At 43.2% G+C, this 288358-nt stretch overlaps 1 protein-coding gene and 1 long non-coding RNA gene across 3 annotated transcripts; one reads left to right on the top strand and one right to left on the bottom strand.

The window, feature by feature from the left end:
• Nucleotides 1-108571: 108571 nt before the first annotated feature.
• si (sucrase-isomaltase) lies at nt 108572-239513 on the bottom strand. Of its 2 annotated transcripts, none has more exons than XM_067995363.1 (49): nt 239430-239513; nt 239226-239332; nt 234655-234798; nt 229313-229401; nt 223125-223245; nt 222905-223014; nt 222225-222376; nt 220285-220456; nt 217085-217184; nt 212933-213045; nt 212607-212732; nt 209138-209269; nt 208373-208489; nt 207923-208036; nt 207687-207771; nt 205866-205983; nt 203663-203834; nt 203272-203388; nt 202967-203121; nt 200161-200245; nt 199281-199337; nt 198193-198317; nt 197984-198072; nt 197491-197540; nt 192543-192716; nt 190655-190798; nt 172481-172696; nt 169884-170038; nt 167731-167899; nt 161355-161451; nt 160004-160116; nt 158789-158914; nt 158045-158176; nt 157820-157930; nt 157551-157613; nt 157076-157210; nt 156894-156978; nt 155571-155709; nt 151310-151443; nt 147674-147708; nt 147444-147560; nt 126483-126631; nt 126309-126393; nt 126158-126214; nt 123087-123217; nt 122412-122500; nt 121147-121196; nt 112715-112888; nt 108572-108887 (listed from the first exon to the last, which is right to left on the bottom strand). In XM_067995363.1, exons 3-49 carry the CDS (start codon nt 234776-234778, stop codon nt 108810-108812), a joined length of 5481 nt encoding a protein of 1826 aa, XP_067851464.1. In that variant the 5' UTR covers nt 234779-234798; nt 239226-239332; nt 239430-239513; the 3' UTR covers nt 108572-108809. The 2 variants fall into 2 exon arrangements, with proteins under 2 accessions (XP_067851464.1, XP_067851465.1); XM_067995364.1 differs by having other exon boundaries at nt 239226-239329; nt 239430-239448.
• Nucleotides 239241-272039, top strand: LOC137331526 (uncharacterized). Its single transcript, XR_010965516.1, has 4 exons — nt 239241-239356; nt 240309-240397; nt 255256-255338; nt 271957-272039. It is a non-coding gene; the product is annotated as an uncharacterized lncRNA (long non-coding RNA).
• Nucleotides 272040-288358: the final 16319 nt, after the last annotated feature.

Here is a 288358-nt window from a genome sequence, read left to right as displayed (position 1 = left end):
AGAAGATCACTTTCTTTCCAACGTTGTTTTAATTGCCATAGCCATCATTTTTCGTACTGGATGTTACAGTCCAATATGATTCTTATATTAAGTTTCATATATTCAGAGCAGACTAACAAGTGGTGTTCGTAGTTATCATTTATGTATATACTGCAAGTCAATTTTTTTCATAGCTATGTATTTATATTTTCAGGAAAACATCATTGATTTCTATTGCCCATGTGCAGTTGATGACCAATTTTTTCCCCACACAACTGATAACTGCTTATTCATTGCTCTGAAAAACAAGCTTCTCTTTAGAATTACAGAATTGCTTTGACCTATATTTTAAACTTGTTGGGCCAGATTTTGCAGTCAAAATAACGGTGAGGCTAATGGCGCTCGCTGTTATTTATGTGCAAATGGTACAGCAAATTGAGGTGAGGGGCAGATGTGCAGTTAAACTCAAACATCCAAATGTTGCTGTCCGAGTTGGGCCTCTCTGCCGTGAGCTTTGCAAAAACAGCATCTCACTGTCTGCCTTACCATTGGAATGCATTGAATGGTGTGGAGTTATTGTATTTGCACGGTAGATACAAACTAAACTCGCCACAGAAAGTTAAGTCAAGTCATTCAAGTCTAAGTACCCTTTTAATGATGTGATAAGTGTTTATTACTACCAATCAACCTCTCTGGTGCTGAAAATTAACTACTACAAGTGTGGAGTCTCATTCCTTCAGGTATTAATTGTTGTTGGAGATTTTAAAAATGTAAAATTTTAAATTTAATTTTTTTTAACTTTTCCTTTCTGTCTCTTTTTTCTTTCTCTTTTATTCCAATCTTTCTTTTCCTCTCTTTTTATTTCTCTTTCTGTACCTGATTTGACATTGAATTCACCCTCTCTAATTTACACTTCCTTCTTAGTCCTTGTACTGTTAATTTCACAATCCTTCAATCTGATTGGTTAAGGAGATACGCAGTTGCTTACCCTGTTCACTCAGGTTCCAGATGCCCTGTTTCCCTCACTGCAACGTTATCACCTCGCACTTTCAGCAAATCGCCATGCAAAATAATTTTAAAACCTAAATGTGCTAGGACAATCTAACTAATGGCAGACACCGCGAGATGCTGTGCTACAGCAAATTATGGCCCATTGAAATTTAAGCAACACCAAATAGCATGGTGGAGCAGTACATCTGATCTCTAATATGTTGTGCAATTGAATGCTAGTTAGCAAGTATCACTTTCAGTTTTTCACAATGTGGACTTGTGGACTTACAGTCTCAGCCATGCAGTCAGAGAAGGCACCGAGTTCTAGCCAGATGCTTCCCCCAGAGGGAGAGAGGAAGAACTGGAAGGAACATCACTTCAGGGTGCTCGTAGGAATATAAACCTGGAGATTACACTGTACAATATTATCATATGAATACTTTGACATGTTTGTATCAAATTGCAATGCCTTTGTTAAGAAGACAGAAGAATTTTATAGGAACATGCTAAGTGATCATAAGATAATTGTCATTCAGCATAATTACAAGGCATTAAATTCATCTGAAATGTTACGAACAAGGAAAGATTGATCCCTTTTGACTGATCACAACTCCACCTCTCTGCCTTCTCATCATACTTCCCAATCTTTCTCCCTCTAGAAACATATCTAGATATATCTTGAATCCATTTATGTTATTTATTTCAATGGTCTGGTCTGATGACTATTCCATGTGGAACACTGTTCTGCTAAGAGCAATTTGATAGCTGCATCAGACCCAGGAGTAGACTTTCCAAGTATAGGTTTGATATTACCTTAAAGACCCATAAAATGCAAGTTGGCCTCTTCTTATTTAAACACAACATTAATGTTAACATAACCATAGGAGCCGAGCCGAGCCGAGGGAGCGTCCGATAAAAGGCGGGATTTCAGAGCGCTGAGAACAGCTGAGAGGAGCCGAGCGGAGGGAGCGTCCGATAAAAGGCGGGATTTCAGAGCGCTGAGAACAGCTGAGAGGAGCCGAGCGGAGGGAGCGTCCGATAAAAGGCGGGATTTCAGAGCGCTGAGAGGAGCCGAGCGGAGGGAGCGTCCGATAAAAGGCGGGATTTCAGAGCGCTGAGAGGAGCCGAGCGGAGGGAGCGTCCGATAAAAGGCGGGATTTCAGAGCGCTGAGAACAGCTGAGAGGAGCTGAGCCGAGCGGAGGGAGCGTCCGATAAAAGGCGGGATTTCAGAGCGCTGAGAACAGCTGAGAGGAGCCGAGCCGAGCGGAGGGAGCGTCCGATAAAAGGCGGGATTTCAGAGCGCTGAGAACAGCTGAGAGGAGCCGAGCCGAGCGGAGGGAGCGTCCGATAAAAGGCGGGATTTCAGAGCGCTGAGAACAGCTGAGAGGAGCCGAGCGGAGCGGAGGGAGCGTCCGATAAAAGGCGGGATTTCAGAGCGCTGAGAACAGCTGAGAGGAGCCGAGCCGAGCGGAGGGAGCGTCCGATAAAAGGCGGGATTTCAGAGCGCTGAGAACAGCTGAGAGGAGCCGAGCCGAGCGGAGGGAGCGTCCGATAAAAGGCGGGATTTCAGAGCGCTGAGAACAGCTGAGAGGAGCCGAGCCGAGCGGAGGGAGCGTCCGATAAAAGGCGGGATTTCAGAGCGCTGAGAACAGCTGAGAGGAGCCCAGCCGAGCGGAGGGAGCGTCCGATAAAAGGCGGGATTTCAGAGCGCTGAGAACAGCTGAGAGGAGCCGAGCGGAGCGGAGGGAGCGTCCGATAAAAGGCGGGATTTCAGAGCGCTGAGAACAGCTGAGAGGAGCCGAGCCGAGCGGAGGGAGCGTCCGATAAAAGGCGGGATTTCAGAGCGCTGAGAACAGCTGAGAGGAGCCGAGCCGAGCGGAGGGAGCGTCCGATAAAAGGCGGGATTTCAGAGCGCTGAGAACAGCTGAGAGGAGCCGAGCCGAGCGGAGGGAGCGTCCGATAAAAGGCGGGATTTCAGAGCGCTGAGAACAGCCGAGCCGAGCGGAGGGAGCGTCCGATAAAAGGCGGGATTTCAGAGCGCTGAGAGGAGCCGAGCGGAGCTGCGACCGAGTTCGAAGTGACGTCAGGAATCAGATCGGGACGCGACACAGGGGAGGCACCTGATTGGTGAGTAGGTTCAGGTGAGTATTTCTCCTTATCTACAGTAACTGAAGTAAAAGGAAAGGGAAGGTCTGCAGGTCTTATCGGAAGTAGCGTTTATTTTTTAGTGAATCAAGGTCCCTAGTGCAGTTAACATTCTCTAAATTGAGAACAATTTAAAGGAGTAAACTCCTTAAAGGGAGTGGGAAGTAGTTTTTCTTTCCTTTTTTTTTCTCTTGACATTGTAGTTGTTCTTAAGCTAATTTAAGGGTTAAGTCATGGCAGGAGATCCCAGCGCCGTGTCATGTTCCTCTTGTGGGATGTGGGAATTCAGGGATCCTTCCTGTATCCCTGATTCCTTCACCTGCGGGAAGTGTGTCCAGCTGCAGCTATTGTTTGACCGCTTGACGGCTCTGGAGCTGCGGATGGACTCACTTTGGAGCATCCGCGATGCTGAGAAAGTCGTGGATAGCACGTTCAGTGAGTTGGTCACACCACAGATAAAAATTACTGAGGGAGATAGTGAATGGGTGACCAACAGACAGAGGAAGAGTAGGAAGGCAGTGCAGGGGTCCCCTGCGGTCATCTCCCTCCAAAACAGGTATACCGTTTTGGATACTGTTGGCGGAGATGACTCACCAGGGGAAGGTGGCAGTGGCCAGGTTCATGGCACCGTGGCTGGCTCTGCTGCACAGGAGGGCAGGAAAAAGAGTGGCAGAGCTATAGTGATAGGGGACTCGATTGTAAGGGGAATAGACAGGCGTTTCTGCGGACGCAACCGAGACTCCAGGATGGTATGTTGCCTCCCTGGTGCAAGGGTCAAGGATGTCTCGGAGCGGCTGCAGGACATTCTGGAGGGGGAGGGTGAACAGCCAGTTGTCGTGGTGCATATAGGCACCAACGATATAGGTAAAAAACAGGATGAGGTCCTACAAGCTGAATTTAGGGAGTTAGGAGTTAAACTAAAGAGTAGGACCTCAAAGGTAGTAATCTCAGGATTGCTACCAGTGCCACGGGTTAGTCAGAGTAGGAATGACAGGATAGCTAAGATGAATACGTGGCTTGAGAGATGGTGCAAGCTGGAGGGATTCAAATTCCTGGGCCATTGGAACCGGTTCTGGGGGAGGTGGGACCAGTACAAATTGGACGGTCTGCATCTGGGCAGGACTGGAACCAATGTCCTAGGGGGAGTGTTTGCCAGTGCTGTTGGAGAGGGTTTAAACTAATGTGGCAGGGGGATGGGAACCGATGCAGGAAGTCAGTGGGAAATAAAGTGGTGACAGAAACAAAAGGCAGTAAGGGAGAGTGTACAGAACATGACCGGACAGATGGTCTGAGAAAGCAGGGCAAAGACCAAGGGAAGTCTAGATTAAACTGCATTTATTTCAATGCAAGAAGTCTGATGGGCAAGGCAGATGAACTCAGGGCATGGATGGGTACATGGGACTGGGATGTTATAGCTATTACTGAAACATGGCTAAGGGAGGGGCAGGACTGGCAGCTCAATGTTCCAGGGTACAGATGCTATAGGAAAGATAGAGCAGGAGGTAAGAGAGGAGGGGGAGTTGCGTTCTTGATTAGGGAGAACATCACGGCAGTAGTGAGAGGGGATATATCCGAGGGTTCGCCCACTGAGTCCATATGGGTAGAACTGAAAAATAAGAAGGGAGAGATCACTTTGATAGGATTGTACTACAGAACCCCAAATAGTCAACGGGAAATTGAGGAGCAAATATGTAAGGAGATTACAGACAGCTGCAAGAAAAATAGGGTGGTAATAGTAGGGGACTTTAACTTTCCCAACATTGACTGGGACAGCCATAGCATTAGGGGCTTGGATGGAGAGAAATTTGTTGAGTGTATTCAGGAGGAATTTCTCATTCAGTATGTGGATGGCCCGACTAGAGAGGGGGCAAAACTTGACCTCCTCTTGGGAAATAAGGAAGGGCAGGTGACAGAAGTGTTAGTGAGGGATCACTTTGGGACCAGTGATCATAATTCCATTAGTTTTAAGATAGCTATGGAGAAGGATAGGTCTGGCCCAAAAGTTAAAATTCTAAATTGGGGAAAGGCCAATTTTGATGGTATTAGACAGGAACTTTCAGAAGTTGATTGGGAGAGTCTGTTGGCAGGCAAAGGGACGTCTGGTAAGTGGGAGGCTTTCAAAAGTGTGTTAACCAGGGTTCAGGGTAAGCACATTCCTTATAAAGTGAAGGGCAAGGCTGGTAGAAGTAGGGAACCTTGGATGACTCGGGAGATTGAGGCACTAGTCAAAAATAAGAAGGAGGCATATGACATGCATAGGCAGCGGGGATCAAGTGGATCCCTTGAAGAGTATAGAGATTGCCGGAGTAGAGTTAAGAGAGAAATCAGGAGGGCAAAAAGGGGATATGAGATTGCTTTGGCAGATCAGGCAAAGGTGAATCCAAAGAGCTTCTACAAATACATAAAGGGCAAAAGGGTAACCAGGGAGAGAGTAGGGCCTCTTAAGGATCAACAAGGTCATCTAAGTGCGGAACCACAAGAGATGGGTGAGATCCTGAATGAATATTTCACATCGGTATTTACGGTTGAGAAAGGCATGGATGTTAGGGAACTTGGGGAAATAAATAGTGATGTCTTGAGGAGTGTACATATTACAGAGAGGGAGGTGCTGGAAGTCTTAACGCGCATCAAGGTAGATAAATCTCCGGGACCTGATGAAATATATCCCAGGACGTTATGGGAGGTTAGGGAGGAAATTGCGGGTCCCCTAGCAGAGATATTTGAATCATCCACCGCTACAGGTGAGGTGCCTGAAGATTGGAGGGTAGCAAATGTTGTGCCTTTGTTTAAGAAGGGCGGCAGGGAAAAGCCTGGGAACTACAGACCAGTGAGCCTGACATCTGTAGTGGGTAAGTTGTTAGAGGGTATTCTGAGGGACAGGATCTACAGGCATTTGGAGAGGCAGGGACTAATTAGGAACAGTCAGCATGGTTTTGTGAGAGGAAAATCATGTCTCACGAATTTGATTGAGTTTTTTGAAGGGGTAACCAAGAAGATAGATGAGGGCTGTGCAGTAGACGTGGTCTACATGGACTTCAGCAAAGCATTTGACAAGGTACCGCATGGTAGGTTGTTACATAAGGTTAAATCTCATGGGATCCAAGGTGAGGTAGCCAATTGGATACAAAATTGGCTTGACGACAGAAGACAGAGGGTGGTTGTCGAGGGTTGTTTTTCAAACTGGATGCCTGTGTCCAGCGGTGTGCCTCAGGGATCGGTGCTGGGTCCGCTGTTATTTGTTATTTATATTAATGATTTGGATGAGAATTTAGGAGGCATGGTTAGTAAGTTTGCAGATGACACCAAGATTGGTGGCATTGTGGACAGTGAAGAAGGTTATCTAGGATTGCAACGGGATCTTGATAAATTGGGCCAGTGGGCCGATGAATGGCAGATGGAGTTTAATTTAGATAAATGTGAGGTAATGCATTTTGGTAGATCGAATCGGGCCAGGACCTACTCCGTTAATGGTAGGGCGTTGGGGAGAGTTATAGAACAAAGAGATCTAGGAGTACAGATTCATAGCTCCTTGAAAGTGGAGTCACAGGTGGATAGGGTGGTGAAGAAGGCATTCAGCATGCTTGGTTTCATTGGTCAGAACATTGAATGCAGGAGTTGGGATGTCTTGTTGAAGTTGTACAGGGCATTGGTGAGGCCACACTTGGAGTACTGTGTACAGTTCTGGTCACCCTATTATAGAAAGGATATTATTAAACTAGAAAGAGTGCAGAAAAGATTTACCAGGATGCTACCGGGACTTGATGGTTTGACTTACAGGGAGAGGTTAGACAGACTGGGACTTTATTCCCTGGAGAGTAGGAGGTTAAGGGGTGATCTTATAGAAGTCTATAAAATAATGAGGGGCATAGATAAGGTCGATAGTCAAAATCTTTTCCCAAAGGTAGGGGAGTCTATAACGAGGGGGCACAGATTTAAGGTGAGAGGGGAGAGATACAAAAGGATCCAGAGGGGCAATTTTTTCACTCAAAGGGTGGTGAGTGTCTGGAACGAGCTGCCAGAGGCAGTAGTAGAGGCGGGTACAATTTTGTCTTTTAAAAAGCATTTGGACAGTTACATGGGGAAGATGGGTATCGAGGGATATGGGCCAAGTGCAGGCAATTGGGACTAGCTTAGTGGTATAAACTGGGCGACATGGACATGTTGGGCCGAAGGGCCTGTTTCCATGTTGTAACTTCTATGATTCTATGATTCTATGATTCTATAGAAAATAGGAACAAGAGTAGGCCATTCGGCCCTTCGGGCCTGCTCCGCCATTCAAAATGATCATGGCTGATCGTCTAACTCAGTACCCTGTTCCCGCTTTTTCCCCATATCCCTTGATCCCTTTAGCATTAAGAAATATATCTATCTCCTTCTTGAATACATCTAATGATTTGGCCTCCACTGCCTTCTGTGGTAGAGAATTCCACAGCTTCACCATCCTCTGAGTGAAGAAATTTCTCCTCATCTTGGTTCTAAATGGCATACCCCGTATCCTGAGACTATGACTCCAGGTCCTGGACATTTATTCCTACTCTCTGTTTCCTATCTGTCAACCAATTCTCAATCCATGCCAGTATATTCCCCCCAATCCCATGTGCTTTAATTTTGCACACTAACCTCTTGTGTGGGACCTTATCAAAGCCTTCTGAAAATCCAAGTACACCACATCCACTGGTTCTCCCCTATATATTCTACTAGTTACATCCTCAAAAAACTCCAGTAGATTTGTTAAGCATGATTTCCCTTTCATAAACCCATGCTGACTTTGTCCAATACCATTAATGCCTTCCAAGTGTTCTGTTATCACATCTTTTATAATAGACTCTAGCATTTTCCCCACTACTGATGTTAGGCTAACTGGTCTGTAATTCCCTGTTTTTTCTCTCCCTCCTTTTTTAAATAGTGGGGTTACAATCTGTAGGAACTGTTCCAGCGTCTATAGAATTTTTGGGAGATGATCACCAATGCATCCACTATTTCCAGGGCCACTTCCTTCAGTACTCTGGGATGTAGATTATCAGGCCCCTGGGATTTGTCAGCATTTAGCCCCATTAATTTCCCTAGCACTATTTTTTTTACTAATACTGATTTCCTTCAATTCCTCCAAAACTCAATGAAAGGGTTTCTGAACTTGGTAGTATGTTTTTGTGTAGATGAGTTATGTCTGAAATCGTTATATGCTTCCGATTCCCTAATTTTAAAATTACGGTCCCTAGATTTCACATACAATATCTTCTTAGGTTCCAGTCAATTTTCTTTATCTCATTTTGCATTCTATCAAAGTCTGCTCTTTTGAGGTCCCATCTCTTTGTATTATTGCCATTTCCACATACCCCATGAACATTTCAAATCTGATGAATCACTGGATCCCAAATACAGTGAGCTTCAACCTCGTTTTCTGCAATTGGCTCATTTCCAAGATTGGGTCCAGAATAGCTTCTGACTTCAATGGCTGTTTAATGAATTGTATTGGGAAGCAATTCTGCCCTGTCTCGAAGAACAAGCACCTTGCTTTAGTTTTTGCACTGCTGTTATCACAGTCAGTGTCCAAGTAACTGAAATCCCCCATGATCATTATTCTGGCATTTTTATTGGCTTTGCTTATCTGCAAACACATGTCCTAGCCTTCATTTTCTTGTGTAGGAATTCTGTAACAACAATCTGAGAATCACCATTTTTTATCCTTAGCAACAATACAAACCTTTGGTGTTGTGTCAACCAAAACACTTATATTATTTCTTTCTGTTGTCAGAAAACTATCCTGCATCCACATAGCCACACCATCTTGTGCACTATCCATCTGCAAGTTGCTGAGTGGCATTACACAACAACCACTTTCATTTATATAGCACCTTTAACGTACTAAAATCTTCCAAGGCGCTTCACAGGAGCATTATCAAACATAATTTGACACCGAGCCACATAAGGAGATATTAGGGCAGCTGACCAAATGCTTGGTCAAAGAGGTAAGTTTTAAGGAGCGTCTTAAAGAAGGAGAGAGGTAGAGAGGTGGAGGTGTTTAGGGGAGGAATTCCAGAGCTTCGGGTCCAGGCAGTGGAATGCATGGCCGCTAATGGTGGAATGAAGAAAATCGGGGATGCACAAGATGCCAGAATTGAAGGGGCACAGAGATCTCGGAGGGCTGTAGGGCCGGCAGAGGTTACAGAGATAGGGAGAGGCAAGGCCATAGAGGAATTTGAAAACAAGGATGAGAATTTTAAAATCGAGGTGAGCACTGGGGTGATGGATGAACGGGACTTAAAACAGGTTGTCTGCTTGTGCTGTCAGACAGGAGTATGGCCCATGATGTGGAGAGTTTTAGAAGAGCAGAAAAGGAAAATAAATAGAAAATTATATTACTAAAGAAACAATAACTGGATAGAGTGTTTTGTTTAAATAAATAAGAGTCCAACTTACATTTTATGGGTCTTTAAGGTGACATCAAACTTATACTTGGAAGAGGAGTTTCTCATCAGTTGTTTGCAGGATCGGTGCTGGCACTAATGAAGCCAAAGTTTATACCTGGACGGTAGCAGTAAATCTGTGGTACAATTGCCTCTGTTTCCAAACTCCTGTGATATAGCCTATCTGAAACCGGATTTTCTGCTTTTCACACTGGACCTCAGTGGTGGCAAAGTTAAGAATACTCAAAGGAATGACAGCAAAAGTGTACTCCTCGGTCTGATGCAGCTATCAACTTGCCCTTATCAGAACAGTGTTCCAGTCATACACAGAGGAATAGCTTTGAAGAACAAGAAGCCATGAAAACCCAAAAATACCCTGCAGATCTGCTGCCTCAATACATACCAGCAGTAACTAGGAAAAATGAGTGAGATCAGCATGTGACCGGGACTCAGTTTCTGCATATTTAACTTCTGTCGGCAGGAAAGAATACTCATTTCTGGAAGCAGATGTGATTTCACCATTACAGCTGGTAAGAAATCTCCCACCACTGTCTTCGGGCTGACTGCTTCAAAATGCAAACAATTAAATCCTGAGAAATTCATAATTAGCTCTTCAATTAATTTAGTGCTAGGATCAAGATTTCTACAAACTGCCGATAAAAACAGTAATTATGTGTGCTGTGAGCCACTTGGTCATTCATTCAACATTTAAATCTAAACTCAAACCCCTTATCAAAAATCCACATTTTACACAAACTTGAGTAAATTCCTCTTTCTAAAATGTGCTGCTATTGCCAAATGAAGTACACAAAATGGATTGACTGCATTTCATGTGCTGCACATTCAAAATTTGATAAGTTATGAATATTTGATGCTCGAATCAGGATTTAGTATTTATTCATTATGCTTGAATCAGGCATTTTGCACAATGGCAGATGCTGTGAAGTGGTTCGGTAAATTCGAGTTCTGTGCTTGGATTAGATATGTGCTTATCTAGAGCTGATGATAGAACATTGTGAAAGGAAATGATGTGTAGTCATTTTATTTGTAATTATGAAATACCAACGCTTGTGCCAGCTGAGCAGTTCTAGGCCTGTGAGGATGTCTCAAGGTTGCACTCTGAAAAAGCAGGAATTCCCTTTACAGATGTTAAATGCTCATGGATCAGCTTAAAAGGGAATTACCTCTTTTCCAAGCTCAACAATTTTTAAATGTAATGCTTGCCATCATCAGCAGGGGTTTTAAAAAAAAAATTCTTAGTGAATAATGCTACTGACAGCATTTGCAGGTTGCTAAGTAACAAAGCATGCATTTCCTTAGTTGCAAGCTAGCATTTTGACACAGGTCACAGTGATTTGAGATCTGTATCTTGTACCAGCAACTGTCATTAATTGCCACTTAAAACACATTAGGGGAGTAAAATTTATGCTACTGCTAATTTTACTGAAAAGTCAGCTTAAGTACATCTCTCTTTGCACTCGGACTTATCGACAGGAGGGATGTCATCCCCTATGTAGTTTACCAACCCACCCCCACTTCCATGACCAGTGGCTAAAAATGTGAAATTAATTGATTGCTCACAGTCACAGTCAAGTTACCATCTGACATGTGTTTTCATCCTAACAGTAGCCCAGTTTGAAAGGCCTAACTCTGAAAAGACTGGTATGAAGTGACAAAGAATAGAACTGTCAGCTGGTGCAGTCGGCTGTGTTTGAGACCTCACTGGTACAGCAGTGCTGAGTATTACTAACATGCATTGTCTACTCTTTTAGAGTTTGTAGTACTGAACCATTATTGGTTCATTCTAGACATTGTTAAAGAGAACTAGGTCGTGCTACTCCTCACCCTCAAACTCTGGCACTCAGAACTGGTGGGTGGGGGTGGAGAAGGGAGGGGAGGGGCTGGGGGGGAGAAGGCCGCAGATAAAATCCCTGTGTAATTGCACATTTTCAGGGCCATAATGTATGTATCCTAGAACAGTATGTGATACCTGCTTTTATCTCATGAACATAGAAAATGCAATTTGTTCCACATTTATAGAATAATTCCCCAATCAGAACTAACTTTCCTATAAGTCATTTCAACCATTTAACAATCTCCTGTTTTCCATTTAAACATTTTACACACGTGTGTGTGTGTGTGTGTGTGTATGTGTGTGTCTTCCCTTTGTTCTGTTCCTTATTGAATCCTATTCATCTGTAATTTCTTCCAGTTCTAATGAAGTCTACCCCTGAAATGTTAATTTATCTGCTCCCCCTACAGATGTTTGACCTGATGAGTATTTTCTGTTTGTTTCTAGCGTTTTGAAGAATAGGGGTATTGACGTGGCAGGCAGTGCCAGCTATTTCCTTAACAAAAAGTGACTTATTGCAATATTTGAAGCTTAACCCCTGCAATGGTGACAGTTCATTTGAGCAGAATCTATGTGCCACAGAATGACGTGCAAAGCTGATAATTGGCTTTTCTTTTATAAAGGTGCGAAACATTCATTATGTTCTCTATCAGATTAAGTTTCAGATGCTACTTTCTCAAATAATATCAATAACCTGATAAACTTGCTTTACTGAGCTGTTCAAAACTGCTGGCTGAATGAGCAAAACATATTATCTGTGTTGATATACTTCTTGACTCTAGCAGAAACATTAACAGTTTATAAAGGATAAAAAGCATTGGTAAAAAATTAGAGCCTGCAGTAGTCCACTACAAAGGTAATCAGGATGATTAATACCATCCAGACAGCACAGCTGAGTATTTAATCTAATACTAGGTTAAAAGTATATTAACAATGGGCCAGAATTTGCTGTAGCAGGGCATCTATCGGCATCTGCCATTAGTTAGACTTGCCCCTGCATCCTTCAGCTCAAGATATTTTTGCCCACTAGCTTGCTGAAAGTGCGAGTTGATAATGGCGCAGAGAGTGAAACAAGGACCTGAGTGAACAGGGCAACCAACAGGGTATCTCCTTAACCAATGAGATTTAAGGATTGGGAAATAAACCGCGGAAGGAGTGAGAAGGATGGTGAATTAAAGGGGGTGAATTCAAGGTCAAATCAGGTACAGAAAGCGAAATAAAGAGAGAGAAAAAAGATTTTTTTTTATATTCGTTCATGGGATGTGGGCGTCGCTGGCGAGGCCGGCAATTATTGCCCATCCCTAATTGCCCCTGAGAAGGTGGTGATGAGCTGCCTTCTTGAACCGCTGCAGTCCGTGTGGTGACGGTTCTCCCACAGTTAGGAAGGGAGTTCCAGGATTTTGTCCCAGCGACGATGAAGGAACGGCGATATATTTCCAAGTCGGGATGGTGTGTGACTTGGAGGGGAACATGCAGGTGGTGCTGTTCCCATGTACCTGCTGCTCTTGTCCTTCTAGGTGGTAGAGGTCGCGGGTTTGGGAGGTGCTGTCGAAGAAGCCTTGGTGAGTTGCTGCAGTGCATCCTGTGGATGGTACACACTGCAGCCACAGTGCGCGGGTGGTGAAGGGAGTGAATGTTTAGGGTGGTGGATGGGGTGCCAATCAAGTGGGCTGCTTTGTCCTGGATGGTGTCGAGCTTCTTGAGTGTTGTTGGAGCTGCAGTCATCCAGGCAAGTGGAGAGTATTCCATCACACTCCTGACTTGTGCCTTGTAGATGGTGGAAAGGCTTTGGGGAGTCAGGAGGTGAGTCACTCGCCGCAGAATACCCAGCCTCTGACCTGCTCTTGTAGCCACAGTATATATATGGCTGGTCCAGTTAAATTTCTGGTCAATGCTGACCCCCGGGATGTTGATGGTGGGCAATTTTCCACATTGTCGGGTAGATAACAATGTTGTAGCTGTACTGGAACAGCTTGGCTAGAGGCGCAGCTAGTTCTGGAGCACAAGTCTTCAGCACTACAGCCGGGATGTTGTCGGGGCCCATAGCCTTTGCTGTATCCAGTGCACTCAGCCGTTTCTTGATATCACGTGGAGTGAATCGAATTGGCTGAAGACTGGCTTCTGTGATGGTGGGGATATCGGGAGGAGGCCGAGATGGATCATCCACTCGGCACTTCTGGCTGAAGATGGTTGCAAATGCTTCAGCCTTGTTTTTTGCATTCACGTGCTGGACTCCACCATCATTGAAGATGGGGATGTTTGTAGAGCCTCCTCCTCCTGTTAGTTGTTTAATTGTCCACTACCATTCACAACTGGATGTGGCAGAACTGCAGAGCTTTGATCTGATCCGTTGGTTGTGGAATCGCTTAGCTCTGTCTATAGCATGTTGCTTCCGCTGTTTAGCATGCATGTAGTCCTGAGTTGTAGCTTCACCAGGTTGGCACCTCATTTACTAGGTATGCCTGGTGCTGCTCCTGGCATGCTCTCCTACACTCTTCATTGAACCAGGGTTGATCCCCTGGCTTGTTGGTAATGGTAGAGTGAGGAATATGCCGGGCCATGAAGTTACAGATTGTGCTGGAATACAATTCTGTTGCTGCTGATGGCCCACAGCACCTCATGGATGCCCAGTTTTGAGCTGCTAGATCTGTTCTGAATCTATCCCATTTAGCACGGTGGTAGTGCCACACAACACGTTGGATGGTGTCCTCAGTGCGAAGACGGGACTTCATCTCCACGAGGACTGTGCGGTGGTCACTCCTACCAATACTGTCATGGATAGATGCATTTGCGACAGGTAGATTGATGAGGATGAGGTCAAGTAAGTTTTTCCCTTGTTTTGGTTCGCTCACCACCTGCCGCAGGCCCAGTCTGGCAGCTATGTCCTTCAGGACTCGGCCAGTAGTGGTGCTACCGAGCCACTCTTGGTGATGGACATTGAAGTCCCCCACCCAGAGTACATTCTGTGCCCTTGCTACCCTCAGTGCTTCCTCCAAGTGGTGTTCAACATGGAGGAGGACTGATTCATCAGCCTTGGGAGGGCGGTAGGTGGTAATCAGCAGGAGGTTTCCTTGCCCATGTTTGACCTGATGCTATGAGATTTCATGGGGTCCAGCGTCAATGTTGAGGACTTCCAGGGCCACTCCCTCCTGATTGTATATCACTGTACCGCCACCTCTGGTCGGTCTGCCCTGCCGGTGGGACAGGACATACCCAGGGATGGTGATGGAAGAGTCTGGGACTTTGGCTGAAAGGTATGATTCTGTGACAATGGCTATGTCAGGCTGTTGCTTAACTAGTCTGTGGGACAGCTCTCCCAATTTTGGCACAAGTCCCCGGATGTTCGTGAGGAGGACTTTGCAGGGTCGACTGGGCTTGATTTGCCTTTGTCGTGTCTGGTGCCTGGTGGTCCGTCCGGTTTTATTCTTATTGTGACATGAACATTGTAATGTAGGGTAAAGGCAAGTTCCTTTTTGCCTACCGATTTGGCGACCTGCGGCAGGACTCTGAGGTTAGACTATTATACAGAATGGGGGGCTTAAGCGGTAAGGGGAAGAGAAAGGGGCCCACACTGGGCCATGAGCAAATGTGGGACTGTGGGAGAATGACCGGGGTAGAAGTTTGCATCGACGGACAGCCAATGTCGAAGCCATAAAAGCAATATCCCTACCCCACGGTAGCTAATGCCCACCTTAATTCCCTGCTTGAACAAGGGGTTTTCATCCCATCACCACTGAGGTTAATTCCCTTATCTGGCCGGTGAGGAAACCAGATGACTCATGGCGCATGACTATAGATTATCGCATTCTATCCAGCATATCCCAGCGTGCACGCCCACCATGGCAGTGGTGGCGGACCTTACTGCCAATATTCCCCCGGCCCCCACCACTTTTACCGCCTTGGATATCTCCAATGGGTTTTAGTCAGTTCCCGCTAGAAAGGAAAATGAGTATAAATTTGCTTTTACTTTCAAGGGACAACAGTACACTTGGACCTGTCTCCCATAGGCATTCCACAATAGTCCCTCTATTTTTCACCAGTGTATGGCACAGGCACTCAAGGGATTCTCTCAGCCCTCTTCATTGGTACAATATGTAGACGACCTCCTACTATTCACCGAAGGTGGGGAAGATCATGGGCAACTGCTGGGGGAACTACTCCAGTTACTGCAGCAGGCAGGGTTAAAGGTCAATCCAAAGAAAGCCCAGATCGGACAGTCACAGCTCCAATTCCTGGGTCTTACCATAAAACAAGGTGAAAGGGGCATAGACCAGGCTGTTCAAGCCCTCTCGATCCCGGCGAATGTCTCTGCCCTCCGATCGTTTCTCGGTCTCACCGGTTACTGCGGGGAGTTTATGAGGACTATGCTGCAACGGCAGCCCCTCTGTATTCCCTTTTAAGGAAAGGTCAACAGTGGATCTGGGATCCCAGTTGCCAATGCGCTTTTGAGACCGTAAAGAACCAGATTCAACAGGCCCTGGCTCTGGTCTCCATCCACCGGAATAGACCCTTTGTTCTCGAGGTAGCCGCCTCAGAACTAGGGCTCAGTGCTGTCCTGATGCAACCCGTGCACAGTAAAGATCGGCCCGTAGCATACGCGTCGCGGTTACTGAGTGAGGTCGAGCTCGGATACTCGGCTTGCGAGCGCCACCTACTGGCTGTCTTTTGGGCGGTCAAGCACTTCACGGTCTTTACAGGGGAGAGTCCTATTCACTTGCTTATGCACCACACCCCCACTAAGCTATAACTGACCGGACGACCACAGGCTGGCCCGCTGGACATCCTTACTGTCCAGTTGACCGATAACTGTGCATCAGTTAACGGAGCCCAAACTGGCCCAAAATATGACTGATTCAGGGACCCCGTATGAGTGCCGTGTGGAACACAATGGTTGTATTTACAGGGTCATACTTACCGAGCCATGCCCGAATTGTAGGGATGTATATGTGGACGGATCCAATTACGTCCACGAGGGAACCGGTATACTGGATGCAGGATATGGGATGAAAAGCGTAATTTGCTCACCCATTTTAGAGCACAACAGGCAGAATTGGTAGCGGTGGCATACGTTTTCACCCACCCCACCGAATTTCCCACTCCCTTCGTTACATGTTCCGATTCCATGTTCACCTGTAAATCTATGACAGAATACTTGAACCTTTTGCAACGACGGAGTTTTAAGTCGACGGACAGCAAATCTTTGTCTACGGCCCCCATTCTGAGGACCATTTTTAACGCTAACCAACAGTCCCCTACGAGCTTCTTCATTCGAAAGGTCAAGGCACATAGCAAGGTAGAGCCGCACTGGGAGGGCAACCAAAAGGCAATGCACTGGCAAAGCAGGGAGCGATGGAGGGAACGCCTTGGGACCCCCGAAAATCAGGGATGGTTCTAGCAATGGCGGATGGCTCATCCGACGCTAAGGCCTCCCCCTCCCCAGTAGTGCAACTTGCGGACACAAATGAGGAGGAGATTCTGGGACCCTACCTTGACACACAGTGTTAAGACAGGGAATGCTCTTCCATAACCAATGTTGTCCTGCACCATCATAGGGAAGAATTTATACAATTAGTCCATGGGGGACCAGGAGCAGGCCATCCGAGCCCTGTCATGACCATCAAACGAATAGAGGCCATAGTGTGGTGGCCTAATCTCCAAGATGATGTCCGGAATTTATGTGACAGATGCTTGGTGTGTGCAGCAAATAACCCCAACCCCCAGAAAAGAAAGGCACCCTTAGTCACACACGGAGAGTGGAAGGGCCGTGGCAAGCTCTACAAATTGATTATAATGGGCCCCTCCCCACCACATCCAGTAGGAATAAGTACTGCCTTGTTGTTGTCGACAATTTCTCTAAATGGGTGGAGGCCTTCCCGTGCAAAGCAGCGACAGCCCACAGCACAGCCAAAATTCTAGTAAAGGAGTTTTTCTCACGGTGGGGAATTCCAAGGTTAGTGGAATCTGACCATGGGAGCCATTTTACGGGGCAAGTAATAGCCAGCACTTTTAAACTCCTGGGCATACAGGGTAAATGGCATGTGGCATACAACCCCAGTCTTCAGGGATCGTGCAGTGAATGAATAGGACTTTGAACGAGAAGCTCTGTAAGGAGATTAATCCTAAACAATGGGATATTAGACGCTCGTTGGTACTCATGGCTATTCGGGCAACCCCGTCGTGGACGACTGCCTATTCACCACATGAGTTAATGACTGGTAGACCAATGCATACCCCTACTCACCTCCTGGTCCCACAGCTGACAGAAAGGCAAGGGGTATGCAGAGAGGGACAAGTTTATCCAAAATCTCCACCAGCATCTGCAAGAAGTCATGTTATTGGTCGCCTAAAACATCAGAAAAATTCACCGGCAGAATAAACTCTTGCTAGAACCCCATAAACCCCAAGAATGGGATATAAGGGACCAGGGAATGGTCCGTAACTATGCCCAAGTGGGAATCTTTGAGCCTCCGTATTGGGGCCCGTATAATATCATTGGCAAAGCCAGCCCCATGGTACACGCAATACAGCTCCCTAAAAGGGTTAAGTGGTTCCATATTAATCAAGAGGTGTCCGGGTGACAATCCGCCACAACCAAAGACCCCGATCTGCCTGATGGAGGCAGAAACACCCTACATTCCCCCGTGGATATGGAAAGAGGATGGGGGAGCGGCACCCGTCGCTCCAATACCAGAACCAGACGCAATAGCCCTTCAAGGCACCACACCACGTCAAGGGGTATGGACCCCGCACAGTATAGGGGTATGGACCCCACCACGTCAAGGGGAATGGACCCCGCACGGTATATGAGTATGGATCCCACCACGTCAAGGGGAATGGACCCCGCATGGTATAGGGGGTATGGACCCCGCACAGTATAGGGGTATGGACCCCACCACATCAAGGGGAATGGACCCCGTACGGTATAGGGGAATGGACCCCGCACGGTATAGGGGAGTGGACCCCGCACGGTATAGGGGAGTGGACCCCGCACGGTATAGGGGAATGGACCCCGCACGGTATAGGGGAGTGGACCCCGCACGGTACAGGTGTATGGACCCCGCACGGTACAGGGGAATGGACCCCGCACGGTATAGGGGTATGGACCCCGCACGGTATAGGGGAGTGGACCCCGCACGGTATAGGGGAGTGGACCCCGCACGGTATAGGGGAATGGACCCCGCACGGTATAGGGGAGTGGACCCCGCACGGTACAGGTGTATGGACCCCGCACGGTACAGGGGAATGGACCCCGCACGGTATAGGGGAGTGGACCCCGCACGGTATAGGGGAGTGGACCCCGCACGGTATAGGGGAATGGACCCCGCACGGTATAGGAGTATGGACCCCGCACGGTATAGGGGAGTGGACCCCGCACGGTATAGGGGTGTGGACCCCGCACGGTATAGGGGTGTGGACCCCGCACGATATAGGGGAGTGGACCCCACATGGTATAGGTGTGTGGACCCCGCACGGTATAGGTGTGTGGACCCCACACGGTACAGGGGAATGGACCCCACACGGTATAGGTGTGTGGACCCCACACGGTATAGGGGAGTGGACCCCACACGGTATAGGGGAATGGACCCCGCACGGTAGAGAGGCAAATAAATGAAAAAGGAGAAAGCCACTTCGGTTTTTACCGAATTAACTCACAAACCTCATGAGGAATGAGCCAATCGGGAGAGTTACTCGTGTGTTCTCTTTTAGGTTGCTATGACAACTCCGAAGATTGGGATGTCCTGCAGAATCGTAATGGCAATGCTGGGATTTGTACTTATGGGCCTCCTGGGGTCCAGAGTGATCATTGCTGTCCAAACAGCAGGCGAAAATGATGGATACAACGCGAATAGCACCCTATGCAACCACGGCCAAGTTTGTTTAAGTACACAGAGCCACTCCAGGGGACCGCTACAGGGATATGAGATGCCCCAAAATTGGAGACCCATCAGTAATGCTACTGCGGAATGGATGCAAGGCACGTGTAACATGTTGGTTTCATGCAATGATTGTGTTCACATTCCGGTTGATAATGGTACATCAGGGAGACTTAATATCACAAAAGGATCGGGTGTGAAACTATGATGTGTATGTTTGGCTACCTCTGAGGAGCTGGACAGTGTCTGAAATTGTACAGCTGACAGATCGCCCGGCAGAGCCCCAGGGAAAGGAACCCGGTGGACCAGAGGAGGGGGGAACGTCAGGGAAGACTGGCCTTCTTGGATTTTGGCCGACAGCGTCGAGTGGCCAGCCACTGCTTTTACATATAACAACACCATATGGTGCAGCAATGTGGGGACAGAAATCCAGGAATCCTTTTGAGAATAGTATTAAAATAGTAATGGTACCTAGGAAAAAGACCCATTTTTGACACCAATCATACAGGCACTTGCCCGAGTATTTGGCAAGGGCCTAGTAATGGGCTGGTGGAACCAGATCTTGATCAATAACGTCGTATGGGAGAATGTTCCCGTGGTTTTCGAAATCTTGGCTCTAAACATTCCGGAACAGTTATGTGAGCAGAGGTACCGATGACTATTCCAGACGTTGTTAGACCAAACAATTGAGAACTTTTATAAACGCACTGCAGGAAGAGAGCAGGGAGATGAGTGGCCACCAGGAGAGGAAAAATGGGTAGAGGTGCCTGAACAGGAGGGGCAGAACAGCTCCAGCAAGGGGAATATAACTTTATCGAAGAGGGGGACGCGTAGTAAGAGAGACCTTATGGAATGGATGGGGATAGGAGGAGCCCTGGGGGAACGGCAGCTATGAATTCTTGGGACATTGAGGATTTTTGGGAGGAGCATCAGGCTATTTGCAAAGCGTTGCACGGCTTGCTGAAAGATATGAGTGAGGAACAAAAGTAGTCTCTAAATGAGCATACCATAATGCTCCAGTCAATTATTGAGGTCCTGAGGGCACTTGGAAAAACTCAGGAAAAATTTAACGACATTATTTCAGAAAATGGGGAATCAGATGGTCAAGCTGCAAAGGTGGTAGCGTGCACGATGTATGGGAATTTCCTCCTGACACAACTACAGGAGGGACTACAAGACCTAGAAAAGGGGAGGATCCCCTTCTGGGTGTCTGATGACCAACTCCATGGTTGTGTCTCTCCAATGTACCCTGGAATTGACTCCCCTCCTCTGTGTAAGATCCGTAGATACGGGAGGGCGATGGTGACCCGAGGACCATGCCCTCGTAGTAATCACACGGATAACAGTCCTGGACTCTTCATTGGGGCAGCCCTCTGGTTGCCCAAATTGGAGAAGTCACAGGAATGGGAACTATTTACGGTATCCTCGGTGGGAGTATTAGAGGGCGAGGTACATTCGGAACACATTAAACCGGCCCCAACCTTGATAAGGAGAGGCGTAACTTGGGAGGCACCAAACACTGAATGTTGTCATCCTAATGGAGGAGCATTGGTTTACTCCTGTGATGTAACCGAACCAGGGGATTTGCGATGTGGAATCACCTTAAATGAGGACGATCCCCCAGTCTGTTCCATGAGCGTTGAAAAATGAGGCCACCCGAATCATAGGGTGGTATGTGCCTTCAATGGCACGATCTGTGGAGTAACCATTCAAAAAAAATATAAACATGGATTAAAGACATGCACGTTCACAACCTCTAACTTCTGCTTCCATCCCACTGAGAAAACCATAATTGGGGAGGATCAGTACTAACCGACGCACCAACACAATTCCACCGCCCTCCGAGTAAAAATCAAAGGGATCGCTGCAGCCGTCGAGGCAGCACACGCCCTCGGGCACCCAATTCCTCCACTCTCTCTAAATCTGAAGCAAATCTTGCAACGCACTGCAACCTCCCAGAAACATCTGGTAATCATGCAACAGACGGTTAAGTAATGATCTAGTCAGATTGATAAGGAACTAGGACTGTGGTATGAGACAACATGCATCCTGTCCCAAAATCCCTGGCTACGTCTAACATCAGTGATATTGTTATTTGCACAGTCTTGTGTTTTCCTATAATGCTTATGTATTGCTGTTACATTCGGTGCCTGATGAAGAGCCTGCGGGCTACCCAGGGCCAGATGGAAATGGTGCAATTACTATAGTCTGCAAGAGAAAATAAATTGTAACGCGAGAGGAGGACTTTATTTGTGCTGCCCAGTTGCCAATGAACATGACTTTTAGTCGGTAAAGGCATGTGAGGGGGGACAGGCAAGATGGCCACTGTGTTGGATTGACACGTGGAATGGCCACTATATTAAATTGGGAAACTGTTGCTAGGCTGACTGTTAATGAGAAGATGGGTCATAAGGCCCACTGACTAAACTGATCAAGTGAGATTAGCACACAGTTGATCATTATGTTGCAGCCAGGATAATTCAGGACATAAATATGAGGGTAGAGAGAGATCTGGGCACTGCAGTCAATAATGAGTCCTTGGTTTGGTCACCAAGTTGAGGCACCCAAGACAAGGTAAGCCTGACCAGCACTTGAGTCTGGGAGCATAAATGGGAACCCTTAAGGCATTTACTCTGTGTATGTTGTGCTAAAATTGTGTTTGTCTAACTGGAGTTAGACAAATAAAAGTGTTAATGGTTAAAACGACATTGTGCATATGGGCTCGATATTAGGAGGGAGGCGGGTTGGCAGTGGGAGGTCAACTGGGCGTGTGGGTAACGCACCCAGTGAATTTGGGGTGCTCCGCAAGCGATCGCAGCCTAATTGAAGGCACTTACTTTGGCTTCCGGGTTTCGCGCTGGAAAGCTGCGCAGCTGCATCATAGGCTGCCAGCTGGAGGAGCCCTATTTAAAGGGGCAGTCCTCCACTGACAGATGCTGCAGAAAGGAGCCAAAATTACAGCATGAAGCAGCCCAGGGGGAAGGCTGCTCCCAGGTTTAATGATGCCTCACTCCAGGTCCTACTGGATGGAGTGAGGAGGAGGGGGAGGACGGAGATCTTCTCCCCGGCGGACGGGAGGAAGTGGCCTGCCTCTGCCACCAAGAAGGCCTGGCTCGAGGTGGCAGAGGAGGTCACCAGCACCACCAATATATCACGCATCTGCATACAGTGCAGGAGGCGCTTCAATGACCTATGTAGGTCAGCCGAAGTGAGTACAATTACTCATTCCCCTACACTCCATCTGCCACATCACCGCCCCCACCCCACATCTCCTTCTGCACTGCCAACACTACTCTATCACATCACTCCTCACACCCACTCAAAGCTCATCCTCATCTTACCTGCACTTACTCACCTCACCAGTACTCATCCCACCACTACCACTCAACCCAATCCTCATACAATCTCATGGCTCTATCTCATACTCACCCTCTCATGCATCTCTTTCATGGTCAGCCGCACTCAACCTGTCACTACCTGTGCTGCAGCCACAGGGCATGCATCACACATGTGTAGTAGGAAGCGTAAGGCAAACATGTCGTGAGCATGAAGGGGATGCTCAAGGGTGTTTGAGGGTTTGTCATGGTTTTTGCTTATATTTGATTTCTGATCAACTCACATTACATATTATACTGTCACCACGACTGCCACGTCTTTGCAAATCTTGTCTGGTTTGTGCAATAATGCCCTTTCCTGAGGATCACAATGAAGACCCACAACTGATGTCACCCATTGTGTCACTGCAGAGTGGGTGTAGGTGTATTTGCAGGGCTCTTTTGTGCAGACGACTGAGAGACGTCAGCGATGTCCCCGGTGGCACCCTGGGAGGATGCAGAGGAGAAGTTGTTGAGGGCAGTGGTGACTTTGACAGCGACAGGTAAGAAGATGGTGCTTGGGCCAATCGGGAGCAGCTCGGCATGAAGGAGGCTGCAGATGTCCACGACTACATGTCGAGTGACTCTGAGCCTTCGTGTGCACTGCTGCTCAGAGAGGTCCAGGAAGCTGAGCCTCGGTCTGTGGACCCTGTGGCGAGGGTAGTGCCTTTGAGACGCATCTCTCTCTGTGGTTGCCCTCCCTCCTACTGTGCAGGTGGATGTGTCACAGCACTGTGTTGTGGGGCTCCACGTGTCTGAGGTGGACGGCGTGGCCGGCGAGGCAGGTGATGCTGTTCGCCCTCCGAGGAGGTCATGACTGCAGCTACGGCGGCCCCAATCTGGAAGATGTACATTTGAGGGGGTCCGCAAGGTAGGTAAATGTGTCTGCGCACCGGGGTTGAGGTTCCAAGTTGGTGAATTTTATTATTAGGAGGAGGGTGGTGGAGGCCAAACTTTGTCCAAAGTGACAGAGTGGCCTCCTGCAATGAGTGAGGGTCTCGCCACCCCACCTGTCAAATGGACCTTTGAAGCTGCCACAGGCTGGTGGCTGCAACATGTCCGTTTCAAATGGGAGTGTTTCCCCCAGAAGGGGACAAAAGCTCAGTTGGGATGAAAATCCCACCCCTCTTAAAATATCCTACAAATCAGGTCTGCTAACGACCTGAACTATCACATTAATTGACTTAAGTGGGATCCCACCGACTTTAATTGCCGGTGGGAGTCCCGCATGCGGGGATTGCGCGAGCATCTAAGCGCGTCACTGGGGAACCCGGAAGTGGATTGGTTGGATCCGGGCTCCGGACCTGCCCCGTGAATCCCCGATTTTCGGAGCCACCCCCGCCACGAACCTGCCGGCTCGGACATCCACAAATCTAGCTCTATGGGCTCGAATTTAGCAGGCCTGCGGGTTCCCAGCGGGTGGATCTCCGGGAGCGTGGAAAACGCGGACGGGTAATTGTGTGCGTCCCCCACGCGATCGCGGGATAATTGGACCCATTAAGGCCTGCTTCCGGGTTCTGCGCTCCCCAGCTGCGTGCCGGCCGGCTGCGCATGCGCAGTACCGTCGACGCGATGTAGGAGCTCCAGTTAAAGGGGCAGTCTCCCAAAGCCCCTCCTGCTGCAAGCAAGAGGTCTGGGAGAATGGCTCAACAAAGGGGAAAGGCTGCGCCCCGTTTTTCAGATCTGGCACTGCAGCTGATGCTGGAGGGCGTGAGGAGGAGGAGGGAAACACTCTTCCCTGAGGATGGGCGCAAGTTCCCTGCCGCCGCAACCAGGAAGGCATGGGCAGAGGTGGCGGCGGAGGTGAGCAGCAGGGGCAACACCCCAAGGACTTGGGAGCAGTGCCGCAAGCGCTTTAATGACCTGACTAGGTCTGGCAAGGTGAGTACACCAACGCACCCTCCCACATCCCGTCCCCACCATCACGCCAAGCAGATCACAACCCCCTCCTGCACAGCCACCACTGCGCTCCATCAGCAATCCTCACAGCCACTCATTCACCATCCTCGCCGTGCACGCAAGTACCCACCGTCCCTGACCCCACCCGAACACTACCACACACCCCAATCCCCATGCAATGGGATGGGCACGTGGCCCACACTTCCTCCCATCCGTTCCGCGCCACGCTCAACCCAACCACACCGATGCTCGATGCGTCTCACGATGCAAGACGCACCCACTCACACATCTGTGTTTTGCCTTCACAGGAGAAGAGGAGCAAGAACAACCGCGAAAGGGCACGCACCGGAGGTGGGCCGCCGCAAGTGGTGGAGCTCACCGACGCAGAGGTGGAGGCGCTCGACCTCGCCCGCACGCGACATTGCCTGTCGGTGGCCGATGGCGAGTGTGTCGCTGCCGAAACGGCCGGTAAGGGAAAGCTGACACTCAACACCCATGATCGCGAGTGACCGTATCATCACCTGCCATCAGGCGCACTGTCAAGTTGGTCCACATGCCTCAAAGTGCCCTCTGTTCTCTTGCAGGTCCGTCTTTGGGTCAAGCGAGCGTGGAGGGCGATTCCTCAGAGGACATGGCGGTCTCTGAGGGTGCATCGTCACATCAGAGCCAACCATCCACCAGCGCAGAGACACGCACCTCGGTGGGTCCCCCTCGCCAACTAGTTGGGGTAGCACTTGGTGAGTCACTGCGCACGAGTGAGCATGAGCAGACCCTGGTGGCAGGGGCAGCCGCGGAGGGTCCGCGACGGAGGGAGCACTCATCTCCAGGCTCTGCTCAGCCGGACCCAGATGCTGAACCCAGGGGGCCACCAGAGAAAAGGAGAGTCGTCGAGGGCCACCAGCTAATTGCTGAGGTGCTGGCAGAGGTGCCGCGCGCATTGTCCACAATAGCGCAGGCGATGGAGGAGTCCACCTCCTGCATGTGGGCATTGGTGGCGCAGGCACAGGAGGGTACCGGCGACACAGTGTCGCGGGTAGGTGCGGGACTGTCTGCGGTGGAGGACAGGCTGGCCTCCCTCGAGCGTCACGCACAGCTCCACTTCGAGTCCTTGCAGGCCCTCACAACGTCTGTACGGATTCAGGGTGAGCAACATTCCGACACCACCAACAGGCTGAGGGATACACTAGGGGTGGCCTTGCAAGGCCTCACACATGCCATCCAAACTGCCGTCCAGCAGGGTGGAAGGGGTGATGTGGGCCGAGGCCAAGAGAGGGATGATGGTGACCGGGGACATGGAAGCGGGGACGCCTCTCAAGGCGTCCCCACGTCCCACCCGTCGCCCACCTCTCAACCAGCACCCGCAATGGTGCCTCCTCTCCAGGTGGCCGAGTCTGCCCCTGCCCCGGTGCAGGAGGAGCAGTCTGTGGAGGTGCCCTCACGGGCACCGAAACCCAGGGGCCGTCCGCCAAAAGCATCTACCCGGTCAAGGCAAGAAGACGAGCAACCTGCCACTACCTCTGCTGGAGCCACAGGGGTAGCACCACGTAGGGGTTCCCGGAGAAGAATTCCAAAGGCCTTATAATCACAAAGGGAATACACCAGGGTGTTTATTATTTTGTACTTTGTTTCTTAAATGATGTCACATTCCAGATATTAAATAGTCTATTCTCACCACTCCTGCCACCTCTCGTCCATTCTTCCGCGGCTTGTGCAATAGGTGCGTTCTGTGGAGGCCATCATGACGGCGAACACCTCCTGCCACCCATTGGGCACACTGCTGTGGGTGCAGGATTACTGGCAGCACTCTTCAGTGGAGGGGGCTGGTATGGCCGCTCGCATGTGCAGGTGAGGAGATGCGAGCGCATCGCAGTGTCTGACTCTAGGAGAACCGTTGACGTATGAGTGCCTCCCTGGCCCGGCGACCATCCCGGTGAGTCGCGGCTCGGCGCATGGGTCGTCCAACATCCTCGGGCGCGTCCTCCTCCTCCGCCTCCTCCTCCTCCTCGCCCTCGCCTTCCTCAATGTGGGTGGCGGGTGTGGATGGGGCCTCCTCCAGCGGCACCCCTCTCTGTTGGGCCATGTTGTGCAGGGCACAGCAGACAACTATGATTCGTCCCACTCTGAATGGTGTGTATTGGAGCGCTCCCCCAGAACGATCAAGGCACCTGAAGCGCATCTTGAGAAGCCCTATGGTCTGCTCAATTGTAGACCTGGTAGCAGTGTGGCTGTCATTGTACCGACGCTCCGGCTCGGTGATGGGGTTCCTCAGAGGTGTCATGAGCCACGTGTGGAGGGGATACCCCTTGTCACCGAGGAGCCAGCCGTTGCCAGCGTTGGGTGCCTGCAGGATGGGCGGGACGGCGGACTCCCTGAGGACGAAGGCATCGTGGCAGCTGCCGGGGTATCTGGCGCACACGTGTAGGAATCTCTGGCGGTGGTCACAGATGAGCTGGGCGTTCATGGAGAGAGACCCCTTCCTGTTGATGAACAGCCCTGGCTCATGCGGAGGTGCCCGTATTGCGATGTGGGTGCAGTCGATTACACCCTGCACCCGTGGGAAGCCGGCCATGGCATGGAATCCAACCGCCCTCTCCATCTGGCTGCGCTCGTCCATGGCGAAGTTGATGTAGTGCGAGGCCCTGCGGAACAACCCATCGGTGACCTGCCTTATGCACTTGTGTGCAGAGGACTGACAGACCCCGGTGATGTCCCCGGTGGCACCCTGGAAGGAACCGGATGCGAAGAAGTTGAGGGCAGTGGTGACTTTGACGGCGACAGGTAAGAAGATGCTGCTTGGTCCATCAGGGAGCAGCTCGTCGTTAAGGAGGCTGCAGATGTCGGTGACTACCTGGCGATTGACTCTGAGCCTCCGTATGCACTGCTCCTCGGAGAGGTCCATGAAGCTGAGCCTCGCTCTGTACACCCTGTGCGGAGGGTAGTGCCTCCTGCGACGCATCTCTCTCTGCGGTTGCCCTCCCTCCTGCTGTGCAGGTGGGTGTGCCGCAGCACCGTGTTGGGGGGCCCCACCTCTCCGAGGCGGACGGCGTGGACTGCGAGGCTGCTGGGGCTGGTCATCCTGTTCGTCCTCCGACGATGTCAACGCACCACCCATCTGGCAGGTGTTGGTGTGAGGGGTTGTGCAGGGTAGGTGGGTGGGTCCTCGGACTGGGGCTGCGGTTTCGTGTCGGTCTGTCCTCTGGCTTGGCGGGGGTTGGTGGAGGGCAGGGGTTGCCCTATGTGACGCGGTGGCCTCCTGCGTGGGTGAGGGCGCTCCCCCGTGGAGCGCACCTTGGCACCTGCCACAGGCTGCTGGCTGCAACACGCCTGGTTTGAAGGGTCCTGTTTCCCCCAGTGTGGGAAACTCACTGCCTTGAACCTAAAATCCCACACTTCCTCTTTTGACAGCTGCTTCAGCTCATTAACTGACCACAACGAGCAAGTTAAGTACACTCAAGTGGAACCCCGCTGGCTTTAATTGCCTGCGGGATTCCCACCAGCGGGGCTTGCGCGCGCAGCCCCGCACGTCAGCGAGGTACCCGGAAGTGGCCGGGATTTCGTCCGAATCCGGTCACGTGATCGGAGATCGTGATTTTCGGGGCCCCCCCCGCTGGAAACCCGCAGGTAACCCGACCCTAAAATCGAGCCCCATGTGTCTGTAATTCCCAAACATTGTAACTTAAGGTAAAGGCACGTTTCTTTTTGCCTACACATGGAAAACCTGACCCAAATAAATTGGCACACATAGGAATTAGCTTCTCAGATATATGCTGCTGTTGTGAGCAGGAAGGTAGAAATTTTGGAATGCCTGTTTTAGCAGTGACCCTCCTGGTCTGAATTATTTACACCCTTGACTGCCATGCTTGGATGACATATCGATTTCAGGCCAAGTTTACGTATTACGGGAAATCCAAACTTACTACATGCCACATCAAATAAAATGTACATTCTTATTCTGACAGCCTGCAGCATTGGGGCTTTTTTGGAAATGTCAGATATACCCAGTGCTCTCAAAACTGGTTGAACAATTTGATATCAGTGAATTCTAAGCTTTCGTGATGGCTATTTGATTTCTTTTGCATACTGTGTTCATGTTGCATCATTAATTGTCCGACAAGTACAAATATCTCAACATAAAGTGGGTGTTTGCAATGAATAAGTAGTCATGTTTTCTGCTGCAGTTTTGATGTTAAAATTTCAGCTGTGTTACAGGTGAAACTCGACTTCAGTTGTCGTGCAAAATGGGTGATAGCAAATCGGTAGCCCGCTTTACACCCCACCTGATTTTGAAGTCAGTGGAAAAGAAAATCAATCGGGTGTAAAAGGGGCTGCCGACTTGCTATTGTCCTTTTTGCACGACTGCTGTAGTCGAATTTCACTTCCCATTTTCTTTTGCAATTTTTTCTCTCTTCATAATTTCACCTATTTTACCTGTATTTGAATACAGCAGAAGTGAAGGTGTTATTATTTGGGAAACAAGCTACAGGGCAAACAAGTACTTAATACAAATTTGTAGCAGTGAAATTAACAGAGATTTGCAGAAAATTTTGATTGAATCTATTGGTCTTTTTGAAACTTGTTGAGAATCTACACGATATTTTATGAATGAAAAACTTAGAAATTGAAAATGAGACAAAGTTCCTTCATAAGAAATAACATTAAAATGTAAATGCACAAATTTGTGATATAAAATAACAATTGAAAAGGTTATAGATAATCTGTATGGAATATGTCAATTTTGTTATTCAACAACAGATATTTAAAAAGAAAAGATTTTAATTGTTTCTTTGTTTGCAATTTACTCATTATGAATAAGTCTAAAATAGCAGAACATTTTCATTTTAACAGTGGCTTTGAAAAAGTTGCTACCAGTATTTTTTGTGTGGTGTGATTAGGTTAGACAGCCATTTTGAATCAGTGTGAAAATTCAATCATAACTGGAATTTAAATGGTAAATCCAATTTGTTCTGTTTTTCTTGTTGTGAAGTTGATGGACTGAGGTATTATTTTTTGGGTTAAAGATAAATTTAATTGGATACACACCCTTATGTTTGTCTGATTTTTCCTTGGCCATACTTGACAATTGTATTTTTCATGCTTTAAGCAGGTCTTCAGTCATGCTCGCAATTCTAACATAAGTCAATAAATTATGTCATATGATGAAACTCAAAAGATTAAAAGGTAAGTAGGGGAGCTGAGGAGAATTTTTTTCACCCAGAGCGTGGTGGGGGTCTGGAACTCATGGCCTGAAAGGGTGGTAGAGGCAGAAACCCTCAACTCATTTAAAAAGTACTTGGATGTGCACTTGAAGTGCCGTAACCTACAGGACTACGGACCAAGTGCGGGGTTAAGTTGGATAGCTCTTTATTGGCCAGCACGGACACGATGGGCCAAATGCCCCCCTTCTGTGCCATAACTTTCTATGATTCTAAGTTCTCTTGTAGCCTGAGTGAATTGAGTGCTGGAGGCTTGTAAAATCTATCAGATCAATCTCACCAGATCTCCACCCATTCTGCACTGCACAGAGACTTTTGGTCAGGCATTAAGACAGGTCTAAGAAACTCTCACCAAAGAGCTTTACTTTAATATAATTCTATTTTAATTGATGCATATTAGCACACGCACAATTTGCTAAGATTCTTCCCCAAAATACACTTTGCACTGAATTTGTCCAAATACAACAGGCAGAAAGGGCAAGAAAATTCTGGGGTCACAAGAAATCAGCATTTAAAGGGGAACCTGTGTGTTTTGAAAAATAAAATCTTATAAAATGTCATTTACTTTAGCTTTGTGCTGTTTGTCATTTTTAGACAGTTTGCAAAGAATTTTGGCTGCCAGATTTTTACTTGCTGCGATTATAATTTTAAGACAGGCATTTCAATGGGGAATCTTCTATGTTTGTGTTACCTGGAGAAGGAAGAAGAAGATTAAAGCAAGCTGGAAGTAAATTGGGCTCTTCTGCATTACCAACAAAGCTATAACTGAAAGTAGAGATACATCTAATTTGAAATGTTAGCGATAAACTGCAGCTTCTTTTCACTTAGGGAGGCATTACAGTTGTAGAGTCTCTAAAATCTGACATACAGCCAACTTCTACAACAGGGATGGCACTGTATGTGACCATCAAGGTCATTGCAACACTGAACGTTTATTCGTCCAGCTCATTCTAAGCTGCCACAGGAAATATCAGTCAATCTGCAGTTCACAGATGTATCAAGCTTGAGGTGTTTCTCACCAGACAAATAATTACTTCATTTTCCCCATGGCAAGTGATAGCAGAATAAGAGGACTGTGCAATCATTTTTCAATTGGCAAATTCCCCGAAGTTTAGCACATCATTGGTGGCACTGTGTGGCACCTTGGATCCCTGCACACAATTGCATGCCCTTCATGAACTGCAAGGGCTTCCACTTCATCAATGTGCAGTCGGCTGTGAAAAGCAGGATCATGCAAGTGAATGCCCACTTCCCAGGCAACCATCGTGACACCATTATTTTAAGGCATTCTACAGTACCAGAATTATTTGATGGAGAAAGAAAGGTGTAAGGATGGCTGTTAGAAGACCTTGGCTACCCTCTTCAGCCATGGCTCCTTACATCTTCTGAGACAGCTACAAATGACAGCAGTGTGCAGATAACTTGAAGCCCATGCAACCACCGGGATCATTATTAAACACATAACAAAGCATCTGAAAGCAGTGCTTTAGATATCACAGAGCGATCGCTGGGTGTTTTAGCACCTCTAGCGTCTTCAAAATTATCATCGTCTGCTACACACTCCACAACTGTGTCACCTGAAATAATTGCTCTCTCCATCTAATCCTTCATCATGTTGAAATCAACCAAGCAACCTCTTGGAAACTGTGCCTCCGTGAGAGCTATCTGAGTGAGAGGAAACTTTTAGTGGCCTGCATACTTTGCCCATCTACTTAATAAAGTGCAATGCTTTCTAAGGTTACGGTGTAACTGTCTGAGGCTATTAACTTTATTTCTCATTTGCTCTCATGACCTCTGGATGTTTGTCACTACATTCACTCTAGTAGCCACTTTCTGCCAAGCAGAATAGACATCTCAACTGTGCGGAGGGCAACCTTCCTTTGGTGTACTTCTTTTCAGTTCAGTGCTGAGGGAGTGCTGCACTGTCAGAGATGCCGTCTTTCAGATGAGATGTCAAACTGAGGCCCCATCTGCCCTCTCAGGTGGACATAAAAGATTCCATAGCACTATTTGAAGAAAAGCAGGGGAGTTCTCCTGGTGTCCCCATCAATGTTTATCACTCAACCATTACCACTAATACAGATTATCTGGTCATTTATCTCATTGCTGTTTGTTGCACATTACTGTGTGTAAATTGGCTGTCACATTTCCTACATTACAATAGTGACTACACTTCAAAAGTACTTCATTGGCTGTAATGAGCTTTGGTACATACTGAGATTAGGAAAGGCGGTATATCAATGCAAGTTCTTTCTTTCTTCCAGCAGCACTTCCCAGGCTCCATCTGAATATTGAAGTATTCCGCCTTTGTTCAGCTTGTCTGCACAGCATATGTGAAACTATCCCTTTGAGAACTGTACTGCACACTTTCCTGCTGGCCTAATCGGAATCAGGAACTTGATTAGAATATTTAATTAGGCCAACCTCAAAAATCCCACAAAATCAACCCAGTGTGATATTGAAGAGCATTAAACTCACGCCTCAGTGGGCTCTCCGCCTTTGTGCTCACATCAAAAATTCACCCTTAAAGAAAGAATTTGCATTTATATAGCATCTTTCATGACTTGAGGAAATCCCAAAGTGATTCATGGCCAAGTATAGTCACAGGTGTAATGTAAGTAAGTGCAGCAGCCAATTAGAACACAGCAAAGTCACAATAAGAATAAAATCGGATGGACCACCTGGCATCAGACCACGAGGCACCGGACATGATAAAGACAAACCAAGCCCAGTTGACCCTGCAAAGTCCTCCTCACTAACTTGTGGGGATTTGTGCCAAAATTGGGAGAGCTGTCCCGCAGACGAGTCAAACAACAGACTGACATAGCCACACTCACAGAATCATACCTTTCAGCCAATGTCCCAGACTCTTCCATCACCATCCCTGGGTATGTCCTGCCCCACCGGCAGAACAGACCCACCAGAGGTGGCGGTACAGTGATATACAGTCAGAAGGGAGTGGCCCTGGGAGTCCTCAACATTGATTCCGGACACCATGAAATCTCATGGCATCAGGTCAAACATGGGCAAGGAAACATCCTACTGATTACCACCTACCGTCCTCTCTCAGCTGATGAATCAGTCCTCCTCCATGTTGAGCACCACTTGGAGGAAGCACTGAGGATAGCAAGGGCACAGAATGTACTCTGGGTGGGGAACTTCAATATCCATCACCAAGAGAGGCTCCGTAGCACCACTACTGACCGAGCTGGCCGAGTCCTGAAGGACATAGCTGCCAGATTGGGCCTGCAGCAGGTGATGTGCGAACCAACACGAGGGAAAAAACTACCTGACCTCGTCCTCACCAATCTATCTGTTGCAGATGCATCTGTCCATGACAGTATTGGTAGGAGTGCCCACCGCACAGACCTTGTGGAGATGAAGTCCCGTCTTCACACTGAGGACACCATCCAACGTGTTGTGTGGCACGACCACCGTGCTAAGTGGGATAGACTCAGAACAGATCTAGCAGCTCAAAACTGGGCATCCATGAGGTGCTGTGGGCCATCGGCAGCAGCAGAATTGTATTCCAGCACAATCTGTAACCTCATGGCCTGGCATATTCCTCACTCTACCATTACCAACAAGCCAGGGGATCAACCCTAGTTCAATGAGGAGTGTAGAAGAGCATGCCAGGAGCAGCACTAAGTGTACCTAAAAATGAGGAGCCAACCTGGTGAAGCTACAACACAGGACTACATGCATGCTAAACAGTGGAAGCAACATGCTATGGACAGAGCTAAGCGATTCCACAACCAACGGATCAGATCAAAGCTCTGCAGTCCTGCCACATCCAGTCGTGAATGGTGGTGGACAATTAAACAACATGGGAGGAGAAGGCTCCTTGAACATCCCCATCCTCAATGATGGCAGTGTCCAGCACTTGAGTACAAAAGACAAGGCTGAAGCGTTTGCAACCATCTTCAGCCAGAAGTGCCAAGTGGATGATCCATCTCGGCCTCCTCCCGATATCCCCACCATCACAGAAGCCAGTCTTCAGCTAATTCGATTCACTCCACGTGATATCAAGAAACGGCTGAGTGCACTGGATACAGCAAAGGCTATGGAGCCCGAAAACATCCTGGCTGTAGTGCTGAAGACTTGTGCTCCAGAACTAGCTGCGCCTCTAGCCAAGCTGTTCCAGTATGGCTACGATACTGGTATCCACCCGACAATGTGGAAAATTGCCCAGGGACGTCCTGTCCACAAAAAGCAGGACAAATCCAATCCGACCAATTACCGCCCCATCAGTCTACTCTCAATCATCAGCAAAGTGATGGAAGGTGTCGTCGACAGTGCTATCAAGCGGCATTTACTCACCAATAACCTGCTCACCGATGCTCAGTTTGGGTTCCGCCAGAACCCCTCGGCTCCAGACCTCATTACAGCCTTGATCCAAACATGGACAAAAGAACTGATTTCCAGAGGTGAGGTGAGAGTGACTGCCCTTGACATCAAGGCAGCATTCGACCGAGTGTGACACCAAGGAGCCCTAGTAATATTGAAGTCAATGAGAATCAGGGGGAAAACTCTCCAGTGGCTGGAGTCATACCTAGCACAAAGGAAGATGGTAGTGGTTGTTGGAGGCCAATCATCTCAGCCCCAGGGCATTGGTCTCACAAAAAGCAATGAGATAATTGACCAGATAATTTGTTTTTGGTGAGGGGTAAATGATGGCCAGGACACCATGGGTAATGCCCTGCTCTTCTTCAAATAGCACCATGGAATATTTATTGGCGAGGGCAGATGGGACCTCGGTTTAACAACTCATGGAAAAGACTGGTGAGATACCCCTTAGAATCCTTGAAAAAATGAATGAAGAAAAAGGTGATGCCATTTTAGGGACTTTATAAATACAGAGGCACTCTGGAGGATTGGAGGATGGCGACAGGAGTTATAGAGGAGTTAGTCCAACATCAGTGGTAGGGAAAATGCTGAAAATCACTTTATGGAATGTTATCAATCTTCATCTAAAGTGCATACACTGGAATAGTCACAATGATCTTAGAAGCAATTGTTATGCCCACAAATCTATAGGAATCCTTGACTATGTATTTAGATTGGCAGGCGTGGGCTATCCAACTGGTTCAATTTGCATAGAATTTCAGGAGGCGATTTATGTAGGTATACAAATGAGACTTTTAAGAGGAGTATAATTAACCTCATATATTAATGACAAGTTAACTGGATGGATTGAAAACTGACACAGCAATTAAAAAGCAGAAAATAATGATAAATGAATGAGATTCTTGGAGGTGAGGAACAAGAATAAATATTGGAGTTTCTCTGCACCCTAATGAAAAGAGGCTATTTTTAATATTGTAGTTTGCTGATGATACTAAACCATAGTACACTAGGGGCTACTGATTGCATTCAAAGGGATTTGGACAAAATAATTGAATGGACTATTCAATGGAAAATAAATTTTAATGTGGTGTAGATAAATGTAAGGCTGATCAAGAGCTGAGATGTATAAGAAAGACTTAGTGTAAATTCAAAATATGTTATTTTAACCATGTGCACTCACTGTTTGAGCACTCCATCTGCAAAAAGACGTTGATGAACTGAAGGCTGATTGGAGGAGAATGGTGAGATTGATTCCAGGACTTTAAACTGTATGGGGTAGAATTTCTGCAAGAGATCTCCTGATCTTCCACTATAATTTTACATGATTTTTCCAGGGTCTCCGCCAATCTTCAGCCAAAATTATAACAGGTGATTGGGACAACTCCGCAGAAATTCTACCCTATGTTATGGAAAGAGAGTCGCATAACTGAACTTGTATTGGAGAAAAGAAGATCGAGAGGGGCACAATCCCGGCCTTTAAAATGCTTGACAACATCAGTAGCTTAAATTGTCATTGCATAACTAAAGGATGCAACTACAAAATTAACAAACCTTAATGAGACTGGAGTTTAAGGAAACAAATCCCTGCAGAGTAATAAATATATCGGATGCACTCGTTCGAGCAGTTAATGCTTTGTTAATTAACTTTTTTAAAAATAAAGAGCTGATGAAGATCTGATTAAAAATGGTAAAGGTTAGAAGAATAAATGTAGACATAGATGATTACTAATGTGCTGCAGAGTCTATGAAAATGCTATCTAAGAGATGCAGCTGGCTGCAGTTGGGCAACACTGATCGTAATGCTAAATTAATATTTCAGTACTTTGCTGCATTACCTTAAAAGATCCAGGGAGAAATCCAACAGAGCTTTCTTTTCTTGTAAGTTTTGCCTGTATTGTTGACCTCTCTTGGAAGATTAAATAAATCGGGTAGAATCCATCATAATCCAAATTGTGTATGATCTGTGAAAGGAGCAGTGAAGATGAGCTAAAGGACATTATCTCATTTCATACTTTCTTATGACCTTATGCTGCTTGCTTTCATAAAAGAAAACATTGCTACTTAGAATGAGTTTCTGCAAAATTGTGGCCATGGAAAGCTTAACAATTTACATGTTCTATAGAAATGCACTTAAAGCGTTCAAGTGTCAGCTTGACTCAGTGCTAGCACTCTTATCTCTGAGTTGGAAGGTCGTACCTTCATGTATCCAGTCCAGGATTTGAGCATATAATCTAGGCTGATACTTGAGGAGTGCTGTATTGTTGGAGGTGCTGTCTATTGGATGAGATGTTCAGGTGGATATAAAAAATCCCATGGCACTTTTTTGAAGAAGAACAAGTTCGCTTGGTATCCAAGCCCAAATTCATCCTAAACAACACCAGCAAGACAGATTAGTCATTCATCTCATTGTTAATTCTGAGTCCATGCTGTGCACAAATTGTCCACGTTTACCTACATAACAACGGTGGCTACCCTTCAAAATTAACCGATTGGCTGCGAAGCACTTTGGGATGTCATGAGGATGTGAAAGATGCTATATAAAAACAAGTTTTTTATGGATAATTATCAAGATTTTGTTCAATGGAAAACTCAAAAGTAAACACAGTGAGTTTTTGAGGAGACCTAGAAATTCTTTGTAGTTTAGATTCCATGGCCATGCAAAGGAGTCTAACTTGAAACAACCTGACTTTTTATTGAATTAATTAAATAGGAAGTAACTGATAATAGTCTCCCAGATTTCTTGCCAAAATCATACCTAGATTTGGAAATTGTTAAAAGTTTACTTGTGCCTCGTGCCCATGAAGAATGTTTGTTTCAGATCTGGTTTGATTCATTGACTGTAATTGAAATAGGATTTATGTTGGAAAATTGTGGAAGCTGAATTCTGCAATAAATTGAGTACTTTCTGATCAAAAACTTTCATCTTTTTTCAGGAAAATTAAGTTGTCCTTCCCATGATGAAGACCCCCGGCTGGTTCCCATTTGACTGAAATGTAGATCAGGGACTTTCCAATCATAGCACAGTACGTTTTAATTTTCTAGACCATAAACTCCAAGAATCGGGAATCTCTCAGAAACTAGGTCTACACAGGTTGTTCTTTTAGAAACAAAGAAAACAGGAGTAGGTCATTCGGCCCTTCGAGCCTGCTCCGCCATTCAAAATGATCATGGCTGACCGTCTAACTCAGTATCCTGTTCCTGCTTTTTCCCCATATCCCTTGATCCCTTTAGCATTAAGAAATATATCTATCTCCTTCTTGAATACCTCTAATGACTTGGCCTCCACTGCCTTCTGTGGTAGAGAATTCCACAGGTTCACCACCCTCTGAATGAAGAAATTTCTCCTCATCTCGGTTCTAAATAGCATACCCCGTATCCTGAGACTGTGACCCCTGGTTCTGGACTCCCCAGCCATCGGGAACATCCTCCCTGCATCGAGTCTGTCTAGTCCTGTTCGAATTTTATATGTTTTGATGAGATCACCTCTCATTCTTCTAAACTCTAGTGAATATAGGCCTAGTCGACCCAATCTCTCTGTATATGTCAGTCCTGCCATCCCAGGAATCAGTCTGGTAAACCTTTGTTGCACTCCCTCCATGGCAAGAACATCCTTCCTCAGATAAGGAGACCAAAACTGCATACAATACTCCAGATGTGGTCTCATCAAGGCCCTGTATAACTGCAGTAAGACATCCCTGCTCCTGTACTCAAATCTTCTTGCAATGAAGGCCAACATACCATTTACCTTCCTAACTGCTTGCTTCACCTGCATGTTTGCTTTCAGCGACTGGTGTACAAGGACACCCAGGTCCTTTTGTACATCAACATTTCCCAATCTATCACCATTTAAATAATACTTTGCCTTTCTGTTTTTCCTTCCGAAGTGGATAACTTCACATTTATTCACATTATACTGAATCTGCCATATATTTGCCCACTCACTCAACTTGTCCAAATTGCCTTGAAGCCTCTTTGCGTCCTCCTCACAACTCACGATCCCACCTAGTTTTGCTTCGTCAGCAAACTTGGAAATATTACATTCAGTTCCCTCATCCAAATCATTGATATATATTGTGAATAGCTGGGGCTCAAGCACTGACCCCTGCGGTACCCCACTAGTCACTGCCTGTCACCCCAAAAAAGATCCATTTCTTCCTACTCTCTGTTTCCTGTCTGTTAACCAATTTTCAATCCATGCCAGTATATTAGCCCCAATCCCATGTGCTTTAATTTTGCATACTAACCTCTTATGTGGGACTTTATCAAAGGCCGTCCGAAAATCCAAATAAACCACATCCACTGGTTCTCCCTTATCTATTCCACCAGTTACGTCCTCAAAAAACTCCAGTAGGTTTGTCAAACAGGGTTAAGCATACAAAAAGAAATGCCTAGGTTTAGATTACTATGGATCCAATTTTATAATCAATAATGCTGGCCATAGGCTCTTAAGAATGATGAGAGGGATATTCTCAAGTATTGATTGAGATTTTAAGAAATGCACATATTAGATATAATTTATAAAACTGTTCACGGCCTCCCAATGTCCAAAGTAAAAGTAAATTAATTAAATCAGAATTATGTTCTCCTCTGTCCCCTTTCAACACCAATAACCAAGCCCTCTATCCCCTTTCAACACCAATAACCAAGCCCATGGCCTTGAAATTGGTTGATGCCGCACCTAGTTTACAGGCACAAAACGGTGCCAAAGCATCTAGTATAGTGGGCGGTGTGCATGCGCACATTCTGATTCACTGGTGAGCTGCCGGGGGATGCCCAGCCTCATATCAGGGTTACCTTGGGCCTACCCATTCCGGTGCAAGGGTTGTTCTAGGCCCATATCTCCAGCAACATCCGATAGACAGGAATGCGCATCAGTCACTTTATGTCCTAGAAATTAGATCACACTTGAATCGGGGCATGATTCCGGTTCAGCACAACTTCACGTGCCTAATGAGGCAGGCAGCAGGACCACGGCAAATTCGTCTGCCTGCCTAATTAGTATCGTACCAACAAGCTGCGGTGGTCATTCGCAGACCCATAGGCAGCTTGCTGGTTGTGGGGGAGCAGCAAGATCGGCCTGCTCAGACTCCAGCTGAGGGCCTCAGGAGAGTCTGGGAATGGGGGCAGCAATCAGGAAAGGGGAGAGCGCTAGCCAGGAGGAGCACTCTTGCACCTCTTGGCTCCACAATAAAGTAAGTAAAAAACTTAAAACTTACTTTTTGGGTGGCAGTTTCCAGCGGTCCTTGAGCGCCTGCAGAAAATGGCCTCAGAAGTTCACAACATATTCTGGGGCAATTCGCAGTCCAATTTCGTAAAGGGGCCTGAAACAGACATTAGAGGGGTGATTTTAAACCCCAAGAACGGGCGGGCGGGAGTTGAAAATAGTTGTTTGTTTGGGTTGCAACCGCAAAATTTTCGGACTTTGCATTCCCAGTGGGAAGCCTGTACTTTTAAACCCCGACGTTTTCTACAACTATTTTCAACTCTCACCCACCCCCAACCCACCCGTTCTTGGGGTTTAAAATCACCCCTTAGGTCCCCAATTTGTATAATCAATGGGCCTAACACCAGTTTCAGACACACTCAGGAGAACCTATGGAGGATTCCCTAACCAATTTGGCAGACGGTGCACTTCTGGCACGGAATGAGCGCACACACATCGCCCGACAATTTGGACCTTTAAACGCCCATTTTATGTCTGTAAAATGGGCACAGCATGATCCAATTTCTAGGCCTAAAACTCCATATGTCTTCAGAGGCTTTTAAAACTCAATACAGACTTTGGGATGTTGAGGATATGCAGGATCTAACTCCTGTCAAATTATCCCCTTCACAATAATGTGCTAGATGGAAGTATTCCAACGCCACCAGTATTATGAAAAAGATTTCCCTTGGCCATACATAGTAAAAAGAGCACTGTACGTGGAAGTAGTATCGTATTTTTTACAGCCCTGGACATAAGTTCACTTTAGTAAAATCAGGCGATATGGCTAATCCTGTGTAAACCAAGGAGTTCAATCTAGTTCAGTGGGATTGCTTGAGGCAATTTCTGTTTGATTCTTACATGCACCTGCCAATGTAGATTCCATCAGAAGGAGCACAACTGAATTTTTTTCTTTCAATGATCTTGTATAATTCTATTTCCTGCAGTCAACACAAAACCTGCAACTGCCATCCTCATCTGTACAACGGGAGCCGCCCACAGGGTAGAATACGAACCCAGATTTGTAGCTGTCCTTGTCCCATTTCAGTCATCCTTATATATTATTGATAAATTCCCAAGTCAACAGGGCAGTTTGTACAATTTGAGCTATTTATATTTCATATTGCAAAGGTTCTGAATCCCTGTGAAGGTTGCTATAGAAATGCAGGTGGCCGCTGCCATTGTACTCGTTATATTAGTATTTCCAGAGCATCCAATATATCTTTCATCGCCACCGGAATTAGAGCACAGCTTTTCCTCAGGGGTCTGTTTCTCAGACCAAATGCATTCATACTAAACCCTATACACAATCTGTCACTTGCTTCCTAGTTTTTAATTACACCCCAGATGTAAAGTGACAGTGAGCATATTCCACGAGAGAACATGAGGAGTTGTCTTTATACCCTAGGGCCCAGAAGAACTATGAGTAGATGATGATAGCTCTACATTGCCAGCTAATGCCTGTTTCCCTGGCCCTCTTGGGTTTTCCTGATAGAGAAGGACAGGTTGATAATGTTGAAGAAAGGTCAAAGTCACTTGACTACCAATCCTATGCGAAAAAAGCGACACTCACTGTCAATATTTATACCCCGGTATCTACAACTCATTGGAAAAGGATAGTAGGTATCATGCATTCTTGAATCATCCGTCATTGTCCTGGCCAATATCTTTACCAACATCACTAAAACAGATTATCTGGTCATTATCTCATTGCTGTTTGTGGGATCTTGCAAATTGGCTGCTGTGTTTCTCTACATTACAACAGTGACTACACTTCAAAAGTAGTTAATTGGCTGTAAAGTGATTTGAGATGTCCTGAGGTCATGAAAGCCACCATATAATTGGAAGTTCTTTTTTTCTATCTATCATGTGAAGGATGATATTGACTGCTTTGACTATAGCTTTGATCCCTCCAGTATGAGATGAAGAGGGATGTAGTGTGAAAGGGATATTTTTTGGAGACTTTTCTATAGTTCTTTAGAATAACCATGATGCTTTATATAAAAATCCTTTGTATAAAAGGGTTATTATTGATGCTTTTGAGTTATTGTCTCGGCCAATACTATGAATACTGGCAGTCAGGGCATATAAGAAGCACACACACACATATATATATATATACATTTCAATACATAAGAAGCAAAAGTATAGTGAAAGAGAGTGTGAGATATCTTGGAAATGCACCTCTCACTTGTTTGATTCATCTGTGCACAGCGTTTGGCTTATGTTACAGATATCCCCAGTGGGAGCCAGAAATGAACCCATGCACGTGGCAGCCTCTGCAGCCTGGCCTCCCCCTGTTGCACCCCCTCTTCTTTCAAGAAGCAAGAATGCCATTGTGGTGGTGGGAGGGGTGGGGGTTAATAACCAGCCCCATAGCAAATGCCAAAAAGGCAGGTGGCAAAGAAGACGGCAACAGCGAGAAAATAAATTAAAATAAACGAAATGGTGCAGCGATAAGATTTTTACAGCACCTATTCAGGTATAAGTTTGTTCCTTTAAATTTACTTCTACCTTCAGGTAGTGTCCAGAAACACTGGATGCTACTTTCATATTGGTGTCATTTTGAACGAGCATAAATAAAACAGCAACGATGGAAAATGTGACACCATCATGTCATTATGGCCTCATTCCGCGGGCCACCAAAAAGACAAGAGAAAACAGAGCAGGCACAAAAAAATGAATGGGGATCTGGTGTAATAAATCCCTGCTCCTTTTTTCACCCCCAACCGATTACCACCGAAAGCGCGAATCAATAATATGGGATCAAATCGATGAATACTTAAAAAGGCATTGGCTAATCAGAGACACTCAAAATCGATTTGTAAAGGGAAGGTCATGCTTAATTAAATTAATTGAAATTGTTGAGGAAATCACATAGTATACATTTAGGGCATGCAGTGACTATGGTATATATGGACTTCTTTAAGATGTTATATAAGGTGCCACATAAGAGGCAAATGAAAATTAAGACACATGGCAATAAAAGGAATGTATGTCACGTGGATCGAGAGGAGGCTATGGGACAAATAGCAAAGAGTACTGGTAAATGGAGGGTTTTTGGATTGATAGGAAGTGTTACAGGGGCCTCATTATTCCACTGATGAACATGATTTGAACAATGAGAGTTGACGGCATTGAAACATGTTGGGTTAGAAATTGGGCCATGTTGCGCCCGTTTTTCAGACGGCCTCTTATGGACCCAAAATGGCATCTGGAATACGCATCTAGCATGATGTGCGCCAAATGCCATTTTGGTAAAGGCGTTTCCACGTGTGCAGTCACGGCGCCTTCATTATGCGGCAGTCCAAAGCCCCACCTATCTTTGCACCGGCTCAGCAAGTCAAAGGCTGGCTATTGGGTGACAAGGGCTATCCCCTCATGAGTTGGCTCATGACTCCAGTCAGGCATGCACACACATGTACAGGGCAGGCATACAAGGAGAGCCATGCGGCCACACGGAACGTCGTCGAGCACACTGTAGGCCTCGTAAAGCAGCGCTTCCGCTGCCTGTACCGTTCTGGTGGAGCCCTGCAGTACTCTGCTGAGCAGGTGTCAAGATTCATCGTGGTATGTTGCATGCTGCACAACCTCGCCCTTATGAGGGAACAGCCCTTGCCACCGCCTATCCACCAAGACCCAGAGCCAGAGGTAGAGGAGGAGGAGGAGAAAGAGGCTGAGGAGGAGGATGGGGAGACGGAGGATGAAGTGGAGGAAGACACAAGGAGGCAACAAGGCGCACAGGCCCTGTCTGCCAGGGCTATGCGTGCTCACCTTATTTGTGAGCGATATCACTAACCTCAACAACACCTCCCAAGTCAACAACTGTCCTACATTCCCCACTGTCCCCTCCCGTATGACCATCACAATGCTTCCTCCTGCAGCTCATCGCATAAATAAAAACCAACACCAACTGCAACTTCAAATCCAAATTTATAATGTAACGTATTAACTGTAGTAGCAAACATTAGACTATTCAGCCTTGTGCATTCCCTCAGTGTCTGTTGTTCCTATGCCTTTACTTTTCCTAGTGCTAGAGCATAGGTGGTGGGAGGCAGCTGGCCTTCAATTGAGGAGCGTGCAGATGGCCTTGGAGGACGACCTCGAGCAGCTCTGGGCCTGGAGGGCCCGGCTTCAGACTGCATCATCTCAGCATGGGCTGCAGCAGTGTGGCCTGGCTGGCTGACAGGCAACAGCAAAGGCACTGGCAGAGTGGCAGGGGTGGGAGCAGGAATGTTGTTGCCTGGAGAGAGGACAGCAGCTTCAACTGCCATAACGCCACTGCCACTCGCATGGGGCAGTGCCTCAGCACTCCTGGTGATCAGCTGGAGAACAGATTGCTGGACTGCTGTGATGCTTTGGAAGCCCCGTTCCACAGTGGTGCCCAGAGCCACGATAGCAGCAGTCTGAGCTTCAACTGAAGTATACAGAACTTTGATGACATCGGTCTGTGCTGCAATGGAAGCCACAACATCGGTTATCAGACGTTGCATCATGGTGGGTTTCAAAGTTGTGCAGATGGAGGTCACCACCTGTTCCATGTGGGTAAGGATGGGCTTCAAGCTCTGCACAAAGCCCTGAGCCAAGTACAAGGTGGACTCGTCCATGCCCCTTGACATTGTGCGCAGGCTTTCTGGCAGGCTTTCCAGTGCGCCAAGCATTTGGTAGTATACGCCCATCAGCCATCTTCTGTGGCCTGGCCCATCGAAGTCATCATCTGATTCCTCGGCAACAGAACCATTGTGCGACCTCGCCCTCCGACGAGCTGGGACCTGCAGTATCCGTTCCCCCCGCCCTGGGCTCCTGTGCACTTGTGCTCGGTGTCTCACCACGTGCAGATCCCTCCTCTAACCTAGTCTCTACAGTACGTGCAGTGTCAGTCTCTGAGCCGGTGGATGCAAGTGTCAGATTGAGTGACGGTGTGGCTTCATTATCACTGTCTTCCTCCTCCTCTATCTCAGACGGTGCTGGCTCCTGTTCTTGGGTACCTGCAATGACAAAGGGAGGTGGGTTGAGTTGTGGAGCGGGGATAGGGGCGAGTAAGGAGTTCATGCTGCCACCATCTGCAGCACTTGCTTCGTCAGGACCTCCAGCACCACCAGTGGCCATGGCTGTAGCGACATCCCACCCAATGATGCGCAGTACGGTCTCCTCCAAGGGGGTGAGAACATGTAGGCATGCCTCGGGTCTTTCAGTCTGCCGACTGTTATGCGCCACCTTCTCCGGTAAGACAAAGGGAAATGTGTCAGTGAGTGTCCTGTAATGTGTCTGGGTGATGTGTCTGTCATGGTCAAATAGCTGCCAGTGTGTGTGACTTATGAGTGGTGGGTTTGTGGATTGCAAGTGTGTTACTATGTAAGGGTGAGATGCAGCATTTGGAGTGCAGGGTTGCGTATGTTTGTTGTTGGGTGGGTGAGGGGGGGGGGGTCGTGCGTGGAGCAGTGTTGCGGTTGGTAGAATGTGCCACTCGACACTTGCATTCATTCACCTTGACCACTCATGTCAAATCATTTAACTTTTTTCGGCACTGTGTCCACGTGCATGGTGTAATGCTCCTTGCAATCCCCTCCAGGGCCACTTCCTCCCACTGCCTCCACAGCTGGTGTCAGGAGGGTCCCCTGCCACCCAACGGGTACAGGATGGCTCTCTGTTCCTGCACTCCCTCCAGTAAGGCCTCCAGTGCACTGTCAGAGAACTTCGGGACACGCTCTCTTGCCGCAATAGCCGTTCTGCCTGTCATCCTGCATTGCTTCCATTGACAGTGCACCTCCCCTTTAAGAGATGCAGGCTGCCTTTACCTAATGCTGGCCACACCCCATATCGGGCCTCCTGCTGGAGCATTCAGCCACTCAATGGCATGGGTAGCGTTGGCTGCACATAGGAATCATGGTAATGGGGATGCAGTACGAATCTTGCATGCTGCCTTCATCGGTAACATGGGCGCGGGTTAACTGCACACTATGGCCCCCAATGCCCGGTATCAGGCCTTATCGAATTTAACCCCCTATAGATGCTGGGGAGGCTTGACAGGATAGATGCTGAGAGGTTGCTTCTGCTGGCTGGAGGGTCTAGAACTGGGGGGCATAGTCTCAGGATAAGGGGTGGGCTGTTTAAGACTGAGATGAGGAGGAATTTCTTCACTCAGAGGGTTGTGAATCTTTGTCATTCTCTATCCCAGAGGGCTGTGGATGCTGAGTCGTTGAGTATATTCAAGACTGAGATGGATAGATTTTTGGTCTCTAGGAGAATGAAAGGATATAGGGATCAGGTGGGAAAGTGGATTTGAGGTCGGAGATCAGCCATGATTTTATTGAATGGCAGGGCAGGCTCAAGGGCCCATATGGCCTACACCTGCTCCTATTTCTAATGTCCTTATGTTCTTATAGGCACAAGAGGATATGTTGAAGATTGAAAATACCAAATTAGAGGACATGCGAGGTAGGAGGAAGTCTGCAGGAGATTATAGAAGGATGTAGATGGGCTAGCAGAGTGGGCAGACAAGTATCAGCTGCAAATCAATGCAAATGAATGTGAATTAAGAAAAAAAAGTAAAAAAACTTAAATATGTATGGCACCTTATCAAAGTGCTTCAGATCAAATGACATACTCAGTGTTGCGTGGACAAAGAGGTAGGCTTTGGGAAAAAGAACAATGAAAATAAGTATACTGTTAATAGTAAGATTCTCAACAAAATGGAGGAACAGAGCAATCTAGGACTGCTGATACTTTGGGCCCAAAAATCCATAGGCCCAACAGTGGAACCCAATGTGGAAGTCAGGCACAGAAGGCAGGGTAGAGAAAGAAATTCAGGTGGGCCTTGGAAATGAACTGTCTCTGCTCGGAATCTCAGCCAATTCCCGGCAGGGTCTGGGGTGGGTGGAACTTCCCATGCTGGGAATTTCCTTAGCCTCAGTTTCCCTATCGCCTAGCAACCTGGATGCTGAGATGAAGCGGCAGACAGGTCAGCTAAAGAGCAGAAGTGGACCTGGCTTGGAAGACCTCAAGAAGTCAATAGTTGCCTGCTGGGATCAGCCCTCCTATAAAAAGGGCCAATTCTCTTCTGCACTTATGTGGGGCATTCCAGGAGCCCTCCCAAGTGACAATCCAGGGGCGCACTTCCCGCTCACCCCTCCTGTAGCAGGGGTCCAAGGTGCACCACATTGTAGCAGGCATTCATGAAGCCATGTAAATTACTTGACCATGCCCCGATACCCAGATACTTCAACAGGATCAGGACTGAGGTCACAAGTGCTCGCTCCACTGTACCTACGTCAGTGGAGTGAAGCCGAGGAATTCTGGAGCTATTGATCTTTAAAGGAGAGCGAAGATAGAAAAGGCCATTAGAGAGAGCATGAGGGAAAGTGATTAAGTGAGTGATTGAGTAAAGGAGTGAGTGAGAGAGAGATTGAAAGAGTGAGTGTGAAGGAGTGCGACTGAGTGAGAGAGTAAGTGCATATGAGAATAAAGGGGTGAGTGCGAGAGGGTGAGTTACAGAGTAAGAGTGAGTGAATATGACAGTGACTGAATGAGTGGGAGTTTGAGTGAATAAGAGTGTGATTGAATGTGAGGGAACATGGGTGAGTGCGGAAGAATGAGTTTGAGTCAATGAGTGAGTGATAAGAGTTATAATCCTGGGGAGACGCAGCAGCCTGCAGTAGGCTCCGACCTCAGCGCTCATCTTCTCACCTCCCACAGTCACGGCTGAGAAGAGAAGGAGAAGATGAACTGTCAGTACCACTCGATCACTCAGGTATTATACAAGACTTCACCTCAACTAAAGCATGGAAAGTTAGTTTCTGAGTTGTTATATGGCTCATGTACTGAAATAGCATCGGTGACTCAAAACCATTATAGGAACATAGGAATAGAAGTAGGCTATTCAGCCCCTCGAGCCTATTCAATTAGATCATGGCTGATCTTATCTTAATTCCATTTACCCGCCCTTGCTCCATTTCCTTGATACTCTTACCTAACAAACATCTATCGATCTCAGTGTTGAAAATTTCAATTGACCCAGCATCTACGGCCTTTTGGGGGAGACAATTTCAGATTTCCCCTACCCTTTGTATGAAAAATGCTTCCTGATTTTGTTCCTAAATAGCCTAGCTTTAATTTTAAGATTATGCTCCCTTGTTCTGGATTTCCCTACCAGCGAAAATAGTTTCTCTGTATCTACCCTGTCAAATCCTTTTTATAATTTTAAATCGCTTGATTAGATCACTCCTCAATCTTGTAACTCACGGGAATATAAACCAAGTTTATGCAACCAGTTCTTGTTTAAACCCTGGTATGATGCTGGTGAATCTGTGCTGTACCTCTTCCAAGGCCAATATGTCCTTCCTAAATTATTTTTGAATTCCAATCCACTTGAGACAAAGGTCAACATTCCATTAGCCTTTTTGATTACTTTTTGTACCTGTGCACTAGTTTTTAATGATTTGTGTACATGGACATCAAAATCTTTTTGCTCCTCCACAGCTCCTCATCTCTCACCATTCAGAAAATATTCTGATTTATCTTTCCCAGATCCAAAGTAGAAATCCTCACATTTCCCCACATTGAACTCCATCTGCCATCGTTTCTCCCATTCATTTAGTCTGCCTATATTATTTTGCAACTTCCTGCTCCCATCCACACAACTTACTGTGCTTCCTAATTTAGCACCATCTGCTAATTTGGATATGCAACTCTCTATTCCTCATATATATTAATGACTTCATCCAAGTCATTACTATATATGGTGAAAAGCTAAGGACCCAGTACAGATCACTGGGGAACATCACTTGTCGTATGCCCCAATCAGAGACCAAACCCTTTATCCCTACAATCCGTCTCCAATTTCTTATGCTTTCGTTTTTGCTTATAATCTTATGTGTGGAAACTTATCAAATGCCTTCTGTTAGTCCATATAAACAACATCCATAGACACTCCCCTATGTCCCATGCTAGTGACCTCCTCAAAAAAATCAACTAAATTGGTTAGACATGATCTACCCTTCACAAATCCCATGCTGACTCTTCTTGATCAGCTGATACTTGTCCAAGTGCTCAGTCACTCTGTCCCTAATGATAGATTCCAGTAACTTTCCCACAATTGATGTTGAACTGACATATAGTTATCTGGTTTCTCCCTCCCTCCCTTCTTAAATAATGGAGTGACATTTGCAATTTTGCACAATACCTGAATCTAAAGAGCTTTGAAAAATTATGACTAATGCATCTGCAACTTCCTCTCTTATTTATTTTAATATCTAGGGGTGGATATCATCAGGTCTTGGATATTTGTCTATCTTAAGACCCATTATTTTCTCCAGTAACATTTTTTTTACTTATATTAATTCCACTAAGTTCCTTCCCTTGTCATTATAATCCTTCGATGTAATTTATTGTTGCATTATCTATCGCATATCATTTTGTCAACTATTTTTCATATTATCTATTGCAAACATGACTTTTCACGATCATAAGTGTGCAACTTTAAATCAAATTAATAGGTAGTATTTAGTACCATTGTCTAGTAAAATGTACGGTTCCCAAAGTAAACCTTTGCACGGGGCCCCCACAAGGCAAATGTCTGTACCAAAAGATTCCAGTCATTTTCTGCCCTTACTTCCAATAGAAGCAGAAATTAGGCCAGTGCAGCAGCTGCTGTACTATAAACAAATAAGCAGCATTGCTAATGTTTGTTTGTATTTATTGTTTAAATGCAGGAAGCTGAAAGAAAGCACAGACTGCATAGAACTCAGCCAGACCCTGGCAGCAAACAGCCTTAGAAGCACATCAGGACCAACTACGTAGATGTGACTGCAGAGCTCTGCAACATTACTGCAGGTTTACAGAAAGATGATCACTAAATCGTGCCATCGCATGGCACCTAACCTTGAGAGAAAATCCACAGTAAGTGTAACTCTGCATGTGGCTCCTAAAATGCTCGCAGTTCTGAATTTGTAAGGATCAGGGTCATTCCTAGCTTGCACTGGTTAATTGACAGGAGTGGATCATTACTCAGTGCAGTGTTATATCCAAAATTTCAACATGCCTCTGCTAAAGCACACACCCTGATATGTGCACTTTGGCACCAAGACATCCAGACAGCAAGGCCTCATTGAAATTATTCATTTCCCAGCACTGCAAGGTATCATCAATTGCATATAAATGGCAATTTAGGAAACCATCAGTGGTAGAAAAAAAATCAATCAATTAATTTACAAATTAATATGCAAATGAATGTATGATGTCAACCTGAGCATCCGCTGTGTTGGTACCAGATATCCTGGGAACATAATAGTTCTTATGTTCAAGATTTGTTCTATAAAGATGGCAAGTTAAATGAAGAGCTACTAGGGGATTCTGGTTATCTTCAACCTTTACCGTGACAACCAATAGGGTGAAGGAGCACCACAATGAATTCATGCCAAAACCTGGGTGCTTATTTAACAAGTGTTTCGGAATCTTGAAACTATAATATTGTTATTGGATCTCTTGGGAGGTCCATTGCAGAAAGTGTCAAGACAGTGATGGTCTGCTGTATGCTCCATTATAATTGAGAGAGGCATCTGCAAGCAACCAACGAGTTCCAGTCACCAAGGAATGGAAAAAAGGACGAGGGATTTGAGATATGGCTGCTGAGGAGGGGGTGTTGCAGGCAGGTAGCCAGCAGGGCCAGCAATTAATTGGCAGATTTTTCAGGTGAGCTGCAACACTGTCACTGGTGAAGTGTCTTAGGATTAATTGACGACTGCCCCTTTCTGTTTGTTTTTTGTTTTCCAATGCTGCCCTGCAGCTAACAGGAAAGGTATGGTCCTTTGCAGGAACTGATGGCTTGTAGGTGTTTTCCAGCAAATGAAACCAACATTTATGTTGGTATGGCACTGATGTTGTTATCTCTTACTTGATTGTAAGAAGGTAACCATCTTATTATCTGTAAGGGTCACCATCATGTTAAATGTATGATTTATATCAATGAGTGTTAATTGTATGTAGGTGGTGGGTATCAATTGGGGACTCGCTTGTATCCTTTTTAAAGGAGAGCTTAGCTACGGTGTGGTGTGTGTGTAAAGGGAATCTCTGTGAATAAAGGCTTGGAAAGAACTAAAGACCAGGCTGTTGTATTCTATTCTTCACCACATGGCTATCCAATTTTAACACATCATGTTATATAATCTAGATCCCTCATAAAACCAGCATGCACTGTTTCATATGAGGGTGACTACAGAGGAAGTGCAGGTGTTAATTTGTGCAAAGGGCCACCTACTGCTCAATGAACAATACATTTAATATGAAGTTTCACCCTTTGCTTACCTTCTATGGCATGTACTTTCTCTAGACCTACTTTGATGTACTGCCCAGCCCAAGGATATGACTGTTGGTGATGCCATATTTGCTGCAGTTTGAGGGCTACTGCATGAAGGAGGCATGGTGTCTCAATCACCAACATCCCTGAACTACTTGCACCAGTCCCAGGACATGCTGTGGGTATTTTCACTTCTATTTGCAAAGTTTGTGAGAAGTGCAAACTTTCGCAGAATTCTGTAGTTACACAGGAATCTCACGAGGAGATGAACAGGAGTGGTAATGTGATATATCTATCCAGAACAGTGCTAAATATTGGCCCGTTTCTTAATTCATGTTTCTTTTCTTGTTTTCATAGGTCTTTCAATTAAACCGGATCTCTGATTCAGTGGCACTGGTTACTACTGTAAGCAGATCCCATGACTCTTATGCTCAAATTAACTCACATCACCCAGTATCGAGTTATCCAATACCGTTACCTGGGGAGAGGGGTGTAACAATGCATCCCCCACCCCACCCATCATTATCTGAACTGGATACTGTGTCTTTCTCCAAATCTTCTGGTAGGCAGACTGATTACCACCTTAGGTGTCAGCCTTGGCTCAGTGCTAGCAGTTTCATCCCTGAGCTAGAAGATTCTGCATTCAATCACCAATCCAGACACTCAAGCACATAATCTAGGCTGATACTTCAATGGAGTGCTGCATTATCAGAGGTGTCACCTTATCAATGGGATGTTAAACTACCATCTCAGGTGAACATAAAAGATGCCTTGGCATGATTTGAACAGCAGGGGAGTTCTCTCGGTGCCTTGGCCAAAGTTTATCCTTCAACTGATATCGGTAAAACAGATCATCCATCATTTATCTCATTGCGGTTGGTAGGACCTTGCTGTGTGTAAATTGGCTGCTGCATTTCCCTACATTACAACAGTGACTACAGTTCAAAGGTACTTCATTGGCTGTGAAACACTTTGGGACATACTGAGGTCATGAAAGATCTTATAATAAAGCAACTTCTTTCTTTATTTAGTGAGATGAGGCCAACTATTTATCAATAAGCTGCTTTATTTGACAGTTGTAAACAATTTTACAACACCAAGTTATAGTCCAACAAATTTATTTTAAATTCCACAAGCTTTCGGAGGCTTCCTCCTTCCTCAGGTGAATGTTTTTTTCCACACCATTCACCTGAGGAAGGAGGAAGCCTCCGAAAGCTTGTGGAATTTAAAATAAATTTGTTGGACTATAACTTGGTGTTGTAAAATTGTTTACAATTGTCAACCCCAGTCCATCACCGGCATCTCCACATTATTTGACAGTCAGCAAGTGAACATACAGCGTAACCACCGCCACAAATTTTACTTAACCACATAACTTAAGTTTCCTCCTCGTAAACAAAAAAAAACAATGAACCACACCATCCTGTCCCAGTTAGTAGGATAAATATACTTGCTTTTAATCAGTCTTAGCATTGAATCAGATCAAGGTATATGCTGCACCTGGTCAGCTTTATTCTTAAGGTAACCTGTCTGGCTCTTACTAGCCTCTCTGTCAACTGACCTCCAACATGTGGGTCTTTGTTTTCTTGTTCCTTGTCCCAAAGACGGCTTGATTTGTGACCCCTCTCCTTATCTAGGGATTAGTCAGAAGAGTAGCCAATCAAATCTGCTGCTGCACCACCCCCTTTGAAATTAACTTCATTGACTTCAATGGAAATAAAAATCAGGAGAGATGTAAAACCGTCTGCCAATTCGCTGCTGCCTGTTTTACACTATTGCACAAAGTCAAAATTACTGGCAGGGAGTCAAGACCAAGTAAAGCAGGGTTAGAGGGCAGTGTTTAATTGGACCGGGCGTACAGCTGTAATTCAGTCCTTATTTTAAAGGTATACATTCTTTTGTATCATATTTTTGGAAACAGAAAAGGGAACAGAAAATGGTTGGAGCATCGGAGTTCCTCTGCAGTATGAGCCGCGGAGCTGGGTGACGCAAATCTGAGGCACTTTAGGGCTACCACCATTAAAAATTTGCAATTACAGCATGGTAAATTGATATAGGCAATTTTCATTGTAAATGTGAACATAGGAATTTATAATGGAAAAGCTGGCTCAGAAAGTACGTGTACATGTAAGATTTCTAACATGTCCTGGATAGATATTTTGGTGCTGTCCATTTGTTCTATTACTGTTTAATAAATTTATTTGGCAGTTAGGGCCCTAAGAATGTGTTAGGAGCATCTCTTTGTTTAGTATGTATAGTGGTGGCTATGGGACTTGTCAAATGCAAGCCAATGATTGTTTTGTTATTTCTGTAATATGCAATTTTCCAAAGTGTGTGGCTCTTTTTAGGAACAGCTGCTATCGTACAATTCATTAATGCAATCTGTTATATCCAAATATGCAGAAAATAGTGCTGTAAATTTATGATTCTTGTCTTATTAGCCAATGAAGGTAATTGTGTACATTACTTTTGTGGGAGTCAATCAATGCCATTAGTTGTTGAGGTTTATTTTTCAGTTCCAATAGTGCTTTGCAAACAGTTTGGGAAGTTGCTTCTTGCAACACCTATATCATTCATAGGGATCTGTTTTAATGAAACATATTTGAAACAAAACACCAAACTATGAAAATAACTGACAAGCCATTTTGGAGAACAAAGATCTTTGGATCTAATTAAAGTGCCTCTTTTGCATCAGTGCAAAGTGGTTTCAAATGCAAAATTAGCAGAATAAAACTCAAGAGTCAAGGGCTCGATTTTCGGACCCCCGAGCCGGCGAGTTCGTGGTGGGGGGGCTCTGAAAATCGGGGATTCCTGGGGCAGGTCCGGAGCCCGGCTCCAACCCGCCCACTTCCGGGTTCCCCAGCGACGCGCTTAGATGCGCACGCAGCCCCCGCATGCGGGACTCCCGCCGGCAATTAAAGCCGGGGGGGTGCCACTTAAGGTAATTATTTTGATACTTCAGGTCGTTAGCAGACCTGATTGACATGATATTTTAGGAGGGGTGGGATTTTCATCTCAACTGAGACTGTTTCCCCTACTGGGGGAAACACTCCCAATTGAAATGGACGTGTTGCAGCCATCAGCCTGTGGCAGCTGCAAAGGTCCATTTGACCGGTGGGGAGGGAGACCCTCACTCATTGCAGGAGGCCACTCTGTCACTTTGGACAAAGTTTAGCCTCCACCACCCTCCTCCTAACAATAAAATTCACAAACTTGCACACTTACCCCGGTGTCCAGACACATTTACCTACCTTGCAGACCCCCTCAGATGTACATCTTCCGGATGGGGGCCGCCGTAGCTGCAGTCATGACCTCCTCGGAGGGCGAAAAGCATCACCAGCCTCGCCGGCCACGCCGTCCACCTCTGACACGTGGAGCTCCACAACACAGTGCTGTGACACATCCACCTGCACAGTAGGAGGGAGGGCAACCACAGAGAGAGATGCGTCGCAGAAGGCACTACCCTCGCCACAGGGTCTACAGACCGAGGCTCAGCTTCCTGGACCTCTCTGAGCAGCAGTGCACACGGAGGCTCAGAGTCACTCGACATGTAGTCGTGGACATCTGCAGCCTCCTTCGTGCCGACCTGCTCCCGGCTGGCCCGAGCACCATCTTCTTACCTGTCGCTGTCAAAGTCACCACTGCCCTCAACAACTTCTCCTTCGCATCCTTCCAGGGTGCCACCGGGGACATCGCCGACGTCTCTCAGCCGTCTGCACAAAAGAGCCCTGCAAATACACCTACACCCACTCTGCAGTGACACAATGGGTGGCATCAGTTGTGGGTCTTCATGGTGATCCTCAGGAAAGGGCATTATTGCACAAACCAGACAAGAATGGCCAAGACGCGGCAGTAGTGGTGACAATATAATATGTAATGTGAGTTGATCAGAAATCAAATATAAGTAAAAACCATGACAAACCCTCAAACACCCTTGTGTATCCCCTTCATGCTTACGACACGTTTGCCTTACGCTTCCTACTACACATACGTGATGCATGCCCTGTGGCAGCAGCGCAGGTAGTGGCAGGCTGGGTGAGGCTGACCGTGAAAGAGATGCATGAGAGGGTGAGTATGAGATAGAGCCATGAGATTGTATGAGGATTGAGTTGAGTGGTAGTAGTGAGGTGAATAAGTGCAGGTAAGATGAGGATGAGCTTTGAGAGGGTGTGAGGAGTGCTGTGATAGAGTAGTGTTGGCAGTGCAGAAGGAGATCTGGGGTGGGGGCGATGATGTGGCAGACGGAGTGTAGGGGAATGAGTAAGTGTACTCACTTCAGCTGACCTACTTAGGTCATTGAAGCGCCTCCAGCACTGTATGCAGGTGCGAGATATGTTGGTGGTGCAGGCGACCTCCTCTGCCACCTCAAGCCAGGGCTCCGTGGTGGCAGAGGCAGGCCACTTCCTCCCATCCGCCGGGGAGAAGATCTCTGTCCTCCCCCTCCTCCTCACCCCATCCAATAAGACCTGGAGTGAGGCATCATTAAACCTGGGAGCAGCCTTCCCCCTGGGCTGCTCCATGTTGTAATTTTGCCTATTTTCTGTAGCATCAGTCAGTGGAGGACTGCCCCTTTAAACAGGGCTCCTCCAGCTGACAGCCTATGATGCGCCTGCGCAGTCTGCCCACTGCGCAGCTTTCCAGCGCGAAACCCGGTAGCAAAGGTAAGTACCTTCAATCAAGCTGCGATTGCGTGCGGAGCACCCCGATTTCACTGGGCGCGTTACCCACGTGCCCAGTCGACCCCCGGCTGCCAACCCACCTCCCTCCTAATTTCGGGCCCCAAGTCTCAATCTGACTCCAGAGCACACTAATGCCAAGTGGTGTTAGACCCCACCAGAAGTTGCACTCAGTGGAGTATAATTGCAGTCCAGTTAGAAGTCTCATTTTAAAAGTGGCAAATATTTCAAACTCCCCTAACATTCAAAATTAGCCATTTTAGGAGTGGTGTATCAAAGCATATTAGAGCAAAGTTCCTTTATAGCTGATCTGAGAGCAACTTGCAGCAAAGCAAGATTTTTGTTAGGCAAGGGTATTAAGGGTTACGGAACCAAGGCAGGTCGATGGAGTTAAGATACAGATCAGCCATGATCTAATTAAGTGGCAGAACAGGCTCGAGGGGCTGAATGGCCTTCTCCTGTTCCGATGTTCCTTTTTATGTTCCACACTCATCGGTATAACTCCAGGGTAAAAGAATCCAAAAACGTAATAGTGAGCATGCTGAGAAAGTATCTGTATTGTTGTTGGTACTATTTGCTTGTTCTATTGCCAGGGAAAGTAATTATTTGGGTAGTTCAGCTTCTCCTCTGGCCTTACTTTGCAGGTGTATATGGGCTAACTTCATGTTTGATACCCCTTTGAAGTCATTGGCCTAGAAGTTGGATCGTGCCCAAATCGCGGTGCAATCCCTCTCATATTCCAATTCCCGCTCCCGCCCACCACAGTTGATGTCATTCTCGCCAGGAAATGAGAGCCAGGAGTTAAAATGACCAGGGCTTCTAGCTGGACTCTCTGAGGTGGTTTCCTGTTCGGCCCACACCCCGCCCACCCCGAAGATGCCCCGAGGTAAAACCGGGGCTCCAATTTTTGATAATATTTAATATATTCACTCTGGTTAAATATTAGAAAAGTGAAGTGCCTGGTTTGCAAGGCACAAATTGCTGATGATACAGCTCCTTTAAGGAGTAGAAGTGGAACTAATGAACACAGGTTTCACGCCCCCAGATGGCTGCATGAAATTAGATTTTACAACAAGCAGCAACTAAATATCATGCTGAGTTTGTCAAATTAATTTGAATTGATTTTTACAAACTGATTGGTTATTTTGAGTTTGAAAAGTCAAGGGACAAACAGATTGAGCTAATCTACATGGAAACTGGGAAGAGTGAAGATGAGGTTTTTTTTTCATAACTTTCTATCATTTTAATGTATCAACAACAATGAGGCGATGATTCTCTGGCAGCTTCCCCATTAGCTCTTGTAATTTTCTTTTATCCTTCAGCATTTTTTCTATATCTATTGCTGTGTAGCTTGCAGTGGTTTTGTGCTGTGTTTTAAAAATGTTCTGATACTGTGCTGTACTTCATTGTTAATATGCTTTAATAATTAAAATAACCATTGTCTTAAAGTAAAGTAGACTGTGATCGGAAGCACTTGCTAAGTCAGATCTAATCATATTACATAACAGAGAACACTGTATATGTTTTATTCTTGATATTATTGATACCTAAACATTAGAAAATGTACTGTAAGCTATTTTTAATTTTGAGAATTGTGAACTACCTTATCGGTAGATTTCCTGTGTGCATATGTGCAATGAAATTGTACACTAGTTTAGAAAGAACAGATTTTTACACATAGCACATAGAGGAAATAATTCCCTCTCATTTCTAATTTTTGATTTTATTATGTCAGAGTAATGCTACAAACATGTGTCCTATGTCGTTAATCTGTACTTAATAACAGGGCTCCATTCTGAAATATCAAAGGAAGCTGATACATCAGATTGTTTAAAATGGATCAGAAGAACCACTAGAAGCTTCCCCTGTGAAGTCAGTGGAAATAAAAATTGGGAGAGATGTAAAATGGGCTGCCGACTTGTTTTACACTATCACACAAAGTCAAGATCTAACCCATTGATTTCTGTGCTAGAATTCTTGATTTCTATTCCTGGTGGGTGAAGCTTTGCACCAGGGGGTACAAATTTGTAAAATGACCTCTATAATGTACAACGAGTTAAGATGTTTGGCAATGAACAATAAATACAGTAGATTCCAATTGTTACTTTTACTTTGCCACTCATAAAGATGACAGCAAGGGATAAATTATAATCACGGTTTTATTTCAACACCACACAATGTTTTCTTAAAGATGGGCCACTTCAAATACAATTGGTGTAAAATATTCCAATTTAGAATAAATTTTGCACACTATCCATTTAGAGGGATTGTGAAGAGTTGCATGAGGCCGTTGTGTAAATGATAAATTAATGAGCACATAGGCTTTAAATAGAAAGTAGCAGTAGACAGGGAATAACAAAAAGTAGCAACATTAGAAAATAAATGAATGGGAATTTGAAGCAATAGTAATGAGCAGGAAGAGAGAGGTAGATATGAAAATAAAAGGAACCCATAGAAATCCAGAGACAAAAATAGGCTACAAACCCAACATGCACAAAGGAGTAGCAGATGCCATCTACACCATGTTCATACGTCACAATTAAATAGCATCAAGTCACCTTAATCCAATGTTAACCTTTCATATTGGACAACAACTCAATTTTGTCCAATACTTCCTTGTTTTTTTTTTAATCAAATATTTTTGTTGGAAGTAATGCTGAGACAGAAACCATAAAAACATGTTACCATGGTGAATTATTAAGCAGCAGCTGCAGCTGCTACTACATCCCCAGCCAGCAATATTGCTATAGTTCTTAAGGCTTTTTCTCTCCTATTTCCCACCACAGCACACTAGTCTGGGGGGTGGAGGGGGTGGGGGGGAGATGCTGGGTGGCTGTCCACATAGATTACAGCTTAAAGGAAGGAAGCTACAGAGGCGGAAGCGGAGCAATTCGAAGGAATTTCCTGGCCATGGTTTTAAAATAGTTCTAACGAAGGGACCACATCTAAAATACTGACTGACCTGCTGAGTGTTTGCAGCGTTTTTTATTTTTGTTTTGGATGTTAAGCATCTGCAGTTATTTGCTTGGTTTGGCGTGGAGATCCCCTCCATTGTTCAGTCAAACACAAACTTGACCTAAGCTAGTTCAGCTAAAAAAAAAACATGCTTTTTGGAAACATACAAAATATTCAATGGTTTAAATGTAGCACAATTCAATAGACACTCCCAGATATACGTGAAATTAAGTTTCAGATTTGGCTTGATCCTCATCCCTGGGTTATTGTCCACCTTCCTGTCTTGTGCTTTCCCGCCATCCGTTCCACGTGCAATGCTTTGAACTGCATTCCTGGAACAATGAATCTGCAACCTTATAGTTCATACTATCATAGTAGGTACAGCACAGGAGGAGGCCATTCAGCCCATCGTGCCTGTGCCAGCTCTTTGAAAGAGCTAGCCAATTAGTCCCATTCCCCCACTCTTTCCCCATAGCGCTGTAAATTTTTTCCCTTCAAGTATTTATCCAATTCCCTTTTGAAAGTTACTACTGAATCTGCTTCCACCACCCTTTCAGGCAGTGCATTCCAGATCATTACAACTTGCTGCATAAAAAAAAATATCCTCTTGTCACCTCTGGGTCTTTTGCCAACCATCTTAAATCTGTGTCCTCTGGTTACGGACCCTTCTTCCACTGGAAATAGATTCTCCTTATTTACTCTATCAAAACCGTTCATGATTTTGAACACCTCTATCACATCTCTCCTTAACCTTCCCTGTTCTAAGGGGAACAACCCCAGCTTCTTCAGCCTCGCCACATAACTGAAGTCCCTCACCCTGGCACCATTCTAGTAAATCTCTTCTGCATCCTCTCTAAGACCTTGCCGTCTTTCCTAAAGTGTGGTGCCCAGAATTGAACACAATACTCCAGCTGAGGCCTAACCAGTGTTTTATAAAGGTTTAGCATAACTTCCTTGTTTATGTATTCTATGCCTCTATTAATAAAGCTCAGGATCCCATATGCTTTTTTAACAGCCTTCTCAACTTGTCCTGCCACCTTCAAAAGTTTATGTATGTGCACCCTCAGGTCTCTCTGTTCCTGCAGCCCCTATAAAATTGTACCACTGAGTTTATATTGACTCTCCTCATTCTTCCTACCGAGATGTATCACTTCACACTTCTCTGCGTTAAATTTCATCTGCCATGTGTCTGCCCATTTCACCAGGCTGTTACTATCCTCCACATTGTTTACTACATTTCCGAGTTTCGTGCCATCTGCTAGCTTTGAAATTATACCCTGTATATCCAAGTCCAGGTCGATTAATATATATCAAAAAGAGCAGTTGTCCAGATACTGACTCCTGGGGAACACCACTGTATTCTAGTCTGAAAAACAATCATTCAACACCAGTCTCCACTTTCTGTTCCTTAGCTAATTTCTATCCATGCTGCCACTGTCCCTTTAATCCCATGGGTTTTAAGAGCATAAGAAATAGAAGCAGGAGTAGGCCATATGGCCGCTCGAGGTTTCCCCGTCATTCAATAAGATTATGGCTGATCTTCGACCTCAACTTCACTTTCCAGCCTGATCCCCGTATCCCTTGATTCCGTTAGGGTCCAAAATATTTTGCCAACAAGTCTACCATGTGGTACTTTGTCAAATGCCTTTTGAAAGTCCATATACACAATATCAATCGCACTACCCTCATCTACCCTCTCCATTACTTCATCAAAGAACTCAATCGAGTTAGCCAAATACGATTTTCCTTTAACAAATCCATGCTGACTTTCATTTATTAGCCCATACTTTTCGAAGTGCCAATAAATTTTGTCCTGGATTATTGTCTTTAAAAGTTTCCCCACCACCGACTTTAGGCTGACTGGCCTGTAATTGTCGGGTTTATCCCTCTCCCCTTTTTTGAACAGGGTTTGAACAATTGCAATCCTCCAGTCCTCTGGCACCATCTGGTATTTGTCATGTATTTATGAAAAATATCATAAAATCTGGTGTGGGATTTGTCACAAAGTTGTGTCAGAATTGAGGTATTCAGCTCAGGATCTGTCATTTATTTGTAACACAGCCGAGGGGTTCAGATAATGTCAAACATGGCAGTGGTTTATAAAGTCATCTAACCCTGAATTTATGCTCAAGCTTTATTATATGCTATTCAGGGCAGCTATCTGTTTTAATATTTATATATATGTATATATATTACGATTTGAACTTTTACCATCTGCAACTGCTGCTTCTATTTCTATGTTTTACCATTTAGGTCTACTCACAAAAGGAAGAGAAAGAGAGACAGTTATTTTTGAAGTTAATTGCTCAGCAAATACACGGGTTTATGTGATAGAATGCAATTCTATCAAGCTGTCTTTTTATGTACGTCACAAGACCCCGACTTGCAAATTAAAAGAGGGCTGCTGCCAGTTGTAGGTCCCTGTAAAAATGGGGGCAGCCAGAACATTGGCATTAACAAGGCAGTAAGTCTACCAACACCAATTTTGGCATGTTAAAATCGGCCCCTTAGCGTTTCAGCACGGCACGTTGTCTATCCGCATAATTTCACAATGGCAAATTCAAATCTCCAGCTATGAATCACAGAGCTCCATAAACAATGTTAGTTGTCCAGTGCTAAAGATCAAGAATCGAGTGTGTTACTGTTGGGGCCTTTCTTTATAGATACAATGCTGTTCTGAATGTTCTGATGTTAAGATTGGTTTGTTTGGCACTTTTTCAGAGGTTGTTGTTTAGATGATGATTGTGAGCGATGAGGCAGTAATAGACTATTCAATGAGATTTCTCCTGGGGTTGATCATTTTGCATTCTTTGTTCTTTCAGGCTGATTATGATGCCATTGTGGATTAACAGTCATTAACAAATAAAAGCAATTAAAAATGCATACCATATCTGCTGGAATATTGAAAAAAAGTGTTAGATGTGCTCCCATGGGATCTGACTCAAATGGGGCAGGGACCAAAAAAATGAACTTTTGCATAATATTGTTCCATCTTTATGCACAAGCTCTTAAAAAGTCAATAGGAAGAATCAATATAATTTCTGCAGAACACAATGAATGGTAGGAAACTCTGGATCAACCAGGCTATTTCAAAAGAAACAAGTGACTTTTATGAACCTATTTGATTTCCATTTTATGCTATTTTATGTTTCATTGATTGTCTCTAAGTTATTTTATCTTATTTCTATAACATAATCAAAATCCAAATAATAAAAGTAACTTGTTATTAAAACATATTGTGCATGATTTGGTTTGAGATATTGGGCCGGAAATTTCTCCAAGCAGCGCATCAGCAGTGCTCACCGCTCATTAGATTTACATTTACCCACTAAGTTACCGCATTCTTTTTGGCGGCAACTTCCTTGAACTGCGAGTTCAAATAACATCAGCGTTCTTTCCCGGGCTGTGTGAGTGGTGAAAGGATCTCTAAGGCCCCTCAACCAATCAGCTTGAAGCAAGCCACAATATGAGAACCAGGAAGTGCAGTTCATAGGCAAACAGCGCAAACTAAAAACCCGGATGTGCCCGATAAGGTATTATAAAATGACATAGAGAAAGTGAAATAAACCCCACTATTAAAAAAAGGAGGGAGAGAGAAAACAGGGAACTACAGACCGGTTAGCCTAACATCAGTAGTAGGGAAAATGTTAGAGTCTATTATGAAGGATGTGATAACAGGACACTTGGAAAATATCAACGGGATTAGACAAAGTCAACATGGATTTATGAAAGGGAAATCGTGTTTGGCAAACCTACTGGAGTTTTTTGAGGATGTAACTGGTAGAATAGTTAAGGGAGAACCAGTGGATGTGGTTTATTTGGGTTTTCAGAAAGCCTTTGATAAATCCCACATAAGAGGTTAGTGTGCAAAATTAAAGCACATGGGATTGGGGGTAATATACTGGCATGGATTGAAAATTGGTTGACAGACAGGAAACAGAGAGTAGGAATAAATGGGTCTTTTTCGGGGTGGCAGGCAGTGACTAGTGGGGTACCGCAGGGATCAGTGCTTGGGCCCCAGCTATTCACAATATATATCAATGATTTGGATGAGGGAACCAAATGTAATATTTCCAAGTTTGCTGACGACACAAAATTAGGTGGAATCGTAAGTTGTGAGGAGGATGCAAAGAGGCTTCAAGGTGATTTAGACAAGTTGAGTGAGTGGGCAAATACAGTATAATGTGGATAAATGTGAAGTTATCCCCCTCGGAAGGAAAAACAGAAAAGCAGAGCATTATTTAAATGGTGATAGATTGGGAAATGTTGATGTACAAAAGGACCTGGATGTCCTTGTACACCAGTCACTGAAAGCAAACATGCAGGTGCAGCAAGCAGTTCGGAAGGCAAATGGTATGTTGGCCTTCATTGCAAGAGGATTTGAGTACAGGAGCAAGGATGTCTTACTGCAGTTATACAGGCTCTTGGTGAGACCACACCTGGAGTATTGTGTGCAGTTTTGATCTCCTTACCTAAGAAAGGATATACTTGCCATAGAGGGAGTGTAGCGAAGGTTCAACAGGCTGATTCCTGGGATGGCAGGACTGTCGTATGAGGAGAGATTGGGTCGACTCGCCCTGTATTCACTCGAGTTTAGAAGAATGAGAGGGGATCTCATTGAAACATATAAAATTCTGACAGGGCTAGACAGACTGGATGCAGAGAGGATGTTTCCCCTGGCTGGGGGATCCAGAACAAGGGGGTCACAATCTCAGGATATGAGGTAGGACATTTAGGACTGAGATGAGGAGAAATTTCTTCACTCAGAGGGTGGTGAACCTATGGAATTCTCTACCACAGAAGGCTGTGGAGGCCAAGTCACTGAATATATTTAAGAAGGAGCTAGATAGATTTCTAGACACAAAAGGCATCAAGGGGTATGGGGAGAGAGCCGGAATATGGTATTGAGATAGAGGACCAGCCATGATCATATTGAATGGTGGAGCAGGCTCGAAGGGCCGAATGGCCTACTCCTGCTCCTATTTTCTATGTTTCTAAAGAGAGGATAAGATTAAAAGACTGAGATAAAAGTAAAAAAAGAAGAGAAAAGTAAAAGAGTATATATTTTTTTAATTTTGAAAAAAAATAGTTTTTGGACATTTAAGACATCAGGAGTAATGAGACTCCATATTTTTAAAAGTTAATTTTTAGTGCCAGAGAGGTTGTTTGGAAACCATTAAGACTTAACATGCTGTTAAAACTTAGCTTAGACCTAAAAAAACTAGTGTACCTGTTTTGGGGCGAGATTAGCTCGTTTGCAGTTGGGCAGGAGAGCAAGTTGCTTCAGTGTGTACCATCCACAGGATGCACTGTAGCAACTCACCAAGGCACCTTCGACAGCACCTCCCAAACCCACGACCTCTACCACCTAGAAGGACAAGGGCAGCAGGCACATGGGAACAACACCACCTGCACGTTCCCCTCCAAGTCACACACCATCCCGACTTGGAAATATATCGCCGTTCCTTCATCGTCGCTGGGTCAAAATCCTGGAACTCCCTTCCTAACAGCACTGTGGGAGAACCTTCTCCACACGGACTGCAGCGGTTCAAGAAGGCAGCTCACCACCACCTTCTCAAGGGCAATAAGGATGGGCAATAAATGCTGGCCTTGCCAGAGATGCCCACATCCCATGAACGAATATTAAAAAAAAGTTGCCGCTGGTCCGTTGATTCCATTGATTGCAGCCGGCGATATCCTTTTAAGGCGAAGCTGTCACATATCGCCAGTGAACCAGGAAGAGCAATTTCTGGATTTCCACGTTTAATTGCACATGTGCAGTCGCCGGAACTTGCTCTTTGATTTCGCCCTTAATAACAGTGACCGCTGTTAGTCTCACGATTATTTTAAAAGCAATTTCTGGGCTATTATAAACTTTATTTTCGCAGCATAGGTTTTATTTCTTTTATTTTAAATTGATTTTAATTTTTTTTAAGAGTTCGCCAATGCAAGCAGTGGTAATGCTGCAGGATGGCACATTTCCCCACTTTTGGCAGCCAGATGAAGTTTCATTTCAACTTCATGACTCATGCTGAAAAATATCCTATATTGAGCCAAGATATTTGCATGACTTTAATTCATGAGGTGTTTCTGGATGATTGTGGTGGTGAGGGGGTTGAAGAGAGGATGGAACTATAAAAAAGCAGGTGTAGAAACAGTCCTGGTTATCAAGTTATTTCAGGTACCTGAAGTAAATCACACATGCCTTGTTCACAAGTTAACAAGATTTCTAGAGACCACTTGGGCTGAATTTCCTTGTGGCAGGTAGTATAGACTTACTAGCAGTGGCAAACTCCTACCTGCATGGAGTTTGCTTTTCCAGCATTGATCTCATATTTTCTCTCTCTCTCTCTCTCTGTCTTTGGGTTCGGACCGTTTGTATATTCAGTAGTCCTGTATGTACTGTCTCTCTGTCTGATTGCCTTGACAATGGGCAGTTGGAAAGATTATCTGTAATCACCAGGCATTGTTCTCTGACTATATATGCGGTAACCTTCAAGGAATCACACACTCACCTGACGAAGGAGAAAGCCTCCGAAAGCTTGTGATTTTCAAATAAAACTGTTGGACTATAACTTGGTGTTGTAAGATTCCTCATATTTTAAATACGCGACCACGAGTACTTAGGCAGTTTAACATTGAGGAAAGAAAGATATGCCCTGATGGAGAGAAAAGGGATGCCTGGCTCCGAATCTTGGACTTCATGCCTAAAATTTCAATCGCTTTTAACCTCGTTTTTAAATGCAGACTGACTCAGAAAATAGACAGAGGGAACTGGAAACAAAAACATAATAAAAACACGCACCATTGTTATCTGCGAGGTTTCTCCTGATTGTCTGCTATAACTTCAGTGGAAGATCCGGAGAAACCCCAGAGAAAAAACGTAAATGACCTACCAGCGAATTTACAGTGAATGATCAGGGGAGGTCCTGTGGATATTCAACTCCATGGTGTATGGGTTATATGATATTTTCTTTGTCCAAAGGGATCTGTCATAAACATTGCAGCCCCAGCTATTGTAATGTGATAGCATAACTGTGGAAAGGTTGTGGGTTGAAATCTGCTGAGCAATTGCATAGTGACAGCTAGGAAACAATATCAGGCACCGGGTAATATCTGGTTATCGCTTCAAAGAGAACAATAAAAAGACTCTGGGGTAGATCTTGATTTTCCATTGATGGTAGTAAAAATCAGGAGAGATGTAAATTGGGCTGCTGACTCGCTATCACCCATTTTACATTATTGCACAAAGTTGAGATCTACTCCTCTGTGTTCATGAAAAACCCACTGGGAGTTAATGGAAAGATCTAGGGCAATTTTTCAATTTCACGTTCCTGGTTGTCAGAAAATTATGCACAATTCATGCCATAATATGTGATTAGCTCATTAATATGTACTGCTCCCAGTGCACAGTGCATGAAGCGCTGAGAGTGTACAGGGGCCAGGGGTTGGCATATAGGTGCAGCAACTCTTAAAGGCTTTCTGCTTGCCCTTAAAGCTGTCCTGGGGGAGGAATGGCAGGAACAAGTTACCAAAAGTAACCTGTTCCTTTCAGTGAATTGGTTTGGAGGTCCTGCTGGAGATCTTGGAAAGAAGGATGGCCCTTTGTGGAGCTTAGAGCCATCTTGCAGTAAAAACCAATGATGGAAAGAATCAATGTAATCTCAATTATACTGAACCTGGGAGTAGTTGAGCAAAACATTTGCTGGTCTCAGGAAGTTGTTAAGGTAAGTACTGCTCAAATTTGTCTTCATTTTACAATATTGCTGTACAATGCACTTAACAGCACTTCAGTGAAAGCTTGGCGCAGGAGTGCAGAGGGATAATGGACAGCACTCTGGAAACTGTCAACGTACTTTCTAAATGCAGAGGCATGTCCATTTTTAATATGAGCATCCTATATTGCTGTCATGACACAATGTTTCTCCTGTGTTCCATAAAATATGAGAAGCAACAATAATCAAGAACACTGCCGACACGTGGAACTTGCATGCTGCATGTTCACAGATTGACATAAGGAGGCTTCTGTCTAGGTCACTTGGCTGTCAAACATCTTCTCTTAGATTCCTTACCACAACACATGTTCCTTTTCTATCTGGTTGTAGGAGAAGGCAGTCCTGGTGCAAGCTCATGCAGGCAGGGGGAACTGTTCACCTAGGCAATGACCCTTGACTCCTTACGAGAAGAGGGCTCTGGAGATTCTGGCATGGTGGTAAGTGAGGGAGTTGGAAGGAGGAGGTCAGAGGCTCCCCCAAGCTCATAGCTAGTAAGACTTCAGAGAAAAATTCTCGCTGAATTCCTTGAAGCGAGAGCTGGATCTGTTTCTTGGTGAAGCAGACATCACCTCGTTGAAAAGGTAGATACTGCACAATATTAGTCAGGGCCAGAGTGGTCTCCTGAACTAGTTTTGATTGCCTAAGGGGGTCAGAGAGAAATTTCCCAGATTTTTTTTTTACCCAAATTAGCCTGGGTTTTATCAGTTTTTTTTGCATTTCCCAGAGATCACATGGCTTTCGGGTGAGGTGGGAATACTTCCTGGTATCTGCGAGCCTATTCAGGTGAAGCTTTTCTACATGCTGCATTCTCATTTTTCCTGCATTTCCGCTATATGCTTATTGCAGCTCACTGATTTTGGCATCAAACACTGCCCACAGGATTTGTGATGAGTGCTTGGTTAATGCGACCTGAGGACTGACTTGAAATTTGTATACTCCACATGCTCCAGTGAGCCAAGTGCACTGAGAAGCGAGGTATTTCATTGCTTTTCGTACACAGTTCTGGTTTATCAAATGCAAGTGTTGTAAATCACCAATGCAGCTGGTTACATAAACTCAGAATTCAGATTGATTCGACATTCCCTCTTGTGCTCTGCAGGTTGCTGCAGAGCTGCCTCCCCAGTTGCTTCACATCATATTTGATTCCTGTCTAAAGTTTTTTGTTTAGCTGTGCACTACATCATTCTGCTCCCTGGACTAATCTTCAAGGCCAAACCAGAGCATTCTGATGACAGTTCATTAGTGACTGTCTGAAACAATTTCAGAACTAGAATTATTTTGTAATTATTTCCATTGCTCGCATTGTCATTCTGGGATATCTGCCTTTTGATTCATTAAAGCTCCACTAACACTCTCTTCCTGTTCCAATAATCTTGACATCAATTGGAAAGTGCTGATTCATCTTGCCTCAGTCTCCGGAATCAACTTGGATTGTTCCTTTTAAGGATATAATTACATGTCTCAGAGTCTCTGGGCGCTAAATTGGGCCGTGTAGCGCTCATTGTTTCGGCGCTACACGGCCTCTCCAACATCTAAGATGGCGTGTTGTCTGCACACGCACGTTTCCAGCATGACGTGCGCCGGACACCATCTTGATATAGGAGTTAGCACATTCGCAAATACCAAACGCCGGAAGCATGTAAAGTAAGGAGAAAATGGATACAATCAGTGTACGATGCTGATTTAAAGTGATAGACACCATTTTGGGGCTTAATGCTCAACTCAACACACAGCCTTAACGCCGACCATCTGAATGTGTCTTAGAGTGCCTTGAGGACCCCCACCAGCGCTATTTAAAGGGACCATGCAGGATTTACAGGCTAGTGGCTGGATTATTGCTGCTGGCTGCCGATACATTTGCAGCTGTTTTTGGAGGTCTCCTATACTTGAATACTAGGACGCGGGGACATAGCCTAACATTTAGAGCCAGGACGTGCAGGAGTGAAGTTAGGAAATGCTTCTACATGCAAAGGGTGGGAGAAGTTTGGAACCCTCTTCTGCAGGCGGCAGTTGATGTTAGCTCAATTGTGAATTCTAAATCTGAGATTGATAGATTTCTGTGAACCAAGGGTATTAAGGGATATGGTGCTAAGCGGGTATATGGAGTTAGGTCACAGGTCCACCATGATCTCATTGAATGACAGAACAGGCTCGTGGGGTTAAATGCCACTGCCACTTGCTGCCTCCTGATATGCGCCACCTTCTCCTGCAGGAAAGCGGAACGTGTGTCTGGGTCATGTGCCTGTCATGGTTGAACAGCTGCCAGTGTGTGTGGCCTGTGAGTTGTGGGTGTGTGGCTTGCAACAGTGGTAATGTGTAAGGATGAGAGGATGCATCTGATTGGAAGAGTTGAGTACTGATGGAAATAGTTTGTTGGTATGTGGGTGATGGGGATGTAGTGCGTGCAGCGGTGGATGCGACTAGTGGTGCAGTTGGTAGGAGACGCCACTTGACAGTTGACCTCACTCACCTTGACCACTCATGTCAAAGCATTGAACTTCTTCCTGCACTGCATCCATGTTCATGTTGCTGTGCGCCTGGCATTCACTTTGTCCCCTGCTGCCTCCCACTGACCCCCACCCCCGACGGATATAAGATGTCCCTCCTTCTGTCCACCTCTTGCACCAAGGTCTCTAGTGGATCAGCAGAGAACCTTGGTGTACGCACTCTCACAGGCCTGGTATAACATCAAGTCGGCAGATTGTTGAGGGCTGGCATGCAGATTGGAGGATGTGGGATTTTGTAGTGCGCAACCTTTATTCAATGTTTTAACATAACTCATCAGTTTGTAAACATAGGGACTGGAGCTGCATCTGTATTTTGCATGTACAATGTCTGTTCTCCATTCAGACTCCATGCAAACTGCAGACTGTTATTTTCAGCAAATAACAGGTACCAGACACCTTTAAGAGATTTTTAAGAGACTGCCTGCCTTTAAGAGACTGGGGCTCCCCCTGGTGGTGGAAAGTGCGAATTACATTGAATCCTTGTGTCAATGCTGATTCAGAATGCTGCTTGAAGGTAAGTCCACAGGCCTGACGAAAGTCTCGTCTTGCCTACGCAGGGGTCCATTGGGCGCAGGGTGATAATGGTTCGCGCTACCCTGCCCAATAATAGGCCCTATCCAATTTTTCCCCCTCTGTTCCTGTGATAGTGCTTCGACTTTTTTTTAATTCATTAATGGGATGTGGGCATCGTTGGCAAAGCCAGCATTTATTGCCCATCCCTAATTGCCCTTGAGAAGGTGCTGGTGAGCCGCCTTCTTGAACCGCTGCAGTCCGTGTGGTGAAGGTTCTCCCACAGTGCTGTTAGGTAGGGAGTTCCAGGATTTTGACCTAGCAACGATGAAGGAACGGCGATATATTTCCAAGTCGGGATGGTGTGTGACTTGGAGGGGAATGTGCAGGTGGTGTTGTTCCCATGTGCCTGCTGCCCTTGTCCTTCCAGGTGATAGAGGTCGCGGGTTTGGGAGGTGCTGTCGAAGAAGTCTTGGCGAGTTGCTGCAGTGCATCCTGTGGATGGTACACACTGCAGCCACAGTGCGCCGGTGGTGAAGGGAGTGAATGTTTAGGGTGGTGGATGGGGTGCCAATCAAGTGGGCTGCTTTTCCTGGATGGTGTCGAGCTTCTCGAGTGTTATTGGAGCTGCATTCATCCAGGCAAATGGAGAGTATTCCATCACACTCCTGACTTGTGCCTTGTAGCTGGTGGAAAAGCTTTGGGGAGAAATGTGGTGAGTCACTCGCCACAGAATACCCAGCCTCTGACCTGCTCTTGTAGCCACAGTATTTATGTGGCTGGTGCAGTTAAGTTTCTGGTCAATGGTGACCCCCCAGGATGTTGATGATGGGGGATTCAGTGATGGTAATGCCGTTGAATGTCAAGGGGAGGTGGTTGGACACTCTCTTGTTGGAGATGGTCATTGCCTGGCACTTGTCTGGCATGAATGTTACTTGCCACTTATCAGCCCAAGCCTGGATGTTGTCCAGCTCTTGCTGCATGCAGGCACGGACTGCTTCATTATCTGAGGGGTGATGAGTGGAACTGAACACTGTGCAATCATCAGCGCACATCCCCATTTCTGACCTTATGATGGTGGGAAGGTTATTGATGAAGCTGCTGAAGATGGTTGGGCCTAGGACACAGCCCTGAGGAACTCCTGCAGCAATGATGATTGGCCTCCAACAACCACAACCATCTTCCTTTGTGTTAGGTATGATTCCAGCCACTGGAGAGTTTTCCCCCTGATTCCCATTGACTTCAATTTTACTCGGGCTCCTTGATGCCACACTCGGACAAATGCTGCCTCTATGTCAAGGGCAGTCACTCTCACCTCACCTCTGGAATTCAGCTCTTTTGTCCATGTTTGGACCAAGGCTGTAATGAGGTCTGGAGCCGAGTGGTCCTGGCAGAACCCACACTGAACATCGGTGAGCAGGTTATTGGTGAGTAAGTACCGCTTGATAGCACTGTCGACGACACCTTCCATCACTTTGCTGATGATTGAGAGTAAACTGAAGGGGCGGTAATTGGCTGGATTGGATTTGTCCTGCTTTTACTGGACAGGACATTCCTGGGCAATTTTCCTCTTTGTCGGGTAGATGCCAGTGTTGTAGTTGTATTGGAACAGCTTGGCTAGAGGCCCAGCTAGTTATAGAGCATAATTCTTCAGCATTACAGCCGGGATGTTGTTCGGGCCTATAGCCCTTTGCTGTACCCAGTGCACTCAACCGTTTCTTGATATCATGTGGAGTGATTCGTATTGGCCGAAGACTGGCTTCTGTCATGGTGGGGATATCAGGAGGAGGCAAAGATGTATCATCCACTCGGCACTTCTGGCTGAAGATGGTTGCAAACGCTTCAGCCTTGTCTTTTGCACTCAAGCTCTGGGGTCTGCCATCATTGAAGAGGGGAATGTTCACTGCGCCTCCTCCTCCCGTTAGTTGCTTAATTGTCCACCACCATTCATGACTGGATGTGACAGGACTGCAGATCTTTGATCTGATCCGTTGGTTGTGGGATCGCTCAGCTCTAACTATATCATGCTGCTTCCGCTGTTTAGCATGCATGCAGTCCTGTGTTGTAGCTTCACCAGTTTGACACCTGGTGCTGCTCCTGGCATGCTCTTCTACACTCCTCGTTGAACCAGGGTTGATCCCCTGGCTTGTTGGTAATGGTAGAGTGAGGAATATACCAGGCCATGAGGTTACGGATTGTGCTGGAATACAATTCTGCTGCTGCTGATGGCCCACAGCGCCTCATGGATGCCCAGTTTTGAGCTGCTAGATCTGTTCTGAATCTGTCCGATTTAGCACAGTGGTAGTGCCACACAACACGAGGTACGGATTCCTCATTGTGAAGACAGGACTTCGTGTCCACGAGGACTGTGTGGTGGTCACTCCTACCAGTACTGTCATGGACAGATGCATCTGCGACAGGTTAGTGAGGTGGAGGTCAAGTAGGTTTTTCCCTCGTGCTGGTTCTCTCACCACCTGCCGCAGGCCCAGTCTGGCAGTTATTTCCTTCATGACTCGGCCAGCTTGGTCAGTAGTGGTGCTACTGAGCCACACTTGGTGATGGACATTGAAGTCCCCCACCCAGAGTATATTCTGTGCCCTTGCTACCCTCAGTGCTTCCTCCAAGTGGTGTTCAACATGGAGGAGTACTGATTCATCAGCTGAGGGAGGGCAGTAGGTGGTAATCAGCAGGAGGTTTCTTTGCCCATGTTTGACCTGATGCCATTAGATTTCATGGGGTCCAGAATCAATGTTGAGGACTCCCGGGGCACTCCCTCCTGACTGTATACCACTGTACTATCACCTCTGTTGGGTCTGTCCTGCCGGTGGGACAGGACATACCCAGGGATCGTGATGAAGGATTCTGGGTCGTTGGCTGAAAGATATGATTCTGTGAGTATGGCTTTGTCAGGCTGTCCCTTGACTAGTCTGTGGGACAGCTCTCCCAATTTTGGCACAAGTCCCCAGATGTTAGTGAGGAGGACTTTGCAGGGTCGACTGGGCTTGGTTTGCCTTTGCCTTTGTCGTGTCTGATGCCTCGTGGTCTGATTCTGGGTGGTCCGTCCAGTTTTATTCTTATGATTTTTTGTAGCAGGATTGTACAACTGAATGGCTTGCTAGGCCATTTCAGAGGGCAGTTAAGAATCAGCCACATTGCTGTGGGTCTGGAGTCACATATAGGCCAGACCGGGTGAGGATGGCAGGTTTCCTTCCCTCAAGGACATTAGTGAACCAGATGGGTTTTTAAGACAATCCGGTAGTTTCATGGTCATCATTACTGATGCGAGCTTTTTATTCTAGATTGACTCGAGGTAGCTGATAATTTTTCTTAGTTGTCTTGGTCAGAAGCAATGGTGGTAAATCCTTGTATGTGTACAGCATATAAGGTCACATGCCTGGATTAGGCAGGCTGTGTTTGCATCATTTTTTATCATTTTAAGATTTAATGCAGAATCTTGTCATAGCTACTAGTTCAGGACAAATAACAGAAATGAGTGTTGCTATATTAGGCAAGACATTTGATCTAGGCAACAGTTTGCAAACACAAGGAGAATACCAGAATTTTCTTCTGTCAAGATTGTATTCATATGGATTTGACTGTACTTTTCATTTTACATTTCATTATCATTTCCATTTATGTGCAATCCTGTCAAGTGTTTCTGTAATTTGTACTTCAGGAAACCTGACACTATCCAGAACGGAAAGCTTTGTTCTGATGTTCTTGTTTGTTAATCCAGTGGCGTTCAATTACATTTTTGTCACAGCAAGGTCCACAAACCTGTTGTTGGACATACAAAGCTCATTCTGTGAACTTGAGGTAACAGTTCCTCAGGGGGTTTTCCTACCTAGCTGCACAAATGAGGAATTTACAAAAAAAAATTTAAGCCTTCATCATTCATATGGAGGATGTCTGAAAAGCAAATAATGCTCCAACTAGTTTCCCAAAGATCTACAAGGGTTGAAACATAACAGTGAATAAATAAAGAAGGATTACTCAGGCAGGAATAACCAAAGCATTGAAATGTCATTGATGTGTAACTGAATATTATTATATGTAAAATTACTAACAAGAAATTATAGACAAGTTACTAAAAGAGAACTTTTCAACATAAACTTCCTCACTATTGTAACAGTTAATAATAAGTGTTGTGTCATCACTTGAATCAGAATAATATTATTTCTGTTTAGAGATACTTTAAGTGTGTGAGAGCAAATCATTCTATACTTTGTCTTTCTTCTTTCAGAAGAAGTCATGCTAAGAATGAAATGTGTATTTATTTACAACAATATTTTTGTGATTCAATTGTAATCCATTGCTCATGAAAGTATTTATATTCAGGATGTATATTCAGGCTATGGACCCCGACACCCCAGCTGTAGTGCTGAAGACTTGTGCTCCAGATATAGCCGCGCCTCTAGCCAAGCTGATCCAGTACAGCTATGGCACTGGCATCTAATCGACAATGTGGAAAATTACCCAGGTATGTCCTGTTCTCAAAAAGCAGGACAAATTCAATCCGGCCAATTACCACCTATCAGTCTACTGTCAATCATCAGCAAAGTGATGGAAGATGTCGTCGACAGTGCTATCAAGCGGCACTTACTCACCAATAACCTGCTCACGATGCTCAATTTGGGTTCTGCCAGGACCACTCGGCTCCAGACCTCATTCCTGCCTTGGTCCAAACATGGGCAAAAGAGCTGAATTCCAGAGGTGAGATGAGAATGACTGCCCTTGACATCAAGGCAGCATTTGACCGAGTGTGGCACCAAGGAGCCCTAGTAAAATTGAAGTCAATGGGAATCAGGGGGAAAATTCTCCAGTGGCTGGAGTCATACCTAGCACAAAGGAAGATGGCAGTGGTTGTTGGAGGCCAATCATCTCAGCCCCAGGACATTGCTGCAGGAGTTCCTCAGGGCAGTGTCGTAGGCCCAACCATCTTCAGCTGCTTCATCAATGACCTTCCCTCCATCATAAGGTCAGAAATGGGGATGTTCGCTGATGATTGCATAGTGTTCAGTTCCATTCGCAACCCCTCAGATAATGAAGCAGTGCGTGCCCACATGCAGCAAGACCTGGACAACATCCAGGCTTGGGCTGATAAGTGGCAAGTAACATTTGAGCCAGACAAGTGCCAGATAATGATCATCTCCAACAAGAGAGAGTCTAACCACCTCCCCTTGACATTCAACGACATTACCATCGCCAAATCTCCCACCATCAACATCCTGGGGCTCACCATTGACCAGAAACTTAACTGGACCAGCCACATAAATACTGTGGCTACAAGAGCATGTCAGGGGCTGGGTATTCTGCAGCAAGTGACTCACCTCCTGATTCCCCAATGCCTTTCCACCATCTACAAGGCACAAGTCAGGAGTGTGATGGAATACTCTCCACTTGCCTGGATGAGTGCAGTTCCAACAACACTCAAGAAGCTCGACACCATCCAGGAAAAGCAGCCCACTTGATTGGCACCCCATCCACCGCCCTAAACATTCACTCCTTTCACCATTGGCACAATGTGCCTGCAGTGTGTACCATCCACAGGATGCACTGCAGCAACTCGCCAAGGCTTCTTCGACAGCACCTCCCAAACCCATGTCCTCTACCACCTAGAAGGACAAGGGCAGCAGGCACATGAGAACAACATCACCTGCACTTTCCCCTCCAAGTCACGCACCATCCCCACTTGGAAATATATTGCCATTCCATCATCGTCGCTGGGTCAAAATCCTGGAACTCCCTACCTAACAGCACTGTGGGAGAACCTTCATCCCACAGACTGCATCAGTTCAAGAAGGGGACTCACCACCACCTTCTCAAGGGCAATTAGGGATGGGCAATAAATGCTGGCCTTGCCTGCGGCCCCCCTATGAATGAATAATAAAAAAAGGACAAAACTACAATTACCCTTTGTATTTCTTAATGTAACCAAAGATAGTTAGCAATCGGAGCAAATTATTTTGATAAATTGACTTGCATGAAGATAGACAGCCAAGTTCCAACTATTTTTTTCCAATTCAGAACAGTGCAAAACTGGGAGTGAATAGAGCCTAAAAGAGCTTGACTGAACTAATCAAAATTCTGAAAGTTTTTTTCAAATTCAGTGATTCTGGACTGAGCCTCTGTTGTTGCTCATCCGACCCTCATTTTCAGCAACATCTCCTGATTCCCTATCTCATTCAAAGCCACTCTGCAGCTATCCTCACCTCCTGCCACTTTCGTATACTTAAGTTTCCTTGAATCAGCCCAAACTGTCCATCTACTCAGCTCAAGGAATCCTCTGGCTTGCCCATTACAGCACCAATTGATGGATCCCAAAGACCAGCATCCTTAATCATACCTGAAGGTTAATCTCCCTAACACCCTCTCTGTCCCTTTTTCCAATTCCACTGCCTCCTCCTTCTGAGCCTCCTAGCAAGTCACCACCCTCCAGTTTGTTTTGTATCTCCTTCCTACAACCCTCTGAGATCTCTGTGCTCCTCCAATTCTGGTCTCTTGCGCATCCCCGATTTTAATCGCTCCACCATTGGCGGCAGTGCCTTCAGCTTCCTCGGTCCTAAGCTCTGGAATTCCCTCCCTAAACCTCTACGCCTCTGTATCTCTCTCTCATCCTTTAAGACACTCCTTAAAACCTACGTCTTTGACCATGCTTTTGGTCACCTGTCCTAATATCTCCTTATATGGCTCAGTGTCAAATTTTGTTTGATAATCGCTCCTGTGAAGCGCCTTGGGACATTTTGCTACGTTCAAGGCGCTATATAAATGCGAGTAGTTGTTGTTGTAGTAGTAGTAGTAGTAGTAGTAGTAGTAGTAGTAGTAGTTGAGTGCTTGCGAATAAGGTGCTCACCAGCATCAGCCTCACCTTGAATGAAGCAATTGAAATCCTAGACCTGACAAAAACCTTGGTGACACCTTCCTCTTCATTCAAGCGTCCTCTTCCTTTACTTCTCCACCCTCATATCTCCACTGACCCTCACCCTGCACATCAACTCTCCCAACCATATCTAAGGTCATCCATTTGATTTTGCCATAACGTGACGCCTTGCCGCTTCTGACGTTTCAGTCAATGTTAAAACCAATTCTGATCACTTCCTCGTCTTAACCATCCATACCTCCTTGCTCACCTCAAATCTCACAGTCACCCTGCACTGCTGGGAAAAATATCCTCTCATTCCCTCACCAACATACTCTCAACCTTTCAACTTCCTCTCCTTTGCCCTTGCGCCACCATGACACCACTGCTGCTGCCAACCTTCTCAACACTTCTCTTGGTCCTGCCTTCAACCAAACAAAACAAAGACCTGTTTAAGAACTCAATCACTCACGGAACTTCCCTTCATTCCATAGTTGAAGGCAGTTGCCCCAGTCCCTTCCTAAATGGATATAAATGCATAGCAGGAATCATTTTAATGCATTATAATATTTAAATGAAGCTATGGCTCTATAAGTATTTTTGAAAGCCTTTTAGCTGCCATTCTCCACTAAGCTGAGGCAGTAATGAAATTTGTAATGTGAGAAAATGCAGAATTTACAAGAAAATTATTAACTTAGCTACATAGTAGCATTTTGATGTTCAAATTGCTTCTAACAATGATTTGTATTGGTAGCCTGTTCCTGTTTAAAAATCATGCCCATGGGAGGTCCCAGAGCCATCAGTCACAGCTGAAGTGATATAAAAATGTAGCAGGCTACAACTTCCAGCAGGTATTTGTGCCTACAACAGCAAGATTTATTTTTAACATTGAACAGAATAATGGCTATTCACAGTGTGAGCGGGACTTGTGGTTTGTAATCCCCTCCTCAGCCTCCATTTCTTTGTATTGACAGAAAATTACTTTGGTGAAATACCCATAGAAACCATTTTTAGGAACAGATAAATTAATCACATTTTAGCACAAATCATAAAAACATTATAAGAATCATAAATTCTTCAACTTTTTCTGAAGTAACTTTGAAAGCAAAAATTATGTATTTTATATACTAGCTAACCTCCTGCAACCACAGTTGACAAGTACAGTAAGAGAGTTAAACACATATGCAGCCCCTGAGAAACCCAGGAGCAGGTTTTTATACTATGTAATGTTTCTAAATGTTTGCACCCAATGTATTTTCTAAAAATTTATGTTTATCTCAGAACTCAAAAACAACTGGGAAAGCAATATGATTCGTTTCAACAGTGGCAAGTTTTAGAAGGATTGTACCATTATTCAATTTCGGAGGGAGGTTCTGAATAAAAGCTATTAATGCTGTAGTTCCACGGGGGTTTTACCAGTCTCTAGCCAAAGTCCCAGGGAAACACTGACCAGATGAAAACAGACATTTACATCATGATCCTGAAGGCTTTGCCAGTCTCCCACTTGAGTTATGGTGGGAAACTAGTGTAAAACAAAGAATTCAGGCTAGCTGCCCTGCGCAAAACCCAGAGAGGACGTTAATCACTATCAATCAACATGAGATTGCGTCGGAAACGGTAAGTTTTGTTCATGCGGGTTTGCCATGCGCACCTTCACCCCCTCGCTGCCAACCCGCCGCCATTGTAAAATCGCGCCCTTTGTGTCCAAGTCAGTGTGATGTGTAATTTGGAGGGAACGCGGAGGTGATGGCATTCCCATGACATTGCTGCTCTTGTTGCTCAGTGGTAGATGTCACAGAGAGGAAGTTCCTGTTGAAGTAAGCTTGGTGAGTTGTTGCAGTGTATTGCGGAGATAGTACATACTGCAGCCGCAGTACACCAGTGTTAGAGTGGGTGGATATTGAGTGCGGTGACTGGGCACTGATCAAGCTCACTGCTCTGTCCCAGATGGTGTTGAATATGAAACTTGAATACCATTTTTACATATTTCATGAGGTGGCTTTCATAACTCACTTGTGACTTTGTCACTTGTAAGTGCAACAGACTTCCTCACTCAGGGGATTAAAATGATACTTTACAGTTACCCATTAATACAACATCATCACTGTTCAACCTATGGCTAAAAATTAACCAAGATTCCACATATTTTCATTGAATGCACACTAACAATTCTATAATAAATGGGATACACATTGGGCCAGAATTTGCTGTCAAAATAACAGTGAGGCTAATGGCACTCGCCGTTATTTATGCGCAAATGATACAGCAACATCAGGTGAGGGGCAGATCTGCAGGTATCCAAAAGTTGCTTTCCAAGTTGCACCGCTCCACCATTAGGTTCACAAAAACGACCCCTCGCTGTCTGCCTCACCATTGAAATGCATTGGATGGAGTGAAGTTTGCGCGGTAGATAGGAATTAAACTCACCACAGAAAATTAAGTCAAGTCATTTCAAATCCAAGTATCCTTTCAACGATTTGATAATAATTACTGCCATTCAACCTCTCTGACACTGAAAATTAACTATTACAAGTGTGGAGTCTCATTCCTTTAGGTTTAATTGTTGTTGGAGATTTTAAAAATGTAAAATTTTAATTTTGTTTTACTTTTCCTTTCTGTCTCTTTTTCGGTCTCTCTTAATCCAATCTTTCTTTCCCTCTTTATTGCTCTTTCTGTACCTGGTCTGACATTGAATTCACCCTCTCTAATTTACACTTCCTTCTCAGTCCTTGTGCTGTTTATTTCACAATCCTTCAATCTCATTAGTTAAGGAGATACCCTGTCGCTTGCCCTGTTCGCTCAGGTCCCAGACGCCCTGTTTCCCTCACTGCGACGTTATCAGCTCGCACTTTCAGCAACTTGCCACGCAAAAAATTTAAAAACCTAAATGTGCAAGGGCAAGTCTAACTAACGGCAGACGTCTGCTGTTAATTAAACTTGCCCTTGCACGTTTAGGTTTTAAATTTTTAGATGCCCTGCTACAGCAAATTATGGCCCATTATTTAGCAATCTTCTGGTGATGGTAGTCTGGCAGTGCTTATGTTACACATCTCTTTGCTTAGCTTAGCTTAAATTATTATTTTTATTGATGAATTCAGCCTAATTTGAAATATGAAACTTACAATAACACTCAGCTGCAGCAAAATATAAAAATGAGAAGATATACAATGTAAAATGAAAGCACTAGAAAAATATCAATGGAAAAGAATGCTGGGCAGAGTGTAAAACGGGCTGCTGATTCAATATCGCCGTTTCGTGCTTTTGCTGAAGACCAAATTCACTCCTATTTAATAATTTCTATGATGAAGTGCAGTTCAAATTTTCCTGCAAAGCACAGTTAATTCAACAAGTTGTACTTATGGCTATGATACCAGGACAATAGCTTTTTAGAATTAGCCTAATTGCATCATTATGCACAATATTTGAAAATTGTGGGTTGGTTTTCCTTGATTTTTAGCAAATTATGTTCTGATAGGAAACAGTGTATTTACACCATTGCAGCAGTACCACTATTAATGAGGTCTTGACAAATAGCACAATTTAAGTGAAAGATTTCTTACAGATGATGCTAATGACTATCATAACTTAGCTTACAGTCCACAATGACTTTAGATGTTTCACATAGAAGGCAACTCTAAGGAAGTTCTGCACTTACACAGAAACAGGAGGTGATGAAGTTTTCTTGTTCAAAAAGGAGAAAGAACTTTCAATTACATAGCACCTTTCACAAGCTCAGGAAGCCACAAAACACTTCACAGCCAATAAATTATTTTTTAAGTGTTGTTACTGTTGTAATGTAGGAAAAGGGGCAGGCAATTTGCATACTGCAAGGTCCCACAAACAGCAATAAGATAGATGACCAATTAAACTGTTTTAGTGGTGTTGGTTGAGGAACACCAGGGGAACTCCCCTGCTCTTCTTTAAATAGTGCCATGGGATCTTTAATGCGAACCTGAGAGGGCATATGGGCCCTCGATTTGACGTCTCATCCAAAAGGCGGCACCTCCGACAATAGTCGAGACTGGAGTGTCAGTCGAGATTGTGTGCTGAAGTCCTGGAGTGGGGCTTGAACCCATCACCTTCTGTCTTAGAGGTGAGAATGCCAATGCTGCCATAGTGAGCAAATTATATAAAAAGTAATTTTCCAGTGCCATGCTGCCAATGGACAGTGCATACTGGAACACTGGGCTCAGATAATCATGCACCTGGAACACAGCCCACCCAATTTTCTATCCTTTAAAAGGCAGGACGATAAGCAGGCTGCATAATGGGTGCACTAACCTTCATGCTCAGTATTCCAATATGTACTTGTAACATATGGGGCATGATTTTATCAGGGAACCAGGAAGGGAGCAGGGGGGTGGAATTCCTGTCGGGAAACCAGGAAGTACGGGTTTCCTGGACGTCTTTATGATTTTGATGTAAGGACATCTTTTATTATTTTTTGTGTACGTTTCCCGCCCGACAGGCTGGCCTGAGTGACAGGCTGGTCTCAGCCCGACGGGAGAGCAGTCAGGGAGAGGACATGAAAAGGGCATCAGGGGTCATCGGGGCAGTGGGCTCAGTCATCAGAGGGGGGTCAATCATCAGGGGGCTAAGTCTTCGGGGGTCATGGGGGGTTGGGAGTCACCAGAGAGTGGGGTCAGTCATCGAGGGGCTGACTCATCAGGGGTCATTGGGTGGTGGTAGGGGTTTACCGGGGGGAAGGTCAGTCACCGGGGGGGCTCATCGGGAGGTGGTCAGTCATCGGGGATCTAAAGGGGGGGGTCAGTCATTGGGGGGTGTCAGTCATCTGGGGTCATCAGGGGGGCTCTGTCATCGGGGGGCTCAGTCACCAGGGGAGCTTAGACAATGGGGAGGGGGGGGTCAGTCATCAGGGGGATCGGGGTCGGGGGTCAGAGATCGTGCGGGGGTTGGAGATCATGGGGGCAGGGGTCAGAGATTGTGAGGGGGTCAGAGATTGTATGGAGGGGTCGGAGATCATGGGGTTGGTCGCTGCAGGTAGGCTTGTTGGGCCTTGGGGAAACACTCCTGCTCCTCCGGGCCCACAAGCTGTGCTATAAAAACACTTACCTGCAGTTTCGGGCCTTCTCACCTCCTCTCATGTGGCGTGAAGTAGAAGGCCCAGGAATCCCAGCCCTCAGGGGTTGAAAACAAAAAATCTGTAAAAATGGAGGCACACCACAGCCTCCTTGAAAGCTTTTACTGACCGACCCGCCTCCTAAGAGTGGGTTGGTTGCCCACGCCTCGTCCCGCCTCCGTGAAAACCAGAAGTGGGTGGCTTGGAGGTGGGTTGGGGGCGGGTTTTAGATTTAAAAATTTTTGCTGGCCTCCTGCCCCCAACCCACATGTTTTTCACATTTAGAATCATGCCCATGATGCTAGAGCACACAAGAGGAAAATTTACACTATTGTGTGTTTCTTTTCACATTTTATTTTAAGAAACTAAAAGGTTATAAACAAAGAGATTACAAGTTAAAACAGGAAACTTATGTTTAAAATGAATGTTTTTAGTACTTGAACCAATTTAAAATTTTCTAAAATTTTATTTTAACGAAAATTGTATACTTTTTGACACCAATATAGTATATCCTCAACAGAAAATTAGCAGGAAAGTACTTTGACAGCCAGCTGGTGCATATTTGTACAGTAATTTAATATACAAGGAAGAAAGATAAGGGGGTAAGAATCTGAAATGGCCATTCAGCCCTTTAAACTCACTCTGTTGTGTATGTTCTCCTCGGTAACTGCTCAGAATATGTTCACCTCCCCCCTGTCTTGTTCCCAAGCTTGCTTCCCTCCATTTCTGGTTGTATCAGAAATTTGTTCCCAGTTCCAGTTAGGCATTACCCTGTTTAACTGCCTGGCTCCAGCTGGAATTCCCCCACCCAGGAGAGGTCATGGGGGCAGGGGTCATGAAATTTCGATGTTTTACAGAGTGCAGACCAGACCAACCCCAAATGGGTATGAAAAATGCTCAGGAGACCCAAGGGTTCCCAGTTTTACACCCATTGAAGTCAAACTCCAGATGGTGTCAAGTGAGATGACACTCCAAGGAATCTCACACCCTTTCTCTACATAGTCGAGTCGGGGACTGACTCCAGATTTGGAAACGGCTTCATAGAAACATTAAAGTTGCAGTATCAATGTAGTCCAGGAGTTTGAATTCACTGAATCCTGTTCAATAACAACTCTTAAGAGTTAAGAATTGATCATACCATACAGTAACTTGAGCCTTGTTGTAACTATTCTGTTTATACCTTAATTAAACTCAAGTTCTGGTGCAATCTTACAACAGAAAGGAATTGCAGAAGGGAATCAGGAAGAAAGGGAAGAGCCTTGCATGATATAAGAAAAATGCTGAAGTATATTCCTCCCAATAGACAGAAAAAAAAATCAAAAAATAAATTCTTCGGATAGTTGCCTCATTGAGCCAGATAACTGTTATTTTAAATTAATGATGTGGAGATGCCGGTGATGGACTGGGGTTGACAATTGTAAACAATTTTACAACACCAAGTTATAGTCCAGCAATTTTATTTTAAATTCACAAGCTTTCGGAGGCTACCTCCTTCCTCAGGTGAACGATGTGGAAATGAAGTCCTCGAGGACTCATTTTCGAGGACTTCATTTCCACATCGTTCACCTGAGGAAGGAGGTAGCCTCCGAAAGCTTGTGAATTTAAAATAAAATTGCTGGACTATAACTTGGTGTTGTAAAATTGTTTACAAATTTTAAATTAAACTCAGTGATCTAATTAATCTAATTAATCTAATTAATCTAATTAATGCCATTAATTCTACACTGAGGAGAGTGGCATTGTGCAATTACAGGGCGCAGTGGGCATGCTGTCTTTAAGAGAGCAAAATTGACTTGGTAATGCCTTGGCATTGCCTTAAGTGAATCATGGCCTTTTCCATGGATGACTGTAAAACAGATGTGCATTGCAAATGGAGGGAGTGGATTAACTAAAGTTACTTGATTTGAGACATGTGTTTACATTATGAAATATGAGAAAAAAACATTTTTACCATCCATTATAATGCCACTGTGCCCTCAGTGTAAAAGTACTATACTTTACTGCTGGACCATGTGTCCTAATTTTTAATTAACCATTTTAATGTTGACTAGTGCTTTATATCCCAAAATCCAACATTACCACCACCACCATCACTGCTACCACCGTCATCGCCATTACTGGCGTCACCATCACCATCATCATTACCATTATCACCATTATCATCACCATTACCTCTCCTACCACCATCACCACACTGCCATCACCATCTCTGCTACCAGTTCTATAACCATTACCAACAGTACTACCACTACCACTGCCACCGTCATTACCACCATCACCATCATAGTTACTGATTTGGGAATATATTCTATATTTAAAACATTTTTTGAAAAAAAATATTCCAACACATTGTCAGGCCTCCCAACATCTCACTTCTTTCATCCTTAACTTTTTTCAATTTTTACCAATTAAATTCAATGTAGAGCCAGAATGCTATTCATTGACCCAGAATTTACTGTCAAAATAACGGTGAGGCTAACGGCACTCACTGTTATTTATGTGCAAATCACACAGCAATTTCAGATGCGAGGTTAAACGCGAAAATCTGGAGAATGCTGTTCGAGATGCGCTGCTCCACTTTGCGAAAATGGCATCTCGCTGTCTGACTCACCATTGAAATGCATTGAATGCATGAGTTCCTGTTCTTGCATGGTAGATACAAACTAAACTCGCCACAGAAAGTTAAGGCTTGTCCATTTCAGTCCAAGTATCCTTTTTAAAGGCGTGATAAGTATTAATTACTGCTAAACAACCTCTCTGGCACTGAAAATTAACTATTACAGTGTGGAGTCTCATTCCTTCAGATTTTAATTGTTGTTGGAGATTTTAAAAATATAAAATTTTAATTACATTTTTTAAAACTTTTTCTTTCTGTCTCTTTTTTTTCTCTCTCTCCTAATCCAATCTTTCTTTCCCTCTCTTTATTTCTCTTCCTGTACCTGATATGACATTGAATTCACCATTCTAACTTACACTTCCTGGTTCAGACTCTGCACTGTTCATTTCACAATCCTGCAATCTGATTGGTTACTCAGATACACAGTTGCTTGCCCTGTTCACACAGGCCCCAGATGCCCTGTAGAGGGTGTCACATGTTTCCATCTCCCATTTCCAACAAATCTCATGGAAATTAAACAGGCAAGGGCAAGTCTAACTAACGGCAGGCACCAGCCGTTGGCCTGCTACAGCAAATTCTAGCCCAATGTTCCATTTTTTTACCAGTTAATAAGAATATATACATTAGCACTGTGGAAGTCTCCAAGAATGCTGTACTTCTGTCACAGGTAAATGAACCTTTAGTGCACTGTAAATCAGTAACAAGGATGCCTTACTTCACATTGCACAGTTTCAAATTTAAATGGCATTAGGAAGTTTTTATGTAAAAGAAATGCAGCATGACAATTGTAAAGAAATCAAAAATTTACATGTGAACCAGATCGCACTCATGACCTGGCAGCAGTGTGATGTGCATTGTAAAAAGTACTGCAAAATTTTGTTGGAGAACTTCAAGAAGCAGGAAAACGCACTGGTTTAGTAAGTGTTAAACTAATTTAATGGCAATCATACTTAGTAGAATAATCACAAATTGAGACATATATGTGCAGATAGCTGAGCTGGTTGAACACCCTGTAGTTGAAGATGCTGGCTGACCCTAAGCAGAATTTTTATCCTTTGCAAATATAAAGGCCTTTAACAATAACTTTTTAAAAGACAACTATAGCTCTTTTGGTTTAGTGGTTCATTCACTTGCTCTGGGAACACAGGATTTGGAATGAGCTGGTACAAGGTCTCCAGGTATCTCCTGGCCACTTCTTGGTCGCTCTTTCTGATCGGACTTTTGGAGTTCAAGGCGGAGACTCCAAGATCCAACACTCTTTAATAAGATAGGCTTTAACATTTAACTTTGGATAAATACCCAAATAGCTAATTTAATACAGCGTGGTGTCCCTGTTGGAGATTGCTGCATCTTCTTAGCTTTTTAGCCATTAGCGTTATGGGATCAATACATTGGCTATTTGTTCTGCCGCTTCCAAATGATCACTATCCTTGCTGTGGCATATTGTAATGAGTTCTCCAGCAAATTTTGGCGTAAATTCAGCACTGGAGGATCAGTGCGCAAAAAAGTCTAACTGGCCTTCATGGCCCATTGTGCTGTTCCAGGAATTTCCAGGACCTATCAAATTACAGTTGACTCCAGATAAATACATTTCTGATGCGAACAGGGAATTCTAATGCTGCAACTATTCATTCCTATTATATAGGATTCCTAAAGTATATGAATTATTTGAATACAAAATCTTGACTGAAACTAGTTGCCCAATGATCTTATTGTTATTATTGAACACCTATGATCTATCTCCTACAAATTTCACCTGCATATGTGTGTGTGTATATATATATTATATATACATATATATAATATCAAATATATATTTAAACTCCAATCAGTTTTATGTAAAACATCTTTCTGGTAAAGGGAAAATGTTTTCTATGAAATGCAATTTAATCCATTTTATATTTTATCTGTATATGCATCAAAGTCTCTCGGTTACCCAGTTATGATGTTACACTTTAAAATGGCAGTTGCAACAGAACCTGGGAGCAAACATTTTGTGTAGAAATCCCCAATCTACCAACAGGCGGTTTTGCTCCAGTTACCTCATGAATGGAATGGTGGGATGTGGGTGGCATTATTGATGTCATGTAAACAACTTGAATGTTAGAAGAAATAATTGGATTTTGACAAATTATTGTTATTTCCATTCCTACAGCCAACCTTAAAGCTACTGCTTCAAGCATAAATAATAGTGTACCAATTAACAATGTTGGCTTCCTTCATATTAGCAACCCAAATCTGTTTACCAACTTTATCCTAATGCAAACAAAATACAAGCTGCTCCAGTGCTAGCCTGTTCTTTCCTGATGCTAAGCTAATTATGCCATTTGGAATTTGCTTGGCACAAAACACACATGAAGTCCATGTAAGCCAATTGGTAAACGTTAAAATTTTTATTTTGCTGGTACTATCATCATGGTTGGAATTTTGTAGAATTTTAATATGACTTTAATTTTCTTTAATACCAGATTTTATTTGGAATAAGATAGAAGTAATTTGTTTGACCTACAGCTATAGGGAATACATTAAAACCATACGAAACAAAAATGTTCAAATTTTACAAACTTTTTTTAATATATAAATGTTAACCCTGTAATCTAATCTTAATTTAAAGAACATTGAAAAATAGTCAAACCCCAAATTTTATTTTCTTATCATGCACTGGCAAAACCTGTGAGCTAAGCTGAAAACTTGTTTCTAATAAAAATTTGCTATTTATTTTTGTACAGAATTATATCTCAATTCAAGTGCCATTTGTACATTGGCTTTTAAACATTTAATTTAGTTTTGATAAGAATAGAGCCTAAGTATTATCCCACAGTGAAATGACAGAGATAAATGTTAATATGCATAGCAGGTAGTTATTCCATATTTTTTCTAATTTGATGTGTTAAAAATGTTTCCATTGAAATGGCAGATTCTTGTCACTTACAGGACATGATTATTCCTTTGAAAAAGAAAGGGTGCCAACTTTAACATAGCAGTGAAACGGCCTCTGCTTTTCTGCAACACTAACGTCTGTGTGTAAACAGATTCAGAAAAGTGACCTGATCCTGATTGCACTTGGAACTGAAAAATGAAATGCCTAATAGTTGAGAGTTTCAAATTCAGGCTGTAGACACCCCGACAGCAATGTAAACACAGTCTTCAGTGTTTCAGGTACAACACTCTTCTTTCCCATTATGCTCAGTCTTGTAACATCATTATGTCAGACCATCACAACACTTGAAAATGGTTCTAGCCAAGCTGTTCCAGTACAGCTACAACACTGGCATCTACCCGACAGTGTGGAAAATTGCCCAGGTCAGATGCTGGGTATTCTGCTGCACAAGTCAGGAGTGTGATGGAATACTCTCCACTTGGCTGGATGAGTGCAGCTCCAACGACATTCAAGAAGCTCGACGCCATCCAGGACAAAACAGCCTGCTTGATTGGCACCCCATCCACCACCCTAAACAATTACTTGGAGGGGAACGTGCAGGTGGTGTTGTTCCCATATGCCTGCTGCTCTTGTCCTTCTAGGTGGTAGAGGTTGCGGGTTTGGGAGGAGCTGTCGAAGAAGCCTTCGCGAGTTGCTGCAGTGCATCCTGTGGATGGTACACACTGCAGCCACAGTGCGCCAGTGGTGAAGGGAGTGAATGTTTAGGGTGGTAGATGGGGTGCCAGTCAAGTGGGCTGCTTTGTCCTGGATGGTGTCGAGCTTCTTGAGTGTTGTTGGAGCTGCACTCATCCAAGCAAGTGGAGAGTATTCCATCACACTCCTGACTTGTGCCTTGTAGATGGTGGAAAGGCTTTGGGGAGTCAGGAGGTGAGTCACTCGCTGCAGAATACCCAGCCTCTGACCTGCTCTCGTAGCCACAGTATTTATATGGCTGGTCCAGTTAAGTTTCTGGTCAATGGTGACCCCCAGGATGTTGATGGTGGGGGATTCGGCGATGGTAATGCCGTTGAATGTCAAGGGGAGGTGTTTAGACTCTCTCTTGTTGGAGATGGTCATTGCCTGGCACTTATCTGGCGCAAATGAGCCCAAGCCTGGATGTTGTCCAGGTCTTGCTGCATGCGGGCTCGGTCTGCTTCATTATTTGAGGGGTTGCGAATGGAACTAGAACACTGTGCAATCATCAGCGAACATCCCCATTTCTGACCTTATGATGGAGGGAAGGTCATTGATGAAGCAGCTGAAGATGGTTGGGCCTAGGACACTGCCCTGAGGAACTCCTGCAGCAATGCCCTGGGGCTGAGATAATTGGCCTCCAACAACCACTACCATCTTCCTTTGTGCTAGGTATGACTCCAGCCACTGGAGAGTTTCCCCCCGAATTCCCATTGACTTCAATTTTACTGGGGCTCCTTGGTGCCACACTCGGTCAAATGCTACCTTAATGTCAAGGGCAGTCACTCTCACCTCACGTCTGGAAATCAGCTCTTTTGTCCATGTTTGGACCAAAGCTGTAATGAGGTCTGGAGCCGAGTGGTCCTGGCGGAACCCAAACTGAGCATCGGTGAGCAGGTTATTGGTGAGTAAGTGCCGCTTGATAGCACTGTCGACGACACCTTCCATCACTTTGCTGATGATTGAGAGTAGACTGATGGGGCGGTAATTGGCCGGATTGGATTTGTCCTGCTTTTTGTGGACAGGACATACCTGGGCAATTTTCCACATTGTCGGGTAGTTGCCAGTGTTGTAGCTGTACTGGAACAGCTTGGCTAGAGGCGCAGCTAGTTCTGGAGCACAAGTCTTCAACACTACAGCTGGGATGTTGTCGGGGCCCATAGCCTTTGCTGTATCCAGTGCACTCAGCCGTTTCTTGATATCAAGATAACCCCAACCAGAACAAAGTGACAGCAATGAAAATCCATGAGACTGATCTGCCAGTGTATGTATCCAGGGACAGGAGGAGGTACCCTGATTAATATAATATAGGTGGATGTCCTTGCCACTAAGGGCACATACTGGTCGCCTGCCAGAAGACAGGGGTCAGGTAATGCAACGCCAGGCAGAAACTCGTCGGCCTGCTGGTGCCACTCACAGCCTAATGTTTTTTTTTGAAAGGGTCAATAAGCTTCCTTTAAAAAGGGTCGATTTAAACAATCAACTGGAGATTTTCTTCTGAGGTCTAGTTGGATCCCACATCCATTAAGCTGAGTGCCGATATACTTGGATGAGCTGATATTGTAATTAAACTTGCTCTTCATCCTTCTCACAGATTAACATATAGCACTTAATGCTTTGCTCTCAGTGCTGTTTCAACCAGGATTTCTGATTGCATTATTGTCTTGGTTGGTAGGCCGACATTTTATTTGTCTGTGAGACTGCTTTGACTGTAGGAGAATGATTTCTAGTGTTTTGACAGACAGCATTAGATAGGAAGAAATCAAAAGATGCGAGCAGATGCCAAGCTTGTCAGTGATGTGCTGATATTCAGGATGTTCAGTGATCCACTGTATTGACAAATCAAACCTTTTTAATCAAATAGGATTTGGTGTACTCTGCAAAACTGATCAAACTGTCCGGGAGATCCTTTCAATTCACTTAATTTTCCCAGCTTCAGTCATACTGGAATATCTCCTCAATCAGGCCAAAAAATGATTGGAATGGTATCCACCTGTGCATCACCGAATGGCAACTCCTGACAGCCTACCGCAATTGCAGACTTCTGTGGAGGCAACTCAACCATGACAGCAGTCAACCACTGTGTAACTTAAGATTCTTTCCTACTATATTACATAAATGGCTTACAGGCTTTGATTATATACTGAATAGAATATATATTGTGTTCTTCGTATCACACTAATGTTTAAACTGTGAATGACACAATGGGGGCAATTTTAACCTGGAACTGGGGAGCGGGCAGGGAGGTCGAATCACGGATGGGAAACCCGGCAGTACAGGTTTCCCAGATGTCCTTACGATTTTGACATAAGGATGTCTTTTTTTTGTCAGTTTGCCGTCCGACTGGCTGGCCTGATTGACAGACTGGCCTCAGTTGAACGGGAGCAGAGCAAGGAAGAGGGCGTGAAAAGGTAAGTCTACAGATAAGTCTTTCATTGTATGGATGGGGGGGGCATGGGGGGAATGGGTGGGCACAGGGGGCGTGGGTGGGCATGGGCAATGATGGGCATGGGGCACTGATGGGCATGTGTGGGCATGCAGGCACCAGTGGGCATGGGAGCACAGTGGGCATGGGTGGGCATGGGAGCACCGATGGGCAAGGGTTCACAGGGTCGAGTCAGTCATCAGAGTTGTCAGTCATGGGGGAGGGATCGGAGGGGGTCAGTCACCGGGCGGGGGTGGAAATTGGGGATCATCTCGGGGGTCCGTGATCATTGGAGGGGATTGGAGATTGGGGGGGGTGTCCGCCATCATTGGGGATTCACTGCAGGTAGGCTTGTTGGGCCTGTGAGAAGCATTCCTGCTCCTCCGGGCCCACAAGCAGTGCCAGAAAGGCATTTACCTTTAGTTTTGAGCCTTCTCGCCTCCTTTTACATGGCATGGAGTAGAAGGCCCGGGAATCCCGGTCCCCAGGGGTTGAAATCAAAAACCCTTTGAAAGTGGAGGCCCGCAGCCTCCTTGAAAGGTTTTAGTGACCAACCTGCCTCCTCGGAGTGGGTTGGTTGCCTGCCCCTCATCCCGCCCCAGAGAAAACCGGACATGGGCGGGTTGGAGGCGGGTTGAGGGCGGGTCTGAAATTGATGTGATTTTCAATGCCCCCCCGCGCCCCCAACCCACCCGTTTTTCAAAGTTAAAATTCTGCCCAATGGGGACGATTTTCAACTGCTGGCCACCCATTTCTTACCTGATAAACAAGCCGCCAGCAGTTGAAAATCGAGGGTGTACTTTTGCCACCCCATAGATGCCCAAGGCCTGATGCAATTTTCAGGCAGGCCTGTAAATGGGCAACTAAAACACCCGCCGATTTCAAATCAGGACCCCATTTGCAATTTCCATGCTATAAGTGGGCAGAGTGTGGATTGCGCCTCCTGGCTCCACAAAAGTACTGTTGGACATTGCCTGCCCATGCCCTAACTCCTCCGGAATTGGCTCCCCAGCACCCCCTCCCCCCCGCAACCTGCTGGCTGGCTAAAGTGTGGGAAACGTCCAAGATCTCACCCTGCCACAACTGTTGAGCTGCAGCGGAGTGCCTGTTTGGTGCCAACAACTTAACAGTTACGTTCAAATAATGCCCAGAATTGAAAATGGTTCTCGTCTCCCAATGCTGGCTTCAGGCAGGCAGCATGGCTGCTCCGCTGACTTTACACCCATTTTGTTGCTATTGGGTGCTAGCATTAAGGCATAAGTTGCTGTGTGCTGTTAAGTACAAATTAGTAGACTGGCAAATCTCCCTAAAAACCATTAGCTTAACTCCTTGTTTTAAAGTCAGCGGGTATATATGTGTAACAGGAAATATGAAAGATGCAAGAGAATAACATTTGACCTCCCAAAATGTTATTACTATTCAAAATTCGTCTTGACCTATTGACCCAGTGTTAATCAATAAGACTCTTTAAAAAAACGTCTCTATATTTGAATACTGGACGACCTCAACAACAGGTGTTGCTGTTTGGGAAGATGACATTTGGAACATATGTGGGGTGGGGCGGTGATTACCATGTGGAGCATACGATGGGCGGGTAGTGGAAGGAACAATCCCAACATCCACCCCTGTAGCTTCCCAGAGGCCCAAACCATTTTAATGGTGAGGCCTCATTTAAGTAAAATCGGCGAGCTGTCCACGCGGGGCAGGAAATCTGGCAGCCCATCTATGGAGCCGAGCACGTAGAAACCCTTTCCAGGGAAGGGTTAAGCTGATCGGGCAGTGGGGGATGGTGGAAGGTAAGGCAATGGTCAGGAGGATTTTTATGGAGGTGCAGAAAGATCAATAATGCTCCTCCTGCTCCCAAAAAATCCTCCACGAAACATTTTCGCCTTTTTCTGATTGGCCTCCAGTGATCCCTTGTTTGGCCGCTTACCACTCATTGCTGTTCGAAAATGGCATTGATGTCCTATCTAATATCCTAGGACCTTGATTAGCAAATAGCAATGACGTGCCTGCTTGTTTCTGGCGGGAGTGCTGGGCCACTATTTTGAGGCCTGCTCGCAAATGGTAGCCCTCAGGCGGGAAGACTGCAGTGTGTCATTTTAGTGATTTTGGTCTGCCCACCACCGTGTTCCCACCAAGTCCCAAAGTCAACACCAGATCACCTTGTAACAGGTTGAATTATCTACCATGAAATGACTACTTTAAAAAAGACAAATTCAAAAACAAAATAGTGTGTCAGGAAAAGGTATGATTTGAAGTTGGCAGTGGAGGTGCATGGGTTTTCTGAATACAGGACATGAGGGGGTAAAGTTTCCTCTTTGGGCGCAATTGGGAAATTGCACCCTAAATGCGCCCGAAATTGCCCTGGTTAGGTTATGCTTCAAGTTTCCGATAAAATTCATCTGCATAATCACAAAATCTTCCATGAACCAGTGCAATCGGGCAATGTAATCGTTTCTTTTTACTGTCTTTCCATTAAAAAGTATTGCTTGATGTATTTAAGAGTGGTAACCTGGTGCAGTTTTATTAATACAGCTGAAAATGGGTTTATCACCAAAAATAAGCATTTTTAATAAGGGTGTCCAGTCATCCACTTGTGAGTAACCTGACTTAAAATCATTGAAAATGACTTTAAAAACTATACTGAACCATTTAAACATTTCATTAGTGTACGCTAGTCAGTTTATTAATAAATTAAATACTTTTTGATATAAAATAACTTTGGAAACGTGCCTACCAGTGTTTGTACGCCTAAGAAAATGAGTGCAATTTGAAGAACCTTCTCTAACCAGCGCAATCGTTGGAATCTCGCAATCTCGACCTGGGGGTGTGGCCAGTTTTGTGGGCGGGGCCTGATCCGGGTGAATTGAATCTTAAACCAATCAGCAGAAAAGATCACGGAAAACACGAACGTAAGTGGTTTTGGGCGTGACTCACTTACATTTAAAATTCCCCGAACTTTTGCGCTGGTTCGTCCGATTCCACCATCATTGCGCTGATATTACTGGCGTAAACGAGAGGAAACTCAACCCGAGATTGTGATCACAGATACAACTGGAAATAACGTAGAAGCTGGGATCCATTCAACCCTCTTGATACATGTAAGGATTTACTCACATTTTTTAACTTTGGTGAAAGATGTAACCAGCTGAGAGAACTGATATTTCAACAGAAATACTCGAGCAGTCTAGAACCAGACTTAGTGACGTCCAATGACAATCCATTCATTTTTAATCCTCATAGTTTCTCCGGCAAACTATTTCTAACACTAATAAACAAGGAATATGGCTATCAGTGAAATGAAAATAGAGAAACCATAAACAAAAGAAAAAATAGATAAAAAGAGGCAATTTGTGAGTGCTGGTGGGGTATCAATAGTGACAAAGAAATTCTTAGCCAGTAGGTTTGGGTGAATTAAATACATTTTTCTCATTATATAAAGATGGTATTGCTAGGTGAACCATTGCTAAAGTTCCAGAATAATTTTCATCATGGGGTTAGAAATGTGGAAAGGTATTGCAGAAAGAGGACAGCAGAAAACAGCTGCAGGGGCAGTGGCAGCTGATTTCAGAAGGCAAATGGGTGGCTGCTGCTCAGCTTTATTTCTCAGACAAATGCACTCTGTCAGTAGCGATGGGACGGGAGTGTGAGACACCACTTGACAATGTCCGCAAGGCATTCATATTCCTATGAAAATTTGCTGAACTGAAGGATGAAAAAATCAAAAGCATGGGCTGCCCATTTGCACACAGAGAACTCTTATTTATTAATTATACCTGCATCTCTTCCATTGATGATATGGTAGACAATCAGAAGATCCTACGCAGAAATTCACCCCCATGGTTCTAATCAGAAAGCTTGTACTATGGTCACCTCGAATCATGGGTCTAGAATTTCCTTAAAATGAGTTACACTGCTGTTACCTCTTTAAAACAAACTGCATCCAGCGGTGCCCTCTAGAGAGAGTTCACATGCGTTTCCTGGGTCTGCCTTTTTGCATTCCCACTGGTACAAGTATTGGTGTAAGCAACTTATGTGCAGCCTTTAAATGCAGCCTTTAAAAAGATGATACAATCTGCACTCTTCAGCAGCAGGCTGGGGACAAACAGGTAAGCGAGCAACAGTGCTCGGCTCTTTCAATTCACTCTCTAATAACTTCACTGCATGTCTCAGCAATATTTGTATTATGCTTGTACAGAATCATGACTGTGCAGACACCATCTGTGCCCAGAGAACACACGAGTTTACTGATCCGGAGCTCCGAACCCTCCCCGAGGAGATTGAAGACAGGAGGCATAGGCCCCTGGTTAGGGGTGCCACCAAGTCTGCCAGGAATGTAACATATGCATCCTGGAGGGAGGTAGCATTGGTACTGAGTGCCAACTCCCTTACCCTCAGGATTGAAGACCAGTGCTGCAAAAAGTTGAACGATGTCACCAGGGCTGGCAAGGTAACACACAAGGCATGCTTTCCTTTTCTTCCTTGCACACCCTGGGCACCAGCACACTCTTCACCCTCTTAAGGCAACACTTCCACAACTAATCTATCATACTGCACTATGGTTAAGGGTGGTTATAACTCTGTATCCTGCACTATGGATACACAGGTCCACCCTAACACCAATAAGCCTATGGCTTTTGACTTGCGGGACTCAGAACTCAAGCGTACTTTCCTGAAAAGAAGGATGTTTGAGGAACATCATTCCCATGTGCATGCATTCCCCGAGGATGTGCAGCCACTGACAGGTATGACTTTGAATCTACAGCTCTCCTTTGCAGCAACATCACAGGAGTTTTATCATCTTTGCAGCCACCAATAGAGTGATTGGCAGCTTCATTGCAATTTGCAGCAGATCAACAGCTAAGACATAGCCAAGCATCAATCAGTACCTCCACCTCCACAGAAACACAAACTGCAGCCCTGGATGCAATAAGGAACAAATTGGAGTGCAGTATGGATCAAGGCTTTCAGGATCTGATAACTGCCATTAGACCAGCCACGTCTCTGATCAGCAAGGCCACAGATCCAGGGGCTCAGTGGAATAACTGCGGTGGGAGCCCAGCTGCCTGATGCTCTCAAGACAGCACATGCCAGGCCTCTGGTCTCCCCTCTCAGAGCACCACACAAATGGAATATGGGAGGCAAGACCAGGCTGCCCAGGAACACCATCCAGAGGTGCAGCCAGCGACTGTTCCATGCCAAGAGCCAGCTGCCATGAGGCAAGGGACATCTCAGTCCCATGACCCTTCTGTAGAACATGAGGAGCCAACCACTTCCCCCACCAAGCGGGTACCTGTGAGCACGGGCACCAGCCTATTTTATACTGGTAAAGAGAATTTCAACAGAATGAAACCAGTGGGTAGAAGTCTTGCCGCAACGTGGTTACAATGACGGAGCGAGATTGTAGATTTTCAGGGTCTCATCTCTCTAACCACACATTGCAGTATTTAATCTGTTTCTCCCCAACTGGTCCAGCACCTGGCACCAAGAGTAATCCTAAAATTACTCAAGGTCTTACACTTTCATCTAGAATCTAGCTCCTCAATCTCTCTCCATGAACAATGACATCAGGCTGACTTCCTTCTCTTTCTCAGCATTTTTGCATGTGCTCCATTAGGTCCTTTACCCTAATACTTGGGAGGTACAAAACCATTTGGGATTCCCTGCAAATCAAGCTGCCTATGGCCAGATCTCCCATTACTGTTCTCATTGATAATTTCTTTCCTTCCACTACAGATAGTCCACAATACTGTGGTTGTTGATAATGTCAAGGAAAGAGGTGGGTCTGGTGGGATAGTGGCATTGTCAAAATTCCCACCAGTTCTGTCTTTGGTTTTGCTGTGGTGTTCCTCTTGATCATCCCCAACTGTGCTCTGTCCATGTCCTTATCAACCAGAACTTGATGATGTGATCTGCAGAGTTCACATATTTTATTTTTAATGTTAACATGATAAAAGGAACCACACCACTTTGTCTCTTCTTTGAATATAGAGCAGTCCGCCATACTGATTGTTTTGAATGATGGTTTGCAATTGAATTGATTCCACACTGAGAATCTATAAGCAATTAATGGATACTTATTCTTCATGCTGCTATACATGCTCTAGGAGAGGCTGTAACTGGGCATAGCTGAATGAGACAAGAGAATGAGAAGTGTGGAAATACCTTTCATTATTGAAGCATTGCAAGGTGATCCCTCCTATTTCAAATGTTTCAGTAACTCTGAACACACATCCTAATAAGAGATAGGGGATACATGATAAAGAGTTATGGGATACTGTCTATACTATAAGTGTAGGTTGACATAATAACTCAATGGCGACAAAGTTGTGAGTAAGTTATGGTCAGCGCAACAAAAGGTTTGCAGATTGTATTCCAGGGTTATTAATTATATACTTTATATCAAACATTAGATAGGTATTTCAATTTGAAATCAAGACAACAACTTGCATTTATATAGCACCTTTAACATAGTAAAATGTCCCAAGGTGCTCCACAGGAGGGCTATCAAACAAAATTTGACATCGAGCCTCATGAGGAGCCATTAGGTCAAATGACCAAAAGCTTGATCAAAGAGGTAGTTTTTAAGGAGTGTCTTAAAGGAGAAGAGAAAGGTAGAGAGGTGGAGAGGTTCAGGGAGGGAATTTCAGAGCTTAGGGCCTAGGCAGCTGAAGACACTGTAGCCAATGGTGGAGCGATAAAAATCGGGGATGCGCAAGAGGCCAGAATTGGAGGAGCGAAGAGGGATATAGGAGTTTACAGAGATAGGCAGGGGTGAGGCCATGGAGGGATTTGAAAACAAGGAAGAGAATTTTAAAATCAAGGCGTTGCCAGACCAGGAGCCAATGTAGGTCATTGAGCACAAGGGTGATGGGTGAAGGGAACTTGGTGTGAGTGAGGATAAGGGCAGCAGAGTTTTGGAAGAGCTCAAGTTTATGGAGGGTGCAAGGTGGGAGGCCGGCCAGGAGGACATTGGAATAGTCAAGTCTGGAGGTAACAAAGGCATAGATGAGTGTTTCAGCAGCAGATGAGCTGAGGCGATGTTACGGATGTGGAAGTAGGCAGTCTTGGTGATGGAGAGGATATGGGTGTTACAGTGAGTTATCATGGTGCGCTTTTACCTCTGGAATCTAGATTGTAATCAAGTCTAGACTGTTTTTTTGCCCTCTGCCGACAATAAGAACCCTTTAGAAAATGAGTGCAGAGCAGTCTTAACCTACTTATCCGGATGCTTTACTCCAGAACACAGTGACACCACAAAGAGAGATACAGGTACAGGAAGAAGAGTGCATGACTGACAGCAGGGTAGGGAGAACCTAGCAGAGGCAGAGAAGGGGGAACTGCAGAAACTGGTCCCGTCCAACAGGTGTGATGTACTTGGTACCTGTGGAGATATGGAAGAAGGCTGCGGGTGGGATGGCACTGTGATGAGTCCAGGAGGGTGTGTTGCTTATCTGGTGCCAGGGTAAGAGATAGGTTGAAGCAGCTGGAAAGGAACTTGGAAAGGCAGGGGGAAGAACCAGTTGTTGTCCATGTCGGAAACAACAACATAGGAAAGAATAAAGAGGAGGTCATGCTAAAGGAGTATTAGAAGCTAGGATCTAAATTAAACTAGTAAAGGGGGGAAAGGGTTCAGGTGGAAACAATAGTAAGAAAAAGAAGCGATGAGAACAAAGGTCAGTGTACAAAAAGAGATAAATAACATACATACTCAGAACAGAAATGGTTATAGGAAGTAATAATATAATATCTGTTAAAAATAAAGCAGGAGTACTGAAAAATAAGGGCATATTAAATTGCCTATCTAGCAATGTGCAAAGCATAAGAACATAAGAAATAGGAGCAGGAGTAGGCCAATCGGCCCTTCGAGCCTGCTCCGCCATTCAATAAGATCATGGCTGATCTGATCCTAACCTCAAATCTAAATTCATGTCCAATTTCCTGCCCGCTCCCCTACATCAGCAGCAAAACAAAAGAAATTGGAGGCCATGAGGGAACAGATGTAATAGGGATAATGACAGGATTGGTAGTATAATATTGCAGACTATAATGTATTTAGAAAAGATAGGGATGAAAGAAGGGGTGGTGGGGTAGCTGTGTTAATCAGCAATAACACAATGGCCCAGATTTTGCTATCAAAATAACGGTGAGGCTAATTGCGTCGCCGTTATTTATGTGCAAATGGTACAGCAACTTGAGGCGAGGGGCAGATGCACGAATAAACTCAAACATCCAAAAGTTTCTGTCCGAGCTGGGCCGCTCCGCCATTAGTTTAGCAAAAACGGCATCTCACTGTCTGCCTCACCATTGAAATGCATCGAACGGCGTGGAGTTGCTGTATTTGCGCGATAGATACAAACTAAACTCACCACAGAAAGTTAAGTCTTGTCCATTTCTATCTAAGTACACTTTTAACAAGGTGCTAAGTGTTAGTTACTGCCAATCAACCTCTCTGGTACTGAAAATTAACGATTACAAGTGTGGATTCTCATTTCTTCATGTTTTAATTGTTTTAGATTCAAAAAATGTAAAATAGTAAATTTTACATTTTTGTTCTTACCTTTCCTTTCTGTCTCTTTTTTCTCTCTCTTTATCCAATCTTTCTTTCCCTTTCTTTCTTTCCCTTTCTGTACCTGATTTGACATTGAATTCCCCCACTCGATGCTACACTTCCTTCTCAGTCCTTGTGCTGTTAATTTCACAATCCTTCAATCTGATTGGTTAAGGAGAGTTGTTTGCCCTGTTCACTCAGGTCCCAGATGCCCTGTTTCCCTCACTGCGCCATTATCAGCTCGCACTTTCAGCAACTTGCCATGCAAAAAATTTAAAAACCTGAATGTGCAAGAGCAAGTCTAACTAATGGCAGACGCTGTTCGATGCCCTGCCACAGCAAAGTCTGGGTCAATGGCAGTGGTAATAAAGGACATAACTATCAAACAGATAGAAACAGAATCCATATGGACTGAATTAAAAGATAGGAAGGGATTTGTCACATTAATAGGTGTGTACTAGAGACCACCAAATAGTGGAAAGTAGATGGAGGGAGAAAATATAGGCATATTTGTGAAATTAGTAAAAAATACAAAATCATAATCACAGAGGGTTTCAACTACTCCCAAATAAACTAGCAAGGAGAGGGAGCGAAAGGGGAGATGGTGTTGGAGATTTTACAATGCACGTAAGACCACTTTCTAGCCCAAACTGTAAGAAGCCCAACAAGGGGGGAAGCACTATGAGACCTAATAATGGGAAGTAAGCCAGAGCAGATAAGAGAAGTAAGTGTGGGAGAATATCTAGAGAGAATGATCACAATATAATAAGGTTTAAGATAATGATTGAGAGAGATATAGATATTACAAAGACCAAAGTAATAGTTTGGGAAAAAACAACTATGAGGGAATAAAGATGGAGCTAAGGGAGGTAAACTGGAGAAAAATATTGACCGACAAAGAGGTAGAACAACAATTGGCAATATTTAAAGGAGAGATCATTAAAGTTCAGAAGAAATATGTTCCACTAAAAACAAGAACAAACTAGCCAAGAATCAGATGCCATGCATAAATAAAGAGGTGAATGTGAAATTGGATCTAACAAAAAGTATTCGCAAAGTACACAAACAATGAAGGAGAGGATGACAAAAGGGAAGAGCTTAGGAAAGGGGTAAAAAAGATAATTAGGAAGGCAAATAGGAAATGAAAATATCAAAGAATAGAAAAAAAATAGTGAAGTATACCCCCATAAGGAGCATGAGGAAGAATTAAGATGGGTTTAGAATTACACAGAATTATATAGAGTCTACAGCACAGAAACAGGCCATTCAGCCCAACTGGTCCATGCCGGTGCTTTTGCTCCACACTAGCCTCCTCCCACCCCTCTTCATCTAACCCTATCAGTATATCTTTCTCCCTTGTGTGCTTATCTAGCTTCTCCTTAAATGCTTCTATGCTATTCGCCTCAACTTCTTCTTGTGGTAGCAAGTTCCTCATTCTTACCATTCTTTGGATAAAGAAGTTTCTCCTGAATTCCCTATTGGATTTATTGGTGACTGTCTTATATTTATGGCCCTAGTTTTGGTCTCCCCCACAAATGTAAACATCTTCTCTATGTCTACCCTATCAAACACTTTCATAATCTTAAAGACTTCTATCAGGTCACCCATCAGCCTTCTATTTTCTGGAGAAAAGTACCCCAGTCTGTTCAACCTTCTCCGATAAGTATATCGTTTTAGTTCTGGTATCGTCCTAGTAAATCTTTTATGCACCCTCTCCAGTGCCTCTATGTCCTTTTTATAATATGGAGACCAGAACTGTGAACAGTAGTCCAAGCATGGTCTAGCCAAGGTTCGACGCAAATTTAACATAACTTCTCTGCTTTTAAATTCTATGCCTCTGGAAATGAACCCCAGTGCTTGGTTTGCTTTTTGAATGGCCTTATTAACCTGTGTCACTACTTTTAGTGATTTATGTATCTATACTCCTAGATCCCTTTGCTCCTCTATTTAGATTCTTATTATCCAAGCAGTATGTGGCCTTCTTATTCTTCCTATCAAAATGTAACACTTCACACTTATCTATATTGAAATTAATTTGTCAATTACACACCCATTCTGCAAGTTTATTAATGTCTTTTTGTATTTTGTCGCTGTCTTCCTCAGTATTTATTACACCCCAAATTTGGTGCCGTCCGCAAATTTTGAAATTGTACTTCCGATTCCCAAGTCCAAATTGTTTATGTAAATTGTGAACAACAGAGGTCCAGCACCGATCCCTGTGGAACACCACTTCCCACCTTTTGCCAGGTTGAGTAGCTGCCCTTAACACTTACTCTCTGTTTTCTGTTCTGTAGCCAATTTGCTATCCATTCTGTTACTTCTCCCCTGACTTCACACGCTCTGACCTTAGTCATGAGTCTACTATGGGGTACCTTATCGAAGGCACTTATGGCCATGAATGGATGAGTAGGATAAACTCACAGGAAATTCTACTAAAATAGCAGGAATACTGAATAAATACTTGCCTCAGTTTTCACTGAAGAGGCTAATGAAAAGGAAATTACAAACAGTTAAGATAGAAAGAAAGGAAATGCTAGTCAAACTAGGCAAACTTAAGGAGGACAAAACTCTGGGTCCAGATGGATTCCACCAGTAGATACTCAAAGAAACAAGGCAGGAGGTAGCAGAGACACTAGTATCCATATATAAAGTTCAATAGAAAAAGGAATAGTGCCAGAGCACTTGCAGACGGTACATGTAATTTGTACCTTCAAAAAGGGAAATAGAACTAATCCAGGGAATTATAAACCAGTTAGCTTAACATTAGTGGTAGGAAAGATACCAGAATCTTTGCTTAAACGATGAGATAACAAAACATCTAGAGACAGAGAAAATAATAAAACATAGTCAGCATGGATTTCTAAAAGGAAGGCCTTATTTAACCAACCATATTGAATTCTTTGAAGAAGTAACAAAGAATAGACAATGGCAGTGCAATGGATATGGTACACATGGACTTTCAGAATGCCTTCGATAAGAGATTCATGACTAAGGTCAGATAGCAAATGAATTCAAAGATGGCTACAAAACAGAAAACAGAGGGTAGGTGTTAAGGAAAGTTTCTCAAAATGACAGAAAGTGGGAAGCGAGCTCCCGCATATACATAACTGATTTGGACACAGGAATTGGAAGTACAGTGTCAAAATTTGCAGATGATACTAAATTGGAGACGGGTGGTTTCGCTAATAATGTGGAAGACTGCACCAAAATAGAAGAAGACATAAACAGGCTTGTGGAGTGGGTGGATAAATGGCAATTGAAATTCAATATAACAAAGTGTGAAGTGGTTCATTTAGGTAAGAGGAATAAGGAGGCCACTTATTCCTTGGGAAATAAAACAACTGAATTTGTTAGAGGAGGAAAGAAATCTGGGAATACCGATAAATAAATCACTAAACGTAGCAATGCCAATTGAGAAAGCCATATTTAGTGCAAACAAAGTCCTGGGGTTCATTTCTGGAGGGATAGAGTACAAAAGTAGGGAGGTAATGTTAGACGGAACTTTCAACTTTGATGGGAGCCTAAAATAGGCAGTAGAGGATCAGCCGCCCATTATACACTCTGCCTGATTTTCCTTACCATTGAAAGGAAAGAAAGAACTTTCATTTATATAGCGCGTTTCACAACCTCAGGATGTCCCAAAGTGCTTTACAGCCAATGAAGTACTTCTGAAGTGTAGTCACTGTTGTAATGTTGGAAACTTGGCAGCCAATTTGCACACAGCTAGCTCCCACAAACAGCAATGTGATAATGGCCAGATAACCTGTTTTTGTGTGTTGGTTGAGGGATAAATATCAGTCAGGGCATTGAAATCACAATTGAAGGATTTTGAAGAAAATGCAGGAAAGATTTACAAGGATGTTACCAAAATTAAAAGAATGCAACTCTTTGGAAAGATAGCAGGCTGGGGCTCTTTACTCTGGAGAAGAAAAGATTAAGAAGAAACCTGATAGAGGTCTTTACGATTCAGAAGAGGTTTCATAGGGTAGATGTGGAAAAAACTGTTTCCACTCGTGGGTGAGTCCAAAACAAGGGGGCCATAAAGATAACATATCCATTAATAGATCAAATAAAGAATTTAGAAGGGATTTCTTTACAGAGAGTGGTGAGAATGTGGAACGTCCTGTCACATGGAGTGGTTAAAGCCGATAGGATTGACATATTTAAGGGGAGGCTTGATGCATACATTGACATATTTAAGGAGAGGCTTGATGCATACACGAGTGAGAAGGGAATAGAGGGATATGGGGGCAGGTTGGGAAGAGGTATTTAGAGTGGATGGAGGCTCATGTATAAAGAGTGGCATAGACCTGTTGGGCCGTTTCCGTGCTGAAGTTTCTATTGTAATTCTATATAGTTTCTAATGGACATAAAGTTGCAGCATATATTCCCCACAAATTGGTAATCTCACTCAGAAAGGTTCAAGGATAGCCTGTGTGGAAAATGGAAAATTTCACACTAGTGTTCTGTTGGCAACAAAGTACGGCATCAGCTGCAAATACACAGCAGTTTTTTTTGGTTGATCATTACTGATTTTCTGTTTATCTAAATGGATATATCAATTTCAATACATTTGTAATAGACTCAGAGACAGTCTGCAAACAATTTAATGTTGTAGAGGGAGTTCAAGTCATCAGGCAGCCACAGTGTGGAAGTACAGTTTTATTTATTTTATTCACTGGTTGCAGGGTTCTTGTGATTACAGCTTCATCACTTAATGATTCGATCAGTCCTTTAAAAAACTAAGTTTCTGACTTAAAGGACCACAAGCTTTAGAAACCAGATTAATAGTTGGCAGCCTGACATCCTTGTAATATTGCTGGAGACATAAGGAGAAGTACAAAGAATGCATTTATGAGCTAGAGTATTGTGTCCAATTCTAGGCACCACATTTTGGAAAGGATGTCAAGACCTTGGAGAGGTTGCAGTGGAGTTTTAGCAGAATGGTACCAGGGATGTGGGACTTCAGTTATTTGGAGAGACTAGAGAAGTTGGGATTGTTCTCCTTAGAGCAAAGAAGGTTAAGGGGAGGTTCAATAGAGGTGTTCAAAATTAGGAGGGGTTTTGATAGATTAGATAGTGAGAAATATTTCCACTAGCAGGAGTGTCGGTAACGATAGGACACAGGTTTAAGATAATTGACAAAAAAGTCAAGGGGCAGATGAGGAGAAATATTTTTACTCAGCGAGTTGTTATGATCTGGAATACACTGCCTGCAAGGGTGGTGGAAGCAGATTCAATAGTAACTTTCTAAAGGGAAGTGGATATATACTTAAAAAGGAAAAATTTGCAAGGCTACGGGGAAAAAGCAGGAGATAGCTTTATCAAAGAGCCGGCACAGGCATGATGGGCTGCATGGCCTCCTTCTGTGCTGTATGATTCTGTGATTCTATGACCTGGATTTTAACTTGGAGCCGGGAAATCAGCGGGTGGGTGGAACCCGGAAGTCAAGTGTGCGCATTTAAATCTGCAATCGCTAGCGGACTGGTGGCACAGGTAAGTGCGAGATTGTCTGCGATCAAGAGAATGGTAGCCTCCATTGAGCTTCAAGCATGCGTCTTAAATGAACCCATTCAGGCCAGGTCAATGGCCACGTAGACTCTGGATGCCAACATGTCTTCCGTCTTAAACAGGCAGACAGACACTTTAGCCATGGCCTTACAACACGGCACATCTGCTCACCAGCCTGGTGGGAGTGATGTTGCGCTGGCCCGGGAGAGAGATGATGGGGAAAGGGGATATGGAAGTGGGGACTTGATTCAAAGCGCTCTTACCTCTCACCCGTTGCTCCCTCCTCAACCAGTACCTGTAATGCTGCCTCCTCTTCCGATGGCCAAGTCTGCCCCTGCACAGGTGGAGATGGAGCAATCTTTGGAAGGACCCTCATGGGCTCCAAGACCCAGCAGTCAGGGCCAGGATTTGAGCAACCTGCCAATACATCTGCTGAAGCCACAGGGGATGCACCATGTAGAAGCAGTAGAAAGAGAAAGGCTATGCAACTGTAATTCACAAAGAGTATGCAGAAGGATGTTTGACGAGATGTCGTGTTGTTAATTTATATATTTTTTTGTTATGGCACTTTAAATTTAATCATTATCACCACCACTGCCACATCTTAGTCATTATTGAGTCCCTTTTGTGAACTCGCCCTTTCATGTGCTTCATCTTGAATGTCAAGACATGGTGCCACCCATTGGGGATGTGTGCATTGGGTGAATGCATGGTTGAATACTGTCTTGTGCAAATGAAGGGGGGTGGGGGTTGGTGGTGGTGGTTTTTCCAGGCAGTCAGAGTATTTCAAAATCTTCAACTTGTACATCTCATTATGAAAACCTGTTAGAGATGGAGGAATCCCTGCCATCACGGGCAGCAGTGTGCGCTGCTGCTCTGGCGATGGATTCCCCATCTGGAATAGATCCATTGCGCCCCCCATCCTGATCTTGTCAGTTTGAGGAGCGCCAAAATGTAGGTAAATTTGTTTGAACACAAAAATTCTCAGTCTCAACAAAGAAATCTCAGTCTAAACACAAAGAACTCCCTGCCAAACATTTGTCTGAGAGAACTGAGTGCCCAGCTGCACTACGTCATCTTTTATTGAGATGTGTCAAACACTGGCTTAAAGAGCCAAATGAGCTTCCGCTGCAACTCGCCTCCTTTTCAATGGCATGTTGCAGAAGCCTTGGGAGACATGTTCAGGAGCAGTTAAATCACTTTCTGTTGCAGAATCCACAAAAAGTTATGTAACTAAAGTGTTTCAACTACCTGAATTGGCCCTTTAAATATCGGCCCACGGGCTTTGAGTGGGGGCGGAACTTCCGAGTTTCCGTTGTGCACGCAGATCCTAGGTTAACCCCAGAAGAGGGCACGTTGGAGTCGGGATGCAGTCCCGCTCCAAAAAGCTGTTATTTTAACCTCCCACTTGCCCCCAACCCACCCGTTCTTGGGGTTAAAATTGACTTTCCATGACTTTGCTATGAATACCAAACAGAGGAAATGCCCCCTATAGGTGGTTCCAATGACAGAATTTACAAATTGTAAGTGTATGATTTAACTTTAGCTGGTATGGGGTCATAACTATAAGCCTATAAGAACTATGTGTCAGATTGCCGACTGGTTTAGTGGTGTGCTTATGCCCATATTCCCTAGTGGCTTAGTGAATGGAAAGCTCCAGGTTTGATGTCTACAGATGCCATTCCTGTTCATTGAGTTGCTACAGCTGAACTCCATCATGTCATAACTTATACAGTGTCTGCTCTCAAAATGTCTTTTATTAGCAGTTTTAAAGCATAAAATGTGGTAACAAAAAGTGACAGAGGCGGCTTTACCATTTCTGTGTTGATGTGCAGTGATTTTCAGTCCACATCAATATGAGAATGGTAATATAACTCAGAAGTCAGGTCCTGAATTGACTCTTGAGTATACTGAAGTCCAGAGGTGTGACACCACCTCCAAGAGATAATCTCTTATTACTCAGGTTTTGCCTCATGTGTAGAATAACACCAGCCAGCGCCAAAGCCACATTTTAAAATTACCCAGCCAATCCAATGGACATTTTACAAAAGTAGAATGGAAACTTTTTAATATTAGGAGAGAACACATCTGTGTGTGTGTTTGGCAGCACATGCGCAGAGTGGTGCGAACTGTATGTGTAACAACAGCTCCCTGCCTACACACATAGGATCAACAACAACAACTTGCATTTATATAGCACCTTTAATGTAGTAGAACATCCCATAGGAACATAGGAACAGGAGTAGGCCATTCAGCCCCTCGTGCCTGCTCCGCCATTCGATAGGATCATGGCTGATCTGTGATCGAGCTCCATATACCTGCCTTTGGCCCATATCCCCTAATACCTTTGGTTGCCAAAAAGCTATCTATCTCACATTTAAATTTAGCAATTGAGCTGGTATCAATTGCCGTTTGCGGAAGAGAGTTCCAAACCTCTACCACCCTTTGTGTATAGAAATGTTTTCTAATCTCGCTCCTGAAAGGTCTGGCTCTAATTTTTAGACTGTGTCCCCTACTCCTAGAATCCCCAACCAGCGGAAATAGTTTCTCTCTATCCACCCTATCCGTTCCCCTTAATATCTTATAAACTTATATATAACTTATAACCAAGGCGCTTCACAGAAGCGTTATCAAACAAAATTTGACACCGAGCCACATAAGGAGATAGCAGGACAGGTGAGCAAAAGCTTGGTCAAAGATGTAGGTTTTAAGGAGCGTCTTAAAGGAGGAGAGAAAGGTAGAGAGGTGGAGAAGTTATGGGAGGGTATTCCAGAGCTTAGGCAGCTGAAGGCACGGCCGCCAATAGTGGTGTGATTAAAATCGGGGATGCGCAAGAGACTGGAGAAAGTCACAGAGATAGGGAGGGGCGACGCCATGGAGGGATTTGAAAACAAGGATGAGAATTTTAAAATCGAGGCATTGCAGGACCGGAGCCAATGTAGGTCCGGGAGGACAGGGGTGAAGGGTGAACGGGACTTGGTGCATGTTAAGATACGGGAAACAGGGTTTTGAATGAGTTCAAGTTTATGGAGATGGGAGGCCGCCAGGACAGCATTGAAATAGTCAAGTCTAGAGGTAACAAAGATGAGAAATTACATGAGAAATCACAGAAATTACAGCATAGAAAGAGGCCTATTCATCCCATCAGCCTGTGGTAGGGCTAACTGCTATATAATCCTATTTCCACGCCCTTTGCTGTATCCTTTTATATTCTCCTTTTTCAAATATTTATCCAAATCCCTTTGAAATGATGTTGTAGTCTTTGCCTTAATATCTATTTGTGATAAAGTTTTCCATGTTATAATAGCCCTTTGTAGGAAAAACCATCTTTGAACTACTCTCTTCATTCCGCTGGTGATAATCCTTATTCTGTGTGCCCTTGTTACCAATTCACCAATCAGTCTTTCACTATTTACCCTGTCAAAATTGTTCCTATTTCTGAAAATCTCTATTAAATCTGCTCCATTGAAAATAACTCAAATTTTTCAAACCTTTCTTTACAACTTTAACCGCTCATTCTTGCTATCATTCGAACAAATATTTACTATATACCTTCCCTGTCCTTCCTATAATGGGATGCCCAGTACTGCAAGCAAACTGTGGCCTAACCAATCTCTTGTACAATTTCACCATCACCTCCTTGTTTTTATATTCAATGCTCTTACTAATAAAATGCAGAATCCCATTTGCTTATTCCAATGTCCTTTTGTACCTTCTGTCCCATCTTTAAAGATCTATGTATCTGCACCCTCAGAGGTCTGTGCTCTTCCACTATGTTAAGAATCATACCATTTAGGGTGTACTTAGCTTCATTGTTATGTTTCCATAAATGTACTACTTAACATTTTTTTGTATTGAATTGAATTTCTGCGTTCATAATATCTCCTTTAATTTGGTATGATCAGCAAACTTCCTCTTGTGCCTAAGTCCGAGTCATTTATGTAAATAACTTCTGACATAGCTTTCAGTATAACCATGGCTATCTGCCAGTACCCTTTCAGAAATGCATGTGATACTGTACTATTTGTTCCGGTAGATTTAAAGCATTAATCCTTCCCAAGAGAAGGCGGAATTGCCCTTGAACACCTCTGACCAGCTACCCTCCCTCCCTCCCACATGCACCACCAACAATACACCATGATCTTTATGCATGTAACACTACTGAATCATGCTGACAGATACATGGGCCTCGATAATAACCCCCCCACCCCACGATGGGGTGGTGGGGGGGAGGGGTTTAAAAATGAAAAATGCAACCCCAACCCGCTGAGTTCGCGCCTGCCGCCATTTTTGCGGCAGCAGGTAGCGTGGCGTCCCAAGGCGCGGAAAACACGGCAGTGAAAGAGAAGCAGGAGCTTCCAGCTCAAGAAGGTAATTGCCTTCTCTAGTGGGAGTGCTCCCCCCCGGCCCTCAAGGAATCCTTAGACCTCCCCACTGCCAATCGCAGCCTCTCTCTTCCCACTGCCACGATTGCTGAAATCCCCCCCCAAGCCCTGAAGGCCTCTCGCTCCCTCCATGCTGTGATCGTGGCCGACCACCGCCCTCCCCCACAAACGCTGATCTCTGGCCTTCCCCCCTCCCAATTGCCAGGAACCGTCCCTAAGGATCCCTGGCTGCAACCTCCTGCCGTTGGTTTTCCTGTCTGGAAGCCGGCCAGTCTGGCAGTTTGGCCGGCTGCTGGGCAGGAAATGGAAGAAAAAAATGATAATGAGGTCCTGCCGTTAAATTCGGCAGGACCTCCGCATCCCCAGCCTCGATGTGTTCCCTGGCTGTTTTCAGCCTCCCATGCACCCTCCTCGCCTCCCTCTAAATATTGGGGCCACTATAAGCTACTGTAAGTGTTATGCAAGACAAAGGTACAACAGCATTACCATGCAATATGTAAACCAATGTAAAAACAATTCTAATGCAGTTCTAGAAGTGATGAAGAGCTCTTTAATTCAAAAATGCAATACAAGGAAAGACTTTGAACAGAGTTTCATTAAATTCCTAAAAACTTTATTGCAACACATTGTATTGTTGCCCTCATTTTAGGATTTTTTCTTCAAGAAATCCCTTCCAAATCTTCATTAATCAAAACGTTAAAAAAAAATTCTCCCAAAAATTATCAACATGCCAGTAGCTCTCATTTAAGCTTATTTAATAGATATTCATGGGACTGTTTTCCAAACGAATTTTAATGGCTTATTGATCTGGAAAACGTAGTCTGTCATTCGAACAAAGAGTTCCTGTAAATGAAAGAAAAGAATTAGTCAAGGGTAGATGTCCTTGTGGCAGTAAGTGCACTGCCCAATATTTGAGTGGTAAGCAGATAAATAATTTTATTGCTTCCATTAAAGCCTTACCAGTGAAGGAAGTGAAATAGTTAAAGGAGGAACTGGCACCAAAATTACTAAGTCCTCTTTTGATTATACAATTTTTAAATGTAATGGTGATTTTAAAAAAAGACCTCCTTTGTTGAAATGGCATTAAGAACATCCCAACATAGGAATAGTGGTAAGCTTTAGGCCCCATAGAGCCTATTCCACCATTTTAGTTAGTTGTTGCAGCACTATTGCTTTCATCACAATTCCCTGCCTTTTTGTATTCCTTAATATCCTTACTTCCCCAAGTATCTATTTCCCTTTTAAATACCTCAACAGACTTTACATTGGTAGCCTTATGTGGCAGAACGTTTCATATTCAGACCCTGAAAATCTGCAATGTTTTGGTCACATCCGGGATGATATCTAGGCAGGTGGGGGCATCACTAAAAGAGGTGAGACTTGCACCATGACATCATCGGCCCAAATTACCACCAGTTACACCTCAGATGGCAAAGCTCAGCAGCTAGTTCCCTCCCCCAGCCCCATGTGGGTGTCCCAGCTGTGACACAAATGGCATGGATGCCCACCTGATTTATGAATGCACCTGATCCTGGAAATTTGGATGGTATCAGTGGCGCAATTGGCCAGTGGGCAGAAGGCTGAAAAGGCCCGAGGCCCACTTTCGGTCGAGCCTTGGTCCTCTGGAATCTGGCGTGCACTCACAGCATGTCAACCATTCTATGCCCGGAAATAGGCCAAAACAAATTTCTACCCCATTGAATGCTATTTGCATGAAATTCAGGCGAGTCTTAAAGAAGTACAAACTAAATTATAACTGACTCACATCTGAAGATAAAAATCACTCCCAAAATCCTTTAAATATGTAAAATATGTAAAATTTGATCTTTATCAGCAATCGTCATGGATTTATCAGAAATAAATCTACCATTACTGCTTGTGTCAGCATCTATTTTTGCATAATTAGACAGTATATTAGATCCTGATATTTATATTTTTAGGTCCAGAGGTAGCATTATGAATCAATGTTTAGATTCACTCAGTTGGGCCTCTAACTGATGTAGCTTCTGTATTATATCACATTCTATGAGTTCTGCGATTTATACTTTTTTTAATTGTATTCCTTTTGCTGTCTTCTGTTTCAAAAGTCAATTTCTGTCTCACATTGATTCTGAAATATTATATCCTTTTATTTCACTTAATGCCAGTTAATGGGGACAGGAATAATAGGACATTCATATAAGTTGGGAATTTTCTCACTGTAATTGATTTTAAATGTATTTAAATCAATACTAATGAGTTTTGCTTAATGGGGATAATCTTATAAATGGGATGATTTCATTTTACCTGGAATGTCCAATTACTATACCCACATTTTCTTTCTCTTATACTTAAAGGGGAAGTACATTCTAAAGTACACTTATTGGTATCTCTTAGTTGTCCCTTGTTATTGTGTTTTGGATTTCAAAGCTGTTGGTTAGACAGTGCCTGGCAGCAGTAACACTCACTCTCTGGAATGGACTGAGAGCCTGGGCAGCACTTTCTGTTCATGACAGCATTGGAGTGGAACTTCATGGTGTCATATCAGGGGCAACTTTACACAATGAGGGTAAAATTCAACTTCGACAGGGGCATAAAACGGTCAGTGATGGATCGGCTGCCTGTTATACAGCCCACCTGATTATACCCTTTCCATTGACTTCAGAGCTGCCCAGACTCTCAGTCCATTGCAGAGTGTGATTTTAAGGGGGTAATTTTAACCTAACTTGCCAGGTGGGAAACCCATAGGATTAACTTGAATGTTGAGTAAAATCGGGCGAGGTTTAAAATCAGTGTTGCACCTGATCCCATCAGTTTCCCGATTGGTGGTTTAGGTTGAAATTGCCCCCTTAGCTCCCAGCACTCTCTAGGCAACAGGTTTGAAACATTAAACAGTGCAAAAATGGGTGATCAACAGATGTAGATATTTTACAGTTATCTGTCTTTATAATATTTAAGATTATGACACAACTCAGTAGGATAAACATCAATAAAAGAGTTCCACTATCAGGATCGCTGTTAAAAATAAATGGTTACAAAATATTATGATTAATGTCCTCTCTATTTTATTCTGTCAGGATTGAGTATCTTTTTGTTTAAAAAGTGAGTGCTGATAATATCATCAGAGCACTGGTGTGAAGCATTTACTGAAGCCATCTTTAAGGAAGCTGAAAAAACATTGGAAGAAATATAGTCACAAACTGAGGTATGATTCAATATGAACCGTGTATGTTAATTCAACTCCATCACATTGTTAAACTATGTGGGTATTAACTCAATAAGATAATGGGGTAAATTTTCTGAGACTTCAATCCCTGTGTGGAGTATCATGCAATGGGAGCAAAAACTGGAGAATTGAGCACAGAGTTCAGCATGCCCAATTGTGCCTTTACTAACCTTCTGGCTGTTTAAATTAATAAGCTTAAAATTAGGAATACTGCAAATCGGATGTACTGATATCCACGCTCGATTCCCAGATCTGCATTCCTGTTGCCCAGGACTCCAACATTGGGAGCAAAGTCTCATAAAAGTTACCTTAATATGATTTTTTTTTAAATGAACAAATGAACAGCACAAAAATTTGGAGAATTTTATTTTTATTTGGACAGAACAATATATATTCCTGTTAACAAAAAATCTTTGTACCTGTTTAATTTTGTTAAGGGGTCTTGGGGAGTTAAACAAGGCTAAGGAATACACAATAAATGGGAGGATACTGAGAAGTGTAGAGAAACAGAGAGACCTTGGAGTGCATGTCCACAGATTCCTGAAGGTAGCAGGACAGGTAGATAAGGCAGTTAAGAAGGCATATGAGATACTTTCCTCTATTAACCGAGGTATAGAATATAAGAGCAGGAAGATTATGCTAGAACTGTATAAAACACTAGATAGGCCACAGCTAGAGTACTGTGTACAGTTCTGGTCACCACATTACAGGAAAGGTGATTGCACTAGAAAGGGTACAGAGGAGATTTACAAGGATGTTGCTAGGACTGGTGAATTTTAGCTATGAGAAAAGTTTGGATCGGCTGGGGTTGTTTTCTTTGGAACAAAGGAGGTTGAGGGGAGATTTAATTGAGGTGTATAAAATTATGAGGGGCCTAGATAGAGTGGACAGGAAGGACCTATTTCCCTTAGCATAGAGGTCAATAACCAGGGGGCATAGATTTAAAGTAATTGGTAGAAGGATTAGAGGGGAGTTGAGGAGAATTTTTTTCACCCAGAGGGTGGTGGGGGTCTGGAACTCACTGCCTGAAAGGGTAGTAGAAGCAGAAACCCTCATCACAATTAAAAAGTACTTGGATATGCACTTGAAATGCCATAACCTACAAGGCTACGAACCAAGAGCTGGAAAGTTGGATTAGGCTGGATAACTCTTTTTCGGCCGGCACAAACACGATGGGCCGAACGGCCTCCTTCTGTGCTGTAAATTTCTATGATTTTATGATAGTGACACACTCTCTCTTTCTTTTTAAAGATTACCACAACATATTAAAAGGTGCCCACTAATAAATTAGAGATCAAACAGCTCTCCTGTGCTTTATTCAGTACATAAGTATGTATATGTGTGTCTATAAAGATAAAATAAAGATAGATAGTTCCTCAGTATATCATGGACTGTCAATTAAAATCTGAGCAGCCTTATTTATAATGTGAGCCTGTGCATCCTTGCAGCAGTTACATTTTCTTACCTGTGATTCAGAGTTGTGCTCAAAACTTTTGATTGAATGCGTTTTGTTTTCATAAGTTACAGTGACGTTTGTAAGCCGAATGTTCCCTGCTCCCCAGACTTGGAGATACCCCAGTTTCAACTCATTTGCAGTACTCTTCTTATTGTCATGCAATATATTAGTTTGCAATGTGTCCTGTAATTTGACAAATAGATCACAGAGATAATCAGATGTTATACCATGAATGACATTTCGACAAAATGGCAACAGTGGGTTGATGCAAGACAGCTAATATTATTTAACTGAAGTTAGACAAGTTGGTAAAGGATTAGTCATCCAAGACTCACACGATGTAGAGATAAATCCAGAAAATGAATTTCAATGCTGAATTGGCTGGCACAATTGCAATAAAAAGCTAAGGAGGATGTAAGAATAAAATCAACATTTTGGGAACAGATTTCTACACAATAATGACAATATAATAGGGATAATTTGAGACACTCCATTCCCAGTGCAAAGTCTTGTAACTGGTGAGTGCAGGTCAGAAAATCAGGGCTATAATTTTGCAATTCCACATGTGCTACTGTGTTTGTCTCTACCAAGATTCTGTACAGGAGCAAAACCTTGCAAAATTACCCTGAATTTTTATACCATTGATATTGAGAAATGAAAATAATTAAGAATAAGGGACTGCTGCATTCTGAAAAGTATTTAAAACGAAAGAATATAAAAGGATACAGTAAAGAGCACGGAATTGGGATGAGAGTAAATAACTCCAGTTGAGCTAGCACCAGCACAGGCATAATATCCAAATGGCTCCCTTCTGTGCTGTAATTTCTATGCATCTATGTACATCTTAGGGAATGTAATGCCCTTTCTAACACTGGATATTCAGGTAAATTTTATAAAAAGCACACCAGCAGGGGGCAATTTTAACCTAACCCGCTCGATGGGAAACTGACGAGATCGGGTGCAACACTGGTTTTACACCCTGACCGATTTTACTCCCCATTGAAGTCAACGGCAAGTAATATTGGGCGGAGTGTAAAACTGGCATTCCATCCGATCCCTGAGTTATGTTAGTATTACCCTCAGTGCATCAGTACTGCTTTAACTTATTGATTCTAGTATTTAAAATCAGAAACAGCTAAGTGTTCCATGGTCAATCATTGTCTTGGAGGAAAATGGGAAAATGTCCCTATTCTTAACAATTTAGTTTTCTAATTTCTCTTTTAAACTGCCATTCATCTTTCTCCCATTGGGAAGAGGAAACTTTGTGCCACTGGTTACTGTGTAACTTCCCTCAGCTCATACTACTCTATAACTGGCTAGTAGCATACATTTCATGAAGACAAGTCTGTATGAAGTCAGGTCTGTGTCTGCTTGTTATGTCTGTGGACAAAAGTCAACACCACAGCTAGCTCCTGGCAAACAGAACAATTCAGCTACCCGAGCAATCAAGCAGTTATAGAAAATGAAGCACCAACAATTCAAGACATGATTGCAAGGTAAACACTGTGCATTTATTTAGGTCAAGCTTTCTGCATTGTGGGTAGGCACTACACTGATGAAGGGAAAGAGGTAGACAGTCTCACACATCACTAGCTGAAGGAGGAAAAGTGTCTCTGGCAGTAAGTTAGGGAGCAAGGGGAGTGGTGGCTTTACAAAATGGCAGGGAATGAGGGGAGAGACAGCATTGGGAATAGCCTGCAACAGGGAATGAGCAGAGAAGCACATGTGGGAGAGGAACAAAATGCGCAGAGAAGCAAGATTGGAAAAAGAACAAGAGAGAGACTAGCAAAGAGGAAGAAAGTCTCTAGGTGAGTGCACACATGAATAGAGGAGAGCACAACATAAACTGAGGGAAGAGGGAGATGATTGTAACATGAACTGAGAGGAAGAAGTCAAGAATGTCAACCTGACCCAGAAGGTGAAGAGAGCAGAGTGTCTCTGTGTCACTGATAATATTTTTGAAAATATTTAGACATTTATCAGATTTAGCAACAGATAGTTCCAACAAAGATCCATAATAGCTCACAATTTCTACACAAGAAATGGAAGAAAATCTCTATAATGAGTGTCACAATCTTTTGCTTTCCAAGTGATGAAATGCTGGAGGACCTGCAGCTTAAGTTCTGACAAGTTTATGCTCCACTGCACTTGCAGTGTAACTACATATCATAGACCGATATTCAGGGCTGAATTTGTGTTACCAGCCTTTTAAGGTTATATCAGTGCTTTTTAAGATGCTGGTCAGTTTTTACAAATTATCTAGCTTTGCATGTATGTAGCAGCTGGCATTTGAAACATGGTAAACTGGCAGTTGAAGCAGGATGAACTAATGCCTGAAATACAGTGAGTTTGCAATTGAAGGAGGGTTGGTGGACAGTGTCCTTTTTCTTTGCTGCTATGAGCTGGAATGTTTTACTTCTGCAAGGCAAATGTTAAGAGAGACTGATGAAATGTACCCACCTGAAGCAGGTGAGTTCCAATGACAGACAACCCTCGAACTCAACCTCGTGAGCGTAAAGGGTCTGAGTTACTGAGCTGCCAGGCATTCTGATATTTACAGAGAGGATTAACCAATGCTAAGAGGTTTCTTATAAAGAAAGTCCAGAGGAATTTTGTGCCCTCGTATCTTCACAAGATGAAAGAACAAATGAGATATGCCATCCCGAAGCCATGAGCAGGATTATTTTTCAGTAGACGTCCATTGCTAAGTAATTTACCTGACGTTAATGATATATGTCAATAAATACAATAATAACTGTTCATGATCACCTGTGGTGATGTGACATCAGATGTGAAAAATAATTGCCCACAGTAATTCTGGGTACAAAGAAAGGCACATGTGAATGATAATTTTATAAAATTATGCTCCTGGCACAATTTGAAATAAAATGAATGGATGGAAAATTGTGGGAGGCACATGCCCAAGCTCCCAACATACACCTCCAGTGGGCGGGGGTTTCTGCCAGGAGCGCAGTTTTGTAAAAATACTCCTAAAAATTCTTCACTTCTGTTTCAGCCTATTGAAATAACATTGGGAATTCTGAAACACAAAGGCCCCGATATTAGAATGGAGGCAGGATGGCAGCGGGAGGGGTGAATGGGCGCGCGGGTAACCCGACCAATAAAAAATGTCCCTCTCGATCACGATTCAATTGGTGCCACTTAACGTGGCTTCCGGGTTTGCCGTCCGAAAGCTGCGCAGCGGACAGACTGCGCACCCGCATCACAGGCTGTCAGCTGGAGGAGCCCTATTTAAAGGGTCATTGCTCCAATGGCTTTTCCTGCAGCAAACACTCGCACACCACAATGGAGCAGCACAGGGGCAAGGCTGCTTCAATATTCAATGATGCCTCACTCCAGGTGCTACTGGATGGGGTGAGGAGGAGGAGGGATCTGTCTTACCCGGTGGATGGGAGGAAGTGGCCTGCCTCTGCCACCAAGAAGGCCTGGCTTGAGGTGGCAGAGGAGGTCACCAGCAGCAGCAACATCTCGTGCACATGGATCCAGTGCAGAAAGCACTTCAATGACCTAACTAGGTCAGCCACAGTGTGTACACTTATTGATTCTCCTACACTCCATCTTCCACATCACCGCCCCCACCCCCCAACTCATTCTGCACTGCCAACACGACTCTACCACATCACTCCTCACACCCACTTAAGGTTCATCCTCAACTTACCTGCACTTCCTCAGCACTTCCTCATCTCCCCATTACTCACCCCACCACTACCACACACCCCAATCCTCATACAATGTCATGGCTCTGTCTCATACTCCCCCTCTGATGCATCTCTTTCACAGTCAGCCTCACCCAAACCAATGCATTCATTGGCTGACCACTTCACCATCACTCACTCACACATCAGTTCTTTCTTCCCTTCTAGAAGAGAGCGCAAAATGCATGGGAGAGGGCGAGGACCGGAGGAGGCCGTAACAAATCGTCGTCCTTATAGACACAGAACAGGAGGCGCTGGAGCTCAGCCAAACCCTCGAGTGCCTGTCCATCGGGGACGCCGAGATTGACAACCCACAAACGTCTGGTGACACAACTTTAACATTCATCACACACAATATGAATTGATGTTAACATGCCTTGCCACCTTCAGCACCTCAGTATGCTCATCGCAACATGACACATCTGTGATGATGCTTAATATTGCTTTCTGTTCTCTTACAGGGCCTTCAGCGACCGCTGTGACAGCAGAGGATGATTCCTCAGAGGACCTGCCATCCTCTGAGGGTGCACTGTCACATCATAGCGAGCCATCCACCAGCGCAGATACTCACACCTCAGTGGATCCTAGTCCGCAGTTAGTTAGGTTCGCACCTGGTAAGTCACCACACACATGTGAGCACGAGCAGACACTGGTGGCAGGGGCAGCTGCGGAGAGTCCGCGTCGGTGTTAGCACTCCTCTAGAACATAGGAACACCTCAGCTGGATGCAGATGCAGAACCCTGGGGGCCATCCTTTAAAAGGAGAATGATTGAGGGACAGCAGCACATTTGCGAGGTACTGGAACAGGTGCTCCTCGCACTCTGCACTATAGCACAGAGGATGGAGGAGTCCAAATCCTGCATGAGTGGAATGGTGGCACAGGTACAGGAGGGAATCTCTGAGATAGTGTCACAGGGATGTGAGGAAATCGCTGAGATAGTGTCACAGGGACGTGAGGGAATCTCTGAGATACTGTCACAGGTAAGTGCGAGAATGTCTGCGATGGAGAGAAAGCTAGTCTCCATTGAGCTTCAAGCACGGCTCACAAATAAGTGCATGCAGGCCCTGACCACAGCCAATCGGACTCAGGCTGAACAACATTCTGCTGCCTTAGACAGGCAGACAGATACACTAGCACTGGCCTTACAAGGCTTCACACATGTCCTCCAAACTGTTGTCCAGCAGAGTGGTAGGAGTGATGTGGCCCTGGCCCGGGGAGGGATGTTGGTGAAAGGGGACATGGAAGTGGGAACGCCACTCAAAGCGATACCAAGTCTCACCCGTTGTTCCCCTCTCAACAAGTACCCGCAATGCTGCCTTCTCTCCAGGTGGCCGAATCTGCCCCTGCACAGGTACAGGTGGAGCAGTCTTTGGAGGGGCCCGAACGGGCTCCAAAACCCAGAGGGCGTAGGCCCAATGCATCTAAACAGTCAGGGAATGAACATGAGCAACCTGCCACTACCTCTGCTGCAGCCACAGGGGATGCACCACGTAGAAGTAGTCGGAAGAGAAAGGTGAAGGTTTTGTGAACATGAAGGGTATGCACAAGGGTGTTTGACAGACTGTCATGTTTTTCATTTATATTTAGTTTTTGTTAAAGTGATATTAAATTTTATAACTGTCACCGTTGCTGCCACGTCTTGCCTATTCTTGACTGGCTTTTGTGATAGCGCCCTTTCATGAGGTTCACCATGAATGGCGACACTTGGGGCTCGATTTTACCACCCGCTATCGGGTGCGTTCTCGTCGGGGGGGCCCCGAAAATCGGGAAATCCAGGAGCGGGACCGGATTCCGCCTCGATCCCGCCCACTTCCGGGTTCCCCGCTGACGCGCCGGCGTGCGCGCGCAGCCCCCGCTGGTGGGAATCCCACAGGCAATTAAAGCCAGCGGGATGCCACTTGACAATATTTAGTTAGGTATTTCAGGTCATTAACTGACCTGATTAAGGGACTATGTGGTATTTTTGAACAACATGGGACTGTTTCCCACACTGGGGGAAACACTCCCAGCTCGAATGGACGTGTTGCAGCTGTCAGCCTGTGGCAGCTGCAAAGGTCCATTTGACAGGTGGGGGGGGGAGACCCTCACCCATTGCAGGAGGCCACTCTGTCACTTGGGACAAAGTTTGGCGTCCACCACCCTCCTCCTGACGGTTAAAGTCACCAACCTGCACACTTACCCCGGGGTCCGGAGACATGTACCTAACTTGCGGACCCCCTCAGATGTACATCTTGCGGATGGGGGCCGCCGCAGCTGCAGTCATGACCTCCTCGGAGGGCGAACAGCATCACCAGCCTCACCATCCATCTCTGACACGTGGAGCTCCACAACAGAGTGCTGTGACACATCCACCTGTACAGCAGGAGGGAGCGCAACCGCAGAGAGAGACGCGTCTCAAAGGCACTACCCTCGCCACAGGGTCCACAGACCGAGGCTCAGCCTCCTGGACCTCTCTGAGCAGCAGTGCACACGGAGGCTCAGAGTCACTCGACATGTAGCCGTGGACATCTGCAGCCTCTTTCATGCCGAGCTGCTCCTGGCTGGCCCGTGCACCATCTTCCTACCTGTCGCTGTCAAAGTCACCACTGCCCTCCCGAACTTCTCCGCAGCCTTCCAGGGTGCAACCGGGGACATCGCCGATGTCTCTCAGTCGTCTGCGCAGAAGAGCCCTGCAAATACACCTACACCCACTCTGCAGTGACACAATGGGTGGCATCAGTGGTGGGTCCTCATAGTGATCCTCAGGAGAGGGAATTATTGCACAAACCGGACAGGATTCGCGAAGACATGGCAGTAGTGGTGCCAATATAATGTGTGATGTGAGTTGTTCTGAAATTCAATATAAGTAACAACCATGACAAACCCTCAAACACCCTTGTGCATCCCCTTCATGCTCACGACACGTTTGCCTTACGCTGCCTACTGCACATATGTGATGCATGCCCTGTGGCTGCAGCACAGGTGGTGGCAGGTTGAGTGAGGCTGGCCGTGAGGGAGATGCACGAGAGGGTGAGTATGAGATAGAGCCATGAGATTGTATGAGGATTGGGTTGAGTGGTAGTGGCGGGGTGAGTACTCGCGAGGTGAGTAGGTGCAGGTAAGATGAGGATGGGGTTTGAGTGGGTATGAGGGGTGATGTGACAGAGTAGTGTTGGCAGTGCCGAAGGAGATGTGGGGTGGGGGCAGTGATGTGGCAGACGGAGTGTAGGGGAAAGACTACGTGTACTCACTGTGGCTGACCTACTGAGGTCATTGGACCGCCTCCTGCACTGTGTGCAGGTGGGCGATATGTTGGTGGCGCAGGTGACCCCCTCTGCCACTTCGAGCCAGGCCTTCCAGGTGGCGGAGGCGGGCCGCTTCCTCCCGCCCGCCGGGTGGAAGATCTCTGTCCTCCCCCTCCTCCTCACCCCAGGTATTGATACCTGGGGTGAGGCATCATTAAACTGGGAGCAGCCTTCCCCCTGGGCTGCTCCATGCAGTCATCTTTGCTATTGGTTGCAGCATCTGTCAGTGGAGGACTGCCCCTTTAAATAGAGCGCCTCCAGCTGACAGATCTTACTGCGCATGTGCAGCCCGCCCGACGCGCAGATCAGCAGCGGGGAACCCGGAGGAGCAGGTAAGTGGATCCAATTAGTGGTTTGCCTGCTACGATCACGCGGGAAACCCACTAATTTCACCGGGCGCGTTACCCACGCACCCGCTAGCCCATCCGCTGAGAACCCGCAGCCCTGCTAAAATCGGGCCCTTGATGGCACTCATTGGGTCACATTACAGTGGGTGTATGTGTAGTTGCAGGACTGTTTTGTGCAGGGAGGGGTGGGCCATCTGGTGTGGGCGCTGCTCTTTCCAGGTGGTGTGACGACTGGACTGTTCACATTTTCCGATGTTAGGAGAACCGTTCACGTATCAGTGACTCTCTGGCCTCACGAGCAGCCAGGTGAGCCGCTGCTCTGACGATGGGTTCCTCCTCCTCCTCCTCCTCCTCCTCCTCCTCCTCGATGTGGGTGGCAGATGTGGATGGGGCCTCCTCATGCGGCACCCCTCTCCGTTGTTGCCCTCTGTGCTCTTGTGCAGGTGCCTGTGGCGCAGCGCTGTGTTGTGGAGCTGCAAGTGGCTGAAGTGCACGCCGTGCCTGGTGAGGCTGGTGATGTTGCTCGTCCTCAGATGTAGTGGTGAATGTGAGTTTGAGGGGGTCTGAAAAGTTGTTAATATGTGCGAACAGAAGAATTGTGAGTGGAAAGTAAGAATTTTCAGTGAAAACACAAAGATCTCGCAGCCAAAAGTTTGTGTGAAAGAACTGAGTGCCCTGCAGCAAAAACTCACCTTTTCTCCACATCTGTCAAACAAGCATTTGAATGTCCTACTGGCTGCTGGCTGAAACACTTCTGACAGAACATGGAGTGTTTCCCACAGCACTCGAAACACGCTGAGGGTGTTTCAAAATTGGACCCCTGCCTTAATGTGGACAAAATTAAGTACTTTAAGTACCTAAATAAGCGTCTTAACTATTGTCCCGCCGGCTTTAATTGTTGGTGGAACTTTCGCATTTGGGAGGCGCATGCGCACCCAGACACATCAATGGGGAACCCAGAAGTCGGTGGGTTGGAGCCGGGTTCCAAACCCACTCGGGATTTCCACGATTTTTGGAGCTCCCCCCTCCACTCCCCCACCCCCACCACACCTGCAATTTCTCTGGAAAATTGAGATCAAAAGGTCCTACATACCTTATCAGCTCTGAATTCAGCCAGAAAGTATTCACTTCTTTCAATTGTATCTGCAAGGTCGAAGTAAAATAAAATATTGATAAAAGTAATATCAATGGAACTTCAGACATTTATAAAGATTGCATATGGCAAGTGGCATGGATAACAGTGCACCACTGACTTTCTTTATGAGTTTAAAATATTCCCATTAGTTATAAAGATCTTTGGCGTGTGTAAAACGACATCAATAATACATCACTGGTATGCTGGGGATTATATCTAAACAATGACAGTGAGCCACTGCCGTTCTCTCACAAGCATGAAGGACCCATTACTCACAAGCATGGCAGCCATGAGTGAGTTATGATGGCTTTCCACAAGTGAAAGAGTAGCTGGAAGTACTGAGGCATCCCACAAAACTGCAAAAATCCCTGGAATTCTTGTGCAGCTTTAAAGGAATTGTAGAACGGTGTGCATTGTTGGCAAATCTGATTAATTGTTGACTATTTACATATCTGTATGAGATCATTTATATTTTCACTTAGACTCACAAACTATACTGTGGCAATGAAAAAATAATTATCCCTCACAGCATATGTTCTTTTCATTCTATTGCCCACATATGCTTATGACAGATGATTCTCTCATGCATCAGGCATTCTCTTTTAAACAGATCCCAGAATCTGACATATGACACATATCATGTTCAACTTTTTTTACACAGTGTGCTATTATGCTGATACCCTGAAATAACAATAACTGTTACAGCAAAGCTAAGTGGCTTCGTTCCGAAGTGCACTGCACAGTATGGAAATCAGGGAAATAACAAGGAAAGCCCCAGATTTGATATCAGCCGATAGGTGCTACAATTGGCATCACTGGTCTAGAGAACGAAAGGAAAATCAGTACTACTCCCTCTCCTGTTTCTGACTGCTAATCAGTGACCTCTACTGCTAAATAAGGATGGATGTCACTTGAGGGTGGGATTAGACGTGCCTGCGATGCCTGCCATCTAGACTCGCTGTCTAGGCACACAGATGAAGATTGGCCATTGGTTAAGGTGCTTGTGTCTACAGAGCAAAACTCCAATAAAAGCCAGTGCCTTCAGGATAGGAGAGAAGGAAAATGAATTACAATAAAATCTGTTCAAAGTTGCCACCAAAGGGACTAAACAGCACTGCATTCCCATATAGATTTTGTTCTATACAACAGTAATGGCTTCCACAGTAGATTTTACAACCAGACAAAACAAAGAATAGCAATAAAAGAATCAAAAGCTGACATACCGATGCTCTGACCATCATCCCAGTAAAGACGGCCTTCAGCAACTTGATTATCATCCAAGGCAACGAGTAGTCCCAGGAAGTTTCTTCGGCTGTAAAATAACCTTGTTCTTAGTTAAATCTGATTTTATTGAGGTTTTCATATACATTTTATTAAAGTTACAGATCAATGACCGGCAAACAAATCAGTTTCTTACAAAATGTGTTGATATATTTTCTATAGAATTGAAAATGTTGAATTAGGCATCTAAATGCCAACAAAAAACTCAACCCAAACTTATATTCTACTTTTATGTTCCTGTGCACATTCCCTTTGAGACTGTTCTTGCCTCATCTTCAAATTTCAGGGCCTGAATTCTCTTATTCTCAAACGATCAGTATCTGCCAGTCGGCCTTCAACTAATTTAATTCCTGCTTCCGCCCACCTGCACCTGTCAAGCATTTTTGATGTTTAAATATATAAGATAGTTTTCCGACTCTGCGTTCTTCATAGGGGAACTTCACTTGTTGGGAGTGCGTGTTGGAAATTTTGGAGTTGCCCAAAATGCATTTTCTGTTGGTGAGCCTTCGAGAGTGTAAAGTTGGAAAATTATCTCTCTAAAAGATCATTTGCAATTGCGTCTCTAGTTCTTTATAAGAATCAGTTTAATTAAACTATCCTGATATATACACATTTACCTGTAATGTGTAGTGTTCGCTGGCTCTTGCCAGGGAATAATACAACCTCCTCTGATATGGAGATTTATGTGATCGAGTGGTGTCGGCATATCAATCCACTGATGTCTTGCTTCTGATGGGATGCTTTTGGCCTGTAGGAAACAAGCATTGCTAATAAAGAGTGCTATTTGTCTGTTCGAATTTCCAATTACAATTATCCTGAATTATTATCAGTTCTTGCTGCTGATTTATTGAACAACCCATATTACAAGGTTGCAAACTAGATTTAATATGATTTTCTTTTAATTTCTCAGTTAGTCACAAAAATATTTCAGGTTGAGTGGCTGGCATAAAAGAAATGTTGCACAATTTGTAAAATAAAAAAGAATGTTAATTGTACTGAACTAAACTAAGTGATTAGCTACCAAATGTCCACTAACAGATATCAAGACAAAAGATATGGGGGGGTGCAATTGATCCTTGCCTGCAGAGCAAAATGGGATGATAGCGAATCAGCAGCCCACTTTACACTGCAATTTTCTTTTCCCTTGGCTTGGAGTAAAATGGGCTGCCAATTTGCTAATTTGCCGATGTTAGTTGAGGGAAAAATGGTAACCAGGACAACAGAAGATGCTTTTCTTTGAACAGTATAACTGATGAGTGATGAAGTCATAAAGGTTTTGCATAGGATCTGCGCATATTTGATAAAATCTCATCTGGGTAACTAGTCAGTGCATGGTGCATGGCACACTTTGCTTTCATCTCTGGGATTGGGTCCAGCTCAGAATATTGGGATGGAATAAAATGAGTTTGACCAGATGCAACCTTGTTTCTAATAGGCAGGAGTCCAAAGCATAAAACTGCCCATAACATAAAGGTGGCAGATGCAATTGAATGCAGAGAAGTGTGAGGTAATACGTTTTGAGGGAAAAACAAGGAATGGAAGTATACATCCAATGGAAAGATGTTGAAAGGTGTGGAGGAACAGAGAGACCTAGTCGTTCATTATGTAATTTCCTGAAATGCAAGTGTTGATAGATAAAGCAATAAAAAAAGCCATCAGCATGCAGTACAAGAATAAAGATGTAATGATAAATTTGTATGGCTAGGCCATACTTAGAATATTATGTGCAGTTTTGGCACCTGATTAAAGAAAGGACATTAAAGGCACAGAGAGCAATGTAGATTCACCAAGCTGATGCCAAGAATGGGAAGCCGTAGTTATGAGGAGAAACTTGATATACTGGCACTATTTCCATTGAGGCAAAGAAGACAAGGAGAAGATTTAATAGAGGTTATAAAAAATTATTAAGTGTTTTTCTTATGTTTGCAAATACAGTAGCCATTTTGCTCACAAGTTCCCACGAGTAACAGTAATCTGCTAATTTATTTTTTGTTGATGTTAGTTGAGGGAACAATGGTGATCAGGACAACAGAAGATGTCTATGCTTTTCTTGGAACAGTAACATGGGACTTTTAAAGAATAATTTTCCGAGTACATACTGGACAGAATCAATTAGATCAATGGACGAGAAACTGCCAGTGGTTGAGGTTCTCTATTGTCAGCACGTACTCAACAATTTATCCCCCCGCGCCCACCCCCCACCCCCCACCCCCCACCCCCCCCTCCAATGTCCACCTCAGTCACCAGAACAGATCTAGGCCTTAGGTTAACACTTTATCTGACAATAAAACACACCCTTAGTACTCCACTAGAGTGCCAGTCTAAATTATGTGCTTGAGTTCTGGAATGGGTACTTTTAGCCCTTAACCTCACGATTCAATGGAAAGAATGCTACAAACTAAGCTAAGTTGAAACAATTGCTGGTGCATCTTCAGACTCTGACCTATTCTTTCAAAGTTAATTGGAAGGAAATTGTAAATTTCACTGTCCTCCCTTTCTATTTGTACAAGTGAAGTAAATGTCCTTTAATAAAATGAATGACGTAACTCTTTCAGTGAAGCCTACTGGGATTTACTGTAAAGGCCCATTTGTGCAACTAGTAGTGATGATAATGAATCTAACATGCATGGAGTCTGCCAAAGGCTTCAATTAATATAAATTAGAAAGAAACAGCTATTCCTAGTCCGACTGATAATTCAGCATTGCCTCTACCTACACGATTCCTACATTAACATGAGGATCAGATAGAAGTGAGAAATGAATGTTTGATTCTTTCAGACTGTACTGTAGTAGCTTTCTCTGCCTCTCTCACCATTTGATCATCCATCCACAGCATCCCATGTAAAAAAAACTAACTCAAGATCCAAAATATCATAACTCATCAGTTTGCCCGTGGAGTTTTAGTTTTGACACTTTAATATATTAACCAACTTAATATCATGCAACACACCAAGCATTATTTAAAACATGATTTGTTACAGAATAATCGATTATTTTTCTTCTGAACATTGATGTTCCTTTCTGTCCATGCACAAAAGTAGATAATAAAGGTCATTTATTTCAGATTTGAAAACAGTCAGGTTATGATCACTTTGTGAAAGTATGCAAAGCCAATTCAAGGAGGAATGCTTGTAAACATCTTTACCTGACAAATAGAAAATGGACAATTATGGTATTCTAGGCTCAGCAAGAAGAAATGATCTGATATGATATCAACTAATAGACGATAGACTGACAGAAGACCAGCATGTTTCTGTTTTTCGCCACTCCAAGATACATATTAACTATTCTTAACCTGGAAGAACATGTTGTCAAAATGCTCCTGTCCACTTGAACATAAGTGCAAGTAAAATGAATATTTGGCAAAGCACATTAGTAAAATTTGGCAGAGTTTTAGTTAATAGGATTTCTATAAAAAATTTAACAACATAAAAGAAAAACTACAATTATTGCCTCAATGTCATTGGCTGTGGTTATCTTTTAAACACAAATAAATCTTCAGTACTGTGACAGTAATGTTGCTGCTTTATCCTATGGTTTTAAATAACAGTATATTTTTGCACAATTTGTATATTGCACAATAGCATCTTTCAAGGTTTTATGGTGTAAACTTTTCAAAATTTCTCCTAATATATTCTTTTACTTCTTCATATATTATTAAGTTTGAGCATAATTTGAAATAACTTACTGTAAACCAGTCATACCAGCGAGAGTCAGGGACATATGCTCGTACAGTTGTTACCCCCTGAAACAAAGAGTAAGTTTGTGAAATAGTACTAGTATTTATAATCAATGATAGCCAATAGGTAAGTGTGCATTAAATAAATATGGATCCATACCTCATCCAGTGCAGGAGTAATCATCATTGCTCGACCCCAAAGGAACTGTCGATCAATATCCCATGTTGTTTTATCTTCAAAAAACCTTTATAAGGAAACAAGACAGAATCGTGAAGGCTTGTAGAATTAAGCACTTTTTAATCAGTGAGCACTGGATCATTTTAATGGACATACTCATGAAGTAATGGTCTTATTACTGTTCTGCCATCACGGTGAGCTTCATACATCAATGTGTAGAGAAATGGCAACAATTTGTAACGTATTAAAAGAATATTCTTTGAGATATTTTGGAATGTCTCATTCCAGGCCACAGGATCCTGTCTCTGAAAGATAAAAAATATGATAATTAAACCAACAGGTGTATAACTTAACCAAAGCTATATTCATTCCTTGTGCACTTAAACATTTCCTGGAAGAAACTTGAATTGTTCTGCTGCAGTAAGTCTTGAGTTCTTTTACAATCATGTGGGGGAAAAAAATTCTCCAAAGAATCCTGCATAGCTTTTTTGTTTGACCTTTGATTCCACAGATACAAGATATTATGCATATATACAAATTACAATTAGAGGACCCAGTTATAATGGAAACAGGCCACTAAAAATGTAGGCGTGAATTTCTGTGGGGGTTCTTTTGCTCGATTGTTGTAACTTTAATGGAAGAGCTGTGTAAAACCTGGACAATAAGCGTAAATGGCCCCCAGACAATCAGTATAAATAGCTGTTTACACCATTTTTCAATGGTTTCAGCAGCTCTTCAAACGAAGTTTAGTGGACAAGCGGGTAAACCCTGTGGAAATTCAGTCCCTTAATATGTCCATATTGGGGGGTATTTGGCTATAACATAGAATATGCTATACAAAGACCTGATTAGACTGCACCTGGAGTGCTGTGTTCAGGTCTGGGCACCGCACCTTAGGAAAGATATATTGGCCTTGGAGGGAGTGCAGGGTACATTTACTGGAATAATACCTGGACTCCAACGGTTAAATTATGAGGCGAGATTACACAAACTAGGGTTGTGTTCCCTGGAATTTAGAAGATGAAAGGGTAATTTGATCAAAGCTTTCAAGATATTAAGGGGAACTGATAGGGCAGATAGAGAGAAACTATTTCCGCTGGTTGGGGAGTCTAGAACTAGGGGACATAGCCTAAAAATTAGAGTCCAGACTTTCAGGAGTGAAGTTAGGAAACACTTCTACACACAAAAGGTAGTAGAAGTTTGGAACTCTCTTCCGCAAATGGCAGTTGATGCTAGCTCAATTGTTAATTTTAAATCTGAGATTGATAGATTTTTGTTAACCAAAGGTATTAAGGGATATGAGGCTTAGGCGGTATATGGAGTTAGGTCACAGATCAGCCATGATCTCACTGAATGATGGAACAGGTTTGAGGGGCTAAATGGCCTACTCCTGTTTCTATCTTCCTATGTTCCTAATATCTTATTTATCAGAAAGAAATATAGAACTTGCATTTATATAGCAGCTTTCACATTCTCACGACATCACAAAATGCTTCACAGCAAATTAGGTACTTTTGAAGTATAATTACTGTTGTTTTGTAGGCAAATGTGGCAACCAATTTGTGCACAGCAAAGTCCTATAGACAGCAGTGAGATAAATGATGAAGATAATCTGTTTCAGGTGGAGCTGGTTGAGGGATAAATGTTGGCCAGAACACGAGGAAAACTCCCCTGCTCTTTGAATATTGCCATGGAATCTTTTATGTCCACCTGAGAGAGCAGAGAGGGTCTCGGTTTAATGTCTCATCTGAAAGATGGCCCCTCTGATGGTGTAGCACTCCCTCAATACTGCACTGTTTTTTTTCAGTAATTTTATTTTACTAATTTTCCGCCCTTTCTCTCCTGCTGTGTCAGCCACCACCTGCCAGCATTTTACCCAAAGGTCCACTCCTCATGTATGAGGCCAGACAATGAGCTTTGGCAGGGCATTCAACACAAGGGACATCACAGCTCAGCACAAGACTGTTCTCACCCAGTGCAATTGGAAAGAGCACACATTTGAACATTTCAATTGCTTCCTAAATCCTTTTGGCTGAGGTCAGCTAAATCAGCCCAAAACAAACATGGGACCTTCTGGTAAAAATGTTCTGATTCTTGAAAATTGTTCATGACTTCAATAATTCTATTCTATTTCAACAAAGATGTTGTCTCGGCTTTCTCTCAGGCTAGTCTCTGATCAGCAAACCTATCATTCTATCCCTGAACCTGTCAGCAGATGGCCAGTATATATTGGTTAAAAAACTACATGTGCATCACACTAAAATTAATGCTAATATTAAAAAAAAGAAAAAAATACTTTAAATCAAACAGTTACTGTGGTTTTCATCAATAGGCACTTGTCCTGTTATGTTTTTTTTTAGAAAAGTTTAAAATCTAGTATGACATAATTTAAGCCATGTGATTTATTCAAGTTCACAACCATTTGAACTCTTGCTAGATTAGCTTATTACTAAAGTTAAATTCAATACATATTACACTAAAATCATTTAAGATAAACAGATTGTGAAAGGAAACTATTTTAGCTCTATTGCAAGGTTCCTCAACATGAAAACTTTAGACATGAGCCTGTACATGTTTATATTTGGATTCTTTCCAAGGCCTACATAATGTAATTAACATAACATTCATTCATCCAAATATATTATTTTACTGACAAGGTACACTGAGAGGCAGGTAAACAAATCTCTGTATTGCTTCGTGGTGGCTGTGCTCCTCAACTTATTTGTGTTTTCTGTCACTGATTGCCATGGATTTCAGAAATCCTGAAATATAATTGGTCTGAGCTGACACTCCTTTTTTCGGAGTAAGAAAAATGTGCCATACTAAATGGTTTATGCAATATTATTACATTTGACATAAAAACAAATTTATTTTTACTAATGATGTACAGATGCTATTTATTTTACATGATTGATTGACTATTCGCAATGAAAGATAATTAATTGCTGTGTATAGGTCTTATTACACAGTATTTCTAAATGGACTGTTTATCTATAAATGCATCATGTGTCCTTCATCCAGTTCAGGAGCCTGGTTGATAAGAAATGTTTTAAACTCATTGGTGGTGATTTTAACTTGTTGCCACTTACCGCTCCATTATCCTTGACGATGCAAACCTTGCCATGTTTTGGAAGGAGCTTATTGCTGGGTGGCCAAAGCATCTGCCTGTTTCAGCCCGTAGCTCACTTTTGATGTGCAAATCAGGGTTCTAGGACCCCATTTGCCATTTTAGGTTGGAACCTTTCAGAGTGTGCATTTCAGTTCCACGGACAATAGAGCTGAAGAGACCCAGCAAAAGTAAGTTTGAAATTATTTTATTGAAACAGAAGTGCTCCTTCAGGCCCCACAAAATAATCTGGGCCACTGCGGCCCCAGAAACCCGCCGCCCGTGATCGCGACTCCCCTGCACTTCCCTTGCCATCGGCCAGAGCAGCCCAATGGTGGCCAGCCTTAATCCGGTGAGCTGCATCAGGATGCCCATTTGGGGTCCTGCAGCTCGCCAGCTTGATACAAATTGTGGCCACCTCTTTGCCCCAGGTACGGGCAACTGTTCGGCACATTCCACCGGTCAGCACACCCCACCGGTCGGCCCACCCCACCGGTCGGCACACCCCGCCGGTCGGCACACTCCGCCGCTCATCACACTCCGCCCCTCGACACACACCACCCCTCGACACACACCACCCCTCGACACACACCACCCCTCGACACACACCACCCCTCGACACACCCCGCCCCTCGGCACACCCCGCCCTTCGACACACACCACCCCTCGACACACACAATTGTTGGGACACTCCGTCGCTCAGCACACTCCACCGTTCGGGTGCTGAAAAGTCAAAATTGTTCTAAACATACATTAGTCCATTGTTCTTTTAAAAATGTTTAAATTAATATCCATAACCTGAAAGCATTCCATACAGGAGAAGCATACTAATTTTAATAAGTCTTTCTTCCTCGGGCTCAAATTACCCTCCTTCATTTTGTCACACATTTTGCTCACAAAATGAAGCTGAATCAGACACTAAAATCCCAAGTTAGTTTTTCAATTGAAATTGTTAGTATAGCATTCAGTGGAAATATTGATTGATGGAAATGTTTCATATTTTGTCAATCAGTTCTATCAATTCACTTTGCGACTAGGTGCCAGACTAATTTCAAAAGAGAAAGGTAATTTTGGATTTCAGGCTCTGAAGAAACTTAGGAACAGGAGTAGGCCATTTAACCCCTCGAGCCTGTTCCGCCAATCAGTGAGATCATGGCTGATCTGTGACCTAACTCCATATACCCGCCTTAGCCCCGTATCCCTTAATACCTTTGGTTAACAAAAATCTATCAATCTCAGATTTAAACTTAACAATTGAGCTAGCAGCAACTGCCATTTTGCAGAAGAGAGTTCCAAACTTCTACTACCCTTTGTGTGTAGAACTTCACTCCGGAAAGTCCTGACTCTAATTTTAGGCCATGTCCCCTAGTCCTAGACTCCCCAACCGGCGGAAGTAATTTCTATCTATCCTATCAGTTCCCCTTAAAAACTTCGATCCAATCACCCTTAATCTTCTAAATTTGAAGGAATACAACCTAGTTTGTGTGATCTCGCCTCGTCATTTAACCCTTGGAGTCCAGGTATTATTCTAGTAAATCTACCCTGCACTCCCTCCAAGGCCTTCCTAAGGTGTGGTGCCCAGAACTGAACACAGTACTTCAGGTGTGGTCTAACCAGGACTTTGTATAGCTGTAGCATAATTTGTACCCTCTTGTCTTCTAGTCCTCTAGATATAAAAGCCAGCATTCAACTAGCATTTTTGATTATTTTCTGTACCTTTCCATAACATTTTAATGATCTATGTCCGTGGACCCCCAAGTCTCTTTGGACCTCCACTGTTTCCAGCTTTTCACCATTTAGAAAGTACTCTGATCTATTCTTTTTTAGGTCCAAAGTGGTTGACCTCAAACTTGCCTACATTGAAATCCATTTGCCACAGTTTTGCCCATTCACTTAATCTATTAATATCTCTATAATTTTATGCTTCCATCTACACTGCTTACAATGTTGCCTATCTTTGTGTCATCAGCAAACTTGGATATGTGGCTCTCTATCCCATCATCTAAGTCGTTAATAAATACAGTGAATAGTTGAGGCCCCAACACAGATCCCTGTGGGACATCACTAGCCACATCCACCTGCTCTTTATCCCTGCTCTCTGTCTCCTGCCACTCAGCCAATTTCCTAACCAGGTCAATAATTTGCCCTCAATTCAATGTTAGCTAACAGTCTCTTATGAGGAACTTTATTGAATGCCTTCTGGAAGTCCATATAAATAACATCCATAGACATTCCCCTGTCCACTATTTTAGTCACCTCTTCAAAAAATTCAATCAGGTTCGTCAGGCACGACCTAAACTTTACAAATCCATGCTGGAATTTTCAAGGTGTTCACTCACTCTATCCTTAATTATAGACTCTAGTAATTTCCCAACAACAGATGTTAGGCTAACTGGTCTATAATTCCCTGTTTTCCCTCTCTTACTGTTCTTAAATAGCGGAGTGACATGTGCAATTTTCCAATCTAAAGGAATGGTTCCTGAATCAAGAGAACTTTGGAAGATTATAGTTAGGACATCTGCAATGTCCTCACCTACTTCCTTTAAAATCCTGGGATGGAAACCGTCTGGTCCTGGGGATTTGTCACTCTTTAGTGCCATTATTTTCTTCATGACTGTTAATTTGCTTACATTAATTATGGTGAGTCCCCATCCCTGATTCAAAATTACTTTCCTTGGGGAGCCCGGCATGCTGTCCTCTTCCTCCAATGTAAATATTGACGCAAAGTAATTATATAACATGTCTGCCATTTCCTTATTTTCATTTACAGTATCACCATTATTAGTTTTTAATGGGCCTACATTGCTCTTAGCCACACTTTTTTTCCTAATATAATTGTAAAAAATTTTTGTGTTGATTTTGATATCCCTTGCAAGTTTCTTTTCATACTCCCTTTTTGTAGCTTTTACTATCTGTTTTGTCACCCTTTGCTGTTTTTTGTATCTCTCCCAGTCACCAGGACCTGTGCTATTTTTTGCACTTTTGTATGCTTTTTCTTTTAGTTTTATGCTGTCCCTTAGCTCTTTTGTCATCCATGGCTGTTTTTTTTGGGCAAGTAGAGCTCTTGCCCCTTAGGGGTATAAACTGGTTCTGTATCATGTTAAATTCTTTTTTGAACGCCTCCCACTGATCTTCTATCATTTTACCCATTAACAGATTTGCTCAGTTTACTGTGGACAGTCTCTGTCTCATCCTGTTGAAGTCGGCCTCACCTGAATTTAGAATCTTAATGGCTTATATGGGTTTATCCCTTTCAAACACAACATTGAACTTGATCATATTATGATTGCTATTAGATAAATGTTCACACACAGTTAGGCTGTTAACTAAATCTGGCTCCTTACTCATTATTAAATCTAATATGATCTGCCCCCTTGTTGGTTCTAGGACATATTGTTGCAGAAAGCTGCCCTGAACACACTCAAGAAATTTGCTACCTTTCTGACATGAGTTCATCTGCTGATCCCAATCAATATGAAAGTTAAAATCCCCCATTAAAACCATTCTGTCTTTGCTACATGCTTGTCTAATCTTTGCATTTATACATTCTGCCACTTCACAGCTGTTACCAGGGGGCCTAAACACAAGTCCCACTACAGTCTTAAATCCTTTTCTATTTCTTAATTCTACCCATAAAGTCTCCACTGCCTACTTAACTCACGTTATATTCTCTCTGATCATTGAAGTAATTTCATCCTTAATCACTAAGGCTACTCCTCCCCCTCTACCAGTTTCCCCATCCTTCCTGTAGACCTTATAACCCAGTATATTCAGTTCCCAATCCTGACCATCTTGCAGCCATGTCTCAGTTATGGCTACAATGTCATATGCTCTAAGTTGAATTTGTGCCTGCAATTCATTCAGTTTGTTCCTTATACTCCATGCGTTTGTTTAAAGACTGCTTATTTGGGCCTTCTGCTCTAATGTTGTTTTTCTCACACATTTTTTATTTCTCTCTCCTAATTTAATTACTTTACATCTTTTAGTTTTCCCTTTACCTGTAGTGCCTAAAGCATAATTTCTGACTATCACTCTACTCTCTTCCCTTTCGTTGTTTAGAATTATTAATTATACTACCTTTTCCACCTGAGACCTCCCTCCCATTTACGAATTTAAAGTCCTTGTGACCGCCCTATTTATCTTTTGCGCTAGGACCCTGGTCCCAGCCCGGTTCAAGTGGAGCCTGTCCCAATGGTACAGCTCCTTCCTGTCCCAATACCAGTACCAACATCCCATGAAACGGAACCCCTCATTCCCTCACCACTCCTTCAGTCACATGTTCACCTCCCAAATCTACTTATCTCTAGCCAATTTGCACATGGCTCGGGTAATAATCCAGAGATTATAACCCTTGAGGTCCTCCTTTTTAATTTAGCTCCTAGCCCCTGGTAGTCCCTGAACAGGACCTCTTGCCCACTCTTTCCTATGATGTTGGTCCCAACAGGGACCTCAACGACTGGATCCTCCCCCTTTCCAATATCCTCTCAAGCTGGTTCGAGATGTCTCTCACCCTGGCACTAGGTAGGCAACATACCATGTTGGACTCTTGATCCTGCTTACGAAAGATGCTATCTGTCCCCCTAATTCTCTTCTGTTTTCTTAGGACTGTGGGCTGAGTAACTTATAGCATGAAACTAAATTTTCTTTAAAAAACTAAACTTAATTTAATAAATTAAACAAGGCCAGTACTTGGTTCAACCTAAAAACAATTTGATTGGCATTGTAGAAATCAATTAAATAAATGAAATAGTTATGACAGGGCAGGAGATGTGTTGCAGCTGCAATATGTGGGAGCTACTGGACAGTTTTGTCCAGGACGACTACTTCTGCAGTAAGTGTCTGCGGCTTGAGGAGCTTCGACTCCGAGTTGAGGAGCTGGAGTCCAAGCTGCAGACATTGCGAGGCATCAGGGAGGGAGAAAGTTATCTGGACACTTTGATCCAGGAGGCAGTCACACCCCTTAGACTACATACCGTAGGATTGGCACGTGGTCAGGGACAGGAGGGTGTGACTGCGAATGAGACAGGTATGGGGATCCAGGAGGTAGCATTGCAGGAGCCTCAGCCTCTGCACTTGTCCAATAGATATGAGGTTTTTGCAGCCCTTGTGGACGAGTGCAGGGACTGCAAGAAGGATGAGCAAACTGGCCATGGCAACGTGGTTCAGGGGGCCATTCAAGTGGGGGGAGTAAAAAGGAATGTGGTTGTAGTAGGCGACAGTATAGTTAGAGGGATAGACACTGTTCTCTGCAGCCAAGAGCGAGAGTCCCAAAGGCTGTGTTGCCTACTCGGTGCCAGGGTTAAGGACATCTCCTCAGGGCTGGAGAGAAACTTGGAGTGGGAGGGGGAGGATCCAGTTGTTGTGATCCACGTAGGTACCAACGACATAGGTAGGACTAAGAAAGAGGTTCTGCTGAGGGAGTTTGAGCAGCTAAGGACTAAATTAAAAAGCAGAACCACAAAGGTGATAATCTCCGGATTATTACCTGAGCCACGAGCAAATTGGCACAGGGTAAATCAGATCAGAGAGATGAATGCGTGGCTTAAAGATTGGTGTGGGAGAAGTGGGTTTCGATTCATGGGGTACTGGCACCAGTACTGGGGAAAGAGGGAGCTGTTCCGTTGAGACGGGCTTCAACTGAGCCATGTTGGGACCAGTGTTCTGGCAAACCGAATAACTAGGGCAGTAGAGAAGGCTTTAAACCAAATAGAAGGGGAGAGGGTTCAGGTGCGGCGAAGTTTAGATTGATAAAGAGAAAAGAGTAATACAGGAAAGTGATGGGCATAATAAACAGAGTATGTCAGGAAGGGACAGTGCGTACAAATATAGGAGTGCAATAGCAAATGGGGCCGGGGTAGGAAAGAATGGTAAAAAGACAAAATTAGCATTCGTAATAAGATAGATGAATTGACGGCACAAATAGAAACAAATGGGTATGATCTCGTGGCCATTACAGAGACATGGTTGCAAGGTGACCAAGGTTGGGAGCTAAATATTCAGGGTTATTTAACATTTCGGAAGGATAGGAAAAAAGGTAAAGGTGGTGGGGTAGCTCTGTTAATAAAGGATGAAATTGGTATAATAGTGAGAAATGATCTTGGCTCAGAAGATCAAGATGTTGAATCAATTTGGGTGGAGGTAAGAAATAGAAAGGGAAAGAAATCACTGGTGGGAGTAATATATAGGTTCCCTAACTGTAGCTACACTGTAGGGCAAAATATAAATCAGGAAATAAGGGGGGCTTGTAAAAAAGGTAATGCAAAAATCACTTTCACATAGATTGGACAAATCAAATTGGCAAAAATAGCCCTGAAGAGGAGTTCATAGAGTGTATTAGGGACTGTTTCTTAGACCAATATGTCAGGGAACCAACCAGGGAACAGGCCATTTTGGATCTGGTAATGGATAATGAAACAGGATTGATTAATGATCTCAAAGTAAAGGACCCCTTGGGAAAGTGATCATAACATGATAGAATTTCACATCCAGTTTGAGAGCGAGGATCTTGGGTCTGAAACTACTGTATTAAACTTAATAAGGGCAATTATAAAGGAATGAGGGTGGAACTGGCTAAAGTGGACTGGGTAAACAGATTAGATGGTATGATGGTGGATAATCAGTGGCAAATATTTAAAAAGATATTTTATGACTCGCAACAAAAATATATCCCTGTGAGGAGGAAAGACGCCACAAAAAGGGTGAACCAACCATGGATAACTAAGGAAGTCAAGGATAATATCAGGTTAAAAGAAAAAGCACACAGCATGGCAAAGATTACTAGTAAGCTCGAAGAGTGGGAAAACTTTAAAAACCAGCAAAGGATGACTAAAAGAATAATAAAGAGGGAGAAAATAAACTATGAGAGTAAACGAGCAAGAAATATAAAAGCTGACAGTAAAAGCTTCTAAAGTATATAAAAAGGAAGAGGGTAGCTAAAGTAATCATTGGTCCCTTAGAGGATGAGACTGGGGAAATAATAATGGAAAACAAGGAAATGGCAGAGGAATTGAACAGATATTTTGTATCTGTCTTCACAGTAGAAGACACTAATAACATACCAAAAATAATAGATAATCAAAGAGCAAAGGGGAGGGAGGAACTAAAAACAATCACTATCACTAGAGAAAAAGTACTAGGTAAACTAATGCATCTAAAGGCTGACAAGTCCCCTGGACCTGATGGCTTGCATCCGAGGGTCTTAAAGGAAGTGGCTACAGAGATAGTGGATGCATTGGTTGTAATCTTCCAGAATTCACTAGACTCTGGAAAGGTCCCAGCAGATTGGAAAACCACAAACGTAACACCCCTATTCAAGAAGGGAGTGGGATAGAAAGCAGGTAACTATAGACCAGTTAGCCTAACATCTGTCATTGGGAAAATGCTAGAATCCATTATTAAGGAAGTAGTAGCAGGACATTTGGAGACTCAGCATACAATCAAGGAGAGTCAACATGGTTTTATGAAGGGGAAATCATGTCTGACAAATTTATTCGAGTTCTTTGAGGAAGTAACGGGCAGGGTGGATAAAGGGGAACCAATGGATGCAGTATATTTGGATTTCCAAAAGGCATTCGATAAGGTGCCACATAAAAGATTACTGCACAAGTTAAGAGCTCATGGTGTTGGGGGTAATATACTGGCATGGATAGAGGATTGGCTAACTAACAGAAAACAAAGAGTCGGGATAAAAGGGTCATTTTCAAAATGGCCATCTATAACGAGTGGGGTGCCGCAGGGATCAGTGCTGGGGTCTCAACTATTTACAATATATATCAATGACTTGGATGAAGGAATAGAGTGTATTGTGGCCAAATTTTCTGATGATACAAAGATAGGTGGAAAAGCAAGTTGCGATGAGGACACAAAGTGTCTGCAAAGGAATATTGACAGGTTAAGCGAATGGGCAAAAATTTGGCTGATGAAGTATAATGTGGGAAAATGTGAAGTCATTCATTTTGGGAGGAAAAATAAAAAAGCAAAATATTATTTGAATGGAGAAATACTACAAAATGCTGTGGTACAGAGGGATCTGGGTGTCCCGTACATGAAACACAAAAAGTCAACATACGGTGCAGTAGGTAATCCGGAAGGCAAACGGAATATTGGCCTTTATTTCTAGGGGGATGGAGTATAAAAGCAGGGAAGTCATGCTACAAATGTACAGGGTGCTGGTGAGACCACATCTGGAGTACTGCGTACAGTTCTGGTGCCCTTATTTAAGGAAGGACAAACTTGCTTTGGAGGCAGTTCAGAGAAGGTTCACTGGGTTGATTCCAGGTATGGAAGGGTTGTCTTATGAGGAAAGATTGAACAGGTTGGGTCTATACTCATTGGAGTTTAGAAGAATGAGAGGAGATCTTATTGAAACATACAAGATTCTGAGGGGGCTCGATAGGGTAGATGCTGAGAGGATGTTACTCCTCATGGGGGAATCTAAAACTAGGGGGCATAGTCTCAGAATAAGGGGTCACCCGTTTAAGATGGAAATGAGGAGGAATTTCTTCTCCCAGAGGGTCGTGAATCTTTGGAATTCTTTACCCTAAAAAGCTGTGGGGTCTGAGTCATTGAATACATTCAAGGCTGAGTTAGACAAATTTTTGATCAGCAAGGGAGTCAATGGATATGGGGAAAGGGTGGGAAAGTGGCGTTGAGGTAAAAATCAGATCAGCCATGATCTCGTTAAATGGCGGAGCAGGCTCGAGGGGCCGAATGGCCTACTCCTGCTCCTATCTCTTATGGTCTAATTGTTGTATTGCGTACAACTACCACATCACGCTTTGCTTCCTCCTCCCTGCTTTGGACAATCTCCTGCTCCAAGGTGCCATGGTCAGTATTCTGGCTGTCCTTCCGACAGTCCTGATCCTTATCCTCACAGGTAGCAAGTACATTGGACCTGTTTGGATAGGATCAGTTTCTGCAGATCCTCGTTCTCTATCTCATCTGGGTTCCCCTTACTCTGTACACTATCGGTCACACCAACCCCATTCTGATCCTGTACCTCTCTACAAGGTGTGACCGCGGTCTGCAGCAAACTGTCCAAATACCCCTCCCCCTCCCTTATGTGTCACAGTGTCTCCAACTTGCACTGCAGCCCAATGACTCTGAGCTGGAGAGATTCGAGGCGGAGACATCTACTGCAGATGTATTCGTTCAGGACGTTCTTGATGTCCACAAACTCCCACGTACTGCAGTCCAGACACACAACCTGCTGTGTCATATCTTAGTCTATATTTACTTATTGATGAATAGTCCATTTTGTTTTTTTAGCTTTTTAAAAAAAAATTTAGCATCTCCTTCCCCCTCGGCGCCTAATGACCACTCTCACCAAATTCTCAAGTTCCCACACAGTTCACAATCCACTCTCTTTGCAATGCCTGCTCTGTCCCTCAGCAGAAAACCGTTCACTTCATACGTCTTTTGAGAACAGCAGTCACAACTGCTCAATCAGCTTCCAGCTCACAGTAATTATCCTCTATTCAGGCAATCAATTACAGCTGATTGACTGTTAACTGTTAACTGCCACTGACGCGCAGTTTCTGTTAACCGTTAACTAACTTGCAGTTTCTTTTAACGTTTTGAAGTTCTAAGTTAAATTTTAAACTAAATTTTAATTTCAATTCATCCACTTCTTTACCAGAGTCCCATTTCTCATCAAATTCTCAAGTTCCCACTCGCCACTCGGTTCACGATCCTTTCTCTTTACGATGCCCGCGCTGTGCTTCAGCTCTCTAATTACATTGGGCTAGAATTTACTTTCAAAATAACGATGAAGCTAACAGCACTCACCGTTATTTATGCACAAATCAGACAGCAACATCAGGCGAGGACAGATGTGCAGTTAAACTTGAAAATCTGGATGTTGCTGTCCGAGTTGTGCCACTCTGCTGTCACCTTCGTGAAACGGCATCTTGCTGTCTGACTCACCAATCAAATGCATTGAATGGCGTGAGGTTCCTGTATTTGCATGGTAGATCATAGTATCATAGAATCATAGAATGGTTACAGCACAGAAGGAGGCCATTCGGCCATTGAGCCCGTGCCGGCTTTTTGTAAGAGCAATCCAGTTAGTCCCATTCCCCCGCTCTTTCCCCGTGTCCGTAAAAAAATTTTCTCTTCAAGTATTTATCCAATTCCTTTTTGAAAGCCACGATCGAATCTGCTTCCACCACCTTTCAGGCAGCGCATTCCAGAACATAACCACTTGCTGCGTAAAAAAGTTTTTCCTCACGTTGCCTTTGGTTCTTTTGCCAATCACCTTAAATCTGTGTCCTCTGGTTTTCAACCCTTCCGCCAATGGGAACAGTTTCTCTTTATTTACTTTATCTAAACCCCTCATGATTTTAAATACTTCTATCAAATCTCCTCTCAACCTTCTCTGCTCTAAGGAGAACAACCCCGGCTTCTCCAGTCTATCCATGTAACTGAAGTTCCTCATTCTTGGAACCATTCTAGTAAACCTTTTCTCCACCCTCTCTAAGGTGCGGTGCCCAGAACTGGACACAATACTCCAGTTGTGGGTGAACCTGTGTTTTATAAAGGTTCAACATAACTTCCCTGCCTTGCATTCTATGCCTCTAATTGTAAAGCCCAGGATCCTGTATGCTTTTTAACCACTTTCTCAACCTGTCCTGCCACCTTCGAAGATTTGTGCATTTATATTCTCAGATCTCTCTGTTCCTGCACCGTTATACCCTTTTTTGAACAAGGGTGCAATATTTGCAATTCTCCAGTCCTCTAGCACCACCCCCATATCTAAGGAGGATTGGAAGATTATGGCCAGTACCTCTGCAATTTCCACCCTTACTTCCCTCAGCAACCTAGGATGCATCCCATCCGGACTGAATGACTTATCGACTTTAAGTACAGCCAGCCTTTCCAGTACCTCCTCTTTATCAATTTTTAGCCCATCCAGTATCTCAATTACCTCTGCTTTTACTGTGACTTGGGCAGTATCGTCTTCCTTAGTAAAGACAGATGCAAAGTACTCATTTAGTACTTCAGCCACACCCTCTGCCTGCATGCGTCGATCTTTTTGGTCCCTAATCGGCCCCACTCCTCATCTTACTACCTGCTTACTATTTATATGCCTATGGAAGACTTTTGGACTCCCTTTTATGTTAGCCGCCATTATTCTCATACTCTCTCTTTGCCCCTCTCATTTCCATTTTCACTTCTACTCTGAACTTTCTATATTCAGTCTGATTTTGACTTGTATTATCAACCTGACATCTGTCATACGCCTCCTTTTGCTGCTTCATCTTACTCTCTACCTTTTCATCATCCAGGGAGCTCTGGCTTTGGTTGCTCTACCTTTTCCCCTTGTGGGAATGTGCCCAGACTGTACCCGAACCATCTCCTCTTTAAAGGCTGCCCATTGTTTGATTAAAGTTTTACCTGCTAATCTATGATTCCAATTTACCCGGGCCAGATCCGTTCTCAATCCACTGAAATTGGCCCTTCTCCAATTAAGTATTTTTAGTCGAGATTGTTCCTTGTCCTTTTCCATAACTAATCTAGACGTTATGATACTATGATCACTGTTCCCTAAATGTTTCCCCACTGACACTTGCTCCACTTGACCCATCTCATTTCCCAGAACCAGATCCAGCAATGCCTCCTTCCTCATTGGGCCGGAAACATACTGATCAAAAAAGTTCTCCTGATCACACTTCAGAAATTCCTCCCCCTCTTTGTCCCTTACACTATTACTATCCCAGTCTATATTCGGATAGTTGAAGTCCCCCATTATCACTACTCTATAGTTCTTGCACCTCTCTGTAATTTCCCTGAAAATTTGCTCCTTTATATCCTTCCCACTAATTGTTGGCCTATAGAATACACCCAGTAGTGTAATGGCACCTCTATTGTTTCTTAACACTATGAAAATAGATTCTGTCTTTGACCCCTCAAGGACATCCTCTCTCTCCAGCACTGCAATATTCTCCTTAATCATAATACTGCCACCACCGCACCCCCCTCCTTCTTTCTTTCTTTCCCTATCTTTCCTGAACACCTTGTATCCAGGAATATTTAGTACCCAATCCAGCCCTTTTTTGAGCCAGGTCTCCGTTATTGCCACTACACCATATTCCCATGTGGCTATTTGTGCCTGCAGCTCACCAAACTTATTTACCATGCTTCGTGCGTTTACACACATGCACTCTAAACTGATCTTACACAGATACAAACTCATCATAGAAAGTTAGGGCTTGTCCATTTTAATCTAAGTACCCTTTTTAACGGCGTGATAAGTATTAATTACTGCCAACAACTTCTCTGGCACTGAAAATTAACTTTTACAAGTGTGGAGTCTCATTCCTTCAGCTTTTAAATGTTGTTGGAGATTAAATAAATTTATTAAATGCTTTTTTCTGTCTTTTTTTTCTCTCTCTTAATCCAATCTTTTTTTCCCTCTCTTTATTTTGCTTTCTGTACCTGATTTGACAATTAATTCACTATTCTAACTTACACTTCTTGGTTCAGACTCTGCACTGCTCATTAATGACTCTTCAATCTGATTGGTTAAGGCGACAGACAGGTCCCAGATGCCCTGTAGAGGGCACCATGCCATTTGAACATAAGAACATCAGAAATGGGAGCAGGAGTAGGCCATCCGGCCCCTCGATCCATTGGATCTCCCACTTACAGTGCAAAAGCTCATGAAAAGTATAGGGACAAGGGTAAGTATAACGAACAGCGGACGCCGTTTGTTCGCTCTTCGTTCACTGGCTACAGTAAATTTTGGCTCATTATGAGAAAATTTAAAAATAGCTGACAGTGCAAAGGACAAAAAGACAATGTGATAAACTGTGAGAATCCTACCTTTCCTATTGCCTTAAATTAAAATACAAACCATGGGACTGATTGGTGCAATTCAGGTGGAGTGCACTTGAAATGCGCTCAGCCTGACTTGACCAGAACTCATGAAGTTTCAAGTCTTTACCCTGGATCCAAAATACCCCAGATGTAGGTCTGTTGATTGGCAGGACATTACGCCTGGAAGTGGGGATTGAATCCTGAGATGCATGCAGCAGCAATAATGGCCACTGGCAGCAGGTCTTCTTGGCTGCAACCAGAAAGCATGCAGCCCCTCCGAAAATACCTTCTTTGGCCTGGCAGCCTGCCCCACTCAGCAACAACAATCTGAGGGAAGGAGGGCACAAGGCTTAAGGCCTACATCTTCTGATTCCCTTTCAAATGGGCACTTGCCTAGCACTGTGAGATGAAAATAAGAGATCATTACATTACTCCTACCTTATTTGGATGGAGTTTGAATGCTTGCACCTCCTGCTTGTTGTGGGTCTCACCCCTTTTCCTTTGGTTTTGCATCCAGGAACTGAGCATTCACCAGGCATAAAGCAGAGGGAAATTGGCCAATAACAATTTTAAAATGGTCTTGAGATAAATATTGCAAATAAATTTGCACACAAAGTGGAAATAGGGCAACGTTTGATTTATCGCTGTTTTCTTTAGTATTGGAAAGAGCATTTGATACCTTGTACTTGTCAACTCAAAAAACAAGTTGCTTATATTATGGGTTACTATTTAAGAGCCAACATATAGGAGCAATTGTGGCTATCACTTCTCCTGCCCATTCCTCTTTCTCAATGGTGGCCTTACATCATTGCATAGCATTTTTCCCTTGGTTAACTGGACTGTTCCATAAGGATTGAGTTGAAAAAATATTTATATTTTAAATGTATGTAAGCTTTATGACACCCCAGTGGATTACTGAGGGAATGCTGCACTGTCAGAGGTGCCGTCTTTTGGATGAGATAAACCAAGGCACCATCTGCCTCCTCAGGTGGATATAAAAGATCTCATGGCACTATTCAAAGAAAAGCAGGGGAGTTCTCCCATTGTCCTGGCCAATATTTATCCCTCAACCAACACCCCGAAAACAGATTATCTGGTTATTATCACATTGCTATTTATGGGACCCTGCTGTGAGCAAATTGTCTGCCGCATTTCCTACACAGGACTACACTTCAAAAGTACTTCATTGGCTGTAAAGCATTTTGGGACGTCCTGAGGTCATGGAAGTTGCTATATAAATGCCAGTTCTTTCATTCTTTCTTTCTTTCCCAATATATTTATAAAGAATGTTGCTATTTCCCTTTGCGTTGGCTGCAAGATTTCTTTTCATACTCTTTCTTAGCTCTCCTCATTTCATTTTTTATTTCTATTTATAGATTATGGTCTTTCTTTGACTCTTACTTATGTCACTAGCTTTAGTATTGTCATACGCTTCTTTTCTAGTTTTTATTTTCAGTCTAATCTGATTGTTCACCCAAAGAGCCACAACCAGATGCAACATCTTTTCTCTTCATTGAGTGTGCGATATCAATCATACACTTAAATATTTCCCACCAGTTTATCCAGACTAAGTTCTCTTTCATCCCTCTATAATACGTCTTTCTCCAATCAATCAACTTTATTTTAACATTAAAGGTAATTATGTTATCGTTGCTCACCTTACGTTTTCTTCTAGCTCCATTTTTTAGGACTGCCCTTGTATATTACCCAGAATCAAGTCTGCTGCTGCATCTTTCCTTAAAGGGCTTATTAAATATTAACTCGGGAAACTACTTTGATTGCATTCTATAATTCTTCCCCATTTAAATGCTGCTCAGATGTCCTCTCCTAACCTATCTCTGGATGGTTAAAGTTCCCCATTATTACTAACCTTTAACTTCTACACACCTCTCTGAACTGTCTCCAGACTTCCTCCTTATTTCTGTTTGAATAATTTGGTGGCCTGTAAAAGATACCCAATATTGTAATATCCCCCTTTTTATTTCTTAGCTCAACCCACAGATCCTTTGTGGGTAATTTCAACATTTATCACCGGGCGAAAATCCATTGACTTCAAAGGAAAAGAGAATCAGGAGAAGTGCAAAACGAGCTGCCAATTCGCTATCAGCTGTTTTTTGCCCGGCAGTAAAAGCTAAAATTACCCCCTTTATTTGTTTATCATTACTTGTAATATCCTAATGTTGAATAATTCCTTAATACATAACATTATTTCCCCTTCTTCTTTTCTCTCCCTATCTCTTCGAAAAGTGTTTGGGTAGATTTTCATCTGTTCTGCCTTGACGTAAGATATTGAATCAATGGTGTGCAGAGAGGAAAGTCAAGTGGGGAGCACAACCCAGCAAAGCATGTCCACTGGATCATTGAAAGGAAAATCAGGTGGGCTCTGCAACGGGTTTGTGATCCTCTCCGCCCATTTCTCCTCTCTGCACTCTGCCCAGGTGATATTTTACACTCAACCAGTACAGGCAAAAATCTACCTTGCTATAACTCGATAAATGTTTATTTCCCAGTAAAGCCAAGTTTCAGTTAAAGCAATTGTCATATTTTTCCACTGCAATTACTGCTTCCAGATATCCATTTTATTTCTTATGCTTCTTGCATTAGTGTATACACATTTCATCCCTTTTCCCTTGTTGCTATTATTAACCTTCACTTCATCAGTACTTTTTTTCTTTTTCTCATTGCTATACCTTTTGTTCATCTTTCTTTTGCTCCCTCTAAGGTCAGTCTCATTATCCTTCCCTCCAGGCCTCTCTACTGTTATTTGGTTTGTGTTATTTCCACCCTCCCTTTTGCTATTGATAATAACATCATTGGAGTCTTAACTTTCTGAGTTTTTGGTCTGCCCTTTGGTCTCCCTCCCTCCACCTTACAGTTTAAATCCTCCTCTACTATTCGATGAACCCTCTTCACAAGGATATTGGTGCCATTCCAGTTCAGGTGAAAACTATTCAATTTAGCCTCAAGTTCTAATGAATTCAAATCTGTCTGTAAACAGAAATCATTTAATTGTGCTTAAGTTTTAATCTAAAGCAAAAAACAAAATGTGCATTATTTGCTAATGATTCTGTTTCACTGCTGATTTCATTAATGAAAATAAAACAGAGTCAACAAGTTGCTTTACTGCTGTTTACATAGTTAACTTTTGAACTTGGGTATTGTACCACAAATATCTCATCAATGATTGACAAAGGGCAATTAGCATGTGGAATTTGTGATCTGTCTTAACAAATGTTATTTCTTTCTTCCTTGGCGCCTTTACATACCTATTCTTCATTTTGAAGGCAAAAGTTCATGTTATACATTATATTTGAAGTTAAAATGTAATAGATTATATTTCAATATCAGACTTTATTAAACAAGGATGTTTAATATTTGTAGTTAAGGGGCAACTTTCTGACTTCACCCAGTCCAGTTACACTGCAAAAAAGGGCAGCCAACAGTTGAAATTTTTTTTTAAAATGCCTGCCCCTTAGCCACCCAAGGCCTGCCTGATTTAGGTACAGTGGTTATGATTTGAAGTTATTGAAATCAATGTTGAATCTGGAAGGTTGTAAAGTGTCTAATCTAAAGATGCAACACCTGCCTTTTCACCTCCTCCCTTCCCACTGTCCTGGGCCCCAAACACTCCTTCCAGGTGAAACAGCGATTTACTTGCACTTCTTTCAATTTAGTATACTGTATTCGCTGTTCATGATGTGGTCTCCTCTACACTGGGGAGACCAAACGCAGATTGGGTGATCGTTTTGCTGACCAACTCCGTTCAGTCTGCAAACGTGACCCTGACCTGCCGGTCGCTTGCCATTTTAATTCTCCCTCCCATTCCCCTTTGACCTCTCGGTCCTCGGCCTCCTACACTGTTCCAATGAAGCTCAACAGAAGCTCGAAGAAAAGCACCTCATCTTTCGATTAGGCACTTTACAACCTTCTGGACTCAACATTGATTTCAATAACTTCAGATCATAACCACTGCTCCCATTTTTTGGAAAGCAAGTGCTGGTAATGGTTCTGCTGTTGCCATTTACAGCTCCTCTAGACTCATCTTTTGTTTCTTTACTTGTCCCATTACCACCCTCTTTGCCTTGCTCTATCATTCCTTTTGTCATTTAATCACTCCTGCCCTCCATAGACCTTCGCTTTTGTTCTTTCCTCCCCTCCCCTCCCCGCTCCCCCTTTCCCTGGCTGTGTACTTGCTTAAAAACTGTTAAATCTTTACTACTTCCAGTTCTGACGAAAGGTCATCGACCGTAAACGTTAACTCTGTCTCTCTTTCCACAGATGCTGCTTGACCTGCTGAGTATTTCCAGCATTTTTTGTTTTTATTTCAGATTTTCAGCATCTGCAGAATTTTGCTTTTGTTGTAGCAATATACTTATTTTGTACAACTGTAGTTTTAAAGGAATCAGATAAGGCAGGCAAGATCCATTTTTAAAAGCTACCTATTGTGTTCAGTTCAGTTGCTTGCAATATTTGGATGAAATTCTGAAGCCAACTACCAGAAATGATTGGAAATATTCTTCTTACTTTATAACCAAGTCCTTCATCATGATTTTAACTTTCAAATTCAGAAACATTTTGAAAAGAGTTATTCAGACTGTGGTTAATCATTATTGATAACCGATATACCTAAACGCAGAAAGAAAATAGTCATGTTAGGAACAGAAAAAAAATCTTTTCAGAATGAGGTTACAGCAAAAACTGATTGCTGGAAATGACTGAAGTCGTGAACTGCAAATAGACAGTAAGTGCTGATGGGTTTCAGACTCTCAAGCTTAAGCAGTGTTCATTTCTCAATGCTTAATGGCAACAGGCTGAAGGCATACATTTTATATCCTATAGATAAATTTCCCAATCTAGTTGTTTCCCTTTTCCAAAGTAGCCCAGTGTTTCTGTTTCTATTTTCAATGCAAAATACTAGATTGTATATTAACTGCTGACTAGGGGTAATTTTAACTTAACTCGTTGGGTGGGAAACTGATGGGATCGGGTGGAATACAGGTTTTACACCCCTCCCATTATTACTCTCTGTTAACTTCAATGGAGAGTAAAATCGGGCGAGGTGTGAAACCAGCATTGTGCCTGATCCCATCAGTTACCCGATGGGCAGGTTAGGTTAAAATTGCCCCCAAAAATTGTCTTCTCTTTCTACATTGCATTTATTACTGTTTTACCATTGTGATTCAGCACTGACTTACAAAGAACCCCTTTCCATTGTGGTTCCTAGAATAGGGATAGAATGCTCCAAGTTGCATCCACCGAAGGCACAGTTCATAGGTAGTGTTCTTAAAAAAGCCACAGATGTCTGCTCCAGTCTGGAGGATAATGAAATATATATTATTACACATGAATCTGATGAATTCCAACATTATATAATGAAAAATAGTTTTCAACACATTCTGTACTGAAAGCTTTTAAATAGACTTACATAGGAAACTCCAAATAGACTGAACTCCAACATCCCTATAACATAGAAAAGGCAATCTTTTATTATATATGAATAAGAGAAAATTCTCAATAGGAACGTGGTTTAATAGCTGGAAAATCAGGAGTGCAGAAAATTGGGCGCACCGATCTCCACCCCCAGATCCATGCTCCCATTGAGCAATGCCCCATGCTGGGAGTCTCACCTCAGAAAAGTGGCAAATATATGTAATCAGGCAATGTATAAATACTGTAAATTAGTAGCTGCTGCAAATATATTCTGTTACCAAATTTCCAATGATCATCAAATATCTTGGATTTCTGTCATGAAACTAGTTTAAATACGTTTTTAAAAATGTTGGTGATAAATTTTTGTGGTCCTCAAAATGAGAGTGTTAATGTTGAGGAACAAAGCATTCTTCCACTTTCGTTCCTCAGTATCAGCATCAAGCACTCCCAGGTGAGGATTAGCAAAACCAGATGCAGAGTAAAGTTCCTTCTTCTCTGCCTCAACATTGTGCTTTGATCTGAACCTCACAAAAGTAAACCCTATTGAACCAATGTGAATGATTGTACATAAAATAATACAATCATTTAAATAGCACTAGATAGTCAAAACATTTCACACAAACAATTACACTTGGAGTGCAGTCCACGTTATGTAGGCAAACACACCAATCATTCTGAATCAGAAATGTATCACAAACAGCAATGGGTTCAATGATCAGTTAATCAATTTTTTTTGTGGTATTGATTGAGAAAGAAATATTGGTCTTTAAGGGCTACCTTTATCGGCAGATGTGATCTTAGTTTAACATCTTGTCCCAAGGACAGTACTTGTAGCAATATAGCACTCCCCTGGTACTGCACTAGAGTGTCAGCCTAGATTATGCACTCAAGTCCTGGTGACCCAGGGGAGATGGTGCTACCAGCAAATCATTTCCATACTAGCCATTTTTATTTCTTCACTTGAATGGCAGTTAGTTCCAACAATGGGCAAATGCACCCTCTAGGAAATTGCTTGAGACTGTAGTTTATGAAGGGTGGAGGATGGGAGGCCAGCCAGAAGATCATTGGCCCAGTCTGGTGGTGACAAAGTATAGATGAGGGTTCCAGCAGTAGTTGGGCTGAGATAGCATTGGTGGCAGGCAATGTTACAAAGGTGGAAGTACACGGTCTTTGCAATGAAAAAGGTTCAAGATAGGTGGTGGAGAAGTAGAGCTGGGTGTTGTCAGCATTCATGTGGAAGCTGATCCATGTCTGCCAATGATGTCGCCAAGTAGCATCAAGTAGATGAGGAAGAGGAAAGGGCTGGGGACAGATCTTTGGGGGACTCCAGAGGTAATTGTGCAGGTTGGAAAGAGAAGCCATTGTTGAAGGTGCTCTGGTTACAATTGTATAGGTAAGAGTAGAAGCAAGCAAGGGCAGTCCCTCCGAGCTGGTCAACAGAGGAGAGGTGCTGAAGGAGGATGGTGTAGTCAACCATATCAAAGGCTGCAGATAGATTGAAGAGAATGAGGATGGATAACGCACCATAGTCACAGAGAATGTTGTTCGTGATTTTGGTTAGGGCCATTTTGATGCTGTGGTGGGAAAGAAGCCTGATTGGAAGAATTCAAACGGTGAGTTGTGGGAGAGATGGTCACAGATTTGGGAAGCGACAACACATTCAACATCTTTGAAGAGAAAATGGAGTTTGGAGATGAGGCGGTGGTTTGCAAGGACAGAGGATTTGAGGGTGGGTTTTTTGAGAAGGGGTGATGATGGGTGATAAAAAGGGGGACAGTACCTAAGGAGAGGGAACCATTTACTATGCACTCATGTAAAGTAGAACTATTTGATTTTTTTTTATAAGCATTATTGTTTGCTTTTGTGAATATTAATGATTGGGTGGCAACATTATCCAGGGTTTTGTGTTGCAGCCCCATGTGCTTTTTTTGGTGCAACATTATCCAATATTATTACATTAGAAATGGTTTAAAGTAGCTCAGGGAAGAAATGCACCTCGTAGTATGACAATGAAACCACTGAGATCAGGAAGGTTGGAGGCTGAATCCCTGATCCATGCTGAGTTAGCTGATGATATTGATGGGGCATTACAACTGACCTCAGCCAGCGCGCTTTGGTTAAAGGAAAAATCAGATAAGGCTCCTGTTTCTAGTTCATAGGAACATAGGAACAGGAGTAGGCCATTTAGCCCCTCGTGCCTGTTCCGCCATTCAATGAGATCATGGCTGATTTATGACCTAACTCCATGTACTGGTTCAGATCCAGTGGAATGGCCTCCACTGAAAAGCACATATGTGGATGTTGGGCAGGGGCAACATCGGGGTTGGCTGTGATGTTTCTACTCCTTCCCCCGAACCCCGGACCCCCACGGTCAAACTGTCTGCCAAAACTTTCTGTGCAGGCTCAAATATGAAGACAGATCACTTGAGGAAGGCACCAGAGAATTAGTAACACTGCTGAGATTCGATCATACCATGGGCTCAATTTTAAACCGAGCTGGGAAGGAGGTGATGGAGGGGGGTCAAATTGAGGTCGGGAAACCCATTAGCACGGGTTTCCCGGACATCCTTACGATTTTGACGTAAGGATGTCTTTTTTTTTGTCGGTTTCCCATCCGACTGGCCGGCCTGAGTGACAGGCTGGTCTCAGTCGGATGGGAGAGCAGTCAGGGAGAGGACGTCTTCAGGTAAATCTGCAGGTAAGCCTTTGTTTGTATGGATGGGTGGGGGGGGGGGCACGGGGGTGGGGGGAATGGGTGGGCATAGTGGCATGGGTAGGCATAGGTTGGCACAAGTTGGCACAGGGTCGTGAGTCATGGATGATGGGAGCGGGGGTCAGTTACGGGGGGGGTGTTGAGATCAGGGGTCAGTCACGGGGGGGGGGGATCGGGGATCATCGCAAGGGGTCCGCGATTGTTGAGGAGGATCGGGGGTCAGGGGATCGGAGTGGGGGGAGGACCGGGGGTCGGGGAGGGAGGATCGGAGTGGGGGGGAGGATCGGGGTCAGGGATCAGAGGGGAGGATCGGGGTTGTGGGGGGGTCCGTGAACGGGGGAGGGGTCCACGATCAGGGAGGGGTCCGCGATCAGGGGGGGTGGAATTCGCGATCGGGGGGGGGGGGGGTGGAGTTCGCAATCGGGGAGTCGGCTGTTCGCGATCGTTGGTGGGTCGGTGCAGGTAGGCTTGTTGGGCCTGGAGGAAGCACTCCTTCATCTCTGGGCCCACAAGCTGTGCCTAGGCACCTACTCTTGGTCTCAGGCCTTCTCGCCTCCATTCACGAGGCGTAAAACAGAAGGCCTGGGAATCCCACCCCCACCCCCCGGGTTGAAATCGGGAATTCAAGAAAAATGGAGGTCTGCAGCTTCCTTGAAATGTTTTAAGGCCCGACCCGCCCGGGTGAAAACTGGAAATGGGCGAGTTGGAGGCGGGTTGGGGGCAGGTCTGAAATTGTGGCAATTTTCAATGCCCGCCAGCCCCCAACCCACCCGTTTTTCACTTTGAAAATTGAACCCCATAAGTCACTGCCTTCAGGAAAGGTGAGATGAAGAGGCAGAAAATGGGAAGGAGGGAAACCATGGCAGAAGAGCATTGGATGTAATTCGACTAAAGATATAAAAATTCTACACTTCATACCAATGATTGATTTATGCATCTGGTCCCAGGCAGCTGTGTTGTCTCCAAGCCAATGTCCCGCCCATTGGCCACTACTTGGGAAAGTTGAACGCGTCACCACAACCCCTCGCTCTCCAGTTATGTTCTGTAAAGAGCTATGAGAAAAATATTAATTTCAATGATGATACTAAGATGCCATTTTACAACTATTAATATGGTCAATCATTTGAGAACTAAAATTTTTCCAAAAATCATATCCAATTAGAACTTTCTATTTTGTTCAGAATGTGGTATAAATAGCCATGTTTATAAGAACATAAGAATTAGGAGCAGGAGTAGGCCATACGGTCCCTCGAGCCTGCTCCACTATTCAATAAGATCATGGCTGATCTTCGACCTCAACTCTACCTTCTGGCCCAATCTCATATCCCTTGATTCCCCTAGAGTCCAAAAATCTTTCTATCTCAGTCTTGAATATACTCAATGACTCAGCATCTACAGCCATCTGGGGTAGAGAATTTCAAAGGTTCACAACCCTCTGAGTGAAGAAATTCCTCCTCATCTCAGTCCTAAATGGCTGACCCATTATCCTGCAACTATGCCCCCTAGTTCTAGGCTCTCCAGCCAGGAGAAACAATCTCTCAGCATCTACCCTGTCAAGCCTTCTCAGAATCTAATATGTTTTGATAAGATCACCTCTCATTGTTCTAAACTCCAGAAAATATAGGCCCATTCTACTCAATCTCTCCTCACAGGACAACCCTCTCATCCCAGGAATTAATCTAGTGAACCTTTGTTGCACCGCCTCCAAGGCAAGTATATCCTTCCTGAGATAAGGAGACCAAAACTGTACACAGTACTCCAGGTGAGGTGTCACCAAAGCCCTGTACAATTGTAGGAAAACTTCCTTACTCTTGTACTCCAACCCCCTTGTAATAAAGACCATTTGCCTTTCTAATTGCTTGCAGTACCTGCATGCTAACTTTTTGTGTTTCTTGTATGAGGATACCCAAATATCTCTGAACACCAACATTTACTAGTTTCTCACCATTTAAAAAAATTCTGTTTTTCTATTCTTCCTACCAAAGTGATGACCTCACATTTCCCCACATTATACTCCATCTGCCACCTTCTTGCCCACTCACTTAACCTGTCTATATCCCTTTGCAGACTTTTTGTGTCCTCCTCACAGCTTACTTTCCCACCTATCTTTGTATCATCAGCGAACATGGATACATTACACTCGGTCCCTTCATCTAAATCATTAATAAAGATTGTAAATAGCTGAGGCCCAAGCACCAATCCTTGTGGCACCCCACTAGATACAGCCTGCCAGCCTGTATGACCCGTTTATCCCTACTCTCTGTTTTCTGTCCGTTAACAAATCCTCCATCCATGCTAATATATTATCCCCAACCCCATGAGCCCTTATCTTGTGTAACAAGCTTTTATGTGGCACCTTATTGAATGCCTTTTGAAAATCCAAGTATACTACATCCACTGGTTCCCCTTCATCTACCCTGCTAGTTACATCCTCAAAAAACTCTAATAAATTAGTCAAACACAATTTCCCTTTCATAAAACCATGTTGACTCTGCCTAATCATATTATGATTTTCTAAGTGCCCTGTTACCACTTCCTTAATTACGTGTTTCTGTGTACTCTACTTAGGGTGTTTAATGATATTTTTCCTTTTCCTCGTCAAGAATACATGCCAATCTCCCATAGCATTGCACCGGGGGAGACAAGACCAAGTTTAGTCTTCAGGTGGAGCGAGATTAGAGGGTGGGGAATAATTAGACTAGGGCAGATAGACCTCATTCAGTTTCATTATAAAATCATGCATTCTGTCCTTATCTTTTCTTTATATTTTCATTTTATATTGTTATTTATAAATAATAGTGAAACTTAGGGCAATTTGGGAAGCAGAGAAGTAGAATCGGTTGGAACACAAGAGTTACTCTTTAGTACAGACTAAGGAGCTGGGAGACGCAAAACTGAGGCACTTGATTGACACCACTGGCAGGGGGATATAATTATAATGTAAGGAGTCGCACAACACCAGGTTATAGTCCAACAGCTTTATTTGAAATCACAAGCTTTCGGAGCTTTGCTCCTTCGTCAGGTGAAGTGAAGAGTTGCATAAAGGCACAGTATATATAGTCAGGGAACAATGCCTGGTGATTACAGATAATCTTTCTAACTGCCCTTTAGGGAAGTTACTTTCCCACCTATCTTTGTATCATCAGCGAACATGGATACGTTACACACGGTCCCTTCATCTAAATCATTAATAAAGGGCAGTTAGAAAGATTATCTGTAATCACCAGGCATTGTTCTCTGACTATATATGCTGTGCCTTTATGCAACTCTTCACTTCACCTGACGAAGGAGCAAAGCTCCGAAAGCTTGTGATTTCAAATAAAGCTGTTGGACTATAACCTGGTGTTGTGCAACTCCTTACATTTGTCCACCCCAGTCCATCACCGGCATCTCCACATCATAATTATAATGTATTAAGTTTACATAGGCAGTTTCCATTACAAATATGGACACTGGAGTTTCTAATTAAAAAAAACCTGCCAACAGGAAACACACACAAATGTAAGATTTTTAATAAATTACTAATCAATTACCCATTGCTTTGCACACAGGGAGGTGTAAGTTGTTTGTCATTTTAAAGTCATGCATTTTGTCCTTATCTTTACATACTACTTTGATTTGATATTATTAATTATAGTTAAATCATAAAATGTGCCACAATTTGGGAAGCAGAGATGGTTGGAGCATTTTGCCCTGAAATTCTTCCACCGCTGATCCCGCAGTGTTTGCGAGGTCAGTGGGAGGACACCTTTTTGGCCTGGGTCAAGAAGGCCAAGCACCACTTTGTTTATGTGGGCAGTTCCCATTATAAATGTGGACACAGAAATTTATAATGGATAAAGCTGACAGGAAGTGTGTGCAGATATAGGATTTTAAAAATATATATTATAGATAGATGTGCAAAAAAGTTCTTATCAGAAATGAAAGAATAGCTTAGAGGGTTGAACTGTCCTAATATCACATGTTGATACCTTTAATATACAAGGTTGATACCTTTAGTACACAATGCCTTCAATACTGAATGCGTTAAATCACCTTCAGCCTATACATTGACAGCTTCAATTCTCAAAAGGTTTAACTATTCCCTTGCATTAAAACAGCTTGAGGGTTCTTTTTTGGGTATATGCTGGTGGTGGGAGCCTCATCTTCCACCAGCATATATCAGAAAACCGTAGGCATACTGTGCCAATGGCGGACAAGGTTCTTGCCATCAGCGCAAACTCAGGAAATTACCAACAGGAGCATTCAGAGGGTTAAAGTGTGTTCAGAACAGAGACTGGTCGCCACAGTAACTTAACACAGTCTGCTTTCACTTTGGAACTTGAATTCCAATGCAACCAAGATTCAGTGCAGAACAGTTGCTAGTTCTCTTCCTCCTGTAAGTGTCCTATGGTTAGGCTCAGTCTCAATTTAACTCTGAGTGGATTTAGGTTTAGAACTCAAAGTTGCCTATAAGTTAGAAAAAATTGCAAATCTTATTTATATACCCATAAGGATGACTGGTATGTAAAACAAGCTGAGGTTGGGGTTAAGGTTCACTTTGATGTCCAAAAATAGAAAATCATTTAATTCTGCAGCACTGGCGACCCTCAAGTCGCTGAACACAAAACTCTATCTTTGTATAAAGTCCTCAGATTACACACTGACACAACAATGCTTCTCACAAGGCTAGAAGGATAACAGTGCATTACCTTACTCAAGCATGTCATATAGCTGCTCTCACCGCTACCGGATCACAAACTATCTATTCCAGCAAACTACATTGATTTTTTTTGTCTGCAGTTCATTTAAATATTGTCCTTCAATTTTGAAAAGTAAGCTGAAGGTTACTGCAAATGAACAATTGGCCCTGTATTTCCTTGGATCTTTTGCTGCTGCGCCACTGTAACTTCATCGAAAGTGTGGTGGAAACCCCATTTACACGCGTAAATAGTGATTCTGCCATATATCTGGTGAAGTTATGACAGTGCAGTGGTAAAAAGTATATAAATATATAGGTTTTGTTATCAAATTATTTGCATTGATTTTCTCTATTTAACTCAGATATTGCAACTCGTTTCCTTCTTATTCTCTCTCCATTCTTCAAAATCAGCCCAGCCACGCTTGTCTCCATTGATTTACTATCACATATCATTTTCAAATTGCAGATTACTACAAGATATAATCTTCTACAACTTACTCCAGTGTTGGTTTTGTTTGTGACCATCCATAAAGATTATGTACATCATAGTGTCTTACTGGAGTTCCGTCTGCTAGAACCTGTTCACTCTCCATACATAAGGTTTTGTGGTGCAGTCCTATGTGCTTTGATTCAAGGGCTATGAAATTAGATCGTATCACATAATTAACGAAAAAGGCAGCAACAGAATGAAATGCATAAAATAATTAACCAAATCCTTCCCATGTCTGGAATTATTGTACAATAAATTTCTGATAACCTAGACTTATTACCTGTAGCATTTGATTTAATGGATGAAAAACAGTGGTGCCTATGAATCAGGTAGGCTAACCTCTGCACCCAAATTCCCAGCATGCAATCCCATCACATTAAGTTTGTCGCTAGAGGGCAAAACTGCAAAATTTATGCCAATATGTTTTCATCTCTCCCGTTAGATATCACTAAAATCTTTGCTAAAGAAAACAGCAACACATCCTTCAGGAAATGGTTGCAATTCACGCAGCTTGGCAAGATGGAAGGCAAGCTCAAAACCTTTGGGTTGAGTAAGATTTGTATAGAAGTGCTCTCCAACCTTTACTCCCTGTCTGTGATTGTTGGCTTATCACTACCCCTCAGAAAAGCAGGGGAAGAAAATCTTTTATTAAATTTTACCTGCAAGTTAGGCAGAGCAAAGAACAACGGCGGGCTGAGAGCTGAGCAGAGACCATAGGTTGTTAGCAGGCTTTTTACTGGCACAGGTTCAAAAGGCAGCCATCAAAAAGGAATACTAGATGAAATTGTCCACTTTAGCACTAGGATCTCCTATTTGCATAATCAAGAGGCATGCCACCTGAAACAAGAGGAGGTCCACTGCCTGAAACATGAGGGCGCCCCGACTGCCCAACGGCAGGCTCTTTCAAAATGGCAGAGGCTGGTGCGTCAGTGCTAACTGGGGCAATAAGTCAACTGACCCCACTTTGAGGCTATTACCACTCCGTTAATGTCGATTTGGCCAACTGAAGATCGGCCCCACTGCGTCAGGCTGAAATTGTACAGTTCCTTCAAAATAACATTAATAAAAAATTACAGTTTACTCTGAGATTATTGTGGATCAAGTAATAACCTATGGTTCACCATATTGATATATTTTACAACAAACTATTCACCAATTTTGAAGTTTGAGATGGAGATTCAGTACTCAGAGTTACACTGACTGCAGATGAGCTGCTTTCAGTTTGAATGATGAGGCAGCCTACAGACTCTGGATCTCCAAACTCAAGTGATTCTTTTGCATTCTCTTTGAGAGCCTCATTTGAAGAATCCATTAATTGGAAATGTCCTAACCTGGCATATAGGGGGGCTTGTTCAGTTTGGCTTCATGACAGTCATTAACAGATCCATCAACAAAGCTTGCAGGTTCATTCATGTCCTAAAAAGAAAAAAAGAGAGAAAAAAATACCCTTTGCTGTTAATTCAAAATAGGAATTGCTGTTTGATGAAACTGAAAATGAACAATGAAAACTCACAATCCAAAGTCCATCAAACTTCAAGCTTTTACTTGGATTAACTGGATTGGTATAATATTCTTTTATTGATGTATGCCACCATTCTGCTGTTTCGTTGCGGAAGAAGTCTGGGAAAGCAGTATAAGATCGATAGTGCTGCAACAACAGGAAACCACAATTTTAAGAATAAGCAGACAAAACTTCTTATATATGTTATTTAAAATTGAAAATCTAGATCTTCTTGGAGTTTTCTTTCTAATTTTCTCTCACATGCTAATCAAGTGCCTCGGCTTCTAGAGATGTGTCTTTAGAATATGTCCATGTTGAAGTTAAAAAATAATTTCAACTTTTGGGTTTTCTTTGTTACTGCATATTCTTGTGACAAAACATTAAGCTTCAGATAAGTATTGAATGAATATATTTTAGTTGAAGGTGTGATTTTGTTTGAGAAATAGACTTAAATCGGATATACAGTATTTTTATAAATCTGGCTTACTTCCACTTGATAATTCCAGTCTTTAGACTCATCAACTGTTACATTTGGGAAATCTGGCCATACCTGTAATATGTATTCAAAAAGTTCAAAGGTTACTATTGCTTTATGTGTTATGCAGCTGTTATGATAAGCAAATAATTCCATTTGTGAAGCAATATTAGAATCAATAAAATTGTCTTAATTACAAATTTAACTGAAAACACTTCACAACAGGAAAACTGTCAAATTTTAAATGTCTCTCAAAAAGTTAAAAAATGCATGGTGATTACCTTCCCCCACACATTATCAGAACCGATTCTCCATTTAATGAAGACATCTTTATCTAATGCACTTGTAAAGGGTGTGTATGGCTGGGTTTCATTTCCTGAAATTCCTGGATCCTAATAGATTAAAAAAAACTTAATATCACAAGTGTACTGTAGTCATAGCTCCAAATGGAATTATTAATGTATAATTCAAGTCCAGTTTTAAAAAAGGATACACAAGCAGCTTACCAAAATGATAATAATTCGCATCCCTTCACTTCTCATTTCATTAAACAAATCTGGCAAACCCTGGAAGTCATCGACATCAAGGGTAAAGTCCAACTGCCGCTCCAAGTAATCAATGTCAGCATATTGTACATCCTACAACCAAAATATATAATTTAATACATAGAAAACCTGAGTAAAATAGATAGAATCAGCATTTCTTAGGCTGCTGCTACCAATCTCAGATACAAGTCTCAGACTGATATCTATATAGTGCGACAGCTAGTTGGCAGACCTGATTTACATTGTCAACTGCAGCTCACTCCGTGTCACACTGAGCTCAGTGATCAAGAAGCACTGTGCATACATACTTTGAGATAGATATGGAGCCGGCTAATTTCTTATCTAATGAGAGCACAGGGTAAAGTGGTACTTGACATCTAACATTAAGAAGAGTCAAAAGTATATTTATACAGTTCCTCAGATATCCAATGGCTGCGCAGTGGGCTGGAGTATTATTACTAAGAAGCCCACATGCGATATCACCCATTGGTGGGGGTCTCACGCCTGTTGTCTGTGCAGTCAAGAGTCGGATTATGTAACATAACACTTTTGCATCAGTGCACATCTGAAACCAATTTCCGTTGTTGGAAATTGATATATAATAGCATCTTTAAAGTGCTTTTTATATCAGTTACTCTTTCATCAAATTCTTGATTATCCAATCGATTGACACAATACTTGCAGATGAGTGTACAACCAACGTACATATGGTATTCCCGCCTCCTTCATACTCCTGTACAGATCAGCTATTTCACGGTCATTCTTGTATCCATATCGACACAACTGGAAACCTAGTGACCAATAGGGTGGCATGACTGGACGGCCAATAAGCTAGAAACAATTCAAGAAAGGCCAATTATTTGGTTTGTGTTCCAAGCTAGCAAGATGCCTTTTATCACAAATTGTTCTCTGTTACAACATATAGTCATACATTTGTACTGTTAGTTTAATACATCGTGCGTGAATCAGTCAAAGAGGTACTAATGCGTGGTACTGCTTTTTACACAATGACTGCCTATTGCAGTAATGTCAATCTCTGTAGGATCCTCTTACAGTATTTGTATAGATTTGAGTGTTTTTATGTGGAGTTGGGTTGGTGCATGTTTCTATTGTACAGTGCCTGGGCTAAATGCGCGTTTGTTGACGTGCCAGTCAGCCGTTGGCATTAGCCAAAAACAAGAACTGGATATGGAAAACATTCTCCTGCTTCAACCTCAGCACATACAATTTTTTTTGGACTGGGCCATTTTCCATAGTAACTCACCATACATTGTCTGGGTGATGGAATCTACCTAGCTCCACCCCAATAACTAAGGAAATTGGATAATAGACATTCACTCATGGCGTAGGAAGTTGAAATTCATCCACACACTATTTTGTGTGTGTTGATCAATACAATCATCCAATTCCTGTATACATCATTTAACATTGTTAGGCTGCAGCTAGGAGGAACTCTACCCAGGAGTTTATACACACCCGGTCTGGGGTTCAAAATGCAGGGAGGTGGGATTGGATGGATTGTGCTTGATGATCTGTTAGATTCTATGTGGCATATTTGTCCACTGAGCTGGAATGTTGTGTCCAACCAGAAAATCTGAAAGCTTGTGCTCTCACTGTCACTACATCTCCAGCATTCCTCTGAGGTCTTAGAGTCCCATTTGTGTAGGCAAGTGGAGATGTGGTAAGGTTGATTTTAACTGTGTCTTTTAAAAATTTGATGCAGGTGAAAACTGCAATTTGGATTGACTTGCAAATGAATCCTCAGTCATCATCAGATAAGGTTCAATTGAGATCTCTCCCTGGGTACCCTTGCTGTATTTGTATTAGCTGGGCACATTTTTAAAAAATACATTCTAGAACTTTGTTTAGTAGAAATCCTGAAGTTCATTCAAAACAGTCCATAAAGGTGTGGATGCTTACTCTTGTGTATTGTTCAACAACATTTTCTGGAGTTGGACCAAGAACCATATAAAAGTCTAGGATTCCTCCAATAGTGCGATATGTCAGAGAAGGGGTCGGTTGAAGTGTCACATCTGGAGGAGAGTTGATATAATTACTCAGTTTGATTAGAAATAGCATAAAACTAGCACTGATTATTACAGTTAGTGTCTTGGATTACTGGGTATTTTCGTTAAGTGAGTTTGCACTTTAAATGCATGCAAGAAGCATTTCCTTAGCAAAGGTTATTTACCATTATTGCAATATTTGTAACAATTGTACTTTTGTTCTGTGTAGCTTAGCATACTTACATAAGTAAGGATGATATACTCCAATTTGGCAGTCCTACCAGTTTAATTCCAATCTGACTTGTGGCACATGATTGATAATGTCCATATATTACTACTGTAACCATCTAAAAGATTAGGAAAGCAGTAAACTACAGACTGTTGGTTTGTATTCAGTGAACTCTTTGGTTTGGAGACAGTAAATATTGGTGAAAGAATTCTAGAGATCTGTCTTCATACTTGGGGATTGAAGTTTTGTTTGCTGTTTGATTCGAATGTGTTAGCCAAATGCACTGGTTAATACATTTGTGTCAAATTCTTGTTTTCACTATTTTAACATCATTAATCTATCTCAGGTTAACAACGTAGCTAAAATAGGTGAACGCATTAAAAATAATTTATTCTACAGACTGAGTAAATCAGTATACCACAGCTTTATTTTGCCTTTCATCGGGATTCAGTATAATTTAAGATAAATGCAGATTTTTAAGTTTTGGGATATTTTACCCTCCGATCATCATCAGTTGTAATTTCCCAGAAGGGTTCTTTGGAGTTTGTATTGGTTGTAGCAATTAACTTTGATATTTGTATTATTTACTTTGATACCTATAAAAATCAGAATCTTGTACATTAAAGCAGAATCAAAGCCTCCAAGGTCAAAATAGGCCTTGAGACCACAAGATCAAACAACGATGGCAAGATAAATTGATCTGTCATCAATCCTTTACTAATACATTGCTTATCTTTAGTGTTATTTATTTAAGGCACAAAATTTAATTCAATAAAATGTGCTTAATTCTGTCAGAATTGGGAATCCTTTGTAACATTCAAAATATGTTTGTATCATAGAAGAGCTGCAAAAATAATTTAAAATGCATGAACTGAATATTAAAGATTAGCATTTAAAATGTGCATGTAAACATAAAATATCATCAATATTTGACCTAGCATTTTGTTATACTTTGGATTTTTATGGCAAAAAAATCCTCAAAATGATTAACATGATTCTTTTAAAAGGCAGTACATAAAATGACACTTTAACTTACCCATTGCATTACTGTTCAACAGTAGTACACCATGGGCATTGAAATCCTCTTCAAGACCCAGATAAAAGGGATGGCTTCCATAACTGTTCATTTTATACTGTGAATATATATTAAAGAGAAGATTAGAAAAAAATTCTTTACACGGGCAGAAGTTAGAATGTGGAAATCTCTGCCACAATCCTTTGGTAAACTAGAGTCCATGGCTTATAAATTTGGCAGTGCGGTGGCCGTTTTTCGGGAGCTAACCGGCTTACTAAGCCACTAGAATGGCAGGAAGAAAGCACATGCACATTTCGATCTGGAAGTGCACCTCCCACCATATTGGTGAAGGGAAAAGAAATAGGCATACAGGGCCCAAGCCTGAAACTGCTGTTAGGACCTTTGCATATGCAAATACCGTTGATTTACCTGAGGCAAACCCAATCAGATGCTGGCAATAAAAGCAGGCCTTGGGACCGGATGCTATAAAAAGGTGAGTTTTTCAAATTTACTTAACTGAATGTGGAGCTGGGAGGAGCAAGAGTGCACAATGAACACAAGCTGATGCTTCCTCCCCCCACCAACCCCCCCCCCCCACACAACCCCGATCAGCGACGCTCCCATCTGGCCCAATTCCGATCCCCGGCTTTCGATCCTTGCCCTGGTCTCCAATCCCCCCCCCATCCTCTTAACTCTCGACTCCCGGCTTACCCGAGGGCCGCTGCGATGCTAGCAGAGGCCCAATATCATTTCCCTCGGGCCTCACCATCCAGATGTAGGAATGTATCCCGCAAACCCCCTCCCCCCCACACTCCGTGTGCCCAAAAATGACCTTTCTTCAGAACCTTTCAGATAGTTCTGATGAATAGTGCATCCAAACATCAACTTATGTTCCTTTTCAGGCACTGAACGGCCTGCTGTACATTTTTAGCAGTTGATGCTTTATTTCAGATTTCCAGCATTCATGATTTAATCGATCTATCTCATTAATAATTTATTGTTTCTGTGTAATTAGGAAAGATACAGAATTCTCTATGTGAAATCCTATCCAGTGTATGTTGAGTGCTTCCTCTCATCATGAACATTCAACGACATCTATCAAAGAAACACAGATGAAGCTACTTTCAGCATGTACATGGTAAGTGGATGCAGGTAGATAAGGTGGTTAAGAAGGCATTCGGGATACTTTCCTTTATTAGCCGAGGCATAGAATATAAGAGCAGGGAGGTTATGCTAGAAATGTATAAAACACTAGTTAGACCACAGCTTGAGTATTGCGTTCAGTTCTGGTCACCACATTACAGGAAGGATGTGATTGCACTAGAGCGGGTACAAAGGAGATTGACGAGGATGTTGCCAGGATGTCAGAATTTTAGCTATGAGGAAAAGATTGGATAGGCTGGGGTTGTTTTCTTTGGAACAGAGGAGGCTGAGGGGTAATTTAATTGAGGGTACAAAATTATAATGGGCCTAGATAGAATGGACAGGAAGGACCTATTTCTCTTAGCAGAGAGGTCAATAACCAGGGGGCATAGATTTAAAGTAATTGTAGAGTGATTAGAGGGGAGTTGAGGAGAAATGTTTTCACCCAGAGGGTGGTGGGGTTCTGGAACTCACTGCCTGAAAGGGTGGTAGAGGCAGAAACCCTCATCACATTTAAAAAGTACTTGGACGTGCACTTGAAGTGCCATAACCTACAAGGCTACGGGCCAAGTGCTGGAAAGTGGGATTAGGCTGGGTGGCTTATTTCCAGCCGGCGTGGACACGATGGGCTGAATGGCCTCCTTCTGTGCCCTAAATTTTCTATGATTCTATGATTCTACATAGGTGTCCTTTATACAGTAACTATTTTACAAATGATACTCTTAATCTCATGCACAGATCTACTCATCACATTATATTTATTTTAATTATCCATTTGCCCTTTGCTCACTGGAAGTAAATTCAATTCAATGGAAGTTTTTTTTTCTAGTGAAGACAGGATATTGTAATTGTCCAGTAGGGAGAACCAGAGTGCAATGAGCATGAGATTCTATTAGAGTATGATGCCATCTGAACACTACAGATGAATCACATGCTCAGTGCACACACTAATCATAATAGCTCATCCCTCACTGTCTTCCTGTGACCTGAGAAGAATTTAGATGACTGCCATTTAAAACAACAAAATGATTCCACGACCTCAGAGGGACATTTCCAATAACACCAAACTCAGAGTCATTTATTTTGTTTCCACGAGTGTGTGGGGGTGGGAGTTAAGTTGATATTTCCTAATGTCAATGCATTTATGATCTGAGATTAGATGAAATATTTTCGCTGCAGTATATACATCAACTCAAAGCCACTGCTGTCACTCGATGTGTCTACAAACAATCTAAAATGAACCTTTTCACATAATCTTTATTTAGTCTCATTGCTGTTAAAATCTATTTTGCCTTCCATTTTCTTGAATATTTCTGCATTCTTTTGCATCGAAATTGCTCATTGCATTCAATTCTTCCAGGATTGATAACATTGATTTCTGTTTCCTCTCCACTCCACCAACTCCATTTGTCAGCTTATTCCACTTTAAAACATCCTCCGAGCAGTCACCTTGGTTACAGATGCTGGAAGAGTGTAACATTAATGCTCTTTCTAAGGAACGAATGGATACCTGCAATGCGCTAGAGCTTCACTTTATATTTGCAACCTCATTTTTATTTCTGCATTGTGATTATGCGAGATACAAATACCATCTGCACAGCCCAAGTTCAACATAAAAAATATTGGAGAAAATTATTGATGAAGGTAAATTACTAAACCATATATTGAACATTAAAAACCAAAAGAAAGCTAAAATGTCCGGTAATTCTGCTTCTGTTTGCCCACCATGTATACCACACTACTGATGGGGGATGAGAGGAGCTCAGCTAGCAAAGTTCCCTGCAGCTGTATTTTTTGCTGTAACTATTTATTGCCTTCCATTTGATAAAACCCCAGATAGGTTTTATCAGCAGAGAAATAAAACCTTGAATGCACAGACCTCTTTTTAAAAATAGTTTTCTACTGTGCATTTTATATAAGATTCAAGCTTACTGTTGGCAATATAAAGTGGCAGGACAAGTTGAGAAGGCTGTTAAAAAGCATACGGGGATCCTTGGCTTTATAAACAGAGGTGCGGAAGTTATGCTAAACCTTTCTGAATCACTGGAGTATTGTGTCCAATTCTGAGCACCACACTTTAGGAAGGATGTCAAGGCCTTAGAGAGGGTGCAGAGGAGATTTACCAGAATAGTACCAGGGATGCTGGACTTCAGTTACATGGAGAGACTAGAGAAGGTGGGACTGTTCTCCTTAGGGGAGATTTAATAGCGGTGTTCAAAATCATGAAGGGTTTGGATAGAGTAAATAAGGAGAAACTGTTTCCAGTGGCAGAAGGGTCGGTAACCAGAGGACACAGATTTAAGGTAATTGGCAAAAGAACCAGGGGGGTGATTTTAATCCCCAAGAACGGGTGGGTTGGGGACAGTTGGGAGTTGAAAATAGTTGCATTTTGGGTCGCGACCACAACCCGGCTTTATTTCCGGGTTTAACATCGGTGCGTAAAAGTACAGGCTTCCACTGGGAATGCAAAGTCCGAAAATTTTGCAGTTGCAACCCAAGAAAAGAACTATTTTCAACTCCCACCCGCCACCAACTCATCCGTTCTTGAGGTTTAAAATCAACCCCTAGAGGTGAGAGGAGGAAATTTTTTTTTTACATAGCGAGTGGTTATGATCTGGAATGCACTGCTTGAGAGGTGGTGGAAGCAGATTCAATAATAACTTTCAAAAGGGAATTGGATAAATTCTTGAAGGGGAAAAAATTGCAAGGCTATGGGAAAAGGGCAGGGGAATGGGACCAATTGGATAGCTCTTTCAAAAAGCCAGCACAGGCATGATGGGCCAAATGGCCTCCTTCTGTGCTATACCATTCTACGATTCTATGATAAGCAGATGAATAACTAACATACTGGTATGACATTTCTTTGTTTACTATTTCAGTGGAGGTGGTAGTCTATTTAAAATAGACAAGTCAAACAGATATTTGTTTGTTTCATTAAACAAATTATATTTTGTATCTGTCTTCACAGTAGAAGACACAAAGAGCATACCAAAAATAGTGGGGAACCAAGGGGTAAATGAGAGTGAGGAACTTAAAACAATTAATATCACTAGAGAAAAAGTACTGGACAAACTATTGGGACTAAAAGCCGACAAATTCCCTGGACCTGATGGCTTACATCCTAGGGTTCTAAAAGAGGTGGCTGCAGAGATAGCGGATGCATTGGTTATGATCTTCCAAAATTCTCTGGTTCTGGAACGGTCCCAGTGGACTGGAAGGTAGCAAATGTTACCCTGCTATTCAAGAAGGGAGGGTGAGAGAAAACGGAACTACAGGCCAGTTAGCCTGACATTGTTCATCGGGAAAATGCTGGAACAGAGCACTTAGAAAATCATAATATGATTAGACAGAGTCAACATGGTTTTATGAAAGGGAAATCATGTTTGACAAATTTATTAGAGTTTTTTGAGGATGTAACTAGCAGGGTAGATAAAGGGGAACCAGTGAATGTAGTACATTTGGATTTTCAAAAGGCATTCAATAAGGTGCCATGTAAAAGGTTGTTACACAAGGTAAGGGCTCGTGGGGTTGGGGGTAATATATTAGCATGGATAGAGGATTGGTTAAAGGACAGAAAACAGAGAGTAGGGATAAACGAGTCATTCTCAGGTTGGCAGGCTGTAACTAGTGGGGTGCCGCAAGGATCGGTGCTTGGGCCTCAGCTATTTACAATCTTTATTAATGACTTAGATGAAGGGACCAAGTGTAATGTATCCAAGTTTGCTGACGATTCAAAGCTACGTGGGAAAGTAAGCTGTGAGGAGGACACAGAGTCTGCAAATGGATATAGACAGATTAAATGAGTGGGCAAGAAGGTGGCAGATGGAGTATAATGTGGGGAAATGTGAGGTTATTCACTTTGGTAGGAAGAATAGAAAAACAGAATATTTTTTAAATGGTGAGAAACTAGTAAATGTTGGTGTTCAGAGAGACTTGGATGTCCTCGTACAAGAAACACAAAAAATGAGTATGCAGGTACAGCAGGCAATTAGGAAGGCAAATGGCACGTTGGCCTTTATTGCAACGGGGTTGGAGTACAAGAGTAAGAAGTCTTACTACAGTTGTACAGGCCTTTAGTGAGACCTCACCTGGAGTACTGCATATAGTTTTGGTCTCCTTATCTAAGGAAGGATAAACTTGCCTTGGAGGCGGTGCAACAAAGGTTCACTAAATTAATTCCTGGGATGAGAGGGTTGTCCTTTGAGGAGAGGCCAGAATGGACCTATTCTCAATGGGGTTTAAAAGAATAAGAGGTGACCTCATTGAAACATATAAGATTCACAGGGGACTTGACAGGGTAGATGTTGAGAGATTGTTTCCCTGGCTAGAGAGTATAGAACTAGGGGGCATAGTCACAGGATAAGGGGTGAGCCATTTAGGACTGAGATGAGGAGGAATTTCTTCACTCAGAGGGTTGTGAATCTTTGGAATTCTCTACCTCAGAGGGCTGTGGATGCTGAGTCATTGAATATATTCAAGGCTGAGATGGATAGATTTTTGGACTCTAGGGGAATCAAGGAATATGGGGATTGGGCGGGAAAGTGGAATTGAGGTCGAAGATCAGTCATAATCTGATTGAATGGCGGAGCAGGCTCGAAGGGCCGAATGGCCTACTACTGCTCCTATTTCTTATGTTCTTATGTTCTTAAGTCAAACATTTTTTGAACTTTTACCTATATGGCCTGGAAAAGATTTTGTTTTAATTGCTTAGATTAAAATAGTAGGTGGTGGAATGACATCCAAAGCATCTATTTGCTAGTATTGCTAACAATAATTTCTAGGCTCCTGTGATCTAAATGTCTTTGTGTGAATGCAATTATTGTCAATAATTAGCAGTTTACTTTAAAATCAACATTGCTCTATATTCTATTCCAGAATACAGAGATCAACGATGAGATCATTGCTCTGGCACAAACAACTCTTTAGTCAGGATGGAGGCTGTTATTCCTGCATGACCTGCATTCTACCACCAAGCAGAGAAACATTCATGTCAGTCATTTGCTTTACAATTTTGCAGACAACAGTCCTGGATAGGAGAGATAAAGAGTTACAGTAAATCAAGGCTCTGTGATTTATGTATGAATGTGTTCTGTTGTTCTTCACTGTAAAACTTCTAGCAATTGTAATCACTTTGACTTACAACATTGAATCCCTTGTTTGATGTGTAGCTAGGGCAATTCAATTTTTCACAGCACTTGATGTTAGTAGTAAAACACAATAAACCACAACGGAGGAAATAACTTTCTAAACTTACACCAGGTGGCTGATCTTTGGCAAACATTCCCCAAGTATTCCAGTTCAGATCATGCCTGAAACTGCGATGTTCAGTTTCTCCAAAACCATAAATATGTTTTGAAGGGAGTTGGGTTGAAATTTGAATGAATTGATCAGTAAATGTGAAGCCAGGCACTTGGGAATTCCAACTGTTAGAAAATAAAGAAGGACTAAATTTAGACTGGGCTGCAGTTTTGCAATGTAGTCTTAGTATTATAATCTTAGTATTTTGGATTTGATTTAACCAACGACAATCGGAAAATTCATTTATTATATCTTGAACGAAATTAGGCAGAATTCTAAGCTGGCATAGACTGCTATTATCAGGAAGAAATACTTAAGTGTTCAAACAAAAAGACAATATAAATATGTAGGTAGGGAAAGAAAAACCATCTGTGCACAATCCGGAACAATTCAATATGGCAAAATCATGCAATTAGATGGTAAAAATAGTAGGGGTATGTTGTGGTATATCTATTGGAAAAAATGAGAGCTAGCTATTTCAAATATTAGAAAATTACAGGTCACTTCTGAGTCCATGTCAATGGCAAGATACCTCAACTGCTACCAGAGCTTATCAGAATATTGAGGATGCGCTGCCTCAGTCTTCTGATTCACGCAGTTAGTGGGTGATATTGCTTCTGGCACACAGGTCTGTTACTAATTGTGCACAGCTCATCAGACAGTAATGAATTTATTTGAAAATGCTTGCCCTAGTTCATTGAGAATATTGGTACTGCACAAAAACAGTTTTGAGTATGGATAATGTGCATGTTCAAAATCGGAATCATAATGTTATACCATTTACAACAACATCATCTTGCACTTAAAGGGTGCTTTTAACATAGAAAAATGTCCCAAGTCACTTCATAGAAGTGTAAGTAGACAAAACATAGACATCAAGCCAAAGAAGGAGATATTAGGAGGGGTGACTGAAAGCTTTGTCAAAGAGTTGTGTTTTAAGGAGGACCTTAAAGGAGGAGAAATTTAGGGAGGGAATTTCAGAGCTTAGGGCCCAGACTATTGAAGGCTTGGCCACCAATTTTGGGGCGAAAAGCATGGGAGGTGCACAAGAAGCCAGAGTCAGATGAATGCAGAGTTCTTGGAGTTGTAGGACTGGATAAGGCTATCGAGATAGGGAAGGGAGAGGCCATGAAGGGATTTAAACATAATGATGAGAATTTTAAATTTGAGGTGTTGGGGATTGGGAGCCAATATAGGTCAGTGAACACAGGGATGACGGGGGAATGGGACTCAGTGCGGGATAGGATACAGGCAGCAAGTTATGGATGAGCTGAAATTTATGGATGCTGGAGGATGGGAGACCGGACAGTAGAGCATTAGAATACTCGAGTCTGGACAAATGCGTGGATGAAGTTTCAGCAGCAGAGGCGGAGATGGGCGATGCTATGGAGGTGGAACTAGGTGGTCTTTGTGATGGAGAGTATATGGGGTCTGAACCTCAGCTTGAGGTCAAATAGGATGCCGAGGTTGCGAACAGTGAGGTTCAACCTGAGACAGAGGCCAGGGAGGGGGATGGAATTGGTAGTGAGGGTACAGAGTTTGAGGCGGAGGCCAAAGATGATGGCTTTGGTCTTCCCAGTGTTTAACTGAGTACTTTATTTCACTACTACCATAATTATTCTAAAAGCGGTCAACAGATTGCACAAAGACAAATTCTCAAGAAAGACAAGAACAAACTATGCATTTGTGGAATTTTAGTATAAATCAGAAAATAGATTTTTTGACTGAAATGAAAATTCCAATGGTTGCTCTTGATACTTACCTTTCATTTTATAACAAAAGTTAATGTTAGAAATACCACTTAAAACATTCAAAGAATTTTTTAATAAACATAATGCAATAATATTTAGTCTGGTACTTCAAAATTAAAAGAAAATCTAGTGGTTCTGTAAAGCTAGAGTTATGGATTTAGTTTGTCGCTTTGTTTGATATGACATTTTGCTGGAGGGATCGTCTATTACAATCGGACATCACTGTGTTGTAATGATGCATTGATTACCTTGTGCCTCATTGCAATTTACCACTCCTTGTGTTGGAGAATCTGAAAGTTATTAACTGTACTAACTGTAAGAATAGGAACAAAACAATGTCAGAAAATCCACTACTTACATGATTGTACCAGTACTTTTTCTTCTGACCTGGATCCCAAATGGATTATTGGTGAATACAACCTCGTAAAGTCTTGTAGAGTTACTGAGTAGTGTCGAGTTAGGAATGTTTAGTTGGATCGGAACTTCAAATCTTTTCATCGTTGGATCAAATATCTGGAGAACAATTACATTTTTGTCATTGATATTATTTAATACTAGCATTTAACAAATATCAACTTGGCTACGTTAATTGTGACCTCATTCGACTGTTCAGGACGTAAAAGGAGAGCAGGGACTTATCCCAGTGCTCTGGCCAACATTCTTCCCTGCACCAACACCACCAAAACAAAAAATTATGAATTGGCCATTTATTTCAGACCGGATTTTGCTGTGAAAATAAAGGTGAGGCTAACAGCACTCACTGTTATTTATGTGCAAATCGGAAAGCAACTTCCAGCAACCGCACATGCGCAGTTAAACGAGGAAATCTGGAAGTTGCTCTCCAAGATGAGATGCTCCTCCAAAAGCTGTGGGGAATCAACATCTCGCTATCTGGTCAAATGTATTGAACGGTGTGAAGTTCCTGTACTGACGTCATAGATATGGACTAAACTCGCCAACAAAAGTTAAGTCAAGTCTAAGTACCATTTAAACGGTGTGGTAAGTCTTAATTACTGCCAAACAACCTCTCTGGCACTGAAAACGAACTTTTACAAGTGTGGAGTCTCATTCCTTCAGATTTTAATTATTTTTGGACATTTAAAAAAAAATTGAATGCATTTTTTTTTACTTTTTCTTTCTGTCTCTTTTATCTCTGTCTCTTAATTCAACCTTTCTTTCCCTCTCTTTATTTTGCTTTCTGTACCGGATTTGACATTGAATTCACTATTCTAACTTACACTTCCTGGTTCTGACTCTGCTGTTATTAATATGCTTCAGTCTGATTGGTTAAGGAGACACACAGTTGTTTGCCCTGTTCACACAGGTCCCAGATGCCCTGTAGAGGGCGCCACATTGTTTGGCTGTCCTGTTGACAGTAACTTGCGTTCAAAAGCTCATAGAAAGCCTATGGGCAAGTGCAAGTCTAACGAATGGCGGGTGCCGTTCATTCGCTGCTCACAGCAAAATATGGCCCAATATTTACTGATGTGGGATCTTGCTGTGCACCAGTTGGCTTTTTAAAAAATTGGTCTCGGCATACAGACGACGCTGGCAAGGCCACATTTATTGCCCTGTGAAATTGGTGGTGGATCTCCTCCTTGAAATGCTGCAGTCCTCATGGTGATTGTGCTCCCTGGATGTCGTTAAATAAGGAGTTCCAGAATATTGATCCAGTGAACAGCGATATATGTCCAAGTCAGAATAGTATATAACTTGAAGGGGAACTAGGAGGTGATGGTGTTTTCATGACATTGCTGCTGTTGTCCTCCTTGGCAGTAGAAGTCGCAGGAAAGGGAGGTGCTGTTAAAGTAATCTTGATAAGTTACTGCAGTGCCTCCTGTAGATTGTACATACTGCAGCTACAGTGCACTAGTAATGGCGGAGGTAGAAATTGAGTACAGTTGCAGGAGCACTGATCAAGTAAACTGCTCTGTCTGGACAGTGCCATGCTTCTTGAGCGTTGTTGTAGCTGCATCTGTCCAGGCGAGTGTTCAATATTTTATCACATTCCTAATTTGAGCCTTGTAGACGGTGGAGAGGCCTCAAGGGATTAGGAGGTGAGCCATTCATTGCAGAGTATCAAGCCTCTGCCCTGTTGTAGCCATGACGTTGACATGGCTAGTCCAGTTAAGCTTCTGGTAACCCCGCAAGATGCTGATGGGGGGGGGATAATTTGGTGATGTTGGCAGGTCAGGTGAAAATGGCTAGACTTTTGTTTTTTCAAGATGGTAGATGTCTGGCACTTATGTGGCATGAATGTTACCTGCCATTTATCAATCCAAGGCTGGTTGTTATCAAGATGCTACTGTAGGCTAGCAGGGGCTGCTTCAGAGGAGTTGTGAAAAGAGCTGAACACTGTGGAATCATTTGTTAACAGCCTCACTCCTGACCTTATGATGGAGGGAAGGTCATTGATGAAGCAGGTGAAGATGGTTGCGTCAAGAACACTTGCTGGGAGGAACTGCTGCAGTGATCTCCTGGGGATGCAATGATTGGCATCTTCCTTTACTCAGGTACAACTCCAGCCATTGCGGGGTTTTCCCTTTGAGCTCAATTTTGATAGGGCTTTTTGTTGCCATACTGGGTTGAACGCTGCCTTGATGTCGAGGGCAGCTACTCTCACCTGTACATCTGCAGGTGAAAGACTAGTTTGAGACAGATCACCATACAGCCCTAGCATTGCTCCAGTAATTTGTTAGAAACCAAAAAACAGGAAAGCACAACTTATTACAATGACATTACAACTGTCTGTAGGATTATTTTTGCATCAAACTTCCATTTTTCTGTGTTATTTACATTGCTTATTTCAAATAATTGATTAATTCATTTTTATACCTCATAAAATGACTTTGAATTATTAGTAGTAGACTGTAAATTAGGTGAATGATGTATCACAGCTATTTAACTGTGAGTTTTCAAATCTTCTTGACTTTTATACTACCATTGGAATCCTACCTTAAAATTCAACATATAGTCGTTCAGGTATGTGACATCAACCTTGAGGATTTCTACAGTTGGAGTCTGGCCTTTGTAACGCTCTGGATACGCTGTATTCCTTTTAATTTTAACGCTCATTCCTTTTGGTGTTACCACAACCTCTTTGGTTGTATTCATGATATAGCCATAGTCACGTTGGTAGAAACACCAAGGTACATTAGGATTGGGACTGCTCTGCAAAAATAAAAATCCAGATTTCATATAAAATAAATAAAAAAGAAGACAGAGTACTTCAGGTAGCACAAAGGAAATACGCAGAGTACTTCAGGTAGCACAAAGCAAATACACAGAGTACTTCAGGTAGCACAAAGCAAATATGCAGAGTACTTCAGGTAGCACAAAGCAAATACACAGAGTACTTCAGGTAGCACAAAGCAAATACACAGAGTACTTCAGGTAGCAGAAAGCAAATACATGAGTACTTAAGGTAGCACAAAGCAAGTACACAGAGTATTTCAGGTAGCACAAAGCAAATATGCAGAGTACTTCAGGTAGCACAAAGCAAATACACAAAGTACTTCAGGTAGCACAAAGCAAATACACAGAGTACTTCAGGTAGCATAAAGCAAATACACAGAGTACTTCAGGTAGCACAAAGCAAATATGCAGAGTACTTCAGGTAGCACAAAGCAAATACACAAAGTACTTCAGGTAGCACAAAGCAAATACACAGAGTACTTCAGGTAGCATAAAGCAAATACACAGAGTACTTCAGGTAGCACAAAGCAAATACACAGAGTACTTCAGGTAGCACAAAGCAAATACACAGAGTACTTCAGGTAGCACAAAGCAAATACACAGAGTACTTCAGGTAGCACAAAGCAAATACGCAGAGTACTTCAGGTAGCACAAAGCAAATACACAGAGTACTTCAGGTAGCACAAAGCAAATACACAGAGTACTTCAGGTAGCACAAAGCAAATACACAAAGTACTTCAGGTAGCACAAAGCAAATACGCAGAATACTTCAGGTAGCACAAAGCAAATACACAGAGTACTTCAGGTAGCATAAAGCAATTACATATATTTCTCAACTGTAAATGGAGTAATATCTTAAACATTTTGTAGTCTATTTCAACAGAAATTCTTCATAGCATTGCTTTAATTTTAGATATTTGATAATTATTCCCCTAATGAAAAGCAGTGCTTAATTTTGCACATCATGAGTTAGTCACTAGGAGGGTATGTTGACTGTAAATATAATCTTTCAGTGAAATTCTACACATGGTTTTCTATATCTATTGTTCAGAATTATAAAAATTTGAAACCTGTCATTGGGCCCGATGTTAGCAGGCCTGCGGGTTCCCGGCGGGGGGGGGCTATCGGGCGCGTGGGTAACGCGCCCGGTGAATTGAGTGCGTCCCCTGCGCGATCACAGGATAATTGAAGTCATCTACCTGTGGTTACGGGTTTTCCACTGCTCAGCTGCGCGCCGGTGGCCTGCGCATGCGCAGTGACGTCTGAGTGATGGTGGAGCTCTATTTAAAAGGGCAGTCCACCAATGCTCCTCCTGCTGCAAACAAGAAGTAGCACACCATGGAGCACCCCAGGGGTAAGGCTGCCCCACAATTTTCTGACGACTCACTCCAGCTGCTGCTGGACGGGGTAAGGAGGAGGAGGGAGATGTTGTTCCCCAGCGATGGAAGGAAGTGCCCTGCCTCCGCCAGCAGGAAGGCATGGGCGGAGGTGGCCGCGGAGGTTAGCAGCAGGGGCAACACCACAAGAACATGGATCCAGTGTCGCAAGAGATTCAATGATCTCACTAGGTCCGGCAAAGTGAGTACACTAACGCATTCTCCCACACTCCGTCTTCCACATCACCTCAAACACCTCACAACCCCTTCTGCACTGCCACCACAGCGCTCCCGCATCAATCCTCACAGCCACTCAACTATCATCCTCACCGTGCCTGCACGTACCCACCGTCCCTGTCCCCATTCGAACACTACCACACACCCCAATCCCCATACAATGGGATGGTCATGTGGCACACGCATCCTCCCATCCATCTCCCACACGCTCAACCCACCCACACCAATGCTTGAAGCATCTCACAAAGCAATCATCACTCAATCATGCATCTATGTTTTGCCTTGACAGGAGAAGAGATGCAAGAACGCCCGGGAAAGGGCACGCACCGGAAGGGGCCCGCCACACGAGGTGGTTCTAATGCACGCAGAGCTGGACGCCTTGGAGATCAGCCACACGCTGCATTGCCTGTCCGTGGCGGATAGCGAGGCTGGGGCTGCAGAAACGTCCGGTAACGGAAAGCTGACACTCAGCACTCATGATCGCGAATGATCTTAGCATCACTTGGCATCTGCCGCACCTCAACATTTGTCCACATGCCTGATATTGCCCTTTGTTCTCTTGCAGGGCCGTCTGCGAGCGCCGTGTCTGTGGAGGGCGATTCCTCAGAGGACATGCCGGTCTCTGAGGGTGCATCGTCACATATGAGCCAAGCATCCACCAGCGCAGATACACACACCTCGGTGGGTCCCCCTCCTCAATTAGTTGGGATTGCACATGGTGAGTCACCGCGCACATGTGAGCATGAGCAGACCCTGGTGGCAGGGGCAGCCGCGGAGGGTCCGCGTCGGTGGGAGCACTCTTCTCCAGGCTCTGCTCAGCCGGACCCAGATGCTGAACCCAGGGGGCCACCAGTCAAAAGGAGAGTCGTCGAGGGGCACCAGCACATTGCCGAGGTACTGGAAGAGGTGCCGCGCGCACTCTCCACAATCGCGCAGGTGATGGAGGAGTCCAACTCCTGCATGAGGGCAATGGTGGCACAAGAACAGGAGGGTATCCGCGAGATAGTGTCGCGGGTAAGTGCGGGAACGTCTGCCTCGAGCATCATGCCCAGCTCAACATTGAGTCCATCCAGGCCCTGACAACGGCTGTTCGGATTCAGGGTGAGCAACATTCTGCCGCTATAAACAGGCTGACAGATACATTAGAGGTGGCCTTGCAAGGGCTCACACAGTTCATCCAAACTGCCGTCCAGCAGGGTGGAAGGAGTGATGTGGGCCTAGGCCATGAGAGGGAAAATGGTGAACGGGGACATGGAAGTGGGGACGCTACTCAAAGTGCCCCCACGTCTCACCCGTTGCCCCCCTCAACCAGTACCCGCAATGGTGCCTCCTCTCCAGGTGGCCGAGTCTGCCCCTGCACAGGTGCAGGAGGAGCAGTCTGTGGAGGTGCCCTCACGGGCACCGAAACCCAGGGGGCGTCGGCCCAAAGCATCTACCCGGTCAGGGCACGAACAAGAGCAACCTGCCACTACCTCTGCTGGAGCCACAGGGGTAGCACCACGTAGGGGTTCCCGCAAACGTAAGGCAAGGGTGTTATGAGCACAAAGGGAATGCACCAGGGTGTATGACAATTTGTTATGTTTTTATTTATAGTCGTTTACTGCACATACACAATAAACACAATTGTTTTCACCACTACTGCCACCTCTTGTCCATTCTTGAGCGGCTTGTGCAATAGGTCCCTTTCGTGGGGCTCATCATGACGACGAACACCTGGTCCCACCCATTGGGTCACACTACAGTGGGTGCAGGAGTAATGGCACCACTCTTCTGTGGAGGGGGCTGGTATGGCCGCTCCTCTGTGCACGTGATGAGGTCTGGACGCCTCAGATAGTCTGATGTTAGGAGAACCGTTGACATATGAGTGCCTCCCTGGCCTGACGAGCATCCAGGTGAGCCGGTGTTCGGCCCATGGGTCCTTCCTCCTCCTCTTGCTCCTCCTCCTCCTCCTCCTCATCGTTGTCCTCAATCTGGGTGGCGGATGTGCATGGGGCCTCCTCCAGCGGCCCCCCTCTCTGTTGTGCCATGTTGTGCAGGGCACAGCAGACAACTATAACTCGTCCCACTCGGAGTGGCGTGTATTGGAGCGCTCCCCCAGAACGATCGAGGCACCTGAAGCGCATCTTGAGCACCCCTATAGCCTGCTCAATTGTAGACCTGGTAGCAATGTGGCTGTCATTATATCGACGCTGCGGCTCGGTGATGGGGTTCCTCAGAGGTGTCATAAGCCACGTGTGCAGGGGATATCCCTTGTCGCCGAGGAGCCAGCCATTGCCGGTGTTGGGTGAGTGGAAGAGGGGCGGGACGGTGGACTCCCCGAGGACGAAGGCATCATGGCGGCTGCCAGGGTATCTGGCGCACACGTGTAGGAATCTCTAGCGGTGGTCACAGATGAGCTGGGCGTTCATGGAGTGATACCCCTTCCTGTGGAGGTGCCCGTATTGCTATGTGGGTGCAATCGATTACACCCTGCACCCGTGGGAAGCCAGCCACAGCATGGAATCCAACCGCCCTCTCCATCTGGCTGCGGTCATCCATGGCGAAGTTGATGTAGTGCGAGGCCCTGTGGAACAACCCATCGGTAACCTGCCTTATGCACTTGTGTGCAGACGACTGACAGACCCCGGTGATGTCCCCAGTGGCACCCTAGAAGGATCCGGAGGCGAAGAAGTTGAGGGCAATGGTGACTTTGACGGCGACGGGTAAGAAGATGCTGCTTGGTCCATCCGGGAGCAGCTCGTCATTAAGGAAGCTGCAGGTGTCGGCGACTACCTGGCGACTGACTCTGAGCCTCCGTATGTACTGCTCCTCAGAGAGGTCCAGGAAGCTGAGCCTCGGTCTGTAGACCCTGTGCGGAGGGTAGTGCCTCCTGCGACGCATCTCTCTCTGCGGCTGCCCTCCCTCCTGCTGTGCAGGTGGATGTGCCACAGCACCGTGTTGTGGGGCTCCACGTCGCTGAGGCGGACGGTGTGGCCTGCGAGGCTGCTGAGGCCGGTGATGCTGTTCGTCCTCCGAGGAGGTCAAGGCGGCCCCCATCTGGAAGGTGTAGGTCTGAGGCGTTCTGCACGGTAGGTAAGTGTGTCCTCGCACAGGGGTTGCGGTTCCACGTCGGTGAATCTTCTCGCTAGGAGGAGGGTGGTGGAGGGCAAGCGTTGCCCGATGTTACGGAGTGTCCTCCTGCGTTGGTGAAGGGTCTCTCCCCCCCCACACCTGTGGAATGCACCTTGGCAGCTGCCACAGGCTGCTGGCTGCAACACGTCCGTTTGAAGTGAGAGTATTTCCCCCAGTATGGGAAACAGTCTCAGTTCAAGGTAAAATCTCACCCTTCCGAATAAAACAGCTCAATCAGGCCTGTAAACGACCTGAACGAGCAAGATAAATACTTACAAGTGGCATCCCGCTGGCTTTAATTGCCTGCGGGATTCCCACCTGCGGGGTCTGCGCGCACACGCCGGCGCGTCCGTGGGGAACCCGGAAGTGGGCGGGTTTGAGACGGGATCCGGTCCCGCTCCGGGATTCCCTGATTTTCGGGGCCCCCCCGCCGAGAACGCACCCGATAGCGGGTGGTAAAATCAAGCCCATTGTGTCAGGCTGCTTTCATCCAGTTCATCAAATTAAAAAGATTTACATCACCAATCTCATCCACATGAATATTAGTCTCAAATCATTTTAGTGTTTATTAACTTATATTTTATCAATATGTGCTCATAAAGGTAAAAAAAAGTCAAAATAGGAGAATTAAACTTTTTCCTTCTTTTCACTCCTGACAGGATCAGGCAGTCCCAAATTACAAAAAAGAAAGAAAGCCTTAGATTTATATAGTGCCTTTGATGACCTCAGGACATCCCAAAGTGCTTTAAAGCCAATCAAGTACTTGTTTTGAAGTATAGTCACTGTTGTAATGTAAGAAATTTGGAATAACTCCATTGCATATTGATCTCAAAAATCCATCAATAACCACAAAAAAAACATATTTTACGTGTACACTAGCAACCAGAGACCAGACTGGACTAGAAATTCGATTGTACTCAAGAACAGGCACGCAGGGGGCAGGTCGTGTGCTGCTCATGCCTGTTCAATTGGTCCCAGACAGCACATTAAATTCCTGCTGGGACTTCAGTAAGATGATTCAGGTGTGCTGACAGGGCTATTCATTGGCTGCACTCCTGTTTTTTTTTGCGGGGGGGTGGTGGGGAGGTGCTGAAATCAGGCGTTTCTGATGTCACTCAAAAGCAGCCGGCACCTCTTCAATGGGAGGTGCACTCTGACTGCAGACAGCAGGGAAAATGCCCAGATTCAAGAAGATGACTGGAAGCGGTCCAGACAGGGCACCAAGGTTTTCCAAGGCTGCCTTGGTGGCCGTGGTGCAGGCGGTGGACAGGAGGAAGGAGAACCCGATCACCCCAGGAGGCAGAAAACCCTCCAGGCAACATCTCCGCTGCCATTGGGAAGTGGTCGCAGAAGGACTCAATTCCAAGAGCTCAGATGCCAGTTCATGGCTCCAATGTTGAAAAAAGTTCGATGACCTTACCAGAGTTATCAAGGTAAGAATACTGCTCTCTTACTCTCTGCTCACACCTCCACCACCTCCAGCTTCACTACTCGCAATACTCCACTCCCCAGCTTCCCTTCACTCTCCTACAATCGCTGCACCACACTCCATTCTACCTCCTTTTCCTCATGCTCACACACTCACCAGTATTGCAACCTTCACTTCCCCACACTTCACATCTTATGCATTGTATGTCAACTATTCCACCATGAAAGGCACATTCTCTAAACACCTCAAGACTATCACATTCCCTTCTTTCTTACAGGAGAAAGTCCCGCACAACCCCAGACAGCTGCTGAAGGCTCCTTCCTGCCTGTTAGCACAATGAGTTGCTGGGTGTTTATCACATGGCGAGTCCGATGCTGGGGCATACCAATATCAGAAAAGGGTCCTACAACAAGTGTAGGAACCTAATTTGAATAATTTATTCATTGTTTAAAATATTTCTGGTGTGCGCCCTGGACGCCTACGGAGCAGCGATCCAAAGTGGCACATGGGTGCCCTGCCACCATATTAGATGCTTAGGTGCCCGTTTTACACCTGAAAAATGGGCTGAAATCGTTGACTGGCATTATAAGTGCTGTAAATTCAGTACTCTGAATCATTTCTAAATTCAAATGTGCCATTCTCAGGGATGGGTTTCATGCTAGGACCAATTTGGGACCAGATTACTTGCTGAATCTACAACTGTATCTTCCGGTTCCATATGTTGGATCCACCCATGCTGCCCAGATCAGCTGCTCCATACCACCAGCCACATCACTTCATGACCATGGCTATCGATTATGCCTGCCAAATAACATTAAATTAAAATTGATAAATGTACCACATGTAGGGTCTGACGTTGCAGTGTTTGGTCTGTATTTTAGGCAATATTTCCTGTAGACCTACTCCATTAAGAGCCCAAGGTATAAACAGAGCAGTTCTACTCAATCAGCCAAGACTCAATATAAGCACAACATAAAGTCAGCCAACACAGGCCCCGACTTCCTTTAAGAATATATTAGGCTCCTTAACTTAGTGTTCCAAGCATAGTTCAACCAAGATAACAGACTGGCATATTAGATTTGCTTGATTGATGCTCGAGTTTTATCAGGAACTGGTTAAGAAGTTGATTAAAACAAAAGAAGTAGCAAGTACTTGAGAGGTGTACTGTCTAACTGAAGGGGGTTTTGAGTGGACTCCTGCAGAGGTCACTGCTTGGAACTTGGTGATCTGAACTTCAAATTCTCACCTCTGCTGGCTGCCAGATTTACCTTTACTATCAATTTGAACCTTAACTCTTTCTGCTGGTTTCCATACTGAATCTCACTCCACCCTTCTGCCTGGAGGGTCTTCCCCACAGACAAACCATAATAATGTGGGCTGGCTTCCTACATCATACAAATCCTATGCCAATGATCTCTCTTTATGATGCCTAGCTCTTTGTTTTTGTTCTAGATAATCTAGGGCTTCCCCCATGTCCATTGTGTGGGCACTTTGTGTGCCATACTGGATTCAAGCCCCCTACTTCCACTTTTTCCTTTCCACAATCTGTAGCTCTTGCTCTGCTCTCCTGTCCTCTTCCCTCCATCTATGCCTCCATTCACGACCTCCAGCTCCAGCCTTCCACCCCAACTCTTTCGCCTTTCTGCCCCTGTTGATCTTCCCACCTTGCTTGTTCCTTGGGGTTTAAATTCTCTAACCTCATCCTCATCCAGCTCAATTCCTCCACGATCCCTTCTGACACTATCAGTGGATATTCAATCACTGCCCCACTCCATATACTCCTCCAAAAGATTTTCTCCTCAAGAAATAGGATTTTGCTATTCATAATTTAATTGTGGATGAATCTATTGATATCCTGGCACTGACTGAAGCCTAGCTTATGGTTGGTGATTCCTTCCCCATCACTGAAACCTCCCCACCTGGCTATACTTTGCATCACATTCTCACCCAAACTGCTGCGACAGTAGTGTAGCTCTCATTGCCATATCATACCTCAGCCTCTCTCCTTACTCCTCTGACACCTTCTCTTCCTTCAAGGACCCAGAATTTTCCATCCTTCCTGCCTCTCATTAAAATGCTTGATGTGTACCATTCTCCCAACACCCATGCCAACATTCTTACCAAGATTTACTCCCTCAACACCAAGCAACTCCTTATCCTTGGTGACTTAAACTTACATTTAAACACCCGGCCCTTCTCCTCAAACTTCTCCGCCCCTAACCTCACTCAATTTTACACATCAATAAACTCCCCCACCCATGTCCACAGCCACCCCTCAAACTTGCCATCTCAAGAAGCATCTCTGCTTTTGAAGTCTCGATTACTGGTAAGGCTATCTCTGACAGCTTCCTTGTCTCCTCTTCACTCACAGTCCCCTAACCTTCCAGAATCCCACAACATTCCCCATCCGCCCATGGAAAATACCCTCCCCTAGCTCCCTCATTCTCAAACTCCCAGTTCTCCCTCTCTGGCACTCCAACCACTACAACACCTTGGCCACCGCTCGCTTGCTTAACTAGTCCCTCGTCTCTTCCTTTGGTACCCTCATTCCCAGCAAAACGCTCAGCATCTCCCATACCTTCAGTTCCCCACACAGTCCCCACCTTAGTGCCCTCAAGTCTAAGGGCTGCAAACCTGAGCAAATATGGCTCAGATCTGGTTTGACCATGGGGTCAACCTCCATATGCACACTAGTGGCTCCCAGGACTACCTTTCCACCATCTCTCTGGAATCAACATCCACCTCCATGCTAAGAGACTGTCTGTCTAACATCAAGTCACGGAAGAGTCACAACTTCTTACAATTTAACATTGGGAAGATTGAAACAATCGTGATTGGCCTTTGTGATAAAATCCATTGACTCCATCTCTCTCGCCAGCCATTCACTCAGGTTTAACCAGACCATCCAAAATCTTGGCACCCTGTTTAAACCAGAGCTGAGCTTCAATCCTGACACCCTCTGCGTGACAAAGACGTCTAATTTCCACCTTCACAACATCCTTGCTGACACCCTTATCCACACTTTCATCACGTCGAGATTCAATGGGCACGATTTTAAAATGGCGGCGGGATGGCAGCAGGGGGAGGGGTGTAAACAGGGGCGCGGGTAACCCAAATAATAAAAGCTTAATGTTCCCCACGCGATCGCACTTAATTGGTGGTCATTAACCTTGTTTCCGGGTTTAGCATATGAAAGCTGCGCAGTGGGCGGACTGCGCAACAGGCTGTCAGCTGGAGCGTCTAGGTTTAAAGGGCCATTGTTGCAATGGATTTTGCTGAAGCAAAGAGCAAGGAGACCCAATGGAGCAGCAAAGGGGCAAGGCAGCTCCAAGATTCAGCAACACCACAGTTGAGGTGCTCTTCTAGAAGAGAGCGCAAAATGCACACGAGAGGACAAAGACTGGATGGGGGCCACAACAAGTAGTGGTCCTCACACAGGGGGAGGAGGAGGCCCTGGAGATCAGCCGCACCCTCGAGTGCCTGTCCGTCGGGGACGCCGAGACTGGCACCCACAAACATCTGGTGACACAACTTTAACATTCATCACACACAACATGAATTGATGTTAACAATGATTGGCAAGTTGAACACCTCAGTATGCTCATCGCAACATGACACATCTGTGATGATGCTTAATATTGCTTTCTGTTCTCTTACAGGCCCTTCAACGCCACAATGATGGAAGAGGGTGATTCCGCAGAGGAGCTCCCAGCCTCTGAGGGCGCACCGTCACATCTTAGCGAGTCATCCACCAGCGCAGATACTCACACCTCGGTGGGTCCTCGTAGTCAGTTAATTGGGTTGGCACCTGGTGAGTCCCCACACACAAGTGAGCGCGAGCAGACACTGGTGGCAGGGGCAGCTGTGGAGAGTCCGTGTTGATAGGCACACTCCTCTCCAGGCTCTGCTCAGCTGGACGCAGATGCTGAACCCCAGGGGCCATCCTTTAAAAGGAGAATGATCGAGAGACAGCAGCACATTTGCGAGGTACTGGAACAGGTGCCATGAACAATCTCCACAATAGTGCAGAGGATGGAGGAGTCCAACTCCTGCATTAGTGGAATGGTGGCACAGGTACGTGAGGGAATCTCTGAGCTGGTGTCACAGGTAGGTGCAGAAATGTCTGAGATAGTGTCGCAGGTAACTGCGGAAATATCTGAGATAGTGTCGCAGGTAAGTGCGGGAATGTCTGTGATGGAGAGAAGGCTAGCCTCCATTGAGCTTCAAGCACAGCTCACAAATGAGTCCATTCAGGCCCGGACAATGGCTGTTCGGACTCAGGGTGAACAACATTCTGTCGCCTTAAATAGGCAGACAGAAACTTTGCAACTGGGCTTACAAGACATCACACATGTCCTCCAAACTGTTCTCCAGTAAGGTGGTCGGAGTAATGTGAGCCTGGCCCAGGAGAGGGATGATGGCAAAAGGGGACATGGAAGTGGGGACGCCACTCAAAGAGCTCCCATGTCTCACCCGTTGCCCCCCCCCTCTCAACCTGTACCTGCAATGCTGCCTCCTCTCCAGGTGGCCGAGACTGCTCCTGCACTGGTGCAGGTGGAGCAGTTTTTGATCGGGCCCTCATAGGCTCCAAAACCCAGAGATTGTAGGCTGAAAGCATCTGAGCAGTCAGGGCATGGACATGAGCAACCTGCCACTACTTCTGCTGCAGCCTCAGGGGATGAACCACGTAGCAGCGGTAGGAAGAGAAAGGCTAAGGATTTGTGATCACGAGGGGGATGCACAAAGGCGTTTCACAGAATGTCATGTTTTTCATTGACATTTGTTTTTTGATAAAGTCACACTAAATGTTATCAGTCTCACCACTACTGCCACGTCTTGCCCATTCTTGAAAGCCTTTTGTGATAGCGCCCTTTCATGTGCTTCACCATGAATGGCGAGACTTGATGCCACCCAGTGGGTGACTTTACCATGGGTGCATGTGTAGTTGAAGGACTCTTTGTGCGGGGGTTTGGTGGGGGTTGGTGTTAGCGCGGCTCTTTCCAGGTGGTCTGAGGACTGGACTATTCTCACTTTGTGATCTCCTTATGAGAACCGTTCACATATGAGTGACTCCCTGGCCTCACGAGCAGCCAGGTGAGCCATTGCTCTGCTGATGGGTTCATCCTCCTCCTCCTGCTGCTGCTCCTCCTCAATGTTCATGGCAGATGTGGATGCTGGATGAGGGCATGGGGCCTCACCAACCGGTACCCCTCTCTGTTGCACCATGTTGTGCAGGACACAACACACTACTATAATGTGACCCACTCTCGCTGGTGCATATTGAAGCACTCCCCCAGAGCGATCGAGTCACCAAAATCGTATCTTCCGCAGTCCTATAGCATGTTCAATTACAGACCTGGTGGCGATGTCGCTGTCATTGTATCGACACTGTTCCTCACTGATGGGGTTCCTCAGAGGTGTCATGAACCAAGTGTGCTGGGAGTATCCCTTGTCCCCGAGGAGCCAGCCCTTATGGGTGTTCGGTGCATGGAAGAGGCCTGGGATGTTGGATTCCCTCAGAACGAACGAATCGTGGCAGCTGCCAGGGAATCTCGCACACACGTGAAGGAATCTTTTGCGGTGGTCACAAACGAGCTGAGTGTTGATGGAGTGATATCCCTCTCTGTTGATGAACAGCTCTGGCTCGTGTGGAGGTGCTCGGATTGCTATACGCATGCAATCGATTGCACCCTGTACCCGTGGAAAGCCAGCCACAGAGTGGAGTCCCACTGCCCTCTCCATCTGGCTGAGGTTGTCCATGGGGAAGCTGACATATTGTGAGGCCCTGCAAAACAAACCGTCGGTGACTTGCCTTATGCATTTGTGGGCAGACGACTGAGAGACCCCGGCGAAGTCCCCGGTGGCACCCTGGAATGATCCGGAGGTGAAGAAGTTGAGGGCAGTGGTCACTTCAACAGCAATGGGTAATGAGATGCCGCCAGGCCCAGCAAGGAGCAGTTTGATATGAAGGTGGCTGCAGATGTCTGCGACCACCTGGCGACTGACTCTCAGCCTCCGTAGACACTGTTCCTCAGAGAGGTCCAGGAAGCTCAGCCTCGGTTGTAGACCCTCTGACGAAGGTAGTGCCTCCTACGACATCGCTCCCTCCGTTGTTCCCCTCTGTGCTCTTGTGCAGGTGCCTGTGGTGCACCTCTGTGTTGTGGAGTTACAGGTGGCGGAAGTGCACGCCGTGCCTGGTGAAGAAAGTGCTGTTCCTCATCCTTCCGGGTTCGGGAACGGCGCGCACACCCAGATGACTCTGAGTTGTGCGCGTTCTTCGGCGGGTTGGAACCAGGATTCGTGCCCGCTCCAAAAAATCCCGATTTTCTTCCCCCCCCACTTGCCTCCAACGTACCCAGACTTTCCTTTTAAAATCTGCTCAAATACTTTGTCTTCTTTCCGATCTCCCATCCTCCATCCTTCATCAGCTCTAACTTGTGCAAAATGTAACAGCCTGTACCCTGTCAGGTATTAAGTTCCACATCAAATGCTCCCAACAATCATTGGCTCCTTGTTCCTCAATGTATTATTTTTAAAATCTTTGTCCTTATCTTCAAATCACTCCATAGCCTCACTCTACACTATATCTGGAAACTCTTCATGCTTTATATTTCCTCTAACTTCCATAGGTCCTCTGAATCTAACCTTTTGTGCAGTCACCCATTTGCCCTCCCATCCCCTTTATCCCATCATTGGTGGTAGCGCCTTCAGCCACCTTGGCCTTATGTTCTAGAACCCCCTCCCCAAACCCCTCTGCCTCTCCACCTTTAAAAACTGACTCAAAACCCATCTTTTTGACTAAGCCTTTGCTCACCCTTCCTCATCTCTCCCTCCATGTCTCGACATCCGTTCCCTTCTCTATCTCCAATGCGAAGAACTTTGGGACACATTTTACATTAAGGACGCTATATAAATGCAATGAGTTGTTGGATATCAAAACTAAATGTAGAGTCGTCAAATTTGCTGATGCCACTAAAATAGGAAGATCAGTACAGACACGGGCCTGGGCTTTCCACTCTTCTGTTGCTGGAGAAGAAACAAAAGTGGGATGGGAAGCTGTACAAATTAGCACAGCTCTGCAGAATGCCTCAGAATGCACCACTGAAACCTTCATCTCTACATTCCGCTGTAATGGAAAAGTGGCCACCAACTCAGAGACGCAGAGATATAAATGAAGTCCCTGCATCCTTATAATGTAATTCACAGTACCTTTCACACCCCCACCATTTTGGGCATCAGAGTGCTTGCCTGTATAAAACAGGCGTTCATTATTGCTTGGATGTAGTGAATGGTGAATATCTATACCGAGGCTTAAAAAGGTGTTATTAATTGTGAGTATCTCTATCGTTGCTAAGTAGTCTCAATTTCACTATTATTGAGGCCACTTCAGAATAACCCTCTCTTTGCAATTATCTGTCACCAATGCCCACTACAAAAGAACTCCCAAAACAATCTCAATTGCTTTATCTTCAAGGGAGGGGTCAAGGCTTGGATGAAAGCTTGCCCCTTTCCATAGTTTCCTGTTTCTGTGCATTGTGAGCATTCTTCTCCTAAGGTGCTAATGCAAGTCGATTGTGCAGGGAAGCAGACATTAACAGTGATGGGCATACTGATATTGTGGTGACAAAAATCCATTTCAATCAGTGACCAGTAGCATTCACTTTATACCTGCAGATTGTGGATATTCCAGTGAGACTATTGGCATACATGTCCCTGTGTGTAGGGAAGGTGCCAACATTTGTGTGGGAATGGTAAAGGCTCAGCTTTCAATTGTTCCATGCTAAAGTGCCAGCTATTTTACATTCAATGGTGCCCAGCTGTATCCTGGCACAACTTACCTAACCTAATGATCATGAGATTATTATATTTCTTACAGCACTAAGCAAAATTAACAAATTTTCTTCCTCCTCTCTTTTGGCTGGCCACCTTCTCCAGCCGATTCCTTTGCCCACTGACGCTCTTCTGTCCGCAAACATTTAAATGGTGCCTCCAGCCATGAGTTCCTCCTCCCCTCTGTGCTCCTGGCCAATGTCTGGCTGATTTTCAATGGGAGTCCACAAATCACTATTCAAATTAGCTGATCCCGGAAAACATACCGGGAACCCAGTGTATATTTTTGGCAGATGGAAGGGAATAGTTGCTCACTTAAGATCTGGAAGTGTACTGGCTTTGCAGAAAGACCAGGCCATATATTGTAGCAAAATCCAGAAGGATTTAGATCAGCTGTAAATGGACCAAGACAGCAATGAATAGAAAGCTTTGCATACAACTGAACTAAGTAGAGTATGAGTGCAATTTCCAATTGGCAGGGACCATATATAATGGAATAAGGAGTAGAAGGGTATGTTGATAGGATGAAATGGAGTAAGGTGGGAGGAGGCTCATGTGGAGCATAAACACCGGCACAGACCTGTTGGGCCGAATAGCCTGTTTCTGTGCTGTAAATGCTATGTAATATGTAATGTCCCCACCCATGCTCTGCACAGCAGTTCTCACTGAAACTTCCAGGGTTGGAAGTCATTAGCCATTTATAGTGAGCTCCCACTCTTCTATCTGCCTACATCTGGAAGTTTTCAGAGTGGGGAACAGGATTTCCAGCACTGCTGCAGCTAGTTAAAGGGCTGCAATGGCCATATGAAGGTGAACTGCCCTTAAAGCTAATTATAGAGGGTTAAAAAAGTTTTGAGGGCAAAACAAGCAGATGGAAAAAAAAGTTGGAGGGCAAGACCAAGTCAACAATTTAATGCATTGGGGGATAGGAAGTCAGTGTAGGTCAATGAACCTTTGGCACATTGATATGTTAAAAGAGAAAATCATTCCAACACAACCTAACTACATATTCATTTACTCACACACAAGCTTAGAGTAGGACGAACATTTGAAACTTCTCAACATCTCAACACTACTTCTCTGCTTGCAGGACAAGTTGGGTCACAATAGGAAGGAGCAGACAGGAGGACAGTCCATAATTTCAATTCCTAGTACCATCTTGCTCTTGTTCTCTTTCCTCTCCTTACTCCCTCACTCGTTCACAGGATATGGGCTGTCACACACTCTATTGCCGTATATGCATTGTCTGAAAGGGCACCAGCAGTACCAATGGCAGAATACAAGACAGTACCTCACTTAATGTTTCCACTGGTGAAATACTTAGAAGATAGGGTAGAAAAGTTGAGCATTATTTATCACCAAGAGGAACAAACTGGGGCAAAGAACCCTAAAGTCAAATGCAAATAAAGATAAAATTGCTCATATTTCATTTCAACTTTGTGTTAGAGATTTTTTTTCTTCACGATGTAGAATAAGATTGGCCATACATAGTAGTTGAATGCAAAGAACAATGTTAGTGATGTTATTTTGGGGACATTCAGCCAGGAGGGATAGTTGAAGGGTTAGTTCAAATAGGCACATAGCTGAAGGCCACTTCGTTGAGTGTGACACACCAGTTTTTCTAAGGCAACAACCTCTTGTTCTGTGTTAACAACCTGCAGCGCCCTTGGTTGTAGATCAGTTCACTCTTGCTTCTTCACAATTATACCTCTGGCAAATGAGGGTGGAATTTCCACAATCCAACTTATGCCAAACTTGCACCAAAATTCATGCTGGTTACTATGTCGATCTTGCCAACGGCAACTAATGCTGAAAGTTCCTAAGAATCTCAACAGCATACACCGGAACATAAAAATCGGCATAAAACAAGTGGAAATGAGCGTAAACAATCCGGGTCTGAAGAAAGCATAGAACATGCGTCTTCTTTCTTCTGTAAGTCCCTCTTTATCTCATTGATGTTAAGAAAGTTAAAGTTTGAAGCCATCAAACCATCATTTAAGCACATTAATCACAGCATGTTTAAAAATGCAATTGTGGAAGCTGACATTCTCTGGTCTTTTGCAAGAGGGCACAGCTATATTAATGAGCGAAGTGGGGTTTGAGGATATTTGCTCAAAGTGATGTCCTGGTGCGAAACCAGCGTGAGTCACTTACGTGCTAAATTCTTTGGAAAAACCCGGCACAACGCAGCTAATGTCGTTGTTATGCCAAATATTACAAGAAAATTCTGGACCATCTTGTATAATGTAGCAGACAACGATGATTTTGGAGACGCTTTCAGTGCTCCAATGAAAGACACTCCATTATCTGTCAAGGCATCTGAGGATGCCAATGTTATACATTATAATGATCCTGGTAGCACTATGGGCCTCTTAGTACCTGTCAGTGGCTATAGCCATCCTTCCAGTTTGCCTTCTTCTTCAAATAAACCTGGCATAGATGAATGCATTAAAATGAAATAATCGTGCAAACATTTCCCTGCATGATGCAATATTCCTGATCATTGACCGGATGCACATTGTGAAGTGGTCATGTAGGCCATGGCATTGTGTCCAGTGGTCTACATGACCACATGCATGCCATCAATGAGCCTAGACTTTGGGAAATCCAGCAGCGCAATAATATTGGGCAACTGTCATGTTGCTGCTGATATTCAGTAGTAAAGGAGCTGCAAGTGTTTCTTCACCAAACAATGGCAGCGATATTTACGGGGAGATGGGAGGGAGTGGGAGAGCATGTTTGCGGCGGGGAAATCCAGAAATCCAGGACACACGGAAGTCCTACTGAATTTAACGGCAGGACCTCGTTATAATTTTTTATTTTGTTTCCCGCCCAATAGCTGGCCAGATTGAGGTTGGCCGGCTGCTGTGTGGGAAAGCCTGCGGTAGAAGGTCGCAGCCGGGGACCATCCCCGGCAATTGGTAAAAGATCTCAGGGCATAACTGGGGTCGGACTGGCAATCGGGAGGGAGGGAAGGAGGGATCACGGGTTGACAGGAGGCAGCAAAGATCGCATGGCTTCGAGGGGTGGGGGGGGGGGGAATGGAGGCGGTCAGACCAGTAATCAGGAGGGAGGGAGGGATCATGAATTGAAGGGGGTGTTGGCAGATCATGGGGCAGAAGGCTTGGGATTGTGGGTTTGGGGGTGGTGATCTGCCGATTGCGACAGCATGGAGAGGCCGTGATCGGCAGAAGATGTGCTTGGGGGAGCACTTCTGCTCCTCTTGGCTCACAGGCCGTGCTGGGAAAGCACTTAGCTGCTTGATCCAGCAGCTCCCATTTCCCAAACCCTGGGAAACCCGGCCGGCCAACACTCAATTTAAATCAGGTTCCCAACTACACTGTTGGAGCCTGATTTAAATATTCTAATGCAGTGTCCCGCCTCTCAAGAGCGGGACACAGACACAGCTCGCAACCCGCCACCGTAAAAACGACAACGGGCGCATATGCGGCGGGCTGGGGGGGGGGGTGCGTTCTGCGATTTTTAATTTTTAAACCCACCCTCCGACCCTCTCCCACCCATCGCGCGGGGGTGGAGAGGGGGTTAATATTGACCCCAATGTATCAATCATTTGTTTTGATACATCTGTGGGCAGAAAATTGTCCTATATTGAAGATGCATCCTTTGCAAAGACATAATAGTTGAAGGCAACGATGACCTTGACTGCCACTGGCTCTGCCATTCCTGCGGTGGAAATTGTCTGCAGGTGCAACTGTCTACATGCTCACCCAGTGTCCATGGAAGCAGTTCCTCTTGCTAATGGTAAGAATTCTTGGCCCCTGCATGCCAGTTTCATGCTGGCTGGAATGTAACTGACAATCTGAAATTCTCCCCATTACTGATTTTGTAAAGTACAAAAACTGAGTCTTAAAAATAATTTATATATATGTATATAAATATAGAGACGTTATTTATAATGTAACACATACTAGCTTTCTTTGGATTACTTACAGCCCATATACAACCCCGGGCATTACAGGCACGTTCATTTGCATTTTCTTCAGGGTAACAGTCAAACCTTTCAAATTCCGAAGAATTCCATTGCACTGAATATGACTCTCCCAGTACAAGGTGAAGACCTGTTAGATGAGTAACCTATGCAGAGAAAAAAATTATTGCAAGGGCCATTTAAGAGTGAGTTATAACAATAATGATTAGAATAATTCCCTTTTTAATCATTGTTCTCAATAATACTTTTAAAGCAAGGCCTTCATCCAGTATCTACAGCTTTTTTTGCTTTGATAATTCTATTTTCTTAAATCTTGAATAGGATTTTCTTCTGAATCAGCATCCATTTTTGTGTGGTTTCTGGGTGGGCAGGAATGGGAAATGTGTTGGAAAGCTCTTCTGCTGGCTCTTCAACCTGTTGGGTTTTCCGCTGGAAATGACACCTGCCATATTTGGGTTGGGCACAGGGTAGTGGCAGGAAGATTTCATCCAATGCATTCCCAGTCATTAGCATCCTTAGTAACACTGGGTGTCAGGATTGCCATTGCAATGCTGTCAACCAGCGCTGTTAAGGTGGGAGAGGGGGATTAACAGTTTCAAATTTAAAAGGCTGTCTTGCTAAGTGCAATCGATCATATGAGCTTGGAATGAGATATATTTTTTCAATTATTTTTTGTTTAACGCAGTACCATCGATCACAGCAACTTTCCTCCCCCCATCTGAGGTTAGCGACCCAGAGGCCCAAAAATACTGCTGGGTGCCCGCTATCAACGTTCAAATTAGGCTGCTTCTCGGACACACTGGTGGGCAGAAATTCCATCCCAATGCTTTCCCAGCAGGAACTCCACCAGGAAGATCTAGGCTAATTTTGTCACAAAAAAGAAATACATTTAATTTTAACACAAAAATATCTAAAGATTGATTTCTTACTAGTGCTATGCATTTAATCATTTTGATTTCATAAGTTTTATCATTGAAAGAAAGTCGGTCAATATAATAAAATAAAGTAATTGATAAAAACATTGTTCATGATAATCATTATCAGATTCAAGAATATTATGAAATGTTGCACTGAGTGTACACCATAATTATGGAACTAATTACACCCCATGTTCACTTGTCAAAGCAGGGTATAGTCTAAGAAAGAAAAAAGACTCAATTTTACAGGCAAATGCTAATTGTTCTTTTCCAAACACAATGTCCAAACAGATATGCATCCTTCTCTTCTTTAGCACATTCCAGCAAGAGCAGCACTAAACTCTATGGGATCTTGCTTTGCATATCACAAGTGTCATTTACACAAACCTTAATCTTTAAAAGCACTTTAGCGTTACAATCAGCCCCCACCGGAAAGTCATTTCTTACTTAATTCTCATTCTACATGTATTAGATTCTAAGTTTGAGTTCAAAGTTAATCCTGGTCTAACTATACATAAAGATCGTATTAATTATCTGCAGACATTAAAAGTTGAAAATTGAAAAGTGGCACCAGATGGCACATGTACTAGTGTTTTAATGATCAAAGCACTTTTTCCTTAATGATTTCTAGGCATTAATATGACAAATGAAGTGAAATTCCTCATTTACTGGCAATATGGGTTTATTGGTTTCTAAAACATTGTCAATAATTGTACAAAAACTAGTAATACCATTTTTTATGATCAGAAATTACTGAAGTATGGTTGAACTGGAATCAGTTAGCTCTGCTACGAGTAAAATGTAACAGAGAACCATTGAGTTAACAGTTATTTTTAACACCTAAATATTAGAGGCTGAAAAAAACAAAGGTACAAGCTGAGTCACACAGAATGGAAAAGTTAGAGAACAACAAATTTTGGATTTTATTTGATTAAAGAAAGAATTATTGAGATTATAAGAAAGTTTCCATTACCTTAGTATTTGTATTATAATTGATATTTCCCGGTGCTAAAGTTGTGACATTATTTCCATGTTTCACAATGACTGATGTTGGAGCAATCTTGATCCCAAGGATTCTTATTTCTTCAAATTTAAGGTTGTTTGGGTCAATGTATCCCCTTTTTAATACTTTCATACTTAAAAGATTCTAAAAGAGAACAAAAAAAATCATTAAACATATGGAGCAAATTCTATGATTCTTTTTGCTGGTAGTATTGACACTAATCATGCAAGTGAGGTCAGCATTATGAGGTACCTAGGCCTTCTGCATATTGTTTGCCCGAAACATCGAGCATGCTGTCTGTTGAAAGAACAACAGAAGGGCAACCATTAAGGATTCAAAAAACATTTAAATTATGTACTCCCACCATAATATGTAGGCACATTTTCCTGTTCCTACACTTGGGCATATTAGATCACCTGGATAAGGCAAACCAAAGAGAAATGCTAAAAGTATGCCCATAAGGGAGCCAATCTGAATTTTCCATCCAATTTTTCCTTTAATTGTCGCAACAAGCAATTCAATAAGCATTGGTTTAGAAACAGGAAAATCCATCCCATGCTATCAGCATCAGAAATGAGATGGCATCATTCGCCACCCATTTAAAACGAGGTTCATTCAGCTATTTTGGGGTTGCTGCCTTAAAAGGAAGTTTGACACCTAAGTCATGATTTTTTTTTGCAGCTTGCACTCGTTCTTTTTAGGTCCAATTCAGTGATTCCAGGGAAAAGATGACAGGGACCGCCGCAAGAGCCCAAAGCCCACAACACCAGAGCAATGAGCCGGTCTCAGTGGATGTGGTAAGGCCAGATCATGACTATTATTTAAACTTGCTCGCTGTACTGCTTGAGTCTTATGTAAGGAGCTTATTGAAGGGACCCCGCAGAATCAAGAGCATGCAGCTGCTGCTCAAAATGAAAGGGTGCCGCCATTTAAAGGTAAGTGGCCTTATATATGGGAATAAAAACGCTGGAGCCTTTTTAAAGGTTGTAAAATGAGTCACCCAAGTTTCAGTCTTTGTTTTATGGAGAGAAGAAATGCCAGGCAAGATTGACAGAATAGACGGATATAACATGAAGGCATGATCGGAGTTGGGGTCAAATAGCAAGCCTCTGGTTTATGAGGTGTGAAGAAGTTGCTCTATTTGACTCTCCAGCGCACCCTCCCCACAAAATGACAGTGCACTGTGCCTCGCAGGAGGTTTCAGCCAGGATGTAAGCTGTCAAAAATACTTGCTGGACCTGGGAACAGATGCAGGAAAAAATAGCGTACAGTAAAGAATCTGAAAAGATAAAACTAACCAATAGTACTATGCACCAATTAATTAAAAAGGCTAATGGAATATTGTACAGAGTTCTTGTTAGACCCCATCTGGAAAACTGCATTCAGTTCTGGGTATCACACCTCAGGAATGATATATTGATCTTGGAGGAAGTGCAGCGCAGATTCACCAGAATTATACCAAGGTTAAAAGGTTTAAATAATGAGGACAGGTTGCATCGACTAGACTTGTATTCCCTTGAGTATAGAAGATTAAGGAGTGATCTAATTGAGGTGTTTAAGATATTTAAAGGATTTGATAGGGTAGATAGAGAGAAACTATTTCTTCTGGTGGGAGAGTCCAGAACAAGGGGGCATAACCTTAAAATTAGAGCTAGGCCGTTCAGGGGTGATGTCAGAAGGCACTTCTTCACACAAAGGGTAGTGGAAATCTAGAACTCTCTCCCCAAAAAATCTGTTGGGGCTAGGTCAATTGAAAATTTCAAAACTGAGATCGTTAGATCAGTTCTGACAAAGGGTCATGGACCTGAAAGGTTAACTCTGTTTCTTTCTCCACAGATGCTGCCTGACTTGCTGAGTATTTCCAGCATTTTCTGTTTTTATTTTAGATTTCCAGCATCCGCAGCATTTTGCTTTTGTTAGGCAAGTGTATTAAGGCTTACAGAACCAAGGTGGGTGGATGGAGTTAAGATGCAGATCAGCCATGATCTAATTGAATGGCTGAATGACCTACTCCTGTTCCTATGTTCCTAAAGACCAGATAGCTGGCACATGCCACAAAGTGCAGCCTGTCAACTTGTATTCTATTTATTGCTCACCAGTGCCAAGCTCTCACACAAGCCTACAGCTCTTCTGTTGCATCTTGATTGTGTACCCTGCTGAAGTGTAGGTATGCAGTCAAAATGCAATGTACAATTAAAAGCTATGCTACACTCGCATCTTTCAAAGGCTGCAGGTTAAGCACATATCAGCTGTCCGTGAACCCCTGTACTTTTGAAAATGCACCAGTGTAATGATGTTAGGCAGTGTAGTGATGTCATGCTATTCAATGGGAAAGGATCTGATTGTGTTGCCCATACTGGCCAACACACCTTTGGACAGCACAGTCCTGATATTGAAGTGCTAACTGGGAATGAGCAACAGACATAACAACTGAGGGCAGTAGTGACCTTGTCAACCATTGATAATGGCCATCCCCATATTACAAGTTGGCTACAGATGGCAAAGCTGACCCATAGTAAATAGAAGTGGTTGTTGTGGATCATTGGTAAGTAGGTGTGCCGAGGTCTGCTGAATGGTTTGGGGCCTGCTGATCTCCCTGGCATACTTTCTTTCATTTTGTACTACCTCAATTACATTTGAGGTGCTTTAAAACAAATTTAAATTAAGGAGTAAGAAAAATGGCTACCAACTTTTTTTCTGAAAAAATTATTAGACATTTCAGAAACATGGAAAAATGTCCATTAAAAAGGTATCATAAATTTGTTTTTAAAAAATAAAGTCCATTTAAAAGATCCTGCACCCATAGAGTTTCCTTTCCTCCTACTCCAATCAGCTCAAAAGAAGAACAAACTTGCAGAAAGACTGCTGAATTGCGCTTCAAATCTGGATCCTTAATGAGGCTTACACGTGAATTGGCTAGGCATGTCAGCTCACTAAAAATAGAAGACCACTGAAAAAGAAATTGGCACAGGGCCTGCTTTCCCAACTTAATGTTCCCTCCGCACCAGTAATGCACCTGTACTCCCACATACAGGACCATTAAATTGACTCTTTTGTTACTTTTTGCCTGTTTTTTTTCCAGTTACTTTTTTGACCTACTGCAATAATGTTTGTCAATTTCAATCAGAAGTGTATGTCCCATATGTGGGTAATTGTCAGTGCCCTCTCAGTGGGGCTCACTTCCGTCCTCTTCTAACTCAATGTATCGGCCTCGAAACTAATGCAAGGTCCCTGGAAAGCCAAGATCACAGATCTCCCAGCATGGATCGCCTCTGCTGGAGGCCACTTCCCCTCCACATTGTGGAGATGCCGGTGATGGACTGGGGTTGACAATTGTAAACAATTTTACAACACCAAGTTATAGTCCAGCAATTTTATTTTAAATTCACAAGCTTTCGGAGGCTTCCTCCTTCGTCAGGTGACGTCGTTCACCTGACGAAGGAGGAAGCCTCCGAAAGCTTGTGAATTTAAAATAAAATTGCTGGACTATAACTTGGTGTTGTAAAATCCTCCACATTGTGGCCTTGTTTGGGACAGGGGAAGGCTCCACCACCAAACAAGGCCGCAGGAAACTCCAATGTAAGTCCGGGACCCAGTTTATCCGAGTCTCAATGGAGTTTGTGGCTGTTCTACCAGACTCCTGCCACAGTTATAACAGATAACTGCCAGAATGACTAAGCAAATTAGGTTCCACTGTAATTAACATGTATCTTATCCATCATATATTTAAATCTCTCCCATTACTTATCCAATGTTTGTTCTGTCTTCTTTTCCAACCAGTTAAATCTGGGCTTGTCCCTCATCTCACTGAAATAAGATAATTTTGTTTTCTTTGACTTTTCTTTCTCTTTACCTATTTTCCATGTAAACCTTATTAAGTTATTGTTACTATTATCTAAGTGTTCTCCTACCTTAAGGTAATTTCTTTGTCCTGCTTTGTTATTTGGAACTAGATCTAATGCTGCACCCTCCTTGTTAAACATGCAACATACTGATTAAGAGAACAGTCTTTGGATGCATTCTAAGCATCCTTAGCCATCTTGATCACAAACTTTTGTCTTAATATACTTAAAATTCCCTATTATTACAACTCTATTACTTATGCAATGAATTGCTTGAAAGGTTTGTCTTTGACTTCTTTCCTACTATTTTATGGCTAATAATATACTCTCAATATGGTAAATAGATCCTTACAATAGAGGAAAGGTCATTGTTGAAGCAGATAAAGATGAGGACGCTCCCCTGAGGAACTCCTAGAGTGATGACCTGGGGGCTGTGATGACTGGCCTCTGATAACCATACCATCTCCCTTTGCATGAGGTATGACTTCAGCCACTGGAGGGTTTTCTCTTTGACCACCCCACTGACTTTAGTTTTGCTAGGGCTCCTTGGTGCCATATTGGTCGAAAGCTGCCCTGATGGGCATGTAATGTCAGCATTCACTCCCAAATAAAGTACAGCACAGCCAAATGCAAAATTTGTACCTGGAAATTAATTGGCACTGTTATCATATGAATGCTTGTTGTGCTTTTTGAATTATTTTCTTCACTATTTTAACAAGGAATTAATCTGTTTATTTTAAATGGGTTAATACATCCTCTAAGTATTCTGTTTAGGGGATCAACGAATGAGGACGGATGGGTTTTGACACTTGGGTATATGCTTTAGTATGTTATCATATGTTAGAATTTCCATAGAATGGGGAATGAATACATCCTGATATTTTTACAGACTCTTCTGGAAACTAATTCCTTTTCACAAAGGGTAACATTTATCCAGTTTAAAGGGATACACAGATACTTTCATAACAAATCTCAGACAACAATCCAAAAAGAGTGTTCATGTACAAATTGAGCAGCAAATTTTGTAATAGAATTACAATTAGAAATTAGAATTGAATCAATTTGAAAAGACTAACCTTTGTAACTGTAAACTGATAGGCAGTATAATTTTCTTTTTGGAAAGTATCTGCAAGGTAAAATCAGCACAATTTACTGTTCAGCAATACCATGCATCACAAACACCAGTGATGGAGATATCAATTATATTATATTATTAAGTGATATTTTTAAATGCATTCAGGACTGAGAATGAAGCACAACAATAAGGCCACTTCCACAGATAACATAATTGCACGATGATCAATGTTGAAATAGCTCACCAGCCATATGCTTCCCTAAACAGATTTAGTACTTCTTTTGAAATGACAGTCTGAGTTATGGGGCTCAGGCAATATGTGTAGAAATGAACAGTAGGTTAATAGAGAGACAAATGGAAGGAGCCTCTCCATCCTTCATAGAAAATATATATTCTGAGGAAAGTTATTTATCTGATCTGAATTGCTGAAAGAAGGTGTTTGGTTGATATCCAGTATTCAAAGCAGCTGCACGCTGTAATGTTTACTACAATACCTCTGGATTCTCCATCATCCCAAAATAACTCTCCACCAGCCTTTCCTTGTTCATCAAGGGCAATGAGGAGACCAAGGGGGTTCTTCCGGCTATATATAAGAATAAAATATTTATTTGGTGTAATTCAATGGAAGCTTCATTAGCTATAATATTTTAGTACAAGTGTTTTTAACTTCAGGAAAACTAAGCATAAATCTGGCTGTACTTACCTATAAAAAGTAGTATTTGCTGGTTGCTGTGTTGGGAAGACAAAGCCACCTCTGACATGAAGCCCCAGTTTATCTGCTGGTATATGCATATTCACGAACTGCTTTCGAGAGTCTATGCGAGCACCCTAATTTAACAATAAACAGCCTCTTTACAATATACGTGTACTGTATTCTTTATTACTAATTAATTAGTGGGGCACAGCACTGGGAGAACTGAGTGAGGCACAGATGAATATTAAATATAATTTCTGCATCAATTTGTGTCTTATTCATTGTACCTAATGTAAATATTGTTCTGTTATCAGAATTGGCAATTTTGACTTGAAAGGATAGACATATTTTGTTGCTAATGGAAATATCTTAATACAAACCGTTATACATATGTACATAGCTTTGTCAAAAACAGATTTAACAAAGGTAACCCTGTAGATTCAGTTATAGAGCGTTCAGCACCCATTGAAAAGACACAAGTTTGAATCCAACCTTTGACTTTAGTTAAAATTTAGCGACCTATCATTGGGCAAATTTGATTGGTTTTCAGCTGAGCTACTAGATAGAATTCTTCATTGTGATAGACAATCTCATGTTGGAGGAGAGAAAATGTTGGCAGACAAATAAAGCCTACCTGCTTCCTCTCAGTTAATTTGATGTGACACTGATCTACAGACCTCCCCAATCTCTTCAATAAAAGAAACCAGTGTGGAGGCAGCAGAACCAATATTGCGGACAAAATTTCAAATCCTTAGCCTTTTCTTGCAGGAAATATTATTATTTTCATTGCATATCTGATTTCCGGTTCTAAATATACTTAATCTGTGTTAAGTCCTTTCAATGTAATAGATGATTAAGGGAAAACTTTTACTTCCTGAAAATGATAGCGCTGATTCCGTGATCAGGTGCTTCTAGCAGGAAGCATTAGCCAGGAAATTGCAGGCCTGCAGTGCCTGATTTGGTATCCATTAATTTAAATAGATGGAAAATCAGGCACTGTTGATCTCTGATTTCCTGTGAGTTTTGTTCCATGTCAGGAGTGTTCAACCATGGAATAAGAACTTATTACTACAAAATTGGATTAAAGTGATATTTACTGTTTCGTAATCATACCAATCCGCATCAGGCACATAGCCACGGACATTTTCTCTACCCTGAAAATAAGGAAAAGTATGTAAGAAGCATTGATGTAAATTTTAAAACAAGTATTAAAATAGTTTTTAATTGTAAAACAAAACAGGAAAGACATCGTTTTTTTTGGGTTGACAGGCATCCAGTTAGCATTAGGCTTGTAGTGTGGCACAATGCTGCATTAATATACTGTGACATGGATGTGGGTTTATGCCCATGTAATAAATTTCTAATATTAGATCATAAGATACTATAGATGAGTAAGGCCATTTGCTCCATCTTAATTCATCCAGCCAGATCAATGATGTAAGCTCCCTTGGCCACATATAGTTACTCCTTAAATGATTCCACCACTCTGCTCAGAAGTCCATTCCAAGCCCATTGTTAAGTTATTGGGGTGGGCACTGTGTAAATGCTAGGCAGCTACCCACTGGGAGGGCCAGAAAATTGGAGGACAAGTCATCCACACCAGTCTTGCTTACCTCCTAGAAGAAGCTTACAGAGCAATAACGGCCAGGCTTGGAATAGGCTGTCTACCTGCTTTCTTAACTGGGGCAATAATGTATGGCTTAGGGGATCTAAAGGAGTGGAGGAAACAGTTAAGTAAAAGGAGAAAGCACATAGATCAGATAATTTTCAATTCAGTGGAACAATCTATTTAGTGATTAATGGGGTACTATACCATAAGAATTTTTTATATTATACATTTTAGTATTTCACATAATCAAAATCATTCATATTCTGCAATATTACACTGGCAAAAGTGAACCAGTTGAAAACTGTGCTGTTATTAGCTTTCTGATAGCTGTACATATTTAAAAAATGGTAGGAGTTTAATTAACATACAGGATCCAGCACAGGAGTAATAAGAAGAGCAGGTCCCCATAGAAACTGACGGTCGACAGTCCATGTTGCATTGTCTGAAGGAAACCTTGTAAAAGATAAAACAATTTACACAATCAGATGTAGTTGTGCATGAGTGTATTTACGATGAGAATGAAAATGCTTGGAAATGGAGCATTTACGAGTTGTCCCCACTAGCAGCAGTTATCAATGCCACATCACGTATGAGACAAGCCAAACACAATCAAACTCCCTCTACATTTCCTGATAAACCAGTTCAAATCTAGTGTCAGAAGCACACATCCTACTTTACCAGTGGAACAACAAGAACAATGACTTTTATTTATATAGTGCCTTTAATGTAGCAAAATCTCCGAAGGCATTTCACAGTTGGGGGGTCAGAACCAAGGAGGAGTGGGAGGTTGCTGAAGGTCCTGTCAAAGAGATAGGTTTCAGGGAGGATTTTGAATGTAACAGGATGAATGGATTTAGGAAGGGAGTTCCAGAATGTGGGAAGATTTCTGAAGGCTCTGCCCTTGATAGTAGAGTGGTGAGGAGGAGGAATGTGAGGTAGAACAGCGTTGGAAGAATGGAAGGAGTGGGCAGTGAAATAGCAGGCTTGAGGAGGTTGCAAAGGCAGGGGTGAGATTGTGAAATGATTTGAAAATGAGGAAGAGGATTTTAAAGTCAATGTGCTGAGAGACAGTGAGCCACTGGAAGGTGGTAAGAATCAAAGTAAAACGTAAGTGGAATTTTATGTGGGAAAAGATGTGGGCAGCGGAGTGAGTTCTGGATGAGTAAGAGCTGGGGAGTTGAGAGAGGAGGGTATTGGAAAAGTCGAATCTGGAGGTTACAAAGGCAACTTGACAGGGAGTGGGAGTGAGGTAGGAGCAGAGTTGAGCAATGTTGCAGAGGTAGAAGTAGGCAGTCTTGGGGTGAACTCAATGTGGAGTTTGAAGCTCAGGTCAGGGTCAAACGAGACACCTAAGCTGTACATCATCAGGTTGAGCTGAAGTAAGCATGCAGAGAGAGGGTTAGGATCAGGGTCTAAGGTGCAGAGCGGCTGGTGAGAGACAAACAGGACGGCTTTGTGTCGTTGAGCTGTTAAATTACAGCTGCTCCATAAATTGATGTTGGGCAGGCAGTCTCAACAGCACAGCAATAGCCATAGAATCAAGGCTGATAGTGGAGAAGTAAAGATGGGTATCATCAGTGTCCGTATGAAAACTTATGGATAACGTCAGCAAAGAACAACACATGAATAGAATATTAAGGGACCAAAGGCGGAACCTTTGGGACACGCTAGAGGTAGCTATCAAATATGGGAGGAGAAGCCATTGCAGGAGATGTGCTGGCGACATTGAAACAGGTAGAAATGAGTCCCACAGAGATGTATCATGTTCAAGAGTAGTGGGTGAGGATGGTTTGGTCTACTGTATCAAAGGCTGCAGAGAAGTTGAAGAGGAGGATGAGAGTTATTACACCAGGGTCACACAGTCACAAAGAATGCTGCTGGTAATTCAGTTCTGTAAACAGGATTGAAGCTGAGTTGCAGGGAATCAAACAGGACATAGGCACAGAGTTGGGTGCCAGTGATTCATTTCACAATAAGAGATTGGAGACGGGGTGTTATTTGGAGAGGACAGATGGATTGTGGACGAACTATTTAAGGAGCTGGATTATTACAGCAGTTTTTAAAATGGGGGAAACAATGCCTGAGGAGAGGAATCAGTTGATGATGTTACTAGCATTGGGCCAAGGAGTTAAGTGGTCAAGAGCTGATATGGGAATGGGTCAAGAAGAAGTTGGTGAATTTCATGGAAGAGATGAGTTGGAAAGGGCTGGGATGGAGATAGACAAAAGCTATAGAATGTTGTGAGGTCAGAGCTTGAATAAAATGTCAGCTGACAGTTGTCAGGGTGATAGATAAGCAACTCCTTCCACCATATTTCTACAGTGCCTTAGGATATGACCAACTCCTTAGCACGAATCAGCAAATGCAGAGCAGGTTTGTTGACTGGTAGCTGGGTGGATTCTCTTCCAACTTACTTTGTTTATGATCCCTAACTACCATAAGGGAAAGAGAATGTATCCATGCATTTGGGACATGTTGAAATCAAGCATCAGATGTGGAAGAAACATGTTATAATGACAAACTGTGCGGATTTCATTCATGAACATACCATCTATGAACTTTACCCAGAGCAGTTAATTTGTTTGGATCCAATTCTACTCCCTTCCCACCACACCCCCAACAATTTTCTGATATTTTATTTTCTTGGCACCCTGAAAATTTGAAGCCTGAAACCCCTATACTGCACAATGATACCCTTCTATCAGCACAGGCAGGTAGCTTCTTCCCAGGTCTCTGACAATTCCATTTAAACTGCTCACTGGAAAGTTTGCAAGAATAGCCTAAGGTGATTTCCTGTGGGGAAGATTCTGCCCTTCATTCACATCATCCCTAGCTGGCATAGCCCAGATCATATGGGTTTAATATGACAGTGGGTGTCAAAACCAGGCCAACTGGAAAATCAACCTAATGAGCAAACATTCGGCCAAATTGACACTGATTAGATTTAGACAGATTTTGTCTTCGGTCTTCTCGTTCTTTAAATTAATTTCGACGGATGTCACTCACTTGAGATGCAAACAGTTAAGCAGAAAGAATAGCATGAGTTGCCCTGATAATTTCATTGTACAAAAATTCTATGTTCTGCTGGTGAATGAATTTCACTAGTATGGATTAATAATATACTGATATGGATTTGATACTCATCAGAATTAATTGATTTTCTAAAGAACTTACTCATGAAGCAGTGGTCGAACTACAGTGTCTCCGTAGACATTTGCCTTGTGAAAGAGTGTGTAGAGGTAAGGAAGCAATGTGTACCGAATATTCAGGTAATGTTTGGAACTGTTCACTAAAAGGGAGTTTTCACCATAAAAAGCAGGATCTTGAGGCTAAAAAATACGATTTGTATTACAAGGAAGAATTTTGTTACTATAGTTATAAATGAAATCTGACCATACATATGAGTTAATAGATATTTTTCATGGTCCACATTTTCTCCTATTGCAGTAAAATTTCATTCTCAGTTTATGAAAACTTACATCATATCCCTCAGCATTGTGATTCCTAGAAAATGGATAAAATGCTCCAACCTGCATCCATCTCCTACAAAGTTCTTCAGGCGAATTATCAAAGAAACCACAAATGTCTGCTCCAATCTGCAGGAACGAAGTACATTTGTGACTATTAGTTCATCAAAAGGCTGTGGTTCTTCAACTTCTAAAAGCAGCTAAGCTAGCCATAAAATAAATATGTGGCTTCAAATCTTTGTTTTGATTAACATTTTGTAATCTCCCTTAGCTTGATAATACATGCCAAATATTACGCAGAAAAGATATGTCACTAAAACTTACAGACAACTAGATGAATGCTTCTTTTATAGTTTTCACTGTCAACTTCTTCTTAAATCAACGTATTCTTAAATCAACTTACATATGGAATACCAAAGAGATTAAACTCTAGCATTCCAGGAATTGCCCATTTCATATCATTCCAGTTCGCTGCGTTATCTCCCAACCAGTGTCCTGTGTACTTTCCTGACCCAGCAAAAGTTGATCGAGAAAGAATAAGGCTTCGTTGCCCAGGGAACACACGGTTAATTACTCTGCAGTGTCAAACAAAGGCCATTTTTGTTATAATGTGGGTGGGAATTGACACATTCTAGTATGATTTAATGGTGAATATTCATGAAACACACTGATATTTTTCTAATATAGCATCACATGATTTTAGCAATGTATTATCATTTACCTATGAATTATTTTGAATTGCTGCTGCACAATAAAATATTACCTAGCTTCTCCAATGGTTCAGAGGGTTTACACAGTAAGTACCTAAGCAATACTGACTAGAAAGGTCCTAGGTTTGATCCCCAGAGTTAGTTGATTTCTGCTGGACTTGCAGTAGGGGTGTTATAATTAACCTTAGTGAACTTGGTTTAGGAAGGAGAAAAGCACTAAGGATTTCTACTACCCTGTTGGAAGTGCACATGTGCAGACACAATCTGGCTTGGCTGTTACATCCCCACAGTTCAATAGATTTCCAGCACTCACTCTCAAGATACATGGGCCTTGAAATTCTGTGGGGTTTCTCCCACCACCTGTTTAACTGCAGTAGAAGATGAGAGGAAACCGTTTTCAGTTATATATGCCATTTGCCTGGGGATTGTGCTGGTTTCCAACCAGGAGAATTCCTATGGAATTTTGAGGCCATGATAGTCACCATTTGAACAGAATAGTGGAGGCCATCCAGGGAACTGAACCCGAGTGATGAGTCAATGCTTTTAGGAGGAGAGGGGAGAAAATTGGCAAAGGAAAGAGAGAAAGGAAAATTAAAAAAGTTTATTTTTAATACGGAAATTTATTGCTCTCCTGCTCCTCATCAAATTCATTTTGAGGTACTAAGTAAAGCCAATATATATCATTATTTGTCTATCCACTCGGGCAATGTGGAGCCAGCCACCACTAGAATGAATGCTATCATTTTAAGATATGTGAAGAATGTGGGCCAGGCCAGAATTTCGGATAATACATTGAGCAATTTAAAGTTCCAAACTGAAAAAGAATAGCAGTTCAAAAGCACAAGCTGTTTAACTAAAATGTCTCTTACGTTTCCAATTACTTTCATATGGTTACAAAAAGAAGTTTATCTGTCCTTCTTATTTGCCAAAATGTTGTTTTAAAAATACCACAATACATACAGGTAATACTGGTATCCGCATTGTATAGGATGCTTGTACTGATTTGGTGAGAAATTACAAATTATGTTAAGTCAAGCAAAGGAGAAGTTTGGAGGATGTTTTTGTGTCAAGTGCTGTTAGGACATGGAATGACTTACCAGAAACAGTGGTGACAACAGAATCTGCATTAGCTTTTAAAAGAGAAGTGGATTAATATTTGAAAAAGAAATAAAAGAGGATATGGGGAAAGGATAGGGGAATGAGACTAAGTGAGGAGCTCCTTCAGAGGGTTGGCACAACCATCATAGGCCGAGTCGCTTGGTGTAAAAGTCTACGATTCTATGATAAATTTGGCTGTTCTAGCCACCTGAGATCCTAAGAAGATAAATACTGACTCTTTCATCAATAAAGCATCAAAGATTGGGTCCTCAGTTACGATCGGTATGGAACTTACCTAGTTGACAACATATACTTACAGGAGTTCAGACACACTCAAGAGCAGATACTAAACTGGACACATCCAATGTAGAATGCTGACTGTATGAATTACTAAGGTGAATCAGGCAATCTAAGTGTTTTTGTTGTGGGGGCAGATTTTCAACATGCTGCCAGGATGTAAAGCTGGCATTGTGGATCGGTTGCCCGTTCTACAAACCGCCTGATCTTTATCCCATTGATTTGAGTAGAAATGAATATCGGACGGTTTCTATAACGGATGGCTGATCCTCAACACCAGTTTTACGCCCAGACGGCACGATGAAAATCTACCCCATGATCTGTGCAACTCTACCAGAAAAGCATAACATTAGGATTGGGCCTCTGTCTCCAGAGGACATTTTGTGATAACATGTAAAAATTCTGAGGCTGTGGAACAATAAAATCATTGACCAACTCTTTCACACCATAACACAGACTCATCTCAACATATTAAAATATACTCCTACATTTAACACTTACTGTTCAGTAGCTAGTATCATTGAATGTCCATAAAGACTGTGAAGATCATAATGCATTCCCTTAGTCTGTTGGGCATCCATGCAAAGGGTCTTGGAATACATCAGTTTGTCAAGAATCCCTTCAAAAGAAAATATTATATTAAAAGGATGTTTGTGATTTACAAACAAACATATATAAAGATTGTACAAATAACTTTGGGCACATTTCTCCTTTAAAATGGTAGTGACATAAGCTAAGGAATTATAGTGCAAATTCCATTGTGTATAGATTTTATCTCAAAAGCTTATTTTTGATCCTGGTATGCAGCAAAGTATTGCCCTATAGATTCGGATCTTTCACTCTCAAATCTCAAAAGCAAATCCCATGCAGTGATGCAGAGAATTCATTAAATATTCCCCACATAATTTGCTGCAGTGGTAGTAGTCCAAACTGACAAGTAAAGCAGAACAAGGTAGAAAAATCCAACACAAAACCTATTTTTACCAAGACGACATTGACCTGCTCAGACAGCAACTTCTCAAAAGCAATCTTAAAATTCTTTGACATGCCAGCAAAGGTCCTGAATTAAAAATATATACACAAATCTGGAAGAAAAGTTCCATAAAGACCAATATAACTAGAGAGAAAACACGAGCGCAGGGTAAGTTCAAATGGTGTTTGTAAATGTGTGAAGAGCAAACCAGCTGCCAAAACTTGGAGGCAATGTTCCACCCAGCCATTTCCCCAATAGTGATTTTACTTTTACCAAAGACATGACCACTCTACAGGAGCCGAAGGATAAGAAGTGATTCTGGAAAGTGAAAAGTACTTAGGAGGTAAACAGACTTTTAATGACATCCTGTAAATAACATTGCATTTAAAACTACTTTTCTTGTTATGAAAAAAGCTGAACTTGTTTCTGATATGAGCCAAGTAACCTTTTTCCCTGAGACGTTGCCTAAATGCTGTTACAGAATGACAGAAATGTAAACATTTCTGATGCAAAAGAAAAACCAAAAAATGCAAAGTTCAAGAAACAGTGAAATATTAAATTGAGTCAAAGAGGACATGCTATAAAGCAGCCATAAGAAGTTTAGAAAACATTTATGGCACAAATGATAAAGGGGTAAATTTTCATCTTCACCACCTGAGGTGTAATCTGGCAGAGTGGATCGCCCACTCATTGTAGAATCTATCCAATATTCATCCTATCGAAATTAACTGTCACTGACACAGATTCAACTTCATGCCGAGGTCCTGAACTCAGCTATGGTGCTGTGAAGAGGCACAATGGAGATGCCAGTACCGTTCCTGCAGTTGGCTAAGGACACAACTTACCCTGAGTCACCCCTGAGTCTTTATATTCACAGGAGATGATGATACTGTCAGGTATGTACCACAATTTATTCTGCCCTAGAGATCTCTGGGAAAATGGCTGTCAAGATATCTTATTTAGGCTAGGAATACAGACAGGGTTTATGATAGATTTTCATCAGAGGAATAGGGAAATAACCCACTACCTGTCACATCATGTTGGAGGATGAAGAGAAGAGGGAGGAAAATGAACCTCTCCTTCATGTGCTTATTCTAATGACTGCTTCCCATAGAATTTGTAGATATTTATTCTGAAGCCACAGTACCAAATGTGTGGTGAAAAATATAATTTGGACCAAAGCTTTAGGTTTGGAATAAGGCCCACAATTGAAAACTTATCACAGCACAATCAATGTTTGAGTCAATAAACTAATCTGAATATTCCACTGTGCCATGATGGAAATGGAACCTCTTTTGTGCTGCTGTGGTTCAAGGTGAAGCACATACCCTTTGGAAGATAAAACTTACTTGGGGTGAAAGGAGGATAGTTCCACTGATTTTTATTACATCCATTTACCGAACCATGTTCGAAACTTGACACCTCATTCATATCCTGCAAATGAGAGATATAACAAGAAACATATATACACTTGCAGAGCTTTACGATTAGACTTTAGGATAAAATAAAACAAAAATAAAATAAAATAAGACAAAGGATAAAATAATTAAAATAAGATTAATAAATAAGATAAAATTGAACATACAATCCAAAGTCCATCATATTTTATTTCTTGGTGGAAGTTTTCACATTCATCTACCCACCATTTAATGCATTGGGGGTTTGTGTAGTCAGGGAAGACAGTTTCTCCTGGCCAGACCTAAGTGATACGAGATAGAGAAACATCAACAATTCTATTTATACATTGTGAATGTTACCATAAAAAACATTCCGTACAGTAAATGAAAAATAATACTATGAGTCAGGACACCATGGACTATTAAACCATATTTTAATAACTCCTTCTAATTTATAACCCCATTTTTAATAGATTGGTGTAGAAATCTTTTGACAATACTGAATGTATCAAAAAATTAAAAATGGGATATTATAGTCAATACCTCATTTCCTCCTTTTAAGGATTAGAATTTGCAGATGTTATTTTTCAAGATTTATCACTATTAACATGTGCATAGATACATTTTACTTCAATTACCTTCCCTAAAAGGGGTGTCCTTCCATCAGATTCATTGATCCACACTCCCATTTGCGTGCCTTTGTCATAGGAATGGTATGGGCCGTGTAACCGTTTCTGGGTGCTAATTGCTGGGTCCTGCGTTTGAAAGAGAACAGAGCTGTGAACAGTCAAGTCACACAAACCTTCATTCCCTTTAGATTTCAAAATGTTGTTTTAATTTGTTCTGAGGTTGTGGGTGATACCTGCAAGCCAATACTTATCACCAACCCTAGTTGTCCTGAAAGACATTAGTGAACTAGTTGGGTTTTTATGACAATCTGGTAGCTTTCATGGTTATTTTCTGATGCTAGCCCACAAATTACCAAATCTATTAAATTTAGCTTCACTACTTACTTTATTGAGATTTGGACGCAGCATTGCTCTGGGTTGCTAGTTTAGTACCACTAAGCTGCTGTAATAAACAGTGTACAACCCTACATGCTGGACTGTTTTTAGCGCAATGCTATTACAAGGGCAATATTGAGCAATTCTGATTTCAACATCAGATATACAATAATTGATTGGTTGCCTATTAGTAATTTGTCTTGTGATACTTGAAAGATTATCGTTTCATTTCATTTTATTCTTTGTCTTTTATTTTCATGTAGCAGCATGCCGTGCAATCATATTGTAAATGTATTGATAAAAGTCATCCTTGTTTTTTTAAAACTGTTCATTCTAATTTGATTTAATAATTTTAAGTGCTCAAACTGACAAAGAAAGCAGCAAGATTATGGAACTTACCAAAATGATGATGTATTTCTGCCCATGATCATGTAAATCATGAGCAAAATCAGGGAGATTGCGGAACTTGTCCAAGTCATAAGTAAAATCCTTTTTGTTTTCCATATAGTCGATATCAGTGATCTGGATATCCTGAATAATTTTAATTAAACATGTTAGTACAAATTCAACAATATCCATGTTCTTTTGATAATAACAGATATAGCTAGAATTATTTGCAAAAGTACATATTGATAGTTATCCTAAATTGTATGGAAACTGGATCAAAATTTTCACCGTTTTTAATTGATATTCTCCTTATTTACGCTACTGTAATAAGCATTCACAGGGCATGTCAAAAATATTCTTTTGAGAAATAATCAGTTTGATGATGGTATTTGAGACAGCACTAGTGCCTTCTTTTGCTTTTACATTATACACCTGCCATTCTCCTGGCCTCTCTGAATGAGATTGCCAGTTTAGTGCTCACTAGAAACTGGGTTATGATAACACAAGTAGACTTTATGTAAGACTTTCATGATCAACAGATAAAGGAGATTTTCATCCTGTACAAATGAAAGTCCCAGAGGTGAAAGGTTAGGGTAATAATCAGCTATCTCAGCCATCCTCAAAAAATGGTCTAACAGTTAAGATTTAATCCATGCAGATACCATCAAGATCTTTACAAATATGTTCTAATATTATGATCAGAGTTGAAGAAAGATTCTGATTAAGCAAGTGAATCAATAGCTATGGTTTGGTCTTAAATATGAAACATGAGTAGTCTGCCCTCTGTCTCTGTGCACTAAAAATATAATTATTGTATGAAATATCATATGTGTATTGGGCACCTGGATTTTAAAACACAGCCATTACTCTGTGTAGCTATTTAATATGCATAGGCAGATTTTTTTTTTGCAATAGATAGTGGCCTTAGTCTGTGAGATTGCTTTATATTTCTTTCATCACATTAAAACAGGAAGAGTGTTTTATTTTCACAATTCATCAACTCAGCAAAAGATATTCTTTCAGAAGTTCCTTGATAATACCTACAGATTTTGCCCTTTTGACCTGGTGGGGGAGGAGGCAATTGTGGTTTCCGATATAAGGACAGGAAAACACAATTGAACAAGCTTAGGCTGGTGCCGACAGTGTGGGGAAGAGAGATCTATATAATTGCTGTAAAATGCTGTTCATAAGAGTTGGAACCGATTGCAACAGTCATTAGCCTTTGGCACACACAAAACTGAAATAGTTAACAGAGGGTAGTGACTGTGTCTGATTCCTGTTGGTCGGAAAAAAATGGTCACATTTGTCCTGTACTATATATCTATAGTAAATGAGTACACTTTAATCATTAACCTGGTGTTTACCTAGGGTTCCCAACCCTCTCAGAATGACGGGGAGTTTCCCGGAATTGGGGGTTCCTATCCTGGGCACTGCCTCCAGCAGCCCGGGAGATCAGCAATTTAAATTTCCCGCTGCAGTGTGCTCACAAGAACAACAGACACTGTGTGAAGTATTATAAATAATTACTAACTGTTAGCCTGGCTGTTAATCAGAATGAGGCTAAACTGCATTACCGAGCCTTTTCCTGGAGCTCGTTACCGGTTGCTTCTCAGTGCCGTCACCCACAGAGAGCCATGACAGGCCAGGGAGGGGAGAGTTGGGAATCAGGGTGAGGGGCTCTGAAATTGGGGGGGGGGTTGGCTCTGAAATCGAGAGGGCTGGCTCTGAAATCGGGGTGGGGGCTTAAGAGTTGAGGGGATAGAGGGAGACTGGGGAATATTTGCTGGGGGAGAGAGAGAAGAGGAGTGGTGAATGGGGACTCGGGGGGTAGAGAAGGGGATGGGAAATAGGGGCTCAGGTGCAGAGAAGGGGACTGGGAAATGGGGGCTTGGGGGAGAGAGAAGGGGACTGAGGAATGGGGGGCTTGGGGGAAGAGAAGGAGCTGAGGAATGGGGGCTCCTCACGGAAAGAGAAAGGGACAGGGGAATGGCGGTTCAGGGGAAGAGAAGGGGACTGGGGAATGGGGGCTCGGGCAGAGAAGGGGACTGCGGAATGGGGGGGCTCGGGGGAAGAGAAGGGGACTTGGGGTTAGGGGATTGATGCTCATGCGGGCTGGGGGGAAGAATGGGGTAGGGGTGGAAGTGGGAGCCAACTTCTGGTGGGTGAATGGGGAATGGAAACCAAGGATTCTCACTGGAAGAACCAAGGGGGATGGGAGGAGGAAGGTTCTTGAACTGAGGGCTATTAGACCATGGGAGCCTTCACCACTTGTGGCTATTGGGGTAGAGACTAAAACTTAATTTAAAAGGGAAGGGGATAAATATTCGAAAAGGAGGAATATAAAAGTATTTGGGGGGAATGGGGTTACAGGAAAGAGCATCAGCACCGGGGACAGAATGGCCTCCTCCTGTGCTGTAATTTCTATAATTCTATGAAAACTTTCATCTCTTGAGACTGAGCCCAGGGAGTGGTTTAGAAATGTTGGTGCTGAGCTGAGGTTAGTACGATATGCCCTGTGAGAAAAGCCCCAAACACTGAGCCCGCTGCCGTTTGTGCAATCTCTTGGTTTGGTTCAGGTCAGTCTGTACCGTCCTATTTTGACGTTGTCACCTTCACATTGAACCGGAGCCCAAACCAGAGTCCAAGGAGATAGGGAGAGAGATCGGACCTGTTAAAAGTGGCAGCGACTGGGGAGCCTAACCACAGCTTGTGCAGTGCAGAGGGTTTCTGGCTATGGTTTCAGGGTAAATATCCGTGGGTCACAGGATTACTACTAGTTAAAGGTAGGGTATTGGGGCATTACATCTATTACTACCAGTTATATATAGACTATCAGTGAGTTATTGTTGTATTATTGTTGTTTATGAGGGGAATCTAAGTGTTACCAGTATTGCTATTAGTTATCAGTGAAATTTCAGTGAGTTACCATTAGTTACTGGTGGAATCAAAGTTCCTCCCACCCGATTTCCCCTCTGTAAATCGTTCTCCTACTTTCAGTTTCCCCTCTTCCCCGCCCTCAGTTTTCCCTCTTCCCCGCCCTCAGTTTCCCCTCTCCGCCTGCTCACGGGTGGCCTCCTGGTTCTTGGAACTTCTAGCACAACAACTGCTGGTGCGAAACCACGAGCAAATATTCTCAACTACAGGGGACCCAACTTTTATAAGGTAAGTGCAATCACGTTTGTCGATGTCACGTGATCAGATGTCACATGGTCAGAACATCACTTGGTCAGAACGTCACATGGTCAGAACATCGCTTGATCAAACCTCCATGAATGCCTCCAGCCAGAGTTGGCAAACTTATGTTCTCCTGCCTTCTTTAGCTGCTCATGGACCAGGCAAACATTACAACATTTCATACTTCAATCACTTCAAGTGTGCTATAGTGCTTTCTGAGTGATATCCTTTTTGGGGAACAGAGATATCAAACTATTTCCAGTATGTTACTGATAGGTACTTCTTTGTAAAGATGTGCTCTACTCACATATGGAAGATTTATTTTTCTGTTCCTGTCCACTGTAGCTTTAACATCATTTAGGCTTTTATAACCCCAGCGACTAAGTTGGAATCCCAGACTCCAGTATGCAGGCATTAATGGTTTGCCAATTAGCTACATTGTTTCAACCAAAAACAGAAATGGATGAATTATGTTCATTATCATAAACATCTCAAGCCAAAACATGTAAATAATTTAATTGGGAAGCGGTTTCTCTTAAATGACAAGAATATTTTACCCAATAGTTTGAATGTCATGATTGTACAATTTTATTCAATTCTATTGCTAGTTACTGATAATGATTGTATACCTACCGTTAAGTATTCACGAACAACATCCTCAGGTGAAGAACCCAAGAAGATGTAAAAGTCCAGAACTCCACCTATTGTCCTATATGTTATTGATGGACTTGGCTGAAGTTCAACCTCTGAAAAAGAAAGAAATAGAGTCAGGAACTGTTAATCAGGTTTAGCCACAATGGTCAACAGTGATAAATCAGAGATGGCCATAATAAATAGTCATGCTGAATTTAAGCTCCATTACATTTGGTGGGGTTTTCAATAACAATAATAACATGTATTTGTAGTTAGTTATTAATAGACTAAATAACATTATAACAGGTTTAAAGAAAGTACATTGGAGACATTTATACAATTAATTACACTCTTACGTTGCACCTAAGGGCTTGAAGTGGATTTTCTGTACCCTAGAAATACTTTGATGGCAAATATAATAGAAATGTGCATTTAAAGTATTAAAAACAATGGAGTTTAATTTCCTCACAAAGATTAACATGTTTCTGTAAAGTTCCTTTGTGCGCTCTTTTGATGTAGTCATTAGTCTATTCAAAATACATATGTTATTAACTGTGTTAAAATAGTGCACAAAATAATTTTATGCAAGTGCTTTATTCAGTGTGATACCATAAGGAATCAAATACAGGTTGTTTAATAGCATTGTTTTATGATGCCAGAGCTAGGTGCTAACATGGCATATGCTACTGCCTGGAATAAAGACTGGCCTGATTTAAAAGTAGGTCATATCCGTTATATAAATGATGATGCTAATGAGGATTCTTCATTATACAGTGTATAGTAGAAAACGAAGGGAGAAACTATGACAGCCCGAAATTATGCTCATATAATTTCTTGTCATAATGCCTACATAACAACAGTAAATAATTTTACAACACCAAGTTATAGTCCAACAATTTTATTTGAAATTCACAAGCTTTCGGAGGCTTCCTCCTTCCTCAGGTGAATGTTCATTTCCACAACATTCACCTGAGGAAGGAGGAAGCATACATAACAACAGTCACCGTATTATTTATTCTGTAACATAGTTTGAGACATTCACTGTCATAATGTGCCACATAAATGGAAGTTTTTTTAAAATCATCTTTTGCCTGAGATTCCTCCTCCTTGGATTCTGATGATGATGCAATATTATATTTCACACATCAAAAATAATACTGCCTGAATCCATTTGAACACTCTATAGTGCATTACTAAGGAGGATGAAGAAGAAAGTACCTGATACAAAAGTGGTTGCTGGAGCAGTGAGCTAGGATTCAATGGAGATGTGCAGGAGGCTTATTCTCTCCATGAGATGTACACCACAGAAAATTGAGCACAGAAGCCTGAGGACCACCAACAAGCCCCACTGTGGGTAGTAGATACAAAGGGGGCTGGCTGCCTGCACAAAGCTGTGCACCAGACTCATTAGGCCCTTGACTTCAATGTAAATGAAGGCAACTGTCCCCTTATGCAGCTCGAGCAGCTAAACAGAGTTCCAGCCACATAGTGCCCATTAGGAATGGCTGCTGAAAGGGAAGCTGTCGTTCAATTTAAATAAAAATGGGCACCCCTGCCCTTTGCTCCCCTGGCACCTAGCAACCCTTGCCCAACGCCCATACATTCTCCCTGTTTTTTGCTTCCCCACACATTGTCCCCAGTGCCTCTTGCTAAATGCCTGGAGAGCTCCCCTTCACTAGGTGCTGCCACCCAAGAATGCTGCCCTGGCAATCCTGGTGCATCGTGAGAGACTGCCTGGAGCATCAGGAAGTTATGCAAATGTAACCTCGTATGGTATTGCTACTTATCAAGAACTCATTGTTGTGCTTATGGTGATCATTTAGGTCTTACCTTTTCTATTGCAATATTGAGCCACAGGTAGTAAAAATGTGGCATTCTCTGTTACTGGCCTGTTAGATACCATGGCAGCTCAATCATTGCTCATTGACATTGTTTGTGTGTTGGTGAGGCCAGTAACCATTGGTATTATCCACATTGTAATTCTTGTTTGGCTGTATCACTCTATTACAAAATTTTCAGTTTGCGCTATTAATAGTGAATTTTTATTTATTTTTTTATTCGTTCATGGGATGTGGGCGTTGCTGGTGAGGTCGGCATTTATTGCCCATCCCTAATTGCCCTCGAGAAGGGGGTGGTGAGCCGCCTTCTTGAACCACTGCAGTCCGTGTGGTGACGGTTCTCCCACAGTGCTGTTAGGGAGTTCCAGGATTTTGACCCAGCGACGATGAAGGAACGGCGATATATTTCCAAGTCGGGATGGTGTGAATCTTGGAGGGGAACGTGCAGGTGGTGTTGTTCCCATGTGCCTGCTGCTCTTGTCCTTCTAGGTGATAGAGGTCGCGAGTTTGGGAGGTGCTGTCGAAGAAGCCTTGGCGAGTTGCTGCAGTGCATCCTGTGGATGGTACACACTGCAGCCACTGAGCGCCGGTGGTGAAGGGAGTGAATGTTTAGGGTGATGGATGGGGTGCCAATCAAGTGGGTTGCTTTGTCCTGGATGGTTTCGAGCTTCTCGAGTGTTGTTGGAGCTGCACTCATCCAAGCAAGTGGAGAGTATTCCATCACACTTCTGACTTGTGCCTTGTAGATGGTGGAAAGGCTTTGGGGAGTCAGGAGGTGAGTCACTCGCCGCAGAATACCCAGCCTCTGACCTGCTCTTGTAGCCACAGTATTTATATGGCTGGTCTAGTTAAGTTTCTGGTCAATGGTGACCCCCAGGATGTTGATGGTGGGGGATTCGGTGATGGTAATGCCGTTTTATGCATGCATTTATGAAAAAACATTTACAATTTTGGTACAAATAACAACCAGAAGAAATCTTCCCTATTGTGCCTAACAGACAGAAAATGCACTGTTCCAACTTTTGCCTTCAATAGTTGTTTTATACATATTTCTGCTGCCAGTGATTACAGCAACTATTCCTCCATTTGGTAATTAAACAGTTAATTACAGTGTGCTGAAAAATGGTCCAAATGTCATTTAAAACCTCGATACCATTGAGACCCAGGATTTATATATTAATTTTTTTTAAATGTATTTTTAGGGGATGGGCAGTGTATAGCACTACTATGACACTCCAAAGTAATGGTAACAGCAGTGTAGATCTTTGGTCCTTCTACATTACAATTATATTGACAGCATATCTTGCAATTCATTAATTGTGCCCCTCCCCCATACATCTGATATTCGTGGATTGATATATATCCCAATGTTAGCACCTTAGACTGTGCAGTGGTGCACTAGTAACAAAATTCAGCCCAATATCTCTTCTACATTAATGATTTAATTCAGTGAAAATTTGAGATAGTTTTGATTATAGAAAATTTCTGGATTACAATGTAGAGTTATTATCATACATATATTCTACTTTTTACTTTATTAAGATGTCATGGGTAATACAGTCAAATTTAATTTAGAAGAATCTAACATATTTTATTAACACAGCAACAATAAATGGCATGACAACATCATTGCTTAAAAACTGTCAATCTCTAACACCTTCCAGTTCTGATGAAAGGTCATCAACCTGAAACTTTAATTCTGTTTCTCCAGATATGCTGCCTGATCTACTGAGTGTTTTCCAGCTTTTCTATTTTTATGACATCACAGACCTAGCACAAGACCAGCTAGCTACAAATGCAAAGCAGTGTCGAAAAATTACAGAACCATATCATGTAATCATATTGAACTACAAATAATTAAACTGCAGTCTGCATGAGTATTGCTCTGTCTGAGTGTCTTTGCATAGTTCAATATAAGGTGGTGCAGTCACGCAATGCACAGGAGGCTGCACTGTGAAGTTTCAAAGGCTTTGCACTTGCAATCCTCTACACGCTGAGTTCCTTAATCTCAATTCTGCTGCTGTGGTAAGAAAAGCCAAAAGGCAGCTCTCATACATGTTCCAGGAGCTGGTTTCAGTGCAGCATTGGTGGAGGCTTTGCAACGTATCATTTATCTGCCCACCCTCTTGGATAGTATCACCTCCCTTTCCTGTTGGTTGGTGCATTGTACACAGAGTACCAACCAAAGGGAAGGGGAGTTAATACTTTAAAATGATAGCATGTTACCCTTAGAAAAATCGGTACCAAGTTGCATATTGGCAAAGTGTTTCATTTACCAACTCATCCGTTGTCATAGTTATTATAAAAAGCTTACCCATAGCATTGCTATTCAGCAAAAATACACCAAAGGCTAAGCCACTCTCCCCTTCCAGACACATAAAGAAAGTGTGGTGTCCATAGAGATTATGCATACCCTGTTAAAGAAAAACACCATTTTTAACTGTCTTGAGAGCACTTGCATCATGCAATATTTACTGTATCAATTTCAGTTTAATCTTGACACAGTCACACAGGTCTTGCACCATCTATATTCTAAAAGTGCTTAAGACAGTGGGCTCAACAACAATTTACACTCACATAGTAACTTTCCTGTCACAAAACATCTACAAATGCTTTTCAAGAAGAGCAAGAAGAGCAACCAGAATGTAAGGGAAAAGTTAGGGGCTGTTACAATTCAGGAATATTCCAGATAACTTTTTCTTATGACAATTATAAAGAACCACTTCCACATGCAAGCCCACACTTCCGACAAACTGAAGCAAGGCATTATAAGCAAAGTAATCTGGAAGGTAACGTGCTCCGTATGGACAATAACCGTATTTACTATTGATACGTACACATTGGAAACAATAGCCTAGAAATTGGATTGGGCCCGAATCAGGAAGCGATGTCAGTGCAGTACTCACCATTGGCAACTGTGTGCTCAGCTATCTTGGCCTCATGCAGTGGAATTCCCTCCCTAAACCCCTCTGTCACTCCACCTCCCTCTCCTCCTTGAAGACCCCTCTTAAAATCCATATCTTTGACTAAGCTTATGATCATACTTCCTCTGTAGCTTGACATCCATTTTTTTCCTTACGCCTCTGTGAAGCACCTTGCAACATTTTCTATGATAAAGACACTATATAAATGTAAGCTGTTATTGTTTTTGTGACCGTCTCATGCATAATGAATAGCCACCTAGGTGAGGTATTGGAAAGTTATTGCTACTTGTGTAACACCACAGCTTTGAGAAGAAGAAGGATAAGAGGAGAAATATCAAGGTGATAACTGCAGGAAGGAAAAAAATGAAACAATAAAACACGTCTGAGGCAATTGTTTTATATAAAATAAGCCATCTATGTCCCATGCATCTTTGAGTTATCACCACTCAATGGTTCATTTTGCATTAACCATCACTCCCTGACACACAACTTCTATATAGCTTACTCCTAACTACCTTATATTTAATGCTTTTTCATTTACATGTTGAGAAATTTTGTATTAATTCTATAAAAGGAAGAAAGAACATGTATTTATATAGTGCTGCTCACAATCTCAGGATGTCCCAAGTTCTTCACAGCCAATTAATCACTTTTGAAGTGCAGTCACTATTATAATGTAGGGAAATGCAGCAGCTAATTTGTGTACAGCAAGGTCCCACAAACAGTAGTGGAATAAATAACCAGATAATCTATTTTAGTGGTGCTGGTGGAGGGATAAATGTTAACCAAGAGAACTCCTCTGCTCTTCTTCGAATAGTGCCATGGGATCTTTTACATCCAACGTGAGAGGGCAGCTTGGGCCTTAGTTTAATGTCTCATCTACCTCTAACAATGCAGAACTCCTTCAGTCCTGCACTGAAGTGTCAGCCTAGATTATGTGCTTAAGTCTCTGAAGTGGGGCCTGAGCCTATGACCTTCTGATTCAGAGATGAGTGCTAACATCATGGGGTAAATTTTAACTTCCAGCCAGGAAGGAAGGGAGCGGGGGTAGGGGGGGGGGGGGGGAAGATTTCCGGGTGCGAAACCTGGAGGGTAAGTGGGCAGGTCGCGATAGGATGAGGCCAATCAATTGCACTTACAGGTTTTGCACCTGGCGGCCAGCCTGATTGACAGGTTGGTTGGCTGTTGGGCAGGAAGGTCTGCTGCAGCAGGCCACAGCTGGGGATTGGAGAGAGAGAGGGAGGGAGGGATCATAGGCCGGGGAGAAGATTGGTGCGGGAGGGGCCGGGGAGGAGTTCAGGGGGAAGCCGGGGAGAAGATCGAGATCGGGGGGCGGAGGAAGAGATCGGGGGGCGGAGGAAGAGATCGGGGGGCGGAGGAAGAGATCGGGGGGCGGAGGAAGAGATCGGGGGGCGGAGGAAGAGATCGGGGGGCGGAGGAAGAGATCGGGGGGCGGAGGAAGAGATCGGGGGGCGGAGGAAGAGATCGGGGGGCGGAGGAAGAGATCGGGGGGCGGAGGAAGAGATCGGGGGGCGGAGGAAGAGATCGGGGGGCGGAGGAAGAGATCGGGGGGCGGAGGAAGAGATCGGGGGGCGGAGGAAGAGATCGGGGGGCGGAGGAAGAGATCGGGGGGCGGAGGAAGAGATCGGGGGGCGGAGGAAGAGATCGGGGGGCCGGAGGAAGAGATCGGGGGGCGGAGGAAGAGATCGGGGGGCGGAGGAAGAGATCGGGGGGCGGAGGAAGAGATCGGGGGGCGGAGGAAGAGATCGGGGGGCCGGAGGAAGAGATCGGGGGGCCGGGAAGGAGATTGAAGGTCGCTGGAGGTCGGGTGAAGAGTCGGAGGTAAGTGGGGTCCACCATATTGGGGTGGGGAGGTGGGGTGGGTGTGGGGGGTCCCCCATTGGTTGGGGGGGGGGGGGGGGTCCACCATGGTGGGTGGCGGGGTCAGCTAATCGCGTGGGTCCTGACTGGCAGGTGAACTTGTTGGGCCTGGATGAAGCACTCCTGCTCCTCCAGGCTAACAAGCAGTGCAATAAAGGCACTCACCTCATGGATCTGGCCCTTCCCGCCTGCTTTCACCTGACATGAATAGGAAGCAATGGGAAACCCAAACAGGTAAGGTTAAATTTGTTTTATTATTCCAATACACAAAATATTAAGTGCTTAAGTATCTAAATGAGGTACATTGCCTTTTTAAGTATCAGCCCGCTGGCTTTAAGTGTGGGCGAGACTTCCTGGTGTCTGTTCTCCACACGCAGACAAACCTGCCTGGGTTAAACCCAGAAGCAGGTGTGTTGGAGCTGGTATGTGGTCCTGCCCTGAAAAGTGAGTATTTTTACTCCCCACCCACCCCAACTCACGCAGCCTTGAAGGTTAAAATTTACCCCATGTTATCAGAGTATACTTATGAGGATTTACGATTTGTCTTTCAGTAAATCTTTGTCCACAAGTTACTTATATAATTTCAACTATATAATTTGCAACTGATAAATCGTTCCAGCAGTGGAAAAAATAAGGGGGAAAAAGCAGCAGGGGGAATCATCTGATGGCATCATTTAAAATGAACTTGACATTCAAATGGCTTTCATACCCCATTAGGAAATGCATCTCTGCTGAAGATAGGCCAGGTCTTCCAGTTTGTGTCATGGCGATAATGTTTATGAACATGCTCTCCTAGTCCATAGATGTTGTGACTGGGAAGTTTGGCAGTTATTTGTAAATACTGATCAGCAAACTGCAATGGTCCCACTGAAGTATCAAATCTATAGACAAAAATACTATTATTCTTTTATTCTGTATGATGTACTACTTGAAACATTTGGAATAGCAAAATGTATATAAGTCTACATCACACACACAGACACACACACACACAGAAATTGTGTGTCTCTTTTTATTTGTTCATAACCAATATATACCAAGCACCTCACACTTCCAATAAAAAAATGTTGTGAAAAATATTGCCTTAAGTAATTTAAGTTTTCAGCAGTTCACACAACTTATATTCTTAATATTTTTATTCCCTGTAGTTTAGATGTGTTATTAATCATCAGGAGTTAATATAAAAATTTCAAAACCAAGTAAGCTTAAGTGAGACTAAATACATTTAAGTTAGTAACATAAATGAATTTAGATTTTGTTATACCTCATACTGGGGAAAAGAACTGAATTCAAAGATAACTGAAATATTCACAAAATTACATTATTATTAAGAAATCCAATATGTACACACTCATGTTTGTATCACATTTAACATTGTTCATCTTTACATATGTCTGGCTATAAAATTTAGCAGATTGAGGGGTTAGGTGGAGTTCCTGATTTCCTGTTTGATGTGGCATTTCAGATCCCTTGCTGATGCACTGCGACTTTCATAACTGATCAAAGAATTAATTGGCTGTTTTTAAATTAATGGCAGTACATAATTAGTCTGAGATGAGTTGTAGGTCCAAATACAGGTTGATTTTCAGTTGGATCACATCACATCTATTGACAAAGCGATAAGTTGACAAAATCTATTTTCAAAGTACAGACTAATTCTAAGTCATTAAATTACATTCTATGTAAAGGTAGCACCTCAATCCATGCAATTAGAAATTCTGAATCTGTGCAGAAAGGTTCATATTCCTCAATTTTGGCATAATGGCTGTATTTCTAAGGTTACGGATAAGTAATCTATTTTTAAAACCCTATAAAATATTGTGATTGCTATCTTAAACAAAGTTATATCTTTGTAAATACACACAAGATTAGCTTTTGGAATTTATGGCCTGATAATATTTATTTTTCCATTAAGCTTGCATCAGAATTACATTCCAATGATGTTGCTAAATGGCCAGCTTGTTAATCTACACTGCAGAAAAAGGCTATATATATCACAGAAAGAATGAAAGCAATTTATAGAGGAAGAAAAGACACTGGTACATTAAAGAATAGCGATAGAAGATTGATATGGATGACCCCAAGATTTAGGACTCTAAGTTACGGACAGAATATCAGAACTGAACTTGTTTATAATTCCAGAAAAAAAGCTTGGGAGACATGATCAAAGTTTTTAAATGCTGGGGGAATGGATAATCTGACAATGGCACTACACCACATGAATTTTAAATAATAAGCCTCAAGCAAGACCAGAGATTGGAACAATTTTGTTTTTGTTAGAGTGTACATGTGCGGGGTTTACAGGAAAGAGAATGGAAATGAGCAAGCACTGAGAGGGGAAGTCTGAGAGTGGAGAGACAATATGCAAGAAAACATATTGAGACAGATAGAGATTGGGGGAAGTGTTGCAGAATGAACCAATTAGAGTCTGTTCTTTTTTAATTTCATATACCACTTTTGCCTTGAAATCTTTGCAGGTGGAACTGGGAACATGAACGCATCCATATAAAATTCCTTGCCATTATTTAAATGTTTATTTTTTCGTACCACCACTGGAAGAGGAATTGCATACTCATGTAATAACATGCCTGTTACTAATAATCTGCGCCAATGTTGATTCAAATACATATTGGTAAGGAAATTGCTTACAGAATAGTTTTGGTGGACTTTCTCATGATTACAACTCCAAAAGGATTCTGATTAAGTTCAACTTCGTAATTAGGATTTGATGCTGCAGGACCCGCAAATGGTTTAATGTTTTCATGCTGAACTTCATATCGACGTTTGTTAGCATCTGTAATCTTAGCATGACAATCAATAACATAAATTAGACATGATGTCCGTTAGATGCACAAATTTAAAAATATAAAATGATGCCTTAAATACAAATCAATTCATTAAAACATCAGTCTGATAATAACAAAACAAAAGGTTGTTGCACAATATTTTTAATTATAGGTTATCTTAATTATTTTTTTTGATAATCAAATATTATACCAAAAAATTGAGTATTCTCATGCATTGTATAGAAAAGTACTATATCTTGGTTAAATATGCATTCAGTGTTATCCATTAAAGTCAAATTAAAAAACAAATTATAGCTGTTGATACAAACATGTTCTAATAAATTAAAGACTAAAAATATATTTCAGGCTTTGCTTTCATTGTATCTTTATGTTGTAATTTGTCCCTATATCAATGATAAAAATGAATTACTAAAATATATAAGAAGTTAAAAAAATTGCTGTAAGGTTATCCATTTCATATATACAATAAACCGATGGTAATAGAAAACCCAAAGATTTAATTTCTCTTTAAAGCACGCTAACCTTGAATCGGAAGCGATTTTCTGTCTGCTTTTCCTCAATCAATACTAACTTTTCAACGCTGATTCCAAAAAGGGAGGGAGAAGGCAAACGTTGCAACTGAGTTTCAAACCCTTTTTCAAAATAAGATCTCTGTTAAACGCATTGATCAATAAAAACATTTAGATCATGTGATAAAAGAAGCAAGTCAAACAAAACAAGTCGTTTCAGCTGCAGTATAGACCTGTTGGAGTTCTCTTTCGATATTCCTGGACCCTGTATCCAAAATTCTGTGCGAAGAAGCACCAGGGCCCATTTCCACTTGTCACTGGTTTCCAGCAGCAACCTCGAGCTTCACAGGCTTCCTAGGAAAGAGAAAAGTGAAAGATAATAAGACATGATACTCAAATATTGTTCGGATTTCTTTTATCTCCATTGCATTTGTAATATTTCTCTGCCTTTATTAGTACAAATTGCACTGTGTGTCATAATTCCCTTGTCACAATTATTTGCATGGGCGGACCAACTTTCGAAAAGATGGATCATTATGGTAATCATAGTTTATATAATTTTCAACTATAAAAAAAGAGACATTTGTCGGGGTGCATTTTAAATTACAGTACAGATAATTTCACAGACTGCCATCTTTTGAATCATCATGTAATTTCCCATGTTGCAACTGATGGTTAATATTAGATCATCCTGACCTGCTATCCCTTGTTACAAAGCCTTATTTTACTGGCCAGAAAATGTCTCTTACACTTGACATGGAAAACTTCATACCTCGCTAATTTAATTTGCTAATGGATGAATCTACAAAATAAATCGGATAATGGGGCTTTAATAAGGCGTTTATTGTACACAGCTGCTTCAAAAAGCAGTTCTGCAAATTGGATTTGTGCTCTCCTACCGTTAAACTGCCTTGTTCAAAGTGTGAGGTAGTTTAACAGCAGAAAAGGTGGAACAGGTAGCAACGGAATAATGCTGACTGTCAGCATGAGGGGCTGCAGCCTATCTGCTCGTCCCTGTGCAGGTAGTTTCACCATCACGTACCAGTGTGGACCTTCCCTAGCCAATAAGGAAGCTGTTGGGCCCAAAAATAAAAAATAAATTTAAAATCTCTTGTCAAAATAACTGAATGTGTCCAAGAAGCAGCAGCTTGCACATTAATTTTTATACCTCTCGATTGTCCCAATTTGGTCACTGTCACAATTTTATTTTTCAATCATGATTTTAATCTTGTCCCAGTGTCCTAACATTGAAGTGGCATTCCCTCATTTTAAAGTGACCTCCATGCCTAAGGCAATGTTTACACTACAACTTGAGTGTTGCTGTGAAGCAGCTTCCTTTTCGCAGTAACATGAAATTTTCAGTATAAATCAGGGGTCTGCACTCAATCTGACTCCAGAGAGAAGTGATATCTTGAAGGAGCCAGTCTCACACCATTTAGGAATGGTACTACATGGAAGGTAGCTCCAGTACATTATCAAGCCAGGGTTCAGGGGCCTTCTGGGCCTCCTCAGGGATTTAAGGCCTATAGTTAATGTATGGACACCACTGTCTAAACATTTCAAGTTGAATTACCGGGAGAGGAGTTCCTCACAAGCATATAACCATGCTAGCATAAAGCTCTCTCATGGGCTGAAGAATTGGAGTTCCAACCAGGCAATATAAATGGGCTGCTGCCTGGTTGGAACTCATAGTGCAGCTACCAGTCTCGGTATAAATGCAGCATGAAACTGTTAGCTTTGAAATGACAAGAGCTGGGGAATAAAGTACGTTTAAAATGCCAAGTTGAACAGGGCGGTAAGTCCACCGCTGCCATTTTAACTGCACTACCGCCCCGTTTCCACCAAGGGCAGGGAGTCAAAACCTCCCTTCATATTTCTTTACATTGAATTTTATCTGACATCTATCTGTCCAATCTATTAGTATGCCTGTCTCCTGAAGTCACTTACCATCCTCTTCACAGTTAGCAATCATGCTCCTTGTTTTTGAAAATTTTGCTACTGCGTCCTCTATACCCAAGTCCAAATTATTTATATATATTGGTCCTCACTCTGACCACTAGTTTGGAAAAACATCTGTTAACTGCTTTCTCTGGTTTTGTCACATTCCTTTCCATGCCATGTGCCTTAATTTTATCAACTAGCCTTCTATGAGGCATCTAATCAAATGCCCTTTGAAAGTTCATACAGACAATGTGCACTACATTTTTCTTATCAATATTCTGCATTATTTCCTCAAAGAACTGTATTGAATTTAATCTAAATCGATACAGACACAATGATAAACAGGAGCCAAATCAAAGGATTAGTCCAACTCCCAGTTGCTTTTAGTAGTAGACTATAAAAGTCATTTGGACTTTAGTTCAGGTACAATGTGCAGAAGCAACTAGTTAATTTGTCAGCATACAAAATCTGTGCATAGTTGTCATGCTAGATACACTTTTTTTGCTATGTGCAAAACATGCCTGTTTATGCACAGTCAGCTGAAATAGGTAAAGGTCTGCCTGGATTTCTAATGGCACAATGATAAAAGGATTGTAAACTTGCAATAAGGTCAATAGTCAATTTTTTTTTACATCTAAACAGTACAAGCCATTTATAGTGAACTAGCTTCCACGTGGGAGTTTTGTCCATTAAATGTGGTGCCCAACAATTCCATCAATTATTTCTTATATTTTCCAGACACAGTTATTTCCGTCACTTGTGTGAAGTTACATTGCAGTTTTGGCTGATACTCCTAGCATGCACCTGTTGTTATTACAGGAGTATTTTTTTTCAGCATTGCACTGCTGTGCAACGTATGCCCAAATTCCCCAAAAAATCAGTGGGCAAGGTTGCCTGCTGGAAACATAAAGTTGGAAAATTACCCCACGTTCATCATCCTACCATTGATCCCATTGTGTAGTATAGTTCTAAATTAAATTAAATCCCAAATCCTGGCAATAAAGTCCAATAATAAATCAATCGCTTACAATGACTAATTAAAGTGACATTAACTTCTGTTATAAGCAATTGATTTGTTATTGCACATTGGGATTTGCGATTTTAAATGAAGTAGCTGACTGTCTGCTATACCTGTGCTGGGCAAAATATAGTAAGAAAAATGTTATAGAATAAACCTATAATATTCTGCCTAACTGTGTCTAAATTAATCATAATTTATTTGCCTTTATCAGCGATTGAGGAAACTTCTTGGTTATGATCCAAAAACATCTTACTCATTAATCCCCATAATAATAGGCATAATGTGATGGTCAGACTTGTACTTACATAGTGTTCTGTACACAGTGGACCCATGTCACCATGGAATCAAGCCATATTCCATAAACTGTTGCTGTGAATGGTAATATTTTCTTTGCGAAAATAGCATATTGGACCTCACAAGGGTTTAATTTCCTCCATAGTTATTTAATGCATTCACATAAACAGTTGTTTATTTTAAATGGGTCAATAACTGTTAAAATAATATACAAAGGAATTTGATGCAATTACTACCAGAAGAATTTAAATCCATTAATGTCTATCTGTTGCTGTCCCCTCCTCCTTTTATGGCATTCCTATAAAGATGCTTTTCCTCACTGACCATGACAGTTCTGATGAAGGCTTAAAACATTAATGGCCTGAAGTTTCCTCCATGGGCGCAATCAGGAAATTGCGCCCAAAATGCACCCGACACTATGCCCATCTAGCCCAGGTGAAATTGCGCTCAAGTTTCTGTGCAAACTAATTAACATAAACCCGAATTTAAAATCTCCCATAAATCGGTGCAATCAACCAGCATAATCGAGCATGATCGATTTGTGACTTGAACAGAGCCCATGGGGCCTCAATGTGCTGGTGTGGGGCAGTATATAAGGTGAGGGGGGAAAAATGTCTTCCTTCAGAGCGAGGCTGGAGAATACAAGGTAAGCAGCACTTATCTCTCTGTCCTGCAAACTTTTACAGCAATTAATTTAAATCGCTCTGTACAGAGCCTGAGGTATTTTTAACTTTTCCCTTCCTGCAGAGGAATAGCCAGAAAATGAGTCATCCTTCAAGTTTTATTAAAGTTGTATAACTTCTGCAGCAGCGGATCAGGCCCGAGGCTTTAATTCACTGCTGGTCAACTAATTTGCATTGGATTCATATGACCACGGGTACCTGTGTGCCTGAGAATCCGGGCGCAATGTAATGAACCCCTCCAAAAAAACGCAATTGGAGGAAACTCGTGCTTCGGTGCTGGGGATGTGACCAGTTCTGTGGCCGGAGGTTTATTTGGATCAGGGTTCAATCTTTCGGAAGAGATGTTAAACCAAGACCCTGCCTGCCCTCTCAGGTGGATGCAAAAGATCCCATGCCATTATTGAAAAAAGAGCCGGGGAGTTTTCCCTGTGTCCTGGCCAATATTTATCCCTCAACCAACATAACTAAAACAGATTATCTAGCTATTTAGCTCATTGTAGATTGTGGGACCTTGCTGTGGGCAAATTAGCTGCCACGTTTCCTACATTAAAACAGTGACTATACTTCAAAAGTTCTTCACTGCCTACAAAGCGCTTTGGGACATCATAAGGTTGTGAAAGATGCTATATAAATACAATTCTATCTTTCTTTCTATGTGCTCTATATTTTAAATAGAGCATTAGGAATTAGTATGAGTATGTTAACCATTCAAATGTGGAGTTCACCAACTGGTATTTCTACTCTTTAAAGTCCTCTCAAAAGTCATGAGCCAGAAATCGCTCCAAGCAGCGAGGCTATGCTCCTGCAAACTAAATTAACAAATTTACTTACAGCGGGCTCTGTGGCATCGAATTGCTTGAATTTGAACATAAAAAAAGAATGTGCACTATCAACCCAGCCTTTGAGCAGCTTGAGTTGCCACTCAGCTGGAAAAGTGTGTGAGGAGAAGAAACACCCACAAAATCTGACAGGAAGAGAAGTCGCGTCCACAGATTCAGGCTGCATTGCTTAGGCAGGCAAGCAGACTTCATTCATTTAAAGTTAGTATTCTGGATGTCATTGTAAATAAAAAAATTACATTTTTTTAAATAAAAAGTCAAATAAATAATTGAATTATATTAAAGAGAAAGAAGAGAAAAGGAAAAAAAAATCAATTTCAAAACTATTAAAATGAGGAGTAATATGAGACTCCACATTTTTAAAAGTTAATTTTTAGATGTTTGGCAGTCATTAAGACTAACCGCGCTGATAAAACTTAGTTTAGACCTGGTATTTTTAAGCCTACCTGTTTGGTGGCATAATTAGTTACTTACCAACTGGGCACATAAGCAAGTTTGCACTTTTTCAATGATTTCTCTGATTAAAAAGTGTGATGTTCCTTTAATTCGAAGCTGTCATATCGCTGGCGAGCCACCAGGAGCTAGTTCCAGATTTCCGTATTTCACTGCACATGTGCAAACGAGGGAACTTGCTCCTTCAATTCGTCACTAAAAACGGAGAGCACCATTGAGCTCTTCCATTAATTAGGGAGCGATTTCTGGCCCAATGCGCTTGGTAATTTTGGAAGCTATTGTGGTAAACTTGAATAATGCTAAATATTTTGGGAAGAAAATACAGCATAGTAACAAAAATCACAAACAATATATTTTTAAAAATTCAATTAAATATTCGGTCTCTTGTATAAACCCAATTTATTCAATATGTAGAGATTGGGTGGCACAGAAAGTTGATACATTATCTTTTCACCTGTTGAACCTTGGTTTGAATCCTCACCAAGCACTGTTATTCCTCACCAAGTACAAACATTCAGACACATGCACACTCGGTTTTGAAAAATTATGCAGCATCTTTTTTACTATTTCTTATGAATGAATCCATTGGTTGAAGAAATTAAGTGAAGAGAAGAGGGGTAAAGCACACTGAGCTTTAACTTCCAATTTCATCAGTATGACTCCTATTGGCACTAAAGGAAGTGAAAATTTCACACAAACATTTAAGGTATAAAATCATGATTTACTCTTAAATTTACTGGTAAGTGTCTAAACTACCCATTCTCCAGTGAATGGATAATATCATCGGGTATGCATCTAACATAAAAGTCAAAGCTAAGACTAATACTGCTTTGAGATGAGGAGTTAAATTATTGGACCAGACAAGCTAATTATAGTGAAAATGGATTCAAGTATCTCACTTGTAGCCCTTTTAGTTGAAATTTTATGCATTGCCTTTTTGATGCTGTTGTATTAATATACACTACAGAATGAAGTCATTAACCTTGAACTGGCCTCTGCAGAACATTTTTTCCAACACCACGTGAATCATTTCAGGGGAGTCCCATTAAGATCTCACAATAAATGTAAGGGTTATACATTTACAGAGTACAGTAGTCTATTACTAAAGAAGTGTCTTGCATAAAATAAGATGTCACATTTTGTGTAGGGCAAGTTCTCCCAAAACTTTAGAAGATATTTTCTAAACTGACCCTTGAAGCTCCATCATCTGGAAAGCAGTTGACTCGATCACTATCGAGAATGCAGAATGGACAGGATGGGATGAAAGGTTGGGCTGCACCTGTGAAAGTACAAACAGAGATTCAGGAACATTAGAAGTACACCAATTCCAGCCAAAATTCTGAATAGTCTTTAAGCAAAGTATTTTAAGTAAAGATGATTCTCATACGGTGTGCGGATACACAGTGTGCTGAGAGTTCGTAAGTGTGGGAGTTTAATGGTTAATCTCTTTAAATCTAGTGCATATTGCTTCAACTGTTTAAGGTCAATTTAAAAGTTTAAATTTTTAAGTTTCTGTCAGGCTTCAGCAGAGAGCTGCTGTAGCAAGTTAATTGGTTAGCTAGATTCAACTGGTACTTGAAGGTGGGGCAGGCCTGACTCATCTGAGTCTCAACTGTAGAAATACAGGGGCCTGTCAGTGCATGGTGTGCGGATACACAGTGTGCTGAGAGTTCGGTAAGTGTGGGAGTTCGGTGAAGTGGGGGAAGGAGGTGCTGCTTTGCCTTGCTTTTCCTAACTTTTCCCGCAGAGCGGCAGTGGATCTGAGAGTAGAAGACTGAGATTGTGGAATAAAAGCAGCAGCAGACCTGCACCAAGAGACAACTACTGTGCGACATCACAGGTGAGGCAGGAGAGTCCGAGAGGTGAGCAGAGTATAAAAGGGGAGGCCTAGAGCGGGAAGAGAGTCTAGGAGTCTAAGGCAAGTCATGGCAGCACAGCTCGCACCCGTGATATGCTCCTCCTGCACTATGTGGGAAGTCATGGACACTACCAGTGTCCCCGGCGACCATGTGTGCAGGAAGTGTGTCCAGCTGCAGCTACTGGCTAACCGTCTTTCGGAGCTGGAGCTGCGGGTGGACTCACTGTGGAGCATCCGCGATGCTGAGACTATCGTGGATAGCACGTTCAGTGAGGTGGTCACACCGCAGGTAAAGAATACGCAGGCAGAAAGGAAATGGGTGACCGCCAGGCAGAGTAAAAGGACTGGGCAGGTAAAGCAGGAGTCCCCTGGGACCATCTCCCTCTCAAACAGATATTCTGCTTTGGATACTGTTGGGGGAGATGGCTTATCAGGGGAAAGCAGCAAGAGCCAGGTTCGGGGCACCACGGGTGGCTCTGCTGTACAGGAGGGGAGGAAGAAGAGTGGCAGGACTATAGTGATAGGGGATTCCATTGTAAGGGGAACAGATAGGCGTTTCTGCGGCCGCACACGTGACTCCAGGATGGCAAGTTGCCTCCCTGGTGCTCGGGTCAAGGATGTCACGGAGCGGCTGCAGGGCATTCTGGAGGGGGAGGGTGAACAGCCAGTAGTCATGGTCCATATTGGTACCAACGACATAGGTAAAAAAAGGGATGAGGTCCTGCAAGGTGAATTTAAGGAGTTAGGAGATAAATTAAAAAGCAGGACTTCAAAGGTAGTGATCTCAGGATTACTACCGGTGCCACGTGCTAGTGAGTATAGGAACAGGAGTATAGACAGGATGAATGCGTGGCTGCAGGAATGGTGTAGGAGGGAGGGATTTAGATTCCTGGGACATTGGGACCGGTTCTGGGGAAGGTGGGACCTGAACAAGCGGGACGGGTTACACCCGAGCAGGACCGGGACCAATGTCCTCGCGGGAGTGTTTGCTAGTGCTGTTGGGGAAGGTTTAAACTAGAGTGGCAGGGGGATGGGAACCTGAGCGGGGACTCAGAAGGGAATAAAGTTGAGAGCAGCAAGAGAGGGGAAGACCCAGGGGAAATCTACAATACAAATAGTACAAACAGTTGTTCAAGAACAAGTGAGAGGGAAAAGCGTAGAGCAGCGGAAAGAAAGTGTACTTTAGGCACTTTAGGTACTTTAGGCACGACAGATAAAATGAAAACTAGAAGGCGTAAGGCGATTAATCCAGCATCAAAGCTGTGGCAGGGGGTTGGGAACCTGAGCAGGGACACAGAGGAAAGCGTATCAGGAAGGGACAGAAGGTATGGAGTAAAAGGTAAAGTGTTAAAAAAGGAAAAAGCAGGAACTAAGTGTCACAAAACATATTTGAAAGTTCTTTATCTGAATGCACGTAGCATTCGTAACAAAATGGACGAGTTAACGGCACAAATAACGACGTATGGGTATGATCTTGTGGCCATTACAGAAACATGGCTACAGGGTGACAACGACTGGGAATTAAATATGCCAGGGTATTTAACAATCAGGAAGGACAGGAAGGAAGGGGAGGTGGGGTGTCTATGTTAATAAGGGAAGGAATCACTGTAATACAGAGAAAAGATATTGGGACAAAGGATCAGGATAATGAAACAGTTTGGGTAGAGATAAGGAATAATAAGGGGCAAAAAACACTCGTGGGCGTAGTATATAGGCCTCCTAATAGTTGCAACTCTGCTGGAAGAAGTATTAATCAGGAAATAGTCGGGGCATGTAATAAGGGAACAGCTATAATTATGGGGGATTTTAACTATCATATTAACTGGACAAATCAAATTGGGCAGGGCAGCCTTGAGGAAGAGTTTATTGAGTGTATTAGGGATGGATTTCTTGAGCAGTATGTAACTGATCCTACAAGGGGGCAAGCAACCTTGGACCTGGTCCTGTGCAATGAGCCAGGATTAATTAATAATGTCCTATTTAAGGATCCCCTTGGAATGAGTGACCATAACATGGTTACATTCCATATCCAATTAGAGGGTGAGAAGGTTGGTTCTCAAACAAGCGTACTGAGCTTGAATAAAGGAGATAATGATGGTATGAGAGCGGAATTGATTAAAGTGGACTGGGAAAATAGATTAAAGGGTAAGACAGTACATGAGCAGTGGTGTACATTTAAGGAGTTATTTTACAACTTGAAAAAAAAAAATATACCACTGAGGAAAAAAGGGTGTAAAAGGAATGACAGCCATCCGTGGCGAAGTAAAGAAATTAAGGATAGTATCCGACTAAAAACAAGGACATATAAGGTAGCCAAACTTAGTGGGAGGATAGAAGATTGGGAAGTCTTCAAAAGACAGCAAAAAGTAACGAAAGGATTGATTAAGAAAGGGAAGATAGATTATGAAAATAAATTAGCAAAAAATATAAAAACAGATAGCAAGAGTTTCTACAGTTATATAAAAAGAAAAAGGGTGGCTAAGGCAAACGTAGGTCCTTTAGAGGATGAGACCGGGAAATTAATGGTGGGAAACATGGAGATGGCAAAAATGCTGAACAAATATTTTGTTGCAGTCTTTACGGTAGAGGACACTAAGAATATCCCAACACTGGACAAACAGGGGGCTCTAGGGGGGGGAGGAGCTAAATACGATTAAAATCACTAAGGAATTGGTACTCAGTAAATTAATGGGACTCAAGGCGGATAAATCACCTGGACCTGATGGCTTACATACTAGGGTCTTGAGGGAAGTGGCAGTCGGAATTGTGGATGCTTTGGTAATAATTTTCCAAAATTCTCTGGACTCGGCAAAGGTCCCGGCAGATTGGAAAACTGCCAATGTAACACCCTTATTTAAAAAGGGTAGTAGGCAGAAGGCTGGAAATTATAGACCAGTTAGCTTAACATCTGTGGTGGGTAAAATTTTGGAGTCTATTATTAAGGAGACAGTAGCAGAACATTTGGATAAACATAATTTAATAGGACAAAGTCAGCATGGCTTTACGAAGGGGAAGTCATGTCTGACAAATTTGCTTGAGTTCTTTGAGGATATAACGTATAGGGTGGATAAAGGGGAACCAGTGGACGTGGTGTATTTGGACTTCCAGAAGGCATTCGGCAAGGTGCCACATAAAAGATTATTGCTCAAGATAAAGAATCACTGGATTGGGGGTAATATTCTGGCATGGGTGGAGGATTGGTTATCTAACAGGAAGCAGAGAGTTGGGATAAATGGTTCATTCTCGGACTGGCAACCTGTAGCCAGTGGTGTTCCGCAGGGGTCGGTGCTGGGTCCCCAACTCTTTACAGTCTATGTTAACGATTTGGAGGAGGGGACCGAGTGTAACATATCAAAGTTTGCAGATGATACAAAGATGGGAGGGAAAGTAGAGAGTGAGGAGGACATAAAAAACCTACAAGGGGATATAGACAGGCTGGGCGAGTGGGCGGAGATTTGGCAGATGCAATACAATATTGGAAAATGTGAGGTTATGCACTATGGCAGGAAAAATCAGAGAGCAAGTTATTATCTTAATGGCGAGCAACTGGAAAGTACTGCAGTACAAAGGGATCTGGGGGTCCTCGTGCAAGAAAATCAAAAAGTTAGTTTGCAGGTGCAGCAGGTGATCAAGAAGGCCAACGGAATGTTGGCGTTTATTGCTAGGGGGATAGAATATAAAAACAGGGAGGTATTGCTGCAGTTATATAGGGTATTGGTGAGACCGCACCTGGAATACTGCATACAGTTTTGGTGTCCATACTTAAGAAAAGACATACTTGCTCTCGAGGCAGTACAAAGAAGGTTCACTCGGTTAATCCCAGGGATGAGGGGGTGGACATATGAGGAGAGGTTGAGTAGATTGGGACTCTACTCATTGGAGTTCAGAAGAATGAGAGGCGATCTTATTGAAACATATAAGATTGTGAAGGGGCTTGATCGGGTGGATGCGGTAAGGATGTTCCCAAGGATGGGTGAAACTAGAACTAGGGGGCATAATCTTAGAATAAGGGGCTGCTCTTTCAAAACTGAGATGAGGAGAAACTTCTTCACTCAGAGGGTAGTAGGTCTGTGGAATTTGCTGCCCCAGGAAGCTGTGGAAGCTACATCATTAAATAAATTTAAAACAGAAATAGACAGTTTCCTAGAAGTAAAGGGAATTAGGGGTTACGGGGAGCGGGCAGGAAATTGGACATGAATTTAGATTTGAGGTTAGGATCAGATCAGCCATGATCTTATTGAATGGCGGAGCAGGCTCGAGGGGTCGATTGGCCTACTCCTGCTCCTGTTTCTTATGTTCTTATGTTCTTATACTATCTTTTCAAATACAACAAACAGACCACAAATGAATTGATAAGGTTGTACTGGTAAACATTAGGGCTGGAATTATATATTTTTTCTTCATGCAACAAGACATCAATTAAGAATATGACCTTTGAATATAGCTAAAGTATAGACCTTGATGTAAAATTACATTTTCCAAAGTGAGGGAATCCCAGGTGTGAATGCAGCTTTGAATCCATCTTTCAATAATACGTGCCAAGCCAAATTTAATATTTGCTTTAAATTTTAGACATGTTTATCATTATTGTATAATTGTTTTGTTATAAAACTACAGTAAAGAAAACAAAATGATTAATAATACAGAATATCTCTGGATTTTTTTTCTTTTTACCTTTGTCAATAGTTCCTGGTTGGCCAGTGGCTAAAAGTGCAATTAAAACAATGGCTACAATAACCACTAAGATGAACAAAGCAATAAGTATCGTTTCCAAATTAGAAAACTTTCTTCTCGCCATTTGTCAGATCAAGCAGAAACCTAGTCAGGAAATAAATGAGTACAAGTAATATTATAATGTCATGATGCTTACACAGAGGACAAAGCCACATTCTGCTCACTACCCTTCACTCACATTCTTCATTAGTTTCCTTTATGTTGGAAAAGTCGGCTTCAATTGCTGCCATACTTTCTTTATTCTCTTGTCCTTATAATTTCAACACTCTCATCATTCCCTGAGCTTGATATGGACACATTTAAAGAGAGAGATTTACCATTGTTCCAAGTACAAACAAACCATTAAAAATAATTTGGTTGCTGTGTTCTGACTGGGTGAGGTTCTTCTGTCGTTTCTCTGTGGTTTCCAAAGATCTCCTGTAGAAGTTATGGCAGACAATTGGAAGAACCCCCAGAAAAATGAAACCCCTTTATATTCAGATTTAATTGAAGACCTAATTGAAGGCATTCTTACAGGGCACTCTAACATATAATGGGGTGCCAGTCAATAACCACCAATTAAGACTTCCTCATTACTCTGAACCCAGGGAGCAGGAGCTTTCTAAAAGCTGCAAATGGCCACAAAACAAAATTGTAGAACAATCAAATTAGAATAATAGCCTCAATTCATGTCAACCTGTCTTATCCTCAGTTCATAGTACAAAATAAACAGCCATCCACTACTAAAGTATTGTTAACTTCAACAGCTCTTTAGTTTCTCTTCCATCCTGTTTGGTTTCTGAAATGTTGAATAAAATAGAGAGCACTGATAAAATCATCAGGATATATCTTGTTTTGGAGAGTTACTCATTCTAGTAGTATGAGGGAAGTTGTAATTAACATTACAAGATACTCAGACAACTTAATGATCCTATCCTTTCAACTGTGTAGGCTATTTCAAGGAATCCATTTGAGACAGTTTCCTAGAACAATACATCATGGAACCAACCAGGGAACAGGCTATTTTAGATCTTGTACTGTGTATTCAGACAGGGTTAATTCGTATTCTCACAGTAATGGATCCTTTGGGGAAGAGTGATCATAATATGATAGAATTTCACACTGAGTTTGAGAGTGACATACTTAAGCCAGAAACTAGAATCTTAAACTTAAACAAAGCCAATTACATAGGTATGAGGGGCGAGTTGGCAAAGGTAGATTGTGAAATTAGATGAAAGGGCGTGATGGTCGATAAGCAGTGGCAAACATTTAAGAAATATTTCAATATTCTCAACGAATATCATTGAGAAATAAAAAATCCATGGGAAAAGTAATTCATCTGTGGCTAAATAAAGAAATTAAGGATAGTATTAGATAGAAAGAAAAGGCCTATAATGTTGCCAAGAAGAGTAGTAAGCCTGAGGATTGGGAACGTTTTAGAAACCAGCAAAGGATGACCAAAAAATTGCTTAAAGGGGAGAAAATAGAATATGAAAATAAACTAGCAAGAAATATAAAAACAGATTGTAAGAGCTTCTACAAGTATGTAAAAAGGAAGAGAGTAGCAAAAGTAAACAAGGGTCCCTGAGAGGCTGAAACAGGATAAATTATAATGGGGAATAAGTAAATGGCAGAGATGTTGAACAAATATTTTGTATCTGTCTTCACAGTAGAAGACACAAAAAGCATACCAGAAATAATGGGGAACCAAGGGGCTAATGAGAGTGAGGAACTTAAAGTAATTAATATCAGTTGAGAAAAAGTAATGGAGAAACTAATGGGACTAAAAGCCAATAAATGCCCTGGACCTGATGGCTTACATCCTATGGTTCTAATAGAGGTGGCTACAGAGATAGTAGATGCTTTGGTTGTGATCTTCCAAAACTCCCTAGATTCTAGAACGGTCCCAGCGGATTGGAAGGTAGCAAATGTAACCCACTATTCAAGAAAGGAGGGAGAGAGAAAACGGGGAACTATAGACCAGTTAGACTGACATCAGTAGTCAGGAAAATGCTGGAATCTATTATTAAGGAAGTGGTAACAGGGCACTTAGAAAATCATGATATGATTAGGCAGTGTCAACAAGATTTAATGAAAGGGAAATCATGATTGATAAATTTATTAGAGTTTGTTGAGGATGTAACTAGCAGGGTAGATAAAGGGGAACCAGAGGATGTAGTATATTTTGATTTTCAAAAGGCATTCAATAAGGTGCCTCATAAAAGGTTGTTACACAAGATAAGGGCTCATGGGGTTGGGGGTAATATATTAGCATGGATAGAGGATTTGTTAACAGACAGAAAACAAAGATTAGGAATAAACGGGTCATTTTCAGGTTAGCAAGCTGTAATTAATGTGGTGCCGGAAGGATCAGTGCTTGGGCCTCAGCTATTTACAATCTATATTAATGACTTAAATGTAGGGACCAAGTGTAATGTATCCAAGTTTGCTGATGATACAAAGCTATGTGGGAAAGTAAGCTGTGAGGAGGACACAAAGAGTCTGCAAAGGGATATAGACAGGTTAAGTGAGTGGGCAAGAAGATGGCAGATGGAGTAGAACGTGGGAGAAATATGAAGTTATTCACTTTGGTAGGAAGAATAGAAAAACAGAATATTTTTTAAATGGTGCAAAACTATTAATGCGGGTGTTCAGAGAGATCTGGGTGTCCTCGTACAACAAACACAAATAGTTAGCATGCAGGTACAGCAAGCAATTAGGAAAGCAAATGGCATGTTGGCCTTTATTGCAAGGGGATTGGAGTACAAGAGTAAGCAAGCCTTACAACAATTGTACAGGGCTTTGGTGAGACCTCACTTGGAGTTTTGATCTCTTTATCCAAGGAAGGATATACTTGCCTTAGAGGCAGTGCAATGAAGTTTCACTAGATTGATTCCTGGGATGAGAGGGTTATCGTATGAAGAGATATTGAGTAGAATGGGCCTGTACTCTCTGGAGTTTAAAAGAATGAGAGATGATCTCATTGAAACATAAGATTCTGAGGGGGCTTTACAGGGTAGAAGCTGAGCGGTTGTTTCCCCCGGCTGAAAAGTCTGGAACTGGGGGGCACAGTCGCAGGATAAGGGATCGGCCATTTAGGAGGAGGAATTTCTTCACTCAGAGGGTTGTGAATCTTTGGAATTCTCTACCCCAGAGGGCTGAGTCATTGAGTATATTCAAGGCTGAGATAGATAGATTTTTGGACTCTAGGGGAATCAAGGGATACGGGGATTGGGCGGAAAAGTGGAGTTGAGGTTGAAGATCAGCCATGATCTTATTGAATGGCGGAGCAGGCTCGAGGGACTGTATTGCCTACTCCTGCTCCTATTTCTTATGTTCTTATTTTCTTCTGTTCAAATCTCTCACATCGTCAGGCTCAGTACACCTCTCCAATTGTGTCAACAGCACTCACTGCTTAAACAAGGATGGTCAAAAAAGTAAACAGAAATAGACAAAAACAATTGTCAGAGTTGGCCATTTTTCTTTTGGACTGCTTGATTTTTTAAAGTAGTAATGATGGAGTGGAAAGCCATTTAATATTGCTGGTTAACAAACTTGGCAATTGCAATTTGGCATTGCTCCTATTTTTAGTTGTTTATTGAGTAAAACAAAATATTTCCATAACCTTAATTCAGAAGTCATTACAGTAAGCATGCATACATCACAACTTTCAAATGTCCATGCCTTGACTAATTTACTTTTTATTACACAATTTCAAGAAATTGATGTAGGGGTTTAAACTTTAACCCTCCACTGGAAAAGTCTTATCATTTTTTAAATGTCTATATAACAGATAGTTCAGTCCTACTAAACAAATTAATATTAAACTCGCAATCTAACTGAAAGATCAAAGAAGTTTTATTTGACATCAAATCAAACGAGGAAAATAATTGCATCGAACATTTCAAAAACCTAACAGATATCACTAACTTATGAAATCACTCGGCACAATTTGAAAAACTGAATTAAATATATAAAATACTGAACTTTATCACAATACCCATCTACAAATAAGAGAAATCATGAATAGTGAAGGGTCACACCTGAAACATTAACTGACTGTCCCGAGTGTGCATTTCCAGCATGTTCTGTTTTATAATTTTATCTGAATTAGATATACAAGAACATCTGTGATGGAGCTAAAATATGCTATGACTGTTGGTTCCAGTTTTCTTACGTGTTACAAAATGGTATAAAACAATTAAATTTCAATGCCTCATGAAACGTGTAATGCCTGAAGCCAATAGGTATGAGCCTTCACATGTAGACAGATTTTCAGAAAAGGAAAGTTGATTTAAGAGCATAATTACAGAAAGTGACTAGATACACTACGATATAAAACAGGCGATGACAGCCTGAATTATTCAAAAGTTTGTTCAAAGATGTACTGTCTTAGTAATGTAGTAAAATAGTTCTCAAGGCAATGAAGCAATAAAATATGACAAACATATTCAGTAGATAGCCTGGCAGAGACCCGAGAGGAACAACATTGGTTAAACAAAGCAAAGATAAACGCAAGAATGAACTCTTACTTTGGTGATATTTTCCTCCTGTTCCAAGCTTTGTCCGTTAGGACAGGATACTGAGTGATGTTCAAGAACTTTTGATTCTTATTTTGAAACCTGAGTAACACCTCCTGCTATACAATATGAATTACAAAAACGTGAGTAACAAATTAGATAGAAAGCAACATACCTACAGGACAATAAAACGATCATAAATTGTTTTTCTCCTACCCCTTAGCCTTGTCCTCCATGGACTTAACTACACTGATAAGAAGTTAAAGTATTACATAAGTTTAATATTTCTTGTATTGTGTGACCTGTAGCCAAAAAAAAATGTGGGAGGAATCATTGTACGGTTGCTGTGTGAAAGTATAGCTGCTCACGACATTAGCTGTTAATTATTCACCGCTGGTTAAATGTTGGTTGTTTTCTTGAATCTTCCTATGTTTGAAAGGATCGTTATTTAATTACCACTTTAGGACATTGGGCTCTGTGCTTGTTTTTAACTGTAAAATGCCTCATTTTAAAGTATTAACTAAAATCCGGAAGGGTTACTGTGATGGCAAAACAGGTAATTTTTAAACTCACACAGCTTCTAAGATTTGTATCCTAATTCCTATTTTAACTATGCTCCAATGATGATAGAAGTCCTTTACAATATTACTTAAGTTTATTTTGTAACATACTTACTTGAATTGAATTTGGCCAGTCTCAACCCAATTTCTAGTAGGCCGGACCCCAGTACCAAAACCCTCACAACTTAATGCTATTTTGGCATTGAATTAGCAATCTTACCCAAAGAGTCCAAAAAGATGGATAGTTCAAGAAATGCAGCAGAAACTCCTCAATGGAGGTTGGAGTTCTGACACATTGGGGAAATTTTAACCCCCAAGAATGGGTGGGTTGGAACAGGTAGGAAGTTAAAATAATAGAAATTTGAAGCACGACCTCAACCCAGCTCCAACTTTCGGGCTTAACGGAGGCGTGTTTGGCTGTGTGTGAGTAATCTACTCGCCAGAGGTGGGTCAATAATAAGTACAGGCGAGTCAGTCTGAGCAATTCAGATGATTAGCAGATGTTAATGAAGTGATTTTCAATTGAATTCAACAGGCAATAGAATTTAACACCTCCAGCACAGGTTTCCCGGGCTGCAGGAATCCCGGCAGGTGAAAGGAGATGAGATGGGCCGGATGCATAAAGTAAGTGACTTTATGGCAATGCTTGAGGGCCAGGAGGTGCAGGAATGCTTCCCCGCGGCTCATCAAGTTTACCTTTTAAACACCCGCAATCGGCCGACCCTCCTCCCATGATGTCCAACATCCCCCTCCACAATGTCCAACTTCCCCACCACCCCCGCGATCGGCCCCACATCCAAACCCCGAATACTACGATCTCTCCCCAACCCCCGCATCCAAACCCCCAAAACCCCGATCTCTCCCTGACCCCCCACATCCAAACCCCAAAGTCCCCGACCTCTTGCCGGCTGCTTTGCCACCCGACAGGCAGTCAGCCTGTCAATCTGGCTGGCTGTTGAGCGTGAAACCTGTTGAAAAAATCCTACCGTCAAAATCATCACATGCGGGAAACCCTTAATTCCAGGTTTCCTGTCTGAAAATCCCCCCACCTGCTTTCTTCCTGGCTCCGAGTAAATATCAGGGCCGTTGCTGCTTCGGAATGGAAGAGCTTTCAGTGGAAATTTTCTATTCTGCGCTTCTGGCACATGCTGGGAAGTACATATCATACCCCCAGCCCACGATTTTCCAATATGCACTCGCACAGAAAAGCCTACTTTATTCTCTACCTTCCAATGTTGTACCTGACCTAAGAGAGCTAATACTGACTCTGGGTACCCAAAATAGTAAAAAGTGCCCTATTCACTAGCGATGACAGAGCTAACAAAAATTTAGTACTAAAAACAAAATTAAAATATATACTTTGGGTTCAACATTTTAGGACACCATCCTTTCACTGTGAGATCTAGGATTAGAACTAGGTTTGAATCCCTTACCAGACTGATAAGCTGAAAGTCTCCTCCTCATGGACATAAGGCCCTACATGAACTGAATTTGGAGAGTACCAACCCAGTTCCTAGTAGATGAATCCTGAAGGTTAATGTGAGCTGCGATGGTCTGAGATGCCATTCTGGTTCTTGGCTCACTGGGCACTTTAGTAAACTCTCTCAATCTCCAAAATTGGCTCTTCTTTCATTCGTCAATTGATCTTGTGTGATTAGCAAAACACTGAAATACCTCTTTTGTGCACCTGCATCAATCACCATGGTGACGTGCTCCTAGGCCTGTTTTTCCCATTGCACCTGGCTTTTAAACTTTTTTTGTTAAGGCTTCTGTCTGCCTAGCATGCTTTGCTGTTGCACCCCCCACCCCGCCCAAAACCCAGCCTTGCTGCCATGCTCCCCTGACCTCTCACCCTCAATGGCCATGCTGCTGCCCTTCATGCTGCTGTTTCCCTCTCCACCGTTATTACATCACATTGAGCAACAATGAGTAATTATTAAAATTTAACATTCTCTGTGATTTTCGTGCACAACCAGAGATTCTATTGTCAGAGATATTGGCCCATATATTGTGCAGTGCTTTAACGTTTCTCACATTCAGTGAGCATGAAATTAGAAAGAATGGGTCACAAAAGACTAACATACCATGAATAATTATTCCTATCACATTAGAGTAAGGCACTGTAAATAATAGTGTGAATGATATCTCCCCAACAATAATACTTCACTATTGTTTTATATTTGTGACCGATCCATAACACATAAGTCACGTACCACACAATATGAATGTCTATCAAGCGACATTGACAAAACACCATTAGCAATCAAATTACACCGAGTTGCATTGAGTCTACAGCACAGAAACAAGCCATTCGGCCCAACTGGTCTATGCCAGCATTTACGCTCCATTTGAGCCTCCTCCCACCCCTCTTCCTCTAACCCTATCAGTATAATCTTCTATTCCTTTCTCCCTCATGTGCTTATCTAGCTTCCCCTTAAATGCATCTATGCTGTTTGCCTCAACTGCTCCTTGTGGTAGCAAGTTCCACATTCTTACCACTCTTTGGGTAAAGAATTTTCTCCTGAATTCCCTATTGGATTTAGCAGTGACTATCTTATATATATGACCTATAGTTTTGGATTCCCCCACAAGTGAAAACATTTTCTCTACGTCTACTCCATCAAACCCTATCATTATCTTAAAGGTCTCTATCAGGTTATCCCTCAGCCTTCTCCTTTCGAGAGAAAAGAGCCCCAGCCTGTTCAGCCTTTCCTGATAAGTATATCCTTTCAGTTCTGGTATCATCCTTGCGAATCGTTTTGCACCTTCTCTAATGCTTCTATATCCTTTTTATAATAGGAAGACCAGAACTGTTCACAGTACTCCAAGTGTGGTCAAACCAAGGTTCTACACAAGTTTAACATAACTTCTCTGCTCTTCAGTTCTATCACTTTAGAAATGAACCCCAGTGCTTGGTTTGCTTTTTTTATGGTCTTATTAACCTGCATCGCTACTTTTAGTGATTTGAGTATTTGTACCCCAAGATGTCTTTGCTCCTCTACCCCACTTAGACTCTTATTATCCAAGCAGTATGCGGCCTCCTTATTCTCCCTACCAAAATGCACCACCTCATACTTATCTATATTGAAATTCATTTGCCAATTACACACCTATTCTCCAAGTTTATTAACCTCTTCTTGCATTTTGATACACTCTTCCTTTGTACTAACTATACCCCCCAATTTGGTGTCGTCCTCAAATTTTGAAATTGTGCTTCAGATTCCCGAGTCCAAATCGTTAATGTAAATTGTGAGCAACAGTGGTCCCAGCACCGATCCCTGTGGAGCAGCACTTCCTACCTTTTGCCAGTCTGAGTAGATACCTGTAACCCCTACTCTCTGTTTTCTGTTTTGTAGCCAGCTTGCTATCGACTCTGCTACCTGTTCCCTGACTCCACATGCTCAGACCTTAGTCACCTACAATGCAGTACTTTATCAAAGGTCTTTTGAAAATCCAAATATATTACATCGACGACATTACTCTTGTCTACTCTTTCTGTTACTTCTTCAAAGAATTCAATAAGGTTGGTCAAACGTAACTTTCCCTTCTGAAATCCATGCTGACTATTCTTTATTATATTTTCATTTTCTAAATGTTTTTCTATTACATCTTTGAGTAAAGATTTCATTACATTTCCTACCATCGAACCCAACTGGTCTATTGTTCCCTGGACTTGTTTTATCTCCCCTTTTAAGTATAGGAATAACATTAGCGGTCCACCAGTCCTCTGGCACTAATCCCTTTTCTAATGATTTTTTTATATATACGTAATAGTGCCTCTGCTATCTCTTCCCTAACTTCAAATGCTCTCCTGGCTGGCCTCCCATCTTCCACCTTCCATAAACTTCAGCTCATCCAAAACTCAGCTGCCCATATCCAAACTCGCACCAAGTCCCGTTCTCCCATCACCCCTGTGCTTCCTAACCTACATTGGGTCCTGGTCTGGGAGCAACTCGATTTTAAAATTGTCATCCTTGTTTTCAAATCCATCCATGGCCTCGCTCCTCCCTACCTCTGTAACTTCCTCCAGCCCTACAACCCTCTGCAATCTCTGCGCTCCTCCAATTCTTGTCTCTTGCGCATCCCCGATTTTAATTGCTCCACCATTGGCGACCATGCCTTCAGCTGCCTAGGCCCCAATCTCTGGAATTCTCTCCCTAAACCTCTCCACCTCTCTCCCTCTCTCTCCTCCTTTAAGACACTCCTTAAAACTTACCTCTTTGACCAAGCTTTTGGTTACCTGTCATAATACCTCCTTATGTGGCTCGGTGTCAAATTTTGTTTGCTAATGCTCCTGTGAAGTGCCTTGGGATGTTTTACTATGTTAAAGGCGCTATATAAAATGCAAGTTGTTGTTGTTGTTTTTTTTTAATGTGCATGGATGCAATCCATCCGGACCAGGAGTTTTATCCTCTCTAAGTTTGATTAGTTTATCAATTATCTCCCCCCTTTCTATCTTTAAATGTCTTTGTATCTTTTTTGATCTCTTTTTCTAATATCATGCCCAACCTGTTAGTGTCCCTGGTAAATACTGAGGCAAAGTAATTATACAATATTTCTGCAATTTTGCTATAATTACCTATGAGATTATCTTGTGCATCCCTTTTCTTCCCAATGTCATTGGTCCCAACATGGACTCAATAACTGGATCTTCCCCCTCCTTTTCCAAGTTCCTCTCCAGTTGCTCCAAGATATCCTTTACCTTTGCTCCAGGTAGGGAACACACCCTCCTTTGCTCTCGGTCGCGACTGCAGAGGATGCTATCTATCCCCCTGATTATCAAATCCCCTATGACTACAATCTTTCTATTCTGCTTCTCCCCCACTTGGACTGCCTCCTGCTCCAAAGTGTCATGGTTAGCATTCTGGCTGTCCACCCCACAGCCTGCATCCTTATCCTCACAGGTAGAAAGTACATTGTACCTGTTGGACAGGACCAGTGTCTGCGCGACCTCCTCCTCTATCTCCCCTCGGTTCCTCCTTGCCCTGCTGACTGACAGTCACACTCTCCCCTTTCTGTACCCGTGCTTTCCTCTGAGGTGTGACTTTACTCTGGAGAAAACTATCCAGAAATTAGTCCCCCTCTCTCATGTGTCGGAATGTCTCTAACTCACACTCCAGCTCAAGGACTCTGAGCCGGAGTGTCTCAAGGCAGAGACATTTCCTGCAGATGTGGCAATCCGGGACAATCGAACTGTCCACAAACTCCCACATGTCACAGTCCCGAGACATAGCCCGCACGGCCATTTCTAGTTTTATTTATTTATTTGTTAGTTAGTTAGTTAATACTAATTTAATTCTAGGACTAATACAAACACTTAAGGTCTAGATTGTATTTATTAAATGGAATTTAACTTGATATTAAATTAACCAGTAATTAATTATTGAGAATATTTGTTTAACTATTTATTTATAGTTTATGGTTAAAAATAGAGTGTGTACAGTAAATTAAACACTTAGCTTAATTTCCTCGGCTTCCGCCGTGCCCCCCTCTGCGCTGACTATAACGTCACTTTTTGAGATTTTTCCCTGAGTTTGTTTAAACTGTTCCGGTTTCCCGCTCTTTATCACTCGGTATTATTGTCAAGTTTAAAGCAGGAGCATTTAGTACTTATTCCAGATTTTTTTTATTAATAATGAGGTCTTCCAAAAAGATATTTTCCTGGATAAACAAGGAAAATTGATATTCTTTGGTGTTCTGCTCAAGCGCATCCACAGGGAGCACATCCTATCCAATACAGTGTCAATAGTCTGCAGACTGATGTGGAGCCATTTTTTCACTCTACTCCACACCATGGCCTATAAATTGCATCACACAGTGCCTGTTTTTGGGACAAAAAATGGGAGCTTGCAGATCAAATATGGCACGCTCAGTCTGCATCGGGAGAGTGCCGCATGCTAATTTGGTTAGGGTACCCTGGAGTCATCGAGGGCACCCGCCTAAAACTAGCGTTGGCCCATGCCTGTGCAGATGGAGGGCCTATCGCCTGTTTCAGGCCCCTTTGGGAAATTGGACCACGACTGCTGTGGTCAGTTTTCTTGAGCCTAAAGCAACCAGGCCAGCAGTCCTTAAAAGGACCGCAAGAGGCTGTCACCATAAAAGTAAGTAAAAAAGAGAACCAGGAGGAGCAGGAGCTCGCCCATCCTCCCAATCATCTCCCTGCCATCCTTGACTTACTGTAGGCCCCATGCTGGTGTCCCCGCCAGCCAACTTTCCTGCAGCGTACTGGTTTTGGAGTGCATCTAGTGCCCCCAGCATCTGGGTCGTGTCCTGATGATGCAAGAGGATCAATTTCACGTTGTCCTCTAGTGCATCAGTTTCAGCACGGCAGTTGTTGCCGCCGTCGGGAGACAAGGCACCAAGTTGCTTATTATTTACAGTCTATGAGGTAACAAAATCAAGGCTAGCTTATTAGCATCTTAACTACCTATTGTCTTAATGCCTCCTTTTAGTGAATTGGGTTCGATTTTAACTCACAGGCAGGAATGCGGCCTAGCGAGCGGCTGGCCAGTCCTGGAGCAGCAGCGGTGCGGTCCAAACGATTTTACCAGCTATGTCATTACCAATCTGCAAGACAAACCACCCAGGAGGCCACCGTGCAAGTCTTCAGATCCATTTTAACTGCCCCCTCCCCCCTCCACCACCAGGGATATGCCGGGGGAGGGGTTAAAATTTCCCCACGTTTTTAAAATTAAAATTAAAAGTAACTGTTTTATCAATTTTTTTTGTTGTAAAACAGTCAAAAAGCCTAAAGCACGATAATGAGATTTTATTTTTATCCCTTTTAAGTTCCTGTTTGCTCACGACTCCCTCGCTGGATGTCAACCTCAACAATAAATCTAAAGCAATCTGATTTAGTAGTTCCCAATTTATTTTACATCTTTTAACTACTGCCTCCAGTAAAAACAACTCTCACACCATTTAACTAAGGATATGGATAGTGGTAAGGATTGAAAAATATTGGGAGTGATTTTTGTCTGCCTACCATTCAACTTTTCGGTATGAAGACGATTTACAAGGGGTCTTGATTTAAGCAGCCAATGTTCCCACCCAGCACAGGCGGGACCCTATTGCAGATCAGTAAATGAGAGCCTTTTGGTGGTTTTAGGACCCAGGAACCATTTTGGCTGCCCCTCGCATTGCTATCGCCAGTTCCTCAAACCACAGGCGGTACCAGTTGGGAGGCCGCCATTAAAGGGATGCTCAGCCGTTCCCAGGTGAAATGCTGCAGCAAGACCTGCAACCAACTGCTGGAGCCAGCACAGCATTACCTGCTACAGTCAAGGTCACTGCAGTGTCCAACTTCTTTGCCTTCAGCTGGTTCCAAGCTGTCGCAGGGGATATCAGTAACATCAGTCAGTCTGTAGTTCATGCTTGAAGTAAGCACGTAACTGATACCATTTTTGCCAGAACAAACAGTTTCATCACGTTCCCCATGGACATCCAGAAGCAGCAGATAGGGCTCTGGGGTTTGCTCAGATTGCAGGATTCTCTCAAATCCAGGACATCATTGGCTGCACCCACATCGCCCTAAGGGGCCCTTCAGATGAGCCCAGTGCTTTCATGAATGACAAGAGCTTCCATTCCATTAATGTGCAACTGGTGTGTGATGATCAGCAGCACATGATGCAGGCACAATCCTGGCAGCTGCCATGATGCTTTTGTCTTGCACCAATCCTCCGCCCTCTCACCTTTTGACCCTGCACAAGAAGTGATCTCTTCCCCCCTGTAATGCATTATGTCTTCCAACCTAGCGATCTCCCCGTAATGTCTTCCCCCACCCCCGGCCACAATCTCCCCTGTGATCTCTTCCCCATGATCTCTGCTCTCTGCAATCTCTTCCCCGCAATCGCTCCCTCGTGATGCCCCCCACTCCCACCCCCATCTCTCCCTCCCTCCTCTTCACTCCACAGCTGCTGCCTTCTAGCTGTGGCCTTCCCATCTGACAGCCAGCCAGCTTCTCAATATGACAGGTTGCTGGCCAGGAAACAGAGAAAAATAATTCAAATTAGGTCCTCCCATTAAATTCTGGAGAATCCTGCAATCTGAGCAAACCCCAGAGCCCTATCTGCTGCTTCTGGATGTCTATGGGAACACCTTGAATTAGATCGCCCCCTCCCCCACACCTCCCGCTCCCTCCCTGCCTCCCCGTAAATATCGGGGCTGTTAACTCAGTTTCTCTCTCTACAGATGCTGCCTGACCTGCTGCGTATTTCCAGCATTTTCTGTTTTTATGCTAGTATATGTAATATGTACAATTCTAGAATACCAGAATTCTGGGCTGTTGTAGGTTTTTTTATTCCTCTGGACTATTTTGGCTTCTTCTGTGGATGCCTTAACTTTTCTGCCTCCTCCTTCACTGATAAATCCATCCCCACTTACTTCCTTAATGTCTTTTGCCTTGCCCACTCTTTCCTCCTTTGTGCCCTATTTACATAATGGCAGCAATCCAACTGCAAAGTATAGAAGTGCATGTATTGTTAATCTCATAAGGTCTGAAAATCCTAATGCTCTGTTACATTGCATGGCTTTGTACCTAGCTATGAGAATAAGAGTGGTGCTTTTTGTGAACAACAAGAACAACTTACATTTCTATAGCTGTTTTAATGTAGTAAAATGTACCAAGGCGCTTTACAGGAGTGTAATCAGACAAAACAAAATCGACACCAAGCCATAGGAGGAAACATTAGGACAGGTGGTCAAAGAGGTAGGTTTTAAGGAGTGACTCAAAGGAAGAGATAAATATGGAGAGTTTTAGGAAGGGAATCCCAGAGCTTGGGGCCTAGACAGCTGAAGGCATGGCTGCCAATAGAGGGACGAAGGAAGTCTTGGATGCAAAAGAGGCCAGAATTGGAGGAACGCAGAGTTCTTGGAGGGTTGTAGGGCTGGAAAAGGTTACAGAGATAGGGAGAGGTGTGGTCATTGAGGGATTTGAATATGTGGATGAGATTTTTAAGATCGAGGCGTTTGTGGAACGAGAGCGTAGGGATGATGAAGCAAAGGTATTTGCTCATCAAAGGAACAGGCAGCAAAGAGTTTGTCTGGCGAGGAACTGGGTGGATGGGTTTTGTTGACAGGTTATGTTCCTACAGTAATCAACATCAAAAACAGAGTACATGTTCAATACCTTGGCTCAGTACATTGCTACAAAAATCAAACCAAAATAACATCCTCAAGATTAGGTGATGGCAGAATAGTCATTGCCAACAAATAAACAATGTGGAATTGAAACAATCCCACACGCTCTACATTACGATGTAAAGCCTACAAAATGCTCCAACATTTGTCATCTCATTATGGTTGTGTAACAGCACACGGCAACAAAATACAGTCCCTGCTTATATAATAGGATAAGAATTAACCGAAAAGGAGGAATCCATTACAAGATATTCAGTGGAAAAAGAAAGGAATTCAGTTTGTTAATGATCTTTAATGAGAGACATTACAGCCTAATTAGTCAGAAATTGTGCCTCCCTGGTAGAACAAAAGTGGAATGTTTTCAGATTAGCACAAATACGATTTACACTTTAAAGCAAAAAGCAAAGCAATACAGTTGCTGGAAATCTGAAATAAAAACAAAAAAATTGCTGGAAACACTCAGCAGGTCAGGCTGTATTTGTAAAGAGAGGAAAATTAATTTCCTCTCTCCGCAGATGCTGCTTGACCTGCTGAGTGCTTCCAGCATTTACTGTTTCTATTTAAAATTTACAGTTTATAACCTGATCTTGTATTTTCATTAAATGTAATAATTAATTGCATTTTAACAGTCTTAAAAATGTTTTTTCCAATGGCTGAGAGATATTATGTTGCTGCAATACCAACATACAATTCAGTGTAATTTATTCCAACATTATTTTGTATTGATTATATAAATAAATTAAACTAAATTACAAACTATATCTGCATCACTGTTAAAGACGTAGAATTAGTAATGGTCATTAATACATTTTTGCCAATTGTAATACCCCAAGCAACACTCTAGTCTTAATCACCACAGATTATAAATTGAACCTGGAAGTTTCTGCTCTGGTGCCTTAATCTACTAGGGAATTAGGAGCTCAAATTTTGCTTGTAAATAGCGGGTTACCTCTCTCTCGATACAGTAGGCTCCCTTTTCTCCAATATCTCAGGTAACTTTAGAAAGCTGTCCCTTGATTCAGGGCATAAACACCTCCCTCCCAGAAGTTCAGCAGTGCTCAAGGATTTTTGTTTGGAAAGGAGACTTGTTGAGTTAGTCAGTATAATGGGATTTTTATATTAAGCTAGTGGCGCTAGGTTCCCGAACCACGAATCTCCCACAGCCAGCTGTAAGCCAAATATTAAACCCCTCGGACTTGCTAAGACCAGCAGCCCATTAAATACAGGTCTTCCTGGCAGTTTCACATTCAGCTTGCAGCTTGCAGCATGCTGCTTGACTGTTGTGAGGATAGGGTCAGAAAACTGTGGGGATCTGAAAAGGTTTGAAAGTTATAGGGGATTTTTCCTCATCCAAAAGCAAACTGCAAAAGATAGAAATGAAAATGGAAATTCTTCAAGTGGTGAGCTCCCATTCTGATACCACACTCCAAATGATTGTTCAGATTAATGGAAAACTCAACACATTAGCCAAAGGCCTTGGTTAAATGAGAAGAATGATTTTCAATCAAAATGTTTGGCATTCAAATGCGAATGCTAAAAGACCCTGAAAAAATAAGCCAAAAATCAATCACAACGAGAGCAGGTCATGTTGAAATTTAACTATAGAACTCCCTGAAGAGACTACAGATACAAATACTAGAAATAATTGTTGGAGATATTATAGGACAAATGCTTAGCCCATTTGTATGACAATCATAGAATCATAGAATGATGCAGCACAGAAAGAAGTCACTCGGCCCATCGTGCCTGTGCCGGCTCTTTGGTAGAGCTATCCTATTAGTTCCACTCCCCTGCTCTTTCCCCATAGCTCTGTACATTTTTCCCTTCAAGTATTTATCCAATTCCCTTTTTAAAGTTATCATTGAATCTGCTTCCACCACCCTTTCAGGCAGTGCATTCCAAATCACAAAAGCTTGCTGCGTAATTTTTTTTTCCTCGTGTTGCCTCTGATACTTTTGCCAATCACCTAAAATCTGTGTCCTCTATTTACCGACCCTTCTGCCACTGGAACAGTTTCTCGTTATTTACTCTATCAAAACCCTTCATGATTCTGAACACCTCTATCAAATTTCCTCTTAACCTTCTCTGCTCTAAAGAGAACAACCCCAGCTTCTCCAGTGTCTCCACATAACTGAAGTCTCCAATCCTTGGTACCATTCTAGTAAATCTCTTCTGCATCCTCTCTAAGACCTTGATATCCTTCCTAAAGTGTGGTGCCCAGAATTGAGCACAATACTCCAGCTGGAGCCTAACCAGTGTTTTATAAAGCTTTAGGATAACTTCCTTGCTTTTGTGCTCTATGCCCCTATTAATAAAGCCCAGGATCCTTTATGCTTTTTTATCAGCCTTCTCAACTTGTCCTGCCACCTTCAAAGATTTGTGTACATACACCCCAGGTCTCCCTGTTCCTGCACCCCCTTTAAAATTGTACCATTTAATTTATATTGCCTCTCCTCATTCTTTCTACCAAAATGTATCACTTTACACTTCTCTACATTAAATTCCATCTACCATTTATCTGCCCATTTTACCAGTCTGTCTATGTCCTTCTGAAGCCTGTTACTATCCTCCTCATTGTTTACGACACTTCCGAGTTTTGTATCATCTGAAAACTTTGAAATTAAACCCTGTATACCCAAGTCCAGGTCATTAATATATATAAATAAGAGCAGTGGCCCTAATACCGACCCCTGGGGAACACCACTGTATACTTCCCTCCAGTCTGAAAAACAACCGTTCACCACTACTCTCTGCTTTTTGTCCCCTACCCAATTTTGTATCCACATTGCCACTATCCCTTTAATCACATGGGCTTCAATTTTGCCAACAAATCTATTATGTGGTACTTTATCGAATGCCTTTCGAAAGTCCATATACACATCAACCTTACTACCCCCATTAACCCTCTGTCCGCTATTTTAAATGAAGAATTAACCCATTTATTTTAATAACACCTCTAGCAAATTCTAGTCTATATATCAGATTAAATTCATTAACTGCAGGGAAGAAGGGATTAACATTCCTACCACTTGCTGGAGTAGCAAAGATGTTGAGGCTTTTCAGAGGATTTTTTAAGAACAGACTACCTGGATCAAAAATATATTCATGGAGTCAAAACTTACTATTTTTGTATCTATCCTACACAATAATTACAGTTAATTCAGGGTAATTATATAAGGTAATTTCATGGAATATTAATTACATCAGTTCCCTCGCTACAAGGGTGAAAATCGTGGCATCATTAAGCATAAAAAAATGTGATATCAGGCTGATCGAGAAAATCTGAAACTGAAGCATAACTGATCGATTTAAGCGAAGGCTTCTCATTTAATTCACACAGTTGAGGGGGTAACGATCCTAATTAGGAAGATACAAGTTAAGACACTTCTTCTGATGAGACTTTTGATGAGTGCAGTAGGGGGAGACATGATGCCAAATTAGACTGTTAGATTGAGAAGAAATTTAATATCTAATAATTGGCACAATTCTGATATCTGATCATGTTCCTTTGTATTATCTCTAGTAATAAATTCTAAAATCTTACTTCATAGATATTAGAGACTGGATGAAACCCTCCTTAAAGTTTTACAAACAATTGAGCCAAAACGTTCAGTCACAAGAAGAGTATTGTCAAATCCTGGGGTGGGGTTTGTATCACTATGGAATGAACTTGATGGTACATTATGTGGCCAATGATTTTCTTCTCTCAGCAGCTTAAGGCATAAAGAAACTGAAGCTAGAGCATGCTAGCTGCTCATCCACTCATCAGGACACATAAGGTTACTACAAAGGAAAGAAGAGCTGTTGGACAAAGCTGGGGGCTTTTAAAGTGGCATTTGAACCTCTGGAGCAATCAAGAGCTGCTACAAAGTTAGATTATGATACAGTGTGTCATGATGCGAGAAGGGTCATTCGTGAGATGAAGCAGGACTAGTGGGTGTGCTTAACTGCAAGGATGCAGAATTACACAAAAAAATATTTTAAATTTCCTTTCCATTCTTTAAAATCTGTCATCAATAATGGTCAAAAGAGCTCCTCTGTGTTACTGCTAATGACTGATGAGTTTAGTGCTCACTGACAAACCTGTGACGACAACCATGGAAAGAGCATTATACTGAGTTGACATCTGTAGCAAAGACCCATTTGAATAGAAGTTGAAAAAACTGGTAGATTGGTGTACAGAACAAAGGCCTTAATGAACCAGATAAATGGACGGAAGTGAATTCTGCATTGCCTTTTTCAAGTAATGGCAGTGTGGCTCCTTAGGAGGGATCTGTTGGCCTTGGAGGGAGTGCAGTGTAGATTTACTAGAATGATACCTGGACTCCAAAGGATAAATTATGAGGAGAGATTACACAAACTAGGGTTGTGTTCCCTAGAATTTAGAAGATTAAGGGGTGATTTGATCAAAGTTTTCAAGGTATTAAGGGGAACTGATAGGGTAGATAGAAACTATTTCCACTGGTTGGGGAGTCTAGGTCTAGGGGACATAGCCTAAAAATTAGAGCCAGGACTTTCAGGAGTGAAGTTAGGAAACACTTCTACATGCAAAAGGTGATAGAAGTTTAAAACACTCTTCCACAAATGGCAGTTGATGCTAGCTCCATTATTAATTTTAAATATTAGATTGATAGATTTTTGTTAACCAAAGGTGTTAAGGGATATGGGGCTAAGGCAGGTATATGGAATTAGGTCACAGATCAGCCATGATCTCATTGAATGGCGGAACAGGCTCAAGGGACTAAATGGCTTACTCCTGTTCCTATGTTCCTATGTATTCATGCCCAAATTCCTCAGAGCGGCACTAGAGGAGAAAAAAGAGAAATGGCAATGTTGTTGAAGAACAGTGCCAGGGGCTGATGATTCTATTTGAGGCACAATTCCCCTCGGTGTTCCAGAGCACAGTTATTGTTTCCATCCATGTGAAGGGGGACCCTAATGAGCCCCAAAACTCCATAGGAACGTCATAGATACTATTGGCTCTTAGGGTGATTCTTTGAGTCATGGCATGAGGTCTGCAAAAGAGGAAGGAACCGTCTAGATTTTGTTCTGATGAGGAATGCGTAGGACAGTTGTGGCTTTATGCAAGATCGCAGAATGTTGTACAGTTTAGGGAAAACCCACTTACATTGTTTCCATTGATTTTTATAAGGCTTTTGGTCTTATATTACATGATTCCCTCATGAATAAGCTGGATTTTATCCAAGATATGTACTCCAGCTCTATGATTCATGTGAGGGTAAATAGATGACTCACTAAACCCATCTATCTTGAAAGAAAAGTGAGACAAGTTTGTCCATTGTTACTCATTCTATTCAATGTCTTCATCAGTGACATGTTGAATGATATCAAAATGGTATCATAGACGTGGGGTGCCTGTTCGGGTCATCTCTGAGAATACTGAGGTGCTTCTCTTTGCAAGTGATATTGTGTTCTGATACACTCAACTGGGGAGTCCCAAATATTGATTAATATGAATATCTAGGGGTCCTGTAGTTGTTGACTTCAGCCTAGACCTAGTCTTCCTGGACCTTATAGAGAAGAAGCAAAAGGTGCTTTGGTCTTTCTTGTTTTTCTTCAATGACAACAAAGTCCCACTATAGGTTAGGCTTGTGGTATAGAAGACATTTGTCCAAACACTTCTCCTTCATTGATCAGAACTGCAATACAAGGGCTTCTCCTAACCTTGTGCAAGATCCAGAACCAAGTCGTGAGGTGGATTTGTGATAAAAAGGGAAAGTGCTTGCCGGGAGGAAGGGCTGAGACCTATTCCAACCTGTCACTGATTACCCTGGGAAGGGAGATACCCTCACAGTGGCATGTCTCTTTGCCAAAGCCCCTCACAAGGACTTAGATTAAGCAGTTGCACGGCACTGGACCAGGATGACTAAAACATCAAGGTGGCTGGCACAACACAAGTTCCCCTTGTAGGTCCTTCCACGATGGTATAGATATCCATCACACAGTTGATGAGGAAACTCTGAGCTGCTGGAAGGTGGTATCTAGCAGGTGGTATCTGGTAGGTGGTATGTGAACACGTGCTCATGTATCTTAGGCTTGGTGCCTACCAGAGAGGCAAATAGCTGCTGCACCTATTGGCGGAATCACCATACAATGAAGTATGGTGTTGTTATACAAATTCTACAAGTTTTATTACAAGTCATAGGATTAACAGTGAAACAGACCACGAAGTACACTCCTAAAAATAAGCTTCAATATATCAAAAAAACATTGCTGACTTGGGAACGTCTCCCAGCCAAAGCTATTTCTATTCTAGCTTGCTTGCAGGCTCATGGACGCATTTTCATCAGAGCTGCTAAAAATCTCTCCTATTAAACTTTCAGGTCCTGGATGCAGCTGACCACTGAGGTGTCCATCTGTTACACGATAACACCAAAAGGAAGAGTTAAACACAAGTCCATACAAGGTAAAGCTACTACTTAGACATACATCTTATCAATAGCTTAGCTAATGAAAATGACTTCCATTCTTTGTACTACTGGGGAGCAGTTACCTTATCAGACAGCACATTTTTTTCTGCATCTGATTACCATTCGTCCCTGGGAACCCATCCCAAGTCTATTTTGAATCCTGTATCTCTCCTGTACCAGGCTGTCTCATCCCCAATCTTTCCTGCACCTTAATCTCACATTCCAGTATGAACTCTTTACCTTTGTAGTACATCAGTTCTATGTTCAAATGCTGGTTTCACATTCTAAGGCACTAACCATTTGCCATTACCATTGACATCAATTACAAAGGAGTTGCTTATAACACATTAAGCGCGCCAGCTATTTCGGGCATATAGGAGGTGGAAGCTTTGCCATCTTAATGTTCATAAGTTGCCAACAGCCCTTTTTAATGCTTTTGTATTGATTATCTCTATAACAAAGTAAGCGATCATGGTGATCAATAGGGTGTGGATTTAAAGCTCAGTGAGGATTAACTCGGACAGCAAGATTGCATACGGTCTGTTTCAGCCTGAAAAAGTAGCCAGGGAAGGGGATTGAATCAGTGCAAAGGAGACAGTTTATGGTGGGGGCCGAAGATGCAGTTTCTCACCTGAATAACAGGTGGCCAGCAATTGAAACTTGGGAGGGCACCTCAGCTGCTACATTGATGTCCAAGACCCATTTGATGCAATTTTCAGGTACAATTGGAAGGAGCTTGCAGCATGTATACTAGAAGCTGAGGAGTTTAACCAGCTGTCCTCAAAGGGACCACTGGAGGTCACTCCAGAAATGGCCCAAATATTTCTATGGGTAAACTTTTGTAGGAGCAGGAGGAGCAGGAGTGTGTTTCCTAACTCCACAATAATATTGCAGGCTGCTGCTAGCCCTTGCTCAAACCCCTCTGGGATCAGCTCTCCCCCCCCCTTGCACGACTTGCCAGCTGGCTCACTGTTGGAGCTGACCAATTTTCTGCTCTCCCACACTTGCTTGGTGCCCACAGTTCAACTGCAGCATTCAAATGAGGCCTAAACCTGAAAATGGCTTGAATCTCCCAACGCCAGCTTCAGGCATGGCCGCTCTGCTGACTTTGCGCCCATTTCGGGTGAGATTCTAAAATCAGCCCCCAATGGCTTTGGTCTTTTCAATGTTGAACTGGAGAATGTTGTGACTCGTACCTTATCCAGGACTTGATGTCAATCACATAGTCTGACAACATAGAAGCAGCCAAAGAGTTGAAAGAAGTAATAGAGAGGCAGGACTGGGTATCATCAACATATATATGAAAACAGACCCTGTGCCAATTGAATGCAGCATTCATATCAGGAAAGTCGAGAACTAGAGGTCGTAGTCTCAAGATAAGAGGTCGGCCATTTAGGATCAAAATGAGGAAAAATTTCTTCACTCAGGGGGCTGTGAATCTTTGGAACTCTACGCCAGAGGGCTGTGGGTGCTCAGTCATTGAGTATATTCAAGACTGAGATCAATAGATTTTTGGACACTAAGGGAATCAAGGGATATGGCGGGAAAGTGGAGTTGAGGTAGAAGGTCAGCTATGATCTTATTGAATGGCAGAACAGACTCTAGGGGCTGTATGGCCTACTCCTGCTCCTATTTCTTGTGTTAAGTTACATTTTTAAACCAAAATCAGTCTCACTCTAAATGAGTGAGACTTGACACATCTGGTAATAGGGTAAAATCGTATCAGAATACCCTCTAGCAAGAACATACTCTCAATATCCTTTTGCCATGAATCTTCCTGTCTGACTAAGAAACTAGGCTCAAAAGAAGCTATTAATATAGCAGTTGGTTCCTCTATTAATGTAATAATTGTCCCTGGCTATCCTCTTGTTGTGGTTATTTTTGCTCCAATATTGGAAATGAAAATGTTGGAAGTTTAATAATCTATTACTTGAGGATAATTGATTTTTCCCATAATGGAGATGGAATCAGCAGCCACATAGTGGGAGATGTTAAAGGCTATTCTCATGGGTGTCATAATAAGCTCCACATGCACCTAGAAGAGGCAAATTAATCAAAAGTATACTGACCTCGAGGAGAAAATAGCATTTCTTGTGGCACTACACAATGCTTCACGTTGTGAATTAATAAGTATATTTAATGAAGGTTAAACATAAACTTAACTTGCTCTTTACTAAGAAGTCAGATTTCCTCTTCCTTCAGGCAAGATAAAGGTATCATGATCAGAGAGACAAGGCAGATAAGCTACAAGCCTTCCAACATAAGGAAACAAAATGCAGCCTATACTATCCCGAGACTAATAAAAACATCCGGCAACAATACAACTAATTAGAGGGAAATTGATTCAATGTTTCGGTCCTTTCATGAACAATTGTACGAATGAGAAAAGAACACAGGCTCTCAGAATATAATTACATTTTTCAAAAGTCAGTTCAACAAGGGTTTGGAATGATCACTGAAACGTACAAAATTACAAAGGACAGTGGATGGAATGAAGAAAAAAAGAGAGCCCCAGGGTTCAATATAATTGAATTCTGCTCTTAAAAAAGAGATAATTAATGCTTAGAATTATATGTTCTGTAGTTTTTCACTTTCAGACTCATTAAAGATAGCTTTCATATCAGTTCTACCTATGGGAGGAAAGGATCTTGAACACTGCAGTAATTAGAAATGAACATCAGTACTGAATGTAAATTTCAAACTTTTGATGAAAATATTATTGAATTGCTTGGAGGAAGTAATTCTTGTGATTATTAGAGTGTTTTTCAGGGAACATACAGCATGATATTTGTTCCAGAAGTTGCTGGTGAGGGTTCAACAGCTTTGTCATCAAGTGTTCTCATTGCGTATGGAACAGGCATTTAATAGACATAAACAAAAACACAATTACTGCATGCTGAGGAGATTTGGTTTGAGGGCTAAATGCAATTAGTGGATTTAAAAATTGCAGTCTTCTCCCCTCAGTTCCCTCAATATGGAACCACCTACCCTATTTAAGAAAGAGAGTAATTAAGATTGTGCAATGTTCCCACTGCTTTTCCTGGTTGCAATGTTAAGCCTCAGCTATTGGGTAATTCTCAACATCCTATTTCATGGCTTTTATATTAAACGGACATTGAAACAAAACTGGCATGTAGCTCATGGGTAACCCAGAACTATTAGCCCTGATTTTAACTCGTCAGGGCGGGCGGGATGCAGGATGTCCGGGAATGCCCCGCGAAAAGTTGAACAGGAGGCCCGAGCCATTTTAGTATTTGGCAGAGCAGTCTCCCACCCGAAACCAGCAGGAGTGATGCAGGGCCAGTGGCCGGGAGTGGGAATTCGGGAGGGATCCCGATGCTGCCGGGGACCCAAGAGTTTGAAAGGAAATGCCAGCACTGGGAGGGAGAGGCATGGCCGGGGTTGGGGAGGCTCAAGGACACCATGCTGGGCCCCGGGAGCACCCCTGCTCCACCTGACCCACAAGGAATTCTCAGAAAAGTTAAATCTTCTGGCCACTCTGCTGACTCCCGCCAGGTCAGACTGTCGGGATTGGCCCCATGCAGGCATCCCGATTTTCTGAGTTAAAATTGCGTTGTGGCGCCGATGACATAATTGGGTCACGATCTTTGAATGCAGGGCAAGAGGCCCAACCATGCCCGTTTGGAGGTGAGTAAAAATGGTAACAGGGGGGCATGCGTCGGGAGCATGGCGCGAAACCAATCGCCATTTTAATGACCTACCCGCCTGGGCTGGATTAAAATCAGGGCTATTAGTTCTACATCTGTTAGAACTGATGTCTGCTTTTAGGACCAATCTTATGTAGTAAAACAAACCCAAAGTTGAAGTACTCGTCTAAAGTGTAAATGATTTATTTGAAATGCACATTTTGTTTTTAGTTACTGCTCAGTTTAACATCTGGATTTAATTGTTACTGAAGCACACAGTGTAGTAAAGATTAACTTTCCAAAATAGAACATTTAGAGGTGAAAGAGAGAATCCCGTTATCGCTTCATGGAAATTGTATATTGGAGATATAAATATATCTCAAATTAATCCCATGTGAACAACATTGCTTTTAGAATGCTACTACCATCATTTTGAAGGTACTTGATCAATATTGTTGTACTTTCTTTGGAAAGAAAAAACTCCGCAAATCAGTCTTTTTTCACAGAATCAGAAATCATAGGGAGGGCTTGCCATACTAGATTCTGGCTCTGTATCTATTCTTGAACTTAAGATATACAGCTCAATGGCTGGATCCCCCTGAGACTCGTTTAGCACAATGGGAGTTAGTGGACAATCCAAGTCCAAAGTGAATACCTTTTAGTTAATTTATCCTTCAGTCAGCATCTCATGCTTTAATTGCAATTCAATTTATTAAAAAATCATCCATATATTTAAAACAGACCTTCAAGATATTGGAGAGGAGGTTTTCAGAAGAAGGAGAAGATTTTTATTGAATAATCTGTTTTTTCAGAGTGCATATAAGTCAATTCATTTAAACAGTTGGGAGGAATGGGGAATTCAACTTTTACAAACAGTGGAGGTCACTTTTTATGAATTTGCACTCTTTGCACAGAGCTTCCGATACTGAGAGTATATATTGGGGATTCAAATGCCAAGGTCAGCAGGCCCTGCAGGATTTTCTGTCTATTAACTTTAATGGATGGAAAATCGACTGGGGCCATGGACCTCTGCACCCGAATTCCTGATGCGCGTTTCTAGCAAGCGAAGGTCCGCAATGGGAGTGCCAATTTATAAAATCTACCCTTACAGATCATGGAGACACAACAACAGGTTTGAGCTCCATCATTATAACTGGTAAGGTACCTTCAAATTTGTTCCATAATTCATGACTGAAAAACTCTAAGTTCATGACAAGTGCCTCAAAGTTTCACACTAATGTACTCAAAAAGACAGATCAGGAGAGAAACTCAACCTCGTTTTGCGTGTATTTCAGGTGTAAGAGAAGGCTGGGGATCCCCTGTCGGTACGAGGCCACCAGGTCCCCACTCCTGGGGTCTACCTGCCTTTCTTCCGCCACCTTCCTGGGCCACAGAAGCCTTCTCTTTGCCAGATTTTCCATGCTTTCCTCCTATTCTGCTATTCTGCTGCAACCCTCCTCTGAAGCCATCTTTTGTTTCTATACTTGTCTCATTATCACCTCACGTTGCCTTGCACCATCATCACTTTTGGCTTGAGCATATGTGAACTTATCATATATAACATGCCTTTTAGTTGAAAAAATGCAACAAACAAGATGCTGTCGAAGGGAACAGTAATTGCAGCCTGCAGTACTTCTTAGGCTGCTGCATGGATAATTAGCAGAACCATTTCAGATCTTGGATCAAAATAAAGTGCAAATCCTTGATCCCATAGGCACAATTTGGCTTGACCCCTCTACACCACAAAACCATGAATTTGCAGCCACAAAATTAGGACATTTATGAATTCAAAGGATAAACAAAAATATATTTTAATGAGAGTAGCCAGTATGAGCCAATTTAAATCACTTCAAATACAGCTATTTGGCGACAAGTCACAACACTGAAAAAGTTCAGCATTCTACATGATAGATCTAATTCTATCTATTAATGGACTGACATAATTGGATTAGTGCAGGTGTTGAAATGAATGGGTGAATACATTTTTAGGTCTTTCTCTTGGCTTTGGTTATTTGTTAGGCTGAACTACATAATTGGCTGGAATGAACAGGGATGTGACTGTTCACCCCCAACCGTCTTCCAAAATCTTATACAGGTACGTGAAGATACGGATAATGACTGAAAGCAACAATTATATGCCCTGGATGTATCATTTGCCCTGCAGTAATTATATGTTGTGGGCAGTAGAAAACCAGTATATCAGGTGAGCATTAATGTTGCTTGCCAATTAACTTAGCTGATAACATGTTCTGTTGCATGCATCACGATCAGTGACAAAAACAATAAAAATAAAAATAACTGGCAGCAGTAATTGTGAAACATGACGATATGAGTGTGCCATCTTTCCCGCTGAAATCTCAGCATACACTTCTCTTTCCATTACTGCACCCCACTTAAATATGATGAGCGCAGATAATGAAATCAAGTAGGGTCATTTGCACTGCAAGTTTAACACTGGTGCACTCTTTACACTGACACTAAACACCCAGTGTAAATCCTAAATCAGGGCCTCGCCTGACTCCAGAACAAAGCAGAACAAAATTCCCTGGAGGGGCAGTCTCACACTGCATCAATCTGGCATCACATGAAGTGGAATTTGGCGTGGCCTCAAATCTGGCCTGCGCAAGTGGTTGCTGCACCAGCTGGACATTGTGCAAACCTACCTTATTTCAATTTAAATCTTCAGAAAGCATTCTAATCTTTTACATTTCTTTTGGGAGACTGCTCTGCCCATACATTTCCCAGGCACGTACCCAAATATTCACTAGGCGATTTCATGAAGAGGACAACAGATCAACAGTGGGAAATCATCAAATATGAAAGGCAGATAGAATATAGAATAGATTCCTATAAAACGAAAAGAGATAGTATTCCATAGAACAACTGAGAGATTGAAACTTAAAATGTAGGCTTATGATCAAACTAGGGCTAACAATACTAAAAAAAAATCACGAGGAATATAGAAAGTGTAGTGAGGAAGTAAAAGCAGAGATCAGGAGGAGTAAAAATGAGAAACGGATAGCAGATAATCTAGAAAGAAATGAATTAATATTAAAAAGTAAAATAATAGCTAAGAGAGGGTAACACCACTCATGGTTGAAGAGGAAAATCTAATTGTGGAGGTTAAAGATATGGTGGAGATATTAAATAAATATTTTGCTTCAGTTTTTACAAATGAAGGTGGAAGGGAGATTGTAGGTGTACTAGTGGAGGATGTGGAACAACTGTTAGTGATAACTGTACAAAAGTAATCAGTGATTAATGGCTAACATATGGTAAGCTGCAAAAGAAGGAAGTTCCGGGAAGTTCCGGACAGGCTGAATCCTGAATGATCAAAAGCAGATTTATTATTGCTAAATAATGTAGATAGCGATATAAAAAGCAAATTGTACTACCTAATTTAATTAAATTTGGAAAGAGGGAAATGTGTGTCACAGTGGCTTCAAACAATGCCTTTTCATCTTCCTGACCTGGGTTCAGGTTATCCCCAGACGTTAACCAACTTTAAAAGCTAAGAGAATTGGTAGTTATTAACTTGGAAAGTGGGTTGTAATTGGTTCTAGGAACTGCTCTGCAGGCTTTACCTTAGTGCTCTCTTTTTAAGGACTTAAAATATGTGCTAATTAAACTCATGCATTTGTAAAACTTTGGAAATCTGAATTTGAGAGAAACAGTTGACAGCGTTTGAAGAAAATGGCAAATTTCACTACAGCTAGATTTCTTTGGTTTGTAACGATGTTTTTTTTCCCCTTGGTTGCTATTTCTTTGGTTCTATAAATCTCTGTTGTCATCTGAATCTGAATAGAATCAATCTGCTTTCTATTCCTGCACTGTACTCCAGATATGTGCTCCATTTGATCTACTGCTTTAATAAAATTTGGCCATGAATGAGAAATATCGTAGCTCGAGTCAGACTTTGTACTGCATGCAGCTTTGCATCAAGTTTCTCTGGCAAAGTCTGACCTGTTCCTTCTGTTTGAAATTTCAACTGTCTCCAATGAGTTTGACTTCCTTGTCAACTTTCCCAGTTTGAGACTCAAGCTCTCCTTTTGAAGTCTGTCTTTCAAGTTAGTTTCACACTGCTAATCATAAGTGTGTTATAAGAAGAAAAGAACTACCCGCTGATTGAGGACATGCATAGTGCTACCGAGTCATCTATCTCATTGACAAGACAGGATTCTGATAGAAAAACCACAGCCACTAAGCAGTTTACTAACAGTAATTAGTGTACAAGCCTGAATAGTTTACTAATATTATTCAATTAATGTACAAGCTTGAATATTTCCCATATTAACAAGTTAATTTTTTCGCAAAAGTTAATCCCATATACAACCATCAAGAAAATAGTAATTGCCTAATCTGTAGTTTGAATCAATCACAAACATATTTATTAAAGTTTTATGATAATAAATGCTCATAGCAGAAGATCCATTCTAATCATTACAAAATGCTCAGATCTTGAAAAGAGGAACTCTTGATTAGAGTTGTTGCTGGCTCTGCGAGTTTACAGTACTGTAATCAGGTTTGACAGAATATGCTTAGACTGAAAAGAAGAAAAAGATTAAATTACGTATCAAAGCATGGTGACTTTCTGGCATTTTCAGCTACTATTCTGGACCTTTAAATTCAACATGTCAGATTTGGTAGGTTTTACATCCATTCAGCATAATTACATTGCATGTGAGCTGAAAGTTAACCCCTTCACTAGCTAGAGGTGCTAATCTATTAATGCTTTTTGTTTATTATAAATTTTATTGACGAACCTTTCTTCAGTTTCTTTTTTGCACTGTTTTGTTCATGGTAGTATTTATCTGTTTTATAGTTACATGACTGTTGGATTGGTTGATAGTTTGAATGCTCATTATGGGTTTCAGATTGGATTTTTGTCATTTGGGAGAATTGTCTCATGTTAACTATCCTATATTTGTAGAATGCTGTACCCCACTTATTTGCTCTTTATTACACAATAACTCACATTTATATAGCTCCTTTAATGTAGAAAAAAAAAGTCCCAAGACACCTCACAAAATCATAAGCGAGAGAGAATCTTGAGAGACAGTGACATCTGTTACTATTCCTTGCAGCCCACTGGTGCTGGGTAGAGGCTCATTTGGGTTAATGGTCAGCTGGAGAACCGATTGAATATCCCCACTGAAGTCATGGAAGCCATGGGAAATAGTACTTTTAAGGATGGCTCACAAGACATCTATGGAAGCAGTTATACCTGCCATTCCAGAAGCCATAACTGTCCTTAAAACATCTTGCAGGAAATGGACTCCTCCAATTTACCCACTATCTCCACCATATATGGAAACAATCTGAACTGCCTTCACTTGAGATTAATGCTCCTGTATCACTTTTGTCTTGAAAACCGGGGTCCCGAGATCAGGTCCCTAGGCTGCTCCCGCTCACTTGTGCTCGATCCATCACCCAGTGACATTCCTTCTGACTAACTAATTATATCCTCCTGAGCGGCTGTTTCTGGATTGGTGCCCAAGTAAGTAAGATGCCTGATGGAGTTGGTAAGATGCCTAATGGAGTTGGTATGGGTGTCAAGCTATATTAGTCAGGCTGCTCTTCTAAATGCTCATCATCTATTGATGAGTTCCACCTAGGAGGAGAACAATTGGAAATTATTATGTTTTTTTATGAAGATTGAATATGTCGCTTTTAAGATATTACAGTTTAATAATGCACCTGCTATAAACTTACACCAGGAGACTGTAATTATTCACTGTACTGTAGACTTATCCCTGTCATCAGCAATCTGTTCCTAGCACCTCATCTCACCTACATCCCCAACTTCCACTGTCTCTCATGTGTCTCTCTCTAGGCGTTGAAAAATGTCCTCCTCTTGAATACTTAATGACCTAATGTTGCCGGTTCCTCCCCCCTCCCCCTTAGGCGGTTTGCTGCTGGCTGTGGGCAACCATTTCATTTACAAGGAGAATACACTTCGAGAAAGGAATGATTGACACAAACAATTAATTTCAGCCAGATGCCTGCGTATATACCATGGTGATATTACTTTCAAGTGCAGGCATGCATTTATCATTTATCCTTTGATCCTCACACCACTACCCTTCTGCTAAGAGAGAAAACATTGTGTTATGGTGGGAAAGAGTTGTGTGTGCAGATGCAGAAGTTTCTTGCGAATATTATAGTGTCACAATCATCCAGTCATTTGTACTGTTAAAGAATGGCAGGGTACGGTAGCATAGTGGTTATGTTACTGGACTAGTAATTAAAAAGCCCAAACTAATAATCCATGATCCACGAGTTCAAATCCCGCCACCTGGGGAATTTAAATTCAATTAATTAAATAAAAAAAATCTGGAATTAAAATACGAGTATCAGTAATGGTGGCCATGAAACTATCGGATTGTTGTAAAATCCCATCTGATTCACTAATGCCCTTTAGTGAAGGAAATCTGCGATCCACACCCGGTCTGGCCTATATGTGACTCTAGACGCACAGCAATGTGGTTGATGCTTAACTGCCCTCTGAAATGGCCTAGCAAGCCACTCAGTTGTAAAATCTCGCTAAAAAAGTTATAAGAATAAAACCAGACGGACCACTAGGCACAAGACAAAACAAAGGCAAACCAAGTCCAGTCGACCCTGCAAAGTCCTCCTCACTAACATCTGGGGACTTGTGCCAAAATTGGGCAGGACAGACCAACCAGAGGTGGTGGTAGTGATATACAGTCAGGAGGGGGTAGCCCTGGGAGTCCTCAACATTGACTCTGGATCTCATGGCATCAGGTCAAACATGGGCAAGGAAACCTCCTGCTGATTACCACCTACCATCCTTCCTCAGCTGATGAATCAGTCCTCCTCCATGTTGAGAAGCACTGAGGGTAGCAAGGGCACAGAATGTACTATGGGTGGCGGACTTCAATGATCCATCACCAAGAGTGGCTCGGTAGCACCTCTGCTGGCCGAGTCCTGAAGAACATAGCTGCCAGACTGGGACTGCGGCAGGTGGTGAGCGAACTAACACGAGGGAAAAAACCTACTTGTCCTCACTAATCTACCTGTCGCAGATGCTTCTGTCCATAACAGTATTGGTAGGAGTGACCACCGCACAGTCCTCGTGGAGACGTAGGTCCCATCTTCGCACTGAGGACACCATCCAACATGTTGAGTGGCACTACCACCGTGCTAATGGGATAGATCTAGCAGCTCAAAACTGGGCATCCATGAGGCGCTGTGGGCCATCAGCAGCAGATTTGTATTCCAGTACAATCTGTAACCTCATGGCCCGGCATATTCCTCACTCTACCATCACCAACAAGCCAGGGGTTCAACCCTGGTTCATATGAGAAGTGTAGAAGAGCATGCCAGGAATAGCACTAGGCGTACCTAAAAATGAGGTGCCAACCTGGTGAAGCTGCAACGCAGGACTACATGCATGCTAAACAGCGGAAGCAACATGCTATAGACAGAGCTAAGCGATTCCACAACCAACGGATCAAAGCTCTGCAGTCCTGCCACATCCAATCATGAATGGCGGTGGACAGTTAAACAACTAACTGGGAGGAGGAGGCTCTGTAAACATCCCCATCCTCAATGATGGCGGAGTCCAGCACTTGAGTGCAAAAGGCAAGGCTGTAATGAGGCCTGGAGCGACTGGTCCTGACGGAACCCAAACTGAGCATCGGTGAGCAGGTTAAACATAAGAAATAGGAGCAGGAGTAGGCCAATCGGCCCCTCGAGCCTGCTCCGCCATTCAATAAGATCATGGCTGATCTGATCCTAACCTCAAATCTAAATTCATGTCCAATTTCCTGCCCGCTCCCCGTAACCCCTAATTCCCTTTACTTCTAGGGAACTGTCTATTTCTGTCTTAAATTTATTTAATGATGTAGCTTCCACAGCTTCCTGGGGCAGCAAATTCCACAGACCTACTACCCTCTGAGTGAAGAAGTTTCTCCTCATCTCAGTTTTGAAAGAGCAGCCCCTTATTCTAAGATTATGCCCCCTAGTTCTAGTTTCACCCATCCTTGGGAACATCCTTACCGCATCCACCCGATCAAGCCCCTTCACAATCTTGTATGTTTCAATAAGATCGCCTCTCATTCTTCTGAACTCCAATGAGTAGAGTCCCAATCTACTCAACCTCTCCTCATATGTCCACCTCCTCATCCCCGGGATTAACCGAGTGAACCTTCTTTGTACTGCCTCGAGAGCAAGTATGTCTTTTCTTAAGTATGGAGACCAAAACTGTATGCAGTATTCCAGGTGCGGTCTCACCAATACCTTATATAACTGCAGCAATACCTCCCTGTTTTTATATTCTATCCCCCTAGCAATAAAAGCCAACATTCCGTTGGCCTTCTTGATCACCTGCTGCACCTGCATACTAACTTTTTGATTTTCTTGCACTAGGACCCCCAGATCCCTTTGTACTGCAGTACTTTCCAGTTTCTCGCCATTAAGATAATAACTTGCTCTCTGATTTTTCCTGCCAAAGTGCATAACCTCACATTTTCCAATATTGTATTGCATCTGCCAAATCTCCGCCCACTCACCCAGCCTGCCTATATCCCCTTATAGGTTTTTTATGTCCTCCTCACTCTCAACTTTCCCTCCCATCTTTGTATCATCTGCAAACTTTGATATGTTACACTCGGTCCCCTCCTCCAAATCGTTAATATAGATTGTAAAGAGTTGGGGACCCAGCACCGACCACTGCGGAACACCACTGGCTATTGGTTGCCAGTCCGAGAATGAACCATTTATCCCAACTCTCTGCTTCCTGTTAGATAACCAATCCTCCACCCATGCCAGAATATTACCCCCAATCCAGGTTATTGGTGAGTAAGTCCCGCTTGATAGCACTGTCGACGACACCTTCCATCACTTTTACTGATGATTGAGAGTAGACTGATGGGGTGGAAATTGGCTGGATGGATTTGTTCTGCTTTTTGTGGACAGGACATACCTGGGCAATTTTCCACATTGTCAGATAGATGCCAGTGTTGTAGCTGTACTGGAACAGTTTGGCTGGAGGTGCGGCAAGTCTCCAGCACTACAGCCGGGATGTTGTCGGGGCCCATAACCTTTGCTGTATCCAGTGCACTCAGCCGTTTCTTGATATCAAGTGAATTGAATTGGCTGAAGACTGGCTTCTGTAATGGTGGGGATCTCGGGAGGAGGCTGAGATGGATCATCCACTTGGCACTTCTGGCTGAAGATGGTTGCAAATGCTTCAGCCTTGTCTTTTGCACTCACGTGCTGGACTCTGCCATCATTGAGGATGGGGATGTTCACGGGCCTCCTCCTCCCGTTAGTTGTTTATTTGTCCACCACCATTCACGACTGGATGTGGCAGGACTGCAGAACTTTGATCTGATCTGTTGGTTGTGGGATTGCTTAACTCTGTCTATAGCATGCTGTTCAGCATACATATAGTCCTGTGTTGTAACTTCGCCAGGTTGGCACAACACCTGGCCAACACTCTCATGGGTCTCTCTTGCCTCAGTCCCCAATAAACAGTCTTTCCTTGACCTAATTTCTGTGAGTAAGATATCCACTGATGATGCTCTTCCTACTGCTTGAGCCCCCCCCCCTCACCCCGAGGCTGCACCTTTTTCAGACATCCTTGCTGTTTTTTCTTTGCTTCTGTGTACTTCCAGAATTTCCTCAAGCATGTGCCCCTTTGAAGGCTGCATCACCACAGCAGTTCCTTGTCTCCCAAAGGGCAGTTAGCTTGTTAGGAGCAGTGATACCATTGTAAACCCGCCCATTCTGCATAAATTATTAGGCCCACCCCAGGATAATACAGTGTGTTCTGTTGCGATCATGTGAACAGAAGATAGTCCTCGCCACCAACTTTCTGACAGGTTAAGGGAAATCCAGTCCCTAGAGTCTGAAAATAGAATCATCATTTATATCTCCAACACTACTCAAAATAAATTCCTTAGGTCATAATAAATTTCGAACATGTTGATCAACTGACATAGTCATTCCCTGGAAAATATTACCTTGCACAAGCAAATCTTGTACGGTCTCTCTGGGCAACTTGAATTTCTCTTCGTCTCCTTTGATATTCTTCCATTTGCTCTTGGGATTGGAAGCTCAGTAACAGATCTTGTGTAGATTTGTCTTTTTATTCTCTTTTTATATCTCTACCTTGAGACAAATTCATCTGTATAGTTACTTCTCCCCCTCACCAAAAAAAATACTTATGAATTAGAATTATTATTTCACTTCAACACTGAGCTTCTTGCCACTAGAATGCATGGTAATTTCTTCAAATATGTTCCTGTGCAATATTACTGACAGTCATTTTTAGCTAGAACACAGAGAAATGTTCACATAGTTGGCTATTTTAAGTTTATTAAGTAAACCTTTAACCATCATACTATTAGTTTTTTAAAAAATTATTTGTCAACTTAAGTCTTTTTAAGCATTAATTATGACTCTGTGTGGGGACTTCTGGAATCATTACAAACTATATGGATGTGTTGGTAGCATTGTAAATAGATATAACATTTTATTATTTCAAATGTACTATTTTTAATGTGTCTATAAATCTTTGGAGATCAGACAGGTAAGAAGCTGACAATATATACTCTATGAATGGGTCATCTTGTCTCCTTCCAGTGTTAAGCAAACGTCACAGAATGACCTTTATTAATTAATGACTTCTTTTCAAATCAACTCTGAGGTCCTGCTTTTGACACCAGAACATGCAATCTCTGCCAAGCTACAAGCAGTCTGCTTCCTGTCACTGAAAAATGGATCAGATAATTTATGGTATTATGCGTGCTGGTTGAATTCATCACGGTTACTATATATAACACGGGAGTATAACCTTGCCATATTATGCTGGGGCAGAATTTGGGTAAGCTGCTTTACCAAGGGTAAACCCCTCAACTAGCATACAGTTGAAGTAGAACTTATACTTTGTACTTATCCTAGTCAATTTTAATGTTGTGAACTCAGTGCACTCTTCAAATGACGAGGTATAAAATCTCAGGTTAACAGTGCTAACAGTAGGGCAGTTAGACTAATTTAATTACTGTAGATGTTTTTAAAACAAAATATTCTGATGTGTAAGAGAGGAAAGTCAAACACAATGCTTTATCTTACCTGTATATTTTCCTCCATATGCATGAGACAAATACACGAAGAGAGATATGGAAACAATTAAGCTGTTAAAATATATTGATCCAATGTGTGTACACTGGGAATTCTTTATAAATGTTATCTTACTTTAAATTTTGCTCTCTTGAATTCTACTTTCACCTCCTATCTCTCCTTTTACTTTTCTTTTTGATTTTCTCCCTTAGCTTCAATTCTCTTTTCTCTTTAATTTTTTTCCACTTCTTGTTGAGTCTCTGTGTTTCCGTGTTGTTTCTTCCTGTCTCTGGTTCTCTTTCCCTTATGCTTTAGGTCCTTAGCTCACTTTCAGCTGAGGCTCACCTCACCAAACACCCAAATTTAAGAGGTGCTGAGACCATGTGTGTCAGCACTTAGTGGCTCAGGTTTCAGTCCAAATAGTTTAGATAGGTCAATCATAGTCCCTAAGATGTGAAGAATTTGAATAGTCATTTTGAAAATTATCCCGAATGAATACAAAATACTGTATATTTGCAGGGTTTGCAATTTTCCTGTCTGCACCTAGAATTCCTTGGGGACATTGCTGTAACAAGAAATTGAAGAAAATTCATATTGCCCATAAGATCGTCAACATGAAATTGTGTTTAATTCCTACACATACAAATTTAAATTTAAATTCATGAGTATTATAAATCACAAATGCAGCATTTTTAATTTTAAGACACAAGGAACATATAACTCTTCATGTGACAATTCAGTACACCAGAGTATTTATTTATTCTAGAGAAATAAAAAGGGCCTGATTTTGCTGTGAAAATAATGGTGAGGCTAACAGTGCTCACTGGTATTTATGTGCAAATCGGGCAGCAACTTCTGGCAAGCGCACATGCACGGTTAAACGCGAAAATCCGGAAGTTGCTGTTTGAGATGCGTTGCCCCTCCGTAAGCTACATGAAAACAGCATTTCGCTGTCTGGCTCCCCTTGAACCACGTGAAGGTCCTATACTGATGTAGATACGGAGTAAACTCACCACAAAAAGTTAGGGCTTGTCCATTCCAGCCTTTTAATAGCGTGATAGGTCTTAATTACTGCCAACTAATCTCTCCGGCACTGAAAATTAACTTTTACAAGTGTGGAGTCTCTTTACTTCAGGTTTTAATTATTGTTGGACATTTTTTTTTAAATGTAAATAACAGTTGTTTTTACTTTTTCTTTCTGTCTCTTTTATCTCTCTCTCATAATCCAGTCTTTCTTTCCCTCTCTTTATTTTGCTTTCTGTACCTGATTCAACATTGAATTAATTATTCTAACTTACACTTCCTGGTTCAGACACTGCGCTGCTCATTAACGATTCTTCAATCTGAGGGTTAAGGAGATGAACAGCTGCTTGCCCTGTTCACACAGGTCCGAGATGGCCTGTAGAGGTTGCCGTGCTGTTTGGATCTCTAATTTACAGTAACTTGCCATGCAAAACCCCATAGAAAGTCTATGGGCAAATGCAGGTCTAATGAATGGCTGGTGCCGTTTGTTCACCTCTCATCGCGGCCCATTATGCAATCCAAACTGTTAGGATTTCAGTGCTGGCAAGCAATTATTCATGCAACGTCATTGGAAATCCTACATCAGACAGGGGCTTTGTAACTATGTGGAGTTAAAAGAGTACTGTGGGTATGATGACCACTGTATGGTTTATCAAAAGCTTAGTAGGAGATGAGCACCAATTTTGCAAGGCTCTGCTGGTGATGTGGAAGCTCAGTGGAGTCAAGTGTGGGTCTCAAAATCAGGTGCACAGGCTTGCAAGCTCAATTTACAACATACCATATTTCATAGTGAAGAAAAAGGCTAGCTGTTTAGAGGCTGTACTAGTAACCAGTGCTGCAAATTTTATTTAAATAGGCCCAATTTGGTTTCCCCTTTGAAGTGGGTGCAACAGTATGTGGATGGCCTGATCTGTAGGACTCGACCTAATAAAGGTGAATATCATTTTTTAATTGGAAATGAGATTTATTTGTCTTATCTTGATTTATTTACATTTAATTAGTGTAATCATTCTTATTGCAGTTTAGGCCTACGTTTTGCATTGCAAGACTTCTATTTTCAACTCTTTGTGCCAGGTGCTATTTGGCTTGCAACACCGAAAATAGGCAGGGTGGGAATTGGTTCAAATAGCACTCTTAGATTTGGAAATAGGAAGAGAAGTTCCTGAAGGAGCAAGAAAGGCAGCTGCAACTATATCTCGCATTTATACACTTGTCCTTACCCCAGTACCTGCATTTCCTAGCCCAGGTAGTCCTTCCCGGGCATCTGAGCGTAGACCTGTCTTTGACATCTCCACTTCACAAAACAGGCTGCCCCATAGCTATATCATCGCCTGTAGGCTGACCTGCAGACAATTTACACCTCAGGGTTGGCTCTTCCTTTGTGTGAGAAGGTTGCTACTACATTAATTGCACACTCCGCCTGACCTTACTAAACACCACCAATAACTTGTGCTAAATCAGTCAGTCAGTTGTCCACAAATGTGTCAAACAAATGACAGATAACATGGCTGCAAGGGGCATCACATTCATCACTTTATCTGTAGAAACACATAGAACTTTTCCTGGGTGGTAGGCTTTCAAAGAGTGCAAAGCATCTTACATGCACCCATGTATTGTACAGACCATTGGGCCTGGCCACCACCTTGTGACATGTAAGGTGCATGGCTGTCTCTGAGATTGGGCATCCTAGAGTGCCAAACAGAGAAACACTGCTCACACCCATCTCATCCAACAGAGCATTCATTTTGCCAGCCATCAAACAAGCGATTGGGTAGAGCGCCATTTTGTTACGGGCCCACATACTCCATTTTGAGTCTCCACGTTGGATATCCTTTCACTTCATTTTTGCCTAGCACTTCAATCCCCCTCTCCATACTACCATCGTAAAGGTTGACAAACATTTAAAATTCATTATGATCCTTTATAAAGGATGAATCAATATTTCCCCCCATATGCAGCTGCTTACCTTTAAGTGATCACATCCCTTTTCATTTGAGCTGCTAGCCAGTTTTTGCATGCCCCCCCCGCACCCCGCCATGCCCTCCCCCCTCCATTAGGCTAACTGATACAAGCCCAAAGCTGTACTGGAAGCTCATACTTAATATTCCAATGAATTGCCATACAAAATTGCACTCAGTCTCCTCAGTGTATTTTTATTTAGCTTTATGCAGGCAGTTAGACATTCCCAGCACAGATTTTGCTAGGACTACAAAATCAAGATTAATTCTGTCAGGGAGTTATTTCTCTAGCCTCCAATAAACTGGTTATAATGTACAGTATCAAAGAGATTTCATAAAATGCAAAATATTCATATTTTATAAATGTGATAACTTTCAAGGATTCTCTTTAAAAGTAATCCATGACTCTACACATTAGGTTGCCAGTCACATGGTGGCATCTGTTATCAGAGGTGGACTATACAGAGTGATTAAAATTGTGCCTTTGTATACTGAAAGATTTTGCATCTCCAATTATTAAGATCTTTACCTGCACTAAAAGCATTGCAAAAATGATCGTGTTTAGTCACATAAAGTAAGCTTAATGACAGGAAAGGGCTTAGTGAGGCCTAGAACATCAATCCATGTCAACGTGGCCTTCATTTACATTTATCTTATCAAGGACCACATAAACTGAAAGACTCAAATAGATGGAAAAGTACTATGGGGTTATCATTTTAAAACATTAAAAAAGGCACACAATTTTCTCTAGAGTCCAAGCAATGCAGACATACCTTCCCTTACCACTGACTACATCGTTAACCACACATACTTACCAAATTTACCCAGGGGCAAGATATATCATCCCATCTGTAATATGGGTGCATAAAGAGAGGAAAATACTCCCTACTTTGTCTATGATTAAAATGTTTTTTTTTTAACTTCAGAAATATTTTATAATTTCTTTTGGATTGGTTTGTGGTGGAAGGCCTCTGATTTACAATGACCTGGTGGAGACCCAAAGCTATATGACTAGTACTAAGTTAACAACCAGCTGTTGACAGACTTTGATTGACCAATGGTTGGGTCATCAGATTTAATGCCAATTTTCACTGTTCTTGAACAAAAACAATGAAAGCACTGATAAAACACCAAATACTTTCTGAACAAAAAACAAAGGCCGCTTCGTCCTGGCGGGCGGGAGGAAGCGGCCTGCCTCTGCCACCAGGAAGGCCTGGCTCGAGGTGGCAGAGGAGGTCACCTGCGCCACCAACATATCACGCACCTGCATACAGTGCAGGAGGAGCTCCAATGACCTCAGTAGGTCAGCCACAGTGAGTACATGTAGTCTTTCCCCTACACTCCGTCTGCCACATCACTGCCCCCACCCCACATCTCCTTCGGCACTGCCAACACTACTCTGTCACATCACCCCTCATACCCACTCAAACCCCATCCTCATCTTACCTGCACCTACTCACCTCGCCAGTACTCACCCCGCCACTACCACGCAACCCAATCCTCATACAATCTCATGGCTCTATCCCATACTCACCCTCTCGTGCATCTCTCTCACGGCCAGCCTCACTCAACCTGCCACTACTTGTGCTGCAGCCACAGGGCATGCATCACATATGTGCAGTAGGCAGCGTAAGGCAAACGTGTCGTGAGCATGAAGGGGATGCACAAGGGTGTTTGAGGGTTTGTCATGGTTGTTACTTCTATTGAATTTCAGAACAACTCACATCACACATTATATTGGCACCACTACTGCCATGTCTTCGCGAATCCTGTCCAGTTTGTGCAATAATGCCCGCTCCTGGGTATCCCTATGAGGACCCACCACTGATGCCACCCATTGTGTCACTGCAGAGTGGGTGTAGGTGTATTTGCAGGGCTCTTCTGCGCAGACGACTGAGAGACATCGGCGATGTCCCCGGTTGCACCCTGGAAGGCTGTGGAGGAGAAGTTCGGGAGGGCAGTGGTGACTTTGACAGCGACAGGTAGGAAGATGGTGCACGGGCCAGCCAGGAGCAGCTCGGCATGAAAGGGGCTGCAGATGTCCACGGCTATATGTCGAGTGACTCTGAGCCTCCGTGTGCACTGCTGTTCAGAGAGGTCCAGGAGGCTGAGCCTCGGTCTGTGGAACCTGTGGCGAGGGTAGTGCCCTCTGCGACGCATCTCTCTCTGCGGTAGCCCTCCCTCCTCCTGTACAGGTGGATGTGTCACAGCACTCTGTTGTGGAGTTCCACGTGTCAGAGGTGGACGGCGTGGATGGCGAGGCTGGTGATGCTGTTCGCCCTCCGAGGAGGTCATGACTGCAGCTACGGCGGCCCCCATCCGCAAGATGTACATCTGAGGGGGTCCGCAAGCTAGGTACATGTCTCCGGACCCCGGGGTAAGTGTGCAGGTTGGTGACTTTGACCGTCAGGAGGAGGGTGGTGGAGGCCAAACTTTGTCCCAAGTGACAGAGTGGCCTCCTGCAATGGGTGAGGGTCTCCCCCCACCCCCCCTCCCCACCTGTCAAATGGACCTTTGCAGCTGCCACAGGCTGACAGCTGCAACACGTCCATTCGATCTGGGAGTGTTTCCCCCAGTGTGGGAAACAGTCCCATGTTGATCCAAAATCACACACAGTCCCTTAATCAGGTCAGTTGATGACCTGAAATAGCTACATAAATACTCTCAAGTGGCATCCCGCTGGCTTTAATTGCCTGCGGGATTCCCACCAGCGGGGGCTGCGCGCGCACGCCGGCGTGTCAGCGGGGAACCCGGAAGTGGGCGGGATCGAGGCGGGATCCGGTCGGGATCCTGGATTTTACGATTTTCGACGCCCCCCCGCCGAGAACGCACCCGATAGCGGGTGGTAAAATCGGGCCCCAGAACTCCAAGGTATGATGAACAATTTATTGGAAAAAAAAACTAACCTTCCATTGGACTGATTTTTTTCTACCAGTATAGATTAAGGATTGATCTAAGTGTGAATGTAACTTTTAATAACCAGAAAAATTGGGCATGCTTTAAAACAAGTGCACTGATCTCCATGCCCAATTCTCTAATCTGCACTTCCAGGCTCTGCACTGGGAACCTCATCTTGTAAAGTTACATAGTGACTGTTTGGAATTTACAACAAGGCTATATTTTTTATATATATATATATATTTGTTTTTCAGCTGTGAGCGACACTGGCAAGGCAGTATGTATTGCCCAGAAAAATTAAGATTCAACTGCATAGTGTGGGACTGGAGTAACGTGTAGGTCAGACCAAGGAGGAGTGGCAGGTTCCCTTCCCTGAAAGACTTTAGTGAAACAACTCCACTTTCATGGGCATTTTTCTGGTGTGAGCCCACAAATGGCTGAAGTTATTGAATTAATTTTGCAAATTGCTATGGTGGGATTTGAACTCACAACCTCTGGGTTACTAGTCCAGTACCATAACTGCTATTATACCTCTGATGACCTATATCCACCCTGGATGAATTGCTGTTAATACTTTTCTCTCGTATTAAAGCTAGAACACAACCTGCAAATAGGTGTAAATATCACCCAAATATGTTGCCTTGGCAAAAAAATAACACAATCTATAGCTAATGCTTAGTGCCACAGAGCAGAGCTAGGTTCAGTTTCAAGCTCCACTGTGCTCATTTGCTTAGTTCCTGATAGGAGCTGTGTTGAGTGTGGAGGGACTGCTGTGTCTCTCAGCATGGGAGAAGGGGAGGAAAAGGAAGCGGGAAAATCAAAGTGGACTGTCACAACTGAGCAGCCCCTGGTACCTCCTGGCAACTACCAGCATTGAAGGAAAGAAAACAATAGGCCATGAACCCACTCTCAGCTTCAATTATCAGGCCAAGCAGGCAAAGAAAGAGGAAAGCAGAGCTGAATACTGCTATGACAGCTGAATTGGCTGCAACCTGAAAAAACTTGACAATGCTGCCAGTAATTCTAAGGTATCCAATAAAGTCTTGGAATTAGTTGGAGGTCTTGAATACAAGGAAGTGCAGGGAGCAGTAGCAAAGAACAAAGATTCCGCAAGTACCTGTGAGAACTATAAAAGACAAAGACAGTGTTGAAATGGTCAGTCCTTATTCTCATGTATCACTCTGGATACGGCAACACTGAATCTAAACACTGTTAGCTCCCTGATCCTGGAATATGCAAAATCAACACCACAAGGTTTCCTCTCCTCCCTGTAGTGTGTAACTCCAAGCAGAACCCTATAAAGGCTTCAGCAGTACTTTTAGGATCAAGGAAAACAGGACAGTGGAAAGAAAACAATTGTATTGTCTTGTTATTACTATCTTCATGGGCTCGAATTTAGCAGGCCTGCGGGTTCCCAGCGGGTGGTCCTCCGGGAGCGTCGAAAACGCGGACGGGTAATTGTTCGCGTCCCCCACGCGATCGCGGGATAATTGGACCCATTAAGGCCTGCTTCCGGGTTCTGCGCTCCCCAGCTGCGTGCCGGCCGGCTGCGCATGCGCAGTACCGTCGACGCGATGTAGGAGCTCCAGTTAAAGGGGCAGTCTCCCAAAGCCCCTCCTGCTGCAAGCAAGAGGTCTGGGAGAATGGCTCAACCAAGGGGAAAGGCTGCGCCCCGTTTTTCAGATCTGGCACTGCAGCTGATGCTGGAGGGCGTGAGGAGGAGGAGGGAAACACTCTTCCCTGAGGATGGGCGCAAGTTCCCTGCCGCCGCAACCAGGAAGGCATGGGCAGAGGTGGCGGCGGAGGTGAGCAGCAGGGGCAACACCCCAAGGACTTGGGAGCAGTGCCGCAAGCGCTTCAATGACCTGACTAGGTCTGGCAAGGTGAGTACACCAACGCACCCTCCCACATCCCGTCCCCACCATCACGCCAAGCAGATCACAACCCCCTCCTGCACAGCCACCACTGCGCTCCATCAGCAATCCTCACAGCCACTCATTCACCATCCTCGCCGTGCACGCAAGTACCCACCGTCCCTGACCCCACCCGAACACTACCACACACCCCAATCCCCATGCAATGGGATGGGCACGTGGCCCACACTTCCTCCCATCCGTTCCGCGCCACGCTCAACCCAACCACACCGATGCTCGATGCGTCTCACGATGCAAGACGCACCCACTCACACATCTGTGTTTTGCCTTCACAGGAGAAGAGGAGCAAGAACAACCGCGAAAGGGCACGCACCGGAGGTGGGCCGCCGCAAGTGGTGGAGCTCACCGACGCAGAGGTGGAGGCGCTCGACCTCGCCCGCACGCGACATTGCCTGTCGGTGGCCGATGGCGAGTGTGTCGCTGCCGAAATGGGCGGTAAGGGAAAGCTGACACTCAACACCCATGATCGCGAGTGACCGTATCATCACCTGCCATCAGGCGCACTGTCAAGTTGGTCCACATGCCTCAAAGTGCCCTCTGTTCTCTTGCAGGTGCGTCTTTGGATCAAGCGAGCATGGAGGGCGATTCCTCAGAGGACATGGCGGTCTCTGAGGGTGCATCGTCACATCAGAGCCAACCATCCACCAGCGCAGAGACACGCACCTCGGTGGGTCCCCCTCGCCAACTAGTTGGGGTAGCACTTGGTGAGTCACTGCGCACGAGTGAGCATGAGCAGACCCTGGTGGCAGGGGCAGCCGCGGAGGGTCCGCGACGGAGGGAGCACTCATCTCCAGGCTCTGCTCAGCCGGACCCAGATGCTGAACCCAGGGGGCCACCAGAGAAAAGGAGAGTCGTCGAGGGCCACCAGCTAATTGCTGAGGTGCTGGCAGAGGTGCCGCGCGCATTGTCCACAATAGCGCAGGCGATGGAGGAGTCCACCTCCTGCATGTGGGCATTGGTGGCGCAGGCACAGGAGGGTACCGGCGACACAGTGTCGCGGGTAGGTGCGGGACTGTCTGCGGTGGAGGACAGGCTGGCCTCCCTCGAGCGTCACGCACAGCTCCACTTCGAGTCCTTGCAGGCCCTCACAACGTCTGTACGGATTCAGGGTGAGCAACATTCCGACGCCACCAACAGGCTGAGGGATACACTAGGGGTGGCCTTGCAAGGCCTCACACATGCCATCCAAACTGCCGTCCAGCAGGGTGGAAGGGGTGATGTGGGCCGAGGCCAAGAGAGGGATGATGGTGACCGGGGACATGGAAGCGGGGACGCCTCTCAAGGCGTCCCCACGTCCCACCCGTCGCCCACCTCTCAACCAGCACCCGCAATGGTGCCTCCTCTCCAGGTGGCCGAGTCTGCCCCTGCCCCGGTGCAGGAGGAGCAGTCTGTGGAGGTGCCCTCACGGGCACCGAAACCCAGGGGCCGTCCGCCAAAAGCATCTACCCGGTCAAGGCAAGAAGACGAGCAACCTGCCACTACCTCTGCTGGAGCCACAGGGGTAGCACCACGTAGGGGTTCCCGGAGAAGAATTCCAAAGGCCTTATAATCACAAAGGGAATACACCAGGGTGTTTATTATTTTGTACTTTGTTTCTTAAATGATGTCACATTCCACATATTAAATAGTCTATTCTCACCACTCCTGCCACCTCTCGTCCATTCTTCCGCGGCTTGTGCAGTAGTTGCGTTCCGTGGAGGCCATCATGACGGCGAACACCTGCTGCCACCCATTGGGCACACTGCTGTGGGTGCAGGATTACTGGCAGCACTCTTCAGTGGAGGGGGCTGGTATGGCCGCTCGCATGTGCAGGTGAGGAGATGCGAGCGCCTCGCAGTGTCTGACTCTAGGAGAACCGTTGACGTATGAGTGCGTCCCTGGCCCGGCGACCATCCCGGTGAGTCGCGGCTCGGCGCATGGGTCGTCCAACATCCTCGGGCGCGTCCTCCTCCTCCTCCTCCGCCTCCTCCTCCTCCTCCTCCTCCTCCTCCTCGCCCTCGCCTTCCTCAATGTGGGTGGCGGGTGTGGATGGGGCCTCCTCCAGCGGCACCCCTCTCTGTTGGGCCATGTTGTGCAGGGCACAGCAGACAACTATGATTCGTCCCACTCTGAATGGTGTGTATTGGAGCGCTCCCCCAGAACGATCAAGGCACCTGAAGCGCATCTTGAGAAGCCCTATGGTCTGCTCAATTGTAGACCTGGTAGCAGTGTGGCTGTCATTGTACCGACGCTCCGGCTCGGTGATGGGGTTCCTCAGAGGTGTCATGAGCCACGTGTGGAGGGGATACCCCTTGTCGCCGAGGAGCCAGCCGTTGCCGGCGTTGGGTGCCTGCAGGATGGGCGGGACGGCGGACTCCCTGAGGACGAAGGCATCGTGGCAGCTGCCGGGGTATCTGGCGCACACGTGTAGGAATCTCTGGCGGTGGTCACAGATGAGCTGGGCGTTCATGGAGTGATACCCCTTCCTGTTGATGAACAGCCCTGGCTCATGCGGAGGTGCCCGTATTGCGATGTGGGTGCAGTCGATTACACCCTGCACCCGTGGGAAGCCGGCCATGGCATGGAATCCAACCGCCCTCTCCATCTGGCTGCGCTCGTCCATGGCGAAGTTGATGTAGTGGGAGGCCCTGCGGAACAACCCATCGGTGACCTGCCTTATGCACTTGTGTGCAGAGGACTGACAGACCCCGGTGATGTCCCCGGTGGCACCCTGGAAGGAACCAGATGCGAAGAAGTTGAGGGCAGTGGTGACTTTGACGGCGACAGGTAAGAAGATGCTGCTTGGTCCATCAGGGAGCAGCTCGTCGTTAAGGAGGCTGCAGATGTCGGCGACTACCTGGCGATTGACTCTGAGCCTCCGTATGCACTGCTCCTCGGAGAGGTCCATGAAGCTGAGCCTCGCTCTGTACACCCTGTGCGGAGGGTAGTGCCTCCTGCGACGCATCTCTCTCTGCGGTTGCCCTCCCTCCTGCTGTGCAGGTGGGTGTGCCGCAGCACCGTGTTGGGGGGCCCCACCTCTCCGAGGCGGACGGCGTGGACTGTGAGGCTGCTGGGGCTGGTCATCCTGTTCGTCCTCCGACGATGTCAACGCACCACCCATCTGGCAGGTGTTGGTGTGAGGGGTTGTGCAGGGTAGGTGGGTGGGTCCTCGGACTGGGGCTGCGGTTTCGTGTCGGTCTGTCCTCTGGCTTGGCGGGGGTTGGTGGAGGGCAGGGGTTGCCCTATGTGACGCGGTGGCCTCCTGCGTGGGTGAGGGCGCTCCCCCGTGGAGCGCACCTTGGCACCTGGCACAGGCTGCTGGCTGCAACACGCCTGGTTTGAAGGGTCCTGTTTCCCCCAGTGTGGGAAACTGACTGCTTTGACCGTAAAATCCCACACTTCCTCTTTTGACAGCTGCTTCAGCTCATTAACTGACCACAACGAGCAAGTTAAGTGCTCTCAAGTGGAACCCCGCTGGCTTTAATTGCCTGCGGGATTCCCACCAGCGGGGCTTGCGCGCGCAGCCCCGCACGTCAGCGCGGTACCCGGAAGTGGCCGGGATTTCGTCCGAATCCGGTCACGTGATCGGAGATCGGGATTTTCGGGGCCCCCCCGCTGGAAACCCGCCGGAAACCCGACCCTAAAATCGAGCCCCATATGTCTGCGCTATCAGAGGTCTTAAAAAGAGACACAATTCATAATCCTAGCTGCCTATGTATCAACAGGAGGTTTAAGGTAGGACAGATTGTTACAATGCCGCTGGATCCCTCAAGAGGAGGTGCACAGTGTAACAAATAGAATTGCTTTGTGTAATATGTTACAGTTTAAGGAGCTTGAGGGTAAATTTTCTGGTTCCGATGGAAGCAGCAGGCCCACAACATTGCAAGCTTGGTACTCACTAACATCTGGCTCAGAAGACATCCTTGAATTTCCCCTGGTCAGCCCTAATTATCAAGGCATGCCAAGCATCTGGTCCAGATTAGACCTGGCAGTGGGAATTTGCCCGGGGGGGAACGAGAAAGTGCTTGACTTAACAGGCCTTAGTGTGCTGCAGGCCACACATGGGATCAAAAATTTCCAAAGGCTGTAAATATTTAAACATATTTAAAAATTTTCCCACAGCTTCATTGAGGAAAACAAATGGATGACAAAAACCAAGTGAAGGCAAAACAAATATGGAAGCAGGAAATAAAGTCTGTGGGCAAGTGATAAAACGGCAGAGCACCCAATGTGATGGCTGACAATGTGGGACTGCTCCTGCATAACAGATGTGCAAGGATAACTGACCTCTTCGGCACTCGAGGCCACCCACCCCAGTGCAGTATGCCTAGTTGGAGATAGTGATCTTTTTGTATACACTACCCGCATGACCTGGCAACAGGTACATCAGATACAACAGCTCAAACAAGCTGCCAAGATAAGACTACCCAATAATACCATTCACCAAGTGGATGGTTGAAGTATGCATGCCTGCTTTCAACCTAGTCCATATTTACAGCTGGTTCAAATTAAGTACTTACAGCTTTCTAACTACTGTTATGAGCTTGAGAAAGTAGCATTGGGTGAGTCACATTGCACAGGTGGCAAGAACCAAATATTGGTGGCAAAGGAGGAGTAAGAAACTGATGTCTGGATGGCTACTTGGTTGCCACTTTGGAAAATATAGTAGTGCAGTGATGTTGGGAAGCCATGCTGCCATTGCTATTAAATGGGAACGGAGATGAAAGTGCTGCCAAGTTGACCAATATATCAATTACCAGTTTGATACATATGTGGTTAGCACATTACTGATACTGCAGATAATTCCTATGCTAACGTGGAAAGAGGCTGAGGCAGAAAAGTTAACGGAGGGGGTGCAAGTCAGCTGTAGGTGCTGAACCAGAGACTGCGAAGCCAGTTTTCCATGGTAGGTTCACCAGGGTCTACAAGTGAGGTTGATAATGGTGGATGCAGACTGTCTCACGTTTGTGGCTCCTATGCACTCCATGATAGACATGGATGGAGAGAAGCCTTCCTCATATCTACCATATTGTTAAAAACTAACAAAAGCTAACCAAATGCTTCAATAATACTGACACAGTCCCAAAAAAGCTGACAGCTCAAAATAGGGCTGAATACAGGCATTATGAGATAGACAGAAAGTGCAGTGGAACACGGGTTTGCCATAACTTAAGTTGCAAGTACACACAACATTCAATCAATTTTATTGTCTGAGAAAAACCTAAAGTAAACAAAAAGGCAGTTTGTGCTGTGATGGATTTGGGTCTGGGTGCTGAAGGTACGCAAGTTATTTCCAAATGGAATCTGGGGGCATCCTTCCTTCCTTAGGAAAACTTTGATTTTTGACGGTTTATTTGGTGCAATTTCTGGCATTTGATCCTACTGTAATTCTGTCCTTCAAGCCAAAATTCCTCCTAGTTACATCTATTTTAAATATGAAAATAAAAATAGTTGAAAGAACTTCATCAGAATTTTAAAGAGTCCAGTTACTTTCACTGAGAATCCAATCCATATATATCGTGTTAATTTGTGAATTATAAAATGTACCTACAATAATCCCAATCGGCACAGCATTCCACATTAACTGGACAAACCAGGCTCATTATGCATCTGTCCTTGTCCCATACCCCACGCCAACCCAGGGGCAGGCATGGGATTACCTGGATTGAGGATATACTGATCTAACTTTTTTAAATAAACCATTTTTATGTTTAAGTAGCTTTAAAATAAGGAAAGCTGAGTCAACTTCAGAGAAATAAAACCTTAGATTCAAGTTTTGATTAAGGGTCACATCCAAATATTAACCCATCTTTGCTTCTTTTTGGCTGCATTTACTATAGTGTTGGTGCAAAGCGAGAAATTTAAAGGGCAAAGTTCTCCCTTAGTTGCTAGCAGCTGTACCCAGGAGATTCATGACCCATTCCAAGAGGCCCCTGGACAATTCACGAGGGTTGGCAACTCTACACTGGCCATGTTCGGGGCGATCAAGGCTCTGCCCCAACACAGTGCCATGAAAACTGCCACGGAAGGCCAGGACCCAGTATGCGCCAAAAGTGCCATGAATTTTTCACCCCTGTCAGCTAGACAATGAGAGAAATAGCATCGGATTAATTTCAACAATCTCCAATCCTGCCCTCCAATTGATTTGATTTGTTCTGACAGCTTCTAGTGTGACCTTCTAATTGATCTGATTGATTGATACTGACAACCTCCGATCTCACTAAAAAAAGCTGATTTTTCTTGTGAAATGGTAACAAGCTGACACATTGGTTAAAATGCTGACTGTCAGCTTAAAAGACTGATGGTTGACATGTATGCTTCCTACACAGATGCAGCTAATGAACTCCTCCACACTCCTTGCTGGACCTTGAAGGGTATTTCAGAGAGACGCAAGCGACTCCTATTCAGACAGTAATCTCCTTTAGTAATCAGGTCCTGTGAGGTTAAAACCCTAGGCACTGCAGCTGAGGAAGGAACCCAGCTGGTCCCCTGGTCAGCAGATTCTTGCTCCTTCTCACATGTGCACTGTGACTGATTTGGTTCCACCTCATCAAGCTCATGATCAACCTGTCTTTGTGTTGTTTGGTTAGTGTAGATGTTTACACTGACGCTGTACACACTGAATTACTTCTCAAGCAAAGAAAACCTAAAACTAACAAATATATTAACAAGACTCCAAAGGCCTTGAAGGTACACTGAAATATAATTGTGTATAAACACTAAACACATTCATGTGAAATTCCATTGCCTGCATTAACTGATGGCATCTAGAGTATTGTGCCCAGTTTTGGTCCCCTCATATGGAGGGTGATATAACAGCTTTGGAAAAGGTCCAGAGGAGAGCTACAAGAATGATTCCTAGCTTAAAGAACCTCAGCTACTCAGATTGGTTCAAGGTCCTTGGTCTATTTACTTTAGAGCAGCGTAGACTTAAAGGTGACCTGATAGAGGTCTATAAAATAATTAAAGGGACTGGATAGCATCACTATTGATAGATTATTCCAGCTTAACTGGTTGGGGAGGACCAGGGGATACAAGTTTAAACTATAGAAGTGTAGGAATAGACTGGATGTTAGGCAGCTCTTTTCCCAGAGAATTGTGAGCCTCTGGAATACATTGCCGGCTGGTGTGGTGGGTGCTGACTTTCTGCAGGCCTTCAAGAGAGAGCTGGACCGGTTCCTGACTGGGGCAGAGATCGCATCATAAAGTAAATAAGTGTCTTTATAGGTAACACTTGGTCCATGCAATCTCCTGCAATGGCTCTGATCGCCTGAGGGGTCGGAGAGTAACTTTATTGAGTACTTTTTCCTTATTGGCCCTGAGTTTTTTCTGTTTTCTGCCTCTCCCAGGAGATTATGTGGTTGCGGGAGTGAGTGTGAGTTGGGAGGTCGGGGGAGGGAAGAAGTGATTAGCCATGGTGGTCTGGCCATCATGGTGTGGGGTAGGCATGGTGGACCAGCTGGTCTTTTCCTGCCCGTCAATTTCGTATGCTCGTATCTTATTTATTTTAAATAAGTTAAAGCTGCTAAAATATCGGACAAAGGAATTTCAACAGAATGGTGCTGCATCATTTTGTTAGGTTTTACAAAGCTCTGTGCAGCCAGTGAAAACTCACCTTCAATATAATGATTCACAAGCCCTTTCTAGCTCTTAACAAAACCCTTAGCAAATTAAAATGGAAGTTTTGCACCCGCTGTAGTTCTGATGGGAGGTTATACCTAAATGTTAACGTACCTTTCTCTTTCCGATCTGATTGACCTGATGTGTATTTTCTGGTTGTACTTATAAGCTTAACCTTTCTGTGGATGCCTGCATGATACTGTCAGTTAACACTGGGATTGGAACTCAGGTCTTCCAGCTGAGAATCTGGCAATCCAGAATTGTATCAGTTTGCTTACTGGGGATAAGCATTTACATTTATTTGAACCGCAGATGCTTCAGACTTTGGCTCTTTGTAAAACCAAACCAGGATCACATGACCACTAAACTGGCAGAGATTAGCTGTAAATAAGATATGCACATGGATTGTCAGGAATCAGTATTTACTACTAGGATTAGACTATAATGAGACTTGGGCACTGTTACTGCAAAGGCTCCTAGCACATTAGACCCAAACCACCTGTATTGGTGTGTTGAACCTATTGGGCATGGAGTAGACTTCAGACCCCTATACCTGATAATATAGGGCCCCTGTACACAAGGTGCTGTGGTATTTTGGGCACCTGCCACCATATTATTGGTCGCATTCTGTCTTTAGCTATATCTAATGGAGTACCTGGGGATTTTTGACATGCGTAACAATGAATAAGTTGACCAAAACCACCAGAAACTCATTGACTGACCATTCATCTCATTTGTCTTTTGTGGGATCTTGCTGTGCACAAATTGGCTACTGTGTTTACCTGCATAACAATAGTAGTTGCACTTCAAAAGTATGAAGTATTTTGGGATGTCCTATAGACATGAAAGATGTTATATAAATGCAAGTTTGTTCTTTACACAGCACTAACATGACAGCCATTATTTTATTAGTGGTATTTAGTCAGTTTGAAATTCACAGTCAAGTTGATTTCTAATGCATTAACATTAGTAGAAACGAAAGAAAGAAAGACTTGCATTTATATAGTACTTTTCATGACCTCAGGATGTTCCAAAGTGTTTTACAGCCAATGAAGTACTTTAGAAATGTAGTCACTGTTGTGATGCAAAAATGAAAAATCACCTACCTTTAGTGCTGTAGCTTCAGCCACACCATCTGAAATAGTAAAATATTCAAAATGGCACTATATCTGCAAAAAAAACATTTTGTATCTCTGTGCATAGGTATCGCCATGCCTAAGTACTTCCAAATAGATCCAAAATAATAGAAATTTGTGCAAGTTAATATACAAACGAGATTTGATATTCATTTCTACTGACAAAGAAATGCCCAGTTCCATCTTTTCACTCTGCTGCATTCTCCCATGCAGCTGTAATTAACATCAGCTAGCATATGTATAAAGCAGCAAACAGCCTTTTTTATAAGATACTTTTCTTTGGTCTACTAACCTAGAAGATTTATAAAAGATAAATCATAATGTGTTTCTCACACCAGAACCATTTGCAGTAGGACTGCAGCAAGTTACTATCGCAATCTACTCCTTGAACCTCCTAGGAATAAAAGAAAATTATTACCAGGACTATCTTCATAAAATATTGAATTTATGAGTAAAAATATAATTCAGCTCAATTATCAGCATTCTGGTGCTTTAAACCAAGTGATGTGTTTCCTTAGCCACATCATCTTTCATGGCACATCAAAGTCTATATCACTCATTAGAAAATTAAAAGTAATAAAAAATAATCGCTTGCTGCCTGTATTTCCTTATGTATTCCACAGATAATAATGAGCAATAAAACCTTGCCCGAATCAAGGTTTTTTGAGTCTCCGTATCCATATTAGAGTCTCTGCTCTCTTTCTGATAAATTTGTTCACAGCGTCTAACTCTTCATAAAAGGATGCTAAAGGAACCATAATCACATATTCAGAATTTCTACTTTCATATACACAAAATTGTCCAGCAGCAAAAATAGAATACAATTAGGAAAAAAATGGATTTGATTTAAAATATCTAGTACTGAAAATGATTGGGTCAGCACAAAGGGGTGCCACACAAACTATTTCCAGAGTCATTTTCTGAGGTAATGTGAAAATATTTTTAACCATTTGGGACCTTCTAAAAATCAACACAATCCTAGAGATGGAAAACAGTAAAAAGGAGCTATGTTTTTAAAAGTTTGTTGCTGGAAGTCAAAGAAAGAAATTAAGACTTGCATTTATATTGCGCCTTTCACGACCTCAGGATGTCCCAAAGTGCTTTACAGCCAACAAAATACTTTTGACATGTAGTCACTGTTGCAATGTAGAAAATGCATCAGCCATTTTGCAAACTGTAAGGTTCCACAAACAGCAATGTGATAATGACAAGATAGTTTGTTAAATGTAAGGAATCTTACAACACCAGGTTATAGTCCAACAGTTCTATTTGAAAATCACAAGCTTTCGGAGGCTTTCTCCTTCGTCAGGTGACGAAGGAGAAAGCCTCCGAAAGCTTGTGATTTTCAAATAGAACAGTTGGACTACAACCTGGTGTTGTAAGATTCCTTACATTTGTCCACCCCAGTCCATCACCGGCATCTCCACATCACAGATAGTTTGTTCTCAGTGATGTTGGCTGAGGGAATATTGGCCAAGGCACCGGGGGAGAACTCCCCAGCTCTTCTTCAAGAGAGTGCCATGGGATCCATTACGTCCACCTGAGAGGGCAGATGGGGACTCGGTTTAACGTCTCATCCAAAAGACGGCACCTCCAACAGTGCAGTACTCCCTCAGTACTCCACTGGAGTGTCAGCATGGATTATGTGCTCAAATCTATGGAGTGGAACTTCAACCCTCAACCTTTTGACTCAGAGACTAGAGTGCTACACACTGAGCCACAGCTAATACCCT

Source organism: Heptranchias perlo, chromosome 13 (assembly GCF_035084215.1).
Source record: "Heptranchias perlo isolate sHepPer1 chromosome 13, sHepPer1.hap1, whole genome shotgun sequence".
Classification (NCBI taxonomy): Eukaryota; Metazoa; Chordata; class Chondrichthyes; order Hexanchiformes; family Hexanchidae; genus Heptranchias; species Heptranchias perlo.
Note: the sequence above shows the minus strand (reverse complement) of the source record. Positions and strands in the feature narration are given on the sequence as shown.

Bases quoted from the DNA above. Each gene is read 5' to 3' on its own strand.
- si (XM_067995363.1), bottom strand. From the start codon at position 234,778: ATGGCGAGAAGAAAGTTTTCTAATTTGGAAACGATACTTATTGCTTTG. The intron at 212,733-212,932 runs GTAGGTATACAA...GAAACAATGTAG, and splicing joins TTGTTCGTGAATACTTAACG to CTAATTGGCAAACCATTAAT. The intron at 158,915-160,003 runs GTAAGCATCCAC...AATTGTTTCTAG, and splicing joins TTGTTGAACAATACACAAGA to CTTATTGGCCGTCCAGTCAT.